This window comes from Desmodus rotundus, chromosome 7 (genome assembly GCF_022682495.2).
Source record: "Desmodus rotundus isolate HL8 chromosome 7, HLdesRot8A.1, whole genome shotgun sequence".
NCBI lineage: Eukaryota > Metazoa > Chordata > Mammalia > Chiroptera > Phyllostomidae > Desmodus > Desmodus rotundus.
Genome location: NC_071393.1, coordinates 19,557,973 through 19,759,910, shown reverse-complemented (window position 1 = coordinate 19,759,910; position 201,938 = coordinate 19,557,973). Strand labels below are relative to the sequence as shown.

Below are 201,938 nucleotides of genomic sequence, written 5' to 3'. Positions count from 1 at the left end.
TCATGGTCAGTAGCGGGGCTGGGTTGCAGGTGTTTTACCAGGGACTGCTGGGGAGGCTGGTGGGGGCCGAGCACCTCCAGGCAGCACTGAGGAGACACTGAAACACTGAAGCTGCTGCCACCACCGGCTGATCAAGTTTTATTGAGACAATGTACAAACAGGCCATGGAAACAAGGGTTCTGATGCCAGAACCAGTAACGTAAAATGAAATACAAAAATAAAAAGGCACTAATCTGTTAAGAAAAGACACTCGATGTATTCTAAGAATATAAGTCATTTAATACTGTTAATTTTATAGCACAAAATAAAACAAGCTATGATCCCAAAAAATAATTTTAAAAGCTTACACAGAAAATATTATTGCCTGAAGTTTACGATCTTTAAGTTACAGGTCAAGAGTTTTGTGTTGTTTCTGTTGTTTCAAAACACACAGTGAAGACCGTCTAGAAGCAAGGCCACTGTTTCTCCCGCAGAGACAACGACCCTGTCCTCAGAGAACTGTCCTTCTACTCCTTTAGAATACACAATTAGCTCAGTGTCCACACTGTCAGCAGTTACCAGGGACATCGGTCTCTGGTCCCGGAGGGGAGAGTTTGAGGCAGAGCTCAGTGGTGTCCAGAGAAAGCATTAGTCTTAGGTATTGTGTTAAAACAAGAATTCACTCATTTTAAGAAGTTAATGAACATATTAAAGGATTAAATTATAAACACCTGGCACAAAACACATCATCCCTTTTCAAAAATAAAATGTTCATTTTCCTCTGAGCAGTCACTACAAGAGCAGCGGCCGTCTGCGCCGGCCGGCCCTGTCTGTAAACAGCTGTAAGAGAAAGCACAGTGCCAGGGATGCTTGAGCTCCAAGGAGGGAGCAGCTGTCCTTCCCTCCTTTCAGCTTTCCGACCATGAGCACAGAAGGTGTCTCTTCCGGGCGACTGAAGTCAATGTGTCCTCCTCTCCGTTAACCATGTCATCAGGTGGTACCACACTGTGCATAAATGACAAAAATGACTCCTGTGTTGAAGATCCTTCCCAGGATAAGTTTTGAATCAACTCTCAATGCCCTTTAGTACGTAACTCATTCGCTTCCCATGTGAGTTAATTTAACATCCAAATATTTTCTTAAATGACAAGCAGTAGAGTAGAGCAAGTAGCAATAACGAACCGTCCTAAAAGGGAAGTGCGCCCAGGAGGGAAGGAAGCTCTTCTGGAAGATTCATATCACTTTCTGAAGCACTCTCTCCAGACTGCTGGGGAACCCACACACAAAGCCAAGGCAAGGGGTGCTGTTTTTGTATGTTTAGTGTGAAAAAGAGAGTTTCCCCTGCCTGATTAAAAAACTAGTAAGATTCTAAGTCAAAAAGGCGCTACTTTTGGCACGTATCTCGAGAGTTCAGAACTCGAGGCTCACCTTGTTTGAGGCTCTGAGTCTCCAGGGCAGTCCTGGAGACACGGGTGTGGGCTGAAGGATGAGCAGGCTCGCTATGAAGCCAAGCCTAGGCTGCGAGTGCTCTGACTCGGAAGTGCTCCACATAATGTGGGTCTTGCTGTACTGGTCAGCGGACATGGCTGAAAGAAAATCTTGCTTTCCAAAATGGCCATTTTACTTCTTGTGTTCTGAGCCAACAACTATTACCATAAAAGGTGCCAAGTCCCTCAACTAACGGGCACACACTCCACCTTCTGCTAAACACCCCTCCAGTACTAGAGCACTAGGTGCAAGGCTAGTTTCCAGGCAGAGTGTGGGGACCCTTCCACGCACATGTCACTTGTCACTGGGCCTCAACTAAGAACAAGAAGCAACTGCAATGGATGGGTACCTTCAGAGCCACAGGTGCCCACAGGTCTCACTTGATTAGGAAGAGCCAACTGCTGTCTTCTTTTAGGAGAAGTACAGACAGGCAGCCACAGTGATATTTTTTCCAACTGACCATTAATTTTGTTGCACGGGAGCGCTCTCAAGATGATTTAATATGATGGTTACCTGTCTGACAGAATACAGATTAAAAAAAATTTTTTTTAATTGTTTTGCTAGTTCTGTTACTAGAATATATTGCTCTAACCCTCAAAACCTAGACCTTTGGGAGACAGACAGATATAGCAGATGTTCGGTAAATGATACACAGCTGCTCATTAGGATGCTGCTACATCTCTAGGTCTGCTGTGTTCTTTATAAGCTGAGGCCTGTTGTCACCAGTTTCCAGAAGGGACAGCAGACTGAAATGCAAAAAGGTTCCAGTATTCTAGTCTGCTACAGCCACTTGTACCAGTTGGTTTACACGAAGAGGCCTCTTTCAGGTAACAGGGAAATTAACATCAAACCTGTAAATGGTTAATGGTGAATCGGTTAATGGCTCTCCCTAGCCACTAAAACATTAGACATCAAATTCATCAACCAACGTCCGCAGTCTGCACTTTCTCTGCTCGGGAGCACCACGAGCACACAGACAGAGGAACCAGCATTAGCAGCACCATCTTTCTCTGGCAGCCTGGCGAGCCTGGGCTGGGGCAAGGAGGGCTGGGTTTCAGAGGGTAAAATTTAAACATTAATGAATTCAATGATTCTATGAACAACCTCCCTTTTTAAAGAAACTTAAGTCCTATATCTTAAAAGGGTGCACTCACTGAACCCTAAGACAAAAAAAACTGGCCAGGTGCCCTCTCCCCAAATGTTCCTATCATTGACAAACAAAGTAAAAGCAAAGGTTCCCCCAAATCACCCTCCGCACTACTGCTTTCGGGGATAACGTAATCCAAAAGGCTGCCCACACAGCTCGGCGCACCAGGACTGCTGAGTTTTTAGGTACTGGGTTTTGTTTGCTATATGGCTAAAAGATACTGCCGCCAACCAAGACAATAAAGGCCTCCTCTTCAGGGTGTTTCTTCTTTTTTCATTTCCTTTAGTTACAGCAGCTTCAGTTTAGAAACTCAGAGGCACGTGTCATTCCTGGTGAGATCACAAAAATCCAACCTGCTACTTAAAAACCTGTTCAGAACACGCAAGTCTAATTAATTAAAGTCTTTCAAAATCAAACCAAAAGAAAAAAAAAAAAGACAAAAGCCAGATTCGGGGAGTTGAGGATAGACTTCCCTCTTCTTTAAGGTTCACTTGTTCTGTTCTTTAAAGAGAAACAAACTTAGCAATTCAGCCACTGCTTTGTGGAACAACAACGTGCAATGTCTCGCCATGGCCTGGAGCTTTCTCTGATGAACATGACAGAATCAGTCACATGTACAACAGGGCAGTGATGAGAAGGACCCTTGCCTTGTCAGCTGCTCTCCACTTGTGTACATCCACCAGTATTTCCAGTTTATGATCCAAAAGAACTCTAAAATCTGCTACTCTTTGACAATACAACTATGATACAAATGCCAAGGCAGCCACTGTGTGCATTCCAAACGCGTATGAGACCGCCAGTCTGCAGAAGGCTGGACGTCGGCAATGCAGTGTAACTTGCCTATGAAACAGAATGCTTTTCCTCTCAAAGGACTATGACAGGCAGAACAATGAAGCAGCAGAAAAGAGGACAATGGCAATCACTCATTTTCATCTGGGTTTTGAGGGTCAATGATTTTGACGTGAGTGAAGGGGAAAAGCCCTTTGCGCCCATTGACTTCACCTTCCCACTGGCCATTTATATTCATCCTTGTGACTTTCACAATGTCACCGACCTGTAAGAATGGAGAAAGAAGACAAAGTCAGCATGTTCTCTGTAAACTAAATAAAAGAGAAAATTAACATTAAATCACACACTCTGTCCCATCCAAAGGAAACTATACATCTTTTTAGGACTCAGCTTACACAATCAGCCATTTAAAAAAGCACCACGAAGTAACTCCCTTTACAGGAGCATTGGAAACCCACCAGTTGTGCAGGTAACCATCTCTACACATGCCACTGGGAAGCAGACAACTTACCGTTTTGCCGACGCCTACTGTTTGTACTCGGTGGTTCTATCCTAATGTGACCACATATCAATATGAAAAGGGCTCATGTTGCAAGGAGATGAGGGAAAGGCCCAAACAGGATGGAGGAGGAACCTGAGTATGCAGCACAGGCCTGGGTTTCTAATTCGACTGACACTGTGGATCAAGGACTTGCCCACATGGCCCCATTTTCACAGAGATTCTACCTCCTCTTTGATCTCCAACGTACAGCAACCTCCTGTGGGGCATGCTGGGATAAAAGATCCAGAGGCTAGAGCCCTCCTCAAGGTCACAGGCTGGTCCACCATGAAGCAGGGGTACAAAGCTAGGCAGCAACCAGTGCTGGACACCTGTGTCCTTGCCACTTGGCACAGTGCAAAGTCAGCAGGGCCCACCAGCTCCTCGGACAACTCGGCCTCCCCCCTGAGCTTTTCTCACTAATACACCCTCTGCCCTTAATGCCCTGTCTTCTTAACTTCCACCTGCCACAGCAGGCTGGCTGCCATGAGTTTTCTGCCTTCCCATCCTTCATTATTACTTTTTAAATTTTTTTAAAGATTCCATTTATTTATTTTTAGAGAGGGGAAAGGGAGGGAGAAAGAGAGGGAAACACGATGTGCAACAGAAACAGTGAGCGCCTCTCTCACACACCCAACTGGGGACCTGGCTCACAACCCAAGCGGGTGCCCCGACTGGGAACTGAACCAGCAACCTTTTGGTTCAAAGGCCAGTGCACAATCCACTGAGTGACACCAGCCAGGGCTCGAACCTTCATTATTTGATCTTATCATTCTACTTGCTCACTGGGACGTGTGAGCCCAGCCATTTAGAACAACTTTTAATTCCTCAAACCTACTGAGAAATAAGACTGTAGGCACTGTATTTCCATGGGAAAAAAGGACTATTACTAAATGGAATGTCTTGTCTTGTAGAAACAGGCTTATTCTGCATACTCACCAAAATGACAATGGAAAAAGAACTTTATCTCCTGAGGCTCCCTGGTTAGAACACAGTATAAATTCAGTTAAAATTTTTTTTTCTTTTAAGTTTCCTGTCTGAATTCAGTCTCAAACTCCTTTATTTAGAAAAACCACCAATCTCGCTGGCTGGTGTGGCTCAGTGGACTGAGAGAAAGGCTGTCGGTTTGACCCAGAGTACATGCCTGGGTTTGCGGGCCAGGTCCCTAGTTGGGGGAGTGCAAGAGGCAACCTGATGTATCTCTAATATAAAAATTAAGTTTTAAAATATCTCGGACATATTAAAGACTTCTGAAATACAGATTATTTTAAGATTAGTGCTTGGGGTCCAAGTATTTGCTCCCTCTCTCTCCAAGTCACAATGTTTTCCATTTATAGATAGAAAGAGAAGGGTCTTTCTTGCTCACAACTGGGATAATCACACAAATATTTTTGATAATTATGAAAAAATTCATATTCTTTCAAGTGGACCAAGGATTTTGTTTTATAATCTGTATATGCTTTCCGTAACATACAGAAGGGACACTAAAGAACAACTTTAATTATCATCATATTTGTTTCTAGTAGAAGCATTTTTCAGATCTGCATTGAGGAAAACTCCATTGTGAATGAAAACCTTGAGTTATAGTAGAGACTGTAGAAATCACATAGCTGGAAGCTGAAATTGATGACAATCTGGAATCATGCCTTATGTCCACTCTAACCATCCTATCTCACTTTTGAAAAAGCACTATTTAAGCACAAACATAAGATAATAATGCTTATTTAATGACACACACGTTAAAATCAGGCCTAGGTGAGCAGAGGGAACCCTTCTGTAGGCAGGAGGTGCTGTGACACTAGAAATCATAGGTCCCTACAGCCAGACCACACTCCCTGATTTCCTTGAGCTCCGCACTAAGTGTCTTCTGGATCTTCAGCCTCTTTAAGCCTTTCAGTGCAGGGACCTGCTGTCTTGTTGTTCAGAATACAGTGAGGCCATCAAGATGAGGAGCTTCACTATCCTGCTTCTCTTTTCAACATATCATATTCTTTGCTCATTTCCTTTTCACCTAAGAAAACAGGTTGCCTCTTTATTAAAATAAACACACACAAAGGCAAGGACAAGTAAGAGGGTGTGTGGGTGTGTACCGAAAGAGAGGATTCAGTGAGGAGGCGGGGTGGATCAGGCAAACACCAGGTGTATTCTGCTGTCCTATGGGACGATGACCAGAGGGCACTTGGGCAGTCTGGGTCAGGCAGGCAGGTACTCAGAGCGCGATCCCAGATCAGACTCCAACAAGAAGTTAAAAACAAAAGGTTACAGCAAGAATGAGCCCAGACTAAAACAACGTTACAGCTGATGATAGGCGATGTTCCACAGATGTCAGAATCAATAGCTTCTCCAAGTGACTGAAGTTTTTGTTTGTCCTACTCACTTGATGGTCTACAAAAAATACGTTGAAATTGTCTTTTAATTTTTTTTTCTATCTTTAAACTAGACTCCAGATGCTCAGAGAGCACATATTTTGCAGAAATTTGAAAATTTAGTCTGCCTTAGCTGAAGAGGACAGTCTCGCCTCTCTGAAAATCCGGCCCTGGACAGCTTTTCCTCTTTTCTTGGGTGAGCTCATCCCTCTAGCCTGCGAACTAGGAAACGCATTCTGATCTGCTTTTGTGCCCAGCTTCTGTTCTCCCCAGCCTCTCACAAACTGTCTCTAACAGTCCAGCCATCCTGCCCTGAGCCACCTTACCTTTCATCATCTGTGTCACCCCAGTCCAATCAACCAATTCCTAATCACCCTCCTCTCCTATAGCCAAACCTTGCCTACCATACTCCTGGCTATTGTTCCCATCATTTCACCAAGAAACTGCTGATGGCCGAAGTCAATAGCCTGAGTTCAGTTTTCTACCTAAAACCGTAACGTTACTCTCAGAAGAAAACATAAGGGTAAATCCTCATGACCCTGGATTTGGCAGTGGATTCTCAGATATGACATCAAAAGCATGTACGTTTAACTTCATCAAAATTAAGAATGTGCATCAAGCTGAGCCAAACCTGTGAACCAAAGGGTCACAGGTTTGATTCCTAGTCAGAGCACAAAAGCATTATATCAGATCTACCAGTATATGAGTGGAAATTAAAACTCTATGAAGTTTTTATATGTTGTAATATTTCTTCAAATAAAACCCTCCTATTAAAAAAAAAAAAAGAGAGAACCAAGATGGCGGCGTAGGTAGACACACTGCGCCTCCTCGCACAACCAGAACTGACAGAGAATCGAACAGCAAGGGGGACCGACACCAAGGAAATAGAAAATAAATATTCATCCAGACTGGTAGGAGGGGCGGAGACGGGCAACGGGGTGGAGAGGACTCGCGTGGCTGTGGCAGGACTGAGACTGGCGGAGTGTGGGACAAATGGCACAGGCAGTCCGAGCACTAGCAGACCCTGCGGCCCCACATTTGCACAGATAAACCCAGAGGGCCGGACTCAGAGTGGCGGAGAGTGGGGCAGGCAGAGTGGCAGGTAGCACCCTGCGGCACCACATTCACCCACAGATAAACCGGAGGAACGGCGGGCAGCGAAGCAGACCGCTGCGCAACCCAGGGCTCCAGCTCGGGGAAATAAAGCCTCAAACCTCTGATTGAAAGCGCCCCTGGGGGTTGGGGCGGCAGGAGAGACTCCCAGCCTCACAGGAGAGGTTGTTGGAGAGACCCACAGGAGCCTAGAGTGTGCACAGGCCCACTTACTCGGGAACCAGCACCAGAGTGGCCCAGTTTGATTGTGGGTATCGGAGTGAAAGACTGAAATCTGGAGGAGAGTGAGGCGGGCGCCATTGCTCCCACCCGGCCCCTCCCCCACGTACAGCGTCACAGCGCAGCAACCAGCATTACCCCGCCCTGGTGAACACCTAAGGCTCCGCCCCTTAAAGTAACCGACGCGCCAAGACAAACAAACAAACAAACAAAAAAATGGCCCAAATGACAGAACACTTCAAAGCTCCTGAAAAAATACAACTAAGCGACGAAGAGATAGCCAACCTATCGGATGCACAGTTCAAAGCACTGGTTATCAATATGCTCACAGACTTGGTTGAATCTGTTCGAAAAACAGATGAAAAAATGAAGCCTATGCTAAGAGAAACAAAGGAAAATGTACAGGGAACCAATAGTGATGAGAAGGAAACTGGGACTCAGATCAATGGTATGGACCAGAAGGAAGAAACAAACATCCAACCAGAAAAGAATGAAGAAACAAGAACTTGGAAAAATGAGGAGAGGCTTAGGAACCTCCAGGACACCTTGAAACGTTCCAACATCCGAATTATAGGGGTGCCAGAAGGAGAAGAGGAAGAACAAAAAACTGAAAACTTATTTGAACAAATAATGGAGAACTTCCCTGATCTGGCAAAGGAAATAGACTTCTGGGAAGTCCAGAAAGCTCAGAGAGTCCCAAAGAAGCTGGACCCAAGGAGGAACACAACAAGGCACATCATAATTACATTACCCAAGATTAAACGCAAGGACCTACATCCAAGATTACTGTATCCAGCAAAGCTATCATTTAGAATGGAAGGGAAGATAAAGTGCTTCTCAGATAAGGTCAAGTTAAAGAAGCTCATCATCACCAAGCCCTTATTATATGAAATGTTAAAGGGAGTTACCTAAGAAAAAGAAGATCAAAAATATGAACAGTAAAAATGACAGCAAACTCACAGTTATTAACGACCACACATAAAACAAAAATGAGAGCAAACTAGGCAAACAACTAGAACATGAGGGTTGTCAATAAGGGAGTGGGAGGGGGAGAGGGGGGTAAAGGTACAGAGAATAAGTAGCATAGATGATAGGTGGAAAATAGACAGGGGGAGGGTAAAAATAGTGTAGGAAATGTAGAAGCCAAAGAACTTATAAGTATGACCCATGGACATGAACTATGGGGGGGGAATGTGGGAGGGAGGGGGGTGGGCAGGATGGAGTGGAGTGGGGGGGGGAAATGGGACAACTGTAATAGCATAATCAATAAATATATTAAAAAAAAAAAAAAAAGAATGTGCATCAAAGCACACTATCAAGAAAGTGAAAAGATAACCTATGGAATGAGAAAAATATTTAGAAATCATGTTTGATTAACAGCTTAATGTCCAAAATATGTAAAGAAATCCTAAAACCCAGTAACAAGAAACAAACAACCTATTTTTAAAATGGGGAAAAAGTTTGAACATTTCTCCAAAGATGATATAAAAATGGCCAAGAGGCACATGAAAAGATGCTCAACATCTTTAGGAATTATGGAAATGCAAATCAAAACCACAGCAAGGTACCACTGCATAGCCTGTAGGATGGCTATAATTAAAAAAAAAAAAAAAAAAGGAAAGTAAGTGTTGATAAGTATATGAAGAACTGGAGAACCATAACCCTTGTGCACTACTGGCGGGTTGTAAAATGATGCAGCCACTGTAGAAAAGTTTGGCTGTCCTCAAAAAATTAAACAGAGTTACCATGTGACCCAGCAATTCCACTACTAGGCATATACCCCACTCCCCCAATGGAAAATAGTTATTCAAACAAAAACTAGTACATGAATGTTCACAATACTCTTCTTAATAACCAAAAGGTGGAAATAACTGATGTTTACTACCTAATGAAGAGCTAAACATAATGTGGTATAGCCCTATAATGGGACATTATTTGGTCATAAGAAGAATGAAAATATATGCTATAACACGATGAACCCTAAAACATTATGCTAAATGAAATAAGACAGACCTAAAGGATAAATACTGAATTTCTACTTGGGATGATGAAAAAGTTCTGGAACTAGTGATGATGATTGCACAACACTGTGATGTAATGAATGACACTGAGTTGTACACCTAAAAATGGCAAACATATTTCACAACTAAAAAAAAATATACCACAATGGGGCTGGTTTAAAAAAAAAAGACCAATGGTTAAGTCCTAGCTCTGCTACACATCACCTGTGAGACCATCAGCAAATTAACAACACAAACCTCAAGTTTTAAGTGTATAAATCGGTACTGATGCCATCCACCCTCATGAGGATTAACTAAAATACTCTCTGTGAGGCCCCTCGCTGACAGTTCTTATTCAAAAGCTATTACCACATACAAAAACTGAGGTCAGCACTGATGTCCCAAGGCTGGGACATGCCTTGCCTGAACCACACTAGGGCCACAATTTCATGGTTTTTTAAAATCCAATTTACATATTACTGAAGAAGGAGGAAAACTTTAAAAGAATAATGGCTGACTCACAACCATGAGAATTATAAAAATATAAAATTCTAAAGGACTTTCTACAGATTCCACTTTTTTTCTTTTTTAAAGAAGGTTTTATTTATTTCTATTTTTAGAGAGAGGGGATGGGAGGGAGAAAGAAAGGCAAAGAAACATAGATCTGTTGCCTTGGAATGAAACCGGTGACCTTTTGCTTTGTGGGATGATGCCCAACAAACTGAGCCACAGTGGTCAGGGCTAAAGATTCCAACTTTTGATAAGGTCTTGTGATTAAGGAAAAAAGCACTTTTGGTATAGAAGTAGAGTATATCAAATTCCTAAAACTAGATGCTGTTAAGGACAACCAGTAACACCAAAGACAAAAGGGAGGAGGAGGAGGAGCCTATCAGTGCTGAGGAAATGCCCTGAGATTCTTATTAAGACGCTGAATGCAAGCTCCTAGGCATCTCTGACAAGCCTCAATGAGAACAGGCATCATTGCTGACTGCGATAGAAAGTGGCCCATTACATGCTAGGAGGTTATGACGCTGAACAGATCTCCAGAGCTGAGCTGGATGCTTAATAATGAAATGTGTACAGCCCTGACATCACTGTGGGTGTATAAACTACAGGTCGCCCAGCCACAGAAACTCACAGATAATCCTTGAGAGGCTTAAAAAATACAGCCACTACTACTGAAACCTGTATTCACTCTGCAGACTTCATCTCAGTAAGACATAGAAGAAACAGTAAATAAATTGCTAGCGTGAATTTAATTCTAACCAATGAAGCAAAACTAACTGGTTGAAGTAGAATCTGAGAATTCCAGGCCACTCAGTGAACTGGACCATGGGCATTAAGAAGGCCAATTCATAAAATTCTGAGACCAGATGTAACCTGATGAGTAGGGGTTTCAAAATGGGGAGAAGGCAATCCAAGAAGAAATTTCAACAACACAATCATAAATGACCCCAATAGGAGAGAAGAATTGAGAATGGTGGTCAGTGCTCCCTACCCACCCCCCCAAAACTCTTGAGCGTCATAAAAAGCACACACACCAAAGATAAAAGGATGACCTTCTCTGATAAAGATATGTATTGATCAAACACACTGGCAAGTACGAGTAAGAGTTTAATAGTGGTCTCTTGCCATAGAACCACATCACAGGACTTATGAAGGGTCAAGTCTCTTGGCTTTTGATGACGGCAAATTCTACAAAACATAAAAGGTGAGCTGAAAATCAAACCTGGACAAAATTCCGGAATCAACAAGCAAAATATGGTTCACATGGATTAGAATGGGAAATGGGATGCTTGGAAGACTGAGCCCAAGAACAAGTCATGACAGATCACGACCTCATTGTGTTCGTTTGAATGAGACATTAGATCAGGAGAAGCTGCAAAAGAGAACTTAGTACAAAGATCTGGACTGTGCTTTTATGAACTCTGCAGTTAGCATGAACCCAGGGAGCTGGGGTGTGGATCAACATGCTATAAGACACAATCAATTTTAAAAGATTCAGGCCCTGGACGGGTAGCTCAGTTGGTTAGAGTGTAGTCCTGATACACCAAGTTTGCAGGTCTGATCTCTGGTCAGGGCACACAAAGCAGCAACCAATGAACGCATAAATAAGTGGAACAACAAATCAATGTTTCTTGCTCTTTCTCTCTCTCGGGAAAAAAAAAAAAGATGATTCAGAAGTATACAGATGGTGTAAGACCGAAAAGAAGAACAAACAAAAAACCTGGAGGGACAACCGCAGGGTAACACACTGAAGTCCAAATATGGGCCAGGCAAATACAGGAAGGGGACTCACAGTAGTTTGTGACTGATAGATGCAAAGAATTTAACTACCCGAGTCACCCAACATGGAAGAACTACTTCATGAGACTGTCCCAGAAATTCCGCAAGGACAGAAACCTTTGTTTTGTTCACTGCTATATTCCAACTCCTGTGACAATGCCTGGCCACACAAGAAGCACTCAAACCTTCACCGAAGGAATGAATGAATGTTTTTGGAGATTTCCGAGTTGAAACTGGAGCGCCAATGGATTTAGACACTGTAGAAAGCTAAAATCACTAGGAAGATGGTTAGGCTAAATGATCTTGCCCTTCTTCTTGGTTTTGTGTCAATTCCATCCTGAATCACCTTAAGCCTTACCTGCAGCCTGAGAAGTGGTTATTCTTTTCTCTTCCACTGACTTTTAATTGCCACAGACCCCTACCTCATGTCACCGACTATATTCTTAACTCACACCACAGGGAAAATGGCTTCATTTAGATACTTTGATACAAATTTTCACACTCATGGGTGTGTACACTCACAGTTAAGTACAATTCTGAAGATGCTAAGAAATTTCTTCCCTTTCTTTTCTACTCAGGCAAGTATACTAAAATATAAGTGTGTGAGAATGAAATGATTATAGGGGGACTCAAGAACTTGCTCTAATTTATTTTAAAAATCAATAAAAAAAGGTATATTGCCTGCAAAATTTGGAACCTCCTCTATTGCAAGGAATTGGCTATTTCATACCTCAATAAAGAAAACACAAGAAGACTGTTGTTCTCTTCAGCTTAGCCTTTTTGATGATATGGCAACAGTCCACTTCCCCTGCTTTGTCTTTTGCCACTTTTACCCAACATACTCAGCATTCTCAACAACCCACAGCTTTTCAGTGGTGTTAGTCTTATTTATCCAAGCTCTTCCCTCTGCTAGAAATGCCTTATGCCTTCCCACATCACCCAGCTAACTTCTACTCATCCTTCATAAACAGGTCAAGGGTAACCTACTCCAAGAAGCCTTCCCAGACTAATACCAACCCATATTCCCATTCCCATCTCCAACTCTCCTTTCTACTCTGTGATGTCAGCACACTTACCACACTGCCTGTTTGTCTCTATTCTTTCATAACGTGGTAAGCTCCTTGGTGGTAGGACCCTACAAGGCACTCCTCACAGGCTGGCTGCATGAATGGATGATAAGTGAACAAACTAACAACAACTCTCAGAGCCAGGGTGCCCGCCCCTTTAAATTATTTATTCATTTATTTTTAGATAGAGGGGAAAGAAGGGAGAAAGAGAGGGAGAGAAACATCAGTGTGAGAGAGAAACATCAACCAGTTGCCTCTTGTATGCGTCCTGACTGGGAATCGAACGGGCGACTCTTTGCTTTGCAGGACTACGCCCAACCAACTGACCCACATGGGTCAGGGCTGAGCCAGGCAGAGACTTTTAAGATCGAAGAATTTAAGTAACCTGTCCAAGATTACACCAGGAAAAGCCAGGACTTGAATGAGGGTCCATGATCTTTCCTAACCATCTCGCTTTCCCACTGTGTCAGAGAATGCAACTTTGGCTACAAGTATTTTATGACAATGGCATCTCTGCTCCAAACATTATCTTCTGGCCAATGATCTACTTTTGGAAAAGACTACATTGCTTCCCTCAATCTGAGAATGTTCTGGTAGGGTGTGACCTGTTTCCCAGGAGCCCTTCCAATCCTGTCCTATCAGGGGCATGGGAGAGCTGTTTTCAAGGAGTAGGGACACCCACTGTGATCCAACTACACAGGCAGCAACTGTTCCCTACCGAACCAAACCTCAAGGATCAACTCACTTCTTGAAAAGAGGTGAACAAGAGAGGAAAATGGCTAAACACAGACCTGTTTTAAAAATTTCTCTTTACCTGCATGAACATTCTTTTGAAAATCAAGTTTTACGAGGAAAAAAAAAGTGAAATAATTCGAGAAATAAAGTTCACCTAAACTATCATCTTTCTTTGTAATACTATCAAGGGAAATATGAAGCTTCAATTACTGGTACATTTTGTCCTATTTGTCTCACCTTTCTCATTTTAATTTTAATACTTTTATTCTGGTAACCTAATTGCAATTGTCCCAACAGAGTTGTTTTTAACAAGATCAGATAGGTACCACTAAGTTTTAGAAGATTACACAATTCATAGAAATATTCAGTTATGCTATAGCTGAAAGTCTCATTTAAACATACAGAATGAGAAATACCAGCAAGGGCAATGCGGCAAAGGTATACTTCTTGGGTCCCACTTACCCTCTCTCAGTGAAGCACCAAAGCAAGACTTTGACAGGGCTCACACGGCTGGGTTAGTGCCGTGACCTGAGAGTCTAGGGGAGCTACATAATGGCCAAGAATATGGGTTACCTTAAAACATACATCGTTAACCAGGAGGGCGTTCTCCTCATTCTGGTCTAAGGCGCCTACCCATGTATCCACTCACCAAATTAAGTGATCCCCTCTATGGTACCTGCTGATCTTTGTCTCTACAACCTCCTATGCACACTCCAAGAATGCACTGGCGATACGGGGTTCTAAAACACATCTCTTCAAGCCGGGGGTCAACAGGCAGGCGTCCTAAATGGAGTGAGGCTTTAAACACTAACTCGGGTAGGAACCCAATTCCTGACCTCCTCCAGGGTCTTAGAATTCTGACTGGGAGTCTCAACCCCCAAGGTTCTCACCCTGATGTGCCAAAAATCAGCTGCTCAATACATGCAAGTTACACCCACTCTCTGAATCCTAGCCCGCAACTCCTATGACGCAATGACAGACGTGAAAACGCCTCAGAAGACAGAAACCACCACACCAACTAGAAGGTATGAAGAGCCAGGACACACCAAGTTATTCTAGGGTGTTGAGAAATAAGGAGCAGACTAGTCCAGATGTGTGTACTGTGCAGGGGCAGGTCTGTGTGAGGATGAGAAAACCGGAAGGCCTCCTCAGCCGGACTCTATCTATGGAGGCAGCTCCCTCTGTTTTTCCCTCCTAGTCTTCCACCGGGAAGTATAAAAGCACCAGGCCCTATACAGACCCTGGTCCCTGCCATACGCCTCACTTTTTCCTTACAGACAGCATGAGAGGGAGAAGTAATCATGGAGTCTGAAACAGACCTTCAGCTGTAGTTCACATATGACTCCGGGTTCAGAGAACACTGAGGATAACCAAAGGAAAAACATGCACAAAACAATTTATAGCTAATTTTTAACTATGGGCAGAATGTTTTGCAAGTTAAATTTTGACTTTGTGAAGCATCAGGCTCCATTACTTCATCCTTCTGCCATGATCCTAGGCTGTTTCCTCACCCTGCCCTGCTGGATCTTGAGATAAATACAGAGAACAACCATATGTTAAATCTGTTTCTCTAACATATATGTGATTTGGTAATATTAAGAAAAAGTATTCAACTGCAATCATACTACAATGATACATTGCAGTTTGTGGTCCACAAAGCATTCTCAGTTATCAATAAATGAGAGCTGAGACTTGTGGTGCCAAATCCCACATTCTGATACAACACTATTTAGGGCGCACCTCACTGCAGGCATCTTATAACTCACTAAAAAATAACACAAAAAAATATATGGGACTATTCTAAAAATATGAATTTTTAAAATCTACTTAATTTGTCAGAGTCTCCTGTTCTTTGTCTCCCCAGGACTGCCATGAGGTCTGGGCTCATATATGGTCACTCCAGGCTTAATCAGATGTCTCATCCAACTTCTTTCTACCTTCTGGTAGAAACTGTGGTATTGCAGCTTTACCATCACCCCCAACAGGCTCACCGACATTGGTCTTAAGAACTTTTTTGTACTTCCGCAAGCTACAGTAATAGGCTAAGCTTTGCAAGACTCTTCAGTTAGAAGAACATGATTTGGCAATTAAAATGTTCAAGTTCTAGGCCCAGGCCAGGTAGTTCAGTTGGTTAGAGCACTGTCCTGATGCGCCAAGGATGTAGGTTCGGTCCCCAGTCAGGGCACACACAGGAATCAACCTATGAACGCATAAATAAGTAGACAACAAATTGTTGTCTCTCTCAAATCAATAAATATAAATTAAAAAAAGGGCAAGTTCTATTTCATGCTTCTGTAATTTACAAATACCTCTCAAAATTTTAAAATTATTCCTCTGACTGGCTGAACAGAATCCTAAAACATTTGTTCCTATTTCCCCTCAACTCGACTGACCACGATGTTAAAAATACGGAAAGGTACAAGTGGCTGTGTGTCTGTCTACTGACGTCACTTCTGGGTCATGGGTCTTAACCGTCATCTTTCCTTATTGCAACTTGGAAGAAACAAGGAATAGGATCATCCTATAGGAATAGGAACAAGGAATGGAAACACAAAAATCATGTGGAATATTCACAGATCTTCCAAAATCACCTGGTTTGCTTATTCCCGTGAATATAGCTGCAGAAACAAAGTTAAAGCTAAAGATAAAAATTGAATGTTAACCCCCCAAAACAGCCTTAGTAGATTTTACCTCTAACGCCAAGGCAGTCTTGTCATACGCACAGGGTACTCTTTTCTGGATGGCTTTTGCAAAGACAGGTCCGTTCTGTGTGGACGGCAAAGGGTTGATTGCTGCCCCGGGAGTACTGGAAACTGCAGGTAGAGGAGTTGTGGTCTGAGGTTGAGCATACGCATGAGCAGGTTCTGGGATCCCGTAACTGTTGGAATTCCTATTTCCATGCTTTCCATGTGGTGAGGATCTCACAAGCTTTTCAACATAAGGGACAGGAATCATCCCAACCCGGCCGTCCTTGTTCCGGGCACTCCACCATTGTTCTTCAGGCTTCTCTATTATCACCAGGATCTCACCTTTTTTAAAGGGTAGGTCTTCAGCATCATTCCCAGGAAAATCATACAGAGTCCGTACATATTCCAGATTTTCTTCTGCTGTAGGCAGGTTGGGTGCTGATACAGATCCCATTGGTGGGCTTGGATATCTTAAGAGAGAAAGAAAATTACTTTAAGAGAAAAATCTTACCCTATACCAGTATTTGTCAAACTTTTAAGTAACTATTCTCTACAATAAATTATCTTCCTCTCTATATTCTCAGTAGTTATAAAGGTTCTGTCATAGTGTTTTACTATTACTTGTATCATAACAGAAGTTAATAACCTGAATATACCTTTTTAAATCACAAGCCAAGTGCATACACACACACAGACACACCCATACCTCTGTTTTACAGGAACCTTTTGTTTACACAGAGATATCCGGTGTGAATTTATTTTTAAAATCTCAAGTAAGTTCAGTAGCTGTCTCCCTTAGGACCCTGTCACAACCACCACACACTCTTCCTCATGGTCCTAATCTATGGCATGCATCCTGCACATTTTCCTGGATACCCACAGAGAAGATGACAAAGACCTTTGTCTCTGTGTCCCTCAAAATATAAAAACCAGAAAAGGGTTATATGCTTTCCAAATTTAAAAAACCCTCACACTGCATCTTGTATAGGTATCATCACCTGAACATCCAAATGAAAGCACGTGAAAAGTTTTCACCATGAAACTCACAGGGCAAGAGCGCTCATCTGGGCATTAGTCTACAGACCACACTTCTCTGTTGTGCTTACAGATTCGATGTGTATTTGATTAGCACAACGTGTAATTGCACTCCCAGAGACAATCACACAAGCACAGACCCCTGCTCTGCAGCAGCGCCCCATTTATAATGCCCCTTCTGCAAAAGAAATAGAATCTCTCTCTCAGTGTCTTTCAGAACCTAAGAAATGTTCTGCAAAGCTGCAAACACAGTTGAAGTTTTGAAGAAACTACCGTGTTTTTCGGACCATAAGACTTCCTGCAGTGGCGACCCTGCTCCTGCCTCCTGTGACCCCGCTCCACCACCCCTACCCCCAGAGAGCCAGGTAGGCTACATTTGGACTATAAGACGCACCCCCATTTCCTCCCAAATTTGGGGGGCGGGGGAGTGTGTCTTATAGTCCAAAAAATACGGTGCTTTACCATTACCTGCCCCACCCCCCCATAACTTTTCTGAAGCACACAATGTACGCCAGAGTCACAAACCCTGGGCTTCACATAAAGAGTCTGCCCATCTTTAGGAGGTAACTTCGCCCGCAGGACCATTCCCCCAGAGCCAGGTTCTAGACTAGCCCTGAGGGAGTATGCTAGCGTACTTCCACTGACTATGGTTTCCAATTAGCTCATGGCCATTCTCTTTCTTTATTCCTCTGCCAATGATCTAAGAAGTTATTTCATAACAACATGCTCTATGTCAAAACATTTAATTTTTTTAAAAGTTTGCTTTATAAAAAGTCTCACAGGACAACATTCAACAAAAAAAGGAAAATAAGATTTAAAAAAATCCCATAGTTCATGCCCTAATGTAGCTACAACTCTCCTTCCTTTCTCCCCTCCCACCCGCCCAGTTTATGGCTTTCCTTCAAAACGAGCCCTATGTATGCCCGCTGCAGGGTTTTTCTGGGCCTAACATCGCACCACTGGCATTCTCCCACATCGCTGGTCTTCTTCCTGATGACTTTCACGTCAGGGTAACATTTCATTCTGGGAGGCTGCTGCAACGAAGCATCCTCATTTTCCTGGATATTTAGTTTTTCTTTCTTCCTATTTAATCATTCATTCCACAAACTCTTTTAACCATATTTTCCCTATATTGGATTTTTTTGTAAAGTCTAGATTTCCAAATTAAATAACAGGAACATTTTCATGGCTCTTGGTACATACGTGCCACCCTTCCAAAAAGTGGTCTTCGTAATCTGGCAAAACTTTCACCTTTATTTTTTAAAAAAGATTTCATTTATTTAATTTCAGAGAGAGGGGAAGGGGGACAGGGAGGGGGAGAGAAAGAGAGAGAAACATCGATTGGTTGACTCGTGTATACACCCCATCAGGGGACCGATCCCGCAACCCAAGCATGCAGCCTGACTGGGAATCAAATCTGTGACCTTTTGCTTGCTTTGTGGGAAGATACCCAACCAACTGAGCCATACTGGTCAGGCAAACTTTTTATCTTTATAAAAAAAACTTTTAAAAATTGATTTTTAGAGAGAGAGGAACATGAGAAGGAAGGGGAGAGAGAAAGAGAGGGAGAGAAACACGAATTTTGATGTTGCATTTATTTATGCATTCATTGGCTGCTTCACGTATGTGCTCTGATGGGGGATGGAACCTGATAGGCTGCCACCTTGGCCTACTGGGACTTCGCTCTGACCTACTGAGCTACAGGCCAGGACAAAACTTGTCCTATGCTAGACATTATTTACAGTCTTTGCAGACATTAAATGGCTTAATCCTGTCCTGGCTGGGTGGCCCAGTTGGTTGGAGCGTTGTCCCTTACACCAAAAATAGGTTGCAGGTTTGATTCTCGGTCAGAGCACATACCTATGTTACAGGTTTGATCCCTGATCGGGGGCATACCAGAGGCAACCAAGCTTGATGCTTCTCTCTTAGATCAATGTTTTTCTCTCTCTTCCCTCCTTCCTCTCTCTCTAAAATCAATTTAAAACATGCTCCAGGAAGGGCTTAAAAAAAAAAAAAAAGAAAAAAAAAAGGCCCTGGCTGGTGTGGTTCATTGGGTTGGGTGCCAGATTGTGAACCAAAAGATAGCTAGTTCAATTCCCAGCTGGGGCACATGCCTGGGTTGCGGGCTGGGTCCCTGTATGGGGGCATGTGAGAGGCGACCGGTTGACAGTCGATGTTTCTCTCACGCATCATTGTTTTTCTCCTTTTCTCCCTCTCCCTAAATCTTAAAAAAAATAATTGTTTAATTTTCACACCAAGCTGGTGAAGTAGATGTTGCTATTATCTGCATTTTACAGATGGGGAAGCCAAAGCAGGGATTAGACTTGCACTCAGGCAGTCTAGTTCTAGAGTTATCACTGATAAGCTCTAAGCTAGTCAGCTCATGAATTAAACCTGCACCCCTCAGGTGTGTAAGAATTAATGTCATGTAAACATACAATACAATATACAGATGATGTGTTACAGAATCGTATACTGGAAGCCTATATACTTTTATTAACCAACATCACCCCAATAAATTCAACTAAAAACAAAAAAGAAAAGAGAACGTCAGGATGTATATAAAACAGTCACAGCAGTTCCTGACGAGGCATGGAGCATCCAATTAGCCCCCCAACCCCCCTCCTTTAAAGTATACCTCTGTTCCTATTTCAAGGGCCATGAAGATTTTGTAAAAAGTTTGAGTAGTACCACATAAATCTCAGATACCTTACTAAGAGCATAACCAGTTGCATCTCAGACCCCATCCAAGAGTATTTTATTGTTTGTATAGTAAAAAATTAAAAGGAGTTCACTCTACAAAGCAGACTGTGAGGACACTACTACAGCTTCGGTGGGGACTAACCCTAATGAAATCCATTTACCCAAATAGCTACTGGCCTTACTATACACTAAGAATTTGGGAGACAAACAACGAATTAAAACCAAGTCTCTGTTCTCAAAAGCCTGCTAATTTAGTGGAGGAAGAGACTCGAAGACAAGTGACAGATCTAAGTGCAACTGACATGTGTCATGACAGAGGCTGACAGGGTCTAAGAGCACTCAAAGGAGTGAGTGAGTTCTGCTCAGGGTCAGACTCAGCAAGGAGATAATGCACGAAAGGCTAAAGACTAGTATTTTTTTTTGAAGCTGATGGATTTTGTGGAAGATAGGCTTATGTATTTTGGTTCTGCTTCAGAAAAAAGACTGGAGGCCCAAAGGTTCAAAAGCTCCTTTCCTCGGCTTCCCCACAGCTCACAGGACATACTGCTGGTTCCAACCTCTAGAGGTTGGCAAATTTCTGTATAAAGAGTTGGTATACGTTTGAGGCTTTGTGGGCTACTTATGGTGCTTGTTGTATACACATTTTTATATATACAAACCTTTAAAAGTTTAATAACCATTCTTAGCTACAGTACACTATACAAAAACTATCTGGAGTCTAGCCTGCAGGTCTGCAAACGATGGTGTGTAGACCTTTATTCCTACTGCATGGTTTTATAGGTAAAGTTTTATTAGAACATAAGTCAAGTCCATTCATTTTCTCTTTAAAAAAATATTTATTTATTTTTAGAGAGAGGGGAAGGGAGGGAGAAAGAGAGGGAGAGAAACATCAATGTGTAGTTGCCTCTCGCACGACCCCAACTGGGGGACATGGCCTGCAACCCAGGCCTGTGCCCTGATTGGGAATTGAACCAGTAACCCTTTGCTTTGCAGCCTAGCACTCAATCCCCTTAGCCACAACAGCCAGGGCCCATTTGTTTTCATATTATCTATGACTGCTTTTGTACTTTAAGGGCATAGCTGAGTAGTTGTGACAGAAGCTATACTGTCCTACACTGAAAGTTTGCTGATTCCTGGTCTAGATTACTGCATTACAGGAGGAAGAGAGTGACTTTCAACTTTCAACGCTTCCTTGGTGAGGGAATGTATGTATGTATAAATTTGATAAAGATGGAAGACAGCTTATACTTTCTGTACTACTATATTGATACAGTGACCTTGGAGCTCATTTCCTGTTTCACTACATGTGCAGATAGCCTTCAATTTGACATCAAATCAATCTCCCAGCCTCATCCCTGACATTGAAGTCTTCCACCCTAGTCTCAAACTCATTTATTCATCAAAACCTCCTGAAAATTACGCATTATTTCCACTGTAGATGAAACCGTAATGATGCTAGGTCAGATATACTTGCCTTTTAGGCTCCACTGCCCAAAGAAGTATGAAACATAAAACCAGAACAATTAATCACTTCTCAATCACTTCCCAGTGTGTTCCCTGTTCAAGACTGTAACTAGCACCCATCAACTCCTCTTTAAAGTTCGCACAGAGAAAGTTTTCTAAGCCTATTCAAACATACTAAACCCAAGCTTCTCCTCTCTTATGCCTATGGTCCATGGCACACTTTGAGTAGCAAGGCCCTGGAGGACTACCTGGTAACTGGTTTTTCTTATCTAATGACAATGAACCTTCCTCTTCTTTTGGTTAAAAGCAGTGATTTTCAATGCTTTTCATCTCGTGGCATACATAAACTAATTTTTAAAATCCTATGGCACACCCCAAAATATAGTTTTTGCCAATCTGACAGAAAATTTTATTTCACACTGGGCAGCTATTGTGTTGGCTGTTGTCATTTTTTAAATTTGACAATCCAAGAGAAAGAGGTCAGTGCCCCTGACTAAATAGTCAGGTACTGCATGTTTTAAAAATTCTTGCAGAATACCAGTTGAAAATTGTTGGTTAAAAGCATTCTCAGCTTCATGTATTAACCATACATAAAACATTTTCTTTAAACCTGAGTGTTAGTATCTTCTAAGCTTAAAATGTCCTTATTTATGCTGAAGAGCAGTATGATCAACCTCTGATGCGAATGTTTCAAGGGTACTGGTAAAGTTCTAGTTTTTAAAAGGGGGTAGAGGCCCTGGCTGGTGTGGATCAGTGGACTGGGCACCAGCCCACAATCTGAAAGGTCACTGGTTTGATTCCTGGTCAGGGCACATGCCTGAGTTCATGCCAGGTCCCCAGTTCAGGGCTTGCGAGAAGCAACTTACCAATGTTTCTCTCCCTCTCCCTAAAAATAAGTAAATAGCCCTGCTGGTGTGGCTCAGTGGATTGAGCACCAGCCTGAGAACAGGAAGGTAGCTGGTTTGATTCCTCCGACAGGGCACATGCCTGGGTTGCAGGCCAGGTCCCCAGCTGGGGGCATGCAAGAGGCAGCTGACTGATGATGTTTCTCTTGCACACTGATGTTTCTCTCCCTCTCTTTCTCCCTCCCTTCCCCTCTCTCTAAAAATAAATAAATAAAATCTTTTAAAAGAAAAAATAAAAGGGGGGTACATATATATATTGAGGATTTTTCTGAGTATACGCATGTATACGCACACTCTTAAATGTATGAAGTATTTCACAATAGACTTGAAAGATAAAACAGATGGTAAAAGAATCAATTCCTGTGTAAATGTCCTAGAGAAACACAGTAGGCTTCTGTTCACCTTTTGCAAGTAAAAAGGGTGGATCGTTCCACTACTGACATATTGAAAAGAAAAGAAAAGAATCAGTTCCTGGAAGACTGGCGAAGTACCCCTCTAGTAAAACTGCTTTAAATAACCCTTCTTAATACTCAGTGTCATTGGATACTGAGGGTCTCTCCCTTCTATCCCTGGACCACTCACACCATCACTAATGATTCTGCTTCTATGCTTCTTCACCTCTTTCCACAGCTTCTCTTCCTCTGCTCATTCCCATTCTGCTCATCCTGGGGGTTCCACCTAAGCTTAAGACTCTCAAAGCTATAAATTTAGCCTGCAACTCTCTTAGTAGCAAACCCATCAGACTGCCAAACACCACCTGGCTTCCCAGTTGAAACAAATCATCCTCTCACCCTGCCCCTTTCTCTTCTACTCTCTCAATTAAAGGTATCTTTCAATCATCCATCCCTGAAGGCAAACCTCTTCCCTCATCTTCTATATGCAACTGCCTGAGGAAGACTGTCAGTTTCCATTTGATATTCCCAAAGCATTTGATCTTAGTTTCGTCTTCTCAACATGCACAAAAAGCCCTGGCCAGTGTGGCTTGGTTGGTTGGACCACTGTCCCGTGCACCCAAAGGTCAAAGGTTTGATTCCCTGTCAGGGCACACACCTAGGTTGTGCCGGTTTGGTCCCCAGCCTGGGCACGTATGGGGCACCAATCGATGTCTCTCTCTCTCTAAAATCAACGTATCCTCGGGTGAGGATTTTAAAAAATGCACTAAAAGCTAAAGACTAGAAAGCACCCTGTGAAGTTGACAGATTTTCTGGAAGACAGGCTTAGGTATTTTGGTTCTGCTTTATTCTTCCTTCCTAGCTTACTGCCCACCACTCACATTAATTACACTCCCTGCCTTTCCTAGCAAGCACTGCCACCACCTCTTCTACCTCACACACTTGTTCTCATTCTTCAAGAGTCAAGTCTGAAAGATTACCTTGTCTATCAAGTCTTCCCTAAGCCTTTATTTGATCATACTTGCTTTTAAACTCCCATGTTATTACATTTTAATTTGCTCCATATACTGAGCTTCTCAAAGGCTAAAAACCATGGTTTACTCCCATTATGTATGTGCCTTAAACCTAGTACTGGGCTTTGGTGTAGAGCAGGCCTATATACATTGAAATTCCTGCTAATAAAATTAAAACGCCAAAGACACAGGGTAACATTTCCCATTCTAATTTCTATACTTTTTTCTTCTGAAAACACAAAAGTGCTGCCATTTCAATTTGCTAAACCTGGTTTAATTCTGCTACACAGGCTAGGAAATCCTGATTTGCCTTCCAAGCCTCTTTACCTCACCACTGCTCCACTCATAGTCTTAGCCATCACTCCAGACTAGCCTCCACATGCCTGGGTACCCACCTTATTTGTTAGGATCTTAGCTCAGACTCTAGGATAATCTGAACTCCCACTAATAAGCACTGCCTCCTTTTACTTATCAGAAAGAACCGAAATATTTTAGCCCGAAGGAGCCTTAGAAATAATCTAGTCCAACTATTCAGATCAAAAGAAAAATTCTTAGATAAAAAATTCTCTGGATTTGAGTCTCAAACAAGAGATACGTCACAAATCAAATGGCTACCAGTATTTTACATGCCATGGGAACACAACTCTTAACTGGGCAAGCTTCCATTCCAGGTATAATGACAATGTTCTTATATCTCATCTGAACTGAATTTAGATTATTTAAAATACCAGTAAGAGGAACTCCAAAGGTTTATTCACAGTGTTGAATCCTATGGTAATCAAAATTATTGGTAATCCCTACCCCTAAATAAAAAGTCCGGATTTGAAGTCCATTAAATACTTAGAACAGGAGATGTGGGAGAAAGTGTGTCCCTGATGCCTGCGGTCTCCTCTGGTCCATGTGGAGTTTCCTTTCTGCTTCACAGGTTTGAGGGTCCTCCTCTGGGTGCTCAGATTAAGCTTTTCTTTCTCCCACAGATACTTTACCACATTAGATCGCATGGAAGTAGCCTTTAAAACATCTTGGTAACCAGTAACCAGTACGCTCCTCGAGAACATGACAAGGACTGTTGATTTAATGTCAGTTCCATATTACCACGTACATGCGATGTGCAATGTCTACTGAGTAGAAAACAAGATTTTCTCTGAGGGTCAACTTGCCTCAGTTTTTAAATGTTTACTTCTCATTATTTTTCTCCTAGCCTTCATACATAAGCTAGAACTGGGAAAGCAAGTTACACAAAAGGAACTTTCAAGTCCTGGCTGGTGTAGTTCAGTGGACTGAGTACGGACCTGTGAACCAAAGGACTGCTGGTTCGATTCCTAGTTGGGGCTTAAGCCTGGGTTGCAGGCCTGGTCCCCAGGAGGGGGCGACATGAGAGAGGCAACCACACACTGACCTTTCTCTCCCTCTCTTTCTCTTTCTCCTTCCCTTCCCCTCTCTTTAGAAATAAACAAATAAAATCTCTAAAAAGTTCAAATACACTTTCAAGTTTCTAAACCATGGGAAAATGTAGTTCATATATCTACAGAAACCTTCTGAAACATTCTGTTGTTAAACTCGAAATAGCCTCTATTAAATAAAAAAGAACACTAGTGCTTACCTGATTGCTGACTATAACCACCACCACAGGATGTTTATCAAATAATTTGTAACAGAAAAATGACACCCATGTGCACAAAGAGAATAGGGTCATTCAAAATCAACAAAAGCCATCAGGCACTAGGGAACACACCCACAGCCTTTCTTCCCTCTCAAGCATGCATCTACTAGACTCTAAGGGTCCCTGTGAGACTTGCAACCAGGGGAGCAATGGGCAGTGGCAGCTCATTCTGGGCTCACCCCCTGAACCTGATTCCAAGGCCCCTTTTCTCCGACTTTCCAGTGAGCCAAAGCAACCCCGAGTAGGCTCTCTCCTGTTGCTTCTTCTGTCCTAAGTCCTCCCATGTTTCACTTGTTTAATAAATGTACTCTTGGGGGCGGGGGAAGCCATCTGACATGCTACCTTTTGGGAGTTAAGTTTACCATAGACAAATACAAAAAACAATTACAGTAATAAGATAAACCTAGAGGACAAAGCTACAAATATACCAAGTCATTTTTGCCTCTTCCTCTGTCACTCCCCTCTCTCCCATCAGCATCATACTTATATCCAAAATAGGCATCTCTACCAAGCCACGGCTGTCTACATGATGTCCATCTGACCTGTGACATATGCCATGAGTCACCATTATTTTGCACCTGGAGTATAGTAACAGCTCCGAGTTCAAACTCCTCCCATGGCACCAAGTGCACTCCATAATGGAGAAAGTATGTATGTCACCCATCTTTTCCAATACCTATCACTCGGATAAAATTCTCTTGTAATATTTGAATGAAAATATAAAATTAGCCCTGACCAGTGTGGCTAAGTTGGCTGGGCATCGTCTCACAAAATGAATGATTCCTGGTCAGGGCACATGTCTGGTTCAGTCCCAGGTTGGGACACATATGAGAGACAACCAACTGAAGTTCTCTCCCTCTCTTTCTCCCTCCTTCTCCCCCTTTTTTAAAGGGGGGGAAATACACACACACACATATATGTGTATATATGTGTACACACACACATATAAATAAAATTAGAAGTTAAATATTCCTGCCCTGGCTGGTTGGCTCAGTTGATTGGAGTGTCGTTCCATACACCAAAAGGTTGAATGTTTGATTCCAGATTAGGGCACATACCTAGACCGCAGGTTTGATCCCCAGTAAGAGCATGTACAGAAAGCAACCGATTCATGTTTCTCTCTTTCTCTCTCCCTTCCCTCTCTCTAAAATCAATAAACATACCCTCGGGTGAGGATTAAAACAAAAGTTAAGGAATATTCCAATAACAAAATCAGACTAGAACAAAATAAGCAACGACTCTTAAATTCTGAAGAAATCATACAGTTATGACCTTCTGCTAAGCAATAAACAAAAAATAATTTTTAAAAAGATTTTGTTTATTTTTAGAGAGAAGGGAAGGGAGGGAGAAAGAGAGGGAGAGAAACACTGGCCTGCAATACAAGCATGTGCCCTGACTGGGAACTGAACCCGCAACCCTTTGGTTTGCAGGCTGGTGCTCAATGCACTGAGCCACACCAGCAAGGGCAACAACCAAAAAAATTACTGGCCATAGATCATGTATTTATGTCTTTAAAAAGAGTTTAGTTTTGATGCCTAAAAAGTTAATTAACCACTTAATTTATCCCTTTTAGGGTGAGAAGAAGCATTACACTGATTTTTGCATCTGGCTGTGGTTTTACTAGCCTCTAGTCTTCCATAAAGGCCAATAACACATCAAACCCAATCCGTAAACTTCAGGGTTGGGAGAGGCAATCCAAAGACTCAGTACAACAAAGTAAATCCAGTTGGGGTCTAATTCGACCAGGATTGAAGGGCCTCTGAGAGATAGCAGGGCAGAGGAAGAGAAACAAAGCTGAAAGTGAGGGGGGAGGGTCAGGGAAAGGCCCTATTATTTGTGAGGAACCTGGAACAACAGGTAGGCTTTCAATAGGTGAGGAGTGGGTGGAGTTAGGCAGTCAAGAAGAGCCAGCAGCCTGAGCAAAGGTTTCCAGGGAATGAGTAAGCAGACTAATGGGGCTGCACCAGAGTTAGGAGGGAAAGGAGGCAAGCACAGACATCAAAGATAGATTTGGTATTTGGTGAGACATGGTGTATGGAAAATATGGAGTCGTTTTTTTAGGGGCAGCAGGAAGCCACTACAGCATATTCCTTCTTCTCCCCCTAGAAGGGGATCTATTTTTTAGGCTATTTTTTTATTTTTAGGGAGAGGGGGAGGGAGAAAAAGGGAGAGAAACAAACATTAATGTGCCAGAGATACATCTGTTGCCTCTCTGCACAACCCCAACAGGGGACCTGGTCTGCACCCAGGCACGTGCCCTGATTGGGAATTAAATAGGCAACCTTTTGGTTTGCAGGCTGACATTCAATTCGCTGAGCCACACCAGCCAGGGCTCAAGCCATTTATTTACTCACTTTTTGGAACAGCTGTATTATAGTACCTGTCACCTCAACCTAAGCACAATGCCTTGTACATTGCTTGGCTTAATAAACGTCTGAAATTAATGATGTAATTCACCGTCCCAAGTTAAGGAAGTCATTTACTAAAACATATAAAATCTCACCACAGTAGGTTCTAAGATGCTCTACAACCCTTTATATTGGAATTATATTGTACTCAAAGTTGAATCCAATTAGGAGCTTCTTCAGGGACCTGGCAGTTTCACCAATCAGATTCCTGGTGTCTAGGTCTTTGTTACATAGTATTTGATTTATAATCACTTTCTCCCAGTTTTTAAAGTCCATTTACCTCAGTAGTTAAATCTTACAGCCATTATACTGTCACTGCTTTATTTCTTCTATTCCACAGACACAACACTGAGACCAGGCATCCAGTGAGTATTCCTTAATTAATTATAGCAGCTTTTAATGTTTAAAGCCCATAGTAATATCTTGTCAGCAAACCAATAAAATGAGAAATATTTCACCCCCCCCAAATCTGTATTAACACCCTGTCCCTTTAAAAGAGATGTTTAAGAAACAAACAAAATGCTTTTTATTTTTAAAATTTTAGGCAATTTCTTCAGCTCAAATTTGGCATAATCTAAATGGAAGAAACCTCAGATAAAACACCGATGAAAGCAAATGAAAGCAAATAAATAAAAGAATGCATTTTACTTGGAAAAGGGGATGCTTAATGCTCAGTATCAAATAGATATTAAAATTAAAAGACATGTCATTAGACTTAAAACAAAAAGTACATCTAAAATTCCACTACGATACCAAAAAATTGTCATTCAAAAATTTCCCTTAACAAACAGTCTAGGCTTATTCTTCCTTGGAATATAACCAAATGGACTACTAGCTTACTAACGATCCAGCTTGGGGAAAAAGTATAAAATAAAAATTCAAAAGGAAATCCTCACTAAAGCTAATGTGCCCTCTTTTAAAATTTTTGTATTTAATGTATAATAGGTGTCTGGCTATTTCAAACTTGGCATCAAGGTACTGATATACAGTTCTGACATTTCAGTTATAGGCTTTTGTTCCTAAATGCTTAGGCATTTTCATTTGTCGACTGTTCCACAGGCTGCTGGACAGGAGTTCTTAACCTGGAGTTCACCGATCTGCAAGGAGTTCAAGAACACTGAATGGTATGAAAACGGGTGTGTATGTGCATTTTGGGGGAGGATGCCAACGGCTCTGTTCTGATTCTTAAAGAAGTCTGTGGTCCAAAAAAGGTTAAAAAAAAAACCCCAAACAACAAAATCCTGCTTTAGTATCACAACTAAATAGGGAACATGACGAAAGACAAAAAAAACGTCCATTTTAATTTTTAACTATGCAACCGCCGTTAAGACGTTTCAGACGCATCCCCTCATCCACCGTGACCCGGATCCTGACACTAGCCTTCCATTCGGAATGCTTTCTGGAAAGTAATTTGGTTTACACTAGGAGGAAATGAGTTCAATCACCCACACACACACTCTTGGATCGACCCCATGCACCAACAAGCCATTGTCAACCCTCTCCTCTGGGGTCGGGTGGGTAGCACGCCCCGGGAGCGCGGGCGCTCGCGTACCTGGGTGCGGGCTCGATTAGGGTGGTGGTGTCCAGGTAGTGAATCTTGTAGAACTCCAGCAGGGCCGGCAAGTGGTCAAACTCCTGGTCCCCAATCTTAAAACGGCGGTTGGGCAGCGAGTTGATGATGTAGTGAGAGACCCGCGAATTCTCGGACACGGACAACACATAGTCCCCGGGGCAGGTGGAAGAGTCGCGGACTAAAAACATTCCGTGGCGCTGGCCCTGGAGCCGGGTCTGCGCCTCCTGGCGAGACACTGGCCCCATATACCAAGAGGAGCGATCAGAGGAGTCGAACCTGGCGGAGGACATTGTGTCGGGCCGAGGCTCTGGGGCGGGTCGGGGCGGCGGCTGTTCTCGCCTGCTCTTGACACCTATTCCCGGCAGACGGCTTTGGGGCCGAAGAAGGGCCTCTCGGCACACTTCGAGGCGTGCTTAAAGGGCCAAGCCAGCACCTTCCTCTCGGCTCCGGCCCCACAGCATCCTCCACTTTAGCCCGCCTGCTCCGGGGCCGCCTCACGGAAGGAGCCGGCTCAGGGAACGCGGGGCAGAGCCCGAGGTCGCGGCGGGCGAAGCCGAGCCGCAGCGGAGGCCGCCCCGGGGTTCTCGGGCTGCCCCGCGTACCAGGAGTGCCTCCCTCCAGTCACTCCTGGCCTGAAGCGCACCTGCTCCGTGCACCTATGGCTCTGCACCGACCCCAGCTGCTACACCAAGTACCAAACTCCAAGGAGCGTCGCGCCTCCAGGGCGGTTTTGCCTAGCCGGTTCCCAAGAGCCACAGCAACAAAATGGCGGACGCGGGAGAAGCAGCCGGCCACCTCCCCCTCCGCTCAGCGCGTTCTGTATGCGCACGCGCGGGCCCCGGCTCCCAGAGGCCGCCGGGGCCCTCCCCCGACGTCGTGCGGCACAGCCAATCAGGAGCGTGGTCGTGACGGTTCGGGCTTGCGCCGCTCGCTCCCGCTCCCGCGTTCCGGGAGGAGGCGGAGATGTCGGAGGCAGCGGGCACTCCCTTCTTGGCCCTTGGTACGCCGCTGGGGGCGCTGCGGCTCCCGGGTTTCCTCGCGCTGGCAGGAAAACAGCTGGAGCCCAGAGGGAGCGGCATTTCGAAAACCTGCTCTGGGAACAAAGCGTAACGTGCAGGCCGAATCTCTAGCCAGGGAGGCGTGGTACCGTGGTGACCTGGCCAGCCGAGGGGACGGTCCCGGGTGGACTGAGGTGGCTTAGGAAGGAGATGACCGTGGATCTGAGGCGGCTACCAGATAGGGACTAGATGACCCTGACCCGAGGTGTCCTGATGGGCTGAGCGACCCGGAGTGGCCAAGGGACCCAACAGGCACGAGTCGAGGGTAGGAAGGTTGGACTGACAGTTAAATGGCCCAGGAAACACAGACCGGTCATTCCTGACGCTGAATAGAGTACGGACGCTTCCCGGGCGTGGCCTCGAGGCCGTCCCTGCCGGGGGCTCAGCCTGCTTCTCCGAGTTAGTCTTTCACCCCCCCCCCCCCTTGTTTACCCGGCTCCCGCCGTGCCCTCCTAGCCTTTCTGTTCCCTAACCCTCAACTAGAATGTACATTTTAAGGAAGTGCGGACCTTGTCTGTCTCGTTCACCTCTGGGCCAAACACAATGCGTGACCCTGAGTTGATGCTCAAATATCTGTTGAACAAATGACTGACCAGAAAAACCTCCCGGCTACTGGTGCCAGATTATTGGTAGCACCACCCCAGGAACTGGACAGACAAGACCGTCCAGGCCCTGGACGGTTGGCGCAGTGGGTGGAAGCCTCGTCTGATACACCAAGGTTGCTGGTTCTAGCCCTAGTTGGCACATGCGAGAAACAAATCAGTTTCTTTCTCTCTAAAATAAATCAAAAATTTAAAAAATTATAGCAAAGGACCTAACAATCTGGGAAATTCCACTCAAGCATCTCTATTTCTGCTTTATTGATCTGGACACAGGTACGTAAGTCTGGAAAAAGCCTTTTAATTTGTTACATTGTAAATTAACTATCTTCAACTGAAGGTTAGATGGAAGTTCCTCAATTGCACAATTAAATGGATTTTGAAATATGAAAATTTCCATTGCACTTGACATCAAGATCTGAGAATGCTGCTGGAACTGTAGTTTGAGCTCAGAAAATATATGTGCTGTATATTTGTGTGGGGATGGAGATCTTGCTTTTGTTTAAACTTCTGACAGCATGGGAAGTGTATAAAGCAGCATAACCTTACTTGTACTTCAAAACATTCGTTTTTGTCAAAATGACTTTTCTGCAGTATACATTTCACATATAAGCACTGTTTTGCCCCCAAATTTTAGGTTTAATTAAGAAACATTATCAATTAGCCCTGGCTGGTGTAGCTCAGTGGACTGAGGACGACTGCGAACCAAAGAGTCATGGGTTCGATTCCCAGTCAGGGCACAGGCCTGGGTTGCGGGCCAGGTCCCCAGTGGGGGCCACATGAGAGGCAACCACACATTGATATTTCTCTCCCTATCTCCCTTCCCTTCTGTCTAAAAATAAATAAATAAAACTTTAAAAAAAACCCTATCAATCAATTATATTGCAAAAGTTAATTTCCAAGGTCATTAAGTATTCAGTAACATTCAGCTTCTAATTCCAACAAAAATTCACAGACCTGCCCCGGCTGGGTAGCTCAGTTGGTTGGTTGGTGCATCATCCCATACATCAAAATGTTGCAGGTTTGATCACTGGTCAAGGCAAATACCTAAGTTTTGGTTTGATCCCTATGGGGATGTACACCAGATGCAACCGATCATGTTTCCCTCCCTTCTATCCTCTCTAAAATCAACGAGCATATCCTTGGTTGTGGATTAAAAAATATCAAAAAAAAAAGTATTTTGTGACATGTAAAAATTGTATCAGGTTAAAAGTTCAGTATCCATGTTTCATTGGCACCCGGCCAATTATATTATCTTTGGCTGCTTTTGTGCTACAATTGTGGAGTAGTTGTGACAGACGGTTTGGCCTGTGAGCCTAAACATTTACACTCTGGCCCGTTCTGCATAGGGGGCATTGAGGTAGGAGACAGAACCAAAAAGCACCGAAAAGCACTGTGACGGATGAGATGAGGATTTCAAGAAGGAAGTTTGTACCTGAGCTACATGCGGCAGGGAAGGCCATACACAGGATGACTCAACAAAGAGGATTCCCCTCCACCAACTCTTTGAAAATAACTACGTAGAAGACAGAAGCTGATTTAAAAACTTCACATTTTATTTCATGGAATATGGTCGTCATTAAGTTGAAGGCATGGAACATAAGAGCTGTTTTGAAACAGACTGAACAAAAAGCCCACCTTCCCATGAGCACTTTAAATGACTAGATCATGATTCTGTATATAAGACATTTCATCCATCAGAGCTGAAGATGCTCAACAATTACTAACTTTAAAAATTCTTCAGGAAAAGCCTATAGAGGCAAAGTATAAGATTTTACTAAATTGGTGTAGTGTACACTTAAAATTACATATTCATAGAAAGAAGTTAGAGAAATTAAAATACACTTCTGTATTCCTCTCCTTGCCACCTGAGTTAAATTCAGGCCTCTTTTCCTACAGAACACTAAAAAGACAACCCCACTGCTAAGTTACAAATCACTAGACGTTAGAAATAGTTTCCTCTGGAGGAGAATGCACTTATTTTTAAGTTAGTAGCACATTTAACATATAACCAACCTAAAGTTAGAAAAACCACTTTTTTGAAGGCACAGTTTGTTTCCAGCTCAAAGGTGGAAATAAAAATCTGTCTTATGGGCCCCATCTGGCAAGAAAGGTAAGTTCACTGGTCTTGTCTGTCATACCAAAGCCCATCCCACACCCAACCCCAACCTGGGCACTTCTGAGTGTCTCTGGAGAAAAGATTGTTCTTTCTGATCATCACCATCACGTGCAAAGATTCTAGAGGCTCCTTAGGTATTCCTTCATTCTCTGAAAATGCAAACAACTTTGCTTTATAAAGCAGAATCAGCAACAGGTCTTTTGTGAGCATGGGAGCAGGGGTGAAGACTCAGCAGAAAGAAGCTGCCGGCCAGTATATGGCTCAGAGACAGTCCCTTGGCAGAGGCCTTAGAATTAGGGGGTCTGAAGAACAAAATAAGATATGAGGCTAATATGCCAGAGGAAGACAAACTTCTATAAAAGTGAGGACAACTTTCCTTCCGTATGCATGGGTTAAAAAAATGAGGTGAGGTGATTGGCTTCATCAACCCAAGAAAGAGAGGGAAGGTATTTAAAATAAGGTGCTACTTCCTTCAAGTCAGTTGAATCACTAATCCCATTAGGCAAATGGAAGATTGTAGAAGAGAATGTTTGGCAGTGGGTGGCCTTTATTTGGGGGAAAAAAAGTCCACTGAGGTATAATGACTGATCTCCACAGTGTATGCCTGATGATAACGAGCAGAAACAGTTATTACCTGGAAGATGTTAAGGAAAAAACAAACTATTAGAACAAGTGGAAATGTACATTCTGGCTGCTCTGTACTGTGGCTTTATGCTTTTTGAGCAGCCTTTTTGCTGAAAGCCCTAGAACTTTGGTTTGGGCTGGGTATATGTTTAAAATCTAGCCAGTGCCATGCTTCAAGGTGAAAGGCACTATTATTGTAAAGTTTCTGACCTAAACCGTCTCATTAAAACCAGTCCCTTAAAAAAAAAAAAAAATCAGTCCCTTTGCTCACTTTCACCATTTTCAAAATATTTTAATTTGCTTTTTAAAAAGACAAGAGCCTTGTTGCTTCAATTATTTTGTTGGCAGTACCAACACAAAGAAATCCATTTAATTACAGAAATCAATTGTAATGAATGCTTTTAAGTGATTCTTTTTGTAAAGTGAAAGAACAAGTTGGGCCAGTTAAAATGATGTCTGGTCTTTCTCTCATAGCCAAATCCTTCTATACAAAGCATCATTTGTGGAGTTCGGGTCCCAAAACTGGGTGGCAGAGAACCAAGCGCTGAATCAAGTCATCTTGTAAGATGTACAAAGAGAGTGACTGGGAACCCTGGATTGGTCAGGAGACCTAGACCCTGTATGAACACTGTCATACCCGATACCCAAGGCCTGGTCAGGAAGAGTCTCAGAGGAATGGAGGGCTCAGTGTAGGAAGACCACTGCTTGGCCATGTGTGTGTGTGATGCTTCATTCCCACCAACTCCATAGGGCCCCCAGTTGGTCAGTCAGGCACAGCATTGAGCCAGTAGAGAATCTGCTCCTAATCATGAACGGAGAGTCAGGAATGAGGGCACACACGGAAGAAGGGCTTACCCAATTCCCTACATATTTCCAGGTGTCACAGCTGGCAGGGCTGGTCTAAACACCTTCCACTAAATTGTACGCCAAGGATAGAGGCCAGCAGGGGAAAAGGTGACATCTGTCAACAACAGCAAAGAATGCTCATGCATTCCATTAATGAACTTCAAACTGATCCTTTTCCAGAAGGTTAGGAAAATTATGTGCTCAAAGTGTGCATGCGTGTGTGGGGTGCAGGGGTAGGGATGATGACTGCTAAATAAAGGTGTGGAGAAGAAGGACCCTTCTGCACCAATAGGCTCAGAGGGTGCTTTAGCACTCTGATGAAGGTAAGGCCTAGGAATGAGATACACGACAGACTGAAATTCCACCCACATCTTTCCATATGCTCGTTAAAGGAAGAACTGCAACTTTTTCTTCTCATTCCAGCATGGTCATAATCAAAGGCGCAAGATATCTGAGGCAAGGAGACTGTGCTCAGGCTAAAACTCTTAAGCATTCAAAGAAAGGAGCAAGGTGTTGGCTCTCGTTAAAAGTGGGACACACACTTCCTATAACAAAATCTCTTAAGACCAACTCTATTATAACATTTGCAAACACATGTTAAATTACATACTAAAATAATAAATGACATTTCTTGGGAGTTTAAAAGATCTTTCAAATCTTTTCATCCTAATGGAGTGGAAATCCTTCACTGTCTTTAAAGTTGTCGAACTTTTCTTTCTGTGCTTTTTATATTGACATCTAACTTGTCCACTTTGGTTGTGAGGCGGTCAATAATGTCATCTTGCTCCTCAATTTCCGTCTGCATCCCCAGGGCTATGTTCTTCAGCCGGCCCAGTCCCATGGACAGCTCATCTGTGGGAGACGGAAAGGACATACAGGCCTAAGCAAACAGTGACAGCATTGGGAACTGCTTCTTGTTCCCTCCCAGGTGTTCAGTGACATTTAGATTATGAAGTCCTCTTCCTCACATAACAGGCTAATCTCCAGGGCTTGGGTTACATTTTCCAAAATATGTGCAAGTGAAAAGAAAATCTGCTTACTAAATAAAAAGTAATGTTCTTTTTTTTATCCTCACCCGAGGACATTTTTTTTATTGTTTTTAGACAGAGAGGGAGAGAGAAACATTAATTCGAGAGAGAATTACACGACCAGACTGGAGATTGAACCTGCAACCTAGTTATGTGCCCCAACCAGGAACTGAACCCACAACCTTTTGGTTACCGGATGACACTCCAACCAACGGAACCACAATGGCCAGGGCAAAAGTAGTATGTTCTTAATGTAAAAGCCACTTCTCCTGAGACCAACCATGCAAGATAAACACTGTTAATACAATGGTGTTTTGTCCTTCCAGTGTTTTATAAAGTGCATCTAGATCTACATAATTTTTCAGTGGCCTTTGAACCTTTTCGTAGGTTGCTGCAAACTGAAAGATCAGTACCCATGGAAAAGAGCACAGAGGGGCCTGGAAACAAGTTTCCTTCCTAGACCCCATGATGAGTACCTGGGAGAGATACTCTGTTAACTGGTTGTTAACAGCCAGACTTGCTGGCTTGCTCTTCAGCAAAAACCTCCTGTCAGTGGGTAGTGCCTGCTTTCCTTCCTCCCATCTCTGGCTCCCTAAAGCTAGATCAAGCTCAGATCCAGACTTAAAAACACGAAGATCTCTGTTTGGAAATACATCTGAGAGACTGACCCAGGAAGCCCGGTCCCTTATAGAAGGCTGTTCCCTGCTGGTCCACTCAGCGAGTGGCAGGACAAGGGGGAATAGGGGTCTGTCGCCACCAGGTATGCTCTACCAGAAAACACACAAACTACAGATGTTCCCACTGGACCTGGATGCTGTGAGGTCCCTTTACTTATGCTATGAAAATTCATACTTTCCCACATTCACTTACTCACTGCTACCTTTCCCGGATCCACGAACACATTGATGCTGCCAATGTTCCAGGGTACAACAGTTAGCTTGCGTTTCCCAGAACTGGCCTGGCACCATTTCCTTCACTTGCTTTGTGGTCAGAAAGAAGGCAGTGGCCTCTGAACAAGCTGGGTGCACAGATTCCTGCAGCCCAGTGTCCCCATGTCAAAAGTGCTGAAGGTGCTGAGTCCCTTCAGAGATGCCAGATGGCTAAGCCCCAGGTAACTGTGGAGTACATTGCTTTTGGCAAAGATTCAGCTTTTGTGCTAGGTCGTTACATCATTATTACTGAAATTCAAGTTCAAACACAAGAGCCCCACTTCCACCCAGGGGAAATGTAGTATGGGGGAAATCCAGGCTAATTCCACTGGGCCTGAGTATAAATGCTGGCCTTGCCTAGGACTGTGAGTACAGCTGAGGTGAGCCCACCCTGAGAGAAAGGCCCCAGGAGCGCCTGGGACAATGAGCTCCCCTTGTGAGTCCATTCAGTTTATCTCATTACGTTGTTCCACTATTGGTAACAAATATTTTCCTTCTGTTTCAAAAAGTTGTAAAAGTCAATCTCACATTTGTTTTGAAGAGGGATAATGTCTGTAAGGTCATAGCCAGCCTTTGGAGTACGTGAAGGGCTTGCGTGGCACAGATGACATAAAGAGGCATGAGGAGTCCCCTGATGGGGCTGTACTACCTTCAGAAATGAGTCTTGACTCGATTTTGTCTGGACGAGTGATAAAACCTTCTTCCCATGTTTCGTGACTGTGTGTGTGTATGCAGATACACGCCTGCACACGGGGAGTGCATGCCCAGAGCTGCATTCTACCCTTTCACTGAGAACAGCAGGGCAGGAAAGAGCCAGAGAGGACAGAAGAGGGGGTACTTCGTAAACCTTCTAACTGCTAAATTATAGATTAAACACTAAGTGAAAAAAGGCCAGAATCCATAAATACTGGCACGGACACCACAAATCTAAGCTGGAACGATTTTTAAAAAAAGTCTTCAGTCGTGTGCTTCTTGAGTTTCTTGGAACCCATGATCAGGGAAAGTAAAACCTGTGAGGTCACTGGTTGTCGGCAGTTGGAACAGCAAAGAACAGGCAGATAGCTACACTGAGATAAAAAGTGTGATAAAGTAAAGCCACCAGGCAAGGGAGTCCCTGAGACAGAGGGAGGGTGTGATATGAAGGGAAGAGCTAGCCTGCCAGGGCAGCCGTGCATGGCTAGTATCAGCAGGGCCTGGTGGCCGAGCTCTGAAGTCTCCCTGTTCCACCCCGGCCCTCCTCCACACCAGGCTGCAAGTCCTCATGACAACCCTATATCCGTGACCTATAAAGGTGAGTTGGACATACTGAATTCTGTACCTTCCCTAGGCCTCTCTCCAAGAAAACCTTTGGTGGGGAGGACTGATGGCGTTCAAGCCCTTTTGTTTCTCTGAAATAAGTCAGATCCCGCAGATGCACCTTCTGAGGCCTTTGGCTCCAGGGCAGAGTCCAGAGGACAGAAGTAACGGGTGGCTGTCTGGGCTTTCAGGGCAAAGGGCAGATGAAGTTTGGTGCGGAACCTGCCAAGGCATGGAGATGTTGACACGGGCCCTCTCCCCTGCGGCCAAGCAGGTGGAGTGAAGACGTTTACTCTGAGAGAAGCAGTGGTGATTCGTGGGTGGTGGAATCACAGTTCTTTTATTTGTTCTTGCTGATGTCTGTTCTCTAAAATAAATGTCTTATTTCTGTCAAGGTTTCTTTAAATGCTTAAAAGGAAGACTCTAGACTTACACTCGAGATGGTGGCATAGGTAAACACAGCTCACCTCCTCGCATAAACGCATCAAAATTACAGCTAAATTATAGAACAACCATCACATACAACCGTCAGAAATCTAGTTGAATAGAAGTCTGACAACTATGGAATTAAAGAAACCCCATCTATCTACTCTAGTAGGAGGGTCAGAGATACAGAATGGGCTGGTCCCACATCTGCATGTGGTGGATAAAAATTCGGGAAGGATATCTTGGGAGTGAGGAGTCCCATACTAGGCCCCCAGCCCAAGGTTCCAGTGCCAGGAAAGTAAGTCCTCATAACTTCTGACTGCAAAAACTAGTGGGGACAGAGGAAGAAACGGGGCTCTGTATGCCAAATGGTAAGAATGAAGTGAGCAGTGTCCAGGCTGCATTGTGTGGCCCCTCAGGGACACCTGGCCCCTGCTGATGTCACGATTCAGACAAGAGATGAAAATGAAATGACATGAACAGATTCCAGAGAGTGAGGGCTGAGACGGACACAACTTGTGTTGGATCTGACATGTGACCAGGGAGAGACAGACGCCAGGTTTTAGTGCGGAGAACCTGGGTGCCTACTAGTGCAGTGGCTGGCTTGACATGAGCTACCTGGAAGACAAGCATCTCAAATAAGGGACCTGAGAAGGCTGGTGCAGCCTCCGACCTTACCTAGATTACTGTCGATCTTCTGGTGATAGGCGCGCAGGTGTGGGTTCTTTGGGTAAGCCTCAGTACTCACAGCAGGCACGGCCCCTCCAGGGATGGAGTCTGAGTTTAGAAAGAAACATGAGGAGAACCATTGACTGATATTCCTAGAAAGGTTGCTTCATCAAATTAATCTCAATCTGGAAAACAGGTGGGAGAAATAAAGCGGTTGGTTCAGAGGCCATGTGAAGACATCAGTGTGCCAATGGATAACATGCAGGAGCAAGAGTAATGCGCAGGCTTGTGGGGGAGGGAGAGATGCTTCCTCAGCGCAGCCCTTTGGAGATCAGAGACCCTCAACCTACAGCTGACCTGGTCAGATACTGGCATACAAGCTCAGGAGACACCGATTCATAAAAGTAATAACACGACAGTGGAAATGCAACAATGCACAACCACACGGGCTCACAGGCAAGGTCTAAAAGACAAGGTTTAAAAATGAACTGTTACTGTTACAGAAATTGGATGATGCGTAATTTTTTTCCTTTTGAAATATATTTCTATATTGTCTTTTCACCTGAAACAAGACAAATAAGGAAAAAAAGAAATGTTAAATAATGAGCATTCATCCCTAGAAATAAATGTGCCTTGAACTTCAGTTTCTCAATGTACAGAAAAGCCTGTCTGTCAACCAGTTTACATCTTGGGGGGAAATATCCCCTTCTCACTTAGCGTACTCCCTGTAGCAGAACCCACCGAAGCCATTCTACAAATACAGTGTCATGTTTTTTAAGTCTCTTAATACACACCACACAAATAAAAACTCCCTTTAATTCCTTGAAATCATGTCGTTTGCGTGTAGGGCTCCTGCTCCACTTCAGGGTATAAAGAGCTCGAGTTTTTCCTGGGCTCATCTTAGTTTTCCTTCATTTCCTCCTGTGGTTTCTTGCCTCTCCAGACTGAGCTGTGTTGATCTCAGTCTTTCCTGACCCCCAGCTCTTCCTCCATCAGGCCTCTCCTTAGTTGTGTCAACCATGACAGTCAGTGGTGGATTCTGGGGCTTCCAGGGTGTGTCCTGCTTTCCTTGAAGGCAGCACAGAAAGCATTTGGTTTCTGGAGTCCCTCCAATGTGCCTGGCTTTCTAGGGGTCTACAGAAGCCCCCAGAAGACCTAAATCCCTTTTCAGGTAAGGGATATTTCTGGGCCTGTCATGTGATATTAATGGGATGATTTCACACGCAGCATTCTATCTTGCACACCTTTTCCATGCTGCTGCTTCTCCCCCCACTCAGACTTCGGGGCTGTATTAGTCTCCTACTGCCGCTATAACCAACTTATCCTTAAGTTCTGGAGGTCGGAAGTCCAACATGGGTCTCACTGGGCTAACATCAAGGTGTCGACAGGGCTGTGTTCCATCTGGAGGCTTTAGGGGAGAATCCAATTCCTGGCTTTTCTGGCTTCTGGAGGTCACCTGCATTCCTTAGTAATGACCCCTTCCTCCATCTTCAAAGCCAGCAGCATAGCATTTTCAGTCTCACATTGTGACACTCCTTCTTCTGCTGCCCTTTCCACTTAGAAAGGACCTTTGTGATTATATTGGGTCCAACTGGATAACCCAGGATAATCTCCCCACCTCAAGGTCGGCTGATTAGCAATTATAATTCCTTCTGCAATCTTATTTCCCCTTTTGCCATACAACCTATTTACAGAGGGTGTGGGGACATCTTTGGAGGGCCATTATTCTACTTACCCAGGGGTTTTCCTCCAGCTGGTTTTCCAGTGCTACAACTCAGGCCCATGGGAAGCAGGTTCCCACTTTGTTATTTCACCCTCCAAAGCAATGCACACCTCCAGCTCCCTGAGAGCGGCACCGGGTCCCTAACACCCTTCACCCAGCATGCGGGATGACGGCAGCTGAAGTCCTGGCTGCCCACCTCCCACCCCATCCACTCAGGGTCAACACCAAATCCAGAGGTCTCCCCACAAAATCCAAATGTAGGAGGGAGCGCAGGTCCCCACTAACCTGAGTCATTCAGCTTCCTGAGGTTTGGGTGGCTGGCCTGGTACTGTGCCTCCTGTTCTTTACTCGTACTTATAGCGTCTTTCAATCTTTTGATAAAAGTTAAGAAAAAAAAGGGAAACTTTTACAAAGAAAAAACACTTACGACAGTACAGTCTTTTCAAGTAACCCTGTGTGAGGAAATCAAACACCTTCCCTGACCCAAGAAGAGATTCCATCAGCACATCTTGGGAGCCCCTCTGCCCACGTAGCCAGCTTCTGGGATGCCTGCTTTAGACGTGAAGCATCTGGTCAGGTGGCCCTCCCTCTGGAAAATAAGGACCCTAGCGCCAGGTGGAGGAGAAGCATATGAAACAACCAACTGGGTACTTGAAACTGGGACTCAGCAAACTTTTGACCTGCGGGCCATATCCAGCCCACCAGCTGCTTTTATACAGCCACAAGCAGAGAATGGCCTTTACAGATGTCCACTGGCAATCATTTAATGAAATGATAGGAAACATTAACTTTGAACCTGAATTAAGAATTTCAGTCTTCTCATTGGTAGACATATTACAAAAAAAATTGTACTCAATTATTATTTTCCTCAATTATTATTTTGACTTTTATCACTAAAAAAAAATTTTTTTTCTATTATATAAGTCCCTACAAAATATCTTTGGTTTTGCTTCCTGGCACATGAAGCCTAGCTTGCCAGCTCCAGCTGTAGACTACTGGCAAATCAGTGATACTCACACTGCACCGGACAGCCCACTGAACCCCCAGAGGTATGGCACGTGTCCCTGAAGCTGGGCCTCCTACATAGTCTGCGCTTCTCCATCTCTGCTGATCGGCAGCCTGGCCACTTCATCGGCCAGGCTGGAATCCACAGTCATTCTCCAAAAGGCCCTCCTCCTCCATGGACCACACAAATAAAAGTCCTCTTATCTCCCATGTACCCCAGAAACCTGGCCCCTCCTTCTGCTCTGCCTCTCTTTACCCTTAGGGATTAGTTCTCTGTCTTTCCAATCTATACCCCCAAATGCCAGGCATCTTTCTAACAGAATCCTGACATGTACTTCCCCAGCTAAAGTTTTTTAGAGGCTCCCCACCCATTAGGAGCAAGCCTGGACTCTTGTCAGGCTAATGGTTTTTGCAGGCCCCCAGTGCTCTCCTGACATGTAGAATAGAGCTGAACCTTCTGAAACCTGAGGTTTTCATTATTCAAGCAGCAGTGACTTAAGGTCTAGAACACACAGCTGGTTTCTCCGAGTATGCCAGCGAGCCCCACGCACTGCCAGCCTGGGTGTAGGTGGGAGACGCTCGGCTTCAGAGTCCACCCTGCCACCACCCAGCCTGCACACCCCAGAGCTGACTATTTTTCTGTGCACTCTTATAAAAGGGCTCCCCCAAGAAAGCCAATTCTAGGGATAGTGACAGAAGCGATAAGAAAGGGAAGGAGTCTAAGAAAGTAGTGGTTCTTGGTCAGAAACCAAGCCTTAAATAAGTTAGAAAGTTTTAGGTTTAGTGGTGGTGAAATCTGTGATGTGAAGGGATCCCCCATGAGCTTTAAATGGAACAAGAAAAAGCAGCTTCCAAAGCTCTGTCACCAAGCACAATGGCTTACCGAGAGACAAAACTTCAGAGAAAGCCCAAGGATTTATGCGATAAGGGAGTACACAGGAAAAACATGGCTCAATAGAAACTTGGTTAGGAGAAACTTAATTTAAATGACAGTTATCCCTGTATTTATGGATTAAAGGTTTTAACAGGATCACAAAAATTTTACTGCATTTTGTAGAAGCAATTATATAATACATTATAGTGATTTTTGCAAATTTAGGGATTAGGAGCTCATAGGCCATGCCTCAAAGTTAAGAACCTGGGGGGCTCCTGTTCCAGAAACAGTCATATCCTCCCTTGCCCTGCCTTTTCTGGTGTCCTGACTGCCATGGGTCTGTCCCTTAACCCCCTCCTTCAACGGGGAGACTTCCACAAAACCCTGACTCCAAGCAAAAGGTTGGCTCCTCAGTACCCAGGGCGAACTCCCCCTCCTCTGCGCCTCCACTGCATCTGTTTACTGTCTGCCTCCCCATACCTTCCAAAAGAAGACGGACCTTGCTCCTACAGCTTTGTCTGCCAGCCAAAAGCATGAGCCTGCAAAGTACGGGCACTCAGGACCCATGAAAAAAGGAACACACACAATGCTACCAGAGCAGCTTCTCTACAAGGCTGCACAGGCCTGCTTCCACGCATTTGGACAACACTTGAAGGAGAGCGAGTTGCTTCATGTAAAAGTTTTGCTTTCCTGCATTTACTAAGTGATGGCGAGAACTCTACCGTTGACTGGGGCAGACCTATGGGCAGAGATCACATGGGGTACGTGATGTGCAGGAACTGAGAAGCACTCCTCTCTGAAATAACGCTGGTTGCCTCCCTACTGGAACACCTTTGTTGGGAAGGCCTCCAGTTTTCAAATGCTCCCAAAAAAGGGAGGTTACCCTGGGAGCCCCAGAACCTTAAAGGCTTTTATACTATGAGCCCCAAGAAGAAGCCCTTGGGAGGAGGTATGCAGGACACAGGGAAGCGCTGATTGCAAACTCGCCAGCTTCCCCCTCCTCCAAGGGTTTGCTCTTCTGCTGAGATCGTGCAAGGTGGATGTCTCAATCCAAAGTGAACAGATATCCACACTTCCTCTGGTAATTACAGGTAATCAAAAATGAAGACACAAATAATTTTTCTTATTTGCATGTTGAAAAAAAAAACCTACTCCAGTTGGGGGAGCAGAGTGACAAGGTATTTGAAATTAGGGTCAAGTTGCAAAGTTGGGGATGAATGGACATTATGGCTGAGCCAACCCCCTCCCATAACCTTGGCTAGCATATCCACAGAAAACAGCCCCTGGACCTCTCACCACCGACTTCACCTGCTTGCTCTTTCTGCTGCCACCACTGGCTCTTCTGCCTGCACTTGTTTCTCCCCAGACCCACTGTGAGCTGGAAACAGTTTCCTAATTTCTTTCCCATCACACCCTACTTCCCGATCTGGGTGATGGCCACACAGGTGTATACACAGGTAAATAGCCACTGGCTCTCTACTTGATAGTTATGCATTAAAAAAAACCACTTCTTAAAAAATATCTCTGTACTGCAGAAGCAAAAGAGAGACACACACTGAGAGAGAGAGATGGCTACGGAACCTGTGTAATGACATTGTATCAAACGCTTTCCTGGGTTAAATGGGAGCAGGCTACAAAACCAAATGAACACTCTGATACCACACAACTGTGAAATCACTGAGTAAGAAGGAAAACTTAATTTTAAGTTTTTGGTAGGTAAGTGTTAATTCTAAGTGTTATGGTAGGTAAGGTGCAGATTTTCTGTAATATGGCTGCATCATTTTTATAATAAAATACAGACAGTGATCTGAGATATGAATAGTAGTAATCTATTTTAGCAGAAATTCAATTCTTTTATCTTTATTTATTTTTATTGTATTTTTCTCACTACCATCTATCCCCCTTTTACCCCCCAACTCTTTTATCTTTTAAACATGTGACATTTAAATGTCTGACAAAATCACATGTATGATTTCATTTATACTCTAGACAGAAGATTGAGGGTAATAATCACCAATTTTAAAATGAAAATCAATTAGCAAATTGGATTAAATATGGAAAAGTTCACTCTAAAGACTTTTCCAAGCAAAATTTTGGTGAAGTGAGTCACATTTGTACTGATGAAGCTTTCTGAAGCGAACAGTCTCTCTTTCCAGTTACTGGGGTCACCAGTATTGGAGACCCAACTGATGCCAAATTTGTAGACCGGATGTCAATCAAATGAAGGGAATCAGGAGTGCTGGGGAAATGTTTCTTGTTTCAAACTGTTTGAAGAGGAATCCTTCCCAATGAGAAACTTCCAAGGTTCTTGGAACCCTCTAAGGCACTAGAAGTGGCCTAAGAGTCTTGGCCATTTGCACTAAACCCCACTTTCTTCTATTTCATATCAGAACGGCTGAAGGTCCACTCACCTGCTGTTGGGCTGGGGGGAGAGGGTGCCATTCTGTTCAGGTGGGGTCTCTGCCGGTTTAGATTTGAAGTAATTGACAAACCCCCCAAACACACTTTTAATGCTATTAATGTGCTTCTGGCTGATCTTCAAATCTTGATCCATTTTGTCCACCATCTTCTCTGTGCGTTCTAGGACTCCTCGCTGACGCACAAGCTCCTGGGGAAAACCAGAGGTGATGACATTGTATGTTTTTGTTTAATTCCTCCTCTATGTGGGACCACACACAGCAGGCTCTTCATAAACCCTCAGTGAGCACATATGGGGACAGAAACTGTCACATGGGAAGGGCCTGTCATCCCTTCTGACAACACATTCCTTTGTCTTCCCCTCCCTGCTCTACCTCTATTTGCTTGCTTTTTCATTTGCTCGAGTCCACGTTAGGAGGGATGCTTGTGGGGGTCAGACTACAGGGCCTACACCGGCAGCAGAGCCTCTCTAGCCCCACCCTTGGCCCTGGTAACCTTTACAGGCTTTGACCTGCACTGCCCCGTGGGCTATGACTTTGTACTCTCTCTTTCCAGATATGGAAGTTCCCATTGAGCCACGTGGCTTTGGTCACATCTTTAATTTTGTGGACTAAATCCTGGGTCCCTGTTAGTGTCTGATTCCAGCTCACCTATAGTGTCAGTTTTAAAACGTACAAAGAGAGGGACTCTGTCACAGGGCCTTTGCACAGGCTACTTTCCCTGCTGCTCCTCATCCAGGTACTTGTACGACTTCATCCCTCACTTAATTTGAGTGCCCATACAGAGCCGCTTCCTCGAAGAGTCTTCCCTGAACACCTTCTCCAAGCAGAACTCCCCCTTTCACCCTCAACACTCCATTCACAGCCTGCTTTAGTTTTCTTTACAGCGTGCCGGCCCCGTGAGGGGGGGCCTGCTTTGCTCACTGAAAGTCTGATGAATGGGCACGTGAATGATGCTCTGTGGCCACGAGGACAGTCTGGATCTTATTCCCCAAGAGCTGAAGCTTCTGGCTGCAGATGTGAACTCACCACTAAAGAAACACTAACATCCCCTTTATTTGTGCCAAACTTGTTTCAGCCCCTATTTCAGGCTATTCTAACCTTGTCCCCTCCCTGTGATCTGCCTTTCCAGCCAGAAGCCTCCCAAGCATCTCAAGATTGTCTTCTTTTAGTTCACGATGCAGCCCCTGCCCTCCGGTGCCTTCCTCTCTCAGTCTCCTAACCTTGCATCTCCCTGTGGCTCAACAAATTAATTGTGCAAATAATCCGTGATGTTCTCTCTTGATACCTAAAAACAAAGTCATGAAAAATGTAAACAAATACTCCAAAAACCTGAAGGATAAGAATAAAACGCTGGGCAATGGGTTTGAGAGCCCATTTCAGATAAACAGAAAATTGTTTTAAAAAGGCTTTTAGGATATTTAGGGCCCAACATATAACTTGAGTTCTGAATGTTTAGTGGATAAAATTAAAAAATATAATGCCTAGACAAAAAGCTAAAACACTGGCTGAAATTACTATTAAGTTCTGCTTAACTCTTGTTGGAAAGAAACTTTGAACTGCGGAGCTGTATAGCTTTGAACATGTAAATGGTTTTCACCAGCTTGAGATGTGTCTGGAGAAATCATCAGGCTTTTCCAATTAAAAAGAAAAACAATGTTTTCTGGACTGTGTTCTTCAAATTATGTCAAGCGAATCTGACAAGGGTTAATTTTGAGGAACGAAAATCTGTTAATTTATCTGGAGTTTCTAGTTCTTCCAACACCTCAAGCCATCTTCATGTCCATTCAGAGCTAAGTCTTTTCTGGAACAAGGGAGAGCTATAAATTAGGACTCAAATGATTTCCTCCAGCATTCACGTGTTTTTTGAGTTGATATATTTTTAACAGTCCCATCCCACCCAGCTTACTTTACACTCTGCAGCAAAGAGAAGAATCTGAAGCTGAAGAAGCACCTACAGCAGCCGGTGCTGGGGGCGGTGGCCAGGGCTTTGCTGCCCACCAGGAGGCAGGTCCTCGGCCTCCCTGACAATGAGCTCTCCCATCCCAGTTCCGCTCATCTCATGAACTATTGGGTTGGCCAAATAAGTTAAAAGTCCATTATGGTTTTTTCCATAAGACGGCTCTAGTAGTGCTTAGTTGTCTTTAACTTCATTAGAAACAATTTTGCTAGGTTGTATCATAACAGCAGTCATATCAGCATGCATTTTAAAGAAATCTTATCAAAACTGGTGAATTTTTGTGCACCTATTCTACTATAGAAGAAAATATGCAACATTTTCGGTAAATTATGCTTCATTATTTCAAGAAAGGTATATATGTAACTGAAATGCAAAAAAAGATTTATGCAGTGTGTGGAGAAGGTACTGTGATCGATCGAACACATCAAACATGGTTTGCAAAGTTTCTGGGACTATTGACATTTTGGGCAAATAATTCTTTGCTGTGGGGCTGTCTCACGCACTAGAAGATGTTTAGCAGCACCCCTGGCTTCCACCCACTAGAAGCCAATAGCGAGAGATAGCCAACGTACTTAAAATATCCAAATCAATAAAGTTATTGGTGAAAATGAAAAATGTGTCTTTTATTTTACAGGAAAACATAATGGACCTTTTGGCCAACCCAATACTTTCCCTCCCACCTTGGAGAGTCACAGCAGTAACTCACATTGGAGAGTCACAGCAGTAATAAGCGACTGGCAAAATCTTTCTCAATTCACAGTGATATTTTATTTTTTTCTGTTCACAAGTGACAGTCTTTCAAACTCTCAGAGTCTATGTCACTGTGCGTACTCAGTAAGGAAACCGAAAAAATTATTTAGATATTGTGATAGAAGTACAGAGAAATATGTGGTGGTGGAGGCTGGAAGGCCAGGAAGTGAGTGCCGCTCTGGTCTCTGAAAGTTTCTGAGCTGGAAGTTTGTATTTACCCGGAGGTGATCTGCTGGTCAGGAGGCCAGCAGAGGAGGAACTTCTGTTAAAATCTTCCTCCAAGGCAGAGGAAAGGACCGGACTCCATGTACCTGTGACCTAGTTCTAACCAACGAGGAAGAAATGTTTGGCAGAACAAACACCAAGAATGAGCGCCAGGACAGAAAGCATAGGCCAGGCAGGCCTCAAACGCTCCTGTCCTCCAGAAGGGGGGCTACGTCACATCTCCTCCGTTGGTTCTTGTGAGAATGGGAGGCCACCTAAGAGATGAGGGTGGCTGTGAGCTCTGCAAAGTGCCCTCCGTGTAAAGGGCACACATGCAAAGCTCTCAGCTCAGGTGTTAGCATTACAGGTGATCCCCCCTCTCCCTTGAGCCCCAAATGAGTTTTCGAAAGTTAAACTGGAAAAGACGATAGAGAAAAAATCTGGTTGGCTGGAGGTACAAAGCTGAGGGACAACACAGAGAGAGGAAGTGTCTCAATTCCTCTTTGGCTTGTGGCTTTTTGTCAAGCACAGGGATTCCTGATAGAACAAGGAAAAGTAGAAAGACAGCTGAAGACACTGTGAGGGTGTACGCTGCGTGACGCGAGGTGACACCCGCCTGATGGAGTAAGTCCAAGCACCATGTGAGGATGTGAAGACATCAGGGAATACGGCTGGCAGAGTGCTCTTTGAAAACACACACACAACGACAGAGTGCTGCAAGATACCCACCAACACCTACTGTCAAGCACCCTCTCCCTCTCTGCCTGGTACTGATCCAGGTGCGTGGAATTCAGGGGAGAACACCCCACATCTCTGCCCTGATGGAGCTGACAGTTTAGCAGAGAACAATACGAGGGGAAGTTAAATCTGATTTTTCACTGTTGACCAACATTGCAGTGCTGAGAAGCCAAAAGGGAAGGCAGCTGGGTCCTTGCTTCACTGAGCTTACAGTCTTGCAGGGGAGAAAGTCATACACATGATTGAGGCTCTGAAAGGGTACGCCCCGCAGAGGGACTTCTCACCTGGTTTAAGGGGGGAGGGCAGGGAGGCTCCCCAATGGGGTGAGAAACTGAAAGCGCAGAAGTTAGGGAGTCTAAGGATTGGGGTGGGGCAAGAGCATTTAGGCAGAGGGAGTGGCCAGTGCACTGGCCTGGGGCTGCAGGACCAGCTGGGGGAACTGAGAGAGGAAGAGAAACTGTAAGCGGTGAGCATGACAGGGAACAGGCGGGGATGCCGGGCAGGACCCAGCAGGGATCAATGAGGGGGCAGAGCTGCGGCCTTCAGAGGACAGCAGGGACTACGAGACCCCAACCCCACAGCCAAGGCATCTCCTAGGGTCAGACGGACCTTGGCATCTTCCCTGCCTGAGTCATGCTCTGAGTTCCCAAGAGAAAGGTTGTCAATGCTAAGTTTCTCATGTCGAGCTTGTCACTGACCTCAGGTATCAAATGGTAAGTAGGCAGACATCAGTGGGGAGTCAAAAAGCTGAATCTAGAAACTTGAAATTTAGCTTTGTTATGCAGCCCCTCTTCCAAAGAGCACACATATGCACAGCACTGGCAGGGATGCATGCTCATGCGTGCGAAGCATGCGCAAATCCGGGCTCTGTCTCAGCGTAGTAGCACGTGAGTCTCAGCACGTCTCCTAGTGACAGCACAAAGTGATGCAAAATCACAAACTGAACCTTAGGTTACACAAAAAACCCACCAAAGGCACAGACGGTAATGCTCGTGCCCCTCACCGCACACGTGCACACAGACCAGGGGCCCAAGTAAAGGACTGACTCAGTAGGCCAGGATTGTCCACATCCTGCACATTCCAAAGAAAGGCCTAGTCTGCCTTCTTGCCCTTGAATTACCCGGAGAAGAGTGTGTTTGTTTCCCTGAGCCCTTAGGCCAGGCCACGAAGCTCGAACAGTGTGATTTGTGATGGGGGCCTTGGGCCAACCTGCTTGACTTCTGGAGGTGCTGGACACTTAGGTCAGCCAGGTGGGCAGCCAGGCAGCCAAGTAGGCATCCAAGCCGACATGGCTAACCCCCGATAAAATCTCTGGACCCCAGGTTTGGGTGAGCTTCTTTGGCAATCCTCTGTGTGTGTTGTTGGGCAGCACTGCTGGGAGAAGTAGGCGCTGCCTACACAACTCCACTGGGAGAGGACAGCCAGAAGCTCTTATCTGGTCTCTCCTGGACTCTGCCCTATGAGCCTTTTTCCTTGGAGAATTTAATCAGTATCCTTTTACTGTAACAAACCATAACTACAAACATAACAGTTTTGCTGTTAGTCCTAACGAATCATCGAACCTGAGGATGGTTTGGGGTCCCTCTAACGACATCTCCAACAGCACCTCCCACTCTCAGAAACCCCAACTCAGAGGCAGACGGCTGAGAGCACAGAGCCCCTCAGCTTCCCGCAGCACATTATCTGGTCAGCAGAGCAAGGTCTCCCAGGACAGCCCGGCAGCCACGAGTGGGTATTTCAGGAAGGGGCAGCAGATATGGCCAGGTGCCACATCTCTGGTATGGGATGTCTGACCTTACAGAATGGTAACAACTCACCCTCACACGGTGCCTTGTTACAGCTAAGGAGCCAGCAAGTTTGCCTGGGATCCCAAAATTTTCCAGTCAAATTCAATCATTGACAGTTTACGAAAAATTTAGTAAAAAAAATAAATCCAAAACAGACCTACTGGTGAAGATGAGGTCCAATGGCATTTCTATCAGAGTCCCTTACACCTGGCAGAAAGTCCGAAATGCCCAAGAAGGCATTTTCTGGCCATCAGGAGGAAGATTTCATCTAGTCACACAGATCAATTCATTCTTCCGACCTCCATCTCTCTTCCACTACCAACCAATCCTCTGCTCCAGCCCCTTCCTTTTCCTTCCCTTCCCCAGGTCATTTATTTACCTAGCAACTATTTGGGGAGTACCTAATAACATAAAGGACACTGCGCTGAAAAGTGTGGGAGTAGGAGGTGGAGCAAGCAATTGTTCCTCCCCCACAGCTAACATTTAGAAATCTACTGGAGAATTACCGAACCTAGCAGATGCCTTCCCCTTCGTCAGTCTTTGTGCCAGCATAGGGTTGTGCTGAGAACTATGGCCGCATCAGAACCACCACAGGCTGCCTTGGAGGGGAGACTCTGGTCTGTACAGCCCCCCCTTTTGGAGAGGACAAAGTTCTGCTCCAAGGCTAGTTTCCCAGAGAATGGGGGTCCTGCGGTAAGTTATGGAGATAGCCTGGAAAGATGACCGTGATGGTCTTAGTTCCTGGTCTAAGAGGGTGTTCTTCTCTTGCCCAGCTCTTTGAATTAAATGCTCAGTGTGGCTTTGGTGACTGCTGCGTGCTGGAAAGGCACCGAGAAGGCAAGTGAGGACCCTGCACAAAGCAGTGTTGAAGACATTCTGGCTGGGGGTGCCGAGGGCAGCGTGTTCAAACTGCTGAAAACCACTCTCTTTCCACTGATGTTACTGCACCAGCTGTTTAGGGCTGGGTCTAACATTTGTTGCTGGACTCCCCTGCACTGAGATCCCAGGCCCCACAGTATGTCGCTGGAGCATCCTCAGCTCGCTGCCAGAAAGGATGTGAAGAGCCCTGGGCAGGCTCTTCTGCCAGGATGGGGGAAGGGTATACACACACAGTGTCCACCAAAAGTGCAACAACTCAAATGCCCATCATCAAGGCATTGGCTACACAAACAGAAGCCATCATTCAATGGAATATGGCACAGGCTAAAAAAAAAGAAAAAGAGCAGCACGTTATATATCCCTACGGAATAACCCCCGATCCTATTAAGCAGAGTAAAATGTATAGAATGCTTCCGCTTAAGTTAAAATTTTTTAAAAAAGGAAAAGAGTCTATAACTATACCTTTATATGCGGAATATCTCTATAAAACACCTGAAGAACTAACAGTAAGTGGCTGCTGTGGGGGCAGAAGATTAGGAAGAAACTTCATTGCTTTCTGTATGTTTTGAATTTTGAATCAGGTGACTAGATTATTGCTTCACAAAACTTAAACCTTAGGAAAAGAAAAAAAGAATTACACTTGCGAAACAGAAGAAGAGCTGCCTCTCTCTGGTTCTGGAGTGTGCTTACCAGGCCAGCCAAGCACGACCTGCTCTACCCCGTCTACTTGTCCTCTGCCTGTTGGCAGTCAAGACCTATGCTGGTCTTCGTGAGAAACAAACCTCGCAAGTTTCCCAGGACGAGGGCAGCTCTCCTTCGCTACAGGGGACTAGACTAATTTTCCTACTTCGGCCAAGCTGGGACTGAGTTATGACCTCCCCAACCCAGTGTTATTTGCAGACTTCCATCCTCTATAAAAAGATCTGTCAAGTTTTGGCTTGTTTTCCAGTGCTGGGTACCCGGCAGGCACCCGTCTAAGCTGGGAGGTGAGCAGGTGACTTGGGTCTGCTGGGAACCACCCTGTGCACTGAGGGGCAGGAAGGGCTCACCTGTGCCACTTCCTACTGCCACCCTGAGGGGAATAGAAGAGTGATGAGTAACTGAAAGACAGTTTGGAGAGTACGAAGTGGGGCGGGGCCACTCCCGCATCCAGTAATTGAGAACTTAGAAAAATTCAGCGCGGAACCAAGGTAATGAGAGAGCCAGTCACTGCTCAGTCAGGATCATACTGCACCTCTGAGGGCAGCAGCAGCTTGGCCAGGGCTACGCCTCACAGGCCCCCTGCACAGAGAGAAGAACCTCTGGGAGCAGCATGGGGTGTGTCAACACAACTCTCATAAACAACTCACATCTTCTGTGTTTTTGGCTCCCTTAAGTTATGAGAACAGACCTTCCCTCCAGTCCACAAAAGGCTCCTAAGCTGCCTCCTCCAGGCTCTTACCTCTCATCCTCATCCTATGCCTCACTTCCCTGCCCAGGGGCCCAGGAGGTCAGGAGCTCTGGTGCCGGGCTAGTTTGTATCATTCTGATTTGCTACTTCATTTGTTTTCAAAGAGTTTCCAAATGTGTCTCTTCAAGCAGTTCTTAGTTGGCTTCCTTGAGCCTGGGACACTCAGTCCAAGTGACCCCTCTACCACGGCCCTAAGACCTCCACGATCCTCCCAAATCTAAGTCAACACTTTCCATTTAGATTCAAAAATAGGAATCCAGTAGATACGACATTTAAGAACTACAAGCTACACTTCCTCGTCTAGGCTAAAGATAGGAAGGTAGGCCAATGAGGGATAGGTACCACAACAGGGAGAAGCAGAGAAGGGAAATCAACCAAGAAAGGGGTGATCAGGAAGGAAATGATGGAGATGACTATTTGAGAAAGTTGATCAACATACCTCAAAACTGCCCAAGACCATAAGTGCTCAGGTCAGAACAAACTTTGCCAGGGAAAAGAATTATAAGGAGACCCACGGAGGAAGACAATGCGTTACGTTTCAAAGCTTCATATGCTTAAGATTAGTTATTCTCGGCTGACACACCAATAATCTGCTATTAGGTTTTTTAAAAACTCAAAAAAAAAAAAAAGGCCCACACCCAATCATTAGTGGGCTGAGGAGAGAATGCGGTGCCTAAGGAAGAACAATCCTCACTTAAGGTCCTACTCTGAAACCTCCTATGTGTGGGATGCACTGACCGCGGTGAGCTGGAGCAATGGACTGTCCCAACCACACACACTCTGTTTAGATCTTTGTTCGGATTCCAGAAGTGAAGATAAGGCCCTAGACTCGACCAAACTCGCACTCTGGCTTACTCAACAGGTGTCCGGGCAGACAAGATCTCAACGCCTCTACTGGTAAGGTCAAGTGCTCACTGGAAAAAAGTCAAGGCCATTTGCTCTTCTGCTTCGGGCACCAGCACGCACACTGTTCTCGCTCATTCTGGTCACTGGGGGAGGAATATCTGAAGCCCTTGGGCCAGGCTTCTAACCAGAAAATTATGTAAAAGAAACAAACCCTCTTTTTCCCTAACTCAGGCCCTGCTGTTCAGAATTTTTACTTACCTGGACGGAACACAGTGCGGAGTGTACCTTTGAACTGGGAGTACAAAAATAGAATCAACTAAGCAGCCTAATGGCTAAGGAAGATTCCCGAGGGCAAACTGCCTCTTTCAAGTACTCAAGATGCACATCTCTGTACATTACAAATCATCAAGTCACTAAAATACCAGGACGTATTGTAGGCAATTCAAGAATTCCCCAAGCATCGTGAACGAAACATTTCTTGATCCCTGTGACAACGCAGACTGGCCGGTCCAGCCCAGCCTTGCTCCAGACTCACCTCGGAAGTGGCGACCCCGATCTTCTCGGACTCATACATGACCGACAGACACCTGCTGGTGCTGGCGGCCGAGGCCTCGGCCCTGCGCATCACCTCCTGCCGCAGATACTGCTGCTTGTCCGCAGGGGCTCCGGACCCGACGGAGAGGTCGTTGGAGTCTTTCCACGGTGTCGGCGGGGCGCCCTCATCCTCAGCGTCATCGTCGAACGGGTTGTAACTTTTGGGGTAGGCCGACATGGTGCCGGTGCTCGGCTCACTCTGGGCAGAAGCAGGAGCTGCGCGGCTGAGGCGAGCAACGGCCCTTCCGCGCCCGCAGGGGTCCTGGATACCCCCCGGGAGACCTCGGGAAGCGACCACAGCCCCGCAGCCCTACTCGGCCACCGCCTCCTCCAGCGCGGTACTCCGCCCGTCGACCCCCGCGTCGCGGTGCGACCTGCTTCGGCGCTTCCAGTGTGGGCGGCCACACCTCTGGAGCAGACCATCTTGCCCCCGGTTTGGGGGGGAACCACGCCTGGCGCGCGCCGACCAGCTTATCACAAGGCTTTTTCCTCCCCTCTAGCTGTCGGACCGCCCACAGCCACGCCCCACCGCGTCGGCCGCATAGAGATCACGTGGTGGGGAAGGCGGATGCGGCCGCGCGTGCGCGATGCGCCCCGGAGCTGGTGGGCCGTGAGCTGGAAGCCGGCGGTCAACCCCGCTGGGTTTGGGATGATGGCGGCGGCGGTGGTGGCCCGGGGAGGCGGCAGCTCCAGCTGCGGCTCCGGTTCCGGCTCCAGTACCTCGCGGGGTTTCTATTTCAACACGGTCCTGTCATTGGCCCGCTCCCTGGCCGTGCAGAGACCTGCATCCTTGGAGAAGGTAGCCTGGGCCGACCTGGCCGCGGGCTGACAGGAGTCGGGGACCGAGGCGCCAAAGCGGGGAGACTGGGCGAGGGTCTGCAGGAGGAGGAGTAGGGGTCGCGTACTGCCTGTGAGGGGGCTAATGAGCTGGTTCGGCCGGGTGAGGAAACCTGTGGGCGGAGGGGGTTGGGAAAGAGAGAGTCGCGGGGGAGTGGGCCGTGTGCAAGCACAGGCGGGGATGCTGCGGGTAGGTGAGCGTGGGAGAGACGTGTGAACTACAGGCCCGAGTTCGAGACGAAGGAGCACCTTGTGACCTCGCTGAGGCGGGGGGCGGGGGCGGCAGGGAGGAGCTCTGGGAAGAGCCGAGGACCGAGGTCAAAATCTGAGGCTTTGCTCCTCACTTCCCCTGCTTTTTATTCCTTGGCTTTGGGGAGATACCTTTCTTGGTAAAATGGGGGTGCTTTTACCTGCTTTGCCCACTTCACGAGATTGTCGTGAAGGGCACATGAAATAGTGTTTTCGGGAGTGCTTTCTGAAATTCAAATCTACTGCGCATTGTTTTTCTGTGACACTAGAGGGGGCGTTAGATTGGGTAAAAGATTGTGTGTTTGAAGGGACAGTGGCAGGGAAGCAGGAGTGAATGTCAGTGGTCACAGACTCGATCTGGGGATTGCTTCAGAGGAAAAAGGAGCACTTAGGCCAGCGGAATCTTTACCTTGGGAGAAAGGCAACTCAAAGGTGTGCTTGGGATGGTGGAAAGAACACAGATTTTAGAGTCAGACCTAGACCTAAGTTTGGTCCCTGCACTGGCACTTACTCTGCATTGCTTTGGACAAGTTAGTTCAACTCTGAGAGCCTCTGTTTCCTTATCTGTGAAATGAAGTGGTTCTTGAGGATTAAATGAATTCAAGCATCAAGTGCCTTGCTCGGAGTAGGTGAGCAGTAAATGTCAGTTTTCTTCTCCTACCTGTGTGTAAGTGTTGAAGGGAGGGGCTTCTTTCTCTCCATACAGCTTTCTAGAAGATGGAAAGGGAATGCTGTCAATAGGAGAAGAGCAATGGAGACTTGCCTGCTTTAGTTGGGAGTGGCTTTGTGGTTCTGGTGAGGGGTGAAGCTGAAACGCCGATTAGGCACTTTGGCAGAGTGACCTAGTTCTTCCTTGCTTTTGTAGCTCTCAGACTTATCATTCAATTGCAGGTTGAGCAGGACTTGGGAGACTAATGCTAATCTGATTTCTAGTTAAAGGAGGAGAACAATAGAATAGAAAGTAGAGTTATAGGACCACCTGATTTAAAACCTCTGTTATGTTGGTATAACTCTGGGCAGGTCACTTTCCTAATCTTATCCTCTTCTTTCTTCTGCAAAATACAACTAATTAGTATAACCTTTAGGTTGGCAGCTCCTTAATACCATCTCTTACTTGGGGAGGAACTTCAGTCTTATCAGCAACATTTACAAATCACTTTAGAAAAGAGGTAACAGAACAAGCCTGAGGCTGCTCTCTTCAGAAGGGCTCTGCTTGCAAGGTTGGCCCCTCCCAGGCATCTGGGAACTTGGCACTTGAACTGTTCTCTCCAACCCCTAATTGATAAGGGTGGTTCACTGGGCCTAGTCTCTTTGTACAGACAATACGATTTATGTTGAACACCTGCTTTCTTTGTGGGCATCTGGAATTTTGATGGTTGCTAGGCTGACAGTGCCTATGTGATGAGCCCCCAGTAAAAACCTTGGTTGGGTGCCTCGTCTGTAATGAACTTCCACAGGCACAAACACGGTGCCTGTGTGACATGTCACAGAAGAACAGCGAGCACCTTAGGTGCTGTGTCTGTAACGGACTTACCTAGGCCCTGCATCGCTTGCCGCTGTGAAAGGGAGTGTGCTTGGGGAATACCCTCACAGGAGAGAGAGAACATCAGAAAGCCTGTGCATGGGTTTCTGCAGATTCTACCTGTGTTTTCCCTCACTGATACCCTTTCACTGGGATAAAAGTTAGCCACAAGTACAGCTATGCACACATGGGTGGTCTTGGGGACCCCAGAACAACTTCCTTCTTAGAGGAGGCTTCCGGAGGTGGCTGATTCCATCAAATATGTGTGTCTGAATTCCTCTTACCCTCATCCAGGATCCTGAGACTGGATTATGCTAGGGATCATTGTTTCTATCTGGTCTTATAGTATGTGTCTGCTTACTATATACCCTTACTCTAAAACTACCAAAAAGAAGCCCTTTGAGCATACCTAAGCAAAAGATTCTTGAGGTTCCTAAGAGAAAAGGAATTTCTGAGTACCCATCTGGGGTAACAAAAATGGAGGCCTAAGGGGGAAGATGAATATTGAAAAATATCCCTTCCCCCCATTTCTTTGTTTCCATTTTCCCTCTTTTTCCAGAGCGAAGGGGTCAGACTGAGAAGGGTTTAGTCTAGACAGCACTGAGGAAGGCTAAGTTTTCTGAACTAGACTTGACAGCTCAGCCCGTACCTTGGTAACTCAGGCAGCCCTAATGTGCTTTTAGTGGCATTTGGGGCACATGAATGACAACTTCCGCTCTTTTTGTCTCTCTCTATGCCACAGTTGTGTTTACTTAATCCACTCTAATCCCAGGCTGTGAAATCAAGTCTGTCGCTACTCAGTGGATTTTTATTTTTTGTTTAGTTATTTAATTCAGCCTTTCATTCAGAAAACATTTATTGAGCGCCTACTGTTAATTGGTTCATGCTAAGCCAGGTGAGTAAGAAACAGTCCTTATTTGGTCACTTAGGTGATCAGCAACATGTCGGACTTGGGGCAAGTCCTCTGTCTACTCTTGTATCCCAGGTCAGGTGACCAGACTCCTGCCATGTTCAGAGAGCCAGACCCAAGACCCCCGGGCCCCTGTTGTCCGATCCGTACGTGAACTTTGACCTTTTTCTGCTAGGCTTGTCCCTAAGACTGGAGTCCCCAAGATTACAGACTACCTGTGAGGACACAGTGAAGCTGTCTCTAGACCACATTCCACTCAGTCCTCAGCACTGTCCCCTCTGGGTGCAAGGTGACAGGAAAAAACTAGAGAAAAAAGACAGTTCAGTCTGCACCGGAATCTCTACATACAGATGGCTTCTAGACTCCCTCTCGCTGATTTGTAAATGCCCGCCCGTCCTGCTCTGCTTTCCTGGTTCTTGCCTGTCTTCATAACGTTGTTGAGCTGCCCCTGCCCATCCTCCTTCTGGCTCTGCCCGGTTCTACTCCTCTGTGTCTAGGAAAGCAGGTGGCCTGTTTCTGCCTCACCTCTTCTGTCCTGTGCCATACGAATGGACCTCAAACTCTGGGACGTGGAGAATTCTGGGCAGACCTGCAGAGTAGGCAGCATTTGTTGCCCTTCTCACCCTTAGGAGGCTTTTGTTAGAGTCCTTTCCCATGCCCTAAAATATCCTCTCTCTTTCATCTGTTAGAATGCCAGCACCTCGAGGTCGTCTTAGCTAACCATTGATCTGGTGTTTAAATGGCGCTGCGGCTTTGGAGACAGGCCAGACCCTCCCTGGTGGACAGCTGTACTTAGAAGATGAGCTGGCCAGCTCTTACCTATCATTGGAGCAACGTGTGGCCCGATGCTGAGGGCAGTGGGCTTTCTGGAGTTCATGGTTATCCAGTCTGTCCTTTACATGGTCTCCCATGGAATAAAAGTAATGGTAACAGCATTTTTTTCAGCATGATGCAGTGAAGATTTTCTGTCCTTGCTCCCTCTCCTGTGCAAGGCCACATTAAAAAGAACCCTCCCTAGAGTGAGAGGAGAGAGAATGAGCATCAGCAGAGGGTATCATGTTGCTAGAACCATTGTTATTCAATCTAAGATACTTTAAGAAAAACTTGGAAGAAGAAAGTCTTTACCTGTAAACATGCCACATGAGCTGTGTTTGTCTGCTAGGATTGCCATAACAGAGCACCGTTAAACAACAGAGATTAATTTTCTCACCAGTCCGGAGGCTAGAAATCCAAAATGAAGGTGTCTGCAGTGTTAGGTCCTTTGGAGGCCTCTTCCTTTGTCTTGTAAATTGTCTTCTCCCGGAGCCTTCACAGTGTTCTCTCTGTGCCTGTCTGGGTCCTAATGCGTTCTTATAGGAACACTAATCAGATTGATAGGACTGGCCCGGCCTCATGACCTCATTTTAACCCAATTACCTCCTCGAAGACCCTGAGTCCAAATACAGTCACATCCTGAGGTACCTGAGGGTGAGGACTTCAGTGTGTGAGTTTCGGGGGGAGGCACAATTCAGCCCATAACATTAACCCACCAGAACGCTCATTTCTTAGAGTGCCTTTTTAGTCTTGACCCACATACAAGTATATTCACTTCATGGTCTTTTTTCAAAAATAGCTCATATGTATTCTTTTCATGGCTGCATGCCTTTTTTTTTTTTTTTTTTTTTTTTGTCTTGACAGACCATAATTTTCTTAAGCGTTTCCCAGTTTAGACTTTCTGGTTTTTCCCTCCGTGAAAAAACAGCATGTTTGTACACCTAGCATCCTGCCATCTTCTGAATTCCATGCTTGTGTTCTAAATCGTGACGTTTTGGGTAGTGACGTTTACCACCCAACTGTTTGCAAAGGACCGCACTTCCTTACGGTAGCGTCAGCGAGGCGCCTTGTGCATACTTGTCTATAGCGTCATCGGTGTTGTATCTTACTTAGTTTTTTCCTGCCAGTTCATTCAGCATGAAAGGGCACCTTACTCTTCTGATCCCAAGATAATGATGTTTGACCATGGTTGTCTGTGTTAAATTAAGAGTCAAACAACCAAAAAACCCCGTCAGGGGAAGTGAGTATGTGTGATACTGCTGCATTCTTGTTTGCTGCCCTGTGGAAGCTTGAATTCAGCGTTCTCTCCGTACTTGCAGTCCTGTTGTCTGAATACTGCTTCCTAGCCGTGCTTGCTGTAGGTAGTTTGTTCTCTACAGTTGGACCTACTAGGCGTGCACGCAGTCCCAGCAACGATAGTGCTGGGCTGGCCAGGTGTCTGTCCAGAAATATCCTGGGGCGGTGCACTAAGTGTCTTTTCAATAAAAATCCCATGGGAGGATATTTAGCTGTTTTGCATTTTGCTGGGATGTGAGTGGGAGGTGCAGCTAATTGTGTGTATGGGGGGGCAAACCTTTTCTCTGTGGTGCTTGACAGGTACATGCGAGATGTAATACAAGATAAAAAATGAAACGTGCTCTAAGAAAGTGAAAAGGTTGTGGGCTCTTGCTGGGAAATCACTTTCCCCTGAGATTTTAAATAGGGAAGGCTTGGAAGTGCTGAGAATGGGCATTTGTAAATGCCTAGCGTGGTTGGCAAGGCAAGGTCAAAGCACGGGGGAGAATGTAGAGCAACAGGTAGCAGGTTGGCAGAAACAGCATGTGTAAAGGAAGGAGTGGAAATGAGGCTGGATGAGAAGGCAGGTGACCCCTTAGTAGTCCCAGACTCAGAGTTTGGATCTCACTGATGAGACAGGGAAGTGCCCTGGAGTGTTTCAGGGCCCGAGAGTGCTGTGCATTAAGATCATTACGGCTGGATTGTTGACGGGCGGCCTTAGGAAGTCTCAGAATTGATGTGTCGCTAGCTCTCTGCTCCCCCAGAGGGCAGAAACATTCTCTTTCTGACTCTTCACTGCAGATTCTCTTCTTTGTGGTCTGTGTTTGCGGTCTGTACCCAGCGGTTGCTTCCACCACCCATTCTCATTGTTCATTTTAATTGCTGATATTTATCTATGTGTTTAATTGTCCTTATGACTTCTTTATATATTTGTTTTTGTATGTGCTTCTCTTGTATAACTTGACATTTTGGAAAAGTGGTTGGCCTTTTTTGCCTAGCAATCCAGAATACTATTTTTATTTGTGTGATGAACTGACACATAAATACAGTGTTGAGGCAAAGTCCTCAGTTCTCACTTGCATTTATTTGTTGAGTTCTGAGAGGCTGTCTCTGCTGCCGAAGCCATCCTTTTCTCCGCAGTGTTTCTGTGTCTAGGGCTCGTCTGGAAGCTCAGATTTAGGGCACTTACACCGTTATGAAAGCAAATGACGGTGACATTCATTCACTCATGTAATAAATCTTTGAGTGCTTGCTGCGTGCCAAGCTCTGTGCTAGGCCCTTAGGTGGCCCATTAGAGGGATGAATAAACAGACACGGTGTTGCTGTCATGGAGTTTACCAGGGAGAGTGAGAGACAAACATTAAACAAAAAAGTTGTATGTAAATATAACTTAAAACGGTAACAAGTACCACAAAGCGAAAGTAAGTGGTGTCAACGAATTTTGTCTCAATTAGAAAAAACACAGCTAAAGGATGAGTAGAAGTTGGCCAATGAGGTGATTGGAAAAGAGCACTCCTAGCAGAGGACACAGCTTGTGCAAAGGGCCAGAGGTAGAAAATTTCTGACACTTCCGATGACCTTAAAGAAGGCTATAGTGATTGCAGCTTAGGGAGCTAGGCGGGCACAAAAATAGGCGGAGGAGGTGGGCAGGGCTTGATCACCCAGGGCAGGTCATGGAAGTGATTTGCAACTATTTCCTTACAGCAGCTTAATCGTTTTATAGCCTTTAGGGAATTGGTGAAGAATTTAAAATATTAAGAATAAGTAAAATAAAAATGTCAATTGTGATTGGCATAAAGATGGAACTATTTTAAGACTACTTTAAATAGATTTGTGAAAATTACATTTTGTATGAATATTAGGTATTGTTTTCCTAGATGTCCTTTCTTACTTAGGAAAATAGTCTATTAGATTTTGGGGGCAACTTAAAATTATATAATTATAGGATCACAGGAATTTGGATCTTTCCTTTCTAATGTAGTATTTAAAGATGTAAATTTCTCTCCAAAATGCTGCTTTAGCAACATCCCACAAATCTTGTAAGATGTGTTTTCTTTTTTATTCTGCTTAAAATATCTCTTCTAATTTCCCTTAGGATTTCTTCTTTGATTCAGAGGTATATAGAAGTATATTGTGTAGTTTCCGAACATTTGGGGGAGTTACAGATTTTCGTTGTTGATTTCTAACTTTATTCTGGTGCGGTCAGAAAGCATACCCTGACTCCAATGTCTTCTGGTGGGAATCTGGGGCGCCACACAGCCCACTCTGTCCCCTCTCTCCCAGGCATTGCAGTCCTGTGCTCCCGTCCAGCGTGTGAAACCAGTGTTTTTCATATTTGTCCATTCTTCTAGGTGTTTTATGGCAGGAAGGTAAGCCCAGGTCCTGTTATTCCCTCATGGCTGCTCACGGACTTGCTCAGATCGCGGGGTTTTATTGCAGGAGCAGACATTGCAAAACATAGGTGTAGTCTTTCTTACATACAGGAGAGAACTGAGGTTTGAGGGAGATGATTCGCCAATGTTGGCATAGTTTTAACCCGCAAGCAAGATTGCCTGTGCTTCTGTATGTACACACGCTTGGTGTTTTGTCCACATTGTACAGAAGGAAATACAAGGGCAGAGGTCTTCAGTTAGGTGTTGTCACTTGTCTGTGGTCGCTGAGGTGCGAAATGGCAGAGCTGGACTGCAAATCAGAACAACCTCATGACTTGGTGCGGCCACCCTGATCACAGCAGCGCTGCCCATTGAAATGACGTGCCAGGAGCCAGAGGTGTGCGCCGCGCGTGCCGTACCCTGCCAGGCACACGAGCGGGGCTCAAGAATGGTGGCTCAGTAGATGTGCGTAAAGGCCTGTGCTGACTGTTGCAGAAAGCCACGTTAACAGGTCATGTAGTCAAGTACCGATGACCGAAAGAACACTTTTCACAAACCCTCGTCTGGGGCTGCTTGTAGGATATGCCGCCCTCATCTGCAGCTTCTTGTGTGTCAGGTCCCAATCAGCTCTGTGTATCCTCATAGCTCGGCGTCACTTAGCAATGTTAACCCTGCTCACTGTTCTCTGAAGAGCAGTACATTTGTGAAAGAAAAGTCTAAAAAATGGTTAAACAAAAAAGCTGCTGCTAATACTCAAAGCTTTTTCTTTAGTTCTCAGGGAATCTTGTTTCTCCAGAAAGACTATTCCCAGAGGTTTCAGGTAACAAAAGTTGTATGCCTTTTTAAAAAATTGCTTAACTAGCCAGCTTGTAATGCTATTACTATAGCTTTATTTTGACCCAAATATCTTACCAACACCTAATGTTACGTCTGATTCTCAACTGCAGCTTGTGAGGGCATCTTATTTTCCCCTCGGTTAGCATTTCCTTTACCTTGGCAGTCTAAATTCTCATTCATATTCATTCCCTCCCTACCCCATCCCTCTCTGCCTCTCTGTCTCTCTCGTATTTATTTTTGGAGAGAGGGAAAGGGAGGGCAACACCAGCTGGCTGAGCTGGCTGCTTCCTTCACACGCCCCAACTGGGGACCAAACCCACAGCCTAGGCATGTGCACTGACCGGGCATCGAATCGGTGACTTCGCTTTGCAGGATGACATCCAAACCACTGAGCCACACTGGTCAGGGCCAAATTCCCTCTCTTTTAACAGGCTTGAGTTAAAGTGCCATCAGGAGCTCTTATCAAAGTCTGTGTGAGTCACCTCTGTTGCCTCCCTGTGGCCCTTGACTTACTTTCCCCTCAAAGTCGTGTGTGAAGCCCCTCTGGATCCTTTTCATAAATGGGAGTGCCCCTGGCTCTCTGTCAATTTTGAGCTTAATGACTTTTTACAATGACACACTCTACACCCCGCCCAAAACAAACAACTTTTTACTGTGGTAACATTCTGAAAACAAATTTCACTGTTATTATCTGTTTTCATTTTTAAATTATACCATCAAAGCTATGTCCTGCATTGGGACTTTGGCCTTTCTGTGTCTCAGTTGCTTAATCCGTAGAATGAGGATAATTCACAGTATTTCCCTCCTACGCTGTTGTAAGGATGAGATGAGATCATGCAGACCAGCGCCGGGCCATGTGATAAGTGCTCCTGAACTGTTAGCTGTTTCTATGTGCTGAGTGGCGCTCACCAGGGCTGGTTCTCCCTTATCTGGTGTGTGAGGACTTCTGTCGGACCTGGGTTCAAGTCTTCACACGCTTTTCTCACAAGAGTCTCAGTTTCTGAGGGCACTTTGCATCAGAGCCTGGACCTTTTGGTTGCTGACTTGTGTTACTCACTCGCTGTCATGCGGTTTTTATGGTTTTGTAACTCTCAGTGGACTGCGAGGCTGGTAAGGGCGTGACTGTGTATCATATTATACATCACCTTGATTGCTCTTCCAACCGTCCTTCCATTCATTTGATGACGCAGCTCATACTTGTTCAGTGCCAGCTGCATGCCAGCACTCCATCTGGTACTGATTATGTGACACTTACCATAATGTAAGTAAACCCTACAGTAGGAAGCCCGAGTTAAAGTGGTACTCTGCTTTCTTTCCTTCTCATTTCCTTAATGCCCTGTGACACTGGCCCCTTTAGGTCCCCTAAGTAGTTGTTAAGTTTCTGGGAAAGTAGGGTGCAGTAGATAGAGTTGATTAGGGAGACACAGTCCTGTTTGCAGGGAGTAGAAGGTAAGTATACGAGTAACGTCAAAATAAATTATAAAAAAGATGATTATCTCAAGAGAAGTCCAGAGTTCTTGGTGGGCTACAGAGAGGTGTTATGGGAGAGATCACATCACACTGTGGCGTCTGGCCCTGGCCAGAGTGGCTCAGGCAGTTGGAGCGTCATCCCGTAAACCAAATGGTGGTGGGTTCGATTTCCGTTCAGGGCACATTCCCAGGTTGCGGGTTCAATCCCCAGTTGGGGAGTGTACAAGAAGGAACCAATTGATATTTCTCTCTCACACTGATGGGGTTTTTGTGTTTTTTTAATCTCTTTCTTTCTCTCCCTTCCTCTCTCTCTAAAGGCAATAAAAAAAAATGTCCTCGACTGGGGATAAAAAATTATTTTAAAACTTTGCAGGGTCTGGCTGGAAAAGCTTTGAGAAGCAGGAAACGTGAGATGGGTGGGTAGAATTTTTATAGGAGAGGTGAGGCAGGTTGAATGAAATGTTGCAGATGGGGAAAGACCATGGAAAAGGCCAGGCAGGGGGAAGTGAGTGTTACATTTGGGTCTCGGTGTTCAGGAGAAGTTGGGAGCGGACCTCCATCGCCAGGGTGGGAGTGTGCATGGAGTGTTCATTGGGGCGGGAAGCTGCTGCAGGTACATGCGCTACTAGTGGTGTTACCGGAGTAGGGAGAGACAAAAGTCAGAGAAAGGCCTAGTCAAGAACCCGTTGCCCAAGACTGTGCGTCACCTCTAACACAGGATAGAATAACACACGCTGATCTGCCTGCAAGCGGATGTGTGGCAGTCGGCCCTGTGAGAGCTCTTGGAAGCCTTCCTCTATGACCATGGGTGTGTTTGGGAGTTGTGAGTAGTCCTACGCATGGGCAGTGGGGTGGAGACAAGTTAACGATGCTGAAACCTTACCCTGAGATGTTGCTAGAGTACATGCCTGTGCCCTTTCTGACTAATTAGTTTCCAGTAAGAGTGTGATACCTAAAAAACAAAAGAACTAGCAAACAGGAAAACAGACCCAACCCAGAACACCTGTCCTGCGAGGAGAAATCCATTTATTATATTTGACTTAAAGGAGGAGACCCTAGGGTACGCCTGTGCCCTCTGGGACAAGCGCCAGGATGGGCGGGCAGCAGTACCCCAAATAGGGGAGGGTCTGGATTGAGAAGAAAACCCGCCACACTGGTCAGAGTGGATTTGGGGCAATAAGAATAGATGGGCAGGGTCCGCAGCCTGGCCAGGAGTGAGCGTGTCACTTATCACTAGCGTTGACAGCGGAGGAGATGGAGACACAAAGATAAGAGATGATTTGTGCCGGGAGGAGCTTGCAGGTTAGTGTGCAGATGGACACATGCACTAATAACTGCAACGTTAACAGTGGGGTGGCTGCTGTTGTTGACGATGTCATTGGAGCCCTTCAAGTATTGAAGACTGAAACTGTGCTTACTTAACAGCCCGATTGTCTCCAGGCTAAACATTCCTTTGACTGCTCCTTGTATGGAATGTTTCTAGACCTCGCGTGTCCTGGATGTCTGACTTTGGGTGCTTTTCAGTGTGTCAAAGAGGCAACTGAAATAATCTTTCCCTCACTTCCGTATACCGTCCGTCATCGAGTCCATAAACTCTTCCCCTGAAACATGTAAGCTGGTCTGTTTCTGTCTTCGCTTGTTCTGGTCGCTACCGTAGCCTCTCCTGGACTGCTTATTGCAGGACTGTTGACCCATCTCTCCGCCTTCACCCTTGTCCTCCAAAATTCATTCATCTTGTAGCAACCAGAGGATTTTTCTAAACTTCAGTTCTTACCTTGAGTCGTTAAGGCCCCTGCATGTGCCTCAGTGGCTGTGGCTTCCCATTGCTGTTAGAGCACAGTCCGGGCTCCCAGCCTGGCCTGTGGGGCCCTGTGGGGTTGTCTCTGCTTGCACTTGGACTTCAGGGCATCCCTGCTGTCCCTTTCCTACAGTGCTGCCACCCTAGCCATCTCTGTCAGAATGCTCTTTCCTGGTTCTCCTTCCAGATTTATCCTGGCCGATTCCTTTTTTAAAATTTATTTATTTATTTTTAGAGAGGAGAAGGAGGGAGAAAGAGAGGGAGAGAAACGTCAATGTGTGAGAGAAACATCAACTGGTTGCCTCCTGCATGTCCCCACCTGAGGACCTGGCCCTCAACCCGGGCATGTGCCTTGACCAGGAATTGAACCAGTGACCTTTCAGTTCATAGGCCGATGCTCAGTCCACGTAGTCACACCAGCCAGAGCCTGGCGGGTTCCTTAATCAGTCCCCATGTAATGGGCACCTTCTTAAAGAGGCCTTCCCTGGTCACCCCATTGAAAGTCATCCTACAGGCACCGTTGTTGGGGATAGAAAATTGAAAACAAAACCTCTCAATCCAGACACGCTTTCCACAAAGGTAGTAGAGAAAGAAAACACTTTTATTACTGAATAGCATTAAACCAGAACATGATGTGCATCACAGGCAATCCACTACGAGACTGTGAAAGCAGAAATAGTCTCAGCCGTGCGTACAGCCAGGCAGATAGAACCCATCACACACGTCTTTCAGAGTAAACCGTAACTGGTTCTCGGGTAAGAAGACCTGACGGCACCCTTTGTCCCACGCAGCTCATTTGCCTTGTCATTGGAGTGACGACCTGAGTTAGCTCCTTGGCTTTAGTTAGAGGGAAAATGAACTTCTATCTTTATGGCAGGAGGTTGTTTCGCAACTTGGAGCAAGGAGCCTTACTGAAGTTAGGCTCCTGCCCTCCCACAGAAACTGGGGGGTGGGTCCTGACTCCCTTGATATTTACATCCCAAAGATGGCTTCCAGGGCCTTGAGACACACATTCCTAAGTCATACAGCTTACACATTGCCAGTCTGGTCTTCAACAGGATTTGTGTACATTTCCAGCAAGTACAATGGTGAGTACTTTGGTTTTCAATGTAAATGAACAAAGAAAAAGGAGAAGAGGGAAATGGCCACCCTTATTTCAACAGGGAGAATTAAGCTTCTTATTTTAAATCTGTATTTGTTTTTACCCTGTCTCATCTGGTATCTCGCTGGTTTGTCTGTTCAGGTGTAGCATGAGAGCGGGGGCCCAGTCTGCCGGGTTTACGCTGCACCCACAGTTCTCAAGGCAGTATCTCCCACGCAATAGGTGCCCAGTAAAGAGTGAGTTAAAAGCATATGGATTTGATGAACTCTTACGTGAGCCATCTGAAGGGTGTTATTGAAGAGCAATATAGCATGGACAACGTTTACCGTGCCCTGGGGAGCGAGTCCCGAGTCAGGTCTTGCTTAGCTCCACAGGGACTGCTGTATAGACAGGGGAGCTGAGGATCAGCATGTCACCCAGCTGAGCCGTGCCAGTGCCAGAATGTGACTCTGGGTCTAACTCCAAAGTCCTTGTGCAATTCACTGCCCTAAAAACTGTCAAGATTCGATGTATTCATAGCAACAAAAACAAAACAATCCTTACCCTGCCCCCAAAGTGGTCGTAGAGACAGAGAAAGGAGCGGAAAGCAAAAATATTTAAGATTTTAAGTGTCATATGCGTGTGTCATGTGAGAATATTGACAGGTTACCTCATTTTGTGGGGTTCATCCTTTCCATATTTAATGGCGAGATTGTGCCAGTTTTGTGAGTTTCTGAGTCTCCATTCCGTCTCTAGCACATTAGTCTTGCCTCCCAGGTGTGAAGCAGTGTATGTCTTCTGTGTGTGCAAGCAGGGTGTCGATTAAGTGTTGCATGGGACAGGGCAAAGTTCACGGACTTGGACAGGGCCCCATACGCTTCGCTCTGGTTGCCTGTTGCTCCACCCTCAACATTCCCTCTGACTCATTTTGATAGAAACCCACCTTCTTTCCCTCTTTTATAGGGATGTTTCTTGAGAGACTTTTTCTGTCAAGATACGTGATGCCCCTGTGAAAGTGGCTGGAACCTCTGAAATGATCACGTTATTGTGGTTGGTCCGCAGGTCTTTCTTATATTTTATTTTTCCCTCTGGTTGTGAAGCACATTCTTCTTGTGGAAGAACACTGACGAAAAGTGGAAATTTAACATTTCTGTCCCTCTCTTGTTACTACTTTATGCTCTTTTGCCTAAGCATTTAATCAAAAAAGATTAAATGGGTTTCTCCTCCCCCCATATGTATGTGTTTTTTATTTTAGCTTACGGGATGTTTGTCCTCATCACATAAGTAATATTTTCCCCTAGAGCATATTTTGGCAACTATGAAAAAGCACAAAGAAGACATGTAAAACCGCTGGTCATCCTGCCCCTCAAAACTATTAACATGTTGATATATTTTCTTACAGTATTTTTTTTGTATATGGTAACTCAGATCCTTCCTCTCGTAACTTTGTAGAACGTTTAGAGCCTTGTTCTGTCGTCGTTTATCTTACGAAAAACACTATTTTTAATGTCCGTAGTATTAGGTTAAACTTTATGAAAGCACTGTTTTTCTAGTTCAAAAAAGGTTGACTATCAGTTATTTCATATGATTCAACCTAATATTTCATCAGTTGGTTGAATCATTTAATCTTCTAATGTGAAATGGAATGTTTCTGATTTTCGTTTTAAAATTAATCTTTATTATACTTTTTCCATTACCATTTCTGGTTTTCAATTACTGTGTACAACATTGTGACGAAAGTATGTTACATAATCTTTGCCCAAGTTTCTACTTATTCTATACAGTCATTCCCAGAAGGAACATTGCTAGGACAAAGGCTGTTGGCACTCTTCTGGTGAGAAGGTGCTTTTCTTTCAGGCCTGCGCTTTTAAAATCCAGGCAAACAAAAGCAGTTTGCTTTCTTTCTAAAAATTACAGGGGAAATTGGTTGAGGCATTTTCAGGGCAAGCGTCAAGCACTACACTTGCCTCAGCCATTAGAACATCCCATCAGGTCCCCGCCATGCTCGTGAGAGCAGATGGTTGGGTCTGCCCCCTGAGCAGCAAGGCTGGGGCTCTGCCTGTGGCCTGCCACTGTGTATGTAAGTGCTCTGTTCAAGAGATTCCCGTGGCAGGGATTTTCAAGATCGAGATCATCTTTTTTCCTATTTATAGTAAATTCTTTATGACATATTTACTGTTGGTTTGTTTTGAAGATAATTCTAATTTTTCCACTTATTCAGTAAGTTGCTGATTTATTGCCTGCTTGCCTTCTGCTAGCCGCTATTATGGCACATGTAGTAATATGCCATAATAGATACTGTTTATTGAGCAATTACTATGTGCTGTGCACAGTCTTAAGTGCTTTACACACATTTGATTTTTAGACACATTTAAGGGGAGGCGCTCTGTCTGTGGGGATGTTTGGCTCATCTGCGTATAGGCATCATGGGAAGTGGGGTCTGTGCACACTCTCCTGACCCCCAAGTGTTAGCTGTTAGCTATTGTGCTTCACCTCCTCTGTGTATACATTGTTGTAACCCTCTCCCCAGGTTCCTCAGAGTGTGTGTTTTGAGGGCATGTATACAATAATTTCTGCAGCTGGAGATGTTCTTTTCATGATGTTTAAATTGGAAAAACTGGCTTTGGTTATATAAACTCACTGGCCATTTGTGATACTGGTTTATTCTGAATGTGGGTTGATAATCTATCAGTTTTTTTGGTCTCGTTTTGTAGGTGCAGAAGCTGCTTTGTATGTGCCCAGTAGATTTCCACGGGATCTTCCAACTAGATGAAAGGCGGAGAGATGCAGTGATCGCGCTGGGCATTTTTCTCGTTGAATCTGACCTTCAGGTAAGTCTTCACTACATTGAAAGCATTTCAGCAGTATAAAAGGGGGGGTAATTAGAACTTAAATTTATACCTGCTTAGGTTTACCTGAAGCAGTACTAGAAGAATGAATACAGACCTACTAACAGAAGTTAGTGGTGGGCGGGACAGCGTAGGTGGAACAGGTGAGAATGAGACTTTTTTCGGGAATGAGATTTTTTAATGTGCATCTTATGAAATTTTGTTTTTGAACTGTGTGAATAAATTATGTTATTGAAAGTTAGATTTTTTGTTTGTTTACTTGTGTGTTTACCTGCCAGAAAGTTAGTTAAAATGTTTTGTGAAGTAATTGTGTATCCTCCAGAGTGGACTTGATTTTTCAATCTCAGGTAAAATGTTCATTAATCAGACTCAGAGTAACCACTTTTTTTCCTTCCCAAAGAACAATATTCTGTGAGATAATTTTGATACAATATTATCTTCTTCAAAATCGTGATAGATATAAATTAAGTTTAGAATACATGTTAATGTGCCTTTCATTTTTTTAAGATCAAAATAATATGTTTAATCGTACATTTTTGTTAATGTATTTTGGGTATAAAATATTTTAATACAGGAAGTGAATTCTTTATCACATACGTATTTTCTGACTCTTAGATATATACAGTGTTTAGTTATTTTTAATTACAGTTGACATTCAACATCAATGTTACTTTATATTGGTGTCCAGTGTGCGGCGCGGCAGTCAGACGTTATGTAATTTGGAAAGTGATCCTCCTGACAACTCAAGCGCCGCCCGATGGTTCTTACAGGGTTATTGGCTGTGTTACCTGTGCCGTACTTCTCATCTCCGTGACTGTTTGTAACTGCCCTGCAGGGCCCTTTGGAGCTCTGTGTCTGTTAGCATACTAGGATCCTGGACAGATGCTGTAGTCAGCTCCTCTTTGTCCTTTAGAGGAGAAATTGTCTTGTTTTCACTAAAGAAAGTTCTCTGTTTGGTTATCAGTTATAGTTGTGGTATAACAAACTACCTCAAAACTTGGTGACTTAATACCACACTTTTTTTCCTCATGAATCTGGAATTTACACAGAGCTCAGAAGAGTCACTGTTTCTGCTCCATTTGGCATCCCCTGGGATGGCTTGAAGGCTGGGGTCTGGAATCACCTGGAGGCTCATTCGTGTCATATCTGGGGGGTTGATCCTGGCTAGGGCTCTCGGCCAGGTCACTTCTGTGTACATGGCCTCTCCACGTGGCCTGAGCTGTGTCATTGTGTCACACCACATTGTCTGGGTTCCAAGGACAAGTGTCCTGAGAAGGAGCCAGGTGGCAGCTACACTGCATTCTCTCTCGCAGCCTGGGAGGGCAGTCTCTTGTGTACGACCCCCTAGATCCACCAGCCCATTTTCCAGGAGTGGTGAATTCACCTCTGCCTTTCAGTGGAAGGAGTGTCTCAGAACTTGCAGCTGTGTATTCCAAACCACCCCATGTTTTTTCAGTATTTCAGAACATCAAATAGTATTCCCCTTCTTCACAGCACACTTACTTACTTTTTAGTGGAGCATCTATAAATAGGGAAACAGCCAAAAGAGCCAATAATGCAAGGTTTTGAAGTTACATGCTGATTGGCTAGTTTGGAAACTAGAAGAAAGTAAATTTTCATTGATTAATGATGGCTGTAAAGTCTAATGTTTAATTCGAGAAGAGCCAAAGGAAATGGGAAGCAGAATATAAAAGCCAAACAAAACCACAAAGCAAGTAGGGGCCATGAACAACAGAAGCATCACCAAGTTTAGAAGCAAGTGGCTGTGAGCTTCCCTCCGGCCCAGAGGATATGATCCTGGAGCCCCTGAAGGGTTTGGGGCAATCTGAGCACCTCTTAGTGAGGGCAGTTTTGAGTGCGTGCGCACATACACACCTTCTTCTGGAGAGCCCTCTCCGGGGACCTGCGTCCCAGAGGAGGCCCGAGCCAGGCCGGGCAGTCAGCTCCCGCAGGGCAGGTCTTAGCCCTTCCCTTAGGCACTCGGGCTGATGGGAAACGGGAAGGGTGCTACGCCATGTGGATGTTCCTCTTTGAGATGATTGGGGTGCGGATATACTTTGCTTTGGGTTCAATCTATGTGAAAAAGCTACCAGTCATGTATCTTATTAGCTATAATCTTTTTTTTTTTTTTTCTTTTAAGCACAAAGATTCTGTGGTCCCTTACCTTCTTCGACTTCTTAAAGGTCTTCCAAAAGTGTACTGGGTAGAAGAAAGCACAGCTCGTAAAGGCAGAGGTAATTTTCTAGAATGTTTTCCCTGAATGCAAGGAAGAATATATATGTTTATTGTTTGTGAGAATTAAGTGTTAATTATACTAACACATCAGTTAGGTTGCTACTGATTATAAACTAGGGTCACGGAGCTTTTGAGATCTTGTTCTCCAGCGTATATGTCAGTTTGGCTCAAGTAAACTCTTAATACAAATTCAAAAAAAAAAAAAAAAAAGGAAAGAAAGGAACCTGGGCCAGGAAGCAGTCAGTCTGCATTTTAGCAAGCCTTCCATGTGATCCTGATAGATGATCAAGTTTGAGAATGACCTAGAACTGCATCTTTTTTTTTTTTTTTTAAGATTTTATTTATTCATTTAGAGAGATGGGAAGGGAGGGAGAAAGAAAGGGAGAGAAACATCAGTGTGTGGTTGCCTCTTACATGGCCCCCCACTGGGGACCTGGCCTACAACCCAGGCATGTGCCCTGACTAGGAATCGAACCGGCAACCCTTTGGTTCACAGCCCAAGCTCAATCCATTGAGCCACACCAACCAGGGCTAGAACTGCATCTTAAAATAAGTGCAAAAGCAGAAATGTAACAGTTCTGCCATGCATTATGTGTATGGTCATAAAACTGGGTAATTCTGTGTCTTTGATTAAATGTTTAGTATTCAGAATTGATGATGTATTTAATAGTGATTGGACGTACAGAGCAGAGGTTCTAACATTTTGAAGGTACACTCGAAAGGATTGCTGCTTAGCTTTTGGTTAGTTGGGTATAGTGCTCCTTTCTTGACCTCGAGGCCGCGCTTCTGAGAACTTTCCTACTAAGAGGCTCAGTAGTGGAAGGGCTTAAAAACCTATGAGAAATAGAGCAACTCTTCGGAAGTTCTTACTAAGATTTTCTCCATTACGCTGGCTGGGTAGCTCAGTTGGTAGCGTTGTCCTGATAAACCAGCATTGCGGGTTCGGTCCCCAGTCAGGGCACACACAGGAATCAAACAATGAATGCACAAATAAGTGGAACAACAAATGAATGTTTCTCTCTCTTTTTTCCTGTCCCTCTCTAAAATCAATACATTTTTTAAAAATATTTTCTTCCTTTGTCAAAATAAAGCAGAAAAGAAAATACAAACCTGTAATTTGGTTTAAAGTGGTAGTAATAGGTATTTGACAGTGAGCCTCCATATTTTGTCTCATACACTATCAAGATGGATTTCTTGCTTTTGCTTGGGTCAGGGATAAAGAATGGAATTTATCATGTTGAGAGGCTGTACAATCTCAAACTGTAAACTGGCTCAGGAAACACTTAGGTTTATTGAACCAAAATGTTTTATTCAAAGAAAGGTTACGGTGTTCTCAGCAAACATGTTGGGCCCACATCTGTTCTTCTGAGATTCATTTCAGTGAGGGCAGCCGCCACTCTAAACTGGTCCCTTGGCAGGCCGTGTGAGAAAAGGCACATACTGAATTGGGTGACGAGTAGGTGTGGCCCTGTGTCTCACTTGTGGGGATCTGATTCGTCTTTATGGACTCCAGGTGCCCTCCCTGTCGCAGAGAGCTTCAGCTTCTGCCTGGTAACCTTGCTGTCCGATGTGGCGTACAGGGACCCCTCACTTAGGGATGAGGTAAGTGTGTGGTGAATTGTTGTACATTTCTGTAAGGTCAGAAAGAGTCCCAAAGTGACGACAAGATTTAAAAAAGCAAATTTGAAGTGACTGGGCTGTTTCTGTTGATTTATTTCATACTGTTAACAGCATAGGTAAGAAATGTTTAATACTTGCTTATAGTGCTTTTCAGGTTACCCGCTGATCTCCTGCGTCTGATCTCATTCATCTTTCCAAAGTAGTCCTGTGAGGTAGGCAGCCAAAGGCAGAGGCAGCTTGCTTTCCTGACTCTGCACTGGGTATTGAAGTCTTTCGTAGAAGAGAATTTTCTAGATAGTTGAAGCTAATCCTTTAAGTACTCAGGTATCTTTGGTTCTAGTTTATTTTTTTGCAAATGTTATTTAAATGTTTCATACTTTTTAAAACAAAGAATATGATTGTAATCTCTAGAGTTTTTCTTAATTTATTGTTTTGAAAATCAGGTTTTTTTTTAAAGATTTTATTTATTGACTTTTAGACAGAGGAGAAGGAAGGGAGAGAAACACTGATGTGTGAGAGGTACATTGACCAGCTGTCTCTTGCATGCCCCCTACTGGGGACCTGGCCTGAAACCCAGGCGTGTGCCCTGACTGGAATCGAACCAGCGACCTTTTGGTTCGCAGGCTGGCACTCAGTCCACTGAGCCATACCAGCCAGGGCAAAAATCAGTTTTTATATGCTGCTATTTTCAGGTCCTGCCAAGAAGTGCCTGGTTGCTTGCCTCTGTGCTAAATGTTCCCAGCTAACTAAGCTTTTTGAGTTTTGTATCTGTTTTTTAATTTTAAAAATCTCTTCCTTGATATTAAGATGTAAATTTTATTGTCAGTATTTCTGCCATTACATTCTTCTTCATTCTTCTTTCTTAGTTTAAGTTCTTTATTTATAGATTGATTAAAGAGACAACTAGATATGTTAGAATTACATATTATTAAAAAGTTAACAGGTTGTAAGTTAAGGGCTTTTCTTAAATAATATCAGAGCAGAGAGGTTAACACTGAAGCCAATGACATTAATATATGAAATGGAGAAAATATTTCTTTTCAAGTCTTCATAGGTTATTCAGCATCATTTAATATTAGCAAAATTAAGAAATTTGACTTGATTATGAACAAGTCATATTAAACCAACTTCATTTTCTTCTCTGCCTGGGTTTTCTAAGACTGGTAGTAGAGGGAAATGAGGTGGATGGTCTAGTTGGTCTTCATCGAGGCATTGGACATACCTTCTCCTGACGTCCTGAGTATGCACTAAGCACAAAACAGTTCATAAGGAACTACCCAAAGGACCACTGCAGAGGGAGACTGGTGAGGCGCCAGCCCAGCAGAAGCCTCCGCTAGCCTGCCCCCTACTGTTGAAGCAAAATGAGCCAGGTCCATGAATGAAGATTGGAAAGCAAGTTAACCTCATTGGTAGAAAACACAACTCCAGTAGTTAGCAAAACCCAGTATGATGAACTAAAGTTAATACCGTGAGCTCTGTAGGGCTCAGTGACAGGCAAAAAATACCAACTTCATACGTAGAGGTAGCATAGCTTGGGAGCAGCATGCATGGAACAAATGTAAGCATTCCGTTTATCTGTGAGCTCATTTAGCCAGCAGTGTAAAGAAGCTGCCAGAAAGCTAATGACACATACATGAAAGTCTAGAATCTGTGTGAGTTTCAATCTGTGTTGACTCAGTAAGTCCCAGCATCCCTGGAATATGAAAGAATTTTATGCTGAGCACTGCAGTTGGAGATTTTAAAAACAGTGTACTACAGTAAAACAGAAGCTGGCAGTCAGCATCATAAAGGACTTGTAAGCATAAGGAATGGATGCAAAGAAGTAGAGGTAGTTAGCCATAAGAAGGTGTTTCGGGGGCCTGTCACCTGCTTGCAGAGTATGGAGGAAGACGTGGTAGGTTCAGAGCACTGGGAGGTCATCATCGGCCCAGTGTTAGGAGGAACTCTGGACTAGCCCTGAGAGGAGGTTCCTGTCCCTGGAAGGCCAGCCGATCGGCCCCTCCACAGATCTTTCGTGTGAGGAGTTACGTGTCAGATATGATGTTGGACAAGATAATGTCTGAAGCTTCTTCTAATTCTGGATTAATTTTGTGATATTGTTCTGATTTTGTTTGTAAGTTTGTTTTGTTTCCTTGGATATTACAGATTCTAGAGGCACTTCTGCAGGTTCTGCATGTCCTTTTGGGAATGTGCCAGGCTTTGGAGATTCAAGAAAAAGGTATGATTGTAGATCAAGGCTTTTTTTAAAAAAAAATTGTTTTGTGATTAATTTTTTCCTTGCTTTTCCTCAGTCTTCTTTTCTGTTCTTTACTCCCCCATGTACGTCATAGATGAAAAGTTTCCTATTTTAGTTGCCTTTGCTGTGTGTTAGCTAAGAGGTCCCATGGGGGCCACGAGCACAGCTCTGCCACCTGAAAATGCTGAGTGACCTTGGGCAAGTCACCTCATCCTTCTGGGTCTGAGTGTCTTCACCTGTAACATGTCTGATTTCCAAAGGTCATTTTCCTCTGGAGTAAGGCTAACTGTACGATCCTGGGAGCAATAAATATGCTGTTCAAATATAGTGGAGATGCCTGATAACGTGACTTAGCCGTATAATTGATTCGGATGTGCCAGGAATAAACCAGGACATCCCAGAGGAGGCAGCCGTGTGTGGCACAGACATAGTCTGAAGTTACTGTTAATGCCAGATTGAAACTATCATTGGTCAGCCCTTTGGGTTGACCCTGTTGCTGTGGCTTATTGTGACCCTTCAGGTTTATCAGTGGGTGGGTTGTGATATGTGAACCAGTGTTACAAGGTGGTATGGTACAGTTCTCTCACAGGTACCTTTCTGGTATCAGAACATTCTTACTTTACCTTCTAGAATACCTTTGCAAATATGCCATCCCATGTCTGATCGGAATCTCACGAGCATTTGGGCGTTACAGCAACATGGAAGAGTCTCTCCTCTCGAAACTCTTTCCCAAAGTCCCCCCGCACTCCCTCCGAGTCCCGGAGGAGCTGGAAGGCGTCCGGAGGCGTTCCTTCAACGACTTTCGCTCCATCCTCCCCAGCAACTTGCTGACTGTGTGTCAGGAGGGCACCCTGAAGAGGAAGACCAGCAGCGTGTCCAGCATCACCCAGGTGGGCTTGCACTTCTGGGGAGAGCACGGAGGGGAGGGGTCTTGTTTAAGGGCTCCCATGGAGAAAATCCCACTTTGATGTTGCTTGAGGAAAGTTAGAGAACAAAATGTTCTCACTGGAATTCTCTTCAATATAAAAGCTTCCCTTGTCCTTTTCACAATTTATAAGTGAGTTCATCTCCTAGTCCTGAAGTCTTTGTTTCCTAGCAGTTAGGTGCCAGAATCTATTCTGAGTGGGAGATAGTCAGTGCCATTAAGAAGTATGTAATAGACTCATGGAGAAAAGGTAGACACGAAACACGAGACTAGTTCTGCTTAGTAATCAAGTATAAACTGTGTGTCTAGAAAGGTAGAATTCATATATAACTCATACATATATATGATTCAGTATATAGTTGAGAACGCTGTAGGTTTGGTGGGCTTCAGGGAGAAGGTGAGTCTTGAAGTGCAGCTATTGAGCTGGAAAAGAGAACATTGTCTAAGGCAAATCTGATGAGGTTTGACTGGCCTTTCGCGATCTGTAAGTATGGTTGTGTGTTTCAGGTCAGCCCTGAACGTGGGATGCCCCCTCCCAGCTCCCCTGGAGGAACTGCCTTTCACTACTTTGAAGGTGGGTTTCACCTTCATATTGACCCAGCCCTCGGGCAGCAGGTTCGCAGTGACTACTTCTTGTGATGTCAGGGACGGTGATGCTAATGCTCCGCTGCCGTGCATCTAGCGCGTCACGCTTTTAGCAAGCACTCACCGTATTTTCAACTTCTTAGAATGTAATTTTAAAATATTTTAAACATAGAGAAAAGTGCAGAAAATACTATATAGACCCCTATGTGCCTATGGTCACAGTTTTAGTCTGTTAACCTATGAAAGCCCTGGTTTTCAGTTGTTTCCCAAGAACTTTCACAGAATTTACTGAATTTGATTCATATCATAGCCCTGTGCAGCCACTTGTTAAAATTGCCTTCGACGTGCCCTTGAGGGAAGTAAGACTCTGATTAAGTAATAGAAGATGGGGAAACCAGATTCCACGTCCCACAATGCCATCCCGTTTTCAGATGACGCTAATTGCTAAAAGGGCATTTCTCAAGAGGATCTTGAAAGATGTGAGGGAATTTTTTTTTAAGAGGGAGTGCCCTGGTCGGGTGGCTCAGGTGGTTGGAGTATTGTCCTGTGCACCGAAAGGTTGCAGGTTTGATTCCAGGTCAGGGTACATATGTAGGTTGTGGGTTCGATCCCCGGTTGGGTGCTTGGGGGAGGCAATCAATTGATGTTTCTCTCTCACATAGATGTTTCCCTCTCTTTCTCTTTCACCCTTCCCTTCTGTAACATCAATAAAAATATCCTCAGATGAGGTTTAAAAAGAGGGGAGTATATGAACTCAAATAAATGTAGGCAACTTTGCATCCTGTATTTCTTTGATACTTGAGAAAACATGTTGCAGTCTTTGTATATGTTAGAATATAAAGGCCAAGTTTGCTCACTCAAAACCCCACCTCTCAGAGAGAACACTTGTCCTAGACTTTGCACCACCCCTCTGCCACTGGTATGCTCTCAGGGCGTTGAGGACAGCCACGAGGTGGCCTTGAAGGCTGCTGTTTCCTTGGTAGATTGCTGCCTGTGCTCAGGCTTCCCTTCCCAGTGGGGTCCCCTCCTTTAAGCACTTCCAGTGAGTGCCTAGGATTGGGCCACGTCCAGGTGTGGGCCCCCTGAGCTGCATTTAGCAGGTACTGGCATCAGTGACAATTTTTTCCCAGCCTGAAGTGTGCCTCATTGTCAGAGAGACAGGCAGGAAACCACTGCTCCTTCCCTTTTTGTTCCTGCACCTGCTGTGTCACTCAGATGATTCTTTCTTAGTCTCCCCTTCTCTTTCCAGTTCCTCTTCCACAGTGCTGTAAGAATTCTCTTTAAGAATTAGTTTTTTAAAATAAAAGGTTTTATTTATTTATTTATTTTTAGGGGGCGGGGAAGGGAGGGAGAAAGAGAGGGAGAGAAACATCAATGTGTGTTTGCCTCTCATGCACCCCCTACTGGGGACCTGGCCTGCAACCCAGGCATGCTCTCCAACTGGGAATTGAACTGGCGAGCCTTCAGCTGGCAGGCTGGTACTCAATCCACTGAGCCACAGCAGCCAGACCAGATAATGGATTTTCAAATGGTTATATGCTTTTGGCTTTATATTATTACGTGTTGGGTGGTGGACTGTTTTTGTTCTGATTTTGAAATTTATAGTAATTTGCATTTTTGTTCCAATTTTGGTGGTAAAATATGTTTGGAGCCCTGTGGACCTTCATATCTCCCAACCTTTTAAAAGGTGTAATTCTTCTTTTTCTTCCCGTATGTTAAGTTGTATTGTCTAGGTTGAAAATACTAGGACATGACTATATCTGAGCCTTTGACGTGAAACACCCCAGTGAGAGGCATCGCTCCCCAAGGATTTGCGCTTCAGCTTTTACTCACTTATGAAACAAGGAACGGGAGCACAAACAAAAGCAAAGTCTCTGTCTTTGTTGGTTTTTGAGGGAGCCAGCTTGAGGAAGTACCGTGGCCACGTTACTATGACTGACGTCCTGGTTTTCTTCTTCATCAGCCTCTTACCTACCTGACAGGAGTGCCCTGGATCCCGATTACTACTTCTCCACCATCAGCTCCAGCTTCTCGGTTTCTCCGCTTTTCAACGGCGTCACCTTTAAGGAGTTCAACATTCCATTAGAAATGCTGCGGGAACTCTTAAACTTGGTAAGCAGAGCGCCGATGGATAAACAGTCCACAGGTATATCAATTGGTGAAGTTGCTAGTGGTGTAAGCCTGTATTTTTTAAAGGAAAAACTAGGAGTTTTTCAGTATTTCAAATGAACAGCTTACTAGTCACAATTTGTGGTTGAAGAAGGAAGGAGAGCAACGTTCACGGACACCTGTACAGTGTGTTCTCATGTCATCCTTGTAGCAGCCATTTGGGGGAGGCACCATGGTCCCTATTTTAGAGGTAAGGAAATCAGTGTCAAATACAGCAAGGATCCGTAGGCCAAGGGCAGGGTCAGTGCTCAGCCCAGGGTACCTGATCCTCTCTCAGGAGCTCCTCTGTTCAGATCAGTTGGACAAAACCTAACTTTTTCCAACTTGGGGACCTTTGGATGGCGTTTGTGGTGACGTCAGAGAAGGCATTGGCGCCATTTCCTGAGTCCGGAAATGGACTTGGACCCAGGGACTCTGAAGTTGTTAGGGTTGAGCTGGGATGCTTCGACACATTCGAGTGGGTGGGGGAGAAGACATCAGGAGAGACTCCAAAGGTGAGATGTTCTGTTTTGGAAAGAACGGGAGAGAATGAGAACGACGAGAAAGAGAGAACGAGAGAGAATCAGCACGAAGCACGCACTGGACAGAGCAGCCGTCTCCTCCTGTGCGGAGTGTGAGTAGAGGTCACTCAGAGAAAGGCTCCAGGCTGAGGATGTCAGGAGACGTTAAAGCATAGGCCACAATCAGTGGGGATAGAGCCTAACAAATTACTAAATAGCCCGGACGTTATTGAAGTTGCTGTCAGGAAGCAAAACTCCTCCTAAACTGCTCCTCACTGTTAGTGTCCCAGACAGAACTGTGGCCTGTGGCCTTCTCAGATGGCTCTTCTTAGTAGTATCAGAAGTCTCAGTTAAAGGCTGCATGTTTCCGATCCTTCCTTTTTATATATTTATTGCCTATCTATCTATCTAGCTACCTATTTATTTATTTATTTTTAGACAGAGGGGAAAGGAAGGAGAAAGAGAGGGAGGAATATCAATGTGTGGTTGCCTCTTGCGCACCCCCTACTGAGGACCCAGCCCGCAACCCAGGCATGTGCCCTAACTGGGAATCAAACCTGCGACCCTTTGGTTTGCAGGCCAGCGCTCAGCCCACTGAGCCACACCAGCCAGGGCATCAGGTCCTTTCTGATTATTTAGGGGAATTATTTTTTCCACTATATTTTAACTTTCCAAGGTTTCCTTCGAGGTAATATTTAACTTCTTCTCCCAGCGTGTTTTATCTGTACATTTTGAAAATGCCTTCTTAAAGTACTACAAGTGGCGGGGGTTGGGGGCGTGTTTTCTTCAGGCAATCCCATAGTTGACAGAACAGCTCATTCCTGTACTAAATACTGGCATAGAGAATGGCTAGAAATAATCACTTCTATTAGAAATTTAAAATGTGTGCTGCAGTTTGCGTACCTGGGCAGCTTTGGTGGAAGAGCCCGGGGGAAGAAGGAGGAGCCGTCAGCACCCGAGGACTGGCTGTGAAGGTGCTCTTGACATTTGGGAGGGGATTTGGATGAAGCGTCCGTGCTGCGGGAGTCTGAAAGCTTCCACATCCTGGGAATGCAAATCTAATGTCAGCAGATTTGAGAGAGTTGGTTACCTTTCCTGTTTTTATGTCATGCCAATCTTGGTAAGAAAAGTGCCAAGTGATGGCAGAATTCAGGGCATTTTGTGTGTATGGTTTGATATTTGTATATTGTGGCCTATCTTTCTATCATGTTTTTCACCACGTGGGCCTGTTGTGTAGCTTTGTCCATCAACATTTGTTCTTTAGTAGAAGGAGCTGGCGTTCCTGTCTCTCACTGCTTGTCAGGTACCTCACGAGGTCTCGTTTCACTGATAGGTGAAGAAGATCGTCGAAGAGCCTGTTCTCAAATCCTTGGATGCAGTCGCGGCCAGCGTGATAGAGGTAGGTCCCTTCCGAGGGCATCACACTGAGCTCCGTCTGCTGTAAGCCTCTGCGAGGGGACGGCAGGGAGGGTTTGTGTGGGTGCGGTGAGTTTTCAGCGTAACTTTCCTGGTCTCGATAATGCCACTTGAAAGCTTGCTCTGTGCTGGGCTCTTTTAAATATATCATCGCACAGTGCCTCTCAGCAGTGGCCAGTGTCACACATGAAAGAGGTTTAAGGGACTAACTACTGTGCCCATGTCGCATAGTCACTGTGGGAGCTGGGAATGCGATGGATCCTCTCGACTCCGAAGCACTTTATCTTCTTCGCTCCTTTGGTGCTTTCAAAGCAGCTTCTCTGGGCTCAGTACACACCCCTCACACTTTCTTTCGGCATGTACAAGCCCTGGCTTTTATGTGTGAGAGGTGTGTGCCTAGGGAGCTTTTGTCTTTCATGTATTTGAAATGAACGCCTACAGCATTACTTATAAAATTATTAAGTGTTGGTGTTGGGAGGTCTCACAACCTCAGGGAACACTGGGGTCGGTCCTCTTTGGAGTGTTGGGATCCAGAGCGATTGCCACTGCCAGCCTGATGACTGCCATGGGCGCGTGCTGGACCCAGGTTCCTCATTAAACCTCATGTTTCTCCCACCTGTTTGTGAGGCACAGTGCCTGGTACCACTGGGGCTCAGCTCTGAAGGGGGAGGGAGCCCCAGGGACCTTCCTGTGCTGCCTTGCATGTGCTCCCAGCAAGCTGTCTGCAGACGTCAGATGCATTTGCCAGTTGTGGTTTGCTCTGAATCGGGTCTTGGCTGAAACACACAGTTCCTCTAACTCTCCAGAGTGCAGTCTGGCCCGTTCTACTTTGTCTTTAACCTTGCAGGCTATGTCTCTCCTGTTGACCTGAGCTTTGCTCTCTCACTGCTGGCTGTCTCGGAGGCCTCTTATTTTCCCGTCCGTGTTTTGTCAAGTGTGACCCAGGGCAGACCAGGAGGCCAGAGCCAGCGGCTGGGCAGGCAGAACTCCTGCACACTTGTTAGGCCTGCATGCCATCTGTAATGAACAGTGTCAATCTGGGTCCCCGGGGGAAAGTTGGAGGTCGGTGGGATCCCTTTGAGGGCTTATTTTATGAGTAGAAGGAAGCCTGGGAATATGGAACTCTGGGACTCTTCCCTGCCATTGAACCAGAGCAGTTTCTGGTATTTTTGTTTTGTAATTGGGACTTTAGTATAAAAGTCCATCTTAAGAAACGGTTTTCTTACCGGAACTACTATAAAGGACACATGGACAAAATCAAGGGGGAGGGTGGAGGTGGGGGAGGGAGTGGGTTCAGCTGGGGTGGGGTGGATGGATGGGGAGAAAAGGCATACAACTGTAATTGAATAACAAAAAAAAGAAAGAAAGAAAGAAAGAAACGGTTTTCTTGCTTTAAACAAGGGTGAAACCATGACCTGTATTACTGAATGTAATACTCATTATCGGCAACCTCTAGCAGTTCTTGCAAGCTTATGTGCCGGCACTGGGGTAGGACTTGTCTCACTGGCCCATTGCATTCCACAGCATCCCCATTTACAGATGGGGAAACTGAAGCTTGCGGGGTAAGGAACTTTAATGACATAGCCAGTGAGTGATGGAGCCAGGCTGCATTATCTGGGCTCCCTTCCTCCGCTCCTTGCTTGCAGACTTCTCCCCAGCTCCAGAGGCAGAGCCCTGGACCACCTTAACCAGCAAACCTCATCTCCTCATCTCTGTCCCGCAGGGATGTTGCCAGGACTGTGTGCGGTGACGGCGGTAAAGCTGTGTAGCCAGTGCCCACTGATGACTCTCTGAGCCCCAGCTCCTGGCATCACTCCCATGTCCTCGCAGTTCTCATGCCTTTCACATGACCCCTTCACTCTCCACCAGCCTCACACCACAGGCCCCTTCCCTGCAGCCCGGCCTCTGGCCTGCTGCCGATTTGCTTCCTCTTCCTTCTCTTCCCCCCTCACCTGTATTTGCAGAGCACTTTTTCACGTGTCAAGAATTCTAATGAGCTGTGATTTTTCATTAGAACAATGTCTTATTAATTGCCTTAGACCTTGTGTGATTTTCTCTGGAAGAAAAATAGCACTACACTTTAGATTAGATTGCTAAAAAATAATTTAAAATGAGTTTTAATTACAAAACATAAACTGAGTCTGGAGGTTCCGTGGCTGCAATGTTTGTTGAATCCTGTGGTCTGGTACCCTTGGCTGTCCCTCTTCTCCTACACTTCCTGTGTCCCTCTGACTTCAAAGACGGTAAGCTTTCGGCGAGAGGAGGTGGAGGGTGCAGGTGGCTGCTTCCGCATCTTTGGACTGTGTGAGCCTCCTGTTTTCCTCTGCCTGATGCCTAAGAGGGGGAAGAGCGTAATTGAAGGGCTCCAAGTGGTGAATCATGGTAAACGTTCCGCTCATAATGCTGAGTCACCAGTGTATGGATTACTCCACCGGGCCTCTGCAGGAAGGTGGAGGCCCAGTGGAGAGTTTCCGTGCTGTGCTCACGTGCCTCTGCCTCCCCCGCAGGCCAGCCCTAGTGCCGATCTCTACTACACCACGTTCAGTGACCCCCTCTATGTGGCCATGTTCAAGATGCTGCGTGACACTCTGTACTACATGATAGGTGAGGACCTGGCGCACGTGTGTGAATGCGGTGAGACTAGGTTCAGGGCCACGGCCTCTGGGTTGTGCTTCCTTTCTGCTGGGGGCTCTTGAAAACACAAGCGGGACATAGTCATATTGCTGAAATTTTGGGAAAAAAGCAAATGAGACAAAGTCTGTGCATGATCCTATGCCTCTATTCGATCAATGATGGCTTTTTGTTGGGTTTGTTTCCTCAGGTGTTTTTCTGACATGGACACATTGTATTGTTCTGATCACGCATGCAGTTTAACATGTCTACTGTAGACATTTAGAAAAGCACAAAAAAAAGAAAATGCACTCATCTCATAGATCAGAGATAATATCTTAATAGTGTAGCACGCACACAAATTTAGCATTTCATTCCACTCTCTCCTTCATGCATTTTTAAAACCTTTGTCCTGTGATCTTTCTTTACATCATTGAACACTCTTCATACACTAAGTTTTGATGACCAAATAATCTTCTGTCATGTAGAAGTACCATAATCTAGTTAATCCGTTTTTCTACTTTTATTCCAATGCTCTTGGCAGGCGGGGGCTGAGTTGGCCTGGGGCCCGCAAGGGTTAGTTAGGTTCAGGAGGGAGGGTGGCAGGGGCCGCCTCTGTGGCCTCCCCTCCTACCTGAGCTCTGCGTTGCCAGCTTCTGTGACTGGACTGACTTGTGCCCACGCTGGTTTTCCTCAGTTTTTCAGGCTTCAAGGATGAGAGTTTGAAAAGGCTACAAAATTCTGGGTTCTCTGTAGGCAGGGAATTCTCCTTTTTAGGCTACAACCAATTTTTGTCCTTGTCTAATCACTGGCAGCTTTTTAAAAAATTACTGTTCACCCGGTCAATCATTATGCCATGCACCTTAAATGTGTACAGTGATGTATGTCCTTTGTATCTCAATAAAACTGGGAGAAAATAGTGAATATTAAATAGATACATATTACTGACGTACTTCCTCATGCTAACTGTACCAGTTTTAGTGTGATAAGTCCCAGTGTGCGTGTGTCATACGTCCAGGGTTTATATATTAACCACGTAAAACAAAGCATGGCTCTCACTTTCCCGGGAACTGATCATTTGCTCTGGTGCCAGGTGGCATGGGTGTGGGGGGCAGCTGTGCCCAGCCTATTCAGGGTCTTCCCAGAGGGCACTCTTGGAAGCATAGTAGCCAGCAGTAAACATGTTCTTCTTGGGTTTTCGTTAGAGAAGGAAAGACTAGAAGTTCACAGCCGCCGCCTGAATTTTGGTGCAGTTTTGTTTCCAGCTGTAAGGCCTGCTCTCTTCCTACAGACCTCCCGACCACCTTTGTGAAGGAGATCCATGATTTTGTGCTGGAGCAGTTCAACACAAGCCAGGGGGAGCTGCAGAAGATTCTGCACGATGCAGACCGGATCCACAATGAGCTGAGTCCCCTCAAGCTGCGCTGCCAGGCAAACGCCGCCTGTGTGGACCTCATGGTTTGGGCCGTGAAGGACGAGCAGGGTGAGCATCGGCTCCTGCCATGCCCTGGATGTCTGGTGTCTGGACCTGGGAGGGTGGTGATGGCCAAGGCCACGGGGCCTGTTCTCTCCACTACTTCCTGCTGGTTCTTGAGGCTTTTGTGTGCGAAGCAGGAACTCAGTGCTGGTCTAGGGGGAGCAGCAGAATGGGAAGCATGCAACAGACTTGCAGATGGCTGCCGTTCACAGAACACTGGAGACGGGAACGAGGGGGCTCGGGGCCAGCAGAAAAAAGAAAGCAGTCACACACGGTGCAGAATGGTGTTTTCACAACAGCAGAAAGGAAGCAGAGATAAGCTTTCAGTTAAGCACACCCGCCTCCTAACACTCTCTGGTGTCACCTCGCAGTATTAATAAACCTACAGAAAAGTGTGTCTCTGGGGTTTAGTGAAATTACATGATTAATTGGTGAATGAGTATTTTGTAAATGTTGGCTTTTGCTAATCATTTTTACCCTCCCCTGGTTTTTGTGTTTAGGTGCAGAGAGTCTTTGCATCAAGCTGTCTGAGAAGCTACAGTCCAAGACCTCCAGCAAAGTCATCATCGCTCACTTGCCCTTGCTTATCTGCTGTCTGCAGGTCAGTCCCACAGATACCTGAGAGACTAAGATCCCATCAACGGGGCCTTCTTCTTGTGGTTGGCACACCAGCGGCAGAGTCTCTAGGAACTTGAACTAGAGCCTGCTGTGGACACAGGTCACCACTGAGTAAGGCTGCTGCTGGCAGGGGGCTGGGATTTCTGAGAGTGGGGTCCAGGAGCAGCCGGGTCCTCCTTTGAGGGCAGGCTGCCCGGATATGCCAGCCAGGACGTTCTTCTGAAGCATGCAGGTGAAGGGTTGCAGATGTTTGCCAGAGGGCCTCCTGGGAGGACGCCTCCTGACGTCTATAGTGCTAGCTCCCTTGTGCTGAGACTTCACCTGTTGCAAACCCCAGTGACTCCAGGTCTGCCGTTGTTTAGAAATCGTATTTCAGACCCTTGCTCCTCTAATTTGCTTCAAAGAGAAATGGATGCACTTTAACGATGTATCTCCCTCTTAGGTAGGGGAGAGTCGAGGCCGTCTCCCTTTCCTGTCTTTGTGCCCCATGGTCAGGTGGCCCCTCGGGAGCTTTGACCTTGGACGTTTCTGGTCAAACTTGGGTATTTGAAGGGTTGAGCACCTCACTGCTCAGCCAGCCTTTCCCTGGGCTGTGTGACTGGTCCGTGGTGTGTTGCAGGGTCTGGGCCGCCTATGTGAGAGGTTCCCGGTGGTGGTGCACTCAGTGATGCCGTCTCTGCGGGACTTCCTGGTTGTTCCGTCCCCCGTGCTGGTGAAGCTCTATAAGTGTCACAGTCAATACCACACAGGTAACAGGATGTCTGCCCCTGAGGCCATGTCTCCAGCTCTCAGCCCTTGTGTGCCCTTCAGGTGCCACGAAAAGGACCATGTGATTGTGTGTGAGCCCAACATGGCTCTGTGACTGGACACTTGTGGCTGGGCTGTGCACTCTTCCCTCTTGGTGGGCTCCTCCCTCCTCCCTTTCCCCATGGCCTTCCCCACAGGACCCCCTCGGGGCCCCAGACCTTTCCTTCCTCTGCCTTCTCTTGTCATGTGCACCTGCCACCCCTGAAGGCCTCTCCCTGGTCCCACTTTTTTTTGGGGGGGGCCTCTTCTCACCGAGGTTGTCTGAAGTGTGAGTTCCTCATGTCCCGGACACTGAGCCAGGTACTGTCTGTACACAGTCTCACGTGGTCCCCTTGCCCCAAGGGAATGTACTGTTTCTACAGACAGGCCCTAGGCCCAGAGCAAATCTCGTCACCTGCAATGACTAACATTAGTTAAACAGCCACTGTACGCTTGGGCCGTGTGTGGTGTAGGACTGCTCCTCCTCCCCACAGTCCTGTGAAGGTGGACATTTTATTCTCTCCCTGTAGATGAAGAAACCCAAACTCCTAGGACCTGAAAGACTCCCCCAGCCTGGAGCAGAGAGGGGTCCCTCTGGATCTAAAGCCCCTGCCCCCACCCTTACCAGCTTCTACACATTAGCTAGAGGACCCTCCGAGTGGATGCCTGTGGGTGCTCACCAGCCCTTTTGAACCATTTCTTAAGAAATTGCTGTTCTATGTATTTATCACTTTGTAACCTAAATGTTCTTTCTTTCCATTAATACATGTTTGTTTCATCCTCCCTGTTCTCAGGCCCTATCTTTTCAGATTGATTGCTATTATAAGTTAAGAATGCCTAGCGTATTATTTGGCTTTAATTGCAGACATGGGGGTAGAAAGTGACAGGCGTACCCAGGTACATATTTGGATTTTTACTTTCAGTTGCTGGCAGTGACATAAAAATCAGCGTAACCAACGAGCATTCTGAGTCGACACTGAACGTCATGTCTGGGAAGAAGAGCCAGCCCTCCATGTACGAGCAGCTCCGGGACATTGCCATCGACAACATCTGCAGGTGGGACGCTGGGCCGGGGGCACAGGCGACCGGGAGGAAGGAAAGGGCGTTTCAGACAAAATAAACTCCTCCTACAAAATGAGAAATGTTTGTAATTTTGTAAAGCTCATTTCTGGTTATTCTAAACCTATTCTTGCTCTATAAAGAGGCATTGTTACATATTTTTAAAAAATAAAGCTTCCCGCCTTTTTAGAAAAGTAGAAAAAGAATTATCCGTTAGCCTATCATCCAGATTATCATTTGTCATATTTTCTTTATCTTTTTTCCTGTATAATTTTTAATGATCGAGCGTCGCTTTTTATATAGTTGAGTGTCCCTTGCTGCCCAGACCTCTGCTATGTGAACTCTTGCTCTCTGAACTTGGCAACCAGATCTATTCTGATTTATGTGAAATGCATCTCCCCTTCTCTGAATTCTGGCTCCTGGCTCTCAGAAGCCAGTTTGAGACAGTAGCTCACCCCCCCATCCCCCCACCCCCACCCCCGTCTGTGAAACTCCCAGTCTTCTCTGCCTCTGAGGCCTGGCCAACCAGCTGTGAGAGTAAGAGGTACCCGATAAGATTTTATGTTCTTAGGGCTTTTTAAATTTCCCCTTTTCTCTGGGACATACGCATTTCTCCATGCTCTGAAACCTTGCTGTATAATTTTAATATTCCCTCAGCCATCTCGGGATCATCTGTCTTTCGAGTCAGTTGCAATGACTTTTGTTAAGGAACAGTCCAGGGAATTTCAAATTGGAGTTAGAGTGAATGTGAAATTCTGAAGGAAACTGTTCTGAGCAAAAGAATGAAATTACTTCTCCTGACTGAGATATTTATCAAGTGGGCAAAATCCGCAGCAGCTCTTTGAATTCATTCTATGTAATGACGTTCATTCAGATTTCCGGGGCAAAATGTTCAGAGCATTCATTCCTCGACACTGTGACCCTGAGAAAGGGAAAATTAAAACAAAACACAGACACTCACCTGTGGTTGTGGTGCCTCACACTGTGTGGCTTTCCTCGCTGCTCAGGTGCCTGAAAGCTGGCTTGACGGTGGACGCAGTGATCGTGGAGGCCTTCCTGGCCAGCCTCTCCAACCGGCTCTACATCTCCCAGGAGAGCGACAAGTACGTCTCACCCCACAGGGGCAGCCAGTGGCTCTCTTCAGTCTCAGGGGCAGGGCCATTGTGCACACCCGTGCTCCTCTCTTGCACAGTATGGGTTGTGCATTGGACTGTCTGCCGTGGACCGCTGTTTGGGAGTAGGGAAACATCTCTGTCTTCCCTCCCGGTGCCCAGGACTTAGTGTTTTTCTGCTGGTGGTTAAGGATCCCAAGCTGTCACTTTGAGATGAATGCTTCGTTTGAAAGGCCGTGATGATGCTGAGGTGCAGGTCCAGCTTCAGGTTTTATGTCACTGCTGTGTGCCGGAGCACTCTTCCCAAGGTGTTTCTGTTCTTCCTTTCCCTAGGGATGCTCACTTGATTCCTGACCACACCATTCGAGCCTTGGGACACATCGCAGTGGCCCTGAGGGACACCCCAAAGGTCATGGAGCCAATTCTTCAGATCCTGCAGCAAAAATTCTGCCAGCCCCCCTCCCCTCTTGACGTGCTTATCATCGACCAGCTGGGCTGCCTGGTCATCACCGGAAATGTAAGGAAGGCCCAGCTGTGAAACCCACTTACCCTGAGCAAGCTTCTTTAAACTCCTTTGACTGTCCGGGATGTAAAAATGACAGATTAAATTTACCCTGCAGATCAGCTAAATGCTCCCAACTGTCTCAACACTGAACAGTGAGATTGTCTTTAAAAAAAGAATAGTGTAATGATTCCGTGAGTTCTGGGGGAAAGGAAGTTTTGACTAATTTCTTGCTTACGAAGAGGATCTTGCTTAATAATAGGATTTAAACTGAAGCTATTTCCTTTTTAGCTTTTAATTTGAGGTTTGCTTAAAGTGTTAGGAATGGATGCCCTGGGCGGTCTGTAGGCCATTATTATCCCTGATTCTAGGAGCTTTCCCTCCTGCTGACAATACAGGGGCCTTTTCTGTGTTCCAAGGAGGGGCTTTCAGGAGTAGGCACCGCATGGTAATGGTGTCTCTTGCCCTCTTCCAGCAATACATTTATCAGGAAGTGTGGAACCTCTTCCAGCAGATCAGCGTGAAGGCCAGCTCTGTCGTGTACTCGGCCACTAAAGATTACAAGGACCATGGCTATAGGTACTCCTTGGGACCCCACCGTCTCTTTAAGTCCTAACAGTATTTGACTCCCTTTGAAAATGTGAGGGTTGGGGATTTGCCTTTTAAACAACCTTTTCTTCCTACAAAAGGAAATACGCTGTGTATTGGTGCACATAGCAGGTGAGAAATGAAAACCCCACGTACCCATGCCTGCACTGATATACCCATGCCTGGCACTGGTTAAAGCTCAGTGCTCATTACCACCCCCACTCCAGACAGGCTCAAAGCGCCCGCCTGGTGACCCGTTTTTCCATGTGGCAGCACATCCGCCATGCCCTTTAGGGGCCCCATAGTTTCCCACTGGGGAGACGCACTATGATGTATCTAACCAGTCTCTAGCTGGGATAGTAGGTCGTTTTCCAGTTTTTCTTCTGGCAAGTTCTACCTTGAACACCTTAATAGCTACATATCTGTGAGCATCTCTGATGCTTTCCTCAGGATAGATTCACAGAGGTGGAATTTGGAGGGTCGAAGGGAATGGTCATCTTATATCCTTGAGTGTTTGAAGTTTGTGTAAAGTCTGACTAGTTTTCCCTGGAAGACTGGGAAACGCTTCCTTGTGTGTCCCTTGCCCTTACTGGGAATATCTTAAGGATAGGGTCGTGCTTTTCTGCGTTTGGAGGATCTCACGAGAGTTGGTCAGATCGAGGGAAGGAGGAAAGTGAAGTCAGGAGGACAGAGGCTGGGCAGGGCGGAAGAGATGCTGCCCCTTTACTGGCATGTCTGTTCTCTCCTAACCGTTACATCCAACTCAGTGGACGGGAGTGTGGCTACGTGCCTCAGTTTCCTCACTCATCAGATGTTTCCAGATGTGTGGGTAGTTGAGATCACACACGTGGAAGCTCTTGATAAATGGAAGCCCTTGGCACTGTTACTTCTTTGCCTTTTCACTGCCCCCATCACGAGCCCAGGCTACTAGAACAGCCTCTGGGGTGGGTTAAGGAGGCAGCCGGCTCACCTCCTCTTCCTTCTGTCAGTCCTTCCTTATCTCTCCAGGGAAACCGACTCACAAACCAAAACACCTCCTTCCCACATTGTTCTCTTGAACCTTCCCTGTCCTGTCTTTGCTCTGTTTTCCTCTGACCCTGGCATCTGTCTTGCTGCTCTTGGCCCTGCTGTGTTCCCATGCCTACCCATTTTTCAACTTCTGACTCAAATTTCCACTTCTTCATAAAGCCTTTTCTGATATTGCCACCGAAAGTGACTGGTTCTCTTCCTCACCTGTGGAGACACTGCCATTCATTTGTCCTCAACCAGGAATTTGCCTATCTGTGAAATGGGTGCCTTTATCATGGCTGCCGTTTGCTCTGAAATTACTGGGGGCCAGACGGTGTGCTTAGTGCTTCATGGAAAGTTTAATTCCTCCTGCACCCTGGGAGAAAGGAATTATCCTTGTTTTACTCAGGAAGAAACTGAGGCTCGAAGATGCTGGCTGCTCACCCGGGTCACAAAGCATAGAAATGGCAGGTCTGGCTGCCCCCAGGACCCACAGGAGCCTGGCCAGCCTGGCTGGGTCACTGCATCTGGTTGAGGGGACATGTCAGCTCTGTGTCTGGAGTTTACGTGGAGCTGGCGTGTGTGATCACATGGCAGGTCGTCCCAAGACCACTGAGTACTTCCTAAGGGTCTGATGACAGCTAATACTAACAGCAGCCCAGCGTTGGGAAGAAGCTGATCATCGGTCAAAAGTTTTAGGGTTGATGGTGATGAATGAAGGCTCTATGTAATTTGAGGGGAAAGACAAGGGCCATCCAGAAAATGCCTGGAAGTACTTCCGTTTTTAATTATGTAGTAGGCCCTCGGCACTTGGACAGAACTGTCCAGAGACCTTTCTAAGTTCGCAACAGGCATTTTCCTGGAACCCAAAGAGTCCCCTGAGGCCCTTAATACATGTCAGGGGAGAGGGTCACAGCCATTCCTGCGGCAGCTGACTTCCCGCTAAGGGCCGTTGTTCACAAAGGTGGTGTGTTGGTCTCCTTTGGAGGCTTCTTTCCTCACAGATACTGGGGGGGCAGCGAGGCTGGCCAAGGTGGGTGGAGTCAGCCTGCCTCCTTCCTGCTTGGGGGTGGGGGTGGCCCCTGCCTTGCGGTGGCTGTCATCTCTCTCCCCCTCCCCAGGCACTGCTCCCTGGCGGTAATCAATGCCCTTGCTAACATCGCGGCCAACATCCAGGATGAGCACCTTGTGGATGAGCTGCTCATGAACCTGCTGGAGCTGTTCGTGCAGCTGGGGCTGGAGGGAAAGCGTGCCAGCGAGAGGGCCAGCGAGAAGGGGCCCGCCCTGAAGGTAGGAAGCAAGGTGGCCCAGCGGGTCGCCCTGTTGGCCAGGGCTGCGTCTTCAAGCGCCGTCTTGGTTGACGTGGCACTTTTTTTGTTTTAAGATTTGAACACATCTGATGTAGTATAAGAACAAAGGGGGTGAGGTTCTTTCTCAGGGGTGCTGACAGGGGTCGGGGAAAGGGTGACTTCCTTGTCAGATAACATCCAGCTCGTGGCAGCGGCCTCCCCCAGTCTAGGGTGATGAGGTGACAGCAGACTACTTATCACCCCCAACCCCATCTCTCCCTTCTTGCACATCTGGTAAAGTGCAAGAAGCAGAAGCCAGGGGCTGGAGGCTGTCAGCAGAACACAGTGACAAGGAGGCCAGTTTTGGCCCAATCTCAGGCTGTCCAAGGGAGGCAGGTCTGCGGGGAGAGACAGCATGTCAGGTCTCGAACACCCAGAGAGGCAGGTTGGAGAGGTTGAGGCGGGTTAAGCCTCTTACTCCATCACCTCCCCTTTGACATGTCACGTGGGTGCCAGTCCCTCCATCACATCTCCGCCCTCTTCCTCCTTTGTGTCCTCTCAACTCCACTCCCCTCCTCCCTCTGCTGTAGACAGTTACTGTTCACCTACTGTGTGCCTAGGGCAGAGGTCAGCCCACCTTTTCTGTAAGAGGCCAGATCGTCTATATGTTAGGTGTTGTGGGCCACGTGGTCTCCTTTGAAACCACTCAGCTCTGTTATAGTGGCATAACATAGCAGCCAGAGCCATGAAATAAATGGTGAGGGCTCTTATAAAACATTATTTCCAAGAACAGGTGGTGGGCCAGATTTGGCCACAGCCTGCAGTTTCCCAGTCCTTGTTCTAGGTGCCAGGGCCCCGGAAGCAAATAGACAAAGTGCCTGCTCAATGGAAGAAGATGGTGAAAGCAAAACGGGCAGCGTGCTGGGGGTTGTGAGGGCCTCCGAGGAGGCGGCGGCTCAGCTGGAACTGAATGAGAAGGATCCCTGTGTGTGAAAGTCTTGGCTGAGAGGGAATAGCTTATGCAAAAAGGGACCCTAAGGCCCTTTGCTCTCATTCAGCCTCGCTCTGCCAGGCTCCCGCCAAAGATCTGGGTGACTGATTTCTCAAGTCACCTGGGTGGTGCGCGGCTAGGCCCATCCTGATGTACAAGATACAAGATCATCTGTCATGTCCGGTGGGGCCTTTGGCTTTTGGCAGCAGGTTGAGAGGGCAACTCTAACGAGGCAAAGAGGCCCTCAGCACTGAGAATGCAAAGGCTGTAACCTGCCTGAGGGGTGTGTCTGGAGCCATTCTCCTTCTCTCTGCTGAGAACTGTACCTCAGTGCCAGCCAAGGACACCCCTGGGACCTGCAGGCTGCTCCCCTCTGCCTGCCCTCATGGGCTGGGGATGGAGTTTATGCCCACGGCAATGTGGGGATCCCTGGGTGCAAAGCTATGATTTCTGTTCTTTGCAAATAGTTTTTATTTACTGACCATGCAGGGTGAGTAGCAAGTATTCATTGAGCCCCTGCTACAGCTGATGGGCGTGAAGCACTTGGGACGGTGCCCAGCATGCAGTGGGTGCTCCACACGCTCAGCCACTACTGTTGTTTTGTTGTAGACAATAGACTGAATGTGCTTGGACACGTGCTTCTGTAATTTGACTTATCAGTGTGTACGGTAGTTTAGCCACGTTTGTGTTGTCTAGCCGGGGAGCTTCCCTTTTATTTAGTTATTTTTAAGCCCTAAATTTTTCCTAAGTTAGAAAGAATATATATTTATTGTAGAAAAGATACAGAAACCTATAAATAATAAAGCAAAAAGTGCTCATAACTCCTCTACTCAGATGTAAGCATTTTGACAGACTTCCTTCTAGATTTGTTATGCAAATGTATTGAGTATTTATTTTACATCATTAGGGTTTGTTTTATATAATTGAGTTACAACTAATTCATAGTATACTCTTAAGTCTTGATTTTTTTTCACTTAACATTTTTCGGACACTTCCCAAGGTGACTAAATAGTTTGCAGAAAGTTGTCTTTTTCACAGTGAGTGATACTTAATCATGCAGAGGTACCGTGATTTACGGTAATCATTCTACTGCTTGACATTTAAGTTGTTCCACTATTAAAATTATGCTGGATGAGCATCTTTATACATCTGTCTCTTTTTCTGTATATACCCCTCATCACTTCTTTTTTTTTTAATCCTCACCCGAGGATATGTTCATTGATTTTAGAGAGAGAGGACGGAAGGGGGTTAGGGATGAGGGGAGAGAGAGAAACACTGATGTGAGAGAGAAACATTGATCATTTGCCTCCCATACGCACCCGACCCAGATTAAACCCACAACATTTCAGTGTAGGAGATAACGCTCCAGCCAACTAAGCCACCCAGCCAGGGCTCTCGTCACTTCTTTCAGATTAAGGAATTCCAGCTTTATACAACCTTATGTCCTTTTTTTTTTCCTTTTATGAGATTTTATTTATTTATTTTTAGAGAGGGGGAAAGGAACTTTTTAAAAATAAGCATGCTTATCATTGACTCAATTCTGTTCCTTCCTAGGCTTCTAGCAGCGCTGGGAACTTGGGTGTCCTCATTCCTGTGATAGCCGTGGTGAGTACTCACTGATGGATGGGTTCAGACTCCACGTGCTGTGCTCACGGATTGAGTGCTGCACAGTGATACACAGCGAATTCCTTAGAAGAATGCTGTTCTGAGGTGCCAGTGATTCTGTCAGTGGGACTGTGTTTTAGTCACCACCAGCTCTGCTGTGACTGCCCCACAGGTGTGTGCCAGTGTGGCCACACCATCGGACTTCCTTTCTCTAAGCCCTTGCGGACCATCCTCAGCAGACTGACCAGGGAACCCCCTTCAGTTCCCTCCTGCATCGCTCCCAGGTCTGCGGTCTGACTCTGGGTTCCTCCTGTGTCTCACATTCCGCTGTGGTGCCTCTAATACAGGCGGGCTCCCGCTTTCCAGTCCTCCCGACCCCTTGGTCCTCAGGCCTTGAAGCTGCAGCTCTCAGACCTCTGGAGGGCATTGTTGGCACGGTGGGCCCAGCACGCTCTGGGGCATGGCCCCACCCAGCACCGTGATGGGCAGCCTGTGGTACGGACCCTGTCCCCTGCTATAGCACTGTCTGGTAGAGAGCCCGTCTCCATCTTTTCCTGTCTCAACCTGCAGCCACTTCTCAAGTGATTTTTATAAAAGTCACTTTTCTCTTTCTCAGTCATTCCCACTGCCAGTCCTGAGCCAGGCCCACCTTCTAGTTAAGCCCTTTCTTCTGCCTTCCGATCTTCTCCCACCTGCCCCAACCCCTGGCACTTTGAGTCTTGACCACCTACGTGTGTATCCCTTCACGTGCACACCAGAGGGGCCGACCTCTGAGATGCTGTGTGACTCAGGCAGGCAGGTGGAGAGGTGCCTCTGATCTCCGCAAAGCACTTTCTGTTCTTAACTACAGTCTGGCTCTTCCTTATTCTGCATCTGGGACTTCTCGGAGGTTTAATTTTAACTGGCCAGGGTGGATGAAAAACAGTAACTGATTGGTTATTGTCCTTCACCCTCAAGATGACACATTGCATTTTGCGGAGCATTCTGTTTCCAGTTCCTCTTCCTTCCGCCAGTCCTTTTCTCTCCTGTCCCTCACTCCAGTAAGTGGCTGGCTCAGGAAGGGAAGCAGAGTCAATTGTTCCCCATTGCATCTATGTGAGCACATTCTCTTCCTTAACATGCTTGAGGGGACGAGGGGGCGGGCCCTGTGTCGTGGTGACATTTCACCACCCATGTCGCTGTACTCAGGTGTTCTCCCACAGCCCTTTGAGACCAGGACTGGTTCTGCCGTGGTACTTTTCATCAACACCCTCATTGGTTAATTTTTAAAAACATCAATGTTTTCACTTTATACTTAACATTAACTAGTGTAAATTGAGTTTGGGCAGTGTCCCTGCACGTGGACCCTTTGTCTGACCTGGAGCGAGAGGTATAAAGTCCATGGCACTCCCTCAGCTTGTTCAAGGGGAGACAGGCCGGGCAGCAGGCACCACAAGGGAGCAGGTTTTGGCAGACAGAGCAAACCGGAGGTGACACTCACATCAGCGTACACCAGAATTCTGTGACTCGTGTGCTTGCAAGGTTTTAAAATGTTTAGCTGTTGTGATTTAGAGTTTAATAGATGAATAACAGAAACCTAGAGGAGGCATTTAGCACTTTCGGGGAGTGATGACTGGTGAGCTTGGCTTAGGGTCACAAGGGCCAGGGTCGAACCTCTGATCCTGTGTTCGGGATCCTGAGTGAGTGTCTCAGCCTGTCTACACTGCTCTGCCAGCAGAGCTCCTCAAAAAGACGGAGGTGGCCCTCTGAAGTTCTGGCCGAGTCAGGGTAGGCATAGGTGTCAGCAGTGATAGGCTAGAACATACTTAAAACACGACTGTTTCCTGCTGCAGGGACCTTCCGCGTGCATTTCACAGTGACCTTTTGCATGGATACGGAATAAGTATTATAGTTCTAACAAAAGTTAATGGTTATATTATGGGGGAGGAAACAAATATTTGATTCTGTTGCTCAACAAAGAGCACAGAGATCATGGGTTCTTGAATTTGCTTTCTGGTTACCCCTTGGACCTACTGGGAGAAACTAATTTCCAAAGGTTTTTTTTTAATGTTTTGTGTACTTTCCTTTTTTTTTTTTTTAAGAAAAAGATATTCTGTTTTGGATCTTTTGATAATAAAGTTCCCAAATGACTTTGTTTAGTGGAAGTGTCAGTGGGTTTGGGGCCGGAAGGCAGGGTGTCAGTCCTAATGCAGCTGTCCACTTATTTATCCGTGACCTTGGGAACCTGGAGGGAGTTGCTGGAACTGGGTCTTGTGATCTCTGAGGTTCCTTCCTGCTTAGGTTTGGTGATCTTTGTCTTGCAACTTCATGAATAATATTTCCTCAGAAATATCACTGACTAAATTGCTTTTCTTAGTGAATTAAGCATTTTGAAAGTTCTCTATTGCTTAGAGGGCTGATTGCTCTCCATTGTCAAGAAGTAATGATTTAATAACGTTCCTGCTGCTTGAAAAACACTTGTGACCTTGACTTAGAGCTAGTTGACCTGTGCTACTAGTAGTAGGTTCTTTTCTCAGTGCCTATAAAAAGGGGTTTGTGGACTAACAATTTTTAGATCATGGACCGCTCTGAAAGCTCTGCCCTCTCCCTCCAAAAAAAAAGATGCATCTGTTCACAAGGGTTAGCATTTCACTTCAAAAAGTTAAGTGGGAGAGACCCAGCCGTGGCCCACCTGTTAGGAACCCATGGGCTAGACACTGTCTCAGATGAAGATAAGTCACAGGAAGTCCTTACCTAGCTCTTGTTAACACTACACACAGATCTAAACTCTTCCCAGACATTAACTCACTTAATCCTCCCAACAATACTGCAAGGTGGATACTGTTATTATCCCCACTTTACAGATACGGAACTGAGGCACAGAACTTCTACTAAATGTCAGATCCAAGATTTGAACCCAGGCAGCTTGGTCCAGGGTTCTCTGAATTATAATATTCCACTGCCTTGAAAAATGGATCAGCTAGTTTCAGAAAGAGGGTATCCAAGGGCATTCTGAGTGGATATAAGTGAATGAAAAGCATGCAGAGTGGAGGGCCTTGACCTGTGCGGATGCAGGGTCATAGCAGAGCCTGGGCTGGTGCCAGTAGAGGTTGGATAGGAGACAGACGTGACAACGGGCTAGGCAGAGTTTTCTGAGGTAGGTACACTTGGGAATAGGAGGAGCAGAAGGAACCAGCAGCAAGATGAGAAATGTAGGACAAGCACCAGAAGAGAACAGTGTTGAAGCAAACTAGAGAAGGAATTCAAGGAGTGGGTCATTAGCAACCTCAGGTTTCACGTAGAGGCCAAGAGGGTATGACAAGGGAAGACTCGACCTCAACCCTGTACTGGTCAGCAGATGGAGGCAGAGGCAGGTTTGGGTGCAGGAAGTTGGAAGGGGAGCATGCAGAGAGGGTTAGCAGTGAAAAGCAGGGCCTGGGGCAGATCACTGTACTTCTATGAGCTTTAGTCGCTTCTTGAGCTGCAAAAAGGAGGCAATGACAGTTCAAACCTGTCAGTGTCCATGTGAGATAACCCTGGGCACACCCATCCCAGTGCCCCCTACACTGGGTAGCACCAGGTGCCCCCCTTTTGCTGCCCCCCCGACTGGTATTGGTCTCATCGGGTCAGAGGCCCTCTGTGACAAGACTCCACACATGACCCTGGAGTCAGCCCAACCTGCACTTGAACCCTGGCCCTACCACTCACTGGAGGGGCATCTTGGCAGGGTTCGGCACCCTGCTGGACCGGATCTTGCTCCTCTGTAGAGAGAAAGCCTGACTGGGGAGGTCACAGTTGGACAGCCACATGCACAACGCTTGTCATGGTCTCCCTGGCACTGCCCATCATCCCCAGCGCTCTCGAATTCTGAGCAGCCTCTTTGGATTCCACCTGTCTTACCCAGGCAGCAAAGAATCCAGAAATGGACTCCTCAGATGTTGTTTGCCTAATCAAACCAGACAGGAGCTGAGAGTCTCCCAGTGTCCAGGGATGAAAGCCAAAATGTACCCCACATAAAGACTGGCATTTCATGTTAAAGGGACTTATTTAAGAAAAAGAAGATCAAAACTATGAACAGTAAATGACAACAAACTCACAACTATCAACAACTGAACCTAAAAAGAAGAGACGAAGCAAACTACTAGAACAGGCACAGAATCACAGAAATGGAGACCACCTGGGGAGTTATCAGTAGAGAGGAGGTGGGGGGACAATAAGAGAAAAAAGTACAGGGAACAAGAAGCATAATTGGTGGGTACAAAATAGACAGGGGAGGGTAAAAATTGTATAGGAAATGAAGAAACCAAAGAACTCACATGTACAACCCATGAACATGAACTAAGGGGTAGAATGCTAGAGGGAGGGGTGTGTAAGGTGGAGGGGGATAAAGGGGAGGAAAAAAATGGGACAACTGTAATAGCATAATCAATCAAATATACGTTAAAAAAATAAATAAAATCTCTTTAAAAAGTAAAAAATAAAAACCCCAAAAACCAAGACTGGCGCTTCAGGAATTCCCCACGCAGCACCATGCAAGCAAGCGGCCCTGCCCGTGGGATTTGGCGGTACTCACCCGCGAACGTGGCCTGCAGGAGTCACCGCGGAGAACTCGAGGGGCTTTTTCTCAACCTCTGTCATTTCTGGGGATATCAGCTCTTTTGAGTTTGGCCTTTCTTGGTTATTTGAGCTTCAGAAGTTAGAATTATAACATACACAGTAAAAGTGGTGATGTTTATTTAGCTCTAGGGCAGGAGGCAAGGCCATGTGTACATACTGCCCTCAGGGCAGCAGGGAGGCGACCGCAGGAGTACAGACGACAGCATCAGGTCAGAAGGTTGGGCCTTTGCGAAAATTGAGCCCTACTGCCCAGGGCACCCCTTGAATGTCACAGGGTGGCCTCTCTCCTGGGCATCAGGAATGGTGATGTCTGTGCACCATCCTTGAGAAAGGCGAGACATTAGTCATGCCGCTCGTTTCTGTGTTCTGGGTGTAGATGAGGAGCCCTGGCTGAAAAAGGCTTTGAGTGATAGAGCCAGGTGTGCAAGGATGGGGACTGCAAGGGACGGAAGTGCCCAGGGAGGTATGTATTGCTGACACCCTCTAGGTAACAGCTGACACGCTCCAGGTACATTAACTGCTATGAACTGACAGCGTTGGTCACTAGGCAGAATTGACTCCAGCAAGCCTCTCAGTTGTTGCTCAATCTCTTCTGTCACGTGGGCCTCAGTTTCAGAATGGGAGCCTAAACCACAAAGGTCCTGATGCCCAACATCCCCATTCTCACTGTTAGAAGGGAAACAGAATTACAGAGTTCCCACAGAACGTGAGACACCCAGACCTCCACCTTTAAGACTTGGTGGGGTTGGCGACTCTCCCCATGAAGAGCAGGCAGCTGGTGCGGTGCTCATAGACGAGAAACAGAAAGGGGCGGTCCACGGTGAAACGGACCTGGGTCGTCAGCGGCATGAACCCCACTGTGGTGACGGCAGCGGCTTGGGTGCCCTCCTCATTCACTGTGATGGTACCTTGGTGCTTGAACTGTTTCAGAAGGGAAAGAGAAGTTAGATTCTGTCAGGTGGAGTCGCATCTCCTTCAGGGAACAGGTGGAGTCCACATACAAGGCACAGACCACATCTGGTCAGAGTGACCCTTGAAATGCTTTCTCATCTCCTGTCAGGTATGGTCATTGTGTTTAGAGGCCATGATGTTTAAATATTTATCTTTAAACCCTAGCATCATCGTCATTCTTGCTGGTGGTCACAGTATGGGCAGTCTGCTAGCCAAGCCAGAGGGGCTTCAGGCACCATGTCCTTACATGCTGGGGTGCGCTGCCAGGGGAAGGATGGGGCCGGGAGCTGCACGGCATTTGGACTAGTGCTCTCCCCTTTTTGCGGGGTGCCCATCGTTGGTGTGTTAAGCTCAGTGTGCAGTGTCTCTGCTTGTATTTAACGGGTCTTTCATGATTCAGCTGGGAGTAGATATTTCAGACTGGAGCACACACCGCCTCTCCGGTGTCCGCAGGGGCAGGGCTGAGCCCCAGGCTGCTTCCTGAGACGGACCACCCTGCCCACTGTGTCTGGCAGACTCAAGGAGAGCAGACCCAGCTCCCCCAACATGTGAAGTTAGGGCTGGGCAGTAGGAGGCTGTGCTGGGGGCAGACCCCGGGGCTGGGGCAGAGGGCAGAGGGGAGAGGTTACCAGGTCGATGGTGATCCTGTGGTCCGAGATTCCTGTCATGTTGCTGTTTTTATCAAACAGCGCTGTGACCCCCATTGACTGCAGGGCCTCCACCAGGTTGTAGTTCTTCTCCAGCTTGAATTTGGGCAGGAGCACCTCTCGAGTTCTGGTCAGAGAATAAGAGGGGGCCCAATGTGGTGAACCACCAGTTACAAAAGAATCTTTTTTTTTTTTTTTACATGCACCCAGGGGTGGTGCATTTACCACAGAATTGACACAGCACTTGTTAACACATCCTGGTACTGTCAGTTGAGGAGTTTGGAAAGACCATCTTGCTGGAATTCCAGGTACTGAGAATTGAGGCATGTTGCTGCTATGTAGGCATTTCCTCTGTACTGTGTGGTTCATGCCCTATCTTCCCGGTCAGCAGCAAACTGCTACTGGCTTATGGTTAGAGAAGGCATCTGAAGTAATTCTGTTTGGGGTCCTAATTCCAGCCATTCCTTATTTTGTTTAATTAAGGTCAGTGCACTTAAAAAAAGCACCCTTTCTATACCAGACAGTGCTAAGCATTCGCATTCTTCGCCTCAACTCATTTAGTCCTCAGCTGGATAGACAGCAACAACAGTGCCTTTGGGGGCAAACCCAGCCTTCTCAGGGAGAAAGAAACGTGGCATGCTATGCCGCTTCTCCAGAGCTTGCTCTCATTGTGGCAATCCCGAACTCTCGTGTGAAGCAGTGAAAACATGAAGGTGGTATGTCAATGTCTGACCAAGTAGAAGAGATCTAACCACGAGAGCCATCCAGGAGGGGATGTGGAGCAGGGGTATGTCTGTGGCCTAGAAGGCTGCCCCTCCTTGAGAGCTGCGGGGTGGGTCTTACTGTGTGAGCAAAGCCTGTAGGGAGTGTGAGGCTGTGGTTGAGCTGGGGTGCAGGAGGGCACCAGGCAGGGTGGGAGGGTGGGGGGGGCAGAGCAGCCCAAGAAGCTGGGCTGTATCCTGTGGGTGGGGGTTCACAGAGAGTTTATGAGAAGAGGCGGGCAGAGATGGTGTCGAGGGAGTGCTGTTCCGGTGGCCAGGGTCTGGGTGAACTGAGGAATGGAAACGGGCAGGCTTGTTAGGCCTTTGTAGACTCAGGTTTAGAAGGAAAATTGTCAAGGCCTGATAACTAATTGGCTACCTGGGCAAATACCTTCCTCTAAGGTCCTGCTTCTCAGTTTACTGTATTCTTGTCCCAAAAGGAGATCCACACTAGATTTACTTCTTAATATGGGCCTAGCCAGTGTCCAGTGACACAGAGAGGAACTTCTGTATTTTCTGCCATGATCCAACAACACTCTTAATAACTGTTTAACCTGTAGTTCTGACTGTGGAGTAATAAATAACAATAGAGGAAAATCATGCAGGACATGTCCTTAATGAGTTAGGACCTCAGTTCCTTGGGTGGGGGAGGGACACCTCCCAGGTTCCAGCGCTCTGAGGGATGCTTGCCATTGCTTTTCTGTTTATGTCCCTCAGTGGCCCTGGAAAGTGAGGGGGTCATGCCACTTTTTGGATGACAAAGCCAGGGCTCAAAGGAGGCCACAAAGCAGGCACATGGCAGAGCCAGGGCTGTCTCCAGGCTGACTCTAGGTCGCCTGCCCCTAACTTCTCTCATTATGGAGAACAGACGTGTTTCTCACAGATGCTCGGATTGCCTCTCACCGAGCAAGAAGTTGGGGACGAATGAACAGAGTGGCCCGGTGTGGCAGTTCTTGAGTACTCAGACAGACTCCTCCCTTTTTCTTAAAATGGCCAAAGTCACAGTATTCCTGGGCTCCCTCGGGGTCCTGGAAATCACAAGAACAAACACTCAACCCGAGGTACCTGTTTGTCATGCTTTTCTGCCATCTCTCCACCACCTGGGGTGTCAGCTGCGTCTCGAGGGTCTTCATTCCAGACAGCTTGTGCGGGACCACAATTAGCATGCTGATGCCCCCCACGTACTCCAGCTGCAGGACGTCACAGTCCAGCTCCTGGTCATTTGCCGCCAGGAAGTTCCCCTTGGTCTGCATCATGGAAGCCTTGACCACCTCTCGCTCGTTCAGCCGGAAGTTGTGGTTGTGGGTCATTTCCATTGGGAATTTATTTACCCAGGACCCTGTGAAGTCAACAGGAACGGGGCTTTTCTGAAAATGTTCTTTTAGAGCAATGGTCTTCACGTGTAAGCATGCATCAGAAGCCCATGGGGCTTATTTGGACTGTAGGGCCCTCCCCCAGAGTTTCTGATCTCAGAAGTCTGCTTTGGGCCAGGAACTGGCCTTTCTAACAAGTTCCCAGGTGATGCTGAGGCTCCTGGTCTGCACACCACACTTTGAGGACCACTGTTTTAGAGGATTCTAAGGTCAGAACACTAACATACTTGTAGGAAGCATGATAATGACGGAGAGGATGAATAGACTGGAGTAGATTCTGGGTTGGATGCCGACAATAACTAACTGACCCTAGCAGGACACCTGACTTGCCTGGGCCTCTACTTGTTCATCTGTAAAATGTGTATCTTTGAGCTCATGGCAGAAGATCTGTTCTGATGGCTTTTGTCCCCGACACTGCAATTCTGCAAGAACTAACGGGATGCACTGGTGATGCAACACTGCCATCAAGATCTTCACTTTAGATCTGGGTGCAGCACTGTGTCTCCAGGGAGATAAGACTCATTGAGCTCCAAGATGCTAGTAACCAGTAATGATGGGTGCCTTACAGTTCAGACCTGGTGCTGTGTCAGGCATTCTTCTAAGCACCTTCCCTGTGTTACCTCATTTTCTCTTCTAGCCACCGTATGGAGGTGGTGCTTTTTATTACTAGCCCCATTTTACAGGTGAGGCAACAGGCACATGATGGAGCAGCTCGTTCAAGGTTTCCAGCTGGTGGGTAGATCAGCTGGATGAGACAAGCAGGAGGTTCCTTTGGAGGAAGTTTAAACACCACTGCTTCTCATTTGCAGCTCGGTTTCCCCTTCCTTGAGGTAGCCTCTGCCCAGGGCTTTGCAGCACTGTTCACTCGGGCTGTTCTGTGGGGCGGGTAGCTATCCTGTGCATGGAGGTAGGATGTTTATCCTGTAGGACGTTTAGCAGCATCCCTGCCCTAACTTCCGAAACTGTCCCTAGGTGCTAGGAGTGCTTCCCCTTCTGCCCCAGGTTGTGACAACCACAGATGTCTCCTGACATTAGCCCTGGGAGCAGAATTGTTCCCCAGTTGAGAATCACTGCTCCTGCAGTTCTGATGGAGCTGTCTGGTGTGTCCTGGGATTCTTTCCTTTGACTTCCTGTTGAGGCCTAACCTCTGTTTTCTTGTGCTTTACAAAGCAGTTATAACATTTGAAATTAAAATCAAATTAGTAACAAATTTGGGAGCTAGAGATTAAAATTACTCTTTTAGACTCTCCTCTCCTTTGATAAGCATCCATGAAAAACTGGATGTTACTAGCATTTCATCCCTCTGATTCCCAGGACCAAATTAAGTTACCGTTCCAATATGATGGGAAAAAGAAGCATGTATTGTTTGCCACTTTTACACTTCGGTAGGACTCTGTTTACTAAGTTCAGGAGATTGTAAGCTGACCCTCCCAGCTGTTTCTCCAGCCCCTTTGCAGTTGGGACGGCTTGCCGCTGTGCATCTGCCTGCCCCTCAGCACCCAGCCAGCCTAGTGCAGGGGCTCTCGGGGCCCAGGGGTGCCCCACAGACTGGTAGGGCCAAGGGCTTTGGTGTCCAGATGCCTGTTCTAAAGTCATCCCTAAACAGAATTTCATTGCTTATGGAAGTAAAATAAATGTCACTAGCACTATATACATACTTAATATATAATATCGGAATCTACGTTTTTTCTCATCCAGGTTTATTGGGGCCTTGCTGCCCTGGGCTCACGTGTGGCGTCAGCATCACTATGTCTTGCAGTGCCACCCACGGCCCTGCCAATGGGTGTCATCTCTGTGATAAAGGGGAGGAAACTGAGTCACAAAGACCGTGAACGGCTTACCTGAGGTCACACAAATAAGAGAGGGCGAAGCCAGGGCTTAGACTGCAGTTTGCTCACTTCTAAAACTTGTATGTAAAACTTGGCCTGCTAGCCAGTAATGGAGTGTGTCTGTGTCCGTCGTGTACACGGGTGCCCTCCACTGTCTGCACGTAGAGCAGCCCTGTGAAACCTCTCGTGAGCCAAAATGGTGCGACGTGAAGAGCCCCCGTTTTCCTGAACTGAAAGAAATCTGAAGAGTATTTTCATTTTTATGAAAAAAAGCTGTCACTGTACTAATGTAGCTCTTTTGTAAAGGGAAAATGGTAACTTTCGGGAAGTTGGGGACACCTGCGTAGCACGTGTGCCTGTGTATCTGTCACAAATCTTTGGTTCCACCCACCACAAGGAAGCATGGTGCTTGACTGTTGTGGGGAATCAGCCCAAGGGCCCGGCTCATTCCTGTGGTCTTGGTTTCTTCAGCCCTCCTTTGCCCATCTGGTAGAATACCTGCCTGGCACAGCTGTTGGGAGGCCTTGGCATAGGCACAAAGCAGTGTATTGGCCCATTGAGGGGTGCTGGCCCCACAGCAGCAGCCAAAAGGGACCTGAGTCCTTGGCCCATCTGGACTGTTATAGACTGGCCTGTAGCTGACCACCCAGGAAGCATGGCCTCGCGGGCCCTGGGGACTCGCCCTAGCTAACTCTTGGAGGCAGAGAGGAAAGTGGTCTGTGTCACAGGGGCCAGTTGTGATGCCAACTCATTCCTATGTCTGCCCTCCAGCTCTCCAGGCTCATAGAGGGAGGTATAGGTTCCTTGTTCAGGTCCCAGTTGAGGGCATTTTAACAGAGAGGTCTGGATGTTACAAATCTGTGCCCATTAATTTCTAGGACTCCAGGGGTCTTGTGTACGTATAGTAAAGGGGGAGTAGCCTCTTTAAAAAGTATGTTGGTGCCTAGCCTAGAAGAGTTGCTCTAGAGATAATAGTTTATTTGCCCCCCCACCTGCCCAGTCCCCAAAACAGTTGTGGGTGTTACTGTCGGTTACTCACGCTGAAGAGTTCTCACTGCAGCCTTTTGTCCGTGTTCCTGCTTACTGATAATTGGGCAAGGGGATGAGAAAAATCCAGGATGGCCAAATACTAAAAAGATTTTTGTATTATTTTTTCCAATTCAGCGAAGTGCTGGAGATGGCCTGCCTGGGGTGACCCAGCTGTGCACTGGGAGTGCCATTTTACTTCTGTGTGCCCTGAGTGGCTCCCTCCGTGACGTGCGGGTGCTAATAACCGTAACACTCTCACAAGGCTGTGAGGGCTCGGGGAGTGTAAGGAACAAATAGGGCTCAGGTAAGCGTCGGCTCCCTCTGTCACCTCCTCGTGACCTTCCCCGTCTCTGCGAGCTGACCTGGTATCTTGGTTTCCTGGATAAATCAGAGCTAGAACCCTGTCCTTGGCATTCAGTCCACCTGCATGTGTACTAACAGAGTGAGCTGCACCTTTGCTTTGAGAAACACAAAACTATTACCTTTAAAGTAGATGCAGTTTAAAATCATCATCTGCGTGGCCGGGTCTATGTCCTCCAGAGCGTCTCTAATGAGGCCCTTGGTGAGCTTCAGAATGTGGTTGTTGGTCTTCGATACGAAGGCAGGGTCTGAGAAGTCAGCTGCTTGGGCCTCGGCAAAATAGTACTCTTTTACTTTAGTTTCGAAGTCATTCAGGATGGGAAACTGCTTCTGTATGTAAAGGTCATTGACCGACCGCAGCGTGTACCCAAAATTCCTCCTGAAGAGGCGATGGGTCAGCTTACGGAAGAGATTGTGAATGGTCATGGTCTCGTACTTGCTGCTGGCGTTGACGAAGTCCTTAAAGTGCAAAACCGAGTGCACTTGTTCGTGCGTCTCCCCCTTCAGGCCCAAGGAAATCATTCCCATGGCGGTAGAAATGCCCACGGGGGCTATGAAGATGTTGTCGGAGTTACTGGTCTGTTCCCTCAGTGCTCGGTAAAGGTTAAAAGCGAACTTGGCGTTGAGGATGTTAAGGCGCTGGATCCGGGTCTTGCCCGGGAAGAGCTGCAGGATGTTCCCAGCGCTGGCCTCGGAATCTGTGGGCAAAACCACGTCGATGATGTCAATGTAGTCGTCGTCTTCACTGAGCAGCTTCTCCAGATCGAGATAGTCCTCGTCCTCCTCCCCCTCTGTGATCCAGTCATTCGTGACCGTGTTTTCCTTGTGGAAGTCGGCGGGGAGAAGGGGCATGCTCAGGTTTTTGCTCTTGAACGGCCCCCATTGGGGATCCACAGACTTGGAACCTTTCCCTCCTTTCTCAGGCTGATCCACCAGGCCGTCGTGCCCACACACGGACGTTATTACGAGAGAAACAATGAAGGGTTGGAACGGGCATTTCATTTTGGCAGAGCTAAAGCTGAGAGGGAAAGCGTGACATGTCAGAGGCGGCCTAGCAGACCCCGCCCCGCCTCTGCGGGGCTCCCATAGCAAGTCCCTGTGGCTCTGACCCAGGAGGATCCCTGGGAACGCCAGTCTTGACCCATTTTCGGATTATGGACTTTGAAGAGAATCTGGTGAACATAAACAGACATTAACCTCGTGTGCGGGCTTTAGAAAGCTGCCCGAAGGATCCGTGTGCCCCTAGATGAGAACCCCTCTCTTTTCAAGGTTTGCAGAGCTGTGACGGTCTAAAATCCTGAGGGCTCAGAGGCCCCGGGGGGAGGGTTTCTTTTTTGTTCATTCACTAGACTTTATCTCCTGTCTTCACACAACATATCGGGCACGGGAGGCTTACAGGTCTCCCCCACAAGGAGCTCTCCAGCAGCCGGGGAGGGGACAGACATGCACTAAAGCAGGGGCTCTAATAAGGACACTACCAAAGCAGGCGGGGGTGCAGTGTGAGTCTGGGATGCCGCTCTGCCTCCTGTAGTGGGAGTAGGGGTACCGGGAGGGTCAGTTTTCATACGTACCCTGCGGCAAGCCTGTCTGTATCTACTCATCCTCTGCCTGTTGCGAGGAAGGATTTGACTCCGCTTGTCAAATCTCTTTTGCCTGCCAAACGGCTTTGTCTTTTATCTTGCTGGTTCCTGGTTACTAATTGCATCCTGGGTAGATGAGCTGTTATTTGATGCTTCTGTGTTTTCCCAGGATAGTGACACTGTTTGTAATGCTGTGCACTCCTGCACTGTCCCAGCCTCTGGTTACCCCAGGAAGAGTTGTGACTTACTAAGTTCGTTGTGTGTGTGTTCCCATCTCCTGTTAGATATTCAAAGAACAGAATATCTGCTTCCAGTCAAGGCCACATAGGAGTTACTGCTCCTGTTAAGGACCTGTTTGGACTTACCCGGCCTGAGGATGGGACTCGCTGTATGGATACCCCACTGGAAGTGCTCTGAGTTTGTTGACGTTGGCAATGGCAGCGACTCTTGGTGCAGCCCCTGCCGGATGCCTGGCGCTGCATAAGGCGCTTTGTCTGTGTGACTTAGCCCCAGCAGCATTTTACATGTCGGGGTACTGAACCTGCAGCTGTGGCTACATTGCAGCCAAGTTGGTTGAACCTCCCCCTCAACAAACACACTCCTCGTTGAGCGCTCTTCCTGTTCGTCCTAGAGGGCGCCAGGACTGGTGTCCCACCCTTAGTCACCCTTCTTGGGGCTTCCCCTACAGCACTGCTGAGATTACTGCTTCACCTGTTCTGTGCACAACTGAGAGGCTTTTGAATTGCGTTTTGGAGAGGGGAAGTCGTGTCGTTTCTGGCTTTGAAAATGCCTGTTTTTTCATGCACCTCCCACCCCCAAGGCGAGCTGCGGCTGCAGAACCACACGTGTAGCCTGCCCGTGAGGCAGTTTCTAATGTGCGTGGCTGCAAGCAGACTGGGCCCAGTTCCCAGATAGAACTGGGCGTAGGTATCGGTGGTTCTACACTTTCCAGAGTTGGAAAGGAAGAAAGTAACTGACTGGGTGGAAGTCTCCTGACGAGGCTGCACTGAAAAGTATCCTTCTCAGATAAAAAATAGGTTTAAACATAAACCCAACTTGAGGAAATAAGAATTTGGGAAAAGGAATGTGAGACCAGATAGGGGACAGAGGTGAAGACATTCATATTTTTATCCTGTGCTCAGACGGTACCGTATTTTGCCGAGTATGATGAGCACTTTTCGCCCAAGTTTTTTAGGGAAAGATGAGTATGCACATTATGCATGAGTAGTACTAATTCCATAGCTGTGTAAATGTTTTTAATTCTTTTATTTATGCTTATGCGTTAAAAGTGTAACTCTAAAGAGCAGTAATGATATCCATATGCAAAATAATACCCTGGAATATGATCATTGGTTTTGTTTCTAAAAATAAATAAATAGATAGATAAATATTTTTATATATATATATATCTAAAAAATAAAAGGTTTTTTTTCCTGAAAGTTTTGGCCAAAAATGTGGGTGCGCACTATACATGAGAGCGCATTATATACGGCAAAATACGGTATATTCGGAAGCTTCTTATACCCCGTTCCTCCACTTTATGATGAAAAGCTGAAAGTGCTTTTCATTATTCCCTTATCAGAGGAAGGAGAAAACATGTCTGATATTTCCTGTGAATATGAAACCAAAGATCTCAACGGTAAATCTTCCTGTTGTCCCCGTTCCGTGTAACATGTAAGAATTATGTAAGAATTCCGTGTAACACGTGTAGCATGTAAGAATTATGTAAGGTACTTTAAAACTTTCACTAGGTTGTTTTTAAGTCCAGATTACGATCTTTGAAGAGAAGCATTATTTTTCAAAGGCCTTAAATCATTCTGAAGTTTGTTTTTCTGGGAATTCCGTAAGGCGCTTTCTCATGGCGATTGCATGAAGCGGGGTGGAGCGTTTCAGTTATACAGCAGAGTGTAACACCGGGACGCCCGTGTTCCTCGTGGCCATCGTCCCGAGGCCCAAACAGGGCAGGTATAGTGCGAGAGAAGGAACTGCCTGAAGTTTTTAAAGCCTTTAATTTTGAAATAACTGCAGGCTTCCAGAAAAGTTCAAAGAAGAGCATGTAGGACAACCCCTGTGTTCCCTTTTCCCAGATTTTCTCCTGTGGAGCAGCAGTTTCATCAGTCCCTTCTTCTCTCGCCATGTATGTGTGTGTACACACACGGGCACACACATACGCCTTTTTTTTTTTTTTGCCTGAACCATTTGAGAGCAGGCAACTTATATTAGGTCCTTCTAACTTTTCATTCTAATCTTTTAGGGAAAAATGCCTGAGAACAAGGATATTCTTATGCATCATCCCACCACAGTTATCCAGTTCAAATAATTTAACATAGGTACAATCCTGTCGTGGTCTAATGCCTGTTCTTAATCTCGTCAGTTGTCCTAATAATATAACTGTACAAAACTTTATAATAGGCAGATTGAAAAGCTAAAATCACTTGTTCATTTCTAAGATAGTATAGAAAGCTTTGAGTTTGCAGTTTGACAGAGAAGTGCATGCACAGTTGCCCATCTCTAACCTCAAATAAGAATTTATAATCAGCAGAAATGTCAGAAACCGAACTCACCTCTGTGCTTCTGAGAAGTGTGTTGCAGAGACGAAATAAGCCAAGGTCATCCAGCACTGTTTCAAAGTGAACTTTGGTGCTGGGCCGTTGTTGCGTATCTTCCAAAGTAAATACGTCCCAAATCAAACACCACTCAACTAGCTTTGTCAGCACAAACCCCTTAACTGTCTTTGATTACCGCTGAGTGACATGTGACTCCTCGGCCCCAGTTCTGGCCTAGCTGATGTTTTGAATGCCTGACTGTCACGTGCTGATGGGAGCAGTCTCACTGAAGCCACCACATTCTAGAGATGCTCTTCAGAGCTCCGGGGCTGAGTTACTTCAGGGACAGTAGCAATACTGCTTCCATGAAAGTAGAAGCCACTTGTCTGCCCTGCAGCTATGGATTTTCCCTCTAGGATGCTCGCAGCAGCGTCTGACTTCGCCCTGGTCTCCAGGACTGACATGGCTGCTAGGCAGGCAGGTGTCCCCATCCTTTTGAGCTCAGTGGAAAGTGAAGAGGGAGAATGAGACTCATGCTCAGCCTACGTTGGTTATTATCACTTTCACAAAGCGTAGTTTACTCATAGAAAAGATCTGGAGGGAGACACAGCCAACTTTTAACATTGGAAATAGGCAGGTGGAAAGCTTTCATTTTTATTCTATATACTTGTTCGTTGGAACTTTTTTCTCTGGGTGTTTATTACCTTTGTTATTATTAAATTAGTAGCCAGTAAGGTTTCCTGCATATCTAGATGTCTGATCATGTAGTCCACTGCTGCAAAAACTGGATTTTAACCCTTAATGACACTTTGGATGTTTGGGATCTGTTCCCCATGAGAGGTGTGTGGTTTGGGCTCTTGTTGTAAAGCAGGACCTTCTATCACGCGTGCTCCACTGTTTGCTTTCCAGTTGCAAGGTTTGCCTCATAGTTAGATACACGAGGTCTGTCCAGGAGGTATCCAGCCATGTGATATGAAAAATAGAGACATTTATTAAAGAAAATACAAGATATAAGAAACAGCCCAGGCTGGTGTGGCTTAGTGGATTGAGTGCTGGCCTGCAAACGAAAAGGTCTCTGGTTCGATTCCCAGTCAGGGCACATGCCTGGGTTGCAGGCTAGGTCCCTGGTTGGGGGCGTGTGAGAGGCAACCAATTAATGTTTCTCTCCCTCTCTTTGTCCCCTCCCCTCTCTCTAAAAAATAAATAAAATCTTTAAAAAAGATACAAGAAACATTGTACATAGGACAATGATACCTCGGTCCCTTTCAGAGTGGGCACCTTGGGACCTCACACAGTTCTCCCAGTCGCCATCAACAGCCTCGTCATATCTTCCTGAATCTCATTGATGGTCTGAAATCTCTTCCCTTTCACAGGAGATTTTAGTTTGGGGAAAAGCCAGAAGTCACAGGGCGCCAAATCTGGGCTGTAGAGGGGCTGAGTCACCTGGGTGATGTGATTTTTGTCAGAAAACTGCACAAGACGTGATGCACGAGCGGGCACATTGTCAGGGTGAAGCCGCCAAAATCACCAGTTGCCCAGAAGCTGCAGCCTTCTGAGTCATCTGACTAGTTTGTGTGGAGGAATATTCAAGCTTCACCCCAAATTTGATGCAGATTCATTGCTCCACTCGCTCAGTCATTTTTAATGCAATGCCACACGGAACACATGCTCTCTCAGTGGTGTCTGCCGCCCCTACTGACTAGTACCAAATGACTTTCCAGAAAGAGTTGTACCAATTTATAACCCTACGAGCCACATGTGAAGGTGCCCATCTCACTGTGTTGTCCCTCCCCCACATCCGCAGTAGGGGTGATCACCTCTCCCACTTCTGTGTCCCTGGCCCAGGGTCTGACCTATACTCAGTGCTCGCTCATAAGTTACGGCACAGAGTTCCCCTTCACTGACGGTTGATGATGGGGGCTCAATGCCTGCTGGGGTCCTATGAGGATCGACTTGTACAGCAGACATGGTGCACACATTTAACCATTTTACATGCCTGAGGAGCCACCCGTGCTTCCCCCCAGGCAGAACACCATCTGGAGCAGGGGGGCGGGGCCTTTAGTCCCTCACCCCTGCATGTATGCAGCTCTGCCCACACCTGTTGTACATGCTGGAATTCTGCCCAAGATTACTGTTTGAAAAGTTGGGCTGCGGGGAAAGACGCAAAAGCCACTTCTCAGCCCACAAGGTTTCTCACAGTCTGTCTCTCCAGGCACATCTGCTCACCTGAGCCCTAGCCCCAGTTCACTGCCGCCTTCCCCTACGCACTCTGTGCCCTCCACATTCCCAGGCTTTGGGCCTGATGCTGGACAGGCTGCCCTCTTCTCTCTGCCTGGCTAAGGTATACTCTCACACTAACACTGAGACTCGTGACACCTTCTCCAGGAACTCCCGTCACACTGCTTGCTCACCTGCCTCCAAATTAAGCAGAAAGACTTTAAAGTATAGGAACAGGGCTCTTCGCCTCCTGGTGAATTAGCTACTAATGTTTGCTGAATATTCATTCATGTTCCAGGGAATTTACCAAGAAGTGTTGGTCGTTGCTTATGGTGCCTTTTCCTATTCAGTTGCACTGATAGCTTCCAAGAGAATGTTCTTGGAGAATGAATCTGTGGTTGATTTCACATCCCTAGGATTTAGGGTTTCGTGACCAAATAACCTCCTTTTCTCCCTCTCTCCTTGGCACATCAGCTCACCCGACGGTTGCCGCCCATCAAGGAAGCTAAGCCACGGCTGCAGAAGCTCTTCCGAGACTTCTGGCTCTATTCCGTACTGATGGGATTCGCCGTGGAGGGGTCAGGTAGGGGCATGTCTGCTCTTCCAGGGAAGACGGAGTGCTGAGTGAAAACCACGGTGAGGTAGGACTCAGCCTAACTATGAATGTGTACACATTCAAAGTCAGCCCAATGCAACTGCTGCTTCCTGCAAGTATTTGCAAATGTTACATTTCCTAGATGCGGTTTAGGGTTCTGAGAATACCACATATCTCAGGAGAAACCTGCCCAGATTTGGAAACAGATTTGTACCTGTGCCCCGTTTTGGGGAGAATGAGCTTAAACACAGGGCCCGTGACTCTAGGAGTTGCGGGCGTTGGCCCCACTGCAGTGCGTCACAGCCAGGGCAGTTGTCTCACTCGTGCGCTCTCTTCCAGGACTCTGGCCAGAAGAATGGTACGAGGGGGTCTGTGAAATAGCCACCAAGTCCCCACTGCTCACCTTCCCCAGCAAAGAGCCACTGCGATCTGTCCTCCAGTATAACTCGGCCATGAAAAACGACACAGTCACCCCCGTAAGGATTCTCGCCCTCCCAAAGACAGACGGTGCAGCTCGGGGTTTGTGCTGAGCTCTCTGGAACCATGAGAGCAGACCCTTTCGCTTGTTAACAAGACACGAGCTAGCCAGAGTTAGCTGTCGGTGTACGCGCCTCCTGGGGGCGGGCTGTCGCTCTCCAATGCCCACGAGAGCCCTCAAGTGTTCATCTCCCTCTAGGCCGAACTGAGCGAGCTCCGTAGCACCATCATCAACTTGTTGGATCCCGCCCCCGAGGTGTCCGCCCTCATCAACAAGCTGGACTTCGCCATGTCCACGTATCTGCTCTCTGTCTACCGGCTGGAATACATGAGGTAAACAGGCCCTCACCGCCTGCACCTCCACATCTGAGCTGATTTACATTTTCGTACCTTCTGGGCATGAAGCTTGGCTGGGACTGTTTTCAGTCCCTCCCAAGACGTGCAAGCGTTCTTAAAAACAAAACACACCCTTTGCTTTTCCTGTCTTCTCCTCCTTCCTGAACACCAGACTCTACGTCTTATAACACCCCAGGTGTCTGAACTCTGGTATTATCCTCCCCTCATAGGGAACGGGCTTCTGAGCAGTCACAGGAGATGCTGCAAATCAGTCCAGTTGACAGGGCGAGAGTCCTGTTGGAAGCCTGCCCTCACAGAGACACACTTTGGGCTGGCTTCCGGGACCACAGTGCAGTACAAACAGGAAGTGGGAAGGTGCCTGCTCCAAAATAATCCCACAGGGAGCCTGATGCTCAGGATGCACCTATAGCCACAGTGGACCTAGTGGCTGTAGCGATTGTAATGATCTGTAACTCATCGTGACAGTGTCAGTATTAGCATAGACTGAGCGCCTGAGTGTACCGACATGCTCTTCCACAAGCCTGTGAGGTAGACACTCTAATATACCCATTTTGCAGGTGGGGAAACTGAGACTGAGCAGTTAAGTAAATCGCCCAAGGTAATAATTCCTGATTGAGATGGAAACATACGTCATCTCCTAAGCACTGGGTCTTGCTGCCTCCGGTAAATGAAGGCTGGGAGAAGCAGCCAGGATGCTCAGAATTCAGCTGCCTATGGCTGCCAGCGCCAAGGCTGAGGCGTGCTGGACTGCAGCCAGATGCATGAGCCACAGAGTCATGTGTCCCTGTCACCAAAAAAAGTCGGATAATACTTAGCCTGTTTTAAGTCACAGGATAGATTATTTTAGAATACGATAGAATGTCTTTCTCAAATGGTTTGGAAAAGAAGTATCAATTCTTAAAAGGAGGGATATTTGGAAAACACTACTTTAACCTTTATTTGGTGCCACAAAACCAACTAAATGTGTGTCTCAGTGAGGGCAGGTTTCCAGCAGGACTCTCGTCTGGTAAAGGAAATCACACCTGGAAGCTCCATTTGTAAAGTAGATCGAGGCTGCTTGGGTAAGTGGGAGTGAGCCCCCCTCCCTGCCTCTGGCAGCCCGAGGCCTCTCCCCGGCAGGGCAGAATTTGACAGTCCGTGACTCACTCATCCCAGAGGCCCACAGAGCTAAGGGAGTTTTGACTCTCTTTTCTCTTTTCATTGTAATTTCTTTCAGTTACAAAAGTAATATGAGAACATTCCGTAAAAACTTGGAAATAAGTAGAGGGGGAAAAGCCCTGATCTTACCGCCATCCCCCAAAACATGTGAACATAGTTCCTTCTAGTCTTTTTTTTTATAAAGAATACATTTTCAAAGAAAAACAAAACAAGTCATACCCAGAGCAAAAACCTGGTTTTAACCCTATCACGTGTGGCCACAAGGGATGCCCTCAGCCTCATGTGCCTGCCGGCGGGGCCGTCTCCTGCTTCCCCACAAGTATGCCCGTGAATGGTGATCACGGGCCCTCTGGAGAGGCCACTGACTTGACTGGCAGAGCCCTGGGCTGCCTGCCAGTCCCCAGGGGCACTGTTAGTGTGGAGAAGGAACCCTGAAGCCTTATTCAAGAACCTGGCTTAGATTCCCAGCCACTAGTTATCGGGAGAACTTTAAAACAAGTAGAAAGTGTGAGATACTACGTTAAAGGTGTGTGCCCAGGAGTGCTTGAGACCACATATGCCTAAAGCCACCGCGCCTGCCCCATGGAAGTTGTTAACTCTCTAAAGGCGGGACCCCGCCAACACTGAGGGGCGCTGGCCTGTGTATGTGCCTGCACTGTCCCTGGAGAGCCCCCAACCCTGAACAGCCCACCCCAGGGGCCATGCTTCAAGCACACTCCTTTCTTCCTTTCTCTTCTTTTTTCTCTAAGGTAAGGCTAAAGATATTTTTTACTCTAAAAATAAAAACGTTCAAGGTACATAAAGTAAAAAAGAGAAGAAAAACATGGGGATGATACAGCAGATAATAAAGATGAAACATACAAGCTTCACTTCCGTAGCTCTGCATCCAGAGATGCCCACTGTTGACAGTCCCTTCCCTCCCCTTTTAGAACTCTCCGTGCGTATGCAAGCACATGTACCCTACACGTACACCAGGCACATGGAGGCCTCTAGGAGACCTGTTTCCCAGCACCCTGCTCTGTTCCCCTAGCAGTTCATCGCGGATAATTTTCTGGAGCAGCATATACAGAGCTGCCTCTCGTCTTGGTGGCTGCGTGAACTACTTCGTTTTGTCTGCTATTGATGGGCACTTAGCCAGTGCTGTGAGGAGAAGCCTCAGGCACATAAACCTCAGGATACCTCCCTAGTGCTAGGTCGCTGGTTGGAACAGTGTGGGAATGTTATGATAGATGGTAGACGTCACCCTTCAGAAAGCACGCATCAGCATTTGTCCCTCTAAATGGTGTAGGGCCCCTGTCCCTCACAGCCTCGCCATTTCTGGGCAGTATCAAGGGGTAGGGAGGATAGGGAGGCTTGGATTTTTCGAAATGTACTCAGAGCTGTTCTCCTCGTTAGGGTATTGCGCTCAACAGACCCCGACCGCTTCCAGGTCATGTTCTGCTACTTTGAGGATAAAGCTATTCAGAAAGACAAGTCTGGTAAGTTTATTGTTGTGGTAGTCTCGCGATGAACTGAGCTTTGATAGTATTGAGAAGGAATGCTTCTCCCTATTTTCTGTCTGTGTAGAGAAAACAGTTTTATGAAGCTGCATGCTACATGGGAAAGATCAGTATGCAACATGTAACTTTAAAATATACATATCTCTGGGGCTCTGCCACTGCTGCAAGAGGCCAAAGAGCAGAAGGAAAATCACTCTTGCCCCAGCATCAGTGCCCAAGTGCACTCCAGCCCCCGGGTTTCAGTCTCTGATACCATCCTATGCCTAAAGGATCCTGGGCTCCTGGGATGGTCGTCACTGGACCTGGAGCGCGATGTTGCCAGGGAGCAGTCATGCCTCTTACTGTCTGCAGCAGGCTGAGACCACCGTAGACAAATTGTCCTAAATTGAACATGAGTACAGTAGTTTTATTGTTTTGCTTAAAAGAAGGTCGCACGTGCTGCGGGGAGGGGGGTGTGTGAAATATTTTTTCTTCTATTAAGTATTTGTGAAGCAGAGACACGTAATTGTTTCTCTTGTGATCAGGGAAGAGCCATGCAGTCCAGGGAAGAGGCTCATGCCTGGTCTCAGAGAGGAACCAGGTAGAAGGGGCAGGTGATGGGCGAAAGCATCCCACCAAGTAGCTGGATAAAAATGCTCCATCAGCCAGTGGAGAGCTCAGTGCGGGGCACAGCCTCCATTCCTCACCGCGAGGGGCTCCTTGGTGGTCCTGCCGGTTATGAGGAGACCCCTCAGAAGACCACGAGTATCCCCAGCGACACTGTCAGACCAGGGCACAATGTCAGAGCAGCAGGCCAGGGCCTGTGGGCCACATCTGATCGTAGGGCTGCGTCATTTCTGGGAAAGTGTCCTCAGACTCCAGTGCACGGCAGATCTCAGGTGGAACCAGTCCCAGCTAAGAGACCCGGACAGAAAAATAATTGAAACTCTCAGATGGTGTGACAATATTACAGTTATCAAAGCCCCAGTGAGGTAAACCTAAGATAAGAATACTAATAAAAATAAGTCCTGGCTGGTGTAGCTCAGTGGATTGAGCGCCGACCTGTGAACCAAAGGGTTGCTGGTTCAATTCCCAGTCAGGGCACATGCCTGGGTTGTGGACCAGGGCAACTACACACTGATGTTTCTCTCTCTCTCTCTTTTTCTCCCTCCCTTCCCCTCTGTCTAAAAATAAACAAATAAAATCTTTTAAAAAAAGAAGAAGAAGAGATATTAAAATAGAGGCAGCAAAGGAGGAAAGCTAGACACATAGTATAGGCACCGTTTGACCAGTTTTACTACAAGGACACTGAGAAGCTGTAGCATCATCGTATTGGTCTGCCTGCTGATTAAAAGTTGAGACTCTGAAATAGAAGAATTTGATTAATTTTGAAATGATGTTTAAATGAAGGACTTTAGTAGGCTGAATCCATGAGTCTTTATTGATTAACTGTGGGTAACTATTTCGAGGAATGATAATCCTTAAGATTCATAAATTTAGTGTTAATAAAGTACAGTTAGGAGTTCTTCCTGCCCCAGAAGCCGTGGGCACACTGAAGAACCTATCGACTTGTTCTTGCCAATGGAGAACTAAGTCCCAGACAGTTCTGGGTCCATTGCTCCCTTTTGTTGAAAAGGCAGCCTTGACAAAATCTTTTTTAAAAAATCGCCTCAGGGACTCCGAGATGTTGTTTTGTGCAAGATCTCCAGTAAGTCCTTTGCAGAGCACCTCACACTCCTGCACCACAGCCAGGAAGTGAGGCTCGTGAATGTATTTCGGCAGCTGGAAGCCAGTGGGGTTGGTTGGCAAGGTCGGTGTGAGGGTTCTGGAAGTTTCCTCTGCTGGCAGCGGGGGAAAGACTGGGGGGAGGAGAAGCCTGGAGGAGGGCAGGATGGAAGGTGCAGGCAGTTTCTGAGAAGGGAAACCTCTCTCACTAGGGTTGCGGGATGTGGAAGAGGAGGGCCTCCCGCTCAGAGAGCCTCACACAAGTGACCCACAACCGCCCGGGGCTGTAGTGGAGATGACGCTAACCACTGGCGGGGCTGTTCATTCACTCCCCTCCTCCATCCTCCCAGTGTTGGTTATTTAGCTGCTATTTTGTGCTACGTTTTGGGCTGGATAGTGGGTCACCCTAAGTTCCTTGGTTCTAGGAAGAAGAGTAATGGCAAGAAAAATAGACTGCCAACCCCTGGGGGACTAAGAGCGTACCACACGTCGGCAGCCTCCGCATGAGAACGTCTGCAGACTCAGGCAGATGCCTCTCTGCAGCTCCCTGTCTCACCTGTCGTTCTCTCCTGAGTGCTGTTTTTCTGCTGCTGTGTCACCAGAGCGAATTAAGTTGTACCGATTTGCTCTTCACAGTCATTGCCCTCCTCCACGTGATTTCAGATGGAGTATTTGTTTTTGTTCTGAGCATGGTATTGAAATTAAGCCAATAAACATGCACCTATTCAGTTTACTTTCTCCCTCCTTTTCCCTCCTAAAACATGAGAGGTGGGAAGGCAATGTCTTTGGAGACATGTTATTCGTGAATTTGCAGAACCAACAGGAGAGAGGTTAAATAAAACATTACCAGCTCCCCAAATGGGAGGGCTGGCCCCTCCTGTGTTCCTTCAGTGCAGGAAGGTAATGGCAGGAACCTGCTCCTTGCCTGCCAGCCGCCCAGTTAGTACATGGTACTCTAGAATTGACCTTCGGTGCAAAGGGAGAATGACTGTGTTAAAGTAAAAATCTCCTTAGATGCTACTACATGATAATGGTGTCTGACCACTGTCTGATTGTTATTTATTAGGAATTTATAACTTCAGTTTCCTAAGAGCTATACGAAAAACTACGGCACTAAACATACACCCCCTAAACAAGATTTCCCCTCCCAAACCCAGCCACTTAGAAAGCAGCCTTACAGAAGCCTCACAGCCTTCTAATAACTCAAAGTAGAAGGAATGAGGGACACAGCAAATCCTGATGAGAGGCACAGTCACTGCTAAGGATGAAACCCACTGATAGGTGCTGAATTAGTGGGCAAAATTTTAAAGAGAAATGGGCCCTGGCTGGTGTAGCTCAGTGGATTGAGTGCAGGCCTATGAACCAAAGGGTAGCTGGTTCTGTTCCCAGTCAGGGCACATGCCTGGGCTGTGGGCCAGGTCCCCAGTAGGGAGGGTGTGTGAGCGGCAACCACACTTCGATGTTTCCCTCCCTCTCTCCTTCCCTTCCCCTCTCTCTAAAAATAAATTTAAAAAATAAATTTTTTTTTTAAAAGAGAGAAACGGATATCTGCACAATCTCGAAATACTTTCTCCAAAATATGTCTCGGTTATCGTGGTGGTTTTAACTGTGTCCACAGATTCTCTTCAGGAGGTGGTGCTTAATTCCCCTCCCAGAGTGAGGGCTGGACTCAGTGACTCACTTGCTCCTAAGGAATGGAGTGTGGGAAAGGAGAAATAGTAACTGTGTGGTAGGGAACCTGGCCGATAACGCTACACCCTAGCGATTAAGGTCCAGTCAGCGATAGGAGATACTGGTTTCACACCCACCCCCGATGTGACATGAGAGGAAGGGCACTTAAGCTCTGTGCCGTTTTTCCTGACATCTTACAACCTTAGTCTCATCATGAGCAAGTACTGGACAAGCCTAAACTGAGGGAGCCCTTACAGAATACCTGTGTTTTTCTGACGTGTCAAAGTAATACAAAACAAGAACGGACTGAGGCATCAGCAGAGACTGGGAGTGGTCCAAGGAGACATGATAAGTAAATGCCACGTGGCATCCTGAATTGGATTCTGGAACAGAAAAGGGATACCAGCGGGAAAACGGGAGAAATCCAAATAAAGCCTGAAGTTTAGGAAGTAGTGTTGTATCAATAGCCGATTCTTAGTTTTGACAAATGCAGCGTGAATGTCGGAAAGCTGGGTGAAGTGTGTGTGGGGGGGCACTCCTCAGTAAGCCTAAAACCATGTCCAAATGGAACACCTGAGAATAGCTGGGGTTGGTCCCTTCCTATTGATGCTCCTGACCGTGGAAACCGCTCCTCGTTTCAGGGATGATGCAGTGTGTGATTGCCGTCGCAGACAAAGTATTTGACGCCTTCCTGAACATGATGGCAGATAAAGTAAGCCTTGTCAGAGACCAGCTCGTACGTGTCTGCCAGCAGCACACCGAAGGAACCTGATGTCCCTGTCTCTTCCGACCCTCCAGGCAAAGACCAAGGAGAACGAGGAGGAGCTGGAGCGGCACGCGCAGTTTCTCCTGGTGAACTTCAACCACATTCACAAGAGGATACGGAGGGTGGCAGACAAGTACCTGTCCGGTCTGGTGGATAAGTACGCCCACTTTTCTTTCAATGTCCTGTGAGTGTTCACCTCTGCGTGTGCATAAGCTTTACATCTGGAAGCCAGAGGAGGGTCGTCGTTACATTATCAGCCCAGAAATAAATGGAGTCAGAATGAAAACTTTGGAAGGGCAGCGCAGCCTCCCGCAGAATGTCAGTGAGTTTGCTGCAGCCACTAGAGTGAGTCCCAGCCTAGGGCCCCTAGCTCAGGAGCACCTTCTCCCCCTTAGTCCCAGGGTGTCACGCAAACACTGCCTTTTTCTGTGTGTGCCATGGTGTGAAAACCTCAGGAGCCCTGGCCGTAGAGGAGGAGGATCTCATGGTGGGGGTGGGACAGTGTGGCCTGGCCACTGCATAACCAAGACAATCAGGTTAGAAGCAGTCACCTGGGCCTGTGTCTAGCCCCGAGGAGTAGGGCTGCAGGAGCCTGGGAGCATTTCTGACTGGGTGCCCTGCCCTGGAAATTTCCCGACCTCCTCTGACCTGCGGAGGAGGAGCTGGGCAGCCAACGGTGGGACTCGCAGCCTCCAAAGGCTACACTTTAAGGAATATGGGTGCGCTGGGGATTTGGCTCCTGGGCTCTGAGACACGGCTCTTGGTGCAGGTTTCCCCACTTGCTGTGGAGCGGGACGGTGCTAAAGACCATGCTGGACATCCTCCAGACCCTGTCACTGTCGCTGAGTGCAGTAAGTGGCCCTGCCCACCATCGCTGAGCCTAATTCATGCTACAAGTGGTTTAATTGGGGGTGGGGAGCCCACATCCTACCCTGGCCCTTCCCAGTCGGCCACATCAAGTTCAGAAGCCTGTCACAGACAGGACAAGGTGGGAAGCGGGGAGGCAGATGCTGTGCCACTCGGCGTCCCTGGGGGCACGCTCAGCAGGGGCAAGCTGGGGAAGGCCGTCGGAAAAGGGCCTGCCGTTGTGCTTCCAGGATATCCACAAGGACCAGCCTTACTACAACATCCCCGACGCGCCCTACCGCATCACCGTTCCTGACACGTACGAAGCCCGAGAGGTAGGCCCAGGGCGGTCCCCTTGTTAAGGGCCGTTTCGCTGCCATCTCCTGTCTGTTAAGATCAGCACGTTCCGCACATCCAGTCCCCAGCAGTTTGAGGTGTGAGCGGTGTGGGCCCTGTTTAGCAGTTGCTGTGGTCACACAGTACGAAGGGGTGCCAGATGACTCCCAGGTCTGTCTGCCACTCAACCGTGCTGACTTTCAGCTCTTTTCTTAGTTTAGCTGCCAAACGAGTTTTCGGCTGCCTGTCAGTTTGTAGCGTCTCGAGGCCGTAGGCACAAGCAGGGCTCTGAGACGAGCTTCACTGCTCTGAGGTCGGACTCAGAGCCCTCACTGTGGCAGATTGAAGCCCAGCTCTCCCCCAGGCTGTGGCTGGTCACGTTCAACATCGGGGCCTCTCAGCCAGAGCAGCTGCCAACAGCGAGTTTCCCATGCGCACTAATGAGGCCCATGTGGTGGCCTTTACCTCCCTGGACCTTCCTTCCCCTCAGTCGCTGACTCAGGACCTGTTGCACAGCGGCTGCGTGATGCACCGTGAGTGTGGGCTCTACCACACTGCCTCTTATGAGAGTTACAGACCAGAGTGTATGGACGCCCTGTTCCCAGGGGCCTTGGTGATAGGGCACAGTCCCTGTATCATCAGTTGCCAGGGCTGCTGTAACCAAGTATCACTGACTGGGTGGCTGAAACAGCAGAGACGTATTTTCACACGTTTCTGGAGGCTGGAAGTCTGAGGCCAAGGTGTTAGCAGTGTTGGTGTCTTCGGAAGCTCTCTTCTTGCCTGTCTTCCCTCTGTTCTCACATGCTCTTCCCTCTGTGTATGACTATGTCTTCATCAGCTCTCTTTATAAGGACACCAGTCCTATGGGATTAGGGCGCACCCTCCTGACCACATTTAATTCAGTCACCTTAAAGGCCCTGTCTCCCAGTGGAGTTACATTCTGAAGTGCTGGGGGTTGGAGCTTCAATGTGGATCCGGGGGGACACAGTTAGGCTACAGCTGTCTGCAGCATACTGGGGGCTGCCCTCCGACAGCCCAGATACACTGGCCCCGGCTTGACCACACCCTCTTTCAGAGCATCGTGAAGGACTTCGCTGCGCGCTGTGGCATGATCCTGCAGGAGGCAATGAAGTGGGCCCCTACAGTCACCAAATCTCACCTACAGGTACTTTTCTGAAATCATCTTGATCAGCACTTTCACACCATCCAAAGAGCTTTACACAAACTCAATACAGACAGCACTAATATGAATAAACAGACCAAAAACATTTGTGCCTGAGAATAATAGAAGCCTCAGGAAATGATCTGCTTTAGGAGGACCTGAGGGGGTAAGTGTACTGTTTGGGGGTGAGGAGGGCGTGTGCGATTGGATGTGTGGGCAGGTGGGCCCAGGGAACCAGACTGTATACCCCCAGTGAGATGCCGGGTCTGTGGCAGGACTCGGAGCTTGCAAGATGGGTGAGGGAGACACGGTGGGCTAGGAGGCCTGGCTCGCCAGCAGCAGCAGCTCCGAGGGCAGGGTGCAGGGGCAGGAGTGAAGGTCATGAAGCAGAGTCAGGACCCGTGCCCATTAAAGCTCCATCTGGGCTGCAGGTGTAGTAGTTGATATGAGTCCTTTCAGACCAAACCACTGGCTCATAAACGCAGGCGATGGATGACACGGTAAGCCATTGCTCCGAAGTTGTTCAAGCAGGGAGGAAATGATGCTACCACGTGTTAGGGAAAGAGTCACCTTAGAAGGAATCAAAGATAAGAAAATGCCACTAGACGAAATCTGGCTTAACAAAGAGCAGGTGTGTCAAGAGAAGCTCATGAAGTTGACCTTGTCAAGATAAAGCTAGTTCCAGAGTGGGTGTGTGTGTGGAACTGAGGTGAGGTGGAGCAGCTAGCTCCAAGGCAACCTCCTTGGAGGTTGTTTGGAAATGCATTTTACAAGAACCCCTGGGTTTTGCCTGGGGTCATTATAAAGTTCCTCCTTCAACAAAGATGTTGGCGCAGTGAGGGTGCAGACACGGGGGGAATGAAAAAGTTGGAGCCTCTCATCAGGCAGGCTCACCAGCAAAGCCCGACAAAGCCGGGCCTTGTAATTGGGCCACTCGTGTAACTTGACGACTTGTAGCTATCTGGTCTATATACGCTTCTACAGACTGGGGTAGGTTCTTAAACTGTTCATATTTGGGTGATGTCTGATACCTTTTGGTTCATGTAAAGGAAAGGGACCTTATTTCCTAAGTCTTTAGTCTAAACAGAGGGGAAGCTTCCTTTCATTCCTAACTGGGTTCGGTGGACAAAAAAAGGGATCAATAGGGAGAGCTGTGTATTTTCTTCAGCCTGGCCTAAGGAGGAAGTGGAAAATTAAAAGGCTCGAAATGGTCTTGGTGTGTCTACCAGGTATCTCTTTGGCCTTCTGTGTCCCTCCCCCTGCGCATCCTGTCTGTCCGAATCCCTGCCCCACCTGGATTTCCTGCCTGCGGCCTCAGCCCATCCTGAACAGTCCTCCACATGAGCCCAGTTTCAGTAGCAAATCTCCATACCTCCCTGCTACAGGTGCTCATCCGCCACTCCCCCATCACCATAGATTCATGGTTAGGTTTCTGGGGCTCCAGAGACCCTCCAAAACCATTGGCACACTTGTGCGTAAATGCTCATGTGCATTTTCCTGAGGGGAGTTACATGGTTTTCCCTAAACTCCTTTGCCCAGCATACAAGGCCTTTCAACCCTGGCCTGTCTCTGGCCTGGGTTTACCAACTCCCTTTCTTGCCCCTTGTACTTGCTGCTTCTGCAGTGTATACCCCGGGGACCCCCAGAGCAGGAGGCCCCTTTTGCCCCTCCAGGTTCTGTCAGGTGTGCTGCCTCTGCCCTTGTGCCCCCTTCCACCGGACTCAGGCATTTACCTCCCTTCACAGCGGGGCTGCTCAGCAGTAGAACTGCCTGCCTGTGGGCAGCAGGACCAGGGCTCACGGCTGCTTCCCCAGCACTCAGCAAATAGCAGGTGCTCACAAGGACGTCCTCTCACGTTTACTGTGCGCCAGCCGCTCGGGGGACCAGCTTCGTCCTTCTGTGGACGGAAGCAGCAGCCGGTCAGGGAGGGGCTCTCGCTCACCAAGGGCCCCACAGCAGTCAGGAGGGGGCAGACCCAGCACCGGAACCAGTGTTTGCTTCCTTGGCTTATACTCCAGTTTATAAATTGTTATTTTTACCTTTAAAGTAAAACAGCATTTTTCCCTATTTCAGGAATACCTGAACAAACATCAGAACTGGGTGTCGGGACTGTCTCAGCACACAGGGCTGGCCATGGCCACCGAGAGCATTCTTCACTTTGCCGGCTACAACAAGCAGAACACGACTCTTGGGGTACGTGAAGGAGCTCCTGGGGAGCGGTGAGCTCCCTCAGCCTTGGGAGCCAATGTGTAGCTTTTCGCTACAGCCACCCGGGCGCCCGCAGGCTGCCTATATGAGGGCGCTCAAAGTGTCTGTCGGCAGCTCGGAATCCTGTGAGAGAGCCCCCGGTTCAGGCAACAGCTGGTCAGTAAAGCAGGCATTTCCCTACTGTGCCTCTGTTTTGAAAGTATGGGTTGATGGAGCTCTAAGCTTGATTTGTGTATGAGGTCACATTTGGATTTCTGTGACATCCATGATTGTTGGACACAATCAGCAACATTTTACAGTCACGTTGACCCGAAATGCTGGTCATCTTCCTGACAGTCCTGTATTCCGCAGACGCTGAACTGCGTGCTCACGTCTTCAGCTTTATCTTGTTCCGCCCAGGATCAGCTTAGAGGACAGCACGTCCACTCAGCAGTGCTTTCTGAGTCACAGCAGCGCCTGGGAGCGGAGCGGGGGTTGAGAACCCGTGATCTAACTGGCAGCAGCTGGGCTTTGGTGTCAGCCTCCCTCGGGGCCCAGTGGGCGTGGCTATGTGCCCCCTGGGTGCTTCTGAACTCTCTCAGGCGGGGTGTGGGGAGGCTGCCTGCCTATCTTTCCGGGATGCTCAATGGCAGAGGTGCAGCAGCTGAGCACCAGGGAGGGAGGCCAGCAGGACCACTCTGTGACCTCGGGAGGAAGGGAGGAGCCCATTAGCAGGGCCAGAGGAAGCCACTGTCTGCTTCCCTCATGTCATCCTTGGAACACTCACCCAGAAGTTACTGCGTTTTCTCTGGAGGCAGTAGCATCCCAGACACAGGCAGCAGAGGCCAGGCTGCCACCCCCAGGCCTTCCTGTGCTGGCAGGCCCAAGTGGCATTGGCTCAGCTCCCCCACCTGGGTCTCTCCATCCACCTGCGGACACAGACAAGCCAGAAGCAGGACTCACGGACTGGGAATGCATTTGACAACTCGTAGTCTTTCTCTAGACCACAGTCAAGCTGACTTGCAAGGTCAATTTTGCCTAAGAGACTTAAATATTATTCTCAGAAAATTAGATTTTGCTTAGGTTTTCCCTTTTCTGTTGCTGAAGACAAAAGGGTGCTTTTTACCGTATGCTCTGATTGTTGTTGTGCTGGAGAGCCTGGCCTAGGTGCCCCCACTCCTTGGAAAGCAAAGAAGTCTGCAGCCCCAGAGTGACATCCCTCCGTCACGTGGCACTCGCAGCCCTTTCAGAAACAGGATTTCAGGCCAGCCAGTCTGACTCAGAAAACTGAGTCAGAAAACCCCTGCAGACCAGCAGTCAGCCCTCAGCGCACTGGGCGCGCGAGCCAGAGCAGTTACATAGCGGAGGGGCTGGCCTGCCCTGTGGCCCACCAGTGCTGCTTGCCGCCCCAGGGCTCTGCGGGCATCGGCGAGCCCCTGTACAGCCTGATGAGAGAGCCCTGGTACCCCCGTTTTGCCGAGGGGAGCACACTGAGTCTCAGGGAGGCTGAGTGACCTCCCCGGGGTCTCACAGCTGGTCAGTGGCAGAGCCAGGTCCCACTGCAGGCCTGCCTGATGCCAAAGGCTACGCTGTCTCCAAAAAACGCAAAGCAGTTTTAGGTGGCCTTTTTTTTTTTTTTAATCCAGTTAAAAAGTTTTAAGAGAAAATCATTTATTTTTGTTCTTGCTTGTGTTTTGGTTTTTCTCAAAATTTATGCTTGCTTCCCCTGATCCTCATCATCTCCCCCACAAATAAAAAGTCTCAAAAGTCCAACAATTGAGGAATTCGTCTTGCTCAGTAGTGTCCATATGTCGAGCAGTGGATAGGTCATGTTGGTTTGGTAAGAGGCGCTGGAGGAAAATGTGGGAGGGGGTGATGCACGTAGGTGGTCTGCAGTGATGCTGCGCAGAGCAGCGACCGCCAAGGTTCAGGAGGGGGGTCATGAGGCCTGGGGTGCTGGCAGCATGGGAGGAGGGCTGGGGGCTGAGGCTGAAACAGAGGAAGGGGGGAGTGTGTGATTTGCACATATTCTCCCCGTCCCGTGGGCTGGCTGTCTCCACGCAGCGTGCCTCCTTGCAGTCGGCAGCGAATGGGTGTTTAAGAGCCCCTGTTGCTTTTGCTGGCTCTGTCACTGCTCTCACTTCAGTCACCCTCTACCATCTCGTACGCCACATCTACACACCAGCACCACCGCAGAGGGGACATCCCACGACCGTTAACCTCACAGCAGTTGCCCTGCAGTTCACGACGACCTTCACTTGAAGTGGGGGCCGGTTCGGCCGCGGAGGCCTGTCTGCCCCTGGGGTGAGAGGAGGATGTGACATGCCGCTACAGCACAAGCTGCCTTGCAGACACGTTTTGCAGATTAAAACTTTAAAAAAAATCTTTTTCCATGGGACACACCAGACCAAGGGTGTTCTAAAACAATTTATTTTATTGACTTGCCAGCACTGAAGATTTTTAATAACCCTGGGTCTGAACTACTCTTGTTTTTTAATCTTTATGGGCGCTTTAATCAAATGGATCTGAACTTCAACAATTGGACTGAGGTTTAGCCGTGGTAAATGCGACAGAAATGTTGTGATGGGCTGAAGTAATTGTTGATGTTTGTCTGCAGGCAACTCAGCTCACCGAGCGCCCAGCCTGTGTGAAGAAAGATTACTCCAACTTCATGGCGTCCCTCAATCTGCGCAACCGCTATGCGGGCGAGGTACTTCTGCCCCTGTGTCCGAGCCCCTTCCGAATGTCCCCTTGCTCTGATGTCAGTCAGCCCCCTCCCAGCAAGAAGTGAACAAGGAGTCTAGTGAATATGGAACTCACTCTGGGACCCTCAGCACAGGGAGAGGGGGAGGGAGAGAGAAAAAGAGGGAGAGAAACATCAATGTGTGGTTGCCTCTTGTGCACCCCCAACTGGGGACCTGACCTGGGCTGCAATCCAGGCATGTGCCCTGACTGGGAATCAAACCAGCAACCCTTTGGTTCACAGTCCAGCACCCAATCCACTGAGCCACACAGGCCAGAGCTGAAACATTCTGTTTTAAATGGTAACAAACATTCATTGAGCGCCATGCATTATCTGGAGCAGTTGGTGAGCTATAGCTATACGTACTATTATTCCAGTTCTACAGATAACGAAACTGAGGTTCCCAAGGTTAAGTGACTTGCCAAAACCACACAGGCAGAGCAGGATTGGGAACCACAGCTGACCACCATGAGGGCCTTTTCCACCACACCACAGTTTACCCTAAGTCACCTCACCTCTTAGCCCTAGTTGCCTCATCCACAAAGCACAGAAGCTAGCCTGCACCATTGCAGAGGTCCCTGAAAGTCCGTCGATGGCCTGGTCTGCGTGGGGAGGCTTATCTTCCCCAAGAGCTCTGCAACTTGCTTGTCCTAGTAGTCTCTCTTCCCACCAGCCCCGGCAGTGGGACCCATGCTCTGCTCAGCTGCCACTGACCCGAGGTTCCCAGTCACTGGGAATTGCTCTGAGCGCCTGTTCCACATGCTTTGAATTCCCAGTGGTAGTGGGAAATCTGTACTTGGGGGAGAAAATTATATATGATTTTTAAAATAGTGAGGGTGAGCCCTGGCCAGTAGCTCAGTTGGTTAGAGCATCATCCTGATACTCAAGGTTGCAAGTTCAGTCCCTGGTCAGCATACATGCAGGAATCACCCAATGAATGAATGAATAAGTGGGACAACAAATTGATGTTTCTCTCCCCTTCCCTCCCTCTTTCTCCTTCCCTCCCTCCCTCTCTAAAATCAGTTAATAAATTGAAATATAGTGAGACTGATTTTGTTGAGTCACTGATTGATTCTAAAGGAACTTTATTCACCCCCGTGCATGTGGCCGTACGTGAGTCAGCCCCCAGGCTCAGTACTGGAATGCAAAGATGACGAGACCACATCCCTGCCCTCGTGGACCATCTAGATGGTGTGAACACTAACACACATCTCTAAAAGAGAAGTTCCCAAAAAGCTGCAGCAGTGGTGGCATCATTGGCACGAGCCTGTCACTCTGCATCCATGAGGTCTATTTGGGACAGTGAAGCATCCTTCAGCCCTGCCTTGTGTGTGGTTAGGTGGCTGCCAAGGCCTCGCCCGTGTGCCCGAATTACGCGCGCCTCTGCTAACATGGCATGCTTCTTGTAGGTGTACGGGATGATTCGGTTCTCCAACGCCACAGGCCACATGTCCGACCTGAACAAAATGATGGTCCAGGAGCTAAACATAGCACTAGACCTCGGTAATCCTCAACAGTACACACAGGCCATGTTCAAGTTGACAGCGATGCTCATCAGCAGCAAAGGTAAGGGACGAGCACCATGGACCTCTGGGTTCACTTGTAAACAAATGTTGGCCTTCGTCATCCTTAGCAAACTGGAGTTCTGGCTGAAGGAGGAGCTGGAGCTGAACCAGTAGAGGTCCCTGTGGCCTCTAGTGGGTGGGAGTAGAGAAAGACCATTGTTGGCCCAGCTGGTGCTGACTGTCTGGCTGACCTTGGGAGGCTGCAGGTTCAGCCCGTCATGTTCAAGGCTCCTGAGCACTGTGTGTTTGATTGCAGATTGTGACCCACAGCTCCTTCATCATTTGTGTTGGGGTCCCCTCCGGATGTTCAATGAGCATGGCATGGAGACTGCCCTGGCCTGCTGGGAGTGGCTGCTGGCTGGCAAGAACGGAGTGGAAGTGCCGGTAGGACACTGGTAGCGGTCTGCGCTTGAGGGTGGAGCAGGGGAAGAGGTGACAAGGGCTCCTCCTGGCTCCTTGGCTGATGAGCTTGGAGACCCCGGGGGAGCCCCTCACCCTCTGGGGCCTCAGTCTCCTCCTGTGTAAATGACCGACCACAGTACAGACGTGGCAACCCAAGAGGACGTTTGTTTTAACCGCCCCAGTGGTGCCTAGAAGCTGCTATTTTTCCAAAACTCAGTAGGGGGAGCCATTTCTCTGAGATTGGAACACCCATCAGCATTGAAAGGGATCGGGAATGGCGGTTGTCCACAGGGATACTTCTCTTGGTCTGCTGATTTGGGGAGGGGCAGCCTCCCTTGTGTCCATGTTTCTGAAGTGTCTACTTGTGGGGGTCCACCAGGAAGGTCATGTGTGCCCTTTCAGCTGACTGAAGGAGCACCTCAGAAGAGTTTTATTTTTCAAAGATCCTGTTAATTTTCACGGTACCTTGAATTTGACATATTTTTTTCTGTGTTTTTTAAGATCAGTTAAGTGGTCAAAAGGGATCTTTTTTTGTCTTGTTCCCTGAGGGAAATGAGAGTATTTCCAAAGCTAGAATTAGTATGTTCCAGGCAGGCAGTAGTGGCAGCAATCTTAATACTTCATGTTATTTTATAACTGCGTGGAGTTTGTGTTGGGCACACCATTCACAGTTGAAGGAAATGTTTCATTTTAGTTGGCTTTTGTGGGACTTGCCTACACAGGAGGAGGCACTTGCCCCTGCCTCTCAGAAGATGCCAGCGAGGGCCCCGGGCCAGCCAGTGGCTCCTGGACCCTGTCTAGGTGGAACTCGGGTGGACAGCGCGTCTCAGCCTGGCCTGCTCCGCTCTCGACAGAGAGTGTACAGAACGGCCTGTGGGAGTCGGGCCGCAGCCTGCGTGCGGGGTTCCGGCCCCAGAGCGCGCTGCGTCTGTGCAGTGAGAGTAGCTACTGCGGCGAGGAGTCGCTGAGAAGATTAGATGGGCATGGGGCGGGGACAGCGCCCAGCACACCAGGAGCTATGGGGACGTGCTAGCTGCTGTTGGGACAGGGGCTGTCACGGGCAGGCAGAGGGTTTCCCGGTGACAGCTGCGTGCCGCAGCCATCACGCCCACCCGTTTTCTCCCCGTCGAGCTCCATGTTTTGTTCTCGTTTCTTTTCCTGAGACCTATTTGTACACTTCACAATGTTTTTTCTAAAAGTCAGAAACCTTTCGAATACATAAAGAAGAGAATTTTTTAAAAGCTTTATACCTGTATTCTGACATGTTCCATTTCTCACACTCTTCTGTCGACCCCGATTTGCAGTTGTTCTCTTAGAACCAAAGAAATGCCGCTGGCGTGTCCTGTCGGGCAGGTCTGCTGGAAACAAATTCTCTCAGCTCCAGTTCACCCTCATTTTTGTGCGTCTGGATACTTTCCTGAATGTAGGGCCCTAGGCCGACGCTTCGTTCTGTTGCTTCCTCTGTGGCCTGTCGGCTCGCATCGTTCCCGGGGCACAGCCGGCAGTCATTACCCCTGTTCCTGTGTGTGCGCTGGGCTTCTCCCCGTTTTGGCTAATTTTAGGATGTTTTCCTTTATTTTTGGTTTTTAGTAGTTTGATGATGATGTGCCGAGGTGTGGTTTTTTATATGTTGTTGGGATTCACTGAGCTTCTTAAATTGAGAAATTTGGGGCTTTTCATCAAATTTGGAAAGTTTGGGGCCAGTCCTTCTTTATGAAAATGTTTCCCCCCAGTTTCTCTTCTCAGTTTGAGACTCCAGTTACCTGTATGCTGGCGACTTGATATTATCCCCTTGGTCACTGATGTTCTCCTCAGTCGTTTTCATTTTTTCCCCCTCAGTGTTTCACTTCGGTTCATTTTAATTGGCCTGTCTTCCAAGTCACTGATATTTTCTTCTGCTGTATTCATTGTGATTAAACCATCTTATATATTTTTATCTCCAATATAATTCTCAGACCTAGGATTTCTTTTTCTTTTATATAGTTGGTATCGCTCTGGTGAGAGTCTGTATTTTCACCTGTCCTTTGTATCTTTGAACATATATATAATAATTATTTTTAAGCTCTCGTCTGGTCTGTTAGTTCTGTTACCAGGGCCATCTTTGGGCTGGTTTCCGTAGACTTGTTTTTAATGCTTTAAAGCTTCTGATTGTACCCGAGAGGTCGTGTGTAGAAAAGCAGTGCAGACCAAAGGGCACAGCTGATTTGTTCTCCCAGAGAGTAGTGGGTCTTCTTTATGTCAAGCGGCTAAAATGACTGTCACTGCCTCCCGAGGGGCTAATCTTGGCAAGAAGTATGGGGTCTTGCTCCTCTTCCCCTCACCTTCCCTTAGATTTTATTTTCCAGCAAAATTAGGAAGATCAGTCATGGAAGGATTTTTATGTCAAGCAAGCTGCTGTTTCATTTGGGGTCTTTCAGACTCTTGTCTGTGCCCTGCCCTGCCCCCACCAGCACCTCTGCCGGCCTCAGTTCACTCAGCCTTTGGCAGACCTCGCACACCCACCGGTGCCCAGACCCAGCGCTGGCCCACGAGCTGCTAGGGCTCACTGCTTTCCAGAGAGATCCGCTCTCCCTGGGAACCAGTTCCTCATGGCTGGCTTCAGCCCGCACTCACCAGTCTGACAGATATGTGCCGTATCTGTGTATATGTGCGTATATTCCAGCTCTTCCTCCCTGGTAGCTCGGGATCGAAGGTCATCTGGTTCTTCTCACTCCCCACCTCCGCCTCTGCAAGCACCTGCCGTCCAGGCCCAGCAGCACCCCGTGAGGCCTTCTGCTTTTATTCCTGGGTGTTCTGTACTGCTGCATTCTGGTTTCTAATCTGTTCTATTATAAATGCCATTTGCTCATTATGGAGAAGGTGGAAGGTGTGAGCCTAACGAACAAACAAAAACCATCATAACCCCAGCTTCAGAGGCAACCACTGTGGCTGTCGTGACATCTTTTGCATTCGAGGGGAGGGAAAGAGCTAGCGAGCTTGTTGGCCTCATGCCGGTATGAGGCCACTTCTCATCAGGGTCCGGGCCTTCACCCCACTACGGTAGAGGAAACTGGTTCCTCCGTGTGATTCTCTTACTCATGACTCAGAACCAATGAAGCAGGCCCATACTGGCCTCTACTTACACCCCAATCTCTGGAAAGGCCAGAGTAATTCTTCCTTCTGCTGAAATTCTTGCAGCCACCTTTGACTTCCCTTTCACGCTCCCCACACACAGGCATCAGCAAGTCCCCTCAGATTTACTTACCAGAATCTGACCACTTCCCACATCCCAACTGCTTCCCCCAGCCCCAGCCTCCGTCCACTCGCTTCTGGATGAGGGAGGCAGCCCCTGGCCTCCCTGATTCCCCAAGGGTCCCTTTCCACCTTCACATGCAGTCAGGGCAAGCCAGTAAAACATGGGGCTAAATCAGGCCCCTCCCGGGTCCCAGACCTGTCAGTGCCATTCTGTACGCTTGCAGAGTAAAAGGCAGACTAGTTTCTAGGCCCTGCAAGGCCCCTCTGCCTCCTCACCTCCATTTCCCTCTGCTCCCCTGGCTTTTCCTGCTGTAGGCTCGCTGGGGCCCCTGCTGCCTCTGCCCTCTGGGTGTGCCCCTGCTCCCGGCTCTCAGTGCTGTCCCCGCTCAGGTGGCCGTGCTCCTGCGTCTCCTCCAGGGCTTATCTTAGCCTTCCCCTGCCCACCCTACGAGAGATCCCCCGTACGCACCTTCATCCACTCTGCCAAGCACCCCCCCCGGCTGTTTCTCCCTGAGCAGAGATCAGTGTCCAGCGTCTATAGCCTGCTTCTGTTCTCATGTGTGGCCCTGCCATGGACTGTGTGGATGTGTCTGTCTCACTCACATTCTGTCCCCAGAGCCTAGAAGGCCCTGGCCCAGAGGCAGTGGCCAGGACGTGCTTCTCAAACAAATGAGTGGTTGTGCAGCCCTCGGCTGCAGCTCATCAGTGCTGGGAGCAGTGCCATCTACCGTGGCACTTACATCTCTTTGCAGAAAACAGAAACCCCGTACACTGCCCTGACCACGGGGGGGCTCATCCGCCTCCTGTAACAAGCAGCTGGTCGATATCTCGGGCCTGGTGTCTGCGACTCTGCCACCTACACTGTGTGGGCTTTGTCCTCACCCTCAGGGCCTTGAGGTGGCTCCTAGGCCTCCGGGCAGGAAGGAGGGCAGAGGGCCAGGGCCAGCACCACTGGCCGTGCCCTTCTTCCCCAGGGCCTTGCCCGGCTGATGCCCACTCGCTCATTAATGCACATGAAAACGTGGCTACCCCGACCAGCAGAGGCCTGGGTGGGGTACTTGTGACTGGTCACTTGGCCACCCACACAAAACCGTAAGGAGGAAGAAATAAATACTGGGCAGAGAGCCAGGGCATCTACTGCAGGCGCTGCAGTTGCCACCACTCTGCAGAGGGGTCTGGACACCCTTGAAGGAGCTGCCTGGTGGTGTCAGGCCAACAGGGAGGCTGTTCCCCTGCAGAACCCCTTGCCCAGCCCGCTGGCAGCTGCAGACACCACTCACCTCCCGCAGTTATTCCCCAGCCTGGTTAGTGGCATGCAGGCTTCGAGCCAGGTCCATGTGGGGTGGAGAAAGGAAGTGGGTTCTGGTCAGAGGCCTGCCGCCACAGAGCAGTCCTGGCCACCGTCACACAGAATGTGGCCTGGCCGTAGTCCAAGAATGGGCTTCTTGGTGAGGAAAAAAAGAAGGCTGGGCAGAGGGGTCATAGGTGATCTGTGTTTTTAATTCATGCTTTCCTTGGTTTTCTAAACTTTGTTCATGGAGCATCTATTCATTCAATAATTAAAAATAATTAGCAAGCACCTTTCTGTGCTTTACGAGGAGCCGACCGTCCTTGTGTACTTGCAGTTTATGCGGGAGATGGCAGGGGCCTGGCAGATGACAGTGGAGCAGAAGTTCGGCCTTTTTTCTGCGGAGATAAAGGAAGCAGACCCTCTGGCAGCTTCAGAAGCGAGTCAGCCCAAGCCCTGTGCCCCTGAAGTGACCCCTCACTACATCTGGATTGACGTATGTGCCTGGGCCCTACCGCCTCACCGGGTTTAGCTGTGCTCCACCCACTCTAGCGACAGGGTTGGGGACTCCCCCTGGGGTCTATCGCCCAGTGAGCACGGGGCTCCAGGGTTAAGGTTGTCTTAGCTGGGGGGCAGTGACTATTCCAGCCTTGTCCCCAGGCTCCTGCCAGTCTCTCCCTTCTTCCCTCAGACCCCATTTGCCCTCCTGAGTGAAGAGCCCCTCCGCAGCTGGCCAAGCTGGCTCTGGGGGTGGCCAGCCAGACCCCAGCATATTGTCCTTTCCTCTCAGTTCCTGGTGCAGCGGTTCGAGATCGCCAAGTACTGCAGCTCCGACCAGGTGGAGATCTTCTCCAGCCTGCTGCAGCGCTCCATGTCCCTGAACATCGGCGGGGCCAAGGGGAGCATGAACCGGCACGTGGCGGCCATTGGGCCCCGCTTCAAGTGAGAGACTCTCCCCGTCTGGTGGGGGGAGGAGTTGCTGGAGCCGGGAGCCCTCTCACCGGCATTTCCCATGCTTGGTCACTTATTCACCAGCACCTGACCGAGCCCCCAGTGTGTTCGCAAATGACCTGGCCCACCGCCCCCTTCAGGGCTGGGGAGCTCAGGCATTGTTGTGTCCACAGTGGTGGAGTATCCAGGAGCTGATCCACTCGTGGACCTGGGTTGGCCAAATGTTGAGCAGCTTTCTAAATTGGTTGGGGGTGGGCGGCAGGAAAATGGTGCCACCATTCTGGTGACATAGTGGTGAGTGAAAATTAGGTGGTGTGACAAGCTCAAGCTGGGGGCTGGCAGTGACTTTGGGCAGGTCACTTTACCCCTCTGCGATGTCCACAGAAAACTTCCGACCATGCCAATTGCATGCCAAGTCCTGTGCAAAACACCAGACCCACAAGGGGAGGGCACATAATTCCCTTTGGGACATGTGGCCTGGTGGGGGCCCCAAGCCAGGTGCTATGACCAGGGGTGCTGTGGGCACAGCGGGAAGGCCAGCCTAATGCGGGGAGGAATCTGAGCTGAGCCTGTGGGTGCCTGCGTGGTCAGGGGGAGGAAGGTGCAGAGACCCGCTGGGGTATGCCACTTCTCCTGCCTGTTCCCCTTCCTGCTGCCCACGGGTGATGCCAGCTCTGTCTGCCCCTCCCCTGAGCTCCAGACCCACGTTCCTGCAGCCGGCGGGGCGCCGCCTGGGCTGTGCTTGTCCAACCACTGCGAGGAAGGGCTAGTTCTTTTTGCCCTAATTTTAAATCTGTCACTGGCCTATACCTTTATAAGATGCCATGAGAATGAATTACTAGAAAAGGACCCACTTAGCAGTGTGGAATTGCTGTAGAAATGACTAGGTGCTTCCTCTGTTCCCGTACGTAACCTCGTCCCAGACCAGCACTGTCTGTAGACGCCTGTTCAGGAGCCCTGACCTGGCGGAAGCAGGTCCTTGGTAAATTCTTTTTTAACTTGAATTAAACATTTTTCCTTCAGAGCACCTGTAGCTGATGGCATCTCAGGGAGCAGTTTGCAGATAGCTTGTTCAACCGAAGCTTACGGCCAAGGGAGATTAACACACACATTGTTCAGTTTACCCCAACAGAAGTGAAGGTTTAAGAAGCACCTTTCCCGGAAAAAATATTTTAATTTAATTTTAAAAAAGAAGAACCTTTAATGATTCATTTCGGGTCAAACAAACCTGTGAACTGCGATCACCTGGCTGATGCCGCAGTCCTGGCAGCCTAGGTCCCTGTCGTCTGCAGAGGTCCCCTGAGCTCAAGGGCCCAGTGGTTTGCAGGGTGGACCCGAGCCCCACTGGGGTTTGGTCCAGGCTGTGCACGGCTTTGACTCAGCCCCTGGTTCTCTCCTAGACTGCTGACCCTGGGGCTGTCCCTCCTGCACGCAGACGTGGTTCCAAATGCCACCGTTCGCAATGTGCTCCGCGAGAAGATCTATTCGACCGCCTTTGACTACTTCAGGTACTGCCCCTACGGTGCCGTGCAGTGTGCAGGGACAGCCGCTGCAGCCCCAGACAGTGCCTCTGGTTGTCCCAGACCCCGGAAAGTCACTCGCAGGAGGAAAAGGTCTGCCTAGTTTATGCCACCAACTTCATTCAGCAACCCCGACCTCCTTGGATCTGAATATCCTCAGCCCTGCTCCGTGGTTCACGTGTGCACTTAGCCAGCCTTCCTGTGAGATGAAAATGATTCAGTTCAATTGACTTAAGTGATTAAGTGCAGCCTTTTAACTTTCCAATTACTGTGAATGGTTATTGCATGAAGAACTGCAAATAACCTGCCTCCTGAGGCTTTGCAAGTGTGGGTGGTGGTGTTATACGGAGACAGCTGTGGTTGCACAGCCCGCCACAAGCGCACCGTTCCGCCGAGGGCTGGAGGCGGTCAGGAGAGGGCTGGGAGAACATCGCACTTCCTGTGCGGATTAATGAGATGGTGGCTGCTGATGACGAGCTCTGGGATAACCTGTCATTCAGCTGTCACAGGCATTGCCTGTGACTGCTTTATGATGTGCTGCCTTCTAGTCCCTGACTCCAGGCACTCAACTCTTGTCTCCTTGTTGTTTGAAGCTGTCCCCCAAAGTTCCCTACTCAAGGAGAAAAGAGGCTGCGTGAAGACATAAGCATAATGATTAAATTTTGGACCGCGATGTTCTCAGATAAGAAGTACCTGACCGCCAGCCAGCTGGTACCCCCAGGTGAGGGCGGCTCTGAGCAGTACAGCTGCTCAGGTGGTGCAGCCGAGGCGTGGGGCGTGGACAGAGCTATGGCAGGCAGCCCTGAAGAGGCCAGGTCAGAAGAGCACTTGGGGCCCTGCCCAGCCGCCGCTTCTCCAGCTCCAGCCAAGGAGCATGAGTGAGCACAGGCGGCTCTGAGCAGGTGCCATCGGTATAACTTCCCCCAGCACCAGCTCGGTTCACATGCGCCCACTGCATATCTGATAGGCCCCTACCGGTAGGACACAGTCAAACCGACAGGTGATTTCAACAGGAGGGAATCGTGGGAGCACCCCTCAAGGAGAGGCGCTTGGCCCATTGGAGTTGGGCAGCCAGGACAGTTTTCTGGAAAAGGTATCCTGTGAGCCAAGTTTCTGAGAATGAATAGGAGCTAGCCAGGGTGGATGCTACAGTGTAAGCAAGCAGCAGACCTGCAGAAGGAAACGTGTTGTTGTTTTTCTAAGCATAGAGCTGATTACACGCCATAAATTAGAGTGAGAAGTGGAGGTTCTGCAGCCAAACCCACAGCTGGCAGCCTGACTGCCAGGAAGAGGAAAGAAAAATGAAAAAAGCAGGCACAGTGATTTCCTAAGTCAGCTTCCGGACTCCACTTAGAACAGGGCAAACAGCCTTTATCATCTGCCCCCACAGGTCCTCAAGTTATTGCTGTCTTAATAGACAGCACGATGCTGGGGATCAGGATAACTGCCACCGTTTAGCAAGACGACTGTCGTATTTATTTTTTTCTATCTTAAAGGCTGGGAGGAAGATACAAATTTTAGTAAGCTTTTCATCTAGAATGGTTAAATAATTCCTCGGGTGTCTGGGTTAGTTCTGCAAAGCTGTCATCGGCCATGTGTCCCCCCGCTTTCCACTGGCTGCCTTATCTCTGGTGAAAATTCAGACACCTCTTTCTAAGAGCAACAATGTGTTTGCCCACAGATAACCAAGACACCCGGAGCAACCTGGATATAGCTGTCGGCTCTCGCCAACAGGCCACACAAGGCTGGATCAACACCTACCCCCTGTCCAGTGGCATGTCGACCATCTCCAAGAAATCGGGTCAGTTGAAGGTTTACCGACAGGTCCCCCAGGCCTGAGTCACATCTTGGCAGCTCGGGTGGTGGACAGAGTGCTGAAAGACAGCTTCGCCTGGGTTCTAGAAACAAACGGTCAGCTGGTGACCTCCAAGGAACACATATATACCGCTCCTTTTCCCCCCGCAGGCATGTCCAAGAAAACCAACCGGGGCTCCCAGCTGCACAAATACTACATGAAGCGCAGAACGCTGCTGCTGTCCCTGCTGGTAAGGCACCACTCAGCATGCACCCCCAGCACCGGGGAGGAGAGGGGAGCAGAGTGGTTTGTGGGTGCGTGCAGAAGGCACATCGGCGTCTGTCTCATCTCACAAGGCCACCGAGATTGAGCGTCTCATCACATGGTACAACCCACTGTCGGCCCCAGAGCTGGAGCTAGACCAGGCGGGGGAGAGCAGCGTGGCCAACTGGCGGTCCAAGTACATCAGCCTGAGTGAGAAGCAGTGGAAAGATAACGTGAACCTTGCCTGGAGCATCTCTCCTTACCTGGCCGTGCAGCTGCCAGCCAGGTGAGCCCAGGTCACACCTGCCTGACAAGGGCCTTGCCAGAGGAGCGGGGCTGTCATGGGGAGGAATGTGCCGTGTGTCACCAGGGGCAGTCAGGGAAGCAATGTTAGCGGGCTGGTCCCCTCCCCTGGACATTCACCCCCGTCCCCTGTGCCATGGTCTCGCAGCACAGACTCCCAAGCCCAGGGAGGTCATGTCGGCACACTCAGGGCCCCAGTCTTACACGAGGACGAAAGAAAGTACATGGAGGCCACCACTTCAGGGAGTCAACTTGGGAAGGGTTGGGTTTCTCCCTGGATGTTGTCTTTCAGTGGCAGGCTGCTCAGAGGAGGCAGCCATCAGCCAAGGGACTGGGAACTCTCCCATGGAAGCTCTTACAGGGCAGAATTCTTAGGTTGGTGGTAGCTGAGAGGGACTTCCGAGGCCCTCGCGTTCACCCCCACCAGAGGGAGTGCGTTCCCCCCATGTGAACGTGTATAAGGTGGGGCCGTTCTTTCCCGTCAGCCAGCACTTGCTCACTGACAGTGTTTATAGAACGTCTGTCTTGGGTTAGCCTGGGGCAGTAACCCCTGATTACCTACACCCACCCTCCCGCTTGCCCAGGTGCCTTCTTGCCCATGGATAGGCCCCTTTGGGAGCCAGGGCAAGCGGGTGTTCTGAAGGCAAGGATTGTAAAGGGAGGCGTCCTCGAATGGCGAGATAGGATAATTCTTGTTTGGGATAGTACTGGCATTTCGTCGTAGCTGATCATAGCGCTGTTTACTGTAAACGCTTGTGTTCAGAGCTACCAATGTGTAGGCAGTATGGAGTGTTTAGGTACCACTTGGGACTGACCTGCATCCCTCCCGTTCAGGGCGCTCTCTGGCGCCCCTTCTGCTGGTGAGGCTGTCCTGATCACACTCTGTGGCCATAGGTTTAAGAACACAGAAGCCATTGGCAGTGAAGTGACCCGTCTGGTGCGGTTGGACCCAGGAGCCGTTAGTGACGTTCCCGAAGCTATCAAGGTAGCGTAGTACATGCTGGGGCCTGGGTTCCAAATGCACAAAAGCAGAATGACCTCTGGAAATGGCTGGAACCCAGAAATGTGACAAAACCTGGTGATCTCAGTGTTGTTCTGATTTTTCCAATTTCCTGTGTTCTCCACCTCTCGTAGGAAGCATTTGTGTTTCCAGTAGAGAAATACTGAATGTGCTTCACCCTGGTTGAAATTATGCTGATTTACATAACTTTCAGAAGCCTTTCCCACCTTGTTCTAATGCTTTATAATCATCACTTTTGGGGGCCATCCTTGTGATGTGGGAGGGGGCCAAGTATCTCCAGAGGGGCCCCAGGGCCTGCCTGAGGCCAACCATCTCCCTGTTTCCTTCCCAGTTCCTGGTCACCTGGCACACCATTGACGCCGATGCACCTGAGCTCAGCCACGTGCTGTGCTGGGCGCCCGCGGACCCACCCACGGGTCTCTCCTACTTCTCCAGCATGTACCCACCGCATCCTCTCACGGCACAGTACGGGGTGAAAGTCCTGCGGTCCTTCCCCCCGGTAAGCCTGGGCCCGCTGGAGCTGGCCTCTGTGGGTCTACCCGACAGTGTTTGGGTGGAGAGATGAAGGACGGGCTTTATCTCAAAGCCCGCCATAGGCCTGATTAATCATTGGTCCTCATTTCTAATCGAACAGTCATAAAGGATAGAGTTAGGTCTGACTCAGAGGTGTTTTCTTGTTATATTTCTTTTTTACCGTAAGTGTTTGAGTTAAAACAAGGGCGTTTACTTGAGCTCGATTCTAGTTGTGGCCACGTGGGCTCATTGCCCAGTGACCTCACATGACAGGCATAGTGAGAGGCTGTCAGTAGAATGTTCCAGAGTCTGAATTACTGTGGCTCCAGCACACAAGTCTGCCGTTACCTCAGCTCTTGTTCCCAAGCAGGCTCCCAGCAGTGAGCACAGGTGGCGCTGCCCTCTCTTCCTGTAGGCACGGGAGCCTCGTTCCTTTCGCTTTTTCTCATGTGTTTTGAGCCACTGGGCATTTTTCTTGCTGTCCTCTGGCCTTTCCCAGGGTCTCAGTATCCTATAGGCTGAGTTCCAGCAGGGCCAGTCCCGGCTGGGGTGGGGAGGAACCTGGGGCGTCCACCATGTCGAGTCGTTCTCACCATTCCTAGAGGTGAGGAATTGTCCTTCCTCCCTGGGGTCACGGTCACTTCTCGTTTGCAGGACGCCATCCTGTTCTACATTCCCCAGATCGTGCAGGCCCTCAGGTATGACAAGGTAAGGCTGTGCCTACGCGTGCTGCCCTTCGCGCTGAGAGCCGTGCTGGGTGCTGGGGAGGGGGCCCTTGGCAACAAGGACATGCTGTCCAGCCCTCATGCCAGCCTGGTGAACAGGTGTGTCCCCAGCCTGTCCTGGGGATTGTAGGCTGTGCCTCAGGAGCAGGGCCACCAACCCATGGCCATTGTCCCCGAGCTCCTCTCACACGTGTTCCCGCTATGAAAGCATTCTCAGCCATTTGCTCAGACTGGGCAGCCTAGCCTGGGCTCCTCGCTCGTTGGATGGGGGGCTCTCAGCAGCTTTCCTGACTCCCTGAACCTCTTCAGTGGGAAGTGATGAGGAAAATTAGAGGAGGTGATGCATGCATTGGCTTGCGAGGGGTGCCATAGCAAAGCACCACTGACTGGGGGGTCTGAGCCAACAGAAGTGTATTTTCACACAGTGCTGGGGACTGGAAGTCCGAGATCTGACAGGCCAGAGTGGGCCGTGGTGGGCGTGTAGTGGCTGGCACGTGGAGATGCCAGTGGGCTGTGTGGTTTGTTTTATTTGGCTGTACTTTACATGAAATTCCCAGGGTTTTTTCTTTATTTATTTTCTAGTTTTCAAAATAATGAGTTAATTAGCATCATCTAAAGATGACCAATGAGGGGTTTTTTTCCCCAGTTTTCATGGATTCCCATCCATGGTGTTTCCCCAGTTCACACGTCCATGGACTTGAGGTGTTTGATGGGCCCCGGTCCGCCACAGCTGTTTCCCAAGGCCCATCTTTCTGACGACCCACCAGGAACCCTGGTTGCCTGTCAGTCTCTGCTCTTTATTCAGCCTCTGAAAACCCCCCTGCTTTCCAGAATGACACGGTACTCCAGGCTCTTCTTGTCCTTCCCCTGCCTCAGACCTGGAACCGCCAGATTTCCGAGGAGCTCTGGCCCACTTTACGAGAAGTGGTGTCGTGACTCCGCAGTCGGAATGCTGAGCAGGGTCACGGCCACTGGGTTGTCCTTGCTTCTAGGCCTTTCCGGTAGATAGAGTGCTTTTCCTAGAAAAACTAACAGTGCATCGTGAGATTATACTTGTATCTCCGATTCAAGTGTAGGGTTACCGAGTTTTTCACTTCACTTGGTTTTATGTCTGAGTCTCTAACACTAACCCTGTTGGTTCCTAGCAATATTAACACGCTGCTCTTCGCTTTATCCCGCTATGTGTATTTCATAGTTTCAAACTAACAAGACCACTGTTATTACCCGTGATACAGTTGCTGGAAACCGGGTCAGATTTTGTTGCCCTTTTGTCCTTCATTTATTTTACATTAGGGACATACAGTCAGATTAGTCTGCTTTAAAGTCACGTGAAATGATTTTTCTCTGGGTGGTTATGCCACCCCAGGACTCAGCTAGCTTCACGGGTTTCCAGAATTTCTTTTCATTTTTAGAAATTATTTTTTAAGTGTAAACTTGAGGGGATGCAAACTATATGTGTGTGTGTGTGTATACATATATGTAGATGTACGCATACACATGTATATGTATACACCCATATACGTATACATAACACATATAATTAGCTTATATTTTTTAAAAAGAAGAATAAGCCAAAACTAATAATGGCCGGAGAGGGAGCAAACAGGATGGAAGTGACCATGCTTAGTAGATTTTGGCTTTGGAACTATGTCACCCTATGCATAATTACACAGCAAATTTACTTACTTATTTTCAGCCCAATTGGCTAGTAAGACATATATTACATGGATTAAGAAACATAGGAATAAAATGCTGTGATCTCTCCCAAAGCCTCTGTGGCCCAGAGTGACTGATTACAGTTCCTCCGTGTTAATACTGTGCCACCTCAGTTTCCAGGGTTTTTTTGTCATTTTCGGTTTGTTACTTCATTGACTCCCTTTCCATAGTCTTAGCAAAGTTGACTGTGTTACCAGTTTATGAGAAAAGGATCTGACTGAGGATCAGCCGGATGGAGGAGATGCGTAGGGCAGGGGGGTTGTGGGAAGCACGCACAGCTGCTCTGCTCTCCGAGCGCGCTGCTCTCAGGCAGCCCACGCGTCCACCAGCCCAGAAACTCCGCAGGCGTTCACGTACACACACTGCAGGTTGAATAGTCATAGTTTGTCTTCAGATCCCTTCGCTAGGTTAGAATTGGGAAACTCATAGTGACGAGTTACTTGAAATTTGATCTATTTGGTGAGCCCACCCCCCCAAGTTGAGGACATCTGTCCAAGGAAGACTTTACTAAGTGGGGGGTCACAGACTACCACAGGAAGGGAGAGGATGCTCCTCCCGGAGTGTTCCAGAAAGGCCAACCGCCTTTTTAACCTGGACACGGAAATTAAAACTGGTGGTATGAGTGGTGGAAGATAACTAAGAAGGAGGAGAGGTGGTCCATTAGGATGGTGGCCACAGTGTGTCAACTCGCATAGCATCTGTGCATTACATAGAGCTTTCTGAGAACCCCTGCGTCACTGTGGACTAACTCGTGCTTGTATTTCAGATCCCACCAGCAGGGGGCCCTATATACCCCGCTGGCCAGCCAACCAGAACTTGACTTGGCCCTTGGGCTGGACTCACTGCAGGCCCAGAGAGCTTGCTCACTGCTGGAAGCCACTCAGCCTCTCTCCCTGCATGATCTGCAAGCACTGACAGTCAGCTCCTGCCCCGGGTTAGAAAGAGCCTCCCCTGTGGGAGAGGGGCTCCAAGCCTGGGCTGACAGTGACCTTGCTTTCCTACAGATGGGCTACGTGCGGGAGTATATTCTGTGGGCAGCGTCCAAATCCCAGCTTCTGGCACACCAGTTTATCTGGAACATGAAAACGAACATCTATCTGGATGAAGAGGGTCACCAGAAAGATCGTGAGTGGTTTGTCCTCTTCCCTCAGGTTTCCCTCCCCCAACCCCCCCAATCTTTAATACCTTCCGCAGCTGCCCAAAGCCCTGCTCGGCCTCCACAGCCCTCCGTGACCCGCACTGCCCCAGCCCGTAGTCCCCCTGCCCCCCATCATTTGGCAGGAACACCTCCCCTCTAATACACAGGGGGAGCAGGACCCCACCCATCACGAAGCCTTCGCTAGCCCACTCTCCATGCTGCCCGCTGGCCCGTCCCATAGTTCCCTGGGCTCTTGTCAGGCCCTCCTCCTCGGGCTGAGCTCCTCCTCCCAAGCAGTGGCACTTGCCTGTGACCCAGCGATCCCACGTGAGACAAGGCAGCCACCCAGGGCAACAGGTCTCCAACAGAGACTTCCAAATTGTCCTCACACCCTTAACAACACCGGGACCCTCAAAGAACTTCGGCTTATGTGGGCTTTAGCTGCCAGTGTGAACTGACGTTAGTCAGTTGGAGCAGAGATGGGAGGCTCCAGGGACCACGCGCGCCCTTGGCCCCGCTACTTGTGCGTGGCCTCACAAACGTCAGCGCACTGAGGCGGGCAGACATCCTCTAGGTGTGATTTGACTGTGGGGTTTGCTGGAGGGTCCCAGGGACCCCCAGGTGTCTGCAGACCACGCTCTGGTGACGACTGGCCGAGGTGCTGGGCATGTCTAGGCTGTGGGTCTGGCAGGCGTGTGGGGTTTCTCCGGGGCCTTCTCTGGCTCAGCTGCAGCCTCACCCTCTTGGTGTCTCTGTTAGCCGACATCGGTGACCTCCTGGAGCAGTTAGTGGAGGAGATCACAGGCTCCCTGTCAGGCCCAGCCAAGGACTTCTACCAGCGGGAATTTGATTTCTTTAACAAGATCACCAACGTGTCTGCCATCATCAAGTAAGCAGCCCTGCCGCCAGCCTCAGCCCGTGGGAGTTGCCTGGGGAGTGCTGAGCAGCCGGGCTGGGCGCCTCTGCTCTCTTGAGAGTACAGCAAAATGCACGGCCATGCAGACTTCAGAAAACATGTCTTCGTTTCATTCCAGATACTGTCCCACAGTGGGGGCCACTCTGCTCACTTGGAATTCTGAAGGAGCCTAGTTAGGAACACCACACTCCTTCGCAGCTCCCACTGTTAATGCGACTCACCTCTCAGTGAGGAATACAGGGCAGGCAGGCAGGAGGGGGCCCAGGGAGGTCCCCCAGAAGTCCTACAGGCCTGTTTCCAGCGGAGACTCAGCATCTTCATCTTGTTTCACAGGCCCTACCCTAAAGGAGATGAGAGAAAGAAGGCTTGTCTGTCGGCTCTGTCTGAAGTTAAAGTACAGCCTGGTGAGCAGGGGGCCTCAGGAGGCTAAGGAGATGGGCCTCTTCCTGCAGGCAGGCGGGATCAGGGCCACTTCCCTCCCCGGGGAGTGTGGGGCTGGCCCTACCTCAGCTGGAGCCCTGGGTGCCCAGAGAGTGCCCCTCTCCAGAATCTGCCCCTGGCGAACTGCTTCTTAGTGGGTACTCCTTGCTGCCTGCTGGCCTCAGCAGCTGTTATTCTAGAAGATTCCTGACCTCCAGTATGGCAGAAGTATTGTAGGCCACACAGATGGTGGGCATGGGGTAGGACCTGGGGCGTCACGTCACGGGTGTGTTTAGGACCTGTGGAGCTGAGGGAGCCCGCATGCCCTGGATGGGAGGCTGCTCCCCGGTGCCACACCTGTTGGCGCGCGGGATTGGAGCCCCATGTGGTCTGTGCTTTTTCAAGTCAAGGTGTAAATCCAGGCTTCACTGCATGGCTCTCCATTTTTAACCATTGGTACAAAGGTTTCACTGCAAAAGCCTGGGCATCCAAGCTGGCCTCAGCGAGGCTGCCAGTGTGGGGCCCCAGTGTAGACCTTCCCTGGACTTGTTCCCTTGAGCTCCCTGCCCTGCTCAGCAGACAATGGCTCAGCTTCCCAGAGGAGGCTTGACACCCACAAGGGCCTCCATTTCCCTCATCTGTGAGCCCCCAGCGCCCCACAGACCGTGCTGCCGGGGCTCGTCCCGGATCTTGTCCTGGAGGCACTGGGGAGCCAGCTAGGGCTCTAGAACAGAGCAGAAGAGTTTGTGTCTGTGAGAGAGGCTGGAGCTGGCCAGAAAGGAGGGCCAGCGGGAGGGGGCGGGACCATGTGGGCCTTGTTTGCCTCTCTATCCCCCGGTGGGACAGCCGGTTTGCACCCCACAGCAAGGCCTCACACTCTGCTCCCCAGGAGACCCAGTCCTTCCTGTTTCAGGGCCCCTCCATGAAGCCCACCTCCTGGGGACTCAGTGAGCTCACTCCCCAAGGGCAACTGCCAGTTCCTTGGCCAAGAAAGGGGTTTCGCTTGTCCTCCTACTTGACACATGTGCTGAGAGTGGGGAGCTACAGTTAGTGGACTGAGTCCAAGAACTGGGGGTGTTTGGGTGAGCAGAGCAGGGCAGGAAGCTCCCACTTGGGTCCCGAGAGACTGGGCCACCCCACACCACTGCCTGCAGCCACAGGGGCCCCAGGAGCAGTGTGCTGGGTCCAAGCTGAGTGCACAGTGCGTCCTCTTGGAGAAGCATCTCCCGGGAGGCGGTGGCTCCTTTGTTGGACATCAGGAAGGCACCTCGGAGATCACAGAAGCAGGGAGGGTGGCTTCCGTGGCCAGGAGTATGAAGTTATCGGTGCCACAGACGAGGGCCTAGAGGCGGCTGCGCACCACCCCGTCTGCAGGGAGGACTCAGTGAGGAGGATTCTGTGCTGAGGATGGGTTGTGTCCTCACCGTTGTCACACTTAGGTTCCCTGTGACTTTCCTCTCTCCCTGAACAGGCTGCTACCTGCCCAGCAACCCTGAGGCCATCGTGCTGGACATCGACTACAAGTCGGGGACGCCCATGCAGAGGTAAAGGCCGCCCCTCCCTCAGCTCCTTCTACGTGGGCTTCCTGTTTGCTGTATCACCTGTGCCCTTCTTTCTGTTGTTGGCAGTGCTGCAAAAGCTCCGTATCTGGCTAAGTTTAAGGTGAAACGCTGTGGAGTCAGTGAACTTGAAAAAGAAGGTCAGTGGAGAATTTCTGATACAGTTTGGGGTCTTAAGTGTCTCCCCTTGCTAAGGCCACTTCCTTTTGGCACATCCGGCACCAGGTCCCCATGAGAGATGATGGCCATCTGTCCACTGTTCATGTGGCCCCTCATTTGGGGACAGCACAGAGTTCTTGTGCGGTGACAGAGACCCCTAAGAGTTGGCCCCTGAGCCAGCCCAAGAGACGTCTTCTTGAGACAGAGAGGCCAGAGCTTTTGGGAGGTGTACTCACTTGCTCAGGGGGCCCTGCACTTGAGCACAGACTAGGTGACTTCGACCATGGAATGAATTTTCTCTAGGTTCCTGGCCTGTAGCTGCATCACTCCAACCTCTGCCCCTTTCCTCACCGGGCCTCCTCCCAGCTTGCCGTGTCCAAATCCCCCTCACCTGATAAAGGCCCACCATAACCCCTTGTGGCCTCATTAATTTGTATACACATGCAAGATTTTTTTCCAAATAAGTCACATTCTGCCCTGGCTGAAGAGTTCAGCTGGTTAGGTCACCATCCCAAACCATTCACCAAGGCTGTGGGTTCGATCCCCAGTCAGGGCACATAAAAGAATCAACCAATGAATGCATCAGTAAGTGGAACAACAAATCCATGTTTCTCTCTCTCTCTTTCTCCATTCCTCTCTCTCTAAAACTCAGTAAATAAAATTTTTTTTAAAGAATATCATTCTGTAGTGTTGGGAGGGCCTGAATTTGGTGGGGGTGATAGCCCAGTAAAGGGGTGTGGCCCCAGCCAGTGCAGAGATGTGGCTTCTATGGCCTTACCTGAACACTGGATGCCAGGTCCTCCTGGGCACCCCAGGGTACAGACACACTCCCCTGCCCCCAGCTCATGGTGCCCACCACCGACTCCAGGTACACCTGCGTTGCTTCTAATGAAAAGCGAGTTCTGTCCTCAATTCAAGTTGAAACGTTTCTAGGAAAAGCCTCTAGGCCTTACGACTCCACTGGCCTGACCCCAGACATTAGCTGGGCCCTCACCAACCTCCCCATGGCTTCAGAGTGAAGATCCCCAAGGTTCCCGGGGCTCCTCCCCGAGGCTGTGAGCAGGGATCGCTTGGCACGCTCAGAGGGCCTGTCACTGCCCTGGGCTAACAGGCAGCTGCCGCCCCCACATGCAGGTCTGCGGTGCTGCTCACACTCGGAGGACCAGAGTGCCACACAGGAGGCGGACGGCCAGAAGGTCTCCTGGCAGGCGGCCATCTTCAAAGTGGGAGACGACTGCCGGCAGGTGAGGGGCCAGGCCCAGGCCAGACTGGGAGGCGGCGGGGGTCGGGGTCGGGGTCTGGCCTGTCTCTCTACTAGGCTCTGGGCACGCCTCAGTCAAACCTCATGCGCAGAAACGCAAATCTTCGCTTCTACTTGGTTTGGGTGCTGCAGAGTAAATCAGGGCTTTCTCTAACCCCAGGGCCTCTCCAGAGCCCCCTCCTGCCCTGCACCCACTAGTCACCCAAAGGGAGCTGCCCTGGAAGTTGGGTGCCTCTTATTTGCGCCCCTCCCCCCCGGACCCCAGGCAGCAGAGCCCAGCCCAATGCCTGAGGATCAGTGAGGCCAGGCCCTCTAGTCCCCTGCTCCCTGCGGCCTCCCTCCCACCCTCCCTTGCTGGCCAGGGCCCCCAGGGACCACCGGAGCAGAGGAGGCTGGCCCCTGTACTGTGTCTCCTTGGTTCCCAGGACATGCTGGCCCTGCAGATCATTGATCTCTTCAAAAACATCTTCCAACTGGTCGGCCTAGACCTCTTTGTCTTCCCCTACCGCGTGGTGGCCACCGCCCCTGGGGTAAGTTCCCAGCAGAAACCCAGAAGGCTACCCATCAGGCCTTAGCCGAGGGCGGTCAGCCCACAGGCCTGGCACTTGGCCTTCCTCCCTAGTGTGGGGTGATCGAGTGCATCCCCGACTGCACCTCCCGGGACCAGCTGGGCCGCCAGACGGACTTCGGAATGTACGACTACTTCACTCGCCAGTATGGGGACGAGTCCACCTTGGCCTTCCAGCAGGTGAGCAGCACGCCAGCACCCCGACAGGGCTTGTTTGTGCTCTATGCCCCGCCCCAGCACCCTGCTTCCCCCCACAACTGCTCTTCTGAGTCCTCTTACATTAGAGGGTAAAACCAAGGCACTGTGCAACGTTCCTTGGGATTTGAGGAACCCTCGAGATGGACTCCCCAGGAGAAAGTAATTCCTAGGCATGGCGGGGAGAGCACTCACAGGTCCAGGAGATGCAGCCTCGGGGCCATCCTTAGCGCCAGGTCTCTTCACGCAGGCGCGCTACAACTTCATCCGAAGCATGGCCGCCTACAGCCTCCTGCTGTTCCTGCTGCAAATCAAGGACAGGCACAATGGCAACATCATGCTGGACAAGAAGGGCCACATCATCCACATTGGTCAGCCGACCCAGCTCCTCCCACCTCCTCTCCCTTCACCCCTGGAGCCCAGGGCACCCCAAAGAGGAGCAGGCGTGCTCGGGCCCCCAGCTGGGAAGGGTCAGGTTCAGGGTGGGTTCAAGCTGAGTTTTGAGAGCTGAGCTATTGGCCACAGGAGGGCACTGGGGGAGGGCACTGCTAGAGCCAGGGGGCATGGAGAGCTCTGGGGTTGGAAACCGGAGCCTAGGCACTGACCTCTGTGCTCTGGCCGGGCTCCTGCCTCCGCCCATGTCCCCTCCTCTCTTCTGCCTGCTGCTTTCCTGCCGTCCCTAAGGAAACATGACCTGTGGTCAGCTCTGGGGTGTGGGGAGCTGGTGGCTCTGAGCCCTGGCTGAAACACTCCCACATATCTGCTCTGCGTCTGATCCCTGCAAATGGCTTTTGGGATTTTGCAGACTTTGGCTTCATGTTTGAAAGCTCTCCAGGCGGCAACCTGGGCTGGGAACCAGACATCAAGCTGACGGATGAGATGGTGATGATCATGGGGGGCAAGATGGAGGCCACACCCTTCAAGTGGTTCATGGAGATGTGTGTCCGAGGCTACCTGGCTGTGCGGTGAGCCCCGGGGAGGAGTGTGGGCAGCCCGGCACCAGTCCTGGGTGCCACTCAGCCAGCAAGGCCGGATCTGAAGTGTCCTGTGGAGCCTTTTTTTTTCTTTTTTAAAAGATTTTATGTATTTTTAGAGAGGGGAAGGGAGGGAGAAAAAGAGGGAGAGAAACATCAATGTGTGGTTGCTTCTTGAGCACCCCCTACTGGGGACCTGGCCTGCAACCCAGCCTCGTGCCCTGACTGGGAATCGAACCCTTTGGTTTGCAGGCCGGCACTCAGTCCACTGAACCACACCAGCCAGGGCCCATGGAGCCTTCTCATGTCCCTTTATGGTTGGAGGGACTGAGGTTCACCTGGTAGCCCAGCTCTGCCCGGGCCTTGGTTTGTTGCCTCCTCTTCCCTACTGCCCCTGCCAGGGTCTTCTCCTGCCCTGGGCATCAGTGCAGCCATGTCCTGCAGCCTGCTGGGCTTGGCTTCACTAGTCCGTGCCTGGAGCTTCCCCTCTGAGTCCCTGCCACCCCCAGTCCGCATGCCAGAGACTCACTGTCCTGGTGCCAGTGTCATGTGGCCAAGGCCACACAACGGTGTATGGTGACACTTGGACTCCAACCCAGAGTCTGTCAGAGCCTGCAGCCCTTGGTGCCCGCTGTCCCAGAAGAAAAGGCGGGTCAGGGCACCTTTCTGCTGGGCACAGAAACCACGGCAGGAGGGCTCAGAGGGACCAAAGTGTGACTGCTCAGTCTGTATGGGGGTGCGCGGCCGCAGCCTGCGTGCTGCAGGGCCTGCCCAGTGAGATGGGTGAGACGGGGAGGCGGCAGCAGTGGGGGGCCAGCAAGCGAGCACAGGCCATGAGCAGCTGTTGGGCAGCAGCCGGGCCACAGGCCTGTGGGCAGGCTCCCCCCCTCACCGGCCTCTTCCCCCGCTCCCCAGGCCCTACATGGACGCGGTCGTCTCTCTAGTCACCCTCATGTTGGACACGGGCCTGCCCTGCTTCCGTGGCCAGACAATCAAGCTCTTGAAGTAGGTCCTGGGCAGACACTAGGCCATGTGGGGGGGCACTCGTCCCCCGAGATGGGAGCCTATTGAGTGGGGTAAATGGGATTCTTATTGAGGCTGAACACTCTCCTTGGAACCCAGAGCAGACAGGGCTCCAGGGTGAGGCACTGTTACCGGCCTGGGTTTGTAAGATGTTCTGGCTTCTGCCAGCCACTGCTGAGGACATTGCCAGAGGCCCCTTCCATGACCCAGGAGGTGCTGGGGAAGGGAACAGAGCTCTCTGGGCCGGCTGGGAACAGCATCCCCACGTGAGCCAGGCCTGGCCCTCAAACCACTGTCCCCAGGAGGGGACATTCCCGGGGCCTGACCCTCAGCTGAACAAACCCCGACAAGTGCTAAGGTTGGTCTGTGGCCAAGAAGAGCACATCCTGCGGGGAGGGCAGCTGGCCGGGAGCGACCCTGGCGACCGCAGCCCTGACACGGCCTGTCCCCCAGGCACAGGTTCAGCCCCAATATGACTGAGCGAGAGGCTGCGAATTTCATCATGAAGGTCATTCAGAGCTGTTTCCTCAGCAACAGGCAAGTCACCCCCTGCTGCCCTCCCGCCCGCCCTCCTGTGTCACCCACCTCCGTGCTCTCTGGGCACCTGTTTGGGACCATGCCTGGGCTGGGTGACAATGAAGCCCGTGTTCTGGGAGACTGTCCCGAACACCCTGAAGGAGCTCCCTCAAGGAAACGGCTGCACTGGGACGAGCTAAGGGGAACACCCAGCAGAGGCCTGAATGGCCAGAAACTGCCTGAGGCCAAGGGACTCATGGATGAGAGGGGCCTCAGGGAGGCAGGCACAGCCCAGTGGGCCTGGGGGGGTGGGGCAGGGTGGGGCCAGCCAGGCAGCTGTTGCTGTGCACGATGGTGGAGCCATCAGAAGAGGTGGGTAAGGTGGGTTCGGATTGGGAAGGCAGAGCCTAGGGAGGTGCGGGGACTGCTGGAACTGGAAAAAGCCAGAACGGGTGCTGGGTGGGTCCCAACAAGAAAAGGCCAGGTGGGTGCGAGCTGGGCTGTGATGGCACAGGGGCAGCTCCAGCTCCGTGCGGTTTTGCTGACACGCAAACAGAAGCAGGAGGCGGGTGTGGGACATGACATCTCTGAGTCACAGAGAGGGTCTGGCAGGCAGTACGAGACGGTCTCTTCTGGTTATTAGTCTTGTTGGTGAATTGAAAGCAGTTGGCTGAGCAGTGTCACTCGCTTGGGTGCCACATGCACAGCGGCAGCTCCTACAGACAGACAGATCCAGGGACCTGAGGAAGGGCCGTCCCTTGAACCCACATTTTGGTCCCAACTGAGGGTGAGGGGGCCTCAGAGGCGACGAGGCAGGAAACAGGCAGAACGTGGCTCGCACAGCCACGGCTGCTGCTGGGGGAAGGAATGTCCCCGGCTCCAGCAATGGAGATGCTGGTGGGAGGCCGAGGGTCTGTAATTCTGCATTCGCACCTGGAGGGAGGGGAGTGGAGGGCTCCCTACAGCCCCCTTAACTCTTGGCCCCCCAGGAGCCGGACCTACGACATGATCCAGTACTACCAGAACGACATCCCCTACTGAGGATGCTGATGGACCACCAGCTGCCCGGCCCCGCCCAAGCCGTTCGCAATCATGGAGCCCCGGGAGCCCTTCCTCGCCCCGCCGCTGAGTGAGGTCAAAGGGGGTGAACTGCCAGTGGCCCTGCCATTTCATCCAGTGGAGTTATTTTTATAGGACAAAAGCGGCCCCCCGCAGAGCCTGGCCACCTGCTCCTTCCTCCAGGGTGGCCCACACGTGGCATGAGACTGAGACAATCACGTGACGGCACTGTCTCTGCACGGGTGGAACACTTGGTTTGCACTGAGCACATTCCCTACCTGTCTTATTTCATAGGTACATGAAGTGTTTTCTTGTGTATAAAAAAGTTACACTCAAGGTTTAACCAACGTGAAGAAAATAAAAGCAACAAAAGTGCTGTGTTGAACTTGAGTATCAGGTTTATTGTCTGGTCCCAAGTGCATGTGATTCCTGGGTGTGCTGGGAAGAGCTCGGGACACTGTTTTCTCGGCGTCCTGAAACAGTGGGCGAGTAAGGGCCACCCAGCTGCGGGGCCTGAGCTCACAGGCCCTCCAGGGACCCTCGCAGTGGGGGTGGCCCCCCAGCAGCGGGAGGCCAGGCGTCTGGCTGTGAGCTTCACAAAGACAAGTCATCACAGCGCAGATGTGCTGAGAATACCATTGCATTTTCCCTAACTGCTCTCCCACTCCAAAGCCGGCTCCACTTGGGGCCCCTGCGGAGGCCACCTAGCTGTCCTGCCCACACCTCGGGGAAGGCATTACTCAAGAGTCCTGCTTCTGCTCTGGTCTTTTCCTGTCTCCCGGGTGTTCGCCTTCAGGTGCTCTCCTGTGGGACGCCAGTCTGTGTCACTGGCCCCTAGCAGCAGCCGTCTTCTCCTACCCAGTATGACCCTCTCATTATTTTAAGCAGATAGGAAGTAAAGGCCGAAAAGTGGAACAACAAAATCAATGTTTCTCTCTCTCTAAAATCAGTAAGTAAATTTTTTAAAAGAAAAGCAGTCCAGCCCCTGGCTGGTGTGGTGCAGTGGATTGAGTGCCGGGCCTTTGGACTAAAGGGTCGCTGGTTCGATTCCCAGTCAGGGCCCATGCCTGGGTTATGGACATGCAACTGATCAATGTTTCTCTCCCTCTCTTCCTTCCTCCTTCCCTCTCTAAAAATAAATAAATAAATAAAATCTTTTCAAAAGTGTTTAATCAGGAAATGAGGAAGAGAAGAAATAACACAGAGATACCATGCAATGGTGGACTTCAGTGCAACTACCTCACTAATTATGTAAAATGTCAATGGACTACCCACTCCAACTAAAACGCAGGCATTAGAAACAGATAAAAACATGAAACCAATGCATTTTAAACACAAAGACACAGACCTAAGGTGAAAGAGGAAAAAGATTTACCACCCATAACTGTGTGAATTTGACAGAACTCAAGGGAGAAATCAATCCACTATCGGAGCTGGACACTGTAAGACCACTCTCCACAACAGACAGAAGCAGCAAGAAAGCCAGTGACCCAGGAGACCTGAACAGCCACATCACCCACCCTGACCTGATGGGCACTTTATTAAACATACGAATGCTGGGCCACAAAACAGGTGTTGGAATTACGCAGGGGGTGTTCTCTGATCACATGGAATTAAGTTACGAATCAATAGCAACACACCTGGAAGAACCCTAAATATTGGGAAATTAAGAGTGGAGCCCTGGCTGGTGTGGCTCAGTGGATTGGGCACGGGCCTGCGAAGCAAAGGATCATGGGTTCAATTCCCAGTCAGGGCACATGAGTTGCAGGCCAGGTCCCCAGTTGGTGCATGAGGGGCAACCACACATTGATGTTTCCCTCCTTTTTCCCCCTTCCCTTCCCCTCTAAAAAATAAATAAAATCTTAAAAAGAAAAAACAGTGGAACTAAAATAGTAAACAAAATACAGGTAATATCTACCCTGGCTGGATGGCTTGCTTGGAGTATCATCCCTGTACAAGAGAAGTTTGAGGGTTTGATCCCTGGGTGGGGCGAATACAGGTGGCAACCAATTGATGTTTCTCTTCCTGTCCCTTTCTTTCTAGGATGGATGAACATAGCCTCAGAGGAGAATGTGTTTTTAAATACAGGTTAGATCTGAGGGAATATCAGTTAAAATGCTTTAAGGTAGTTGGGGAGGATGGTGGAGATGAGCCAGGGTCAAGTAGAAGGTATACTGTAGTAGGGGGGAACTTCCAGAAAGATCAAATGAGATAAGGAAGGGGAGGGGGGAAGCACAGAAAAAGCAGGATAAACATAAAAGAGCAGAAATACACTCAAACATAGTAGAAATCATTTCAAACTGCCACACACAGAGAGCTTGTCAAATTGGCTTTAAAAAGAAAGTCAAGCAAATGCCATGTACGAGATTGTGGCAACATGGCAAAATCATCCGTCTTGAAAAATTAGAAGTGCTATTTACAATACGGGAGAGAAAAATCTAAATCCATATACTGACAAGAAAATAAGGTCTCTTTAGAGACTAAAAAAAAAAGAAGAAATAAGAAACCTTAAGAACAATCCCGTTGCTATTTTGATGATGTGGGAGACAAAAGACCAACCCAAGAAAGAGCCTGATGCCTTCCAGGAGTTTGTTAGCAGGGCTCCGTCTGTGCTCGGGGTGGGGTGTCACAGATGCGAGCCATTACCTCGCCGGATGTAATGAAGCCATTCCTGAAAGACCAGCAACTTCCTCGATGTGTCTGCAAAAAACCTGTCACGCTTACAGGGGAAATACCGAACGCCGGGCAAACGCCGGGCCTCCTCTGTCAAGAAGGAGACCCACACCTGCTTCACTCCTCTTCAACATGCAGTCCCAGAGGTCCAAGCCAGCCCAGTCAGGCCAGAAACAAACACTAAGGAGAAATAAAACTCAGAAATGGCATCTGTGTATATAAAAATCTGAAATAATGTATAAACGTGATGTATAGTCAAGGTTACTGGACACAGGTCAATATATAAAAGTCGTGTGTGTGTGAGCGTCTACCTCACAACAAAGGAGAGAGTGAAATCAAAACATTGTCATTTACAACTGCGTAGCAAAACATCAAATGCCAAGAAATAAACCTAATGAAAGATTCATAAGAAATACCAAAAACTACAACTGTTGAAAGATCTAAACAGTAATACATTCATGGATTGAAAGAAGGTATTTGGTGTCCCCAAACTGGTCCCTAGTTTCACTGCAAATGCCAATCAACACCCTAGAAAGGTGTGTAGTAAGTTTGCATGGGGAATACAGAGGTGAAAATACAGCTATTTCCATCTTCAGCACCAGCGCACCTAGATATCAACGCTTACTCTGAAATACAGGAGTTGAAACAGTGTTGCTTACTGGTGCCAGGAAAGATGGATAAATAACAGAGAGGGAAAGCCCAGGAGCCCACCCACAAACAGAGACGGGCAGGGCCAGAGGAGAAAGATGGGCTTTTCAATAAGGGTGTTTTGTCAACTGGGTATCAGCACAGAAAAGAAAAAGAATCTCGACCACCTACCTCATATGTGACATAATCGCTTCCAGGTGGACTGTAGAGCTGTATGTTAAAGGTAAGTTTTAAAGGTTTTTAGAAGAAAGTACAGAAGAGAATGTCTTGATCTCAGGAAACACACACAAGAAAAGGGAAACAACTAATTTGGACCATATGAAAGAAAGGCATGCCTCAGTGCCGGGAGGATACTTACAACACAATTCACACAGTCTTCTGTGTTAAAGAAAAATGATTAAGGTATAATAATAATTGTATGTAATACATGTAATTGTATGTAATATAATTATAATCATATTAGTCTACACAATATATTATAACTTTCATCATAAAGCCAAGAGGTGTCTAAACCAGCAATTTTCACCCCGTGGCCGCAAGGACTTTTAAAACCTGCAGTACCTGACTGTTCAGTCGGGGGCGCTGACCTCTTTTCCCTTATGCCAAATTCAAAAAAAGGTAGCGGCCAATATACAACATTAGCTGTCTGGTGTGAATGAATCGAAATCACAGCTATTTTTTTGTCAGACTGGGAAAGATATTTTCTGGTGTGCCACAGAATTTTAGTCATTAGTTTATGTGTGCCGCGGGATGAAAAAGGCTGGAAGCCACTGGTCCCATCATCGAAGGAAGAAGCAACGCCAATGTCACACACTCAGAAAATAGAAGGAACACTTCCCAGTTCATTTTTTTTGTGAAGGCGACATAGCCTGACACTAAAATAAGACAGGGACATCCCAAGAAAAGTAAAATTATAGAGCACTATCCCTTTCATGGATAAAGAAAGACTGGAAAAGAAGAAGAGAAATTGTCCTGCTTCATAACAATAAAATTGTCTACAGAATCCTGAGGAATGTACAGAAAAGACCAAAGAATGCTAAGGAAGTTCAGCGCTATCACAGGATAAAAAGTTAGCATACAAAAGGCAGCATTTCTGTATGCGAGCAATGAACAGCTGGAAGGTGAAATTGTAAAAATCTGTACCCCCTGACTGGTGTGGCTCACTTGGCTGGGCGTCATCCCACAAAGCAAAAGGCCGCCAGTTAGTTTACCCGCCTGGGTTGCAGGTTCGAGTTCCGGGGAGGGGGACCCAAGAGGCAACCAATTGTTTCTCTCCCTCTCTCCCTTCCCCCCTCTAAAAATAAATAAAATCTTTAAAAATCTGTATCATTTATAATAGCATCCAAAACCCCTCAAATACCTAGGGATAAATGTAAAAATGTACAAGACCTCTACACGAAAAAATATAAACCATTCCTAAGGGAAACTTAAAAAATGGAGAGTGACATCGTGTTAGGTTGGAAGCTGTATGTTATCCGGAAATTGGTCTCTAAGTTCAGTATAACCAAACCCCCATGCTGTTTTATGGAAATTGACAAGCTGAGTCTAAAATGTGTGCTAAATGCAAAAAGATCCCTGCTCCAGAAACCCAAGTATGTGCCGATGGATGAACGGAAAAGCAAAATATTTACACCGGTGAAAAAAGTTATTTGGAGTATAAGATTGTCTTTACGACTTCCAGGCAAGAATGGATTTTTTTTTTTAAGTCACTGCACAATTCTTAAATTTGATAAAACTTGATACACAGCATTCCATAAACAAACTCAACCAAAAACAAATATTAGAGGATACAAATCAATAAGAAAACGATTGCTTTAAAGGCCACAGCAAAAACACTTGTGTGTACAAGGAGATCATAGAACAATTTCACTACTAAAAAAAAAGTAAATAAAATTAGAGCAGTATTTCTACCAGACAAAATGAAACCAAGGTTCATCACTGCCACTAAGCAGAACACTTCACATAAATAAAAAGACGATTCCCCTAGAAGGACTGCGGTCCCGAGCACGGACAAGGAAGCGGACCAAAGGGAGGACCGCCAAGCTGCCCTGCTCTGCGGAGAACCCATCTCAAGAGAACTAACAAAGGGACGCTGCGGGGATCCTGAATAACAACCGCACCGCAGGGCCAAAGGACACAGACCACCAAGGAGACCAGACCGACCAGCTCCCTCCCCAATTTCCGCTACCGCCCTAGGCTCACTAGAAGGGGGAGGAGGGGGGGAAAAGGCAAGTTTAACAAGATACAGGCCAACTTCCCAGCTGGCTCCAGGGCTGCAGCACGGGCTGCAGGAAAGGGGCCTCCCCGCAATGCCTCCCGGGAGCCCCTTGATGCGGGCGCCAGGCGAAGGCGCACTCCACTGAAGCCAGAGGCTCTGGGCCGGCTCGCCCCCTTGCTGCGGAGCGCCCCAGACAGGCTCTCTAGCCACAACGTCCACCGGGAAGGCCCCGCGCCCACTGAGGGACGAGGTGCTGGAGCCGGCCGCTGGGCCCCGAGGGACACACGACCCACCCGCAGGCGTTTCCCCTTGGCTTCCCCCCAGACACCCAGAAACCACACGGGAGACAGAGGTGCAGGTGACCGCGGCCGACGTGATGAGCCCTAGGCGGGCAGCAACCCGCGCGCGCGCAGCTCGAGCAGCGGGGACAGCGTGTAGCGCAGGCGGCGGAAGGCGGTGTCCGACACCAGGCGCGGGAGCACGCGGCGGAAGGCTTCGGGGTTGACCAGCAGCAGGTAGAGCAGCGCCAGCGCCAGCAAGCCGAGCGGGAGCAGCAGCAGCAACTGCAGCGCGCTCCGCGCCCCTAACCTGCGGGCCGAAGGACGCACGGACAGACAAACCGGCCGAACCCCGCAGGGTACCTGTCGCGGGGCGGACCCGAGCCCGGCGTCCCCGCGGCCAGTCCCTTGGCTCACTTGGTGCCCGTCGCACCCGCGCTGCAAAATAGCCGCTTCTTCTGCGGGTAGAGAAGTGGCGTCCAGCTCTGCATCCGCCTCAGCGGAGCAGCGCGGCGTCTCACGTAAGGGGCGGGAACCACTGGGACCAGTCCCCCGCGAGCTGGGGTCCTCGTGGGTGCGGGTCGGTCGAAAGGGGGCGTACTCAAGGGGAGGCAGATCCCCGTGGGTGTGAGGGGGAACCCCATTGGGGCGGATTTGGCAGGGGGCGGTCCTGACTCCAGCCCTCCCCACCCGTGTACGCGCTCACACACTCGGCCTTGGCCACCTCCTCCATGAGGGACCCCGCGCAGTCCTGCACCCGGCGTGACTGAGAGTTGCAACTGCGGGAACAGGCGTCGATAGGGCCCATCTGCCCGAGCCACAGTCGCCCCGCCACACCCAACAGTCCTCATCCCTTACAGTTCCGCGCTGCCTCTCGAGGCATCCAGCGCAGCCGCCGCCTCCATCACTTTCCCCTGCAGCTCCTGAAGGGGGTGGGGGTGAGTTCTCTGGACAGCGTAAGGCATCGGTGGAGTGGGGGGGTGGAGCAGGAGGCGGGCTGTCGCCACTCTGGGGAAGGAGGGATAGAGGCCGCAGGGGAGTCAGATGAGTGGCTGTCAAGGTAGAGGGGGCAGCACCTGCAGGACTCCACTCTGCTCCTGGAAACTGGCCCAGGCTTCCTCTGTCCGCTGTGCGCCCTAGGGTGCGGGGAGCCTCGATTAGACTCAGGAGGGGCATTCCCACCGCTGTCCACTCTTCTGCACCAGCCCGGCCCTCCCCCTCAGACCCGGCTCCACCCGCACCTGCCGCAGGCCCTCGGCCTGCATCGCGTGCTTGGCCTCCAGCAACTCCAGTTGTTTCTTCCATTGGATCCAAGGAAGGTCAGGAGCCCGGCCGCCGAGCATCCCGCCGCGCCTTAGGGCCGCGCCCCTGGCCCTCGGGACCCCACCCACCCCAGCTCTCGTCATGGCCCCGCCCACGTCTCTGCTCCGGCCCTCAGGACCCGACCAAAGTACCTGCAACGCTAGCAGTTGGGTCCCGAGTTGCTGCTCGGCGCGCTGCCGACTCAGTTGGTCCCCTCCGTAGTAAAATAGCTGGGGGTGGGGCTTTGTGAGGGCGGAGTTTGCGCGCATCTAGCAGCGAGGGATATACTAGGAGGCGGGTACGGGACGGAAACGTGGACACGGACGTGAGTGGAACTTCTTAGGGGAAGCAAGAAACGGCATTTCCTGAACGCACCTGACTTGACAGCTCTTCCCATTGCTCCTGCAGCTGCCGGCTACGTAGCTCCTGCGGACAGAATCGAGGGAGCCTGCGAGCCTTCCGAAGTACTGCCCTCGCCGCCTTCCCCGCCCCATCCACGACCCCGCCCTAGACAGGACTGGTCCTCTCCACCCGCACCTCCCGCGGGCACCGCCCCATCCAGGGCCCTGTCCCCACCAGGTCCTGCTTGCGCTGCTCTGCGGCCTCCAGCAGTCCGCGCGCCCGCTCTGCGCGCTCCCGCGCTGCCTCGCGCGCCTCCCCCCGCAGGGCCCGCGCGGCTTGGCTTCTCCTCCGCTGCAGGCTGCAGAGGGAAAACTGAGGCTCCCGCAGCCCGGGGTAAGACCCGGCCGTGAGTAGGGGCTGAGAAAGCCCACCTCGGGTCGCCGCGCGCCAAGACCCCACCCTCCCCTTCAGGGGTTCCCCGGAGTAGATCGCCCCAGCCCCGACGGCCCAGAGCAGAGGTTTGTGCTGGGCAGGGAAGAATGACTGATGGGTCGACCGGACGCTGTGCGAAGCCGCGGGTGCAGCCGCCCGCAGGACCGAATGGAGTCGCGCTCCCCGCACACCTGCGCTCGCGCTCGCGCAGGTCCTGCAGGCGCCCGGTGAGGCTCTCGCTCTCCGCCTCGAGCCCGCGTACCAGCTCCTCCAGCTCCTGCTTCCTCTGGCGCCCGTCGCGGTTGTCCTTTTGCAGCTGCAGCATCAGCTCTCGCGTCTCGGACATGGCTCCCCCGGCTTTGCCCCACCACCGCCGCTGATCTCGGAGACCCGCGTCCGCGTGCGTCACAATGGGCGGTAGGGGGCGCCTAGGCGCAGGTCCCTTTTAGAAAGAAGCTTCCCACAGTTTTGTCCTCATCCCTCACCGGCCAACTGGGGCACAAACTCATTCCTAAGAAAGCCACCAGCAAATGGGGACGGAACCAAGAGGGACGATATGGAACGAGGTGGATGATGACAAATGGTGCTGGGAAAACTAGCTCATGATAAAAAGAGAAATAAAAGTAGATCTCCACTTCACGTTCTCTATAAAAAGTAACCCTAGAAGGATCAAAGGCTTAAATGGAGAAGGCTTGTGACGTTGGCGTGGGGAAAGATTTCTTAAGCAGGACACAGCAAGCACAATCTGTGGAGAGAAAGTGAATGCATTGGCTCATGTCAAGTTTAGGGATTTTTGCTTCTCAAAAGACACCGGGGGACAGCGACTCTAACTTGACTGGAGGTTGAGCACCTGAGCGCATCCCACAGAACACTATGCAATTATATCTCCAAAACAACCCACTCACTTGGAACATAAAGATACCAAGGGCAAATGTGGCAGAATGGGAAAGGATCTTTGCGATCTCTGTAATCCATTGATCGATAATGACTAGATTATATGGGAAATCCTGGGCCACCGCAAGGAAGACCTAACGTCAAAGAATCTCGTGGGACAATGCCAAAGGGAAGAACTTCAACACCCAGCAAGAGTGGGCGAGACGCTGCGCTTTCCATCCCCCAGAGCAGCCGACATTCAGACCTTGGCTGACATCAAATATAAGCAATGGTGTGAGTGAGTGCACAGCTACCAGCATCATCATGGGCCATTTGGGGGAATGACTGAGCAAAGGGTGACCAGGTATGGTGGACCCCCATGACCTCCAATCCCATAACCCCCGATTCCACTAAGGTGTATTCACTCCAAAGGAAGTTTCTAACAGGTTCACAAAACACTGGGAACAGCCTAAGTGCTCCGCCAATGTCAGGGAATCAGCAAAATGTAATAAATGAAATTTTCTAAAGGAATCTGTCAGAGCACTTAAAATGAGTAGGATCAACTAAAATCAACATGACGAGACCTGAGGACAATGCCGACTGTAAAAAAGTAGGAAGCAGAGTGAGAGGCACCCATGACAATGGTTACATTAACTAAATGCACAGGGTGAGTGGGAGGTGGGGATGGAGATGAGGAAGAGCACAGCGTTGGGGGCGGGGAGAGGAGCCGGCAGGGACCTGGGATGAGGTGAGAGTCATGCACACTGTACCCGGGGGCCAGCAGAGGGTCACCAGGAGTGTAGACTCTGCAAGTGACCACTCTGCAGAAACCGAGTGGAGTTTAGGAAGCTTGCTGTATCCCAGAGCTGGGTCTCCCCTTGCTAATGTAGAGAAATCTAAGAAGTTAAGGTTTTTACGGTAGCTTAAAAACGACCATACACCATCTGCAGTCCTGCCATCAGGTGGACCCGGTTCCCAGCCCGTTAATCTGGGCTCACCTCGAGTCTGGCTCTGACCATTAGAAGGCAACAATGAGTTGTGAGGCTGGGCCTCAGAGCCCTTCAGGCCCTCTCTTCCTCTTAGAGCCAAGGGAAGAAGCCTGGTGGGCTGGCAGCTGGCTCAGACCATGCAGCCTGAGATGGCTGTCCGACCCCAGGCAAGATCTGCAGAACTGCCCACCCAGCCCCGCCCCACCCCGCCCAAGCTGCTGACCCAGGAGAACCAAGAGCAAATAAAATGGCCCTGGTTTTAAGCCACTGGACTTGGGGGTGGTGCGTTTCGTGTGCAGCACAAGGCCTGTTATGTAGCAAAGGAATGCCGGTTCCTTATGGTACTTATGTGAAGGTGACACCATGCAGTGAGCAGGCCACGGGGTGGGGGCAGGGTGACTTCGTTCTTGGCCTCTCTGGTGTTAGAATCTGTTCCCTAGAGGTCAAAGGTAAACCCCGGATGGCACAGGGATGCGAGCGGTAGGTGCTGCGCATCCTCACTGCCCGCCTCCCCAGGCACAGGATGAACTTCAATTCTTACACCCCCAACTGTGTGGCACTTAGGTCCTCAGCTCCCAGAGACATGAGGGTGCATGCGTCTCCAGAGGCCCCACCACCACCCCTGGGTTCAAACCCAGGGTGATCCGAATTGAGAGACCTACACCTGATACTCATTTTTTCCAACCACTGAGCGTCCGTACATCAGCTGTGAAGTCTGCTCTCATTCAAGATCCCCGTGGATTTAATTCCTACAGACAGGTTGTAATATGGGCCCCCCAGCAGGACCCGGTTGTCCGGGGGAGGTGTGTGTTTGCTTGTTGCTGCTGTTCCTTCCAGGAGCGCAGGGAGCCGGTACTGTTCCGTGGGCACAGGGACTGGGGTCAGGGGCTGGGGGGAGCAGCCCCCTAGGATCAGTCATTTCTCTTCCAGATAAACTGTAGAGCTGTCTTGTCAAGATTTCCCAAGTACCTTGTTGGTATCTGTACTGGGACTGCAAAAAGTCCCCTACGTTAAGTTAGTCTATTAAAAAGGAAGAATGGACACTTTCCACTCTCCAATGATCTGCCCCGGGAACAGCATTTCTGTCCAATCCTGGGACAGTTATGGTTATGCAGCTGTGGAGGATGAGCTGATGGGCGCTTCTGGGGATGCCCACAGGGCAGGGGTGTCCCATGGGGCAGACCAGCCCCTCCCCACCCACCCCTACACCCCCATCTGGACAGGGAGAATCTCTGCAGCGGGGCTAATTATACAGCTGTGAAACCCGAGCCGCTTCCCCTCAGTGGCCTGGAGGTGAGGGGGATGAGGTGTGGGCCACAGTAGTCATGGAAACAGACCTTCCTGGCCTAGATGCCTCCCAGCCCTGCCAGGGAACAGCTCACTGGGGTCTGACTCCTGCAGCGGCCCTGCCTTTGCCTCCCCCCACCCCACCCACCCACCCACTCCTGCAAGAAGCACTCTCCGGTCTTCCCAGTCAACCCGTGTGGCCCAGTCCTGCCCCTTGTTCAGGGCTCAGGTCCATACCCTCCTCTCCCAGGCTGGATCATGCACAGTCTTCTCCCAGCATCGCCCAGGCACCCGTTAGGGCGACACTGGCGTGACTCAGGTCATCCCACTGAGGACCACTCAGAACAGGAAGGGGGGAGTGACCCCCTGCACCACCCTAGAGATTTCTTAATGTCTTGGTCCTTTTGAAATTATGGTTGATTATAAATAAATAGCCTACCACAGGTAGGTAGTATTTTCCCCAACTAGTATGAATTTTAAAAATTTAAGGAACTTGTGAACCTATGAAAATTTTCAAACTTACAGAGGAGGTGAGAGGTTTTTAGAGTGAATCCCTGTAAAGCCAGCACCTAGGTCCCACAGATGTGGGTCCCCTGCTTCCTGGCGCACCTCCAGCTCTCCCCCCCACAGGCGCTGCGGTGTCAGCACACATGGCCCGCGCCGCCCCATCTTTACAGCAGAATGCAGTAATTTCATGTTTATTGCAGTCTTGTGAGAACATCTACACGATGCCCTGTTGAATAAGAGAAAACTATAAAATCTGTACCTTTTGTGTAGAACCCCCTTTGGGGGGTTAAAACTTACATTTTGCACAACAGAATACTTAACTGGCATCCGATAGTGGAGGCGCTGCCACGTAAACAGCTATTTGATCAAAAGAGTTACGTGGCTTTAAGCAACAAAAAACCCACTCACTTAAAGGATAAAATCCAAAATCCCAACTTCTTTAGCATGGCATACAAGGTCCCCGCCCTTTGGTCCTGCCCACCTCCTAGCCTGTCGCTCTTTTCCCCTACAGCCGAAGTGAACTCCATTTCAACCCCGTCCACGAGTCACAAGTTCAATGCCTCAGGACTCTTCACATGCTGGTCTGCACATGGGGCAGCCCTGCCCGGAATCACTGGTCGGTCATCACTCTTCCTGATCTTGGTCTTTGTGGTCCTACTTGACCAATTTCTACCACAGCTCTTCCTCACATAGAACTCCTGTTTAAGATTTTATTTATTTTTAGAGAGAGGGGAAGGGAGAGAGAAACATCTATCATTTGCCTCTTGCGTGCCCCAACCAGGGACCTGGCCTGCAACCCAGGGAATCGAACCAGCAACCTCCTGGTTCACAGGCTCAATTCACTGAGGCACACCAGGCGGCACAAGCCCCTGTTTGAACTGTTACAGACTCAGTGACAGAGCAGTCACTCCTGAAGACCAGATGAGGAGCTTCCTTATACTGTCCTTTGTGTGACCTGGGTTTTCCAGCAGACAGGCTACCCATTCCGAGGGATCCCATCCGCCCTTCAGCTCATCCTGCCAGGGGAGGCCACCAGGCTCTCCTGAAGCCAGGCTCACTTTGGGGAGAGGTAGAGGTGGCCCCAACACCAAGGACTCACCGAACCAAGGCGTCGCTGTTCAAGTCCCTCCCCTGCACTGGGGTCTCTCCTCTCCTCACTGTGGTAGGGCCCAAACCAATGCAGCAGCCTGGCTTCCTTTAGTGTAGCCCTCAGGGAAGTCGATTCTTGGTTCTCCCTGTGCCACCCCCAATCCGCACTCAGCCAGGTACCACTCTCGCTCCATACTGGTCCTTCAAGGCACGAGATCCCCAGCGAGACTGTACATGCCATCTCAGCTTGAGTGACCGTCTTTCCCCACCAGCCACTCAGTGGCTTCCCCCTTAGGTGCACAGTATGTGTGGGTTCCTGCCCTTTCCCAGCTGACATCTTCCTCCCCTTCCTGCCCCGGGCTCAGGGCTGCGGGGCCAAGTCCAGCCTGTGCTAGTTGACTGGACAGCACGCATGGGGTGCCTGGACCACTGAAGCCCGGGTCTCATGTGTCTGAATTTCTCCTCGAGTCTAGAAAGACAGTCAGTGCAGGTGTGCGTGCTACCCAACAGCTCCAGAGAGGCAGACCACCCCCAGTAACACTCTGCAGCACCTCCGAGCGCTTTCAATAGCGTGCCCTGCCTTCTGCCAGGTTTTGGGAAGGAGCTATTCGAAAGCTTCCTCTACCGCCCTGACCGGTGTGGCTCAGTGAGTTGGGCGTCATTCCACGCAGTGAGGACACTGGTTGACTCCTAGTCAGGGCACATGCCTGGGTTGTGGGTTCAGCCCTGGTTGGGGTATGTGCGAGAGGCAACCGATCAATGTCTCTCTCCATCTTCCCCTCTCCCCCTCCCCCTCTCTCTAAAAATAAAAATCTTCATTTAAAAAACCTTCCTCTACTTTCGCTGTACCATTCAGAAAATGTCCTCGTAGAAGGGCCCGTGGGAAACACTTCGTGAAATATTTGGCATCAGAGATACTTCTCCGGCCTATAGAAACAGCTTTTTTTTTTTTTTTTTGACCCCAGGGCACACAGAGCCAACTGTGACACTCAATCACAAGTTCTGGCCGCATGGCAGCAGAGTAATTTTTTCCTATGGCTGCTCCTTTTCTTGGCTCAAACATTCTCCGCTACATAGAAGGAGCTGGTAGACGCCAATCTTCCTCAACTGGCTTTTGGACAGAGCCGTGTTTTAAAGAAACAGTGCCTGCAACTTGAACCTAGGAATGCTGCCTCATCCTCGCCCTGGCTTGAGCTCAGGGTGCAACAGAGTATTTCACCTCACCTTTCACCCTTCTCCCGACTGCTCTTCAGTGCGCTGGTGCTAAGAAGCTCCAGGTCAGTTTGCCATAAAACCCTCGCCTGGACCCCTTGTGAGAAGCACCGGGCTGGCTCAGCACTCATGAAGGCTGAGGCTCACCTCCCTGTATGGGGTCAGGGGTCCGACTGCCCTCCTAGCCCCATCCCCACCCCTCCACCTTCAATCATCCTGGGATCCCATCCTGGTGGCTGGGAGGGACAGTCCTCCAGGAAATCTGACTGCCCCTGCCCCTGGAGACTGACTATTCTCTTTTCCTCCCCCAGCATTCTGGACTCCAAGGGCACACAGGAAGGAGCGGTGGACGTGAGAGAGCTGCTGCCCTGCCTCAGCCCAACTCTGCTCCTCCAACAGGTGGTCCCGGGCACCAGCCGTATCTCTCCTCATCCAGGCCACCTGGTCCACACCCTATCTACATACCCACTGCTTCCTAACCTGCATCAGCAATGGAGGCCAGCACTACCCAAGAAGATGCCACCCGAGTGCTGGTTCCTGGACCAGTGCCCCACCCCAGGTGGCACACACCACCACGGGAGGTCCCACAGCCCCATCTGAGACTTGCCCTTAGGACAGTGGTGGACAGATGCCCATCCCAGCTTCCACCCTCCTGGGTCTGGGAAGAGCTGGACAGAGAAAGGAAAGCAGTTTGCCATTCGGGGAGAAAGAATAGCCACGGAACACAGAGGCCCCATGAAAGTTTTCAATCAAGCTTTTAATGAAAAGATCATAAAATAACAGTTTCTCATCACTGTACATTAAGACTGCACGCTTCTGAATGGAGAGATCAGTCGTCGGTGAATTGCTTTTCTGTGACACTTGAGGGCTGCGTAATTGCAGCTCTGACCTGAATTTATCCAAACTCTCAAGGGAAGTGAACTCAATGTGATGACTGACAGCGGCGGTGGCCAGTACAGGAGTGCGATCAGTGTCCCTCCCCCTTTCTGGGAAGGACATAAAGGACATGATCCCTCTTCCAGTTCCAATTAAACAAAACAGCTATAATCCCATCCCTCCCCCTCCCCCTCGAGGTATTTACGAATGGGCCAGCGCCCAACCTGGGATTCCCCAAGCGGGGAGGGGGAAAGCAAGTGATGGGTAGGGTACAGGGAGGCTCCCCTCAGCACCTGGCCCCACAGGGCCCCGCCAAGTGGAGGGGGGGGAGCCCTGGGGACCCTCCCTGCCCCAAGTGAGGTCTGTTATGCAGCATTTTTGAGGTCAATAAATTACAGCAATAAATAGCAAGGTGAGGTAGGGGGAGGGGTTCCCGGTAGAAAACTAAAGTGGGGTGACTGAAGCTGGGGGGGACTGGGCAGCCCCAATTCCCACAGTGCACACCCACCCCCTGATTTGGAATGTCAGACTGAGGCTCTGGTTAGGTCCCTCTCCAGCCCCTCACTCCTGGCATCGGATTCACAGGCTCTAAGAACTACCGCCCCAACGCAGCTCTGGAGGAGAGCAAGGGCCTTGGTCCCTCCACGGGGCGTGGCAAGGCTGAGGTCCTCATTCCTTCTCCTAAGGCCTGGCGCCTCTGCTTCTGTCCCCTGAGACAAGGGGACAGCATGGATGCAGTGACCTCTTCCCTGAGCCCTGCCCTCCCGGCTGCCCAGGCCTCACCCCAACTCAGGATGGCTGTGGGGAGGGCGGCTGAGGTCCGCCCAGCCAGCCAGCCAGCCAGATCGCACTCCTGCACTCGGTCAAATCCAGTGAATACTGATGGGGGTAGGGGCAGGGACAGCCCAGCACCCCAGAGTGGTGGCTGATGGGAAACAACACACACGGCTGCGTGAGGTTCTGCAAGTCAGTCGGGTCCGGGTTGTCAATTCACAGGCTGCGGTGTATGGCTATGCTGCGAGTCTCTGAGATTATTTGCTTAAAGGTTCGTCGTTTCTTTTTTGCAATCCTGGACGAGCCCCCGCGGTGGCTCGGTCTGGCAGGAGCATGCGGTGGCAGAGCCCGGCCTGCCCCTTGCTTGCCCCGAGTCTGAGAAATAAATACATTCATCACTGCACAAACATATTGATACAAAAACAACACTGTTCAGAGTGTCTGCACCATCTGTGTTGGTAAGGACCAGCCCAGTAAGCCCCTCCCACTGCTGGCGGGGGGTGGGGGGCCGGGGTCCCCAGGGACGGGGACTAGCCAGAATCAATGGACGTGCAAAGGTCCTGGCTTTTTGGCTTGAGAGGGACCCTGACATCAACCCACCCCAGGATCTCGGGCGGAGCAGCACGCGGGGAGGCTTGCCTCCATCCTGGGGCCCAAGCCCAGGCTCAGGTCCTGCGGTCAGAGCTGACGGCCACCCTCTGCTGTGCCAGTTGGCCAGGCCTGCCAGGAGGCCTGGGGGCCAGTCAGCACCGGCCCAAGCTCTTTGGTGCCAGCTGGGCTTGGAGAGGCCCGGGGCTGGGAAGGAAGGCCCAGGTGAACTCGGGGCCTCCGCACCTGCCCCGGCCCCATAGCTGCCCCTCTGCCTGGGAGCGCCAGCAGAAGGTGGGGACTCGCTGGGACTGGCCTTACAGCTGCTGAGGTCTGAAACTGTAAAAGTTTATGTAAACAATGAGATAAATATATTAGTATCTTTTTTTCTGAGCCCGCTGAGGTTCCATACTCATTCAAAATGTGCTTTGGTTTAAAAAATAGGTTTTGTGAATTTGGGTATGAGCTTTTTCTTTCTTTTTTCTTCTTGTTGTTTATCCTCTTTCCTACATGACGTCTGCTGTTTTCTGTTTCCTATTTCTCCGAAACATTCAGGAATTAAGTGACTAAAGCAGAGAACTGTAAGCCGCCCTGGGCCTCCAACGGCCTAATTTCCTTGTGAGGCTCTTAACACATTTCCACGCACACTCTCGCAAGCACACTCCACGTGAGACCAGAGGAGAGAGAAAACAAAACCAAGTGTTGTGTCAGTCCCGCCCCGCCCGCAACCCCTTAAAATCTTAAATAGGAAACTAGTGTTCTGCTTTCTTGTTAAAACACAGAAAAGGCTCGATACAATACTCAGGTGGGTACAATACTACGTCGCGCGAACGTCGTTGAGTGAGGGGCCTTTGCGCCCGTTCCCTGAAGCTCTGCAAAGGAATCACCTGCTTCCACAGGACGCCTCACGTCTGCAGCTGCCTACAGCCGGGAGGCCACACACAGGCCGGGCGTGCGCGCACCTCCCATGCAGTACAGACTTTGCGTCGTGTGGCTTAAGTGCTGATGGAATGGGGTGGGGGTAGGGAGGGCAAAGGGGCCTGCATCAGGCCCTGCCCCCTCACTGACCTGCTGGAACAAGAGACCCTGGGCCCAGCCTTCCACTCTCCACCCAAAGGGAAGAGCTGGCTCGGGGCTGGGGGCACCGCAGGAGGGCTCACTCAGGGGCCCTCACTCCCAAAACACACCATTCACCACTCAGGTCCCTGAACTCAGGCTCTGATTTTAGCTGGAGGGTCTCTGGAAGGGTGATGGGTGGGGGTAGGGGATGACTCCGGAATTTTTTGGTCTGAACTTAAAAGTAGAAAGAAAAAAAAAAAAAAAGCACAAAGCAAAATGAAAATAAAGCCGCTGGCCCAGTCCTGTGGCTCAAGGCGGCTGAGGACAGTGGAGCCAACTTCAGCAAACTCGGTCTGGCCCTGGAGCCAGGCTCTGGCCCAATGGAGGTGTCTGAGGCTGACAGAGGAAACCCGGGGCGCGGGGCAGAACCCTAGACAGGGCTGAGCCAATGGACGGCAGCCAGCCTTGAGAACAGCGGCAGTGGGCCAGGACTGCCTAGAACAATGTCCAAACAGGGCAGGGCCTCTCCCTGTCCCCCAGGGGGTACATATCACTTTGGTCAGCCCTTCCCAATGCCTCCACTGGCAGCACCTGTTCACGATGGCTAGACAGGCTGCTGCTTTCCCTAGCTCAGGCTCTTACAGGCCCAGGGGACAGGATGGGAGGGGGGCTCACTTCCACCTCATCCCGGCCCTTGCAAGGAGCTGCAAAGACCTGGCTTCCATCTCCCCGTTACCAAATACCTGGCTCCCACGGGGCTGGAGCACTCACACCCTCATGTGGGCCCAGACTGGTGCTGGGTGGGCTCCCTGGCTCTCAGCAACACATTCAGATACCCTTGGGGTGGCCATGGCTGGCTCTGTGCTCAGAACAAAACCCACACATGAACCCTAAGCCTCCGAAGCTGCAGAGGCCTCACTGAGCACATGGTGTGCGTGGTGGGGCCCAGGGCTGTGCACTTAAACACCTGTGTGCACTAAGAAGAGGAAAACAAAAGTGTCACGGCCTCAACTGCCAGTCACCAACTTACTGTTCTTCATGAATTTCAAGAGGTAGCAAAAGGTCAGAAGTCTCTCCACCTTGACAGGTAAGGAAGAAGGAAAGCGCGACACCTGCCCACACACACTGCGCACACCACGCACACAAAGAAAAGGAAAACAAGAGTACCGACGGCCCTGGCACCCGGTCCAGCCTCCCCCCTCCCCCCTCGAACCCCAGACCTTCCAGTTCAAACATTCACATAAACATTACACTGGTTTTTCTCTTAATAAAAAACAAGTACCTCTAAACAAAGAAGATTCCTGGGAAACTATAGGAAAAGCACTCTCTCTCCTGAGGCAGCCGAGGTGGGGCTCGGGGCCCAGGGAAGCCTTTGGCCAAGAAGGGCTTCTGGGGCCTGGAGGGGTGGGCGCCCCGCAGCCTGCAGCCAGGGCGGGAGGGGCGACTGCCCCATACATTCAGTCTGCAGACCCAGGCTCAGCCCCAAGGGGCCGGGAGGAAAATAAACTCTGTTGGTTTTGGTTTAAAAAACAAATCTCATCAAGAAAAAAGGAACAGATCAGTAGGAATAACAGCAACACAGGCCCAGAGGGCTCTTTAGGTGTGGAGAGGTAGGCGTGGGGCTCCCTGGCTCAAGGAGGGAGGGCTCCACCCACTCCCACCCAGCACTGCTCACCCAGCACCGCACCCCTTAGAGCTAAGGCGGCCACATGGACTATCACTCGTGCCCGTAGGGACACTGCCCCTGGCCACAGGCAGCCCTGATCCTCCCAGCACAGAGGCAAGTCCCCACTCCCCCCTGCTCAGACCTGACCTGCAAGGCCGGGTCCCCGTGACCCACTCCCACAGGCCCCGTGGCAGCCCTGAGGGGGGAGCCAGGGGCCTGGGCAGGATCCGGAGGTAGAATGTACACCCACAATACCTTTGGGGCTCAGGACCCGGCCTTCCTCTGCTCTCTTCCCTTGGTACAGACTGTGGATTAAAGCTCTGGGTGGGGGGGCTGGCTGGAGGTACCACCAGGAGCCACCCCCGCTGGATTTGGGGTCCGGGTCTGCCCGCCCGGCCTCCTTGCTTCTTCCTTCCATTGTTCCCGAGGGCGAGTCTGCAGAGGGCGCCCGCAGGCCAGAGAAGGTCTTTGGCTTCTAGGAGGGGGAGGTGTGCATGCGCAGGTGGCTGATGAGGTTGCGCTGCTGGGTGAACTTGCCCCCGCAGAGCTGGCACTCGTAGGGCTTCTCACCTGAGTGCACGCGCATGTGCTCCGTCAGGCGGTACTGGCGGGTGAAGCGCATGCCACACTCATCGCAGGCGAAGGGCTTCAGGCCCAGGTGGCTACGCATGTGGCGTGTCATGGTGCCACGCTGTGTGAACATCTTGCCGCAGATGTTGCAGGGGAAGGGCCGTGTCAGCCAGTGTGTCTTCTCATGCTGCCGCAGGGTGGCTGGGTCCTTGTAGGTCTTCTCGCAGACCGAGCACTTGAAGGGCCGGGGCTCAGCTGCATAGGCTGCACTGGGCGCCGACAGGTCCTCAGCCTCCTCCTCAGCGCCCCCACTGCCCGTGTCGTAGGCACCCTCCTCTTTGATGAATAGCTCCTCCTCTGTGTGCGTCTCCACGTGGGCGTTGAGCTGCTCAGAGCTGGGGAAGCCTTTGGCGCAGGGGATGCACACATACAGGTTGTCCCCATAGGACACTGTCTCATAGCCTTCCTGCCGGTACATGTAGTGGGCACTGGCGTGGCCGCTGCCCCCCTCACTCCCACTCTGCCCGCTGTCCTCGCTCCCGTCCTTGCCATTCTCCTCTTCCTCCTTGCAGGGGTATGGAGGCTCCCCATAGGGCCCACTGGGGCCACCCCCTGCTACACTGTTGGCCAGGATGCCATTGGGAACCCTGTCCCCAAGCCCCTCGCTCTCTTCCCCTGGGCAGGAGCCCTTGGGCCCCACTTCTCTCCGCTCAAAAGGGGAACTTGCCATGGGCTCCTTTTTGCTCCACTCTTTCTTGCGGGCCGAGTGCCGGAGGCTCTTCCGGGACTGCCCACTGGGCCCCTCCAGCAGGCTCAGGTGGTTGTCCTCGGGCCCCTCCAGGTCCATGGGCTCACTGGGGGTGCCCCCCAGCTCAGCGTAAGAGGCACTGTTGGCAATGGGGGGGGCAGAGGCCGAGAGGGGTGAGCCGTGCTGACTGTCACTCAGCTGGGCTGGGTCATCAGGGGTGAGAGGGGGACCAGGGGTGGCAGGGGGCAAAGGAGGGCTCTTCTTGGACAGGTCCAGGCCCAGCTCCTGTTCGCAGCCCCCACTGCTCCCATTGGTGCTGCAGCTGCCCAGGCCGGCCTCCCCGCTGGCCGGACAGACAGCCCGACCCAGGCCGAGTGCACTCTCCTGGTTGGAGCTGCCGAGGAAGAGCTCGTCATCCGAGCCTTTAGCCTGGGGGAGCTCCTGGGAGGGATGGGCCCCCTTGCGCCCATCCATGAGCCCCGGATACCGAGCCTGGATGACTGAACTTGTAGACAGCCGCTGGCTGCGAGGGGGTCGCCCCATGCCAGAGGCTCCCACCCGTCCAGAGCCAAAGGGCTTGCCGGCTCTCTTGAGCTTGCGGCGGCAGAGGGCTGCCAACTCGGGCAGCTGGAGGTAGCTGGCGGCAGTGAGGAGAGTGCTGAAGTTGGGCTCGGCCGGCTGGTCGCTGGGCAGCAGCTTGCCCGTATAGATGAAGTCCAGGATCTGCTGAAACACAGTGGAGCTGACCATGTCTGTGTCCAGATTGATGAGGTTGTCGTGCAGGACCAGGGACTTGAAGTAAATGCTGCTGGCAGCCAGGACGTTCTTGTGGGCCCGGAAAATGGAGTTCTCCACCATGATGATGACGTCACACAGGAAGCCCTTTGTCCTCTGCTGGTTCAGCTGCAGCAGGAGCTGCTTCGAGTGGCTGGGCAGCTCCATGTCGGGCCCCATGTCCCCACGCCCTGCCCACGCGTACCACCTACAAGAACAGGCATTCAAGAGTTAGCTGATCGGGCCCTGGCTGGTGTAACTCAGCGGACTGAACGTGGGCCTGTGAACCAAAGGGTTCCAGGGTCAATTCCCAGTCAGGGCACATGCCTGGGTTGCGGGTCAGGTCCCCAGTTTGGGGCACGCGAGAGGCAACTACACATTGATGTTTCTCTCCCTCTCTCCTTCCCTTCCCCTCTCTCTAAAAAAAAAATAAATAAATAGATAAAACCTTTTAAAAATAAATTTATTTTTTTTAAAAAAAGAATTACTAAAGAAAAAGAGTTAGCTGATCGGGACCCTCGTGCAAGGGCGCCAGGCCTGTGGAGGGGCACAGTGGCACATAGAGAGGCCTCTGAACTGACCTGGCCACTGGCCACCTCCTCAGGCACAGTACACAGGAAGGGAACTCACGCTCATCACCCAGGACTGAAACTGCCAGAGAAAGGGCACTGGCCCCGTTTGTACTGATGAGGAAGCAGGACAATGAAGGTCCTCGGTGCCAAGTAGAGACCCTGGGACTGAACTGAACACTCCACGGCCCAGGGACCATCTCCGCACTGAAGGAAGTCCACCACATGCTCACAAGGGACCCAACAATGACCAGTAGACAACTACAATGCTGGGAAGTGGCTGGGACTGAGGAGCCCTGGGAGGGCCAACTTGCCATGTGAACGTGCAGACACACAGCTTTGGGGACGTGAAATCTCCCAGTGCTAAACGAAGGTTCTTTTTCTTAAATGCCACCTGGGCCATATCAAATATGCAGCCTCTGGTCTGCAACCTGGGCTCCACCCCAGGGGCCTCCCAAGCTTTCAGATTCGCCAACGTCACATTATACGTCCCAGACACTGGAGCCCACGGGCCATCCCCCTTGCCTGCCCCCAACCTACCAGTGCTTTGCCCCCAGGGAGGGCGCAGAGCACTTCCTGGCCTGGGTCTCTGCGTGCTGAGCAGAAAATGTGGCCAGCCAAGGCCCTGGCTCCTTTCTGGGCAAGGCAGCACGTCTGGACATGGGAAAGACAGCCAGCTGGCCTCAACAGAGCGACACAGACACTAACTGACGTCATTAAGTATGAAACCCGCAGAGGCTCTGGCCTCATCAGGAACCCTGGAGGCTGGCTATGCGGCAGGTGCTCACTGTGCACCCACCCGCTGAGGGGCAGGGTCTGTGGCACAAGATCATGGCTCCCTGTCCCGCCCCAACCAGGCCCTCGGGGAACATAAAACCTTCTAGACAACCCTGTGCCACACAGTTGGGGAAAAAAGGTTACTTTCGGTCTCTGAAAGTAACTGAGTGCTTCGAGCCTTAGCATACCTGGGACCTCCCTCTCCCACCAGGGGTGAAGCCTGGAGGGACTGTGCCTGCCCCGCCTCCCTGAAACTCAAGTGCTCCCCCTTGCCCCACAGGTGCCCTTGTGCGAAGATTAGAAAATAAAACCCCAGCAATCACTCCCACCCCAGAGGCGGCTTTGGCGCGTACTCTGAACACACGCGGGTGGGTGTCAGGCTGCACCCAGGGCCAGACAGCAGGAGGCAGCAGACACCTGTAGACCAGCCTGGCCCTGCAAGGCTGCTCAGCTGGGACTCAGAAGCTGGAGCCCAGGTTCCATGGGAGCCAACCCTCCCCTACTCCCTGCCCCACAGCCAGCCAGGCAGGGACAAAGAGCCCCAGGCATGGCTTCCACATTGGCCAGCTGGGATATCTGGCCCTAGGGAAGTACGAGGTCAGCTCTGCCAGCACCCAGGACTCCTGGTGCTCTAAGCCTGTCAAAGGGACTGGGGAGGGCAGGAGGTCCCATCCTCCAAGAGCCTGTTGAATCCACAGCAGCCCCTCCTCCCTAGACCAAGGACAGTGGGTCCAAGACTCCCCACTCTGTGCTCTCAGTGCTGCATGAGCACAAAGGTCTGCAGGCCAGGAGACAGGCTGTGAGCTGCAGGGCTGTGTGAGCCTCCCAGAAAGCCCCCAGTGAAGGAGCAGGTGGACAAAGTTCTCTCTCCCCTTGGCCTCCCTCACCCCTCCTCTGGCTCTGTCAGCCCCCCTTCCCCAACCTACCTGAGTGCCAGGGGCCCAGAAACCATGTGAGCAGCAGCCAGTGGGGGTGGCCTCCTTGAGCACGTGGCCTCCCTTGGGGGTGCATCAATGCCTGGTCACCTGGGGAGAAGATGGACATGGTCACCCAGAGCCATCATTGAGGGACAGAGGGACGGACAGGACAGTGAAGTAGAAGGTGTCTGGTAGCTCTGGAGCCCTCGTTCCCAAGAAGGTCAGGGGGTTTCTCTGGCTAGGATGCCAGGGGCAGCTAGCTGGGAAGGAGGTAGTGGCCACGGTGCCCTGCAGACAGGCCCAGGGGCAGGTCAGGAAGGTGGTGGGTCTAGGGAGCTTGAAGGCCCTGCACCCTCTTCCCACCCAGAAGCTTCAGGGTACTCCAAGGGCCACCTAGGCCTGGAGAGCCAGGGCAGGCACACGATTCATGGCGGGTGTGGCAGCAGGAGGCCCGGGCAAGGCCCTTCCCAGGCTGGCCACATTTACATAACAAAAGGTCAAAATTGGAGGCACTGGTGCAGTGGGCTATTTATAAGAACCAGTCTCAACCGCTTTTGCCTCTCCTGCCTCCTTCCCTTCCAGATCTGCTCTGGCCCCCTCCCTGCCCAGAAGGCCCAGCCCCCTCCTGCCCACAAGGCCCAGCCTGACCACATGGCCTCCTCTTGTAGTTTTCGAAAGCTGGGCCTTTCAATACCAGCCTGCCAAACACTCTGGCAGCTGCTACCAGATGCGGGTGGGCTCCCTCTGCCCCCAACCGCCCCCAGGTCACAAGAGAGAGGGTTCCTGAGATTCTGGCTCCTTGTACACTACTCCGGAAGACCTGGGCTCCCTTGGAATGGAGCCAGGGCGGGGGAGGAGGCCTGTAAGAGCCTGGAGCCCATCCCTGCCTGTCCTTCCCCCACCCCCAGGGCCAGGGAGGCTCAGCAGGTCCCTCAGGAATGTGACCAGACCCGGGGGTGCGGGTGGCTGGGAGGCCTCAACTCCAGCCTGCCAGCTGTCTCTCTGGCCCCTAGCACAACTCCCCTCTCACAGAGGTGGCCCAGGGGGAGGGGGACTCAGTTGGTCCGGGTAGTTGGTCCAGTATCGCACCAATGGCCCGGAGTGGGGCAGAACCAGCTCTGTAGGTCCAGCTGCCTGAACCATCCATATTTAATACCTGTGTGGAGTCCAGAGACAACCAGGGGGCAGAGCTGAGCTCAGCCTTGGGAAGCAGAGCAGAGACCACTGCGACACTGGGGTAAGAATGGACTGGGAGGCACAGATGACCAGATCCTTGCCACACAGTCCGTGCCACCTAGCCTGCTCCTCTCTAGGCCTCAGGACAACCTAAACTTTGCCCAGGCAGAGCGTCCACCCAGTGGCCTCTGCTTCAGCACGTGCCAGACCCTGCAACGAGGGGGCTGCTCGCCCTGCTCAGAGATCAGGCCAGCAACTACTGGACGCAAAGGTCAGGAAGTGGGTGGCAGAACAGGACTCAGGGCTCTCTGTGGGCACCTGCTGCCCAGCCATGCCAGGCACTTCACTAGCCTGGGGACAGCCAAGTGACTGATCAAGGTCTCCCTCCCCCTGGGCTGGGTCAGTGGCCACAGGTCTGATGCCTGACCTCCCCACAGGGATGCTCAGCGGAAAAGGGCAGAGCCAGCCTGGCTGCACCCTCCACTGGGCGGGGCCCAGCAGAGTTGCCTGTGTGATGCTGCCCTGCAAGGCACCCACCCCAGGCTGGGCCACCACTGTGTCTATAAACCACAAAACAGCTTTAGCACAGGTGAGGTGGGGCCCCAGCTGCTCTTCTCTTCCCAGCGAAATGAAGACAGCCAGAGACTTCCGCCTTTCCACTTTCTGCCAGGTGTGGGAATAGCAAGCACCCATCCTGGAGAGCCGCAGCCTGGGGGTGGGGGAGGCTTTCCTTTGCCAGGTGAACAGAAACATGACTGTGGGGGCTGGACCAGCAAGCTGGCAGCAAAATGCCCCGCTGGGTCTGGACACCGGTGCCCAGCCCCGGCTGCGGGCTAGAACGAGGACACCACCTGGCACCCAGCAGCCTCCCGGCAGCAGGCCCCGGCAGTGTGCCTATCAGCCCCAAGGGTCCACGCCCGGCTCCGGACAGCTGCCCACCCAGAGCGCTGGCTCCAGGGAACCCAGGGCCTGGGGCAGTCGGGTAGTCAGGTTCTCCTCTAGGGCCCGCACCTGGCCCGGTGCAGGTAGCTGGGTCGGTGTCCCCAGGTGGGCTGACCCTGGCAGGGAAGGACAGGAACACAAGTCCCTGCAGGCCAGCTCTGCCCTCTTGTGAACACAAAGGGTGTGGGGGAATGAACAGAGGCCAGGCTGAAGACCCGAATCACCTTCCCAGGTCCTTGTTTACAGAATGGTCGGCACCCCCACTGCCTGCTGCTCACATGGTTTCTGGGCCCCTGGCACTCCTGGGAGGTCTGGGAGGGGGAGCTGGCAGGGCCTGCGGAGGGGGAGGGAGGCCCAAGGGTGGGAGACTGTGTGCTCTGCACCTCCCCCACTCTCATCTTTGCACATGAAGCCTCTGCCCCAACACCCACCCCCACCACTCACCTCTCCCCACCCCACCCCACGAGGCAGAAAGGCCTGGGCCAGCAGTGTGGAGGAACATGTCATTTGTGGCTTCCGATGAGACACCCCCTCCCAAGGACACCAGTTCAGCCTCATGAGCCTGCTGGCACAGGGGAAGTGGCTCATGAGGTCAGAGTGACCATGGCAGAAGATCCCTGTCCCTCTGGCTCCTCCCTGTCTCAAGGAGGCCAGCCTTTGAAGACCTAAGCTAAAGGCGCCCCTCAGGTCTGCCCCCCCATCCCCTGAGCAGCCTTGATCCAATACCAAGCCGCAAACACACATCAGCCAAAAGGCCAATGAGGACGGCAGAGGTGGGACCATGACTTCCTAACCCATGGAGGAGCAACACCCCATGAGGCCCCGCTTACCCAAAAGGCTCCTCCCACCTTAGGCAGTGCACACGGAAGGCTAGAAACGGGGCCACCTTGAGGCCTTTCTCCCTGCTCCCCACAAAAAGGAGAGTGTGCCCCAGCCCCACACCTTTCAGAGGCCATGAGAGGAGGTTTTAAGAAGAAAGTAACCCTTGCTTACACAGAAAGCCCAGAACCTCCCCCCACCCCCCATTTCTGGCAGGAGCTGCCCCAACTCGGTCTGGACACCTACTATGCCTGGCAGTCCGACCTGCTCTGGTCATTCAGCCTCCAAGGGGCACCCTCTGGCGACCTGGCTGACATCCCACACCCACCTCGATCCCCACCAGTGGGGGCCGCACTCCGTGTTGTTCACAGCTGGTACTCCGAGCCCTCATGAGTGGCGCCCCCCGGGCAACCTCGGGCACCTTGACTGAGACGTGCCTGATTTCAGGAAACTTCCTGCAGCCTGCACCCAGCCAGGATGGGGGGCCCAAGATAGAAAGGCAGAGAACAGGGAGAGGCACCCTCAAACCCCTCCTTGGGCAGGCCTCATTGCCCAGATCTTCTGGAAACCTCCTCACCCCACCTTCCTCCCTCAGTTACCCCAGAGGGGGCCTTCTCTGGGGAGGCCTGGCTATGCTGGGGGGCCAGGATAAGCTTCTGCCCAGCCCACCCTAAGGCACACAACATGAGACTGTTCACCAGCCTTAACTACCTCCTGGTCAAGGAACACCCAGTCAGAAGTAAGAATGCATCACCCAGCTAAGAGCAGGGGACCTGCCCACTGCCAGGCTTGGCCCTCATTTCCGCCAACCCCTGCTGTGGTCACCTGGTGCTCCAGGTGTGGCCCTCACAGGTGCAGCACTGCCCCTGCCCTGAAGGCTGGCCCCTGCATACCTACAGGAGGACAGCTGGAAGGCAGAGTGGGCACTGCCCAGAAGGTACAAGCAGCCCAGGATCCAGCAGAGCCTGAGGCCCAGCCCCCAACCCACCCAAGCCTGCACACCCACAAGCCCAGGACTCCATTCATCCCACCCCACGGCCTCTTCTCTGCTTACCCAAGGGTCCCTCCGTGAAACCTCCCCAAGCCCACAAGGCAGGGAGCCTCTCTCCCCTTCACTACTGCGCAGGCCACACTTCACGCTGCATCAATCTGCCTGGTGACAGCGGTCAGGAAGACTGAGGTGTTACCTCTACCTCCACAGGCGCTAAGACAAGGTTCTGGGGGTGAACAACTTGCCAAGGTCACAAGAGCGAGTGGCAGAGTGAGGACTCAAAGTGTGACTCCAGAGCTGCAGCCAGACCTTCCCCACCCCTGGGAACAGACACGGCACTCCCTCTCTCAGGAAGGAGCAGGGGTGCCACTCACGGCAGCGCTGGCCTCCACATGGAGCCCAGGAGAGCAGCCTTGGTCTGCACCTCCACCCTCATTCTCCCCCCACCTCCACCCATCGGTCACAGCAGGGCCGCACCTGGGCTGTGTCCTTCTGACTCAGTGAGGGCCCAGGGGTGGCCCAGCTCCTCCACCACCCTGAGGCATTGAGGAGCTTCTGGCTGGAAGCCACAAGGTGGGGCCCATCATGCAGCCTGCTCTGGGGGCCCAGACTGCTCCTGCTGCTCCTCTGGGAACAACCCTGGCCTCCATGACCTCTCTGGCCCGGCCCTCCAGGCGGGAGCTGGTGGTGGTGGGGACTCACTGCTCTGGGCAAGCCCAGCCGTGTAATCCAGCCCAGATCTGGAGGCTGGCCAGCAGCTTCTGGCTCTTCTCCCAGACCATCCTCCTGGAAAGCAACAGGCTCCACAAATGCCAGGAGACCAGCCCTCCCTCCGACGCAGCTTCTTTGAAATAAACACTCGGGTTTCCCTCAGTGCACTGGCGACGTGGTGATCAGGGTCCCTGGGCTGGCTTCCTTCCCACCCCAGGCCGGTCTTGTTGCCCACCCACTGGCTCACCCAGATCAATGAGTGAGGGGGCATCCACCTCCGCCTGACTACCCCCGAGTCTGTCCTGAAACCCCTGTGAGCCCCACTGAAGACCCTGTGCAGTCCATGCCAGTCCGAGTCCCACCTGGGCCTCCACCACCCTCCGGTCCGTGCCACTCCCATCTGAGCAGTGGGGGAGCTTGTAGGCACAAGTCCAGCAGCGGGCTCCACAGAACAGCACGTGCCAGACCTAGCCAGTGACCCTCGAGCCTGCTTCTCCAGGCAGCCTTGGGCCCTTCTCCTCCTACCAGGCCTACCACCCTCACATCACTCCTGGCTTTGGTGCCAACAAGGAGAAACAAGGCCAAGACAACCTGGGGGACCTGCAAATGAATTTCCCCTGCTGGTGCTGGCACAACTGACTAGCTGACACCAGGAAAGGGGAAGGGTAGGGTCCCGCCAGGAGGGCCCCAGGCTTGATACAGTCTGGCCAAGAGCTCTGAGCTGGGCCAGGACCTGGAGTACTACTGGGAAGGGGAGAGGCAGGTGAGCACTGCCCAGAGGGGAATAATAATTTAAGATTGTGATTACTGTTACAAAAACCAGGCTCTCCTCCAGACTCTGTCCCCCATACTGCAGTGTCCCCTGCCTGGGGCCTGAGCTGCTGGTAAAAGGCTTTCTTACTGGCAGTGACAGGAACAGGGGCCTCGAGGCAGGAGAGCCTGCAGGGGGCTAGCAGGGCGGGTCTGCCAGTAGGACAGCAGAGCAGGGGATATCACTCATCCCTGTCAGCCGGGTAAGAAGTAAAAACCCAGGAGGCACTTCAGCATGGAGGCAGACAGGCCCAGTGGGTTCCTGTCCCCCCAGTCCCACTTCACACTAGTCTTGCTTGTCACTGGGTGTGGTGCACGGACCAGCAGCAGAACCTGGGATCTCTCCTACAATGCAGATGCTCAAGTCTCAGAACAAGAACCCACATTTTAACTCCAAGGGATACATACACACCTTCAAGTCCAGGAACAGCTGGAGTGGGTTACAAGCTTTCTAACCCCCAGAAGGAACAATGCTCTGCAAGCAGTAAAGTCTCCGCTGACGGCGTCAAGAGGAAGGAGACAGTCCCAAGAGGGAAGACAGGTCTCCCACAGAAACAAGCCTGGAATGTGAGACAGAGACTGAGCCTGGTTACGAAGGCATCTTGGAGCCAGGAAGGTGGCCAGGGGGTTCTGGGTGTGGGCAGAGGACTCGAGGAAGGGATGAAGGACAAGCAGGGATGGCAGAATGGTTAAGAAGGTGGAAATTCCACACGCAATGGGATGGAAGGACAGAGTTAAAAGGGCACTGCTGAAGCTTGGTCTGTGCCCCTGGAAGTGACAATCTGGATCATCTCACTTGCCCCAGGACACCCTTCGGACCAGATAACTGAGCCCCAGATGGAGATATGAGTAAGGGCTGAGTCACAGAGCTACAGCGACCCAGCCCAGGGATCTCGGAAGAGACTCTCCAACTTCGAAGTTTCAAACACAATCCCAGTAGCTACTTCTTACGCCAACTTCAGGAAGAACCACCTCGAGTGTGGATGAGTCCTTCCCGAGAACATGTGGTTGACGGCTCTCACCCACATCATTGTCGTAGGCTGGTAAAAACTCTAAGGCAAGATGGCCTTAAGGAACCTCTGCCCTGCCGCACAGCTTGACCCTCCTGGCCAGGAGGGGACAGAAATGGCATGCTGAAGAGGAATCAGAAAAAAACGAAACATCATTGCAAGACAGCAATGATGGGTTTGCTTGGCCAAAGACTAAAAGAATTATCTCCTGCCCTGGCCAGGTAGCTCAGTCGGTGAGAGCATCTTCCCAATGTGCCAAAATTGCCAGGTTCAATCCCTCGTCAGGGCACATAAATAAGTGGAACAACAAATCGATGTTTGTTTCTTTCTCACTTTTCCCCTCTCTCTCTCTAAAACCAACTAAAACAAACAGAAAAAAAAAAAACCCAAAAAACCAGAAAGAAGAATGGTCTCCCAGGAAGGAAAGAGAAAGGTCACATTTTAAAGTAAGACGAAGCAAGACTGCCCTGGCTGGTGTGGCTCGGTGGACTGAGTGTCGGCCTGCAAACTGAAGGGTCATTGGTTCGATTCCCTGTCAGGGCACATGCCAGGGTTGCTGGCCAGGTCCCCAGTTGGGGACATGTGAGAGGCAACAAATTAATGTCTCTCTTACACATGGATGTTTCTCTCCCGCTCTTTCTCCCTGTTCCCCCCTCTCTGAAAATACATAAAATCTTTTAAATAAATAAATAAATAAATAATCAAATAAGACCAAGACTGTAAGCATGCAAGCCTTTTGGGCCAGACAGCACGCCTCCAGGTGCACACCACCAGAAGCCAACTGGGCAGGCGCTTGCTTAGTAGCCCTGCTCCTACCAGGAGGCAGCTGAAGGTGCAAGGTCTGTCACCCACCCGTCAGGGGTCAGTGACCAGGACTGAACATTAGGGTGAAAGACATGACTCTGCCTTCTGCAGGGCAGGAAGAGTTGACTGCCGGCAATGTCACACAGCTGACTTCCATACACCTGCATGAGTCTCTCAAGCATACTTTGACCAAAGAAGCCCGACCCGAGAGATTATGCAGTGCGAGTCCGTTCATGTAAGTTCAAGTTGGAAAGCAAGAATCCAGAGGCTCGGGGGGAGAAAAGGCAGCTGGGGGTTGGGGACAAGGGGTGACTAGAGGACACACAAGGGGCTTCGGGAACTGTTCTTCTCAGTCTGGATGCTGCTTACATGTCCACCTGTGAAGAATCCTGGGAGCTGCCACTCGTGACTATGCCCACTTAGGGGGTTCACATTGCGCAGAAACCTCAGGAGGGGAGGCAGGGTCTGGTCTCGGACCTGATTGGCAAGTAAATCAAAGCCAGGCAGCAACCTCTCTGAACCCCCAACTAATAACAATCACAAGACCAAAAAAAAAAAAAAAAAGGAAGGTAGCCCAATTCAGGATGGAGTGTCCGTCTTAGAAGAGGGAACTCTACAGACAGGCTTGGAATCTGCAGGAAACTTAGAAACCACCTTAAAATGTCTTATTAGGGGCAGACCGACATCTGACATCCAAACAAAACAACAACCTGATGATTTTTTTTTTTAAATCTTCACTGGAGATACATGCTTACTGATTCTAGAGAGAGGGGGAGGGAGAGACAGACAGACAGACATCAACGTGGGAAACACCGAGCGGTTGCCTCCCGTACGTGCCCCGAATGGAGACTGGACCCACAATCTAGGCATGTGCCCTGACCATGGATTGAACCCGCCACTGTTCCATGTACCAGGCAACGCTCCAGCTACATGTGCCACGTGGACGTGGCCCCATGATGTTTTCAACCGTCCTAGTGTCTAGCTGATACTTCTCGAGAGAGAGAAGGGTTTTCTTTTTAGATCCTGGGCACACAAGCCCTGGGGAGAAGAGGCAACAGAGCTTGGCAGGCTAGGTACAAACACCACCCAAAGAGTTCCCAGCAAGGGCCTGAGCTGGTCCTGGGCACAGCCCACTGGGCGCATCGCAGGGAAGCATCCAGGAGGAAAACGGACAAGGCCCTCAGGGACCGAAGTCAAAGGGCACTGGTGGATGGGTCAAAAGAAAGCCCCCTTGCTCCTGCACGGTGATCGACACCCCCCAACCCAAGCCCCCAGCGCCTCAAACGAAGGGTTTAAGGAGCTAAAAGCCAATAGTAAGGACCAGGTTCAGGTTGTTTCAATCCAAAAGGCTGGGGGGGCGGGGAACAGAGACACTCAGAGCATCCACTGAAGTTTTTTAATAGCTATTTTTAAATTTAAAATTAAGGAACTGCTCCAAAAATTTTTACGACCCGTGGCACTGTGCCTGAAGAGCCTCCAGGTGCAACACTTGACAGGAAAGGTCTCACCTGTCCAGCAGGTAACTTGAAGTGTCCAACAGAGGAGAGGCCAAGAGCACCCTGCTCAGACTTGGGGAAAAACACGCTCAAAGGCTTTCACCCTACTCTTTACACGGAGCCTCAGAGGTGCTGGAAGAGTTGTTTAGAATGAAAGAACCGGCTTCAGCCCTGGCTGGCATGGCTCAGTGGATTGAATGCCGGCCTGCAAACCAAAAGGTCACCCACCAGTTCAATTCCTGGTCAGGGCACATGCCTGGGATGTGGGCCAGGTTCCCAAATGGGGGCGTGTGTGAGGGGCAACCAAACGATGTTTCTCTCCCACATTGGTTTCTCATTGCCTCTCTCCCTCACTTCCCCCTCCCATAAATAAGATCTTTTAAAAAGAAAAAGCAGGCATTTCTCTGGCTGGAGCAGTAGAGCTAGGGGTGTGTGAAAACTGGGCTACTGAGGCAGCAAGAACCCAAAACTCTTAATTCAAACCATCTAGACAACAACCCGACGCCACCCTCCTGCCAGCAGTGCGGCGGACTGTGGGGCAGTGTCTCCTCAGGGCACTCCAAGTGGGGAACAGGGACAGGAACGGCAGCAACGGCACTTAAGTGACTCAGAAACAGAGATGAGTGGCCGGCTCTGTGCACGCAAGAGGCAAACCTGGCCAGATCCAGCCACCCGCAGGCCAAGAGTCCAGACAAGTGCAGAGAACAAGGAAGAGAAGCTAAAGAATGCTTAACGCCAAATTCAGAAGAGCAGTGACTTCTGAGGGAGGCAGGGACGAGCACAGGTTGAGTGTCCGGGGCTGGGGGCTGTTTCTTACAGTGGGTCGGGGAGCCAAGGGGTGTGTTTCCCAATAGTTCTGCCTTACGCGTGTGTATGTAATTCACACCCTCTGGTCATCGCTTCTGTAAATAAGCGGGAGCACAATCTCCTAACCTACTGAGCAAGCTAGCGTGCTCTGTGCAGACACCCCACGAGAAAGAGGAGATGGACACAAAACCCTCTAGATCCAGGGACAAGCTGAGGAGCTAAAGCTGTGTGACCCCCGCTGAGCATCCCCTCAGTCACCTGACCCAAGCACCCCGAAAACCAGCAGAGCCACACACAGCTGGGCAAACATGACACAAATGTGTAAACAAGGGCTTCAGAAGGTCAGTCCCACAGGAGATGCCCAGAAAACATCACTCTCCTGATGCGCAGAAAGCAAGAGAAGCCAGGGCAGGCCCCTGTACCTGGGGAGGCCAGCATGTCTCACCTGTCAGGAGGGAAACCCCAGGGTTATCCCAAGGACTGGCAGGGAAGAAGGGCAGTTAAAAAGTCATTTCAAGTGAAAATATCAAAGTCTAGCACAAATCTCCCCTCTGCAGCCTATGCCCCTCCAATTCGGAGTCCAATCAACCCTGAGTTATCTTTCTCAAACACCAACCTCATCAAGTCACTCCCCTGCTAAAAGCTTTCAATGGATTCCTAATACCTGAATAAAATCCACACTCCAGCCTGGCCTGCACAGCGCTTCCCAGAGGGGACCCAGCCCACCCCTCAGCTGGATCCCTTCCAGTCACACCTGGGTGCCCCCTCCTCTGCCAAGACCTGTCTGCATTTCCCCCTCCCCCCAACGTCAGCACTAGCTACCCAACTGCTTCCCACTGTGCACCTTCACTTCTGTTCCTGCCACCCCCGCACCCCCACCCCTGGCTCCCTAACCAGCTTCCCAAGGTTAGAGACCCTGAATCCCACTAGCCCAGCAGCCACAGCAGCACCTGGCATGCAGCAGTTCAGCAGAGCCTTGTAAACGTTCGTTAGGTGAGCAAATGCCAGTCAGGAAGAAGCAGTGCTGAGCAGAGATAGGGTGAAATAATACACAAGAATAGATAAGGTGGAGGTGGTGAGGGGAGAATGATAAAGGAGGGAGGGCTGCCCAGAGCCCTCCCTTGTCATTGGTCCCAAAACTGTTGTTTACATTCTTAAAAATTAGCAAAGACTCCCAAGGAACTTTTATGGCACCTATATGTTACTGCAGTCGGTGTTACTCTATTTACTATTCTATTTACTAGAAAAACTGGTAGAATATATAATGTAATTGACCTAAAACATCAATAATAAACCCATTTATGGTAACATGAAAGAGAAAACTATTCCAAGTGAAAAAATATTAGTGAGAAGAGCAACACTGTTTCATATTTCTGCAAACCTCTTTAATGTTTGGCTTAAAAGAAGTAACCAGATTCTAGTCCTGGCCAGGAAGCTCAGACGGCCGGAGCGTCGCCCTGATACACCGAGGCCGCAGGTCTGATCTCCACTCGGGGTGCGTGCGCACACACACGAATCAACCAATGAAGGCATAAATTAGTGGAACCACAAGATCAACGTTTCTCTGTCTCTGTCTCAATACATAATAACAAAAACAAATAAAATAACTGGATCCCCTTATCTGCTTCTGTATTCAGTCTGTTGGGCTATGTGATTTTGATTACAGTCTATGAAGAAATTTTACACAGATAGAAGGAAGGAGTGTGTCATACCCTTTTCAGATATGTGGCTATTCTTCACTGATACACACTAAAATTGGACAAGGGGTAGTTTCTTAGAAGTTGCAGTGTAGAACCTGAATGTCGGTGACTTATTCCTACCTGGTGATAACACGAAAGCTCACTGGTCTGCCCGGGACGCATACCCACCCGGGATTCTGTAACACCGAGCGCTGGTCATCAGGCAAGTACTGGCTCACGGAGTTAACCACCCCTTCTACGCGCTGCCCCACTGCACCACAGCAGCCCAGAACGCCCACGTTACAGCCACCACTAACTTCAGAGAAGTCTTTGAGTCAGGCTCCTGTTGACAGACACAGAGTTTTCAAAATTCTCGTTTTCCTGACAGCTCTTTCACTGGCAACAAGTATTGTCAGTTGTTTCCTGCAAGTGGCGAGGCTCACTTCGTTCATTTGAGAGAATGTCTGACAAACTGTGTGAGTCTGAACAGCCACATCTTGTCTGTAGTGGTTCATGCAAGTAAAAACGATGTTCAGCACACAGCCCAGGCAAAGGTGAGGTGCGTTTCCTGAGCACAACCACTGCGCTTCGTCTGTGACAGGAAAGCCTGCTGTGCACTCCGATCTTGTCACAGAGAATCCCAAAGAGACGTGTGCTCCAGGGTCTAGAGTCACTCCTCCACCATCTGTGCCACCTCCCCACAGCACATGGAGGACGACTGGCAGTGTGGGTCCAGAGCACTGGAGGGGCGGGCGGCCGATTCCAGGCAGTGTGTACCATAAGCGGGGCACCCCCAGGGCTTCATACCGTTGGTGCAGGTGTCAACATGGAAGGCAGGCCAGTAACTTTGAAACATTATGAAGAGGGCCTTGGGGACCCCCAGGGTCTGCAAAGCACTCTGAGGACAGCTGACAACCATTATTTGAAATGTATCTGCCAACCCATTTTATTGGCAAAGAAACGAGGCAGAGAGAGATCTGTCACTTGGAGGAAAACAGGTTTCACGCCAGAGTCCTCTTTCTACAAAACCATAGCTGTTCACCAAATAGTGAAATCCTGGGTAAGGGACTCCTGCCAAACCTGAGAGTAACAAATTTCAAGCAAATAAAGAGAAGTGCCATTTCAAATGGCATCCACACTCTTAGAGGCAGGGCCAGTGCGAGCCATTAAAGGACCCCAAAGACCTGTTCACTCACAGAGCAGGCAATACCTGGAGAGGCAAGCGGGGCCTCTGGCGGCAGAGGTGGTCAGTGGGGGAGGTGGCGGCGGGCTGCTACAGGAAGCAGGATGTGCATGTTGCCTGCTTGGGGGCATGAAGTCAAAGTCCCCTTCTGCCCAAAGCAGCCAGGCCAGCCCTGCCGCCCTTATCAGCGTCAACACATGCATGGAATGTGGGACTTTGGAAACAATCCTCTCGGCTAGGCCTGGACCCCTCTGAGGCTCAGGCTGACTTACTACCACCAAAGGACGACCCAGTGCTCAAGCCATTTCCTCCTGAAGAAAGGCACCTGCTGGTGGTGGCCCAGGGCACCTCAGGAGGCTGTCGCTTCGCCCCTCCCGTCACCAGGATCGCCAGAGCCCCTGGACCAATCTACCAAGAGACAGACTTACAATGCCGAGAGGCCACCACGCGTTTGTCCCCAACACCACCCGGGCAGTGCCTGAGCACTTCTCATTCGCCAAGAGAGGAAAAAGAGCCCAGCTCCGAGTTTCCGGGGACACCGCCCCTCACACGGCTCTCCTGGAGTGAGTTTCCATAGGGTCAAGGATTCCAACATGCCAGAAGGAAAGGAAGGAGTTGTGTGACTAAAAGGATAAGAATGGCCCAGAGTCCTCTCTGCCCTCCAGGTCCTGGGAGGAGGGGGAGGGCACCTCCCTCAACAGGCTTGTAATGGTCCTTCCCCAGCTTAGAACGGACTACCCTTCAGTCCCAGCTCCAAGAACCGGAATCCCTGGCTTTGTCCAAAGCAGCCATCTCACCACCCCACACAAAATGAAACCCTTGGCTGTCCTCCGGCCTAAGCACTGCCCAGGGGAAGGAGCCCACACGTGCATTAAAGGCTGCCACGCATGTGTTTCTCACACTCTTAGAACTTCTCTACCTACTTCCGAGCTGTGCGACTTGAGGGTCACTACTTAAGCTCTCTAAGCCACTTGTACAGTGGGGATTGAGAAAATAACTGGGACCACACAGGTACGGTCTAAGGATTAAACCTGTGTGTAAAGCGCCTCCCACAAGGCCTAACGTGGGGTGAGAGTCCAACAGTGAGCACCCAGCCCTCCTCTGCCACTATTTTCCGAGCATTCTGTCGGGAACTCTGCAGGAACCAACCATCCTCCTCCCAGTTTTCCAGCAAAATTGCCATTAGCACCCGCCAGACAGAAATCAGCTGCCTCCTACCGAGGGGAAGGGCAATGAGGTCCCAGGAAGGGGTGGAGTAAAGCGGCAAAAGCCCTGAGGCAGGAATCTATCCCCAGGACCACCCCTCTCTCAATGTGGCCCCCTGGGTCCACCAGAAAAGGAACCAAGGGAGGACCCCCTTCCTCCTTGACCACCCAGCCCAGCCCACCCTCCATCCTATCCCCTTCACCGCCCCAGCCCAGGCTGCTCTTCCTTCTCTACAGACACTTCCTTTCCAGGACACCAACCAGGGCCGCAGTAGGCCACACCACACCCAGGGGCCTGGACACTCACCTCACATGGCAGGCTGCACGTAGCAGGCAGGGGCTGTCCTGTGTCCAGTCAGCCACAGTTATGAACTAAACCCCAGGACAGCCCATTGTTCCGTCCCAGCAAAGGGGGCTGGGCTGGGCTGGGCTGAGCTGGGCTGGGCTGGGCAACCAAGCCTTACCTGAAGCTCTGCCTCCAGCGCCCCTCCCACTCTGCCTTCTGGCCCTTGTTGGCGGCCCCCCTCACAAACCTTACCCAGATAACAGCCCAGGAAACCACCTCAGGAACCAGTCTCTCTCCCCCTCAAAGACCTTGAAGTCAAAGGGAAAAAGAAGGAGCATAGGTCCCAGGGGTCCCCAGCTTCAGCCACAGTGGGCTTGTTAGGGAGACGCAGTAAACCCAAATGTCACTACGTCAGACCCTGCCGGGGCACAAAGAGGTCAACCAGGGCCAAGAGTCTTGCAGTCCCTCCCACTGCCACCCAAGTAAGAAGGACCATGAAGAGTGAGCCCCCTGTACCTGGTGTTTCTCCAGGACCCTGGTAGCTAACAGAGAGCCGGCCTGACTTGTCCCATGAACCCGACCCCAGCAGGCCCTCACAGTAAAGCGGGCTGTGAACACCCCAGGTCACATGCACTGGTCTATTTGGACTCACCACTTGCTTGCTTCTATTATTGACAAAGACTTACCACCTGCTAAAGCAGTGGCTCTCAAACTTGGCTGCACACCGGATTCATTTCAAAAGCTTTAGGACACGTGCATGCCTGGGCCCACCCCACAGATGGGCTGGGCTGGCCTCCGCCAGCCCTCAGGTGATCCTGATATGCAGAGTGAGCAGCAGAACAGCAGCCGGTAGGCCTCAGCTAGGTAGCACAGGTAACAGCACACACTCAATGGCTCAGCGTGTAGCCTGTGCTCATCACCAAGAAAAGTTCCACTGTGTCTACACGGTCAGGCCACTGAGGCCCCAGCCGACCCTCCAGCCAGTAACCCTACTCTCCCTTTTCATTTTGTGTGAACAAAAATTCGCCAAGAGCTTATTATCTCGCACAGCAGCACAGGTGAGGGAACTGCAAAGGCCGTGGGGCAGCCCCCTCCTTTAAAGGGCCTGCAGCCAGGCTGATGAAACCAAGGCGTTCAGGCCCCAGTGCGGTGAAGGGAGCAGCACCTCCACCCACATGTGTGGAGGGATGGTGGCGCTGTTCATGAGGCACTGAGTGGCCCCACAGTCACCTGAGAGAACCCACCCATCCAGAGGTGCTGCCGGGAAAGCAGCCTGAGGCCTTGGGAGCAGCCTGGGAGGCATGGGAGGAGTCTGCACTGTGGGTCACACCCATGTCAGAGCCAGCAGTCCTTGCATCTCCACAACAACAGGCCAGCTCCCTGTGATAGAGGCACCCGATAAGCCAAGCCCAAGCTCTGCCTTTCCTTAGCCGCCCTTGGAATTGTCTTGGGATGAATGAAAAGACTGGGCCACTTGCCTTTCCAAAACCCTCCCTCCCTTCTCAACACCCACCCCACCCTGCCCTACAGGAATGTGCTACAAATCTCACAAGCAGCAGCAGCAAAGCCCTTCAGTCAAGAGGCCGCTGACTGTCCCTTCTCGTAGAGGCAACACTTCTTGCCTAACGCCAAGGCAACACTCTCCCCCCCCACCCACACAGGACATTACCGTGAAAAACACGAAAACTGAAGAGTCATAAGGAGGGGCTCTGAACTCCTTCCCCACTGTCCCAGGCAATTTCTTCAGGTCCCTTTCTCCATTCAGTGGAGGTGCCCAAGCTCTGGCCCCTTCCTCCTGGACTGGGGTGAAGCCTGGAGTCAGCTCCTGGCTTTCTCTCCCTTATCAAACTCACTGGGGGCCCACACACAACCCCCACCCCTACCCGCTTTTCTTGCTTTGCCACTCCTGGCTCAAACTGGGCTCCAGGTTGAGCCCGCAGTCCCTCTCAGAGCCCTCCCCCAGCCGAGGTCCCTAACCCTTAGGGCAAGGCCCCTCCCAGAAGGAAGCACAGCCTGGTGGTGCCAGGCAGAGTCAAACTGGCCAGGCTTGTTTACAAGTCCCTAACCAAGCCCCTGACCGGGAGACAGGATCACTGTCTTGGGAGGGGGCTCTCCGTGCTGCCCCTCCCTGCTGAGATCTCAGACCTCTCCAGATTCCTTACCACATGGGCCCTCACAGGCCCTGGAGTCAGAGGCATTTACCCTCCAGCTCCAACCTGACCAGTTGCTTACTTGCAGCTTCAGCAAGTTATTTAACCTCCGAGTCACAGTTACCCCTCCGTGAGAGGGCACTGTAGGGTGATTCAGGTGGGGGCCATCGGCAGGTCCACGAGCACCAGAGGGCAGAGACCATTATGATTACTCTAGCCACAGGGGCTGGGCACTGCACTTGCACTCAGAAATGTGTTGAATGGATAAAAAGCTTGTGAAAGCACCTCACGGGTGCCTGGCACACAGTGGGTGTCCCTGTGCTAGCTTCTAATGGCGTCTGCAGGGTCATGCTCTGTCACCGCTCCGTCTCCTCGCCTGCACTGTCGCTGCCGCACGGAAACCGAATGCACTACCCGTCAAAACCCCTCTCCAATGGCAAACCTAAATGCAGCATGCCATCCCTGGCTCTCCTCCAGCCCGGAGCTGGCCCCGCCCTCCATGCCTCACAGCCACTGTGCCTGCGGTGCCCTCTGAGCTCCATCTGTCACTGTGCCAGTCCTTATCACCCCATCTTACAAATCATTTGTGTGCTTGTCTGTCTTCCTCCAACTGAGCTCTGGAGGGCCGCGATAGGTGTATGCGAACTCAAGTTGTTTCCATTTTAGAAAAGGGACTCTAAGACTCAGTTCATCACCGTCCAAAGTCAGGGGCAGTAAACGGCAAAGCCAGCGTGGCCTCCCAGCTTTCCGACTAAGTCCGCTCCCCCTCTCCCCTCTCACTGCCCTGAGGGTCTCTCCTCAGTCAGACTCCGAGAGCCAGGACGGCAGGAACCTGATTTGTTGTCAGGTGAAAGCTGCCTCCCAGGGAGCAGGAGCAGCCAGGAAGAAGGGCTCCCACTCTTCAGACGATCACTTCCAGCGGGCAGTGGCCCTCAGACCCGGCGAGCAAGGCAAGCAAGCGACGGGGTGGGGCTGACTGCGAGAGGCCAACAGGCCAAGCAAAAGGGCAGAGCCACACGTCCCCTGGGTAAACTGAACTTTATTCCTTCCTCACTCCTCTGACTCTCCAGAACTGTCCAGCCAGCCCTTCTCCGAGGGCTAGCTGCTGATTAAAAGGCACTGCACCCACCCCCAGCTCTGACCCTGGCAGACAATAAGGACTCTGGGAAGGCAGCAGGCCTGTCAGCTCAATAATGCAAAACTCTGTTGCTCTGGAGTCCACGACAGCTGACTTCAAGTGGATCCGAGGCTGTGCTTATTAACAAAATGAGAAATCTGATCTATGGAAAGAAAACACTACGTGAGGATTAATCCAGGACTGAAGCTTGCGGAGAAGGCTGGGCTGCTGGCCAAGACCAGGGACCAAAGATAGGATCATGCCTACCTGTCCTCAAAGCAGGTACCAAGCAGCAGGAGAGGACGCATCACCTCTGCCTCTCTATTGCCAGCAATGGCAGCAATCATTTTGGTTTTGCTTTAATTAAAGACCTGGTTCCCTCAGGCTGCTGCTTCCTCTACACAGAGCCAGCAACCAGAGGGAGATTTTTCTTTTCAGGAATCACTTATGAAAGTCGAGTGACTAATCTACAAGTCCCAACAACTGGCAGGAAAACACTGCAGGGATAAATTCTGGGCACGCACCAGCACTCTAGTCTAAGCTAGAGAGGCTGGGCAACAGGCACTCAGCAATACCCTGAAACAGGCTTGCAGGAAGCCAGGAGCCAAAGAAGAGCAGACCAACCTGGGAGCTCTGACTCCCCAGATAGGCAGGCAGGTGGGGAGCCTCCTCTCAGCCTTCCAAGTCTATGACCTGCCTATGGTACAGAGACATTTTTAGAATAAGCCCAACTGCACAGGACTAAAGGTTCACCCAAAGGCACAGTGACCTGCTCTGGGGCCAAAGGACTCGGTGCAGCCCTCTAGTATCATCCTCCCACCCACCCCCCACTCTCACCCCCCACCCCCAAGCTAAGAGCAGGCTCAACCAGCAATCTCACCACACAGCTTTGTCTCTAGAGACCGGCCTGAGGCCGCCCATCTGCTTTTTTTCAGACCACTCCAACAACCGCTCCGCTGAGAGTACACTCTCTCCTTGAGCCAGGGCTACAGACCAGCCACATGGCCTGTGCTCCTGAAAATGCCTGCTGAAAGGCCCACGGAGTCCAGATGCTGGCAGATGGGAATGGAGAGGAAGAAGTAAAGCCGGAAGCCGGGAAGCAAAAAATGCTAGCTCCAGAAAGGTTCTTGGTTTGGGTGCCTCAACTCCATCCCTCCAACCAAAGGCCCCTGGAGAACAGCCCCCAAGATCAGCCTAGAGGTTCTGAAGGCCCCTCCACTACCTGCCAGCTCTTCCCTCCCCTCAGTACAAGAGGCACAGCAATCCCCACATCAGTCAACAACCCCCTGCCACAGGATTCCTATGGGCAAGACACTGCCCCTCCCCCCACTACATATGTCAGAAGGGTGACCTCCCTGGGTTACACCCCTCCTGCTGTTGGGGGGTGGGGGTGGGCCGGGAACCCAGCTTTCCAGATGTGCTTGGCAACTCCTACTAGAAAAGACACTGGAGATGGAAGGGATAGGAGAAGGCACGGATAAATAACTTCGAAACCGCTCCAGCCTATTCGGATCAGCACTGGGCCCCCTTCTCCAGGCAGTCCCACGCTGTTCTGGGTGGGGCCGCTGGGAGCATTATCAGGCCCGGTTCCCTCCCCTCCATAAGTCACTGCCCCCCGGCCCCCACCCGGGAGAGGCATCCCCCGCCTCCACCCCCCTCCCACCAACTAGGCCTGTGTGAATATGAACAATCTTGGTAGATAAACAGAGTGACAAGCTGGGGCCCTTCAGCCCCCTCCCTCTGCCAGCCTACCCCCTCCCCCAAGCCCATCTCTCTTCCTGCCAAGCGGCTGCCTACAGGAGCGATCTGGGGGCAGGGCAGCCAGCCTACCAGCCGCAAGACCTGGCGCTCTGGGAGCCGCCCCTCTAGGCCTGCCCGTCTTGCCAGTCTTTCCGTGAGAGGGGGCAAAGGAAGGGGACCGCAGACCACGCAGGGCTGCAGTTCTGGAAATAGCAAAATCCCCCAGTGAGGGGCGGCCGCTGGCGCAGGGTCCTTTGCATAATGGGAGCCCGCCCGCCTGTCAGGCAGCGCAGCTCGCCCGACGCTGTTCGGATTAGATTGCTAATGAAAAGGCACAAAGAGCCGGCGCCCGGCGCCCGCCGACCCGCGCTCCGCAGAATCGCGTCCCGGCTTGGCGCGGCCCCGGGGGCTTTGTGCTTGGGGTCCCCCGCCGCCTGCGCCCGGGCGGGCACCGGGGCCACAAAGCCCCCGCGGGCTGCAGAGAGTCCCGCGTGCGCCCCGCCCAGGCCCGGCGGACACTCGCGCCCCTCCCACGCGCGCAGCCCCACGTCGGCCGGGCGCGCGCCCGCCCACGCCCCTGCCCCCGGAGGCGCGCCCGCCCGCGGCCCCCGCCCGCGCCCCCAGCTACCCCTGACCGCCCCTCACCTCATGTGTGTCGGCGGCGGCGTTCAGCCCGCCGGCCGGCCGGCCCTACTTGCGGCTCCTCGTCCTCGGCGCCCGGCCCGCGCCGCCCCGTCCTCCCGACGCCGGCCCGGCTCGGCTCCCCGCCCAGCGCGCCCGGAGCGCCGCTCACAGCCGCCCGCCCTGCGCCATCTTGGAAGCTTGTGACGTCGGCGCTGCCTGCTCACCCCTGACCCACAACTGAATGGGCGAGCAGCGGGGCTGTGCCGGGGCGGGGCCTGCTCCTGGGGCGGGGCCTGAGGGGGCGGGGCCGGCGGGCGAGCGGTCCGAGCGCTGGGCGGGGCGGACGGTCGCCGGACCACGCCGTGGGGGAGGGGCGCCAGAGGAGAGCTCGGGACCCCGACCTTGGTCGCCCCTCTGGATCCGGACCCGAGGTGACAGGGCTGAGCTGCGAACTCGCCCCGGAAACTCCCGGACCGCACACCCCAGAGAAGAGGACTCCGGCCCCCCCACAGGCCCAGGCCCAGCCCCCAAACTCAGAACTGACCCCCTTTGAGCCTGACCCTGACCTGTCGGAGCCCCCCACGAAGAACCCCTAGCGCCCTGCGCCCACTTTCAGGACACGTTCCCACCCTTGCTGCGTGCCTCCTTCAGGGACCCCACCTTCAAAGGCTCAGCCCCGGAAGAATGTAGGCTGCGTGGTCTGGGCTCCTGGGGAGACCCCAGCTGTTTGGGTCTCAAGAAGAGGATAGCCTCCTACCCCTGACCCCAGCGCTCCCTCGGGACCCGGTGCCCGCAGCCCCGCAGGCTGGTCCTACCTGCTCAGAGGGCGCGGAGGTCGTGATCACGCCGTGCTCAGCCAGCCCCTTCCGGTGACCGCAGCCCCTCGAAGGCCCCTGGGGTCAAGCGACGCGCCTAAGCTGGCCCGCCCGGACCCAGGCTCCAAGCGGTCATTCAGATGGCCTGCGAAGGGGCCGGAGCGGGCCAAGAGTTGCGGCCACTTCTCTAATGAACCTCTGTCTACTTAGAACATCAAACAAAGGAACACACCACCGTCAAAGTCTGAGAGGAACCCAGATTTGCCAGGTAGAGAAAGATTGAAATCCAATAACCCCCTCAGAAGGCTGATTATGTGTCTTTAATTTCCAAAATAATATATAAGTTTAATATAATTCTAACAAAACTATAAATTCACCTGGAAGAATAAACAGCCAAAAACAGCTGTGGTCTTCCCTTTTGGGAACAAAAAAGGAACGAGGCTGGACTTGCCACAATGGATATTCAAACAAATTATGAAGCTACTGCAGTCAATTCAGTAATGTGCAGACCAAGAAACAGAATAGAAAGCCTAGGAACAGATTCCAGACATAATAAATGAAAAAGGAAATATCCAACATCCATGAAAAAGGAGATAGCAAATATCTGGGAAGAAAAAAAAAGGAATATTCCACAAATAGAGCTTGGTAGAGGGCTCACTATTTGAAGAAACGACTGAAAACAGTCAACGCTGTACTAACAAAAGACATGCAAATTAAATCTTCAAGATGCCGATGCCAATTTCTTGGTTGTTACCAAATTAAAAATTAGTTTCAGATGAACCTTTAAACTTAGACAAAGATGTGACGGGTAAATCACTCACATAGTGTTGGAAGCATATAAATTGCTTCAAAATTCCTGAACATCAATTTAGCAGGATGAGCCAAAAATAAAATCTTTTCAAATGCTCATGCTCCCTTGGACCAGTAGCAATTCATCTTTCAGGATTCTGTTCTAAAGAAATTAACCACATTTGCAGACCACGCGCTAGATTATCTGTCTAACCAGACCGCAAACTTGGAACTCCAGTGCCAAGAGCGCACCTGAGACTTCATGGGCATTCAATAGTCACTTGTTTCATTACCATTTGAAAATCAATGTATAATCATTTTTTTCCAAGTGTAGTTTATAATAATAAAAAAAAAATCAGGCCCTGGCCAGGTAGCTCAGTTGATTAGACCCAAGGTTATGGGTTCGATCCCCAGTCAAGGCACATATAAAAAGCAACCAAATAAATGCATAAATAAGTGGAACAACAAAAATCAATGTTTCTCTCTCCCTTCCTCTTTCGCTCTAAAAAATATCAACATAACAGTGAAAAAATCATATACAAAGTACAAGTCAGAATAGGAAAGGGATTGGTTGAATGGGGAGGGGATTGGTTAAGTGGTCCACATTATGTACTCTTAAGCAGCCACTACGAATGGTGTTTATAAGGATGTTTTCTGACCCGGAAATGGGAAAAAGAAAACTACAAAATTGTATGTAACGAATACATGCAAAATATTAATCTATGGGGAAGCAAATGAAATCACATCAAAGTACAGCAGTTCTCTCTAGGGATAGGGATAATTTTTACATATGTATATTTTAGTGTGTTTTACTACAAAAGTAAAATTTCTTATTTTAAATTAAATTTATTAGGGTGATATTGGTAATAACATTATATAATTTCAGGCATACAGCGTAATGTGACTTCTGTGTACTCTATTGCACGCTCACCACCTGAAGTCTAGCTTCTTTCCATTTCCATATATTTGATATCTTTTACCCACTTTGTATCTCCCCCAAAAGTAGTATTTCTAATTAGAACAATTCTACCAGTATGAAATACATTTTTTACAGGTTCCTGATTCTCCTCCCTCCCGGACTCCCATCTGTCCTCTGAAGTAACGTGAACAATCCAAGCTGTATCTTCACTTCCTTCTCTGATATCAACATGTGTCTGTTCACATGTTACCAAAAAAAATCTTACTGTTTTGAAACTATACAACATTATACTATATACACTGTAAGTCACTATGGAACTTACACTAGATTTGCTCTTTGTCACTTAAGAATCTATTGCACACATCTTTCTAGTGTGAGTTTATAATTCATTCTTTGAAATAATTGACGGATCCCAGAGTATGAGGGTTCTGTGAACACTCTCCTTAGTTATGGATATTTAGGTTATTGAAATGATTTTTAAGTCCCTGGATACATATCTTTACATACTCCTGCTTTTACACGCGCAAAATAGTTTACTAGGAGTAAAACTTACAGGTTGGATAATATGTGGACATTTCTGTTTTTAAATTTTATTTATTTATTTTTAGGGAGGGGAGGAGGGAGGGAAAAAGAGAGGGAGAGAAATATCAACGTGTAAAAGAAGCATCAATTGAACCTGCAACCCGGGCATGTGCCCTGACCGGGAATCAAACCAGTGACATTTGCTTTGCAGAACAACATCCAGCAAAATGAACCATCCCGGTAAGAGGCATTTTCACTTTTAATAGGTCCTGCCAGGTATGCTTCCCCCCAAATGTGTAACCATTCATATGCTTCGGGTGAGTTTTTATTTTTCCTATTTTTTTAACTTTCCCGAACCTTCCATATTTTACACACTTAGTACACATTCCTTTTAAGTTCAGGGGCAAAGTCCAAGAGGTGAGAAAAGATTTCTAAATCTCAGAGAGCTAGACTCTCAACAACTTCCCTGGTTCCCAGGCAGCCTTGATTGCTCTCCTGCCTCCAGTGCCCGTTCCCAAGCGTGTTCCTGAGAAGCCCTCGATAAAATCCAAGCATGTTCACTCCCCTGCTTCTAGTGCAGTTTTACATAAGCACTTAAACTTCAAAAGTTGGGGGAAAGTTCTTGATATAATATTAAGTGAAAATAGCAGATTTCAAAATTTTCTTCTCACTGGCAGCAACTCTATAAAACTATATTTGGGTGGAAGCTAACAGAGAAATATAAAACTCACACAGTGGCAGGGATAGGAGAACTGAGTTATTTTCTGTCCCAACTCCTGGATTCTCGGTGTGTAGAGTATGAGACCTAAGCTCTCCAATGGTCTTTCCTCTCAGTCATTTAGGGATAAAAACGGCCCTGCCCCTGGGGCTCATTGGAGGGTTGAATGAGGTGAGGCTAGGCAGGTACAGTTTGAATGAGATCAAGCTTTGGCAAGCTTGGGGTAAGTGACTGTGATTATTCTGTCCTGTGTGATTAATCCAATAAGGACAATAGAGCTGATTTGTTACAAAAAAAAAAAAATGTAGACAAATATACAAAAATATCCCAAAAGGTTAAATCACAGCTTCTTAACATAACAGCCAGATTCAATAAATAAAAAATACAAGATCCTCAATTCAATTTAAATTTCAGATAAACAATCAATAATATTTTAGTTTAAGTATATCCCATATAATACCTCATTTCACCTCCTCCCATCCCAAGCTCAAGCCACATTGGCAAACTCTCTGTTCTTGTACAGGCCACAATCTCTTCCCCCACCTCTAGCCATCCACACCCAGGATTCCTGCTGCCTGGGTCACTTCTTCCTTCAGCTTCTGCCTGGTGAACTACTCAACTCAGACATCATCTATTTCAGGAAGTCTGCCCTGACCTCAGGCTACTCACCCTGATAGGATTCTGCTTCTGGGTAGTTGCCATGAGAGAGAAAGACTTGTTTGTTCTTGTAGACTCGGTATCCAGCTCCTGCCTGCCACTAAACACGTGCTCAATAAAGAGTCCAATGAATGAACGAATTTCCTCCTGACCCCTGCTTACCTGCCGCACAATGCACCCCATCGGCTGCTTCCCAAGCCATGTTCATTCATTCCTTGTCACGGAGAATGCCATGTGAGTGGTACACAGAGGAAGCAGAGAGGCACTACAGAAAGCTGGTGTTCAGGCCGCTCACCTGGAAAGCTGAGTCTCTCTCGCAAAAGCAACGGCACCATCTAAATGCTGGTTGCTAATGTTGTCTCCCAACATTGAATCCTCACTCGGTGTGTGGGAAAAGCACTTTGCACAAATGCGCCTGCTGTTCCTCCTCACCACCTATGAGAGGGGTGCCGTTACTACCCCATTTTATAGATGAAAAAACTGAGGCTTAGAGAAGTTAATGACCAAGCTAAGCTCCAACCCAAGCTCCTCTGACAGGCAGGAATGGGGTGCAGCCTCTTAAAACAGCACATCATCTGAAGAAAAGACAC

At 49.6% G+C, this 201,938-nt stretch overlaps 6 protein-coding genes, 1 long non-coding RNA gene and 1 other non-coding gene across 9 annotated transcripts; 2 read left to right on the top strand and 6 right to left on the bottom strand.

The window, feature by feature from the left end:
• Nucleotides 1-256: 256 nt before the first annotated feature.
• CRKL (CRK like proto-oncogene, adaptor protein) lies at nucleotides 257-30,395 on the bottom strand. The gene is made up of 3 exons (XM_024557304.3): nucleotides 29,550-30,395; nucleotides 16,419-16,884; nucleotides 257-3,668 (listed from the first exon to the last, which is right to left on the bottom strand). Exons 1-3 carry the CDS (start codon nucleotides 29,858-29,860, stop codon nucleotides 3,534-3,536), a joined length of 912 nt encoding a protein of 303 aa, XP_024413072.1. The 5' UTR covers nucleotides 29,861-30,395; the 3' UTR covers nucleotides 257-3,533.
• On the top strand, nucleotides 22,842-22,966 carry LOC112301972 (small Cajal body-specific RNA 24). The gene has a single exon (XR_002974526.1). It is a non-coding gene; the product is annotated as a small Cajal body-specific RNA 24 (non-coding RNA).
• Nucleotides 30,396-32,762: 2,367 nt separating the features above from the next.
• Nucleotides 32,763-54,796, bottom strand: SNAP29 (synaptosome associated protein 29). Its single transcript, XM_024557320.3, has 5 exons — nucleotides 54,333-54,796; nucleotides 45,178-45,374; nucleotides 41,173-41,258; nucleotides 39,174-39,272; nucleotides 32,763-35,668 (listed from the first exon to the last, which is right to left on the bottom strand). Exons 1-5 carry the CDS (start codon nucleotides 54,567-54,569, stop codon nucleotides 35,511-35,513), a joined length of 777 nt encoding a protein of 258 aa, XP_024413088.1. The 5' UTR covers nucleotides 54,570-54,796; the 3' UTR covers nucleotides 32,763-35,510.
• Nucleotides 54,797-54,954: 158 nt separating this feature from the next.
• PI4KA (phosphatidylinositol 4-kinase alpha) lies at nucleotides 54,955-154,595 on the top strand. The gene is made up of 55 exons (XM_024557165.3): nucleotides 54,955-55,190; nucleotides 70,270-70,386; nucleotides 72,545-72,638; nucleotides 74,153-74,241; nucleotides 76,405-76,477; nucleotides 77,126-77,385; nucleotides 77,928-77,994; nucleotides 79,969-80,117; nucleotides 82,008-82,073; nucleotides 84,598-84,694; nucleotides 85,992-86,183; nucleotides 86,678-86,778; nucleotides 87,415-87,544; nucleotides 88,505-88,637; nucleotides 89,648-89,743; nucleotides 90,086-90,269; nucleotides 90,730-90,833; nucleotides 92,972-93,140; nucleotides 95,685-95,735; nucleotides 114,099-114,207; nucleotides 114,559-114,695; nucleotides 114,896-115,029; nucleotides 117,607-117,689; nucleotides 121,727-121,797; nucleotides 121,884-122,008; nucleotides 122,621-122,702; nucleotides 122,949-123,032; nucleotides 124,109-124,198; nucleotides 126,269-126,388; nucleotides 129,000-129,092; nucleotides 130,535-130,691; nucleotides 130,947-131,074; nucleotides 135,952-136,110; nucleotides 136,405-136,556; nucleotides 137,966-138,073; nucleotides 138,679-138,806; nucleotides 139,767-139,886; nucleotides 140,051-140,130; nucleotides 140,237-140,430; nucleotides 141,342-141,432; nucleotides 141,800-141,967; nucleotides 142,636-142,689; nucleotides 145,427-145,547; nucleotides 146,320-146,449; nucleotides 146,810-146,880; nucleotides 148,368-148,440; nucleotides 148,525-148,595; nucleotides 149,749-149,858; nucleotides 150,301-150,405; nucleotides 150,498-150,623; nucleotides 150,889-151,009; nucleotides 151,444-151,603; nucleotides 152,528-152,617; nucleotides 153,089-153,172; nucleotides 154,141-154,595. The coding sequence occupies exons 1-55, from the start codon at nucleotides 54,960-54,962 to the stop codon at nucleotides 154,190-154,192; spliced, it is 6,384 nt and encodes a 2,127-aa protein (XP_024412933.3). The 5' UTR covers nucleotides 54,955-54,959; the 3' UTR covers nucleotides 154,193-154,595.
• Nucleotides 58,147-59,474, bottom strand: LOC128781361 (uncharacterized). The gene is made up of 2 exons (XR_008427323.1): nucleotides 59,120-59,474; nucleotides 58,147-58,923 (listed from the first exon to the last, which is right to left on the bottom strand). It is a non-coding gene; the product is annotated as an uncharacterized lncRNA (long non-coding RNA).
• SERPIND1 (serpin family D member 1) lies at nucleotides 100,411-111,574 on the bottom strand. The gene is made up of 5 exons (XM_024557164.4): nucleotides 111,426-111,574; nucleotides 107,404-108,299; nucleotides 103,756-104,029; nucleotides 101,912-102,056; nucleotides 100,411-101,252 (listed from the first exon to the last, which is right to left on the bottom strand). Exons 1-5 carry the CDS (start codon nucleotides 111,473-111,475, stop codon nucleotides 101,061-101,063), a joined length of 1,557 nt encoding a protein of 518 aa, XP_024412932.1. The 5' UTR covers nucleotides 111,476-111,574; the 3' UTR covers nucleotides 100,411-101,060.
• A 5,094-nt stretch (nucleotides 154,596-159,689) lies between the features above and the next one.
• Nucleotides 159,690-163,105, bottom strand: TMEM191C (transmembrane protein 191C). The gene is made up of 10 exons (XM_053928643.2): nucleotides 162,295-163,105; nucleotides 161,906-162,029; nucleotides 161,705-161,755; nucleotides 161,482-161,559; nucleotides 161,269-161,325; nucleotides 161,104-161,163; nucleotides 160,886-160,950; nucleotides 160,734-160,806; nucleotides 160,445-160,485; nucleotides 159,690-160,337 (listed from the first exon to the last, which is right to left on the bottom strand). Exons 1-10 carry the CDS (start codon nucleotides 162,447-162,449, stop codon nucleotides 160,133-160,135), a joined length of 909 nt encoding a protein of 302 aa, XP_053784618.1. The 5' UTR covers nucleotides 162,450-163,105; the 3' UTR covers nucleotides 159,690-160,132.
• Nucleotides 163,106-168,798: 5,693 nt separating this feature from the next.
• Nucleotides 168,799-197,111, bottom strand: HIC2 (HIC ZBTB transcriptional repressor 2). 2 transcript variants are annotated; one of them, XM_053928811.1, is made up of 3 exons: nucleotides 196,950-197,111; nucleotides 177,388-177,486; nucleotides 168,799-175,323 (listed from the first exon to the last, which is right to left on the bottom strand). In XM_053928811.1, exons 2-3 carry the CDS (start codon nucleotides 177,411-177,413, stop codon nucleotides 173,499-173,501), a joined length of 1,851 nt encoding a protein of 616 aa, XP_053784786.1. In that variant the 5' UTR covers nucleotides 177,414-177,486; nucleotides 196,950-197,111; the 3' UTR covers nucleotides 168,799-173,498. The 2 variants fall into 2 exon arrangements, with proteins under 2 accessions (XP_053784786.1, XP_053784787.1); XM_053928812.1 differs by lacking the exon at nucleotides 177,388-177,486.
• Nucleotides 197,112-201,938: the final 4,827 nt, after the last annotated feature.

Excerpts from the sequence above, each read along its gene's own strand:
- CRKL (XM_024557304.3), bottom strand. The coding sequence starts at position 29,860 with ATGTCCTCCGCCAGGTTCGACTCCTCTGATCGCTCCTCTTGGTATATG. Across the intron at positions 16,885-29,549 it reads CTAATCGAGCCCGCACCCAG|ATATCCAAGCCCACCAATGG; the intron begins GTACGCGAGCGC and ends TTCTCTCTTAAG. Across the intron at positions 3,669-16,418 it reads AGACTGCCTTGGCGTTAGAG|GTCGGTGACATTGTGAAAGT; the intron begins GTAAAATCTACT and ends CCATTCTTACAG.
- SNAP29 (XM_024557320.3), bottom strand. The coding sequence starts at position 54,569 with ATGTCGGCCTACCCCAAAAGTTACAACCCGTTCGACGATGACGCTGAG. Across the intron at positions 45,375-54,332 it reads TCGGGGTCGCCACTTCCGAG|GAGCTTGTGCGTCAGCGAGG; the intron begins GTGAGTCTGGAG and ends GGTTTTCCCCAG. Across the intron at positions 41,259-45,177 it reads TCCCCCCAGCCCAACAGCAG|ATTGAAAGACGCTATAAGTA; the intron begins GTGAGTGGACCT and ends TTTTATCAAAAG.
- PI4KA (XM_024557165.3), top strand. The coding sequence starts at position 54,960 with ATGCGGCCGCGCGTGCGCGATGCGCCCCGGAGCTGGTGGGCCGTGAGC. Across the intron at positions 82,074-84,597 it reads TCGCGGCCAGCGTGATAGAG|GCCAGCCCTAGTGCCGATCT; the intron begins GTAGGTCCCTTC and ends CCTCCCCCGCAG. Across the intron at positions 117,690-121,726 it reads TATTCAGAAAGACAAGTCTG|GGATGATGCAGTGTGTGATT; the intron begins GTAAGTTTATTG and ends TCCTCGTTTCAG.
- SERPIND1 (XM_024557164.4), bottom strand. The coding sequence starts at position 111,475 with ATGACCTTGGCTTATTTCGTCTCTGCAACACACTTCTCAGAAGCACAG. Across the intron at positions 108,300-111,425 it reads CACTTCTCAGAAGCACAGAG|CTTTAGCTCTGCCAAAATGA; the intron begins GTGAGTTCGGTT and ends TTTCCCTCTCAG. Across the intron at positions 104,030-107,403 it reads AAACTGCATCTACTTTAAAG|GGTCCTGGGTAAATAAATTC; the intron begins GTAATAGTTTTG and ends TTGACTTCACAG.
- TMEM191C (XM_053928643.2), bottom strand. The coding sequence starts at position 162,449 with ATGTCCGAGACGCGAGAGCTGATGCTGCAGCTGCAAAAGGACAACCGC. Across the intron at positions 161,164-161,268 it reads AGGCCGAGGGCCTGCGGCAG|GGCGCACAGCGGACAGAGGA; the intron begins GTGCGGGTGGAG and ends CCCGCACCCTAG. Across the intron at positions 160,338-160,444 it reads GCGGGTGCGACGGGCACCAA|GTTAGGGGCGCGGAGCGCGC; the intron begins GTGAGCCAAGGG and ends TTCGGCCCGCAG.
- HIC2 (XM_053928811.1), bottom strand. The coding sequence starts at position 177,413 with ATGGTTTCTGGGCCCCTGGCACTCAG. Across the intron at positions 175,324-177,387 it reads TCTGGGCCCCTGGCACTCAG|GTGGTACGCGTGGGCAGGGC; the intron begins GTAGGTTGGGGA and ends CTGTTCTTGTAG.